At 50.4% G+C, this 227,201-nt stretch overlaps 3 protein-coding genes and 4 long non-coding RNA genes across 16 annotated transcripts; 4 read left to right on the forward strand and 3 right to left on the reverse strand.

Moving 5' to 3' along the window:
* Nucleotides 1–4,145: 4,145 nt before the first annotated feature.
* On the reverse strand, nucleotides 4,146–8,906 carry LOC110079645 (uncharacterized). 2 transcript variants are annotated; one of them, XR_002300654.3, is made up of 3 exons: nucleotides 8,050–8,906; nucleotides 6,991–7,128; nucleotides 4,146–4,618 (listed from the first exon to the last, which is right to left on the reverse strand). It is a non-coding gene; the product is annotated as an uncharacterized LOC110079645 (long non-coding RNA). The 2 variants fall into 2 exon arrangements; XR_012080798.2 differs by lacking the exon at nucleotides 8,050–8,906 and having other exon boundaries at nucleotides 6,991–8,035.
* DSCAML1 (DS cell adhesion molecule like 1) lies at nucleotides 8,596–122,484 on the forward strand. Of its 5 annotated transcripts, none has more exons than XM_072978793.2 (34): nucleotides 8,596–8,614; nucleotides 9,662–9,754; nucleotides 24,870–25,187; nucleotides 26,967–27,113; nucleotides 75,439–75,585; nucleotides 76,765–77,043; nucleotides 78,788–79,063; nucleotides 80,998–81,294; nucleotides 82,608–82,880; nucleotides 84,744–85,022; nucleotides 87,448–87,567; nucleotides 87,971–88,147; nucleotides 92,174–92,373; nucleotides 92,644–92,740; nucleotides 93,506–93,634; nucleotides 94,207–94,374; nucleotides 95,465–95,535; nucleotides 98,755–98,995; nucleotides 101,070–101,216; nucleotides 103,149–103,304; nucleotides 105,998–106,137; nucleotides 107,977–108,130; nucleotides 108,273–108,390; nucleotides 108,510–108,673; nucleotides 108,954–109,052; nucleotides 113,365–113,553; nucleotides 116,050–116,337; nucleotides 116,439–116,594; nucleotides 117,316–117,346; nucleotides 117,739–117,857; nucleotides 118,183–118,335; nucleotides 119,878–120,072; nucleotides 120,270–120,581; nucleotides 121,537–122,484. In XM_072978793.2, the coding sequence occupies exons 2-34, from the start codon at nucleotides 9,748–9,750 to the stop codon at nucleotides 122,058–122,060; spliced, it is 6,171 nt and encodes a 2,056-aa protein (XP_072834894.2). In that variant the 5' UTR covers nucleotides 8,596–8,614; nucleotides 9,662–9,747; the 3' UTR covers nucleotides 122,061–122,484. The 5 variants fall into 5 exon arrangements, 3 of the variants coding, with proteins under 3 accessions (XP_072834894.2, XP_072834893.2, XP_072834892.2); XM_072978792.2 differs by lacking the exon at nucleotides 8,596–8,614 and adding an exon at nucleotides 9,008–9,432; XM_072978791.2 differs by lacking the exons at nucleotides 8,596–8,614; nucleotides 9,662–9,754 and adding an exon at nucleotides 11,943–12,242.
* Nucleotides 17,022–21,400, reverse strand: LOC144584109 (uncharacterized). The gene is made up of 2 exons (XR_013538168.1): nucleotides 21,092–21,400; nucleotides 17,022–19,896 (listed from the first exon to the last, which is right to left on the reverse strand). It is a non-coding gene; the product is annotated as an uncharacterized LOC144584109 (long non-coding RNA).
* On the reverse strand, nucleotides 122,092–154,649 carry CEP164 (centrosomal protein 164). 4 transcript variants are annotated; one of them, XM_078379560.1, is made up of 28 exons: nucleotides 153,527–153,662; nucleotides 153,079–153,190; nucleotides 150,568–150,775; nucleotides 147,197–148,708; nucleotides 146,816–146,923; nucleotides 145,137–145,214; nucleotides 144,524–144,598; nucleotides 143,245–143,333; nucleotides 142,194–142,325; nucleotides 140,995–141,211; nucleotides 139,290–139,367; nucleotides 137,946–138,077; nucleotides 137,424–137,546; nucleotides 136,484–136,567; nucleotides 135,888–135,956; nucleotides 134,898–135,076; nucleotides 134,350–134,539; nucleotides 133,154–133,221; nucleotides 132,738–132,873; nucleotides 132,311–132,418; nucleotides 131,491–131,605; nucleotides 130,620–130,994; nucleotides 129,632–129,698; nucleotides 129,134–129,226; nucleotides 125,987–128,432; nucleotides 125,150–125,260; nucleotides 124,105–124,156; nucleotides 122,092–123,576 (listed from the first exon to the last, which is right to left on the reverse strand). In XM_078379560.1, exons 1-25 carry the CDS (start codon nucleotides 153,606–153,608, stop codon nucleotides 128,333–128,335), a joined length of 4,530 nt encoding a protein of 1,509 aa, XP_078235686.1. In that variant the 5' UTR covers nucleotides 153,609–153,662; the 3' UTR covers nucleotides 122,092–123,576; nucleotides 124,105–124,156; nucleotides 125,150–125,260; nucleotides 125,987–128,332. The 4 variants fall into 4 exon arrangements, with proteins under 4 accessions (XP_078235686.1, XP_078235688.1, XP_078235687.1 ...); XM_078379562.1 differs by lacking the exon at nucleotides 153,527–153,662 and adding an exon at nucleotides 154,361–154,649 and having other exon boundaries at nucleotides 125,150–128,432; XM_078379561.1 differs by having other exon boundaries at nucleotides 125,150–128,432; nucleotides 137,424–137,528.
* LOC144584108 (uncharacterized) lies at nucleotides 153,499–154,986 on the forward strand. Its single transcript, XR_013538167.1, has 2 exons — nucleotides 153,499–153,638; nucleotides 154,647–154,986. It is a non-coding gene; the product is annotated as an uncharacterized LOC144584108 (long non-coding RNA).
* A 1,285-nt stretch (nucleotides 154,987–156,271) lies between these two features.
* LOC140701876 (uncharacterized) lies at nucleotides 156,272–179,562 on the forward strand. Its single transcript, XM_078379563.1, has 8 exons — nucleotides 156,272–156,447; nucleotides 157,359–157,462; nucleotides 161,236–161,389; nucleotides 163,945–164,048; nucleotides 167,378–167,531; nucleotides 170,087–170,190; nucleotides 176,078–176,231; nucleotides 178,835–179,562. The coding sequence occupies exons 2-8, from the start codon at nucleotides 157,391–157,393 to the stop codon at nucleotides 179,008–179,010; spliced, it is 918 nt and encodes a 305-aa protein (XP_078235689.1). The 5' UTR covers nucleotides 156,272–156,447; nucleotides 157,359–157,390; the 3' UTR covers nucleotides 179,011–179,562.
* A 39,198-nt stretch (nucleotides 179,563–218,760) lies between these two features.
* Nucleotides 218,761–224,428, forward strand: LOC144584110 (uncharacterized). Of its 2 annotated transcripts, XR_013538170.1 has the most exons (3): nucleotides 218,761–218,886; nucleotides 219,158–219,311; nucleotides 222,046–224,428. It is a non-coding gene; the product is annotated as an uncharacterized LOC144584110 (long non-coding RNA). The 2 variants fall into 2 exon arrangements; XR_013538169.1 differs by lacking the exon at nucleotides 218,761–218,886 and having other exon boundaries at nucleotides 218,897–219,311.
* The last annotated feature ends 2,773 nt before the right edge of the window (nucleotides 224,429–227,201 follow it).

The following is a 227,201-nucleotide window of genomic DNA, read 5'->3' on the forward strand; positions in this document are numbered from 1 at the left end:
GGTGCCACCCTGTTTGTTGATATAATACAGGATGGTAATATTGTCCGTGATGACTTAGACTCCGCGACCAGCTATGAGAAAATGGAAAGCTCGGAAGGATTTGATAACTGCCAGCAGCTCCAGGTGACTGATTTGCAGCAGTCTCTCTGAATCTGACCACAAAGCGTGGATCTCTCGATGACCGCAGTGTGCACCCCATCCTATCCAACTGGCGTCTATTGTGACATGTACCATGAGCTGGAGAGGCCTGAATGGGCGGCCCGCCAGGAGGTGAGTGACCAAGGTCCATCAGGTAAGTTGGCAAGCTAACTCTGGGGTCACCAGCAGATGTTTGAAAGGATGGTCTAGCTGAGGGACGAACTGGGCTAGGTACCAGGCCTGTAAGGACCGCATCTTCGGTCTCGCATGTTAGAGTACAGATGTAGTTAAAGCCATCAGACCTAGCAGGTGCTGCATATAGTGAGTGGTGACTGCGGTGCAATGCCAAAAAGGGTGAATGGCTCTTGAATATTCTCTCTGGAGGGGTAAACACCCTGACTAGAACGGAATCGAGATGTGCCCCAATATAATCCATGGTCTGAGATGGCTAGAGACAAGATTTTTGTAGTTGACTTGCAGGACGAGATCTGCCAGAGTCTGTAGAACAAAGGTAGTGTCCCTTCGGGCTGCGTTGTATGATTGTGCTATCAAGCAGTCGTCTATATATGGAAATATCGTGATGTTATGCAGATGAAGATAGGCAGCGACTGGAACCAGATACTTCGTGAAGATCCTCAGAGCGGTGGACAGCTCGAAGGGAAGGGCACAAATAGCAATGCCCATGAAGAGAAAACAGAGATATTTGAAATGGTGTTTGTGAAATGAAATATGAAAATATGTGCCCTGAAAAATCTATAACCACGAACCAGTCGCCTGGCAGAAGCAGAGGGATGACTGATCCGAAAATGCCTTGGATGAATGTAGGTGTTCAGCAGTCGCAGGTCTAAGATGGGATGGAGGCCTTCATCCTTTTTGGGAACCGTGAAATAATGTGAGTAAAAACCATTGGGGATATCTTGGGTAGGAACTCTCTGGATAGGCAATGGTACCGTTGGACTGGGCTTGTAACAAGCTTGGTGTCGCCTCCAAATAGGAGGTGGCAACGGAGAAGATTCAGATGGGGCATAAGTGCGCCGAACACGCTTGGGGCGCTCATAATAGTCCTGAACAAATCTCAGGTCATATTCATCAAATCAATAGTGGCAATTACTGTGTCTATCAATGTCATAAAGGTGATCTCCATATTCAGGGAAGGCATAGCGTCGAGATGGACACAGAAGATTACCTTCTGATACTGTGGGGATGGAGAGATGTGACGCCGCTTTGCTGTCTTCTTCCACAGAGGGGACTGCAAAACTGATGCCTCCGAATTCGACAGATGGATAACAGTTGCCCACCCGGTCTAAACAGGGCTAGAATGGGCTGAGGCTGGGTTGGATATGACATCCGCCTCAGAACGGCCATGACTTGGAGACAAGCTCGGTATGGAGACCAAAGCTTGAGCCTGAGTAGGAAGACCCGACTCCCCTGCTTAGGAAATGGAGTCTTGGTCCGGGATGTCCCTTGACGATTCCTCCAAGATGGGAAATGGGAGGGAAACGTGGACAACAGGCGGCTCACGAGTCTGATGAGGCTTAGGAGCCCACTTAGTTTTCTTTTGCTTGACTCTGTCCTTATCCCTTTGCTTTTTAACAGATTGAGTCTTTGCCGACACCGAGGAAGACTTTGACATCAAGGTCGACGTTGATACTGAGGGGGATTTAGGCTTGGAAGCCTTGGTAGAGGTCCTCGGCGAGGGAGCAGTGGGAGCCAACGGGATGGAGGGCTCAGATCAAGGCACTGGAACTGGAGTAGGTTCCATTGTGGGGCTGGTTGGAAGACTGGAAGGTGCCAAAGATTTTTCCCACAAGTGGAACCTCAGTCATTGAAGCTGGAGTTTTAGAGCCAGTTTTGTCAACTTTTTACACCCAGGACAAGTGTGCAAAGAAAAGATAACTCACAGGGAACGTCCATAAATAAAAAAACTTGATTAGGTCCACCATCCGATAATCGAAAAACCATTAAGCAGTCCAAAGATCAGAAAACTGTTGCTCTAGTAGTTGCAGAGAAGTCCGATTTCAGCAGCGGCTAAAACGAACTGAGGTATTACAGGTGGGTGGAGCACGCGCGCCATGGGGCAATGTCCTACTATTCACGTCTTTTTAAGCTCTAGAATATTCCAACTCCTATGCAGATGCAGTAGGTGCCATGTTTTGATGCAAATACATCACGTATATTACAACAAAGAGGAAATCAAGGAGCCACCCACGGGCAGACAGGGCCAGTGTGATGGAGAACAAGAAAGCCAAGAAGAAAGGGGGGAGGGACCTTGAGGGGATTGGAAAAATAATTCATATAAAAATGTTATGATAGAGGTGGGGAGCCTTTGGCCCTCCAGATGATGCTTTGTCTACAAGACCAACATTCTCTCTTGTTCATGCTACTTGGGCCTGATGATAATTGTGGGCCAAAACAACTGAAGGGCCTACATTTCACATAGACACACCCAAATTAAGATACTGGCAGCTGTATGTTCCATTCATTTCCTAATCATCTCCAGCGTTTCATTAGTCTGGAGGAAACACAGAAGGATGGACGCGCACGCATACACACATTATTTCACAAAGTGTGTGTTTTAATAACAGAATGTTATTAAAACATGCTGGAAAAACTGTACATGGGCAGCCAGAGCAGCTCCTTCTCTCAGAGGGAACCCCCACCCCCATTGGAAGCTTAGCAGGGTCCCCCACCCACTTCCAAGTTATGTCTCTTCCCACTGTCTCAGTGTGTGAGGCTTTGTCTAAGACAGAGGTGGGGGCGCTGCTCTTCTACCCAAGGCCATGAAGCTTTGGCAAAGGAAGAAGTAATTGGTCAATTTTTTCCACATTCTTCCTGCATCTGGAAATAAAATGCAGTTTTTTGTTTTTCTTGGAAGAAAATAATTAATCCGCTGCCCTCCTGAGGAGAGCCCATCTGCCCCCACTGCCTGCCTCTGGCGATCTCTGGGGAGGGGGATTAAATCAGGGGGAGAAGAATGCCCTGCAAATGGCCAGAAGCACCTTCCGCCCGCCCATCTCGGAGGGGCTTGGCAAAGCCTCGTGTATTCCAGAAGGGATGACCTTGTGGGGTCCTGTGTCAGGCCTAGACAAGGCGAGAGAGGCCCCCGAAGAGTCACGTTTCCTTTCGGGAGTGTGCAAAATTGCTGGAGGAATGGGCTCCATTTCATGGCAGGTTCAACTCACCAGAGTTTCCTTGAGCAAAGAGGTGTCACGGCAGAAACTGGACACCACAGGGGAAACTCGAGAAGTGAACTAGAGAGAGAGAGAGAGAGAGAGAGCATGAAAGAAAACACAAGGTCTTGAATAGCACCTTCTGCCGCCAGGGGCGAGGAGGAAGAGGGTATCAGGGCAGAATGACTTTTACTTGGAGGGGCAGGCCTGTCAGCTGCTCATCCCACCCCCCACCCCCACGGGGTTGGCTTGCCAGTGTGGCAACCAGCTCCACAACACCAACATTTAAGATTTTAGTCTTCTGAATGAATGTTTCCATAATTTCATTAGCTGGTTGCATGCGCATTTCCTAAGCAAACTTTGGGTTGTGGATGTCAGGAGCTGCTCTGTTGGTCTGAGAGTAAAGGATGCAGACTTGAGGGAAGCACAAATGTGGCCTGCATTAGGTGTGTGGGGAAATTGGGGGGGGGGGGACTTTTACGTTCAGCTACTGGCCGCTGTCTCTGGAGGCTTCTGGAAAAAAAGCGTGCTGCTTCTATACCACCCCATCGTCTTTAGAGCACTCCCAGGTGCATGTTCCCAGCTCCCTTCACACATTACATCTTTCTCTGACCCAAATCAAATTTGAACTCAGCTTTCATTCTTGCCTTCTACTTTTTCACACCCCCTGGCATCCCCTAGGCTGGCACTGGTTGAGCCAGAGGGATGGCAGACATTAGAGCTGTCCATCACAAAAGCCAAGGAGCCCAGAGATCTTGCCTTCCCTTCTCTTAGTGTTGTTTGTTTTTAATTTAAGTGTTCTGAGCCACCTGGAATGTCAATTTGTCATGAGAAAGGTGGGATATAAATGAATTGAATATAATTCATAAAGAAATAAAGGAAGGTTGGAATACAGAAGGTTCGTTCGTTTAGTCGTTTAGTCGTGTCCGACTCTTCGTGACCTCATGGACCAGAGCACGCCAGGCCCTCCTATCTTCTACTGCCTCCCGGAGTTGTGTCAAATTCATGTTGGTTGCTTCGCAGACACTGTCCAGCCATCTCATCCTCGGTCGTCCCCTTCTCCTCTTGCCTTCACACTTTCCCAACACCAGGGTCTTTTCCAGGGAGTCTTTTCTTCTCATTAGATGGCCAAAGTACTGGAGCCTCAGCTTCAGGATCTGTCCTTCCAGTGAGCACTCAGGGTTGATTTCCTTTAGAATTGATAGGTTTGTTCTCCTTGCAGTCCAGAAGGTATATGAGTGAATTCTTCTCACCTGTTTTCACTACAGATGAGACAATGTAGGGCAGACATCCATGCTGGAACTGTGGAACTGAGAGGACAAACAGTGGTAGCTCAAGAAGAAGCCAGAGCTCAGTGACAAAACCGTAAGTAGCAAATAATCCCAGGATCGGGGAGGGGGGGTACAGCCCTTCCTCTAGAGTCCCTACATGTGAAATGGCTGCTCTCCTGATGAAAATGGCGATCATTACATCTGTGAAGACCAGCCACCACACCAGAGGACTGGAGAGCAATCACCATAACACCCAGTGGTTAAAAAGGGACCCAGGGTTGACTTTGAAAATTACAGGCCAGTCAGCCCAACATGTGTTCCAGGCCAAGTGGAGGAAATCGTTACCAGGAAAATGCAAGAGAGTTTTTTTTTAATGAAGAGGCATTACTGCAGCCTATACCAAACTAGGTCTCTAAAACTATGGTTTTTGAAGAATTATCTGTGTACACTGGCAGGCCCTTGGAGGGCTGACTTGGTAACTGTCCACTTGGCTTTCCAGAAGGCCTTTTGCAAAGGCCCTCACCAAAGCCTCCTGGGTAGACTCTCAGCTGCCAGGAGATTCTCTTGCGGTCAGGTAACAGACCAAGGAAGCAAGTGGGAGTAAACACACCATTTTTACAACAGAGGTTGCAAGAAATGGGGGTTCCCAGCCATTGATATCAGGACCCTTGTGCTTCCATTTGTTACTTAATGATCGGTAGCTAGGAATAAAGAGTGGGAAGCTAAATCTGCAGCTGACAATTATTTAACAAAGTGAGAACAAAAATGAGTTCCAAAACGATCCCTCCTGAGTGGGAGCAGAAAAGGCTGTCAAATGTCTGAAGCTTTTTAACTGTGAGTGAATGGAATGTGATGGGGCAGAAAGTTCTAACTTGATCTATACCTGAAATGGTCACAGCGGCCTGTGACTTTGGTAGAGAGCAAGCTCTGCTTTCAGGTGTATAGTTCCAAAGGCCTTTTGCCTTTGTGCAATGGCTGTGGAGAAGGTGGACTCTGCGTTGGAGATCACAAAGACAGGAACCGAAAGCAAAACTGCCAATACCACAAATGTTTGGCCCTTTGGGCGTTCTTGGTTACATGTCATCGGCCCCAGCTAGCATGGTCAGTGATAAAACACGGTGGCTGAACACATGTATGTGGGGGAGGGGAAGGGTCTCCACATCTATCACAGCACCTTTATCTGTGGGTCAAGCATGACTTGCCACCCTCCTGTGCCCCCAGCATGCCTCTTTCCCCACCCCCAACCTCACCGTGCTTTGCGCCTTCTCTCCTTTCTCTTTATCCCCTGTTGGTACAGCATGCGGATGAGGACAGATTGGAAGGGTTGAAGCAACAGACCTGGCCTTGCAGCTGGATAAAACATTTTGAAAAGAATTCCTCTTTCTCTGAGATGAGAGGTTTTGGAGCGTGTTGGGGACCCTGTTGCGGTAAATGCAGCCCTCCCCACCCTCTCTGTTTTTTCTTGGAGGGCACGGCTTTGAATCCTGATTCCTCCAAACTACTGGTCAGCAGCAGCAGCAGCAGCAACATCCCTTCTGGAGCATCCCACTGCCCTGCCTGCTGTCTTTGTTCCTTAGGGAGTTTTAGCACTTGTCGGCCCCTGGACAGAGACCTCTGACACGCGCCAGAAGGATGAGAGAAAGGGAGTGCTCCCTCCAGAGAGTCATTAGCCCAGCATTGACCAGCTTATCTCTGTTCTCCTCCTGTTAACCACAGAACACTTTGTGTCCAATTATAGTAAATCAAAGATGAGTTTATTAAGGATCGTAGAGACAGCTAAAATGGGCAAGTGGGGGATTGCAAAGGAAGCGGACACAGCAGCAACCCAGCCAAACTAGGCATCTGTGTTGCTTGCAGCCCATGTGGCGGAAGAGCTGCCTTCCTGCCTCAGTCAGACCAAGGCCCACTGACCAGGACGGTCTCCTGCTTCATGGTGGATGGCTGGCCAGAGGTTCCTGGGAAGCTCTTCAGGAGAGCATTCATGCATCACAAAGATCACCAGCAGGATAGAACAGCAATGCCCCACACAACCTCCTCGTTCTCTCTCAGTCCAGAAATCTGCCTCCTCCTTTTCCAAAAGCTACCCCAGACCTTCTAACACATCCCTGTCAACTGCATGTCACCGGGGACACCAACCTGTGGCCGGCCAGCCTTGTGTCCAGTAAGGGACTCCAGATACTCTCCACTTTTATCTGCGTTCAAAGGGGCTCTGAAAACTTTTTTGCTGCTGCTTTAGTCCTCACCTGTCGCCAGAAGGACATTGTGTTTCTGTGATAAGAATGAAGAGGGGGCAAAAGTTTCAAGAGCGCAAGAGCCAAACAGCAAGAGAGGAGGCGCAAAACATGCCTGCTGGGAGGCAGCAGTTCGTATTTCTGAGCCGCCACAAGCCTCTTGATCCCTGTGCTTCTCACCTGGAGTTGAAGACAGAGTCTCTGTTCTTTCTTCCTCATGCCTTCCTGCAAAGCGGAACAGAGCAGAGCCACACTCCTTGTGGGATTTCTCTCAGGTTGCCATGGATGACCCAGTAATCTTCTCAAGACAAATCTTCCCTGTGACATAAACAGATTGGCAATGTCAGGCTATTTGGCCACATAAGGGACTCTCTTTTGTTGAACACATAAAGGAAAGGAAGGAGGGAGAGAGGGAAGGAAGAGAAGGAAGAAAGAGGGGAAGGAAAGAGGGAAAGAGGGAAACAAATCATTTCCTGCGTTTGAGTCACTATATTTGGCATCTTTTCTAGTTACGAAGATATTGGCTCACAGGCAAATAAGCCCCAAATAAATAATCAGGGGTCATCAGGACCCACTAAATCCTACAAATTGTGAGCAAAGTGTTTGAGCTCCCAGAATACTTCTCCTGCACCATCTTTAGTACCGGAAGTTAGTACAACAGCCAGTTCAAGGGCATGAATCATTTGTGTGTCCTACAGCAACCCATGCAGCAGGAACCTCCATGATGCAAGGCAGAGTTTTGCGGTCGGTCCATGACGCCTCTAGGTTTCCATCCACATCATTGTGAGGGAGAGCTGTAGCCCAGAAAAGACACCACGTCCACCCAGGGTGTGTGAGGAAATGGTCCTTGAAGAACCTGCTCAACAGAGCGGTGGATCAAAGCAAAGCCTGCTGCTGGACAGGCTGCTGGGACCCACGATCTGGGGGGGGGGGGCTAAGCTGGACAACCGCACTTTGCAAGATTGACCTGAAAAACAGCCACGTGGGGAAAAGTTAGAAGGTGGTACAGAAAGAGATGGACTGGCTCCATCAAGGGAAGCCGCAGCCTTGAGTCTGCAAGGCCTGAGCAGCTTCCTTAATGGCAGGTCCTTTTGGGGGGGGCACTAATTTATAAGGTTGCCATTAATCAGAAGCCACTTGATGACACACAATGACATCATTATCATCATCATCATCATCATCATCATCATCCTTTGGGAGGTTTTTGCTACCTTCCTCGGAGCTCACCTGAATACTTACCTCAGGAGGAGACTGTCTACAGTTCCCGCCCTCAGAAGGGCAGGGAAACCTTGCAAATGCCCCCCCTTGCAGTCTAGGGGAGGCAGGGGTCCAACTCCACCCCCCCACTCCGTCACAAGGCTTCCGGTTAACCAGAGCCTCTGGGGAGGGTCTTCCTCGCAGGGGCGTCGTTCTGAGGGTAAAGTGCTGGGAGGGCCTCCCGGGGTGCCGCCGGCGGGACCTTCAGGAACCCCCCCCCCTCGGCGCCCTCGACGGCCCGGGAGGCTTTTCCTGCGCGCGAGGGGCGGTTGGCGGGGGCGGCTCGCGGGGGGGGGGCGGTTCACGGCGGAAGCGGCCCGACCGGACCCTCTTTGGGCGCCGGACCCTCCTGAGGCGGCCATGCGCGCGGACTTTCGAGGGGTCTCCGAGGCGGGGGAGGCGGAGGCAGGCGGAGGCAGGCGGCCCTCAGACTCTGGGCTCCCGTGAGGGAGGCAGGCAGGCGGCCCTCCTTCGGGGAACAAGGCGCCCCCCCCCCCACTCCCGGCAGGGCCGCAGGAGCGCCCCGACGGCAAGGGGCTCCCGGCAGGTGCGCGTCGAGCTGTCCTCGCCCTGCCGGCTGAGGCGGCTGCGGGTAGAGCCTTCGCCGGCCCCTTCCTTCCTTCCTTCCTTCCTTCCTTCCCCAGCGCCGGCCCGTCCGGAGGCGCCGTCGAGAGAAGGCCCCGGGCCTCCCCTCCCTCTCCCCCCCCCGCGCGCCCCTCAGGCCCGCGGGGGGGGGGACGGGGCGGGAAGGGCCTGCCGGGCCTCCCTCAGCGCCTGGGGGGGGGTTGTGGAGCTGAGGGGGTCTGGGAGAGAAAGCGGCTGAGGGCCGGGATAGTCCCCAGCCAAGCCGCCGTCTGAGGCGGGGCCCCGGCGGCCCTTTCCCGGCCCGCTTTCTCCTGGCTCGGCGCGAGGGCACCGGACCCGGGGCTTCGGGAGCAACGGCGGAGATGGGGAGGGGGACGGCGACTACTGCTGCCGCCCCCTGCCTTCACTGCTGCCTGAGGCAGCTGCGCCGCTGTGCCTAATGACGGCAAAGTTCAGTCCACTCCATGCCCCCTCTGCAGGGTTTTGGGTCTCAGCGTCGGTGCACCGGGCCTTGCAGGGCAACTGCCCCACTTCCCTTGCCCTCCTTCTGGCCGATGTCAGCCTCTGTGCCCTCCCGGGTATCTGAGGGGACATTGCAAAGGCTGTGAATCTACAGCCTTTATAGATATTTGAAGGAGAGCAACCCTCAAGAGGGGTGGGGAAACTGGGTCTCTCCCTCCAGATTTGCCGGACACCCACCAACCCCTCAGGATGGCCCATGATGAGGCATGCTTGGGTTGCAGCAGTGGCACCCATTGGGCAGCGAGCAGTCAAACTCAAGTAAGGAAATGTGGAGACAAGTTTACTCAGTTGACACCTGAGTCTCTGGAACTCCTGGCTGCTGCGTCTTCTCCGCAGTACTGCCCTCCTTGCTTTCTTGTGGGTCAGTAGATTCCTTCAGCACAGAGTGGTAAACAGAGTTTGTGACAGGCATATCTGGAAGTCAGGAAAAGTATCTGCTATTAGTAAGCATGCCAATAATGTTTGTGTTTTTTTTTTAAATTTGCAGGGTCTTTGGGCACCTGAGCTGGAGTGAAGAGAACCATCAAAATGGAGTGGTGTATGTAGAGAGCAGGCCAGGTGATAGAAGTCTGAATGGCAGGTGAGTCCCTTGTAGCAGATGGTGTCCCCTGTCTCCCAACCGGGCTGGCCCTGCAGCATGGTGGAGCGGAGTGAGGACTTCTGGAGGTGGGTGGATGGTACCTCATGAGGGATGAATGCCATGAACTCTTGCGACAAAGGCAGACTCATTTCCCGGAGGGAATGGGCATTGGCCAAGTTGTTTTATCTCACAAGAAGGGCTGTATTGACTCCGGTTGAGGTCTGCCTGGTCTATCATTCTCTTTCCACTGCAGCCCACCCAGAGCTGTGAGAGATCTTAGAACGGCCTGGGTGAAATCTCCTTAGATGGTTTTGTTCTTTGAGTGCTGTGATTGATTACTTGCATTTTTATGGCAAGATTGATACTGCTGCTCTGAGTGGCATATAAAACAATAAATAAAATGGATGTTAAGATATGGGAATACAATGAAAAAAGAAATCAGAATCAATAAGTTTCATCAGTGTGGCTTGTGAAAGTTTGCCTTGAAATGCACTTTTTTAAGGGCCAGGTGCCATTTGCATTTCACTGCCTACCACACCCAAAGACAGTTGCTGCAGCCCTCAATAAACTTTCTTGAGTCTCTAACAGGCCTCAAGATTCCTTGTTATTTCTACTGAGGCTGATGGCTCTTGAGAAATTGGGCTGAAGCAGGCCTGCATGTGGCTTCCTGGAATGAAAGACTAGAATATTGTGAAGGATGTTTGAGTGGGGTGGGGTAGATAGTGGGCTGGAAAGCAAGGAGCTACCATTCTGACACTTAGCCTGTACTTCTGTGTTTCCTTCTGACCTCTCTTTAAGCTGTTGTGGAATTCTGGACAATCCTTGGTGCATCAGTTGGGATGGGCTGTATAGCCCAGGAGAACTTAGTCAGGTGTCAGTGCCTTGGGCTTTCAGTGGTCATTGAACTCACCATGGGTTTTGATGTTGAGGTCCTTTTAGAAGGGGCAAGTGAGGGTAGAAAAGCAGAGGATCTGCTACCAAGGGATCTCTGGCCACTGAGTGCTGTGGATAAAGGGGATGGTGATGGTGACAGAGCCTGCTGTGTTCTGGGAGGAAGGGGTCTGAGTCTTCTGAGTGCGAAGATGCATTTCAGCATGTTTGAAAGATATTAAACTGCAGCTCAAAGTACAGTATGTTGCACAGAACATGATGAGAGCTCATTTTAAATTATTTTTAAAGAATGTTTCTATCTTTCCTGTCCTCTGTTTTCCTTACTACCAACCAGCCTGATGAACATTTCTGAAGACCTTGAGAGCCTGTCCGTTTTCTGTGGCTGGTTGCTGCTTGCCTTTGGATGTTTGGATTAGGCTTGTTGTTCTGTGCTGTCACAGATGATCCTGTGAACTGATGGCCTAAAGGTCTTATAGTTTGCAGGCCTGCTTACATTTTGCAAACTGAAAACTGTGGCTTTCTTTACTGAGTCATTCCAGCTCATGTCGTGTCTTCCTCTTTTCCTCTTCCACTTCCCTGCCTTAATTCTGCCGCTCACCCTGCCCAATGAATCTTGTCCTCTTGTCATCTTCAAAGAAGGAGAGCCTCAGTTTAGCTATTTTAGCTGCTAACCCCTCATCTAGATCCCCTCCATGTGTCTTTCTGTCGGTCCAGGAAATCTATTCAGTTCTCTTCTGTTATCACATTTTAAATAAGTTGAGTTTTTTCCCTGGCAGCTTTCTTCATTGTACAGCTTCCAGGGTGAGTTTTGGGATGTTGCATTTGGCCACAGAGCCAGACAGATCCCTCAAGGCTGGGGCTACTGGAAAAGAAGTGGGGGCCTCTCCCCCTCCAAAAAGGAAGGGGGGCAGTGCTTTGGAAGTCCTGCGAGGGGATGGGAGCCGTTCGGGAGCAATCACGGGAGGGGGGCGGCCAGAGCGCAGTTCCCGATCGAGTGGCCCCGCGCAGCGCTGCTGGCAGAGCCCAGTGGCCCGAGCGGGAGCGGAGGGACCGGAGCCTCGGGTGGGGCTTGCGGGGGGAGCCCAAGGCCGAGAGCGCGGGAGACCCGTGCCCCCCCCCCCGCGGGCGCACCTGCCCGTGGCCTGATCGTTCCGAGGGAGGCAGGGGGGGAGAGGGGCGTCGCTCCTGTTCGCGCGCTCCCCGACCCGGTCGGTGGGCGTGAACGTGGGAGCCCGCCCCGCGCCCCCTCCTCGCTCCGTTGGCTGGCAGGCAGGCAAGCTGGCTGGCTGGCTGGCTGGCTGGCTGGCTCGCTCGCTCGCTCGCCGGCTGACAGTTGCAGGCGCCGGGCGCAGCGCGAGGCGGGCGGGCGGGCGGGCGGGCGGGCGGAGGGAGCAGAGCAGCTTCGGACGACGAGTGAAGCTGGCGAGGAGGGCCGGCTGCCGAAGCCGCCGCCGAGGACACGGACAGCGGAAGCAGCGGCGGGAGCAGCGGAGGCAGAGGCAGGGCGCCCGCCCGCCCGCGGCACCGGGCCCCCTGGATGGCATGTGGCTGCTGGTCACTTCGTGCCTCCTGCTGCTCAACTCCTGGACCAGCCCAGGTAGGGGCAGGCTGTGCGCCCGGGGACTGATTGAGAGAGAAAGCGGGCGGACGGTCGGGCGCCCCGTCGGCAATGGACATCTCCCGCGCCCGCCTCCGGACCAGGGCAGAGCTGACTGAAAAGGGCAGCCCGGTTCTCCGCTTGGGGTTCCTCGCTTCCGCGGACACGAGGGAGAGAGGGAAGCGGCCCGGGGACTCGAAAGCGTCCCCACCACCTGAGGGGCCAGTCTGGGGGAGCTTCTCCCCAGAGACCCCTTGCTATGGGTCCAGGCGGTGGGCAAGTCCAGGCTTGCACTTTGGTCCGCTTTTGATTTCTTTCTCCATTTCACCACCACCACCACCACCACCACCACCACCACCAGGGTGGGAAGTGGGAGGGGTAGGGGGAGACGACCCTAAACCTGGGGGAGGGGGATCTTGCTGCAGCTGTTGCAGAGGTTTGCGAGGGGCATTGGGTTGATGGAAAGATCCTCATGTTGAGAGTGGGATGGCTTAGCCTGTGTTTGGTTGGCAGTATGTCCTGGACCCCAGTACCTTCATGTGTGTAAATATGTGAGGGGGACAACGCCCGAAAGAGATGTGGGGTATGTGGTTTATCTCAGGGTTTCTGCCTGGGAGAGGCAGACCTTGGGCTAGTGGTTTTTGTGCCGAAGGTGCCCAGTAGTAGCCACCATGGGTCTGGATCCTGAGCTGGCCATTTTTTTTGCCATTAACTCTTTGCAGCCTCTGAAATATACTCAACAGGAAAATAGAAATAAAATCCATCCCTGTGTCCTGTCTCCCCTTTGCTTAGCCCATCTCTGCAGAAACATATTTAATTACAGGAACACTGAATAGGTACTAGCACAGCATCTTTCTGTGTTTGAGGCAAGAATCCCAAGGCTTAAAGCTGAGAGCGATACTTGGAGAGCTTTGTTCTCCTGTCCCCAGTTCTCAAAGTCGATTTTGAGCCATATTGTAATCCTGTAAGATAGCCGTCCAGATTCTGAGTTACCTCTAAAATAACAGCTTTTCCTCTCAGAGAGCTTTGAGAGAGCTATCCCAGCAGCTTGAGCCCACATCAGAGCAGGAAAAGAGAGAAACGGGAGCTAATTCAAGTCGCCAGGGTAGTGCTATTTTTTGAGGTGCAAGCTTTGCTTTGGAATCAGAAGCTGGAGTTTGTGTCTTTTGCATAAAAACTGAGGCCCAACTAAAGAAGAAATGAAAATACAATTGGATGTTGCATCAGATGAAATTACATCTTGGTTTAGTGTAATTGATCCAGTTGCAGCCTCTGCCATCTGTTTGGTGCAGGACGGAAGAGCTGTGTCTGGTATAGCCCCTGCCTGTCCTTTCGTGGGCACCATCGTCAGCTTATTTTCTCTTGCCTTACCTTGTGTGCAAAGAAAAAGTGTGTTTTGTCCCTTTCAGGTCCAGGCAGATAGGCTCCTAGAAGAGCAACATAAAGAAACCAAGCGGTAGTTCCAGTATAAATCTTTATTTTTTTATTTTAACATGCTGCAAATGTTTTATTCTTCTCTGGCAAAATAGTTTGCCCAGCTGTGTGGAAATCAGCTGCTAATCAGACAGCAACTTTCTACTTAAAGCCAGGGCTAACCTGTTCTGGGGAATGTTCTGCAGCTCTCTCTGTGTAGAAGCTCTGCTTGTTGTCACTGCCATCCATGCCAGCATCTGATTTGCCTGCATTTGCATTTCAGCTGTGTGGAGAGAAGAGGAGAAAATAGACGCCATGTAGGTTAAAAATCCGTTAGATTTTTCACAGCCGAAATAGTAACTGTTTGTAATAGATTGATTGAGTGATTGATTGGTCCCAGTGGTTTGGAAAGTATCTTCAGTGGCAGAAGCTTAGTTGTAGAAAAGACCAAACTGAGCCTTTTAAAAACACAGTCTTGCACAGCCTCATCCCCTTTTTGGAAGCCATGATTTTTTTTAAGGACCTCTAGCAGCTTCTTTGTTAGAAAATGTTAAAATGGAGTAATTTCAGGAAGGGAATAATAATGCAATGGAGGTTACACTGTATTAGGGTAGGAAATAGAATTGCTTGATGCATGAAAAACCTTTCAGATACTTAATATATCTGTGCATCAAAGCACAACAGTTTAATGGCTTTCTCTTGTAGAGAAAGGACTCCATTGGAATGAAAACGCAAACAAACATTTGATCCAAGGGGACACTAAAGTTTGAGAAAATCTCCCACTGGAATGTTTGTAGATTTTTTCCCCTTTTAAAATGTTCCAGGCTATAATTTTTTAAAATATCTAAATTGTAGGCAACTGACCAGTGAACGAGGGGTCTCTTCAGGTGGGGGTGGGAGGGGTATTTGTTTGTTTTTTACACTCTTAAGAGAACAGAGAAGGAGGCGGACATGGTGACTGACAGCAACTCTGCTTGCTCTGTCGACCTGTCCAGAATTTGTTGACCTCACTTGACTAAGGGCAGACACCTGCCGTTCAGTGTGCCTCCCACCTGCCCTCCAGCCCCCTTCTTTGCCTTCCAGCTTATCCTAGCAGCATCCTTCCAGAGTCTTCTTCTTAAATGTTAAAATCAGACTGCTGTCTGTAGTTCTCCTATGAAAAATTTCTGCTGTTTCCTTCCCCCTCATATTGCCTTTGTTTGCTTTGGAAATTAAACATGGAATCCTCATTAAATTCCAGAGAAAGGACTGGTCTGACATGTTCCAGATTCTACTAAACAGCAACATTATGAGAAGCGAACGCTGCATGGGGGATATTGCTTACTTTGCCCATTACCCCATCTCTATGTGTGACTGCTTAATCTTCTTGCCCTTTGTCTGGGGCCCCCCAAAAAACCCTTCTTGGCTGCAGAGCAGCAACTACACTGTGCAGAATTCTGCGAGAGCTCCCCTGCTAGTCTTGTCTGGTAAATGTGCCCCTCTCCAGCGGGAGATGGGCACAACTTGGCACAAGGCTCGGCACTGCCGGAATCTAATAATGTGTGCCGCCATGTTTCTCCCCTCCTGTGTTCACTGTGCTGCTGGCAATGGACAGATTTTCAGGTTTGCCCATCCGCACTCTAGACGCCCTGGGTACCCTTCTGCTGCTGCTGCTGTCTGCCCCCTGCCCCTGAAGGTGTGCCTGAGTGCCCCATCTTATTCATAGAGGCGGGGGAGGAACTCTGTGTGCGAATGCAAGAATCAGCATCTCTTGCTTTCTGTGTCTCTGATGCTCCCAACATGGCGGCTCAGTCCGCAATGTGCTGGGAGGTGTGAAGTCCTTCTTTCCCCAAACAGCAGCAGGGACTAGGCGCCCACTTACCACTACTCCACCACCACCGTTTTGCAGGGCAGGGGAAGGAAGGCAGACTTCTCAATTAGCAACAACATTTTGAAAGGCCTTTTCCATTTTTGCTCCTGGGAAATCAGAATGGGCAAAGTCATATACTATATCTAGATGGAAGACAAGAAACGGGCTGGATTTTAGCTTTATCTTATTTCACTCTATGTTTTGCCTCTGTTCCTCCAATCTGTGGCAAATGAAAAAACAATTCTTCCAGTTTTTAAAAATATATTTGTGAGCATAAAATATATGGTTCAGTGATGTCTATGGCTGATCCTATAAACATTGCTTGGCCACTGTCCCCTCCCACATCTTATTCTTAAATCTTAGGCTTTTCTTTGGCTTTTTCCTGGGTGATTGCTTGTCTCTGCACGTAGACCTTTGGGGGCAGATGTGGCTTTCTTGTGGTACTAGTGAATCCTCCTTAGAGGTGACTTTTCTAGGCATCTGCCTGCTGGCCCCAAATGATCAACCAGGGAAGGTGAAATGCCCAGGAGTGATGCATACATCTGGAAATTGAGTTTACAAGGTACCAGAAGTCTCATTTCTGGCTCCCAAATCAGCAGGGCTGGTTGGTCCCTTTGAAATTGGTGTGATGGCTAGTGAGCTTTCCATGAGTGTGTGGAGTCTTGACCTTTGTGTGGTGCTGTTCCCATGGCAGCGAGGGGTTCTACCTGGATGCCAGCAGGAAGAGGATGATGGAAGCATGGCTTAAGAAGTGGGGCTCCTTCCTTCAGAGGACTCTCTAGGTGTGGCTGAGATGATGCAGTGGGTAACTCTTCAGTTTCCTGTTGGTTTTTACGTTACTGTTTCATTGGTCTCCCTCACACCCACCCCAGCAGTTCTGACAAATCTTCATGGCAGCCTAAATTTTAGGAGGTATCTCGGCTCCTCAGTCCTAGTTAGAGAAATGTGATGGCCTGAATATTCTCAGTGGATGGGGGCGTGAGTCTCTCCACACTTTCTACCAAAAGGGAAAGACAGAGCTCTGTTAGATATGGGTAAGGACCAGACTTGTCTCTTTTGTTAGCCTCTGAAACTGAGATGAAGCCTCTTCTGTTTTCCCCAGCCTGTTCCCAAAAAGGAGCTCTCAGGAGTGATCGCTGCAAAGGATGAAGGCAGTCCAGCTAATGTGCACTCCTAGTGCTTGATGGTCAAAGGGGGCAGGCAGCATTTGCCCCCTGACCTCTGAAGTGCTTTTCTTGCTGTGTGGGCCGAGGCAGTGTCCTGCAAGCCCAGCCTCTTGCTGTGACAACTGCTAGCACAGCTCCTTTTATGAAGAATCAGTGTGTTCCGATTGCTCCACAGCCAGCGGTTACAGCCCAGAGAGGGAAACAAAGATTTTCCAAGTATTGCCTGTGCTTAGGTTGGCTGGCATAATGGCAGTTCCTGTGGAGAACAAGGCACCTTTGCATGTCAGTTTCAAGGGGTCAAATTCACCCAAGATGCACCGGGGGGCAAGGGGAGCAGGTTTCAAAGCAAAATTTTATGGTGCCTTCATGCTCCTCTCCTGCCGTTCCTGGAGTTGCTGGTGAGCATGTTGGGGAGATCTCCTGGTTACTTTTGCTGCCCTTCCTGCTGAGCATGTGGATCAGGTCCATGCCTATCCTGTATCTATTCCCACTGCTCAGTTCTTAGGGCAGCATTCATACTCGTCTTCTACTGCCGTCCCCCTCCCTTCCTCCTCCACCTGCCGTAAGGAGCAGAGTAGGGGCATTGCTATCTGAGTGGGATGTAATGGCTGGCCAAACTAATAATGGGCCTGGGAGGCTGCTAAGAATCTTAGGCATGTGATTTAAGATTGGCTGCCCATTATTCTGAACCTGCCCATGGCCATCTTGCCTTTTGTCTCCACTGCCCTCCCTCGTCAAGAGACCGTGGAGGTCAGCTTTCCCAAAGCACTGCCTTCCAGATGTGTTACACCACCACAACTCCCATTATTCCCAGCCAGCTGTGATCCTACTGGTAGGGAGTGATGGGAGCACTGACTTGGGGAAGGATCTTGTAAGCTTTTCTTTCATTCCATGGAGCCAAGGTGGACCTGTTCCTTTTTAATGGCTGTCATGAGGAGGAGGCCCCTAAACACTGCAGGAGGAAGACTCTGGTGGTAGCTGCCTCTTAGTGCTGGACTGAAGGTGAGAGAGCGGTGAGCAGAGGGAGGCACCAGCTACCAAGCTGAGGCTTCTGTCCATGTGGATGGCGGTTTGTGTTTTCCAGAGCAAACCCTGGCTAGGCTCAGACTTCTGCCCTTTTGCTGTCATGATTCTGTTTGACTGAGGTCAGCTGGACTCCAGCTAGCTTTGGCACTGATTCCTTGCTGTGGGCTTAGCCACCTCACTTGGTCTCCTGGGCCTGCTAGGATATACAGCCTTGGTTTGGTTCACGTCGACCATGGCCTTCTTGGATGAACCTTTCTGTAAATCTCACTGGGCAGTTCATGTCCCTGTACTGCAGATCCTTTTGGTTGCCCGTTTCCATCAGGCCTAGCCAAAAACCAGTGGCATGGGAGCATGGAAATCAGCATCCGGTGACATTTGGCGCGTCACAACTTCCCCAACCCCTCTGTACATAAAAGCAAGTGGTCCAGCTGGGTGGAGAATAACACTTTCCTCTTGAAGGCACAAGTAATCCAAACACTGGCCAGCCTAAGTGATCCTAGTAGCTAGTCCTTTAGCCAAAAGAGGAGTGCTCCTCTGTTGGTCTGGCACCTCGAGTGAGGACATTCAGGGGGTGTTGAGGGTGTTCCCTGTGCTTTGAGCCGTGCTGGGTGCACCGGTCTTCGTGCAAACGGCTCCTTTCCTTGCTGGGTTCCTTCTAGTAGATGGTGCACTTGAAGAAGTCCAGCAAGGAAGGCAAGTAAATGTTCTTGGGGGGAAGGTGATGACAAAATGGATCTTTTTCCTCGGATGAAGCAGAAGTATTAATATTTCAATACTGGTAGGTTGCAGTTTCCTACAATTTGAGAAGATTGCTCTGTGAGAACTCAGAATGTGTTTTCTCCAGTGCTGGGGACACAGACGTGGCCACTGCTGTTCCGCTGCCCTCTTATCCTCCACGGTTGAGGGAACTCTGTATGAAGCCCCCCTTCTGTACCAGCATCGAAGGCTGGCTCTAAATTAATGCCTTTGATATGTAGGTTACAGCCGAGGCTTGAGACCAGATGCCAGGAGTGATTTCTGTTTTTAAAATATTGCAGGGCTATTTCTATGTTTTTAATCTCTCCTGGTGATTTGGAGGCAGTTTTATGAAACATGGAATTAGGATGGTGCTCACCGTTAAATGGTAAAGGAGATTAGATGGATTTAGCTCTGTGCGTCTGCCTCATAACTACTAGCAATCCTGTAACTTCCATTTTCTATCAAAAATCCATGCCGCCCCTTTTGACCCGCAAAAGCTTTCCTAGTATTTCTGAATTTCTCTCCTTATTTATGATGCTTTGTTCTACTTCCGCATCTGTGCAGCTGCCTTATATAGGTGTTCGTATGGGGATGGGGTGGGGTGTCTGCAAAGAAAATGGTTGCCTGCCTGGGTGGGGTGGGGGCACTCTTTCCAGGGATCGGATCTTCCTTTGGAGCAGGAGGAGGCTTTGCCAATAGCCCCTTGGCCCCTTTGGCCTCCTTTCAAGGGCATACTTTCAAACCTTGGTCCATATTTGGTTTCAGTGGACAATTCTACATTGCTCCCATGCAAGCCAGGCCTGCCTGCCTGCAATACTTTCTGTGACCTGGATTTACTGATTATGTGAGAATATTTATAAACTGCATTTTGGCTCTCACAGGTGCTCCCAAGGCAATATACAAAAGCCAGCATTAAAACAAATAAAACATTAATCCGATCTTTTACACAATTAATGTGAGTAAAGCTCTTGGTTGGTTCACTTTAAATAATTCTGGGAGAAGGGGCAGGTATCTGCAAGCCTTTCATATTCATTTCCTGTTAAAATGTAGTGGAACAGAATATACATTTGTGTATGTATTTTACTTTCCTATAAAAGGTTCCAGGAATTTTAATAGCCGGTTGCAGATACACACATTACAGTAAACCAGGAAGAAAGGCTGTGTGATGGAGTTATGACCACTGGAAGCTTTGCTGTTTTCCTGGCTTCTTTCAAAGCTTATCCACACAGTCCCATGAGGACTAGAAACCTTTCTCTCTTTCTTGTATTGAGGTCTGAGAATCTTAAAGTGCAGAAATCAGTTATTCTATCAAATACTACTTGTGCTGGTCTTTTTCTGGAAGTTATTAGCATAGATGATGTTCCCTGAGTGGAGTATCACTCTTCCCCAGGTGAGGGTGACGTCAGTGTTGCAACAGTTGGTCTACATGGCTTCTGCATCCGTCACCCGGTGTTCCCAAATGCTGTAGAGAATGCATGGAAACAAAAGATTAAAACTAGATTTAGACATTGGAAGGTATAAATGCTGGTCTCATCTAGCAAGCCTCTTCTTCTTCTCTGGCACCTAAAGAAGGAGGCCGTGCAGAGGCTGGGCCAGTCAACCAGGATGGTGGGGACATAACCATTAAGAGATGCTGAGTGTGTGTTGGTGGGCTGAGGGGATGGTATTGCGAAGCAAGAAGAGGTCCCTCAGTGGGAAAGCTTGACCGAAATGGCCTGGAAAGCTGGGTTCAGGCACTTGGGGGCAGCACTGGGCTCAGGAACAGCTCCTTCTGTCCATCCTTTGCCAGCTCTGCCAACCTTTCTCATTGGTAGCTGTGACCAGGACACTTATAGGGGTTGGGGGTACTGCCCTAGGTGCAGTGGTGGCAGTGGCACTCAGGGACCACTGGCTAGTGCCTCTTCCATGGCAGGGGAAGAGGGTGGCTAGTGGTGAGTCTGGACTAGCCCTGAGGTTCTTGTCCTGGGAAGAGGAGGCAAAAGGCCGGGGATTGGCCCAGTAGATGTGCCACTGGGTCCACCCACACAGAGCAGCTGGCCTCTGGTTGTGGCTGTGGCTGGGCGCCTACTAGCTGGTGCTGAAAGGGGCCCGCCTTCCCCAAGAGCCAGAGGGCCAGTGTCACCCCACCCACAGCTCTTTTGGGCATGCATTTTCTAAACTCTACTCTCCTAAGGAGAGGGGAAGGCTTACAGGGAGCTTTCCTGTGAGACCAGTTCTGCTGTCTTGCAACTCAGTCCATTGCTTGCCAATATGCAGCTTCTAATAGGCAGACCTCAGTGGTTCTCAGCTGGAAAGTAGGTACAAACATTTGGGTACTAATCATCTTCCCAGTGTCAGCCCAGGAAAGGCAAGTGTTGTTTGGACCTGCCATGGTGGAAGAGGCAATAGGATCCATGTGAAAACACAAACATTCCCTCAACCCACAGCCGACTCTTGCTTTGTACAAAGGATGAGCTTGTAAAGGGTGGGGGATGGAATATGGTGCCTGCCTTGCTCGCCTGAGCTGTTGGGAGGCCTCCTCCTCTCTAGGGGGTGGCAAAAGGCTTGGCGGGGAACCACAAGAGAGGGACGGATTGCCTTTCTCCCTCCAGTCCTGGTCTTCCTAAAGGTTTCCAAAGGTTCTCTCTCTGTACAAATCCAAAGCTCACCCTACTCACCATGGCGGCAACAGCAGTGGGTTGCTTCTTTGTGTGACTGAAGATGCAGCTGGGGAGGCGGCTGGGCTCTGAGCCTGAAGAGGAGCTGCTAATTCCCTGGTGGCCATGGCTCTGTCCTCGATCTTTGTCCTTCCGCCTACTTAAAAGTAGCACAGCTAAAAAAAGGAGCTAAATCTGGATGGCTTGGGGGGCCTCCAGCTGGTTCTCAGGAAATGTCTGGTCCCATCTAAGCATGTGTGTGTGTGTGTGTGTGTGTGTGTGTGTGTGTGTGTGTGTGTGTGTGTGTGTGTGTGTGTGTGTGTGTGTTTGTGTCCCCATCTGTGTATACATGTGCAAAGAAGGACACAACAGGAAATGTCTGGTCCCATCTAAGTGTGTGTGTGTGTGTGTGTGTGTGTGTGTGTGTGTGTGTGTGTGTGTGTGTGTGTGTGTGTGTGTGTGTGTGTGTGTGTGTGTGTGTGTGTGTGTTTGTGTTTGTGTCCCCATCTGTGTATACATGTGCAAAGAAGGACACAACAGGAAATGTCTGGTCCCATCTAAGTGTGTGTGTGTGTGTGTCCCCATCTGTGTATACATGTGCAAAGAAGGACACAGCGGGCAGCCCTGTGTTCCTGGGTGGCAGATGTTCCTGTGGCCCTGCTGGTCGTCCTTTGCTGCATGCCAGTTGCTTAGACTTCAGGTGTTTCAGTCCTCTGGCCAAGCACAGGGATCATGCCAGTGGAGACTGACCAGGGCTTTCTGTGGGAGAGTTCTGGAGGCTTCTTGGATGCCATTGGAAGCAGCCCAGAGGCTGGCCTGGCAGGTCTTGTGAAAGGGAACTGTGGTGTTTGGTGGAGGGAGACAGCAGCATGGACTGCCCTTGGCTTAACCCACACCTGGCCTTCTGTGTATGAGTGACACTTCTTGTGACCAGTCACACCCGTCTTGACAGGGACTGGGGTGGGGCCTTGCCCCCTGCATGGCTTTCTGTTTCCTTACTCCAATTTTCTTCCTCCTCACAGCAGGTGCCAATGTTTTCTCCTTCTTGGAATGGCAGCCTCTCGGCCCAGTGTGTCCTTTACCAGTCTTCCTTTGTGCTAATTCCCCCTTTGTGATAGAAACCTTTGTCCCAAAGAAAAAGACCATTGCACAACAAGGGATCTTTTTCCTGCCACTGTGTGTAATGTCAAATTCATCTCATTGATTCTGTTTATTTCAGTGGGTGTGTTTGTTTCACAAGAGGGCAGTTAAAAATGGGTCCACGTGGAGGGAGCAACTCAGACTTGTGGATAAGTCTCATGGAGGGCTGAAATTTACAGCAAATGTTGCTCCTTCTTCTGTGGGCCCTGAGGGCTTTCCATGGCTGGCTTGCTGCCGCCACCAGGGCTGTGGACACAATAACTCCTAAATGTCCTTTCCATTGCAGAGCTCGGCCAGCACCCTGGTTTAACCAGGAGCTGCGAGCTATGAAGCAAAACAGGAGAAGGCTAGAGTGCATTTGGAGATGGAACCCGATAATCGGAAAGCTGCCGGGTTTGTGACTAACCGTTACCTTACTAAGGTGAGGGCTGCCAGTCATGCTCACTTCGCTGTCTGGATAAGCAAAGCTTCAAATCAGGAGACAGAACTTTTCCGTATAGTCCACGATCTATCTGGAATTGGTTTAAATTATAGGCCTCCTACTAGTATTTCACCTGACCAATAGGCCCATAAGGCAGAAACCAAGTTTGGTGCCAGACAACATTGGCAATTATAGGCCCATCACCAATGTTTCTTTCCTTAGCAAAGCGGTAGAGAGGGTGGCGGCTGACCAGCTCCAAGCTCCTTTGGATGAAACCAATGCCCTGGATCTATTCCAGTTGGGCTTCAGGCCATGCCACGGTACAGAAACGGCATTGGTCACCCTGCTTGATGACCTGCTGAGGGAGGCTGATGGGCAAAATGTCTTTCTTGGTCCTCCTCAATATCTCACCGCCTTCGATACTGTCGACCATGGTATCCTCCTGGGGAGGCTTTCCGAGCTGGGAATCGGTGGTCTGGCGCTTGCCTGGCTCCAATCCTTCTTGGAGGACCGTCCTCAGAGAGTACAGCTTGGGGAGAGTGTTTTGGCCCCATGGAGTCTCAATTGTGGGGTCCGTAGGGCTTGATTATCTCCCCAATGCTGTTTAATATCTACATGAGGCGGTTGGGTGGGGTCATCAGGGGGTGTGGGGCTTTGTGCCATCAGTATGCTGATGACACCCAGCTCTACATCTCCTTTTCTCCAACGACTGTGGATGCTGTTCCATCCCTTCAGCGCTGCATGGAGGCTGTACTGCAATGGATGCAGGAGAATGGACTGAGGCTGAACCCGGACAAGATGGAGGTCCTGAGGGTGGGTGGCCCCTCTATCATTGGTATGGGAAAATCCGTCTCTTTTGTGGGGGTGAGTCTCACAATGAAGAGTGTGGTTCGCAGCTTGGGGGTCCATCTGGGCCCGGCGCTCACCATGCAAACCCTGATGGCATCAGTGGTCCGCTATGCCTATTTCTATCTGTGGTGGATCACCCGGCTACATTCCTATCTTGATGTTGGGGCACTCACCACTCTGTCCATGTGCTTGTAGTCTCAAGATTAGACTACTGTAACACGCTGTACATGTGGCTACCTTTGAGATTGATGCGGAAGCTTCAAATGGTGAAGAATGCAGCGGCCAGACTTCTTACTGGGATGAGAAAACATCAACATATTTCCCCCACTCTGGCTGCCTTGCATTGGCTGCCCATTCGTTTCCGCATTGATTTCAAAGTGTTAATGATGACATATAAAGCCCTAAACAGTTAAGGACCTCGATATCTAGCAGAACGCCTCCTCCCACCTAGATCTACTCAAATCACTCATTCTAGCCAGGAAGGGCGGCTGAGGGGCCTAACGCCAAGGGAGTCACGGAGAGAAAGAACAAGAAACCGGGCCTTCTCGGCAGTGGCCCCTCGCCTTTGGCACAGTCTGCCCCCAGAGATCCGTCTGGCTCCCTCGCTGGGTGTTTTTAAAAGCAAACTTAAGACCTGGTTCTTTAGGCAGGCTTTCCCTCCTGTCATCACTTGAATATTTTTCCCATCTTGAACTACTGTACAGTATATTACTACTGTTGTTTTTTATGTTATTATATTGTTTTTATTCTATCTATTATTGTTAGTGGCCCAGAGTAGACTTCAGTCTAGATGGGTGAGGTATAAATTTAATAAATAAAATAATAAATAATTGACTGCCTTTGGAGGCTGACCCCCCCCCTTCCCCCTGGGTGTCCTCTCTTTGTTTTGCTGGCTTTGGGTCCTCCTCGAAGCAGCAAGCTTTGTACCAGGAAGGCAGGCATGCATCCTGAGTCCTCAGCACTTCCTTCCCTTGAGGGGCTATTTGGTGTTTTTAAAGCAGAAATCTTGTAGGCTATATGAGTTGGGAATCTACTGTCCTCCAGGTCTGTGGGGGTGCCACTTCCATCAGCTTTGATGGCTTAGGCTGATGGGAGCCGTAGTCCAGTATTTCAGCACAAGGCTGCCTACCCCTGTTCCAGGGCTTTGCAAATCTGCACTGGGAGCTCAGCGTGAGCTTCCTTCAGCAGGCACTTCCTTGCCTTGCTTTGGGAGGCAGCTTCTCAGTCTCTGTCTGCATAGGACAGAGTATCTGAAATGTCAAGCTGTTTCTTTGGTGGCCCCTGTGAGATGGCCTGGGGAGCTGCTGGTGGCTGTGGTTGACCGGGCTGCCCTTGGATGTCGCCTTTCCCAAGGCCAGGTCACTTATCTTTTTTTTTCTCATTCCACAGCACACACAGAAGATGTCGGCACCAGCCTCTACTTTGTCAATGACTCCCTTCAGCAGGTGACCTTCTCCAGCACTGTGGGGGTGGTGATCCCCTGTCCAGCTGCCGGCTCTCCCAGTGCCACGCTCCGCTGGTATCTTGCCACTGGGGACGACATCTATGATGTGCCGCACATCCGCCATGTTCATGCCAACGGGACCCTTCAGCTCTACCCCTTCTCGCCGTCTGCCTTCAATAGCTTTATCCACGACAACGACTATTTCTGTACCGCAGAGAACTCAGCGGGAAAAATCAGGAGCCCGAATATCCGGGTTAAAGCAGGTATCAGCGATCAGCCAGAGGTGGGCGGGGACACGTCTCCTCAGTGGTTGCTTGGCTTTAGTCGTGGGGGCAAGGAGGAGGGTGGCCACTTTGGCTGTGAGTGGTCTCAGAGAATAGGAGATTTTTCCTAGGCAAGGTGAATCTGTTGCACGGCACAATGGTGCTTTCTGATGTAGAAAGAAACAGGTGCTTGATTTTTCCCCAAGCCGTTTGCCAGTGAAGATTCTTTAGACACTGGGTGCACCCCTGCTCCCACTCCCTGCGGGCTGAGTGGAACTCCTGTCCCTGCAGAGACAAGACTCCTTCCGAGCCGTCCTGCTTCCTTCGTGAACCGAGGCTGTTGAAGGAAAGGGTGAATGGTTGGGGGGGTGGGGGTGGGGTGGGGGTAAGGAGCTCTCACTTGCTTATTTGTCAATGATTGACGGAGGACGGGTGGGCTGTGAGCCTCCTGCAGTCCCGTTAGGTAACCTATTAAGCACAGGGCTGGCAAAGGGCATACCACTCTGGAGGCCCAAAGGAGATAGCTGGTTTGCCTGGCCCTGCAGTTTTGACTGGCATAAAATACCCAGAAGTCAATGATTTACCTGAACTACAATGTGTGCTACTAAAAGCATCATGTCAGTGCAAGAGCCGACTTAATAGAAGGATTTTTCTGGACTTTATGGAGTGCAAAGGAAAATGCAATTTCTGCCTTGTGTTCTGCACTTTTGGAGCCCAGGAAGCTGCCTCCTCCTGAGCCAGGCCTTTGGTCTGTCTACCCAGCATTGGCAACTCGTTTCAGGAGCAGTGATTCCCAGGGTCGGTCTCCCTCCTCAGCTGCTCACTCAGCTCTCTCTTTCTTTCAAGGAAGCAGAGCTCCCTATCTTGAAGTTTGGATATATTGATTTCACAGTTACTTTAATCCAATTACTGCACTTAAAAGAACAGGATTTTCAGCCTATCTTGTTTGGAAGGTTTTTGTAGATCATAGCACATCGCCACCCAAGCCAGGTTTTTTGATATGTTTGTGACAAGATGCACGTTGTTCAATAAGATAAATAACAGGGAGTTGATAGAAGCCCCCCTCCCCCACCCCGTGGACAACGTAAGGACTAAGCGCTCTGTTTGTAGCCGTAGCCGGAGGGAAGGGGTATCATCACTGCAGTTTGTGTGGCCTGCCGAACAAAAGACTCCCGTGAGTGGCTGCCATCAGAGTCTACTAAAGGCTCATTGTCGGTGTGCTTCGTTTGCGCTCTGGGGGAATGAGTCTTGCCATAGCACCAGTCCAGGTCTTTAAGTTGGGAAATCAGTTTTACCTGTACAAGTTTATATTCCCAGCTGCATCATTTCAAAGTGTCTTTTTGAACAAACAGAGAATCTTTAGGAAATATTTAAAATATTTTAATTCATTTTGTGAGCCTATTCAGAGTAGCTGGGTATATGGTATCATATACAGTTTTAGAATAAATGAATGTGTTCTCTGATTAGTTCTCAGCTGATATGATAACCTATTTTTTGCTCTATCATTCTTTGTGCCTTTGTCCTGCTAGCATTTTTCATGTTAGTGGATTTATTGTGTATTAGGCCAGGTGGACATGTATTCACTCCAGAAAAACATCTGTTTCATTTTAAAATACTGATGCAAAATACGGTCTTGTTCCAGCTTATAGTCTCTGGTGGCTTCTTCAGTGAAGGAGCGTGGTCCCTGCCAAGGGCTGAAGGAACAGAGAAGGCAGAACCTTTGGGCCACCTTTGGGAACAGCTCCTGCCTTGTTGACCACCTCTCCTCTCTCTTCCCAGTTTTCAGGGAACCCTACACCGTCAGGGTGGAGGATCAAAGGTCAATGCGTGGAAACGTGGCTGTCTTCAAGTGCCTCATCCCTTCTTCAGTGCAAGAATATGTCAGTGTTGTGTCCTGGGAGAAAGACACAGTTGCTCTCGTCTCTGGTAAGAGGGGAGAATCCGTTACCTTCCAGCCCCGTTCTCTTGTTGCATGATGTTTGTTGAGGTCTGCTTCAAGGTACAGGCATCAGTCCCTCTCTCTCTTTCTGTCTCAGGCCTGGACCCTCATTCTTAGGTGGGAAAGAAATTAAATCATTCTTGTCAGTCACTCACAGTTTTTGGCCAGCACCAGCAATGGATGGGGACTGAGGGGTGACACGACACCAGTGCAGAAAGGCTTTCAGGAGAGCAATTGAGAGGATATTGATTCTGCCGGACTGTGTGGGACTTAATTATGCTTCTGGAGGAGGTGGGCAACTTAATAGCTTTGGCTGTGTTCAGGCTAAGGTTGAGGAGGTCAAGAGAAAGCAGTGATCTGTTCTCTCCAGGTTGGTAAGATGGGATAGCCCATCCTTACCCCATCCAACAGGAGCTGCATCGATCCAACATCTGTGCTTGACTTGGGAGAGAACATGCATTTAATGTATCAGGGGGCAAAGGAGGATTCCATGTTGATTCGCCTGGGAAGGAAAACAGGCACCTGTGAGGAGCTCTTGCAGGGCCTGAGTGGGCCTTTGGAGGCTGCTGGTTGGTCTCCTATCCCAAGAGAAATTCTGGCCAGTCTGCATCAAGACCATTGTTCTGCAGAGATTGGCAGGTCTTGGGCAGCCCAGAAGGAAGGGGTGGGGCTTGCCAAGGGATCCCCCCCCTCCCCATTTCCATTTGACCTTTTCAGTGTGCACTCTGCATTATTAGAAGGAAAGGAAAACTGATTTAATAAATTGCTCATTGATTTGTGAGCAGTGTTTGCCCGGGGCAGTGTCTGCTTTGCTCTGTTGGATAATGCTCCTGAACTGTTTCTGTGTTTGATTCTCAGAAATGGGGATGCACTTTCTAGGATGTGTTGCACCTACGAGGGAGAGAAGGAGCAGGGAGGAACAATACAGTCTGGTTGTCCTCTCTGAGGGGCTGAGGGACCGTATCAGAGGTCTACGCCGTCTACCAGCTGACACCTAAAGATGGCAGGAGCAGAAAGGGTAGCCTGACTCTCAAGGACAGAGCGCATGTAATGGCTACAACACCCTTGCGTAAGAGCTACCCGGGCCCTTCTTCAGAGCATGAGATACAGCAGTTGGGTTGTGTTGTTGTGTGATGTCCTTTCCCCAGGCTTGAGCCTGTGTCTATTTTTTGGAATGGAAGTGGGAGGTGGTAGAGGACAGGAGGTGACTGAAATGCTCCCCCCACCTGGTTCCCTTACCTCTTACTTCTTTAGTGGTGATTGGTTCTCATGTATCTGTTTGCAGTTTATTTGTTGATTATGTTTTCTCTCTTTACAGTGAGTGAGTGAGTGAGTGAGTGAGTGAGTGAGTGAGTGAGTGAGTGAGTGAGTGAGTGAGTGAGTGAGTGAGTGATTGATTGATTGATTGATTGATTGATTGATTGATTTATTTATTTATTTATTTATTTATTTATTTATTTATTTATTTATTTATTTATACCCTGACACAACTCCGGGAGGCAGTAGAAGATAGGAGGGCCTGGCGTGCTCTGGTCCATGGGGTCACGAAGAGTCGGACACGACTAAACGACTAAACACACACACACCCTGTTTTTTTCCTCATGAGGACCCAAAGTGTCTTACAGTGTTAAAAACAAACAATATAAAAAGTGGAAGGGAAGAAGAAAAGCAAACCAATAAACAAAAACTCAAAACCAGCAATCTGTAGGCAGATAGTTACTGAGAAAAGCCTGCCTGAGAAGAAAACTGTTCTCTGGAAGGACCGTCCCATTTGGCTATTGTACTGCAGACTTTAAAGGGCCATTTGGTGGTGCTTCTGACTTTTCTTTGTGCAAAGCCATTTTGTTGATCTGGTTGCATGATTCTCTGCTCCCTGCCTGGGCGGAACTGAAAGAGAAGCCCTGCCGGTCTCATGGAATTCTGGTGCTTGACCAAACTGGAGGGCAGTTGGGCTGTGGCAGTGGTGGCTGCAGGCCTAGATGTTGGGATATTCAGGTTGCCTCTCCAGCCAACCGTTCAGGAAAGCTGTGCAAGAAGTCCTTCCCGCTTAAGACAGTGGCAAGGTCCTAGCCACAAAGTAAAGAAGCAGGAAGGCTGTGCTTTTCTCTGGTGTTTTGTTCTTGTTGTTGTTCCGGGGTGCGGCCATCTGCTCCTCCTGCCTCTGTTTGTCAAATTGCTGGCTGCATTGTTTGGTTAGCTGGGTAGAATTGAAATTTACCCTGGAATCAAAAGATAAATTCTCTTATATAAGGTTATCTTACACATAAATCACCATTAGCCTGCCTCATTTTTGTTTAATGCCTTCCTAACTGTGCTGCTGTCTAAAACTGTGTGTTTAGTCAAGTCAAGGGTTGCAGAGAAATTATAGGTTTTTCAGAAACCCATTTGCTTTGCTGGTGCTCGCATCAAAATCAATCTTGCCTTTAGATCTCAATCCCCCTGCAAGCACGTGGTTGATTCTCAGGGTGCTGGCATTTAATGAGAGGTCATGTTGCTTCTGGAAAAGCTAGTAGTGTTTGTAGGGTGGTGAGCTATACGTGAGTTTATACGGCCTGCCAAGGCCGTGATTTTGAACTCTGTGGCTGGCTCTGAATCTCAGTCTAGCAAGGTTTTGAAAGTCTTTTGAAATGCAACAGCAGGGCAGGAAGCCTGTTCTGGAGTTTCCTGGTTCCAGAAGAAGCAGGGAACAGCTCATGTAAAGAAAATCAACCTGCAAAATTCCATTCTAAGCAATACAGCCTGGTCAGGTATGCTGGGAAGGGACAGGAGCTGAGGCATTGGGGATAATAAACTGCAAGAGGAAGGCAAGTTCAGATGTTGCCTATTTAAAGAAGTGTAAAAAGGATCACAGTCTAGGAGGTCATCTCAAAAAATCTTTTGCAACCCATCCTTTTAGGCCGAGAGAGTGGTCTTGCCTGTCACTGAAGCACATATTGCTAATTAAAATGGAGACCAGAAATTAACTGTTCTTTAAATTCTTCAGAAGCAGAAGCAAGCCTGGGCAGGAGGTCAGGCCACTGGCTTACAAGGGGGTTGAGGGAGCCCAGAAAGAGGAGGGTAAAGAGGACCCGGAGAAGCCAATTACACTCTTCAGGACAGGCTTTATGTGTATTGTTGAACAGGTGGATTCTCCCTCTCTTTTCTCATATGACAACCCAGTGGGGTCACCTCCTGAGGCTAAGCAGTGGTAAATTTAGCTCCTCGTCCCACTATAAAGGAAGTGATGCTTCACGTGGCATACAGATGAAGTGTTGCTTTCACAAGATCAAGCGATAGGCACCAACGTGGACAGCTTGAAAACGGGATAGAGAGCTTCCTGGAGGATCGCCCTTGGGATCCCTTCCAGCTCTGCAGCTGTGCTTTTGTGAAGTTATTAGTGGCTGCAATTTGGGGTGGGTGCAGATTACATCAGGAATTGGGTCCTGGTATTTGACCTTTTTTACCCTTTGCTGGGGAAACAGAAGCAGCAAGGCTGCAGTCCTCCTGGGACTTCCAAATCTGGTTGCCCCTGTGGGAACAGAACGCTGGACTAGGGAGGTAGGCCAGCTTTGACCTGATCCAGCTTGGATGTCCTTAAGGGATGAGAAGGGCAATTGAGAGCCCTTCTCACCTGAGCCATATTGTACAGTATATTGCTGATGCTGAAGTCTTGGGCAAAAAAGTGTAGAAGGAAGAGCTGAACCTCCCCTTCTCGGCTGCTGAACAAAGAGCCAGTTGACTGGATGGGTAAATGCAGCACCGTTTCGCGCACTGGGATTGTGGCCTTTCATTAGATGAGGGCAAGAGGTCAGTTCTGCCAGTCTCCAAACTTCAAAAAGACTGCTTTCCATCTCAAGAAAGAGGAGCAGGATGTCTCAGTGCTTTTGGGACTGGGATGTTCAGGGGCCCAATAGGGCTGGTCAGGGCTCTTTTCTTCTCCTCGTTCTGCAGTGTTAGGTGCTGTGGTTCATGAACCTCCTTGTCGTTCATAGCACAGCATCACCTGCTCACTGACCCTCCCCCCGGGGCTGACAATCGATCCAGTTACCTTGGCTCATCATTGCACATTTTCTTGGGTGGTAAAATGAACCTGTAGTCTGGTTGGGAGGGACACCCTTTTTCTGCACTTGCCATTTTTCTACCCCGCTTTCTATTTGTATCATGTGTTAACATTTAGCCCTTAATAATATGGAAGTAAATGAAACTATATATTCCCCCAAATCATGTTATTTTCTGTACAAATGTAATGAGCGCCTGGAGACACAGCATGAGGCTACCCAGAATTACAGCTACTGGAAGTATTTATGGACATTGTGCTCCCATTCATATCCTTGCGCTGAGCCTTCCCTTGCAGTTTGGCTGCAAGCCCCAGCCAGGTGGTGTCCACAGGCTTCCAAACAAAGCCCACGCGCCGCCTGGCAGGCAGAGCCAGAAGCTGATCCATGGCACAGCCTTGCCTGGGCGCAGATAATGCTGCTTTGTCCTTTCTCGAATGAGAGCTGTCTTCGCAGGGCAGAGTTCTGCTGCCACAACAGGAGCTGAAAGACGGTGTTTGTTTGCCTTCCCTTGTTTCGGGGGGTGGGGGTGGGGGAGGCAGGCAATACACAGGCCTCTCGTCCTGAGCTTGCCTTCTAAACCAAAGTTCTGGTTGGCTTGGTGGAATCAGGGCCAACAGCCACCTGTGCTTCCCAGTGCCCAGATAACCAGTAGCAGCAGGCTGGATTGCAGGCCCCTTCCCGGACGTCTCTCAGCTGTAACATCAGCCGTGCCTCCAGTGCTCTCTGCACTTGCACAAGGGTGCTCTTGATTGGGAAACTAGTGTCTGTTCTACCCTTTCACCTTCCTTGCCTAAGGATGGTACATGGGCTGCATTTTTTCTGGCTGGTGATATGGAAGAGGTGGAGTAAGTGGCACCCCATGAAAGGAGCCCCTCTGCCTGCTGTCCCTCTTCCAGCTGCACTCACTGATTACTCACAGCCCGATTGGGAGGCAGTTGTAGCTTCCTCTTGGGAGTGAGATTCAAGCAGGTACCTTGGGAAGGATGCCCAGCTGGCAAAGCAGAAAGTGCTCCCAGCTGTAGGAAGAGGTAACCCCTCCCCCAAACAGTGTGCACATCGTATAGACAAGAGACTGCATGCAAGGTGTCTGTATGGCTTCAAGGGCCCCCAGTGAGAATGAGCTCGGCTCTCCCTTCAGGCAGCAGCCATGATGTTCTAGAGTTTCATGCAGGATTTTCACTTGGCATGACCCAAGGGGTCTGGCAGCAGTGTGTAGTGTTCTGCTGAGGAGCAGCTGCTGGCCCCCGGCCCCCTTTTCTGCTGCCAGCTTTGTCTCTCTCTGTCCCCTTCCTGCCATGGTGGGGCTTTGATGCAAAATAGACCTGATTTGACCCCCTTCCACCAGAAAGCCCTTTCTGGTTTGGAGAAAATCAACATGGATGTGCTCCTTGCGCTCTCAACTGATCAACATTGTCCTTGGGGGCTGAGTGACATAAGCTTGCCTGTGCGGAAAACAGGAATGTCGCCCCCTTCTCTTGTGTCAGACACTCCTAGTCCCTCTAGTCCAATACTGCTCAGCTCTGACTGGCAACAGCTGTGGCTTTCCAGAGTTTCCAGCAGGATCCTCACTTGGCCCTACCTGGAGAGGCTGTTGGGACTTCCATATGCAGAGCAGATGCTGTGCCACTGATCCTTAGCCCCTTGTGTTGTTGATGAGGCCAGGATGCCCTAAATAGTATACTCGATCAATGGCTCTGCAGCGGGGAGGCGGGGGGTAGGGACCAAAGCAGGGCCTGCAGGTGCCCCATGCTGCCCCCCTTGCCAGTCTGGCTTGGGTCTCTTTGCAGAATGGACATGTTTCCAGCACCTATGGAAAGGATGTCAGGTGCCCCCATCCAACAGGACTTGGCTTTCCTTCCTTCCTTCCTTCCTTCCTTCCTTCCTTCCTTCCTTCCTTCCTTCCTTCCTTCCTTCCTTCCTTCCTTCCTTCCTTCCTTCCGTCCTTCCGTCCTTCCGACCGTCCTTCCGACCGTCCGTCCGTCCGTCCGACCGTCCGTCCGTCCGTCCGTCCGTCCGTCCATCTGTCTATCTATCTATCTATCTATCTATCTATCTATCTATCTATCTATCTATCTATCTATCTATCTATCTATCTATCTATCTATCTATCTATCTATCTATCTATCTATCTATCTATCTATCTATCTATCTATCTATCTATCTATCTATCTATCTATCTATCTATCTATCTATCTATCAGAGCCTTGATCACTGCTTTTCACGTATCTCCCTGACTCAACAGCCGCTCCCCTCCTGCCACACAATGGAAGTCTTGGCATGAAGGCAGAACAAACTCTTTCGAAGTAGGGGTGGGGGTGGGGAGTTGTGCTGTGAAATGTGAATGATGAGCCATCATTCCAATGCCTTCAGCCCCTCCCTGGGAATTCCTGCTTGCTGAGTATGCTACTCTGGTAAAGAAATCTCTGGAAGACATGCGGGCGGTTTCTGTACAAGGTAAATCATATTCCTGATGTTGTGGCATTTGGTGGGTTCTTCAGCCCACCTGCTTTGTACAAAAGATGCTGCCCCTGGCAGGATCTTCAAGCCCCCAAGAAACTGTGGCTAGGCCAGCCATGGAGAGAAGGGAGAAAGACACAAGTACTGAAGGTGTTGTCTATCGTGTGGTTCTCACCAAACAGGGTGAGATTCTGTCTGAAATAATTCCATCCTTCCCTGGAGTCTTGGCGTGAATTTTATCTAATCACCATGGCAACAGATAAAAAAAGGTGTGAGCATCACATCTCCCTTTGGCTGTGATAATTCAAATTTAGATATTTAGATCAGATTGGAGATAGTGATTTCAGATGGAGCTGGAACAGCAGAATGTCGAGGGCTGTACCCTTTTGGGCTCGGAGGGGGCAGGCAGGGCATTTCCTGCTGGTATGTTTAAAATTTAATTGCTTTGTCAAACATACCCTGATAATTCTGTTTTATATTTGGTGGAGCTGATATATGCCCTAATTAAAATGTGTGTCAACATTTGTACGGAAACGGTGCCTTCTACTGCAAGCTAAGTGCACACCTTAAAGAACATGAAAAGCAGAGGTGCCTGTGCTGGCCATTCAGTAAAATATAAAGCCAACAGTAGAGAAAACTTCTGCCAGGCCATCCCAGAGGTCACTTTTGAGTTGTGTAGATTAGAACACTTTGTCAGAATGAAGGGTTTTTTAAAAAAGCAAAAAGGGGTAAGAATGGGAAATGTTCACGCTTTCCCCCTTCCACTTTTCGGCTGTAGACCACCCCTTCCATTTGGTTCCCCATCAAGGAGAACGCGAAAACCTGGAGGCTCTTTTGAGTTCTTCGGGTTTACCTCATTAGGGTGAGACCCCAGTATGAGTTCTAAGGTGGTCATGAGGGCCACTGTTGCCCAAACATTCTGATGTGCCCACACAGAGGTCCTTTTCCTTGCTCATGGATCCATCTTGCTGATTTGCCTCCCTGCTCATCCACCATTCTTGTCTTTCAAGGCTGACTTGCTTGGCACTCTCCAGTGTTAGAGGCTACTTTTCCAGCCAGCAGACACAGAAGTACTTCCTGCTCCCACTGATGCCTTTGCCCCCTCTCTTAGAAGCACAAAACAGTAGTGATGCTTAGTGGAAGAGGAAGAGGAGGAGGTGGTGATGGTGGTGGTGCAGAGCAGGTGTGAGAAACTTGGATGACTGGCAAGTGCTGCTGAAATGGTGGCCAGCCCTCCTCTGTCTCCTGATAGAACACAGTTGCAGACAAGTGGTGAGGGCAGCAGCAGAGTTGCCAGCCAGGCTGCCCCCCTCTCCCCTCCCCAGAACAGGCCCTGCTTTCTTCTTCCACTGCTGTCTTCAAAGTCTCTTTCATTTTGCCTGAAAGGCAGATGTGGAAACCGGCAAGGCTTTCAGTCTTCTGAAAGAGAGGTCTGGTTGTCTGCGTCCTCATCTCTGCCCGTGTCTGGACAAAGGGGGGCCTTTTCTCTTCATCCCATGAATCGCAGCATTGCTTCCGCCAATAAGAAGGGATTCTCTTCTGGACAGGAAGCTGAGCCATATCCTGGCCCGCTTAGCTTTCCATCCTGGTGTGGTGAGGGGTCTCCAGAGGAATATGAAGGGTGCTCTGCAGCTGAGCGGCTTGGCAGGCTCTTCCTTGCCTTGCCAGTGTTGCTCACAAGCTGAGGCTGCAACATCTGCAGGGCCCCTTCTCTGTGAGTGTGTCGGTGCCTAGTGTGTGGATTACCGTTGGCCCTACTGCTATGACACGTTAGCACAAGGCAGGCAGAGTGGCAGAATAAGTGCACAGGAACCTCTTCCAGAAGTGTCCCATGATCCATTGGCCTTCTTGGGGCTTCAGTACATCTTATCTCCTGCCCTGAGATCTTAATGCAGTATGTGGTGTTGGAGAGCTTTGCACCTCCACAGACAGCTGGGGCCTCCCTGTCCTCTTAGACACTAGACTGAGTTTCTAGGGTGTGACTCATGACTGCTGATTTTGGGACATTCTGGTGTTCTTCTTTTCCTCAGTGAAGGCCTTTGTGATTGCAGTGGAGGCAAACCTGAAGGCACAGGTTCAGTTGCTGTCTACCTTCCTACCTTTGTTTTGCTTCTCCAGGTCTTACATTGCTGCACAATTTTCCTAAAGTAACTGCAGCAGGAGAAGGAAGCCTGTCCTGTCACTCTCTGACTAGACAGGCTTTGGGACTCTGAAATGACAGATGCCCTCTTGCTGCCAGACTGGCCACCCTCTCTGTTGCACCTATTCCCAGGGATCTCTCAGCAGCGTTGGGGTCAGTTCCACATTGCCCTGTTGCCGTCTTTTGCTTTGCCTGCCCAGTCTTTAAAAAGCAAGCAAAAACAATTACATATCCAAGTTCTGTTTAAAGGCAGAGTAGCCCTGCCTGTCATCCCAGACTCAAAACTTCCCTAAGTGGTCCTCTGGCCAGACCCATTTGGAGTCAAGTGGTTGTACCACAGGCACTGCTCACTGCCGTTCTTAGGTAGGTTGCCTAGGTGGCCTCGTTTCTTGGAATCCTAAAATGATGGAGTTTAAAAGGGTCAATAAGGCCATCGAGTCCAACCCCCTGCTTGGTATTCCACTGCAAATGGCCCTGCTGGTTAGTCAACAAACATGTCCGAAGAAAAGGTAAGTTTAACCAATATGGTCTAGAGTGAACAGGTGTGAATTCTTGCCCTTTCAGGATTCTGAGGAGGTCTCTGCAGTTAGAGAATATCATGCCTCTTTTGGCCTCATTCCCTTAGGGAGAGTGAGCAAAAAAAGAACTTAATTGCCAAAGTCTAGCAGGCAATGATGGGCACCACATGCCTCTATCACTGCCTGCTGGACTTTGGCCATTGAGAGCACCCGTCTTGGGGACCAGTAGTCAAGCAGCCTTGGAAGGGTCAAAAGCAGGATCCGCTTTTGGCCCTTTGTGATTGTATTTACAGAACCTCCTTCAGCTGGGCATGCCTTGGCGTTGGGAACCATGCCTTTAGTGACCTTTGAGATGTGGAGAAAACCCTAAAGGCTGGGATGTTCCCTTGGCTGGCCGTGCTGGAGGAGCTGTTCACCTGGCCTTAGGTGAGCCTTCCACCTGTCCCTGCTCAGCTATTTGGGTTGCCAGCGCCTCTTTGCGTAACTTATGTTCTGGTTTCACTTTTTGGACTCCCACCTCAAATTTCTTTAATTGCAGCCTTAACTTATCGTCGTTGCTGAATTCTGGCTCTTTATGGCCATTAGACGAAGTATGCAGGACACTGCCAGGCAGTATATTTTTATAATCCTTGCTGTTTTTATCTTCCTCCTTGTTCCCATCCTGAAGAGTCTAGAAAAAGATCCTTCTTGTTCTCCTACCTTACCTCAAGTCAGCTGTCGTTACTGGTGTCTGCTGCTACTCTGCTGCCATGTCCTTATGTGAGCAGTCATACGCTGAGGGCCTAGGACTGGGTGGTCAAATGCTGTGTGTGCATGTCAGGACAGACGAGTTGAAAGAGAATTTTGTAGACATGCCATTAGTTTTCTTTATTTTACTTTATTTTATTTTGCTGGGGAGATGTCTGTTGTGTTGTGCTGCAGCGGGGTCTTGATATGTGTGAACTACAGCCCTTGTAATTCTCTGCTTGTCCAAGAAGAATCCTGCCAGCAGAGCATGTGGGCAGAAGACACAGCAGTGGCCATGCACAGGCTGTCTTCTGTTGCATTCACTGAGCTCATGCTTTGTTGACATGATGCTGCCCTTTGCCCCAAGTAGCAATTCACAGATTTCAAAGTCTGTCTGTTATCCATTTGCAGGAGACACGATTAGCTCATACAGATTCACAATTTTGGAGAGAATTAGTAATAGTGATTACATACTGTTAAGTAGATTCTGACTTATGGTGACCCTTTCCAGGGTTTTCTAGCTAAAAAAAATACTCAGAAATGGTTTGCTGTTCCTCTTCCTTCAGGGTGCTGGCCAGGGCCACACCGACTGGCTTTTGTCCTGGGAAGCACAGTTGGGGATTGAAGTCCCAAACTCTGGCCCTCTGCAGTCAGGTAACCAACTTACAGACCCATCCAAAAAGCTAGGAGGGAACCAGGCTCTGTAAAATGCAGCTACTTAGTAACCTCTCTAGTCTTCACTTAGAAGCAAGATAAAATAGATTTGCATTGGGAAATGTTTTTGGGGCAGTGACGTTTAATGTGTGCATTTGCTGAAATGTGCATCATGTTTCCTCTGAGTTCCAACAAAAAGGTTTGTATAATATTGTAGCTGGAAATCTGGAGCCAAAATTCAGAATGGAATGAATGCTGGGAAAGCGGGGGGGGGGGGGGCAGTGTCACATGCCACCTCTGCATCTGTTGCCTTCTGCAGGCCTGCCTTTGGTCTGCCTTTCCTGCTGCCTTCCTAGCTGGGCTATCAGGGAAAGGGCTTTGTGGCTTGCATCACTGCAGTGGAGGATTAAAGCCTGTTTCCTCCAGGCTTTGGCCCATGACGTAGATGCTGCTGGGCTTTCCTTCCATTAAGGGCAGAACCTTTGGGGCTCGGGGACAGAAGGCTTGTGTCTCTTTTGCAGGACTTTCCCTTGTAGCTGCCGCCACCACCACCACCACCACCACCACTCACTTGAGAGACATTTCATCCTTTGAAGCTCATCCCTATTTCATTTGAAGGCACCCTCCAGGTTATGTTTTCTCTGGGGCAATTTGTCCTCTCTGAGCAGCAGCCTGGAGTACTTTTCATGCTCTCTTGCTCAGAAAGTGCACTGGCTGGCTTGTCTCCCGATCTTTGCTCAGTTGGTGGCAGAGGAGCATTTAGCCTTAGCTGGCACCCAGACTCGCCCTCTTGCCTGATGCAGACTCCGAGGAGGATTTTTTGAGCAAAGCCATGGGGTCCCTTTGTTCTCTTGCAATGAGTCACCTCATTCTTTAGATGCCTCCTGGCTGGCTCTGACTCTCTAGTTGGGACCCCAGCCCACAAACAAATGGCAATGAGTTGTGTGAGATTAGAGTCCTCCCGTCTCAGCACTGCAGCTAGATGCCCATGGAACACAGCTTTCCTGGAAGAGGGAGAAGCTGATTGCCTAAAATGGAAGGCAGATAGTGTGTGTGCACGCTCCTGGAAAGAAGCAGGTGTCTACTCTGTCTTGTATTTTAATTGTTGTAGGCCACCCAGAGACCTTTGGGTAGAGTGGGCGGCATATAGGTTAAACAAACAAACAAACAAATAGTCCTCAGTGCATTGTAGGTGTTAGCTAAAGACTTGAGGGGGAGCTTGGTGGGACCTCCAGCTGTGTCCTGCCCATGTCTCTCTCACAGATCCAAGTCTCCCTTTTTTTCTCCTTTGCATCTTCTGAAGGAGAGGCTTGAATGATTGGCTTTTGCTGACCATCCCTTCTCTGCCTCCTTGTGTGTGTGTGTGTGTGTGTGTGTGTCTGTCTGTCTGTCTGTCTGTCTGTCTGTCTGTCTGTCTGTCTGTCTGTCTGTGTGTAGCCTTTGAAATTCCTAGGAAGAAGGTGCTGCATTTATTCCTGCTACAGTGCCATCCCTGTAGCAGGTTTGGCTTTCTGTGTGCCTAAGGAGGAGCTGCACAAACAAGCCAGGGGGGGCGGCGGTGGCAGAGCCATCTGGCCTATGAGTGGGCAGAGGTGCCCTTGGCCTGGCAGGGCTGCATAGGATATGTGTGCAACAGCCAGGAGGTGGGGGAAGGGAGTCAGGCTGTCACCTGGACTGCCAGAGTCCTGGCAGGGCTGGCTTGTGTGTAAGAACAGCAGGGTGCAGCACCTGCTGCTTTTATTTATTTAAGTCATTTATTTAAAATATTTTACCCCACCTGTCTCCTTTAAAAAGCGCTAGCATACAGAACTGGGCCTGGAGAAGCAGGTCTTGGCCACTCCTCTTCCTCTGTGGCCTTAACCCCCCTCCTCTGAGCTGAAACGGTGCCTCCTTGTGGCGGGCAGAGCGACACTGTCCTCTCGCATTTGACCCTCTGGCTCCTAGTCTCCCAGGCCCATGGGGGAGGCAGAGGAAGGTACTCCTCGGCCCTCAGAGAGGAAGCCAGGTGCAGTTGCAGTGGAGGTTGAGAAAGCAAGAAGAGGCTTTGGCATGATCACCAACACCTGCAGGGATGGCCATCGTGCTTCTCTGTTGTACGGGCATGGGGGGAAGAAGCTTGCTTGGCAGAAAGGCCACTGAGTCCACTTGCCTCTGAGTCTGTTCCCATTTCCCTGGGAAGGTGTCCATTCCTTTTCCCGTGAAGGATTTCACTGGCTGGAAAACTCAAGCAAGCCAACTGCTGGCTTTTTGTCAAGGCGGGGAGGAATGGATGCATAAAATGTTCCTCATGTGACAGGTGGTAACTGTTTGCCCAGCTCTATGACTGATGGTCCAGAGTGTGTTTGGCCTTGCTTATCGTACAATTCAGGCTGCTTCCCTTGCTAGGGGTGGCTTTACTTCCTCCAGCAATTTTCCCTTACTTCCTATAGTCACCACACCGGTCTTGTACTGCAGTGGCAGGTGATGCCAAGCAGAAGGGTGTGTTGGGAGGAGCATGCCCTGTGCTTCAGTGCACATCCAGGCCATCTTGCCCTCCTGCCCCCTCCCCATCCGTAATTAATGGAGTCCTCATGGGCTCAGAATGGTGCGGATCAGCATGTTGTGGAGATGCACAGCCATCTCCCCTTGCGATCAAGAGGAATTTCCTTGGAGCTTATAGGCTGCCATTTCCAGTTGGTGGAAAGAGATATTAGAAGGTTTCAGCCATAATTGCCTTCTCTGAGCTATGGGTCTTGCAGTGATCTTCTCTTCTGAGTGTGAGGCATTGGGAGCCACGTTGATTCTCACCTGATGTCAACCGGACACTTTTCACTTCTCTTCTGACCCTCACACCCATGGGCCTGCTTTTCATGGCTTAGGGACAAAATTCCATCTGTCTGCAGCCCCATAGATGTTTCACCCATGGTCCACAGGTCTTGCTTGCACCTGGCCTAGTTTAATTCCTAATGAAGAATGCAGGGGAAGTAAGGGAAGTATTCTCCACAAGCTGCACAAGCTGCTCACACTAGCAGTTACCTAGGTATGCACGCACGTTCTGCTTTTCTTTCCTATCATAACTTGAAGGTCTGCAAGAGGTAAAAATGTACCAATCGGTCCTGTGATTTATTGCTACCATGTAAAAGGGTCTCTCTTCCAGGACCCTGAGATGCCCTTTCAGAAGACTAAAAGCTGTTTCATGGTGTAGCAGGACAGAACTCTGTGAAGGTCTTCTTGCCAGATGTGTGCCTCTTTGGACAGCATTCCCTCTGCCAGGGGTAAGGACAGGGAAGGCTAAGCTTGGCTCCAGGATTCCAGGATGCTCATGGCAGTTTCCAGAAGGTTCCTCATCCCCCGTTTGCAGCTGGACTCTTGGTTTGTGTCCCCTCCAGGACGTGAGTCCTCCTTGTTCTTTCAGAGAAGGATATGTCACATGAAGGCACCAGTCTGCCCTCCCCAGCACAGGCAGAGGTGTTCCCTGTATCGTAAGGGTGGGCCCATAAGGCTCCAGTGATCTTTTCCCTGAATGATGTCTGTCAGTCTCAGCAACTGAGAGGACATGGCCACCATTTCCTTTCAGTAAATATGTTGTGATTTTTGTCAACTTCTGCCTGCTGGGCCAGCTTTTCAGCAGGGCTTTACCATTAAACCACTAGACCAGATTTTGGAGGGAACCGTCTTGCACCTGTTCCTGGAGAGTTTCGTGACTTGGCCATGGTAGCACATGCCTTAGTTAAGATCCCACCAGGATTACCGCAGCGTCCTGTAAGTGGGCCTGCTTTTGCTCGGAAACTTCAGTCAATCCAAAATGCAGCAGCCGGATTGCTGATTGGGGCTGGACAGAGGGATCACATAACCCTTGTTACTTGTACAGCAGCTCCACTGGCTGCTGACCCCATTCCAGGCTGAATTCAAAGTGCTGGTTCTAACTTAGAATGTCCTAAAAGGTTCCAGTCCAAGCTACATATCTCAAGGACCACCTCTCCTTTTATGAGCCTGCTTGGGTGTTAAGATCATGAAGAGGAGCCTTTCTCTTAGTCCCACCACCTTCGCAGATGCCTTTGGTGGGGACATGGGAGAGAACCTTCTCTGTTGCTGACTCCAGGCTTTTGAACTCCCTCCCACTGGTGGCCAGGCGATCGCAAAAAGCACATCGCTATGTGGATTCGTCGTTAAATGAATTGCTCATTATGTGCGGCACCACTGTACAGTGGTGCCCCGGAAGACGATGTTAATCCATTCCATTGAAATCGCTGTCTTGTGTGAAAACATCGTCTTGCGAAAAGCGTTTCCCTGTTGGAATGCATTGGAATCCGTTTAATGCGTTCCAATGGGGAAAATAGTCATCTTTGCAAAAATCACCCATAGGGAAGCCATTTTGCGAAGCGCCGATCAGCTGTTAGAATTGCTGTCTTGTGAAGCATCGGTCCCAAAAGCACCTGTTTTGCGAGTCGCGGACCTATCTGTGAAAATCGTCGTCGTCCCCAAAGAAAAAACGCCTTGCGAAGCACGGACTGAAACGTCCAGCGAAAATCACCCATAGGAAAGACTGTTTTGCAAAGTGCTATAGCGATCGCAAAAAGTCATCGTCATGCGGATTCGTTATTTTGTGAAGTCATCGTCTAGCGGGGCACCACTGTAGATGTATTGAGAAGAGCTCACAATGAAATGTAGAAATTAGTCCTTCTTTCCTTCCTTCCTTCTGCAGCAGCAAGCTCCACCCACACATCTTCTGCCATTTTTCAGGAAATCTATTCTTTGCTTTATCATCTGGACATTTGTTTGTTTCCTTAGTTTAGATGCGAGCAAGCGGTTCCAATCTGCTGAAGTACAGCGCTGGATCCGTGGAAACCTTTGATACTCACTCAACTAACCTCGCATTGTCTCTGAAACTCAGAGGTGGGTTTAGGATATCTTTGCAGTCTGGCTTGTTTTGAAATCATTCAGCAAGACCTGTGTATTCATGGTATGCACCACTTTGGGGGCAGGATCCTGCTCACTGTGTTTGTCTGTCATGTTGCTTGTCCAGATTGGAAGTCCTTGTTTTTGGCTAATTTAAGCAGTTTTTGGGGCAACACAGAAAGCACACCTGCTTCCAAAGTATCTTGCAGGTACCACACAACCACCTCTAGGGAACAAAGAGACAAAGGTTAAGAGCCCTGAAAGAAGCATTTTTTTCTTAGAAAAGAAACTGAATGCAGAAAAAAACCCCACGTATTTTATTTTCACTTCCATGGAGTGGCTAGCTGGTTATAAGCAGTATACAGTTGCACTTGGCAAAATAATCAACAATAATATTGTGATTATTTTCTTAAATTGCCGCTGTCCCCACCCCATGTGATGTTCTGAACACTTGTGTTTGCTTTGCTTTTCTTCTTCTTCTCTCCCTCCCCGCCCCCAGGGCAGCTGTGTGTTGTGCTGGCCTTTGCAGAGAACGACTGGTCTGTGCTGCCTCCTTCTGGTGTGCATCCAGAGTTCTGCAGAGGTGATACCTGAAGCCTTGACCAGGACCCCAGCTGCACATTTCTGCTCTTCCCCAGTAATCTGAGTGCTCAGATTTCATTCAGAGTTTCCTGTATGCCCATTCTTTAGTAATAAATACATTCCGAATTTAATCTCTAATTAAAATTTTTATATCAAGCATTTTCTCTTTAACTTGGGAATAGCTCAAAAAGCTTTTTCACTTGGATAATGACAAATCTTTAAAATAATGCAGAAATGCAGAGAACTGACAAGGGACAGCATTTTGTTTCATACCACAAAGAGGGAACCAGTCTAGTTTTTGGTGCCTCAGTTAAGGTACTATACGATCATTAGGAGCAGGGAGGGATCCACCAGAGCCTTGTGAAGCAGGGAGTCCCAAGAGCTCTCGGGGCAATGAAAAGGAGGCTCTGCCTGGCTGGCATGTTTCAGTTGGCAATGGGATGTGAGGCAGAGACCGCTAGGCAGAGACCCAAGCGACCAGGCCGCCGCAGGGAAGGAGGAGGCCCCGTGCTGTTTCGTTTTCCCTCTCGCGCACCTATTCGCTGTGCCCAGGAGGCTACCTCTGCTGGGCTGGAGGGAGAAGCCGTGGGTCTTCTCTGGGCAGTCAGACTGGGAAAAATCTTTTGCTGCTGCTGTTGCTGCTTAATTTTGTATTTCTGAAAAACCATTGGTCATAAGGCTAATACTGTCCCCATGCAGAGGTGCAACACAACTGGAGTTGTTTCTGAAGTATAGTTCATGTTTCTGATATCACTGTACTTAGACTAAATGCCTGTTAAATTTTTGTGGGCTTTACCATCTCAGCCTTGCTTGTGGGAAACTAATGGGTCATATGGCTTGGGAAAACTGCTGGACATTGATTTTTGTTTTGTTTTGGTTGGTTTTTTGTTCTGTCTCAGTATATTTACCAATACGTCCAGGGGGGAAAAATGAATCTCAAGTAATGCCTTGCATTGGTTTGACCAGAGCATTTAGGTCACTCAATGCCCTTTACTGGATTTTCTCTAGTCAGATGTCAAAAAAATATCTCTGATTCTGATCCCAAGCAGTTTGATATATGAAAAAGAATTGTCCCGATTCAGAATTTTCTAGGAAACCCACCTTCTTCATTCATGTTCTCTCCTGACTGAACCATGATAGGAGGAGGACTGAATGAGGAAGAAGCCGGTGCTGCCGTGAGGTGGGGTGGGTGGGTGGTTTCCATCAGCGGCTGCATTCTCTTTCTTCAGGGAGGGGCTATGTGCCAGTGGGAGCCAAGTGACCTAGATGGCATGGCCATTTACCTGTGTTCCACCAACTATGGTAGCGTTTCCTATTGAAGTGTGGGTATTCCAGGGGACAGTGTTGATGAAGAGACCAAGCAGATTATTTGATGGCTGCTATAAAGCAACTGTAAACGTTCTGGGAGGGTTGTGTTGCCGAGAGCAGGTGTCCTTCCTGCAAATTCATTTGCAGGTTTCTTTCCATACACTAGAGAAACATAGGATGCTTCCCTCCCCCCTATTGCCCTGGGAGCAGGTGGTGCCTCTCGTGTGGTCAGAGGCTTATTAGCAGTGGCGGGGATCTTAATCCAGTGTGGGGCACAGGGCTGGTGAATTGCCCCCACATACACACACTGTAGTACCAACAAAAGTTACCTCTCCATGTTTCTCTTTGTCTCTGGTGGTTTTTGAGGTGGCTCAAGGGGTGGAATTGGTATCAGGACTGTGGGGTGGCACATCCCCTTTCCTCATGAAGTAATTTTGATCTACATCAGGCGTCCACACAGATGCTGCAAGGAGAAGTATATGATGACTGGTGGTCCTTCTCGGCAAATCCCTGGGCGAGCTGCACATAAGAGCAGGGAGGCATTCGACATGTTGAATCAACTGGCCATAAAAAATTGGGTCAGCTGGCGGGGCAGTTCATAGATGCTGGGCTGAGTGCATTGGGATGAAAATCCAAGGATCACTTGTCCAATCCTGCAAGATGAAGCTTCTTAGCTTTGGAGAGCCTTTGAGTGACTGGCTGATGATGGCATGTTGGCTGTCTCTGGCCTCTAATGCGTCATTGGAGGCTTGGGTTGAGCTTTTAAACAATGGGGGGGGGGGGGGAAGGGAGGGATAATGTCGCATGATGGGGGCTTGGTTGTCGATCCAGGCATTAGCTCCACTCAAACTCCTTGGGTAAGAAACTTTGAAGATTGGGTGCAGGGTAGGGGTAGAAGTGGCTTTCAGCAGCAATATCTAGAAACAGGGTGTAAATAATGAATCCTCTCTGTGTGCTGGCGATGCCTAGCCATAGCCCAGTGGCACTCCCTGGCTTGCCTGGGCTGGGCCTGGCTGTCATTGTCTCTTCCATTTGTCTGCCTTTGGAGAACAGGCATGCCACCCAGCACAAGAAGGGCTGAAGCTGATCTCCCTGGGCTGGTAGGGCACAGCCACAAAGGTGCAGCCAGGTAGAGCTGGCAAGTCAATGATTTTCATATAGTGATTTTTTTTTATTTATTTATTTATTTATTTATTTATTTATTTATTTATTTATTTATTTATTTATTTATTTATTTATTTATTTATTTATTTATTTATTTATTTATTTATTTATTTATTTATTTATACATACCCCGCCTTTCTGGACTACTCGTGATTGCTGTGTAGCACTCAGTGGGAGGCAAGGATGTATTGGTGTTTGTAAGAAATGCCCTTTTTTCCCCCATGTTTGGGCCAGTGGGGAGTTCTTGGCTTGGCCGCTGCAATAACTTATGTTGACCAGAGAGCTCTCGTGTCATTTTCTTATGTCCTTGAAAGGGCCAGATTGGCTGGGTGGCAGACTACATTTGGCACAGCTGCTGCCCCTTTCTGCCCTCCTTTTCCTGGTGCTTGGTGTTCATGGTCCAGCAGCCTTTCTTTTGCAGCTGGGTTCTCTGTTCATATTCTGTACCATAATCTAGAGCAGAATTATATACTTCTAGGTGTTGAAATGGGTAATAGGAGAGAGGGGAAGCCCTGTTGTTTTCGGAGAGTGGTGCTTTGCCAGCTTAGTGGTTTAGGTAATCTGGCTGCAGAGCCAGAGGTTGGGAGTTCAGTTCCCCATGGTGCCTCCTTGACAGGGCCTGGACTCGATGATCCAAAGGGTCCATTCCTGTTCTGCAGTTCTAAGATAAGATCATCCCCTTTCCCTTCTCCTGCCCTCTAGAGAATCTAGTATGCTAGGGGGCCCCTGAAAGCACCAGGTTGCTGCACGTGAGGGTAGGAGGATAAAAAGGAAGGAAGGTGTGGTCTTGGAAAGCAGTTGACAGAGAAGGAAGGGAAGTAAGCTTGAGATTCCTGCCCCTTCTGCCTTTAGGAAATCCAGGTGTGGGTTTGGCAGGTGTGTTCAAGGGTCATCAGTTGTGATGGTGGTTGTGGGGTGTAGCCAGAAATAGTCTGGCTGGTCTCCCTCGGGTCTGAGTAGCTGGCAGAGGGAGAAGGCTGGCACAAGTGAGGAAGGTGACCAGGTGCCCTCTGTGTTGCTGCCTGGCATCTCCTCCTCCACCACCTTCCACCGTGACATGCTGCGCTCTCAGCTGGAAAGATATGCAGAGATATTGCTTGCTTTCTCCTGGCCTCCGAGTGTCTCACTAGCTTGCTTTTCAAATGTACGAATTCTCTCCCAGTGGAGATAAGAAAGGGAAGCAAGGCAAAGAACAGGGCTGGTGCTTCTGAAAGAGCCCCGGAGTTGATGGTGGAGGTATCACAACAGAAGAAATATCTCCAACTCATCATGCTCACAAAAGTTACTATGGGAAATGGCCACCATCAGCCCTTTCTCAACTGTTTACACATTTTCCTGTAACTTCTGCTGGCTTCCTTGGAACTGCTTTGGCTCTGCTATTAATTAGGCTCCCATGTCTGGTGTCATTGGGATGGCTGTTTCATTAGATTTTGGGCAGATGGGAGAGCTGGAATGTGGGGCAGTCAATGCGTGGTTGTGCAGTCATGATGGTCCTGTTTGTTATCTTGCTTTGCATGCAGTTGTGGTTGCTCTCTGTGTATGTGTGTGTGTGTGTGTGTGAGGGAGAGAGAGAGAGAGAGAGAGAGAGAGGTGCAACTGTAGAGGCAATTGTATTTATCTTTGTGGGGTGCCTTGCTTTGCTTCTTGCTGGGTTGCTGCTTCATTCTCTGCATCTGGCATTCCCTTCTTCCTTCCTCTCCACCTGCATTAGAGAGATGGCGTTTGGGGCTGCTCTGGGTAGGCAGGCAGGCAGAATGGGTCCAGAGGAATGCATTGGCAGGGTTTGCTGCTCAGCACCATCTTCTCAGCATCTCTTTGAGCAATTATGCTCAAGAATTGAGCAATTGTGTTGCCATGCGTGGGAGCAGCATCTGCTTTCCAGGGGGTGTTGCAATCATATCCAGACAAAAACCAAAAAATAAAAAAATATGTAGTGGCACCTTAAAGACTAACGCTTATGTGCCAGTGTGTGCTTTCTTGGGTCAAAGTCTGTTTCCTCAAACACAGGGGGAGTGCTGCAGATGTCATTCGTTGAGAGAGGTGGATATCCGTTGTGTTGGCTGGTTTATGCAACTAGGAAAAAAAGTACCTCCCCCTGCACAGTATATATTTGACCCCAAAGAAGAACAGGTGGCCTAGGAACCATCAGAGGAGGCTCCAGACATTCTCCGTGCCCCACCTTCACCGCCCAGCTATAGTGCGTGCCTCATGCAGGATGGTCCAATGAGGGGGAAGTCTTCCCAAATACACCTCTGAGGTGTATTGTGTCTGGAAAGCTGCTGTTTTTCAGTTACTCCCTCTTCATCCTGCTGGTTTTGGGCAGGGCAGGGCAGTTATGTGGACTGATGTTGCGTGAACTGTCTGTTGGCACACATCTGCAGTAGGCCCTTTGCATGATGGAGACCTCTCTCCGTCTTCAACAGGATGGAAGTACTGTATTTTCTGGTTGTTCTGGGTTTTTCGGGCTCTTTGGCCGTGTTCTGAAGGTTGTTCTTCCTGACGTTTCGCCAGTCTCGGTGGCCGGCATCTTCAGAGGACAGCAACCCTCTGAACCCATGCAAGCAGGGCCTTGAGCAGCAGGGAGCTTGGTTTCTGAATGGCTGGGATCAGGGCAGAAGGAAAGGTGTCCACAGCAGACCCTTTGTCTGGGAAAGCCTCTGGAAGGCTGGGCAGCTGCCACAGATGCCCAAGGGATCTGAATCCTTGCGGCTGCCTCATCCTTTCTCCTCTCCTCCTCCCCTCGCCTGTATTTCCTCTCCTGGGGCTGTGTGGCAAAGGAGACTGACCAGACCTCAGGAGAGCGCCTGTGAGCCTTCCCTGGGCAATAGTCCCCCTTCTCCTGCTCCTGCACTGGTCCTGGCGTGCCTCCTGCCCTTCAGAGGCTTGGCTTCCGTTGCAGAAAGTACCTCTGCGCGTTCCGCTGAGGGGGAGAGTCAGTGCAGGAGAGAAGAGAGGGAGCAGGGCTGAGCCTGGCTCTTCTCTAGCTGGAATCCTGAGGGGAAGGGAGGGGAACCCGAGAAGCTCCTGCCGCTTCCTTGGAGCAGCTGTACAAAGCAGCCTCCCAGCTTGGCAAGGAAGATAACAGTCTGAGGGTTTAAAGCGGTGACCTTAGCAAATGTATTAGACGGGAGGAGGAGAGCCTTTTTGTTCCTTTCTCTCTGTTAGGGTGTCGGGCAGTCGTGGCTTTTAAACCGCATTACATGGGCTTGTCAGCCAAGATGAAATGTTATTAAGATTAAATGCTGCACGGAGAACAGTTGGGGACTTCCCGCTGTTGTATTTTAGCCTGGCAGCGGCAGTGGTGGCGGTTGCAGGAGGAGGAAAAGGATAAGGATGGCCATCGTCTGCTGCTGCCTGAGCTGGAGCAGTGGTGGGGCCTCCAGGTGCAGAGGTTGGGATCCCTCGCCTGCGGAGGGCGAGGTCAGCTGCCCAAGGAACCGTGCAGGGCTCTCTCTCTCTCTCTCTCTGTATCTCTCTCTCTCTAAGATTCCTAATCTTAGCTGGTATGTAAAGTCCTCTTCTGTCCCCCCCCCCCCATCAGCTGGTAATGTGCCGTTGCTTGGTCTTCTTTGGCATCCTAAGGCCAGCTTGTCTTAGCAGCGTTTCTTCTGAGCTGACCTACTTTTGGGGCCAAGTCATCAGGGAACTCCTTCTGGGGCCAGGTGCAGGCTGTGGCTTCTCTCCTGGGGCCGCCATGCAAAGCATTCTGAATCTTAGCTGGTTTGACTAGGAGGAAGGTCTTTTGGCATCCCACTCTGTGCTTGCTTGAAGAGGTTGTCTGATGCCCTGGTGATTTTGCCAGCCCTGCTGAGATCTGCTGGGCAGGCTTTATGGTGCTTCTGCAAGGATGTGTGAGGAGCTCCAGTGGCGGCGGCAGAGCTCACGCTGGGGCAGAGGCAATGGGGAATGCAACAGGCAACCAGCCAATTGAGGGCCCTGCCCTGGCCGCCTCTTCTTGGACCAGGATCACTTTAGCTGCCTCCTGGGCTCCCTTCTCTTTTGCATCCATTTTGTGCTGGTGCAGTCATTACGCCTCCTCCAGCCTCACCCCAACCCCTCCCTGCTGTCTGGTTTGCTGGGTCTTGTGTTCAGAGAAACTGTTTTGCCTCTCTGCTGGCAAGGGCGCTTGGGTCTGGTTCCCTTATTTTTACATTGGCCTGTTCCCTGTGTGTATGTGTGCACTGAGCATTTACATTTGCAGTGGTTAGTGAGTCCTTTCCTTATATTAGCACATAGCCAACTTGGCACCTCCCTTTTCTGTGAAGTGACCACCCAGATGCCTTCTCACACATGTAGTGCAGGTAGGCAGGCAGGCAGGTGGGTGCTGGCCATTGGGTACACCACTCCACTCCCCCGTCTCTACCCCCATGTTCTTTGTGTGGTCGTCTAGATTGCGAGGCCAAGTCTCCTGGCCTCTCGTTGCAAGGCCTCTTCTGCCCCAATATGAAGGCTTGGTTGTTCCAGCATTGCAAGGGAGAAATAAATGTTTCAGTGGTATAAATAATGCAGTGTGTAAAGATGTTGTATAAGTGGTGCTCTGGGTTTTGCTAGAAGGTATGTTTTTCTTTCGTTTTACCTTTTTCCACTCCTCTTCCCCCAGCCCAACATGGAAGGCTTCACACTGGGGACAGATGGGAAAGCAACACCTCTGTTGGGCAGCAGCAGAGAAGAAGAGAGGCTGCACAAACTGGGCTGGAGGCCAGGAGAGCTGCTTTGTTTGGAGACCCTGAGACCCACCTTCGTTGCCCGTTTGGCCAGCAGTTGAGAGTTGGGGGCTTTTTGCTGAGGGAGTTTGGAGTAGGGGGGCTAGCAATGGCTAGCGTCTGGCAGCTCTCATGGGCTCTTCTGTTGTACTTGGTGAGCATCTTATTCAAAGAACTTTGAAGCCTTCTTCCTTTCCAAGTACTGTACGTTTTAAGGGAAGACCCCTGCAGCAGGGTCTCTCTTGCACCACCCCAGCAGGGAATTCTCTTCTCCTGAGCTTTCTGGAAGGGAGTGGGTAAGAGCAGAGCCTGCTTCTGGGTCCTTAGAAGGAGACCCCAGCTCAGCATCTCCAGCCAACCTGGCCACACAGAGGTAACTTTTCCAAGCTGTAAGTGCAAGGGGCTACCCAAGCAGGCTCTTCACATCTCAGTGCATATGAACTTATCTCCATCCACTTCTCTTCTGTGCAAGGAATATGTGCAGCTGCTCTCTTTTCCTTTTACCTTTATTCAGTAATGGGAGAGACTGATGACTGCATGGGAGTGTGAAAAGCAGGGGCTGTGCCATGAGAGGGGGCAGCCTGTGTTTGGTGGGAGTTGCGACTGAGACAAAGCAGGGACAGAACGGTTGGTTGGCAAGCAGGTCACCCTGAGCCCTTGTGGGCCCAAGTTCTTCTGAGCATGGCCTGACAAACAGCTCCCAGTGGAATGGGTTCTGCCACTGGTCTCCTGCCTGTTGGCTGGGACTGAGGCTGACGAAACTGTTTCAACTGCTGTGTGGCGGGTGGCGGGCAGTGGGGTGCCGTCAGCTGGAAGGGTGGCAAGGTAGGCAGGTCCCACCTCATAATCTCTTGCTTTGCAGGTAAGAGGCCTCAGTTTGGTGGGTTTGCTGAGAAGAAACTGCTGGAGACCCCAGAGTTGCTTCAGAGGAGGTACTCAGCGGAGAAAGCAGAATGGAACCAGAAGCTCCTCTCTGGGACTGGTTGTTCCTAATTTTGAGGAAGACTGTTAGGGTGTGTGTGTGTGGGGGGGGTAGCACACCAGCCACTGGCTGTGTTGGTTAAGGATGATGGGAGTTGTTGCTCCTGTGAGCTAGAGAAACACGTGGTCTGACTTTGGTCACAAAGCCAAGGAGGGCAGTGAACGTGAAGATAGTGCTGGAAGCCAGATCCTGTGAGGGCAAAGGCGCTGGAATCTTTAGCCTGAAGCAGAGTCGGCCCTTTAAGTACTGGAAGAGCTGCCATCATGCAGCCAGTGGAGCCAGTGTGCACTTCTGTGCTCAAGAGGTGAGGCCCAAGTCAGTTGGTTTCAATGCTTCCCCAGGTGAAGCCTCGGCAACAAACCCACTTACCCTCCCTGCTGCTCTGCATGATAGCCTGTGTAGCTTTATGTTGGGAGTGACACATATGTACATCCAGGCAGGTTTGAGATGACTTCTCCACTGGTCTGCTTCATCCCTTTTGCCTGTAATCTGCAGAGAGATGTGATTCAATCTGTGTTACTTACCTCCTTTTTCCACAGGGGCTCCTTTTTCCTGGCCTGGCTCAGGGCAGGACTGCTAGTGAAGGGCTATGATGGAACCTTTTAATGTGAAAGGCAAAGCACATGAATATTTAACTTCTGCCTCTAGGCAATGGTACAGATAGATATGGCTGTGATTTCGCTTGACAGGTGACACCCTTTCAGTGCCCCGTGCTAATGCTTGTTGGAGGGACAGATCCAGCCCACCTTCCTCCTTTGGGCTCAGTGCTGAGACCATTTCCATCCAAAGCACAGAACAGAGAGCCTTTGGGGAGTTGTAGAGGATTGGGCGTGTTTTCTGGGGTAGGCATGAGCAACCCATTTGAAGTTGGGCAATTTGGTCCTACAAACCTGTGAGAGGTTCCCTCAAGAGGTGCTTGCAGTTCTTCCTAGTTTTCCTTAGTAGGATCTGAGGAGAGGGGGCTGTTGGAGAATTGTCTTTCAGCCTGTTAATGATGCCAGGTGTATTTGCAACACCAGCAACTCCTCCTTTGTGGCTCTCTCTAAATGCAAAGCCAGGTTTTGTTCCTGGGGTGCCAGTGGCAGAGCATTCTGTTGGCTGAGACTGTTTGGTAAGCCATTATGTTTCCTAATCACTTCCACTGGAGTGCCGTGGCAGAAGGAGTCTAGGTAGAAATCTAACATGGTGTTGTGACCATCTGGCGTCCCTCTTGCTGTAGCACTGGGGGTGGGGTGGGGTGGGGAGGCGGGTTGTGTATTATGTGACATGCCCTGTCCAGAACAGGGCTGGGAACGCGAGAGATGTGTGTCAGTGTGCCATCTCATAGATTATGTCACAGGAGTAGAAAACAGCATAAACACCGAAAGGACTGTCATTTGGGATCTGCTTCCAGAGACTTGGGTTAGGGTTAGGGAATGGATGGTGTTTCTTAGCAAGAGCCTCCCAGCCCAAACCTTGGGAAACCCCTTGCAGGAACGTCCACTTGTCCCTCTGCGGGTGGCAGTTGCGATCACCAGGATGGAGCAAGAGGGTGGGGTATCCATGTTCTTTCCTTTTTCTTCTTCTTTTGAATGTTTGGGGGTTTCAGTGGAAAGGAGGGGGCACTTTCTCCTGGCTCTCCATTCCGATTTCTTCTGCAAAGGGATAGGATAGGAATGGCTGTTTGATATTTTTCTTTTCAAATTATGCCCACATGGAACTAAGGTGTTTTTATACTGTCTCTCTGAAACTAACCAAGGTGGTGTAAGGAGACTTCAAGAATTAAAACCATAAGAGAATGCTAAGAGGAGTATTAAAAGCTGCAAGAACAATTTAAAAAGCTAAGTTTAAAAAATGGGTCTTGAGCCCCTTCCTGATTATGGCATCCTACAACTACAAGCAAATCATATTCCAGAGTTATGAAGCAAGGGCCACTTTGAAAGGGGCTCACTGAAGAGCTTCATGCCCAAGCAGCTTTTGGCTGATACAAATGGTCCCTCCAGATAACCAGGATTGAAGTCATTTCAAAGGTTACGATCAAAACTTTCAGACTGGAAAATACTTGCCAGTCAGTGTAGGTTGCCTGCTAGGCAACGAAACAGGCAGTCAACCTGCTTCCTGGACCATTCATTAAAGCGGAGTGGGGTGGGATTGAACATAAGGGTTGGTACTGGCTCACCCCCTACCCCCAACCCCTGTTGGTCTTGAGCACCCACAAAGTGGAGGAAGAGACCTATTCAGGCTGCTGTTGAGGCAATGTTGTAGACTTTCCAACAGCAACTACCTCTGATGGCCAAGGACAGCTTGGGGCTGGGTTCCCCTATAACCACGCCCCCCCGGTCAGCTGGCACACCCTGTTGGTTGCTCTCTAATAGGTTTTCTCCTTAGTGTTCTTGGCAGAGGCAAGAACCTGTATGAAGTTGTGCATGTGTTGTGCCTGTTTGCCTTTGGGACCACATGACTGGAGCTCCAGATGGTCTTGACTGGCCTTGCAAGCTGGCCCAGACTTGTGTTTGTCAGGATACTGTTCCCCTCACTTCAGATTAGGAGCACTGCCTTGCCTTTGATGCCTGGTCATCAAGTGTCAAGCTATGTCACTGAAGACCAAGACCAAGGGCATCCACACTGTCATAGTTCCAGTTACCATGTATGGCTGTGAAAGTTGGACAGGAAAGAGACATGGAAAATTTTTATTCATTTGAAATGTGGTGCTAGAGGACAGCTCTACAGATACCCTGGGTTGCCCAAAAGATGGACAGGTGGGTCCTAGAGCAAATCAAGCCCGAACTATCTCTGGAGGCAAAAATGTTGAAACTGAGGCTGCCCTACATTGGGCACATTCTGAAAAGACAGGATTCTCTGTAAAAGACAGTAATGCTGGGAAACGTTGAAGGCAGCAGGAAAAGAGGAAAACCAAACATGAGATGGAAAGAGTCTTTAAAGGAAACCACAGGCAAGAGCTGAGACAGCCTTTTGATAACAGAACATTTTGGTTGATTGGGCATCCATCAGGTTGCCATAAGCCAAGAACAACTTGACGGCACTTAACAACAACACAAGGAGGAGAATAGTGGGACTGCAGTATATCTATCCTGTGTCTTGGGGCTGCTGAGAGAGTACCTTCAAGGCACAACACCTTCTATATGTAATTTCAGTTCTTGCCCAGGCTGCTGGCAGCATGTGAGAATGATTTCCCCCACCCCCACCCACCCCCGAAGCTTGGGCACTGGGGAATGGTCTGGAGCATGGCAAGACTCATAATGAGAAGATGCCGAATGCTCAGGGAACGCCCTCCTGCTTTGGGAGGCATGCAGAGAAGGCCCAGCCAGCCTGCTTTCTAAGACCTCTTTGGGAGGCAGCTGGGTGGACGATGCCAACCCTTGGCGGAACGAACCCTCCCACGGCTTTGGAGATGCCATTTTCTTGGCTTCTCTCAGGTTTTGTAGTGGGATGCACCACTAATCCTGTCTCCCTTCCCACCCACCAGATTGCTCGGGTGTGTCTCGGCACTCTCTTAGTGAGACTCAGTGAGGAAACTCCTCAGAGCTTGTTTCTGTCTGTCAGATTGGATCTATATGGAAGCAGCTGGCGGACAAAGGAAGCGAGGTTGAGGGGTCCGTCAGCCCAAGAGTGCAGCAGAGGAGGCGTCGGTCTGTTGGCCATCACTTCGTGTAGCCGATCACTTCACTTAGCCAGATCCGAGCGTACAGACAAGGCCGCCTTCGGGCTGCCCTGCGCTTTCCCTAGGAAGACGGAGTCTCTGACGCAAATAGCTTTTCACGCTCCCTTAATTGAAACTGTCAGATGGGCTTTACCTATTTCTCCCCCCACCCCAGCTTTGGAGATGCCGACATATTAATCCCAGCGCAGACATCCCAGCAGCGGGCGGGATCGATACGCCTGGGTTGTGGCTGTGACATTTCTATTACCGCTGAAGCACCAGCACGAGGTGGCCCAGGGATGCCATGAGGTGGGGTGCCGCCCTGCCAGGCCAGGCCTCCCTTGAGGGTCCCATATGTGGAGAAGTGCTCTTCCTGGCTTTGGATGGGTATGAGATGCCTGAGGTGACTTTTGAGCCCTTGGGGCCGCTCGGAGCCTCTTGGGGGACAGGTAGGTAGAGAGAGTGTAGGATGGGAGGGGGGGCAGAGGCTCCTCTAGACCCCCCAGTGTTCCCCTCAATGCCTTCCTCTTCATTCCAAGCTTGTGGAGTTGGGCTTTCATTCTTTCCCAGTGACAGTGTCTGTCTGCCACATTTGATTTGAGCTGATGTTTTTCTCCTGTCCTCTGTAGGTTTGAGGCGGCGTAATCCCTCCTATGTGGCAGGGGCGAGGTTTGTGTTTCTGGCCTCCCTCAAGGGGATGAACCATGGGCCTGTCTCTGTGGGAAAGCCTGCCACAGGCAAAGGGCTTTGAGTGAAAAGCAGGGAGGAAGTAGGTGCCCGAGAGAGAGCCACCCACTGTAACCTAGTTTCCCAGCTGATATCCAGTCCTTAAGCCTGTGAGGCCAGCCTGCTGCCTTTGTGTGTGGCCAGGGAATTGGCCCTCCTTCTGGCTCCAGGCCCTGGTCAGCCTCCTGCTGGGGTGGCTGGATGGCTGGGGTTGAGGCGGCACCGTTTTCTTTTCCTGGCATTGAGGAGGGTCCTCCATAGCCGCCTGTCTTGTTTTGTATCGCTCCTCGGGTGATGCAAAAGGCAGAGAATGGGGTGGTTCCCTTTGGCTGCCCCCCAGACCCCAGTCCTTGGCAGGATGGGGACCCCTGTGCACAGTCCCTGGCTGTTTCCCATTATCCAGAGTGGAGTGCGATGGGGAGTGTCAGCTCTTGGGGCAGGAGAGCTAGACCTCCATGGGGGGAGCAGCGAGGCTGTCTTCTCAGCCAGGAGAGTGGTGGGAATCCTTGGTGTTTGGAGATGGACTGGCTTGTACTGCACCACCTCCAAGAGCCACTCCTTTCATGAGTGAAAGCAGCCCGGGGGCACCCCCTGGTTCCTCCTGGCCTGACTTTAGGGGCAGATTCTTCCTGGTGTTCCTCCCTCCCTTCCTCTCTTTTTGCTCAGCTGCTCAGGTGAGGAGTGCAGGGTGGAGGCCAAGAGAACACATAGGCCATGACATTGATTGCTGACGCATGTTGGTGTGACGCTAGACCTTATTGGGATGCATTAAGAGTCTCTTCCCTCCATCTGCTATTCCCTAAAAGATCCTGTTCCTCTTACCAGGTCAGCTAACCTTGGATGCTGTTAAAATCAATTACCACTAAAACCCGTCTGATACCAGATTTGCTGGACTGCTCTGTTGCCTGCCAGCCGGCTGGTCTTCTCTCCGAAGTGCTGAACTCTGGCTTAGGTAGGAGAGGATGAGCCTTCACAGCCTTCCAGTGGAGTTTCCCGTGGACTCTGAGGGTTGAATAACATTGGGGTCCCAGTTGAACGTGTCTCTGATTTCTATCCTGTTTCCTTCAGCAGCTGCAAAATAGTTGCCAGCCAAAGGATTGTGAGAAAACATAGCAGCCTCTCCCGCCCTGCTGGTCGGGGTCACTCAGCTTGTTCCTTCCCCTTCTTGGGTGGAGGAGTGCTTCCTGTGCTTCTCCTGGCGTTTTGGAGCCATCATCATTCCAAAACTCCTGCCGTGTCAAGAAGTGGGAACATTGCATGTTTGTTGGATGCTCCGGTTGTGTTGTGAGTGCTGACACCTTTGGACAGAGGCAGCTGTGCCCTGGGGCCTTTAGGTCACGTCCTCTCTGGCTGGACACCCAGCGGTGCATCCAACCAGCCCCTCAGTCAATGGCCCTTCTGCAGGGTGAACCGCATCCTTCCATTGGTATGGAGGGGCTAAAGCACCAGAACATATGCACTCTTCGAAGGAGGGGCCTCTGTCAGCAAGCAGGTGTCCCCAAAGTGCCGGGCTCTGCAACTTTCTCACCTCTGAGAGAAGTTGTTGCTCATTTCCTCCTGATGTTAGCCAACTGCAGAGTGTCACCCCAGTGACTGATGGGAAACTTTCTGGGCCAGGGATGGAAGGAGTCACTGGAAGAGAGCAAAGTTGTTGCCCAATCAATCTCACCTTTGCCATAAGGAATGATGTGGACCCATTTGGAACCAGCACTGCACTGACAGAGAAGTCAACAGAGTGTCTCTCTTCGATGGTTATGTTTCTCTTTGGGTCTTATGTCAGCCCCAGAGCATTGCCATCCTTCAGGGAGGTGCTATATTCATGAATGAGCTCAGAACCCTTCTGGATGAGGGTGGGGGCTCAGACCGCTCTTTCCAGCTGGAGACAAGAGTAGTATGTGATGGGTTAGGAAAATGTGGCTGCAAAGCAGGAAACTTGCATTGATTGCTCTGAGTCTTTGAAGGGCAGCTTCATTTTTCAAGCAAAACAACCATTTGTATCTGAGATCCCAACATTGATCTGAACGGGAGCCACTCTGCTGCTGCTGCTGCTGCTGCTGCTGCAGATTAATGGGAGGAAGCAGAAGGATCCGGGAAGCAGTATCTGTTCCAAGTTCTGAGATGCTCTTGACTGTCACCCACAGCATGGAGCAGGTGGGTGATCAGAAAGCTGCTAGGGCCTCCTGTCTTTAGGACCATCCTAGGGAGAGGGCTTCCCTTCCTTACAGCTAGTTATACGGAAGCAAGAGTGCGCCCACATGTGCTCCCAAATGAAACTAAGCCCCGTTTGTGTACTCTGGCTTTCCAGCTCCAGGAGTTGTAATGTGCACACCAGAGCTTTGGGCCACTGGACCAGTGATCACCCTGACAAGATAAATGGAGAGTCCTGAAGTGAGACAGATCTGTTGTTTTGTGTTAAATGGATAAGAAGCTGATGTAGAAGAGATGGGGGGAAGGGGAATGGGTGGGGGGAGGAAACAGTACAGGTTGAGCTCCTGGCAGAGCAGCTCTCTCCATCGGGTGTGAGGGATACATTTCCCTGGCCCAGCCTCAGGGCTGGCGTTAGCCCAGGGAACAGCATTTGCCTTTTGTTTGGAGGCCTGGAGCTCACTCTGCCATGTCCCACCTGGCAGCTGCTTTGCCCCTGGGAGTGCTGTGGGGAGAGTCCCCATTGGGTAGGACAAAGGACTGTGAAATGGACACATTGGCAAAGCCCCTCAGCTTACGTGCTTGTGTTTCTGTGTGTAAGGTGTTGCAGTAGTGTTGGGATACTGGAATATGAGAGTGCCCAGTGAGCTCTAAGCTCCAGTGGCTTTTCCAGGTTTGAATAGCAGAATGGGAAGAGTTCTCCCTGGGCAGCTAATGAAAGGGGACTGTGAAGGTGGGAGCCCAGCGCCGCCTTCTCAGTTGATTGCCATGGCGGTGTTCCCGTTTGAAGCCTGCCAGCCTGACACTTGCCTTCTCCCTCCTCCCTGACTCCAGAGGGTGGCTTTGGATTGTGGAATCCACCTTGGCTTACTGGATCATCTTGAGCTGGCTTCCGAGGCAGCTGTTTGTTGTCGTTCCAGCAGAGATTAAAGCAAGTGGGGTGGGGCGGGGCGGGGCGGGGCGGTATGCGCATGAGCCATGTGCCATTCTCGCCTCCTGGTGCGCCACTGCTGATGCCAAATGATAATGACAGGTTCAAGCTTTTCAGCATCATAGATGAATATCATGCACATGACGCATCTCGGATGGCAACTAATTGTCACCGTTCCCCCCCCCTCCTGTCACAACTGGAGTCTGTAGGAGCCTTGAAAGGGTTAACCGGGTACGCTGTGCCCCTGGACAGCAGCGGGGAGCAGAGCTGCCTTTCCGCTCTGTTAGAGAGAGCTGACCAGCCGGTTAGCACAATGCTGGGTGAAGAATGTCAGGGATTTGTTCCAAGCACTATCGAGATGTGGCTTTACATCTGTAAATCCTTTTACGCATCACAGCCCAGCCGCAAGGCTCAGGCGGGCCACGTGATGGGCATATCGTGGTGCCTGGGCTGCCTGGCCAGCTGCTGTCAATGCCCAGCCTGGGTGCCCGGGGAGGGGAAGGGAGGGGAAGGGAGGGGAGGAGGCAGCATTAATGAGCTGTGCTTGCTTGTCAGAGTGCCTGGCTGCCTTGTGAGGGAGCAGAGCACATACAAAGCAGGGGAGACCGGTGCTGCCCCTAATCCTTGGGGTATCCTCACTCTCCTGTCAGTCCACTCATCAGGTCTTCCCCACATTGCTGCCTGCCTGCCTGCCTGCCTGCCTGCCTGCCTGCCTGCCTGCTTTGTGGCCTCCGTGCTGGCTGCTGCCACAGTGAGGTGTGGCCGTAGTGCTGATGGAGTTGGCAGCAGGAAGGGTTTCTGAAGACAGTGGCGACTCACAGTGTGTGTGTTTTTAAGAGTGAGCTGGATTGCCAGGGTGGAGCAAAATCTCCCCCCCCCCCCCCGATGGCAGGCCATGCTCCTGCCCAGTGGCCAAGGTGTGCAGCCTGCCTCGTACCCTGTTGGGTTTTAGCTGCTGCTGCTGCTGCTGCTCTGTGTTTCTGGCCCGAGTGGTTCTCTGGGGCCATCAAACAGTTGGAACCTCCTCGGGGGGGTGGGGGGGAAGGTGCCCTGAGATGTTGGGGGGCGGGAGTGGTCCAAGTGGGTGGGGAGGAGGGGGTCATGTGCACAATGCTGTGTCCTGTCTTTGTGAACAAAGCGTGAGGGAAAAGTGGAAACGGCTGCCTTCCTGGATCCTTTCTGTCATGGAGGCAAGTGAGAGAATGGCCGCTCAGCCCCTGCAGGACGGGCTCCCTTGCGCCGCCTTCTCTCCTCGGTAATGTCTGACCACCTCTCGGTGGTCCCTCTGCTGGTTCTTCCCTCTTGCCTTTAGAGAGGATATTGGGTGGGTGAGGGACGTCTCTAGGACCATCTTCTTCCAAAGGGCTCTGTCCAGTTCCTGGCAGGCTCACACCTTGGCCTCTGTGGCCTGGGCATGTGGAGCAGGAGTGGTGTGGGTGTGTATTGGCGGGGATGGTGGGGGTGGTGAAGTATCCAGTCGGGCTGGAGGTTTTGCTGCCTGGCATGAGTGCCGTCTGCTAAGGATGGCCAAGGGAGCGAGGCCCCTTTCCTGGCTAGATGGCTCTTTCTGTGCTTCTATTGAATTTTCCCCTTGCCCACAAGTGTAGGGTGCCCGAGCACCTGCCTCACACCCAGGGCAGCCGATGAGCTCCACCCGGACTGCCCACGTGTGTTCCAAATGGTCAGAGGCTCAACGAAGGAAGGCAGGAAGGGCTCGCTCCACTCCGAGGGAGGAGGTCTTGGCCAGTGCCTAAAAAAGGGGGGGTGCAGCTGGGCTGCTGCTCTGGGCCTTAAAAGCCTTTGTGCCGCTGGGTGACCTGGCGGGCTCCTCCTCCCCTCCCAGTGCGAAACGTTATTTTCCCTGGCAGCCTCTGTGTTGCACACAAAGGTGGGGTGGGGTGGGGTGGGGTGGGGTGAGATGAGGTGGGGCAGGGTGCTTCCCTGGGCTTTGACAGAGTCAGATCAGAACCTTCTGGTGTTGGGTAACATTTTCATGGGAAGCTCCCTCTGGCAAGGGTCTCCTTCTCCTTCGGTGGGTTGGCGGCTCAGGGGAGGGGAAGACAGTCGGGGCCCCTCTGCCCCAGCCGCTCCCGTAGTGCTGCCCGTTCTCCTGAGCAGCATCTGGAGGCTGCTGGCGTGATTAAATTGGCTTCCCAGCTCTCCTTTCCAGGCTGCCATTTGTGTGGAGACTAATTTCCATATAATAACATTTTGTTATTTGCAATAAATCATCCCCATGGTAAGGTGACTGGGTTATGTCATTATTTGCACAGTTACCAAATGTAATTACCCTGAGCCAGGGAAGCCGCCATGCAGAACTCTTGGCCATGGCATTCTCTCAGGAGGAAGAGGACGACAGAGCAAGTCTTGGGGTGCTGGATGTACCCAGGAGCCTCTCGCCCATTGGGGGGAGACAAGGAGCATTTCCCAGCCCATCACCCCTCCCCCTAATTAACATCCTTAAGAAGCCACGTCTTCCCCCTCCTTTCCCCCAAGAGGGCTGGCTCTCTTAGGGGGTCTTCTAGGTGGTGTGTTGTTCGTTCCTTCGTTCGTTCGTTCGTTCTGTGTGTGTGTGTGTGTGTGTGTGTGTGTGTGTGTGTGAGAGAGAGAGAGAGAGATGTGCCCCTCAACCCCCCCCTCTTTAAAGAGACCTCAAGGAAGGGTTCTGAATAGTGCCAGGTAGCGACCGCTAGCTGCCCTTGAAATGCCACATAATGCCTCTGAGCCATGCCATGGGGTCAGGGCCTCCTCCTAGGCCTCCTGCCCTCCCTGGCCCTGGAACCAGCTGGGAGAGGCCGTGGCGGCCCTGGTGTGGATAAGGCGCCTGCATCTTCTCTTTCTCTCTCAGGGGATCCTTCCACAGAGCATGCCACCCGAGAGTGCCCGGCCTGGGAGGTTTGGCGCCGTGATGCCAGGGGAGGCTCAGTCTCCAAGGGGAGGGAGCGGTGGCCCAATTATGCTGGGGAGACTTGGGTTAGTGTGTGGTGTGTGTGTTGTAAGGAGGGCGGGAGACGTAAAGTCCCAGGCACACTCCGGCTGTTAGGGCACCTTGTGTGACAGACTTTTCCCTGAGACCCAGAGGGGAGGGGAGGCCCCTTAGTCCCATCTTGTGCAGCAGCATCTCTGTGGAGATTGTTTTTCCTGGGTGGAAACAGCCTCCACAGTTGATGCATCAGCTGCACATCATGCACATTGACGCCGGCGTGCTTTTCCTCATGGGGGTTTTCACAAAGGGCTGTAGTTCCTAGTGAGGCTCAGGATGGGGCCCAGCCCAAGGCTACCTGGAAGGGGGGGGGGCAGCAATGGCACTGTAGTGCACAGCACCCCAGGCCAGTAAAGTTGTTTAGGCCCATGAGGGAGAAACAGCTTTTCCTCATATCTTTGTCCATGATAGTGCAATAATAGCAAGAATAAGCTGACTGACAGGTTACAGCACGCTTGTGGTGCCCAAACTCGGCTGCTTCACTTTGCCTAAGGGGGGCTGGGGGTGGGGGGCATGCTGGCGCTGCAGGTGACGCAAAACAGGGCTTGCAAATTAATAAACCAGTTCTCCCCTCTCCTCCCCTCCCCCTCATTATGATGCTGCCTGTTAGATCCGTAATCTGCCGCAGTGAGCCCCGTCTGTCCGCAACGATTTTAATATGCAGGCTTCTCTGTCTTTTAATACTACCTCTTCCCCAGGCTTCCTTGCATGTGGGCACTTGAAATTAATAGGAGCTGAGATAGATTCCACTCCTGTGTCCCTCCCCCCCACATTAGCATAAATATTTCACAATAATTGATACTGAATTCATTTTGCAGCCACTTCTGCTCTGGTTCCCCCCCCCCTTTTTTTTAAAGAAGCTGTTGTTATTATTAGGAAGGATATTGTCCTTTGTCGACAGCTGGGGCATCAACATCCTGGCGTCTGTAAAGGGCTCAGCCTGGTTGCTTCCTGGCAGAGGGATCGGCTGCAAGGCTGGCCAGGCCAGGCCAAGCTTCTGGACACTCTGCCTGCAGCGTGGCCTTTTTGGGCCATGGCTTTGTGCCAGGTGTTGGGCAGATCACGGCAGTCAGGTGCGTGTCTCAAGCGGCTGTCCAAAGAATGGTGCCACGGAAAGGTCCTGCCAGCTCCCTTCCAAGTCGCCTCTTGGACGTCATTGCTTGCCACCGTTCCCTTGCCCTGGCAGTCTTAAAGCAACTGGACTGTTAACCAACGTGTTTTCTAATTTCATTGAGTTTGGGAGATGGGATGAATGTGTGTGTTCAGAAAGTTGCCGTGGGCAGCCTTGCACCACAACAGAACGAAGTGTGATCTCAAGAGGATGAGTCACTAGAGAATCCCAGTGAAAAAAGTGGTTTAAGCTCAGAATGATGTATTTTAACTCTTGGTTGGGCTTGCTGAACCATCCCAGGTAGGCATTGTTTGGTGTTTTAAGGGAAGGCTGTGGTCTCCTTGTTCTGATGGCATTCCCCTCATAGGGAAAAGGGGAGGGGGCGCACATACTGGAGGCCTTCCTTCCTGAGACCCATTCATTACTATGGCAGCCTTGGTGATTTGTAGCCCTGCTAGATGTCAAGAGGCATGGGGACACCAGGGAGGGATTTTGTTGGTGGATGAGAGAGAGAGAGAGCTTGCTCATGTGGCTTCTTCCAGGAGTGGTCTGAAGGTTAAGTTCCGTTCCCTTTTTGTGCAGATACAGAAAGGGAGCAGGTACAGTGAAGGTGAGCAGGAGAGCTTCGCTATATCCATCTGAATGAGAGGGGAGCCTTCTTACGGCCAGATACAGCCATGCTGGTCAGCTGGCAGCATTCTGTTCCTGTTTCAAGGGAACTTTGCATACAGAAGTGACTGGGAAGGAGGCTGTATCAGTGATCTGCTGTTGGAGGCCTTGAGCAGATCTGAGAGATCTGAGCCAACGTTTCTGGCAATCGGCTCTTCTAAGAAGTAAGTCAGTGCAGTGAGCAGTGGCCTCCTCCTGATGCTCTATGTGGGAAGCATTTTGTGGGCTCTAGAGGAGGCCTGGAAATGCTGAATTACTTGCCTGTGCCCCCATGCCCTCTCCCCCCCATTTTTTTTATACTTGTCGCACTCCTGTTATGTGGGAGGAAGCAGGGGGCTTCTCTGATGCTTGCCTTCTGGAATGCTGGAGAAACAGAGCCATGCTTTTTACAGAAATTCTATGCCTGAGTGCTACACTCTCTTCTCTGTCTTGGCAATTCTTCAGCATTTTTAAAATTACATACCCATTCAACCTTTGGGTGGGGTAATTAAAGCAGGAAGAAGTGTCAAGACAGAGGTGAAGAGAGGGAACTTTGCAGAAGAGCTGATTGGATGAATACGTACATCCAGTTTGAAACAGGACTTTTCTGGTGGAGGCCTTTTTTTTCTTTCTTTTTCTTTCTTTCTTTCTTTTTTCCTTTGGTACAGATGGAAAGCAACATACTGAAGCAGCCCTGTGTTCTCTTGAGTAACTGTCCTGCAAGTATGTGAGTATGAGAATATGTGGGTGTGCTTTTTCTCTCTCTCTAGCAACCAAGACTTTGCAGTGCATGTCCTGACAAGTTTCTGAGTGGTAAAATAGATAGGCAAACCTGAGGGCCAGGAGCCCTTCCAGCCATAGGGTAGCAGCTATACAGTCTTGGCTTCTGTTGGATAGGTAAACATCCAGAGTCCCAGGTAGACCAGAGATGGCAAGGAAGGAAGGGCTGCCCCTCCGGGAACAAGCGCCTGCTTTGTATGCCAGCCGAAGGTCTCCAGGAGGGGCTTCTGAGAAAGAATCCCTCCGACATGAAGCCCTGAAGAAGAACTGCAGGGACCCATCAGTGAAGACCAGACAGAGCTGGAAAGATCCCTGGCCTTTCTCGGTACATCTGGCACAGCTCCTTGTGGCCCTAAAGCAGAGTGCTCAATCAAGTTGAGTGGGATGGAAGGGTCTCCTGTTGGTGCTCTTTGCTGGCAGGAGGGCAGGAGCGCAGCAAGGGCTGCCATGGGCAACGTGGCAGGTGCTTTCGTGTCCCTGATTACAGGCTCAGTTCAAAAGACCTCAGACTCCTCATGGGCACAGTGAAGGTGTGCCAGTTGCCTCCTGGCACGAGTGCCAAACTGGTGAAGTAACGTGATGCTGTTTTTATCATCATCATCATCAATCATCATCATCATCATCATCATCATCATTGTTTTGCATCGTTGTGCAGAGTGAAGTGGTAGTCTATGGTCTATGTCCTCCCAGGGAAGAATGCCTGCTGTCTTCTTTCAGTTATTCAGCATCCAATCTTCCCATGCCCCTAATGCAGAGGAAGAGGCTCGTACTTGTGCACCCGTACCTTCCCTGGTTCACTCTTTTCCTTTCTGTCTTTCCGGAGTTACATCCTTGGAGGGTCTTGCACGCTGCCTTTCTTGTGGGCACTTAACCCCTCCCTTGGCCTTCATTAGCAGAGAAGGGGTCTGTGTGGCAGAGGTGGGGGGTTGGGGGTGGAGGAATCCTGGAAGCCCGCTCAGGGAGCTTGGGCCACTTGGCCAGAGAGTTGTGAGGAAAGGAGTAGGAGGGGTTGCACCGTGCACACAGCCTTGCAGGAAAGGCTGGATCCTGCACAATCCAGACATGCCTGCTGCTAAAGGCCCTGCGCTCCAGGGGCGGATGCTGCCTCTTCTTCTATGAGGAGGGCAAAGGGGTTGCTGCTCTGGGAGGCCAAGTGGTCCACTTTCAGGCTTGCAGAGATCCAGTGTTGCCCCGAGGGGAGCCTCTGCTCCTTCGCCCCGCAAGGAGCTCCCATTGCCTGGTCTAAGAGGAAAAGGAAACAGCAGTGGCCCCAAGGAGAGTTAGAACAACTCTGGTCTGAAGCCCAGGAGAATGGCAAGAATACAGTGGTGCCTCGCTTAGCAATTGCCTTGTTTAATGATGTATTCGCTTAGCGATGAGGTTTTTGGAGTGATCTTGCGCTCCGTTTAGCGATGTTTCCAATGGGGAAATTTCGCATAGCGATGTTCGGGACCTTGCTTTGCTTAGCGATGACAGTTTAGGTCCGCCTGTTTTGCTTAGTGATGTTTTTGACAGCTCCGTTTTTGCTATTTTTAAAAGGTGTTAAATTGTTTTAAAAGGGTTTAGAGTGCTTGAAATCATTAGTGCACTTAATAAACCCTTTGTTAACCAAATTTGGCTTCGTTCTGACTCTTTTTGAATTTTTGGTGATTTTTTTTCCTCCCCCATTGAAATGCATTGAAAAGGTTCCAATGCATTCCAATGGGGGAACCGCGTTTCACTTAGCGATGTTTCCTATGGTGATTTTCGCTTAAGGATGGTAATCCGTTCCCATTGGAACGGATTATCCGGTTTTCAGTGCATCTCTATGGGAAAACGCGTTTCGCTTAGTGATGTTTTCCCATAGCGATGTTTTTTTTGGCACCAATTAAAATCGTTAAGCGAGGCACCACTGTAATTGAAAAGCCAGCCGATCTGCATCCTTGTGGTGCTATGTTAGGTATAATTTGGGTTAGGCTTCTTTATTGGGCCAGTCCAGTCACCAAATATAATAAATAAGTTTCTGTAGGAAGTGGAGGGGGCCATTTGAGCTTCCTCTATTGGCTGCGGGTGTCCCTTGCCCACCCATACATAGCTTGGTGGACCATGGAGACTGGCAAGCCCCTCTGGCCCCTCTGAGGAGTTAGGTTCCCTGGTCTCTTCAGGGATTTGTGAGGAGTGGGTTGCCCAGGGAGGTCTCAGTTCCCTGTGGCTCCTTGATCTGGTTCTCCAGATGCCCGTATCCGCTGCTCCCTCCCTCCCTCCCAGCCTATCCTGGTCAAAGTGGTGGCGCCCTAGACTGGACCAAGGGGTGCTCTTTCTCTTCCCGTTGGTAAAGGACTACTGGGCTCTGTGGAAAATGCTATGTGACTCTGCACCCTTTCTGCCTTGTTAAAATGGGTTTCCTGGCGTGAAATAATGAGCAGACGTTGCATCCTTGGGCAGGAACCCTGGGTAGGAAGGGAGCCTTGGCATGGAGAGGAGATTTACATGCTGAGCAGCAAAAAAATCATTAGCCAGGCTGCTAGTGTCCTGCTTAATTAAGACATACAGCCCTCCGTGTGCAAGGCTGGGTCGGGGGAGAGGAGGAAGTAGAAGAAAGACAGCTGATCTTTTATGATAGGTGTGGGGGCATCTTTCTCTTGTAGGGGAGGGACTGTGTGCAGGAGGGCTTGCTTTGTCCTGGTTTCAATGAGCCTGGATGGCAGGCGTCCCCGTCCCGTCCCCCCCCCCCCGCAAGCTTTTTAATGGCATCCAGAGTTGATTTTAAACACGACAGATGTTATTTTTAACCTATTTTAGAGTCCTGATACATTTACTCCTAAGGACAGATCCATTCTTGAAGGTGTCTAGTCATTTGCTTCAGCTCAAGGAAATCCTGTCCCCCTTTTCTTTTCTTTTCTTTTCTTTTCTTTTCTTTTCTTTTCTTTTCTTTTCTTTTCTTTTCTTTTCTTTCTTTCTTTCTTTCTTTCTTTCTTTCTTTCTTTCTTTCTTTCTTTTTCTTTATGGATAGGAGAAAATGTGTTTCAGGGCTGCTATAGTGGTGAAGTAGATTATTTTTAAATCTGCAGATGGTTTTCACATATTCTGTCATCAACCCTTGCTGCAGCTTTCCACCTCAGTAAACTGCTTTGTAATTTAGCCAGGGGCTGTGGAGCAACTGGGCTGTCATGTTGGGTTGTTCTTTCTCATCTCCTTTGTGTCCTTCCTTCCTTCCTTCCTTCCTTCCTTCCTTCCTTCCTTCCTTCCTTCCTTCCTTCCTTCCTTCCTTCCTTCCTTCCTTCCTTCCTTCCTTCCTTCCTTCCTTCCTTCCTTCCTTCCTTCCTTCCTTCCTTCCTTCCTTCCTTCCTTCCTTCCTTCCTTCCTTGTATCTGCTTGCCACTTGGAGGTTCTCTCCTCCAGGATTAGCCCATGTGGAGTGCCTTCTGAATTGGGATCTTCTTTTGTCTCCATAGCTGGTTGGGACAAAAGGGGGGTGGCGGGGGGGGGGCAACCCTTGTGCCATCTTCAATCCAGGAAAGAGGAACTATCTCTAAATCACCATTTGCTCCAGGGAACTTCCCACAGCTTTGGTCATACTGTGGGGTTTCATAGGAAATGAGTGGGTGAGGGCATTCTCTTGCCTTGAGTGATGGCTACCCAGTGAGAGAAAGTGAATTGGGGAGGAGGCTTGGGAACAAGGGCTGGTCCTTTGGGGGCCTGCAGAGACGGGTCCTTGGCTCTTCCCCCCTCCCCACCCAGAAGCCATTTCTGCTTCCCACCCTTGGTAGGGGGGATAGCCATGGCCGCCGTAGAAGAGGGCAGCCTTTCCAGCCCCCAGTTGCTGCCACTGTGGCCTGTCTCTCCTGCGTCCTGCCCGGCTGCCTGAGCTCAGACGGAGGCGGACGTGGGCCTGGCGAGCGAGTAGAGGGGGAGACTAGGTTGGCTGGAAAGGCTTCCTCGACACACCCCTCTTTCCCAACTAGAGCATCCTTTGCATCTTGCTTATCTGACAAAAAATCAGTGTTTGATCATGATAGAGCAACAGTCATGCTGGCTGGTGACATTTTATGCCAGCACATGCACCTCCCCTTCAGAAAAAGACATAATTCTAATTATTTGGGAGTAGAGTCAGGAGCAGGGGGAGGGGGATGTCAGAGGGAATGTCTGGTGTTTCTTGGGGGGGGGGGATTGGGGCGGTGAGGGATGCTCAGGAAACCCATCCCCAACCTGAGCTGACAGGACCCAGCAGTCTTTGCTTAATGAGGTGGCTGTGGGAAGATGGCGGGGGGGGGGAGCAGAGAGACTCTGCAGCAGCCAGCCCTGGATTGCCTCTCTCTCTGCTTTTCTGTTTTCTGCTTTGAGATGCAAATTTCTGCACATCCCCCATCATATTTTCTCTTCATTAGCATGAAATCTGACTCGTTCCACATTTTAGCTTTTAAAAAAGATCCTTCAGAAAATGAGTAGGGAGGAGAGACATGTGGGGTGATGGAGATGGCATCAACTGAAAGCAGCAAGCTCAGCCATGGGGTGGGGTGGGGTTTTTGTTTTTGTTTTTGTTTTTTTAAATATCTGACAGAGAGAGAGAATGAGAATCTCCCAGCACAGCTGAACAGGAGGAAGAGGAGTCTGGTAACCCCTGAGATTTGCAGATGGAGGCAGTTCTTCCTTGCTTCTCCCTGCCTGCCCTCCCCCAGCCCCCAGTCCCTCTTTCCAACCAGCCCACAGCTGCTCCCTTGGTGACTCCCACAATGTGTTCAAGGTGGGAGACATTGTCAGGGGCAATCCCGGCTGCTCCCTTGGTTCCCGGACCCGAGGCAGCCTTTGGTCCATCAGGTGGGATGGTTTGGGAGAAAATGCCAGCTGAGTCACTTGCATCTGTCTCTCCTGGGCAGTGGGCAGCATATACTATGCCTTGCTGAAACCCTGCAACCTGGCCCTCCTTTTCTCCAGAAAAGGCAAAGTGGTGATGAAGGGTGAGGAGGAGGAGGAGGACTGAAAATGCTAGTTGGCCCATTTGTGCTTTAGACAGCCCCTGTTTTTTAACCTGCTGGACCCCTTTCGGCTGATCTTGAACCCTGAGACACCAAAGGTAGCTCTGCAGTGTCCCATTCATAGCATTCTTATGGCACTAATGGGAGCGGAATACAAATTGAATGAATGAATAAAATAAATAAATAAACTTGCTTTGTGAAATTCTGATCAGTTTCAAATGTTATTAGGGTTAGCAAAATTAGTTTTGCAAAATGAGGCATGCTCCATTTCATTCTGAGGGTAGAATGTTGTTGGTACTCTTAGCAGTTTTGAGGGCTTTGGGGTCTCCTATGAACTGTCATGGTAAACAAGCAAATGATGATAGCTACCTTTTCAATAAAAAGGGACGTGGTGGCGCTGTGGGCTAAACCGCAGAAGCCTGTGCTGCAGGGTCAGAAGACCAAGCAGTCGTAAGATCGAATCCATGTGACGGAGTGAGCGCCCGTCGCTTGTCCCAGCTCCCGCCAACCTAGCGGTTCGAAAGCATGCAAATGCGAGTAGATAAATAGGTACCATCTCGGTGGGAAGGTAAACAGCGTTCCGTGTCTAAATCACACTGGCCATGTGACCACGGAAAGATTGTCTTCGGACAAACGCTGGCTCTATGGCTTGAAGAGCGGGATGAGCGCCGCCCCCTAGAGTCGGACACGACTGGACAAAAATTGTCAAGGGGAACCTTTACCTTTTCAATATTATCAGACATAATCACTCCTGAAGAGGTAATGTCTATCAAACTGTAAACTGATAGGTGCAGGGAAGCTGTGGTAGGCACTTTGGCCTCCCTCCTGCCCCCTTTAAGGAAATTTCTGCATCTTTTAGCAGAATTAGATGACTGTTGCAGGAATAGTTGTGCATTTTATGGGTGTCAAGCTTTTCAAGTTTCAGGAAAATAAGTGGGAGGAGCTTTACCTAAAAGGAATGTTTGCATGTGGGGCTGTCTAAAATGATAATCTCCCCTCCCCCTGCGTAAGTCTTTTTCTGATCATTTGTTATGAACATATAAAGACAGCCTTTGGAATCTGTAACATGAGGTAAGAAACTGCAAAATAATAGAAGGGCGGGTTTAAAGGCAAAGGTCTTACATGTGAAAGACAGTTAAACTTGTTGCAGGGCTTCTGTTTTTTTAGCTCAACGTCTCCAGAAGTGTCATAAGACAGAATCAGAGGGTGGGTGTGGGGGGAAGGCATAGGAAGACATCCTGCATTTTCAAAATACTGGTCCAACTGATTGGTTGGTTAGTTGGTTGATGTAATTGATTTATATGTTGTTGCAGACTTCCACAGACTTCAGAGCAACATGCCTATTCTTGGGAGAGAGAACTAGCAAGGAAATCTGGAAAGCCCCACACTCTGTTATTTCAGTGTCCCTGCCTTAAAGTTCTGGGGTCGCAGAACCCTGATCAACCTATTTGCTGTGATTAGAAGCTGGAGCGTCCAGTCCCCCAAATACTACAACCCTCCCCTCTCTGCCAGAAGGTACCGGTTGTGCTCCATGATACCCCATCCCTTCCTCCCTTCTGTATTTGGATCTGACAGTCCTGGGTTGTGGGATTGGGTCCTTGGCTTGTTCCCCTCTTCCTCCAGTGCATAATGAATGCGATAAGAAATTTCCTCGCTGGGATGTGACTAGGCATGGGAAGGTAGAGTCTCTTCTTCCTCTTCCTCCTCCTCCTCCTCCTCCTCTGCTTCATTCTGCGTAGGCCACCTCCGGGACATGAATGCCTCCAAGTGCCAGGGTACCTACCAGGAGGTGCCAAGAGTGGGCACAGGGCAGGTGTAGGTCGTGGTGGGTTGGAGAGAGGAGCTGGTGTGCCCATTTGGCCAGCTGCCACATCAAGCTCGGCTGCACCTGGACTGCTTTCTCTAGAGAAAGTCGGGAGAGCTGAAGCAGATGCTGTGCCCTCCCTCCCTCCCTCCCTCCCTCGTGAGAGACCTCCTCTTTGAAGCATGAGCGGCAGCATTTCTTCCAACACAGGTGCCACCTCAGACATAGGAAACTGAAAGAAACTTTAGACAATCTGCTCGCTCAGTAAGGTGAACTTGCAGTGGGGGTGGGAGCGAGGGCCGGAGGTGGGAGTCAGCAGCCCTCCTTTGGTTTCTCCTTCCGTGGCTTTTATTTGACATGGCCATGGAACAGCCGCTGCTGCTGCTGCTGCTGCTGCTGACGTGCCAGTCCAGCTTCATTCTGGAAGGCCCTCTCTTGTCCTGAGGCCTCTGTAGGTACAAGGGGCTGTGGTGTGTCCCAGCCCACTCCGATTGCCTTCAACTTGGCTATGGCATTGGGCCTGACCTTTCCACTGACCCCCATGGCCATGCAACATGTAAGAGACAGGGATGGGGACTTCAGCACTTACTTACTTACTTACTTACTTACTTACTTACTTACTTACTTACTTACTTACTTACTTACTTACTTACTTACTTACTTACTTACTTATGTATTTATTTATTTATTTATTTATTTATTTTTAAATTTATTTATTTATTGATTTGATTTGATTTGATTTGATTTGATTTGATTTTTACCCCGCCCCTCTAGACCATGTCTACTCAGGGTGGCTTACATTAGATAAAACAGAACAATATAAAATCATAAAATTACAATTATAACAATTAATTGGCATAGCTGAGAACCCCACACACCAACCTCAGATGGCCACTTGGGGGCTAGTTGGAAGAGAAGGTTGGTTTCCATAGAGCCTGCAATCAGAGTTGAAAACATGGTTCCAGCAGTCATGTTGGAAAAGCAGACCTCCAAGGAATCCCATGCTTAAGTGCTGAAGACCAATTAGATAACAAAACAAGCTGATTTTGCAAATTACAGGTGAGATAAATGGCAACACAGTCAAAGGCCTTTCAGCCATTTTGGAATTCCTTCTTGTACTGTAATCATGGGCTATTTGTAACATCTGCTTCTGCCCTGAGAGGGACAAACTTCCCAGTGGGCTGGAACAGTTTCCTCTGTTGACTGGAAGGAGCTGCTCAGGTCGGCATCCTATGGATGGAGCAACAGGGGCTCTGGGCTGTTGACTAGTCCCTGCTATGGCTGGGCCTGTTGGAAGGGCAGTAGTGGGCCCAAAATGGCTGGCAGGCAGGAGGCTGTGGTCGTGCTGTGCACTAGAAGGGAGAAGCAGGAACTGGGAGAGGGTGGGCAGGTGGGCTAGGAATGAATGTCATCCCAGACCTTGGTAGCTGACGAAAGACTGCAGGTGGAGGATGAAGCCAGGCTGGTTTCATGCCTCGGAAGCAGGATAGAAGCAGGCCTTGTTCTCGTGGACGTTTGGTCCGGACATATGCCGGATAGCCTTGTTTGGGAAGTGGGGACTTAACTGTAGGGGCAGACATCCCAAAATGGGAAAGGACAACCTGTGCCATGTCAATAGATATTCAGATGTGTGTGAAGTAAATGGCAGGTCAGTTCATGAGGGGTTCTGAGTGATCACGCCCTCATTCTGGCATGGTAGGATAATGTCCAGCAAGCCTCTTTCTCCTGAGAGGCTGGCACAGGGTTTTGCCCAAAGGGAGAAGGTCGAAAAGGCAAGCAGCGTCCATGAGGCAGCCTGGACAGACAGACAGCGTGGGTTCCTGGCCCTCTTCTTCATGGGCTAGGTCTGATTTCCATTCCCTCTGGGGATTGCATTGGCTGTTCAGCCGCCTCCTCCCTCCTGGTGCCCCTTTTCATCTTCCTCTCTCAGAAAATCCATTTAAATGCAATTCCATTCTTAAGCCTCTCCTTCATGCATGTCTAATGAATGTCAGGGAAATGCTATTACAATGCAGCCGAGTAGGATCCAATCTTGTAGAGTGTCTACAAGTCATTTGGAGAAAACCCTGGGAGCGCTCCCAGTTTTATTATGGCGTAATTAGAAATAAAATCTCATTGCAAGAGTTGAATGAGAGACGGGTGTTAATCCTTTAACGGGAAAGATAGAGCTGTACTTAGAGAAGAGATTAAGGACAGGAGGAAAGAGAGCCGTTTGTTAGTTCAGCCCGCCTCTTCCTTGGTGGCTGCTGAGGGAAAGAGAGAACAGACCTCCGAGAAGGAGGCAGAAAGGTTGAGTCTGTAAATGGAAACCCGGGTCTCCTTCAGTTCCTCTTTTGCCATCCAGCCTTTTAGCCCTGGGCCAGGGCAGGGCAAAATACTCTGGCTCTTTTGAGCCAAGACCAGCTGGAGAAAACCATCCGGAGTATCACCCCACCTGCACCCTAGAGCTGCCTCCCTAGGCTGCTGGATCTTTCCTTCACGGTTGCATGTTCAATGGATTTTTAAAGTTACGTACCTTTAGGAGACACACGTAAAACTCTTGGCATGGGACCTCAATGGTGCCTGTTCTTTTCACTTTATGGACTCATTCCTGAAGTTTCTTTCCTTCCCTTCCTTCAGGTTGCGGGGGGTGGGTGGGGTGGGGAGGCGTTGTCATGGCTCTCTTTTCACTGCTCCCTTTTATCCTCCAGGTGAATCTGTGGATTTGGTTGGGCTGAGAGAAGGCTGGAGCCAAGTCTTACAAGTTGCAGTTGAATAAGTGGGCATGTTCAGACTGGAGAAAAGAAGACAGAGGGGGCATATAATGTTAGCCACTTTAGGATGTGCTGTCGTGTGGATGATGGAGCAGCCTTTTGGTCTGCAGCTCCAGAATGTGGAACCTGAAGCCGTGATAGATATTACAGGAAAAGAGAGATTCTGGGGAGGGCAGTGCCCTTCGGGAGACATTCAAACAGAGCTTGGATAGCCATCTCTTAGGGATGCATTGGTTAGACTCGATGACCCTTCTAAGTCTACTGTCCTGTGATTCATTGATTTCATGACCAGAATGAGGCCTCCTGAGGACCTTTAGTGGTCAACATTAATTTGCCTTTGGGTCTTCCTGGAATGTTAGTTATCTGCTCGAAACACTACACCAAGTTGCAACCTGAAGACTGTATTAATCCATCGCCACCTTTGTTACAGCCATCCATTTGTGGCCAGTGAGGCCTGGGAAGAACAAAGGGAATTCACCTTATTATTCTTAGGAAAACTGGTGTTCCCAGTACTGTATTTCTATAAATCTCCATGGGAAAAAGAACAGGAGCTGTGCCCCTCTGTTGGGGATGATCACGTCCTTCTCTCTGAATTAGAAGGCTCTGCAAAGTGGAGGTGCCAGAATGTGGCCCTGGCTATCGTGGCCTTCTTTGGCTGGAGAGCCTCTGATTTGGGGGAGGAGGCTTTGTGGATGGAGGGATCCTCTGGAGGCACCCCAAGGGATTGGGGTTACTCTGTATGTTCTGTGGCTTCTACCAAGAATGACTGAAGTATGCATTAGATAATAATTGAAAGTGGTGGGATTGCTTCTCTTGCTTTCAGAAGGTGGGCATGAGGTGGGGTGGAGAGCCTGACCAGCCACTACCTACAAAGCTGCCCGTGAGCCTGGTCTGTTGGTTTTCCTTCTCCAGGATTCCTGAGGGGGCTGTTTGTTTTCACAGTTAATTATTAACTCAACAGGATGGGTTTCCTTTTGATTCTTCTGTAGTTGGAGCAGAGGGGTGTGTGTGTGTGAGAAAGAGAGAGAGAGAGAACTAGGGGTACTGACTTACTGTAGTTGGGGACCATCGTTAAAGGTCTTGGTTGGTGATCTCAGAGGGAAGGGAAGGTAGAAGCAGAATGCAAACTACCTTTTATGATGATCCTCACCATAGCAGGAGAAGAGGTTTGTGTGTGTGTGTGTGTGCGTGCGTGTGCGCGCATGTGAGAGAGAGAGTTAATCCTGCAGATGGCAGCATCTTACCTTGTAGCGTCTGTTAGAGATGCCCATGTGTACCTGAGAGAAGAGGCTGTTTTCACACCCGACGTGGCACTTTTGCTTCCCCTCTGACAAGTAAGAATCTGGTGGACGAGATGTTTGCTCTTCTTGAAGAACTTCTGCAAGATATAGATATGGCTGGTCAAAATGTAGTCCTCTGCCTTGGCAGGACTGCCTGTCGGGGAAGGCTCGCTTGTCCTGGCATTGCAGGACCTCTGTCTGAGCTGCAAGTAAGAAGGATTGGGGACCCTACACAGTGCTTAGCTGTAGACCAGGCTCCGGGCCCCAGCTCCATGCCCCTCCCTTTCTTGCAGAAGAAGCATCTTCGTGGGTGCCCTGCCCTTGGCCATTGCTGTCCACCCAAGGGTTGCCTTCCTTTCCTGGTGACTGATTGCTGATGTGGCTTTGTCTCTTTTTGTGTTTTCCAGAAAATAGGTTTTTCATTACTTTCTACGGGGGGTTGTACATATCAGATGTCCAGAAGGAAGATGCCTTGTCCACCTACAGGTGTATCACCAAACACAAGTACAGTGGTGAGACACGACAAAGCAACGGAGCCCGACTGTCTGTCTCAGGTACAACTTTTGGCTTTCTAGGGCCCTGTTTGTGTGGAACAACCACACTGGTTTGCTGCCTGGGAACAGGGCCGTGATTAGCAACCTGAGCAGCTGTTTCCTGAGACTGACTCCTGAGAAGCCAGGAGGAGAACTGAGTTATGCTGTTCATGCCTGGTGGGGGAAATGGTCAAACTGGTGAGGTTCACCTTTGGCCTCAGCCATCCCACTTCCTGAATTTGATTTCTGGGATCTTTGGCAAAATGGAATTCAACCCAATTTGAGTAGTTATGTTCCTTTGGCGAAGCTTCAGGAAGTGGGACAGTCCAACCTGAGCGATATCAGAGCACATGGGGCCATTGGCAGAAAAGGAGGCACCACCCTTGCCTTTGAAGTCTGTGGTCAGCTGCAGTACATCCGAAGACACCTCTGGCTTCCCCAGCCTTGGAGGAGGTCTAGTCTTGGGCTTTGTGATTTTGAATGAGCTGCTAGCTCTAGCGCTGGGGCCTACATTTGCTGGGGGGATCCCGTGCCCTCCCTCCAGTGGACGAGGGTGCTCTGTCATCCCTTACAGCAGCTCAGCCTGTCTGTAGGCTAAGGCACACCTCCCCTGAGCCCCTGGCTGAGTTGGGCTCCTCTCTGCTTTGAATGTCTGGAGCAGCCAGAACATCCTGTGTGAGCAGGGGTCTTCCATCCAGCCCTTGCCTTGGCAGTAGCATGGGCTGTTTGGGAGGGACCCCAAAGGAACTCCAGCTACGGCACCCATCCGAGAGGAGGGCACCAAGTTCTTTTCCCTCTTGCTGTTTCCTCCTCCTCCTCCTCCTCCTCCTCCTCCTCAGGGCAGAGGTGCCATGTTTCTGTGGGGGGAGGCACAGCTCTTCCTTCCTCCTTGTTAGGAGCTCTTTGTCTTGTGGATGGGCTCCCTGCCAGGCCAAGGGCAGGAAGGGACCTGCCTTCTCTCTGCATGGAGTTCTGCGGGGATGAACTTGTAAGCGGATGCAAATCCATGGAGAGGAGAGCTCAGGAGACGTGAGGAAAAGGCGATTATGGAGAAGGGCGGCTAAAGACTTAAAAGGATTTGAGATCTGCCAACTCGCATAATTCCATGCTCTCCATTCACAGAATTTGGGCTCGGGGGGGGGGGGTGGGTTCTCAGCGCTGGAGGGGCAACATGGGCTCAGTCTCTTTCTTTCCTTCCAGACCCTGCGGAGTCCATCCCAGCCATCCTAGACGGCTTCCATTCCCGAGAAGCCAAGGCTGGGCAGCTGGTAGAGCTCCCTTGCATTGCCTCTGGTTACCCCAACCCTGCCATCCGATGGATCAAAGATGGTCGGCCACTGCCTGCTGATAGTCGGTGGACCAAACGCATCACGGGGCTGACTATCAGTGACCTGCGTGTGGAGGACAGTGGCGTCTACATCTGTGAGGTCACAAACACTTTCGGGTCTGCAGAGGTCACGGGCACTCTCACAGTGATCGGTGAGTAGGGCAGCTCTGCCCTGCCTTGGTGAAAAAGAGAAAGGAAAGCAAAGTGCGCTGCTTATATATACCTCCCATAGCATTTAAAGCACTTTCTGGGCGGTTTACAATTTAATTATGCAGGCTATATATTGCCCCCCCCCCCCAGCACGCTGGACGCTCAATTTACCAACCTCAGGTCATGAACAAAGTCTTCCCTACAATACTGCACTTTACCCACTGTGACACAAGGTGCAGAGGGCCTTCCTGGGTTGTGGGTGGGTGGGAGTTGCTCCTCTGTGATGCCACCCCTTCTTGGATAGGCATTGCCAGCCAGCAGAAAGTGACTGTGGCCAAGGAGGGAAGGAGAGAGAGGCTGGGTGATCTTGCCTGTCTGTTTTTTGACAGGCACACCTCGGCGCTTCTGTGGGCGCAGCTTTCTTAACTGCACTGGGCCTGAGTGGGATTATGTGGCCTGATGGGGTTGAGTCCTGGAGTCCACTAGTTCCTTTGTTTAGCTCAGAAGCAAATCTTATGGCCGGGATTTGTGCCTCCAGCAAATGCTTCCTGCCCTCCCTAGACTTTCAGTGTTGCCCCGCCCGCCCACCTACCCACCCCACCGGCCTCAGTGTGTGTATATATTGCAGAGAGGGCTTTGGGCCATCACTGCTTGGCTCCCCTGTGGGTGGCTTCAGCCAAAAGAGGGCTTCCTGGTACTTCTGTGCTTCCTCCATCCTCCTCCTGAGGAATCCTGGCCCATTTCTCAAATGGGAGGAAGAGAACTTTGTTCTGGAGGTCCTAGTGATCTCACATGCAGAGATCCAGCAGAGAAGGTCTGAAAGTCACACCTTCCTGCCCCTGCCCCCCCACCCCCACCCACTGGGATACTCCAGGCCAGAGGAGAGGGAGGGTTGGGGCTGCAGTGCAGCGGGGGGGGGGCACAGCGTGCGAGAAGTGATGTGTGCTCCAGGCAGGCCTGTCGCCCTGCTGCGTCTGTCAGCCCAGTGTGATGGCTCCTTGGTTCTCCCTCTTGACAACTCCTTCGTAGTCTGAGAAGGAAAGTGATACACAGAGAAGGTGCTGTTGGCACCCAGCACTCCTGATGGCAGGAGGAGGCAAGGGGTGGGTGGGAAGCCCTGCGTGCACCTGGGTTATTGTGCGCTGACATTTCCCAGCAGATGGAAATGTGGGAGAGGGAGGTGTGTGTGTGTTATACACACTCTCCGAGCCTGTTTCTCAGCATGCCATCTTCTGGGCCATGGTCTCCCACCCGAGGGCCTTCTTCATTGTGTGGTGTGTGTATGTGTGTGTGCAAATCAAGGCCCCTTCTTGGACGCCTTTCCAGCATTCAGATCAGGATTGTGGGGAAGCCGCAGCAACAGAAGATGCAGAAGTAAAGGATGTGCAGGTTTTTGTAATTGTGGGGGGACAGTACTATGAGGTCAGTAGATGGGTTGGTGTGTATGTTCCCTTTTGGGTTTCAGGAAGCTTCTGTGGCTGGCCTTGGCCCCAAACACACCCGGTCCCACCACAGCCACCGTCACTACCCCAGCAGCCCTGGCCTCTGTATTTCGGGCCGTAACCATCAGATGGGAAGAGTTGCCCTGGAGGGCTGCCATCTCTTCTTCCCTGCTTTCTTTTGGGTTTTGGGGGTTGTTCTCTTTGGAAAGGCCTTGTCTGGTAGGGTGAGCTGCTTGGGCCAGACCAGGAGGGCCCCTGCTGCTCCGGGGTCCCCAGAATCCGGCCCCTGCTTCTTTTGTCACAGACCCCCTGCACGTCTCCCTCACTCCAAAGAAGCTGAAGACCGGCATTGGCAGCACCGTCATCTTGTCGTGCGCGCTTTCGGGCTCGCCAGAATACACTCTCCGTTGGTACCGCAACACGGAGCTGGTGGTGCCCGACGACTTCATCTCCATCCGCGGGATTAGCAACGAGACGCTGCTCATCACGGCTGCCCAGAAGAGCCACTCGGGGGCCTATCAGTGCTTTGCCACAAGGAGGGCCCAGACTGCTCAGGACTTTGCCACCATTGTGCTGGAAGGTCAGCTGCATGCCATGGGGAAAGAGGGGTTGGGGGAGCCGGTTCAGGAGCCCTTGCTGTGTAGCTATTGGGGGGTCCTGCGAGACAGGCAGGTGAAGGGGTTCCTCTCTGGCTGCCTGGTTCCCCAGGCCCCGCTGTGGAGAAATGTATCCAAAGGACTCCCTCTGACTCAGCTTTTCTATTTATTTTTTTTAAATTATTATTTCAAGGGTAAATTCTGGCTCTGTGCTCAGTGCTTGGCTGCTGAGGCCTTTCTCTCCAGGGCATTTGGGCCTCAAAGGGGCCAGGCAAAGGCTTTTTCTGCTGGCTCTTCTTTTCTGCACTGAGATGCCGAGGACTCTGTGGTGGGCAAAGGCGAAGGGCACAAGGGGAATCCTCCCTCCCTACGGCCTTTGCTTGAACCTTGCTGCTCTGTGGATCCTGCTATATATATATATATATATATATATATGAGAAGGGCTGTTCCATGCGGACCAGGAACTGCTGGAATTCCTGCCTCGTGGTGGGCCGCTGGAGGTGCAACGCTCATTTAAAAAGGGCTTGTCCTGGAGGCCTGCTTTCTGTCCATGGGATATGAGATGCCTTTTGTGCAAACTGCTTTCCCACTCTAGCCTGCATTATGCTGAGCCTGTATTTACCTCAAAGTATAAACTGACAACTGAAACAATAATTTCTTACGAAACATATACAAAAATTCAAATGAGCCCAGATCAGCTACTTAATAGGCATGGCATAAATTCAAAATTACAAGGAAAGTGTCGATACAAAACATAACCACAGTTAGAAGGTAAAGGGACCATGCTTTATCTACTAACACCATGTGCTGAAGGTGTTGCTACTCTCCTTGAAAGGGCCACCCCTGTCTCCCTTAAAGGCCTGCCTAACCAGATGCAAAGCACCCCTGCCCAGAAGAGGGGCTTGCGCTCAACCCTCCTGTCCTCCCAAGGTGACTAGGCTGAGCTATGGAGCCTCTAGTAGCGCTTTGTCCTCCTTGGGGCTTCCTGTTGAAATATTTTGATTCTTCAGATTTCCTCCTAGAACCAGTTGTCATCTGAATTGCCAGCAAGCTGTCTGTATTAATACCCATATTATTTGGTAAGGCTGAATCCTGCTAAAGTTATCCAGGGTTGTTTGGTTCCGACTGCCCAAAACCCTAGAACCCAGCAGAGTGCCCCAGCACAGCTGCCTGGTGGGAGGCTGGACGGAGCTCTTGTGGGCACCACAGATAATTCATTTATGGAATGGCTTGCCACAGGGTGTGCTGATAAAGTGGGATTTTCTTTGTGGAGGAAGAGAAGGTTGCTAGCCGTCATGGCCTTCTTACCTAACCTCATGTGCAGGCGCCATAGGCAGGGTTGCTTTCTAGGCAGGGGTCTGATCTTTCCTGAGACAGTGGATGAGGAGCTGCAGGGATAAACCAGAGACCAACACCTACCTCAGGTTTGATAGAGTGCAAACCGCCCGCCCCCCCCCATCTGTCCTGCTTCATCTGCCGTGTGACTTCCCACTGTGTGCCTGCCTGGGACAAAGGCAGTAGCCGTCAAGGGCCGCCCAGAGTTGCTCTCTGATCTAGCCTAGCCCCTGCACTGCTGTTGCTCTGGCATTCTGAGCAAAGGGGTGGGAAATGGGGGCTGCTGGGGGTGGAGGTGGAGCTTGGTGGTCTCGTTGCCTGTCAACTGCTCTGATGGGGTGGATGTTGAGCCCATAAGCCAAAGAGATGTTTGTGACATCCTGGTGGGGAGAGGAGGGAGGGAGGGTCTCTGCTGAAGTTGGGCCGTCCCTCCTCCCAGGCCTTGCCCAGGGCTCTCGGATTGGGGTCCATGAAGCTTCACCCCCAGTTGTCCTCTCAGAGAAGACAAAGTGGAGGTGAGAAAGGGAGGGCCCGGCATTGTGGACAACCAGCCACCGCCCTCTCTTCCTTCCTCTTCTCCTAGATGGGACTCCCCGGATCATTTCATCCTTCAGTGAGAAGGTGGTGAACCCAGGTGAGCAGTTTTCTCTGACGTGCGCAGCCAAAGGGGCCCCTCCGCCCACCATCACCTGGGCCCTGGACGACGAACCCATCCAGCGGGACGGCAGCCACCGCAGCAACCAGTACACCATGTCCGACGGCACGACGGTTAGCCACATGAACGTCACCAGCCCGCAAATCAAGGATGGAGGGGTCTATCGCTGTGCTGCGCGGAACTCAGTGGGCAGTGCCGAATACCAAGCGCGAATAAACGTAAGAGGTGCCTGTCTACTTTTAAATCTCAGAATAGGTTCTTCTCGTTTTGGGGTTGTGACTTGGGTTTGATAGAGTGTGCACGCCCACGCACACATATGTTCTGCTTCCTCTGCCCTCTTTCCTACTCCTGAAGGAGAGGCAGCCCAGACATTCACAGAGGATCGACCTAGAGCTGGTTCTAAGTTTCTGCCAGGATTGGATTGAGGCTGGCGTAGGGATGGGGCAGCCAAGACATGCAAGAGGACCAGGGAGGGAGGAAACAGAGTCTCTGTGGAGCACAGCCTGCGAGGGAGCTGGAACTAGGGTGAGGGAGATGCCCTGTGCCCCCCCACACACTCCCTCTGCCCCTGCAGGGAAGTCTGTTTCTTGTTCATGCCAGCCCCCGTGGTGCTTCTGAAGATGAATCTTACAAGGCAACAGAGCAAGGTGGCTGCAGGTAACCCATTTCCTCCTCGGGGGCTTCTTCTCTGGTGAGGGGTGGGGATCAGGTAGCCAGGGAGCACTGACTCTGAATCAGGAAGACAGATTGGCCAGTCATAACTGGACCTCTTCTCCTGATCACCACCTTTTCCAGGGTAGGTGTGAGAGCAGAGTAATCAAGGTACTGGAACTCTCGAGAGGAAAAGTAATATTTTCACATTTATTTAGTTTTGGTTTTCTTCTCACCCCTGGCCCTCAGGACAATCAAGCTTCTGTCAAGTGCAGCACACCGCATGCTTAAGCAAAATAAAAACCTTTAAAAGAGTGAGTGAGAGAGAGAGAGAGAGAGAGAGAGAGAGAGAGAGAGAAGGGTTGCTTATATTTTAAACTAGCTCATCCTTCTAATTGCTTGCAGCTCTATTTGCTGTTGGAGCCTGCCGGGTCCTGGGGCCAGGAGAATGGCCTCAGGGCCTGCATTGCTGGTCTGCTTTGAATCGTGTGAAAGGTATTTTAGACCAATGTCATCCAGTGAGTATAGCACAAGAGTACTCAAGTCTCCTAAGTATAAAAGAAACTCTAGCACATTCTGATAAGCTCCCAGAACCAACCACACCCTATTCACAGCCAGGTGGACAGGACAGCCCCAAAGGTGGTGCCATGTGCCTCTTGGTGATGCAGGGAGGGCCATGGAAGAGCAAAGAGCAGCCTCCTAAGGGATGTTCATCAGTGCCACAGGTCAGGGCTGCCCATGGCTGAGGCACAGAGAGCGGCCTTCCGTTTTCCCCTTTGCTTTCCCAGTCCCCAGAGGTGTGTGCACTCTCTGGTGTTCCAACCCCCAGCTTTTTAGAATTAACCTAGCCTTCCCTTTCCTCCCCTCCCACCCTCTCTTCCTTTCAGGGCCCCCCAGCATCCGTGCAATGAAAAACATTACTGCGGTGGCCGGCCGGGACTCCTTCATCAACTGCCGCGTGATTGGCTACCCCTATTACTCCATCAAATGGTACAAGGACTCACTGCTGCTGCCCGACAACCACCGCCAAGTGGTCTTTGAGAACGGCACCCTCAAACTGATGGACGTCCAGAAGGGAATGGATGAAGGGGAGTACTTGTGCAGTGTTCTCATCCAGCCCCAGCTCTCCATCAGCCAGAGCGTCCATGTCACGGTCAAGGGTGAGTGAATGCGGTGGCCGCAAGGCAGGAGCCTTGGCAGGCCAGGCCGGAAGCTCCCCGCACGCTTCGGAGCACAGGGCTCTGGGGCTCCAGCCTGGCTTTCTGAAGTGGGGCTGTGCCCCGGCTCCTCTTCCACCCACCCCTCGCTGCCTCCAGAAGGCTTTGTCCAGCCAGGGGGCAGCCAAGAAGGGTTTGCCTGGCAAGGGTGTTGCTGTCATGGCTCCCTCCCTTCCTCCCTCTCCCCTGCCCCGCCTGCCCTTAGTCCCAGAGTATCCATTTCCCATGACAAGCAGTGGAGCAGAATGCATAGTGTAAACATGCCGTATTAAAACAGCTAACCCTGTGCTCAGAGCACCTTTGTTGCTGGTTTTCAGCGTGTGTAGCTCTTTAAAAAATCATCCCCTCTGTCCTCTGAGCAGCAGAACATCGTAAAAGCTTCTCCCGCCCATCAATTATTCAGCCCCATCCAAAGAGCCATCAGCCCTAATGAATCGCAGAGGAGGCAGCAAGCGGCCTTGCCTTTCCAGCCCAGTGGCTTGCCGAGATTGCGCTCTGTGCGAGCGAGGCGGCGAGACCCACTGCAGCAGCAGCAGCAGCAGCAGCAGCCCCTGCCAGCCTCTGGATTGGCATTTAGTGGGGCATAGTGGCACAGGGAGCCAGGATGGGCTGCGGCTGCTTCTGCCATCCCACACCCCTCCCTGGCCCCCTGAGCTTGCTGGAGCCTCTTCTGTCGCCTCCTCTTGCTGCTGCTGCTGCTGCTGCTAACAGTAGCTGTTGTTGTGGCTGAGGCTTGGGCTGGGCCCCCAAGAGCCTTTCTGTGGCCAGAGAGGCGGCTGGGCCACCAGCTCTGGGTTGCCTGAGTGTGTGCACATGCCTCCGTGTGCCAGGGAAGAGTGCTGGACCTTTCCCACATCCTTTTGTTGTGACACCAGCAGAGCTCTCCAAAGCTTCTTAAATAGAACAGGGTCTGCTGAAGCAGTCCCACTTCATTTTGCATACCTTACACACACACCCTTCCTCCTTTTCCTCCACCCTCCCCCTTCTTTTCCTTGCAACTGTCTCCCGGGTGACTCCCGGAGCGCAAGCAGCCTTCTTCTGCAGCCCGGGACCCTTTCAGTGGGGGCGGCATCTCCCACGTCAGCACCTTCCGGATGCTGCCAGGAGCTCTGTTCCCCAGAACCTCGGTGGGTCGCAGTCTCTTGCCTCCTTAGTAGAGACCTTGGCATGCAGGCCTCCTCTTGATGCTGAACAGAAGAACTGGGGCTCCACCTGGCAGAGCAAGACCTGCAGCTCCCCTGTTGAGCCCTTCCCCAGTAGGGACCTTAGGCAAGCCCTTGTGTCAGGAGCTGTGGGGACACCCTGTGTTTCAAACAAGTGCTGGGCGTGTATCAGCTCTTCTGCATCTTGCTGTGGAGCAGGTGTGCAGGGGCTTGTCGTGGCCAAGCTGTGGGAACTCATGGCTTGTGCTCTTTAGACAAGAGCTGCTCAGCTGCTAGGAGGTGTGTGCAAAGCACTGCACAACAGCCCTGTAAAGCAGGCACATGCCATTCTTTCCTTCCCTCCGTCTGGAAGAGACTGGCTTGCCTTCAGCTACACATTTGACTGCTTTCCCTGCTTGGCTCTTGGCTGCACACAGAGCGGCTCTCTCTCTCTCTCTCTCTCTCTCTCTCTCTCTCTCTCTCCCCCCCCCCACTGTCTTCATTAGAAGGGGAACTGAGACTAAGACGAATCCAGCTGGGGGGTGGGGGGAGGGTCTCCCGGGTCCAAGAGCCATTTGCTCCCTGCGGAGCCTGCTGCAGGGAGCCCTGCCTCATCTCTCCTGGGTGTTTGCTGACCCACCCACTTCTCCCCTTCTCTTGGCAGTCCCTCCACTCATCCAGCCCTTTGAGTTCCCTCCAGCCTCCATTGGGCAGCTTCTCTACATCCCATGTGTGGTCTCTTCGGGGGACATGCCCATCCGCATCACCTGGAGGAAGGACGGTCAGGTGATCATCTCCGGCTCAGGCGTCACTATCGAGAGCAAGGAGTTCATGAGCTCCCTCCAGATTTCCAGCGTTTCCCTGAAGCACAATGGCAATTACACCTGCATTGCTACTAACGATGCAGCCACTGTCAGCCGGGAGCGGCAGCTTATCGTGCGAGGTGAGCATTCAGAAGAAAAGGCGGAGGGGGTGTCCCCTCCTATAGCCATCCTGTACACACACGCGGCCTGGAGGCCCAAGATGGTCCCGGTCGTCTCCCTGGAAGCAAGCCCGGGCGATCGGACTCCCAGTCAGCTGTCTCAGGCAGGGGCTGTTGCCCCTCTCATTGTTCTGGAGGCTGTGAGGGACAGAGTGCGGGTGGCTGGCTGGAGGAATGGGTGCAGCAGGAAGAGGCCAACAGGGCTGCGAGCCTTCTTTCTTTCTCTCCAGGGAGAGCTGAGAGGCTTGGCCTGCTTCACCTCCTGCTGGTTGTCCCCTTCCTGAGGCTCATGGGCAGGAAACCCATGTGAGAGTCCTGTGGCAGGCCTCTCCAGGGCGCGCCTCCCCCACCCTGCCTCACTCTCTACTAGCAGCTCCAGTTTCCCTCGTATTCAGGCATCTTTCCCCCCTCCCCCCTCCCCCCCCGGGGAGGGGGGCTACCCTAAGGCTCAGAGGCAGGCTCCCTCCAGCTCAGGCTGCAGGAAGAGAGGATGCCCTTGAGGGCAGCCTCTGGGCTTCCCCCTGGCTGACAGCCCTGCCCAGCTGTGGTCCAATCCACCCACCTACCTACCCTCCTCTCTCTCATTCTGTGGTCAGAGTCCCCATCGGGGCAGGCGAGAGCTGGGCCAAACGAAACAGCATGAGTTTCAACAGGAAAGGAGGAAAAGGAGGAGGCAGGAAAAGCCAGAGGCTCCTCGGTCAGGGGAGCGATCGCCGCCTCGGCCTGGCTTGGCCGTCACACATGCGGAAGGGATCTCGGGGCTCTTAGGAGGCATCCACAGTGTGTTGCCGCTCCCGCCCCCCCCCACCCCCCCCAAAAAGGGGTCAATGGAATAACTTGGTTGCGTCCCCAGAAGGCCTCGTGCCCAAGTCAAGGGAGGTCTTCCGGCCATGTGGTCTGAAGACAAACCGGGACATGCCCAGAGGAGAAAAAGGGCCGGAATCAGAGCCCTGTGAGGAAGAGCTGGGGGAGCGAAGTGTATTTTGCTGCAGAAGGGAAGAGGGAGAGACGAAGGGCTACCCTGTGCAAAATAGAACCAGCTTTGCCTTGTAACTTCTTTCAGTGGGATGCAAAATAATTGATTCAGGTGAGGTGAAAGGAGATTTTGCTTAGTCATCGGAAAAAATCCTCTTGTCGGCAAGAGCGATTCAGCAGTTCAGGAAAGGGCTCACTGGGCGCGTCTCCTTCGTGGACAGCTTTGAACTTAAGAGCGACCTCCGTGGTCCATTCAGCTGAGCTGGGGAGTGGTAGGTGCTGAGCCCTGCCTAGGCAGCATCCACCACCACCACCCCCGGTCCGGTAGGGACCCTTCCTTAGCCTGTGCCCTGCTCTGTCCTGACTGCCTGCAGGAGCAGCCTCATGACCCGCTCCAAGGGGTCAAGGTTTGCGTCAAGAGGCCGCTCTGCCCCACAGTCTTCCCTTTGTGCCCCTCCTGATCCTAAACCCTTTCTCCTTGAGACCAGCTGCCTCTCACACGTAGGTCACTTTGGATAGCGAAAAGAATGGAGGCTTCAGCTTTTCAGGCAGAAGACAAAGCTCTAGCCTTTGGGTGGCAGGGGAGCAGATCTGAGGAGGTCAGCACGAAGAGAGGCTCCCCAACAAGCGGGCAGGCGGCCTCTGGGCCAAGGGAGCTCTTCTTCCCTGGAGCCACTGAGCAGAGGCTGGGCACGGGGGGCGGGCGGGGGGGGCACACAGAGATCCTACCCCCAGGGCTTGCCCTGCAGGAGGGTGGATTGGATGACCTCCACAGGCCTTCTCAACTCTCGAGTGAGAGCTGCATCCCAGTCCTGCAGCTTTTGTCTCTTTCAGGGAATGGGGATGGGGATGGGGGGGGGGTCCCCTCACTGATCCCAGAGTCATCTCTAGCCTCATTTGGAGACTCACTGAAGACTCACTGTCCTACTTGGGGAATGCTGACCGTGTTGCCCTCCACCCTCCGTGCCCTGAGACATGGAAGGCTTTTGGGGGCTAGGTGGGGTGTGGGGATGTCCTCACTTGTGGTCTACGCATGCACGTTCACACATGCCGTTCTGGGTCAGCAGGGAAGAGTTGACCCTCTTAAGGAGAAGGCGCTTAGGGACAGAAGGGCTAGCATGAGAGAGAGAGAGGAGCTCTGCCCGAAGGCCCGAAGGCACCTCTTAGTGGCGACACTAGTTCTCTGGAACTGATTGTTTTTTGGAAACCAAAATCTGCAGAGTTTTCCTCCAGGGGGGAGACAAGGGGAAATGGAGGCATCCTGTGAGTTCAGCCAGGGAGTGCAGAGAGCAGGCGAGGGGTGCATCAGGATATCCCCCCCCAAGATGAGGAGACAAAGGCTGGGGGGAGGGGGGTGGGTTTCTCAGGCTGCTCTTCCAATCTTGACCCCCCCGGCTCCCCTTCCTTGCAGTCCCTCCTCGCTTTGTCGTCCAGCCCAACAACCAGGATGGGATCTATGGAAAAGCAGGCGTCTTGAACTGCTCGGTGGATGGGTACCCCCCTCCTAAAGTTATGTGGAAGCATGCTAAAGGTATGTGCCACATCCCCAGCGTGCGCCCTCCCCCGCCGCCACCATCGTGGCCTCCTGCTGCTGCAGGAGGCTTTCCTCCTCGTCCTAAATGGGAAGGGGCAGGTTTGGCAGCCTTTCGGTATGACTGGAAAGCTGTGGAAGGGCAGGGGGCTGAGTCCTCTTGCAGGCGTGCTCCTCTAGGGAACACTGTCTGATGCAACTGCGGGGTGGGTGGGGGCTCCCTCTGGGTGCCTCCCCAGCAAAGGGATCTAACTAACCAGTTGCTCTGGGCCCAGCAGTGACTCTGTTGGGCTGGTGGGAGTAGGTGTGGCTTTGTGACCCTGCAGAAGGCTGCAGGGAATTCCTGGCGGGTCCCTGAGTCGGGCCAGGAGTGCCCAAGGGCCTGCTCTTGCTTTCCTTCCAGGCAGTGGGAACCCCCAGCAGTACCATCCAGTCCCGCTCACCGGCCGCATCCAGATCCTGCCCAACAGCTCGCTCCTCATCCGGCACGTGTTGGAAGAGGACATTGGCTACTACCTGTGCCAGGCCAGCAACGGAGTGGGCACTGACATCAGCAAATCCATGTTCCTCACGGTGAAGAGTAAGTCGGAAGGGGGCCTCGGGGGCCTCTCTCGGAGCAGGGCAGCCTTTCCAGCCAGGGGGGTCCAAAGCCGAGCGGCGTTCTTCTCTCTGTAAAGTTCACGCTAGACCCCGTTTGCTTCTGCCCGGAGAGAGAGAGAGAGGGCAGGGTCATCTCCAGGGCCCACAGCCCCCCCCCCGACATTAGTGAAAGGTCCCAGAGATCCTGCTTGGCCTCTGGTTTTGGCCCCTCCTCGGAGGCCGCCCTCAAGAGCGAGCAGGCCTTTGCCTTTTCTTGGTTCCCTTGCAGACCTTTGCAGAAGGAGAGGCCATCCGACTGCTGCCTCTGGGGGGGCTGCCTTCTCGCTTGTGGGCCGTGAACTCCTTCCTCTCTGCTGGCTTTCAGCAACCCGTGTGCATTGATTCCTGTTCCCTCAGGGACTAGATTCCCTCCCATGATCAGAAAACACTTTGTCCTTAATAAAAACAGGCAATCAATCTACATCACGGCAGTGTTGGCGGAGAGAGGAGGCAGAGAGCGTGGCCGCTGCCTGAGGGATGCCAAGGGTTTCCACAACTCATTTCCTGGTGGGGTTGGACTAAGGCCGCCCTGGGCAGGCGAGATCTGGGCTTCTCAGCTTCCCCAGAGCTGATGCAGTGGAACTGGGAGCCCTCTGGCCGAGTCCTCGCCTGGAGATGGAAAAAAGGAATGGGGCCAGACAGATGCGGGGGGGGGGGGGGAGGAAAGCTGTGTTGCCAGAGGCAGGGAAGCCATTGGAGGGGGCGTGTCTGAAAGAATGGCTGACAAAATCAGGGTGTGTGTTTGGGTCTGAAGTCCCTGTGACCCAGCTCTGCACACAGTGCTCAGCACTGAGTATGCAACCACAACTTCCCCGCACCTTATGGGGTCTGATTAGGGCTAACAGCTGCCCCCCCAATCCGATGTCTTCGGGAGCAATGGAGCAGCACTCCTTTGTTGGTTCCTTCACGGCGACACACACACACACACACACACACGGCTGGCTGGCTGGCCGTTCTCTGCCTTGGAACCCCACCCTGCATGCCCACCCTGCTTCATTTCAATCCCTGTTAAATCCAAGGGGGGCCAAAGGGCTGATTTGCTCAGCTTTTCTGGCCTGGGGCTGGATTTTATACCTTTGACAAGCTCTGTTCTGCTGGTGGGTTTATTGTTCATGTATTTCTTACATGATTTTCTATTTAGCTGAAAGCTGCCCATGTAACCATGATAAAAATAAAAGAACAAATACAAAAGGAAAAAAATGTGATGGCACCTTAAAGACAAATGGTTACATTTTAAGATGAGATGTTGTGGACAAGTCCAGTTCCTCAGAAGAGTGGTTTGCCAGGAAAGAAGGGGAAGACCGAAAAGCCCTCCTCTGGGGTCCTCTTGGGGCTGCAGCATCGCCCAGGCCGGGCCTTCCTCCTGGGGCCAGCTCTCTCCCAAGGGGCGATGTTGGCCTTCACATCCCTTGGGACAGCGCAGAGCTGGGGGGGGGGGGTGAACCCGTCTGCTCTCCCTCACCCCCAGCTTGCACTGTCTCAGGCTCACCCCTTGTCACACCAGCAGTGAGCAGGTGCAGGAAGGCAGGGCAGAGCGTTCCTGAAGAGGAACACCCCCCCCCCCCCCGCTGCCTCCAGCAGCATAACTGATTGCTTCCATGCAGTTTGAATTAATCTCATGCTTCAGGTGAAATGCAGCTAATCAGTGTAGACAAGAAGCTGAAATGGGTGCAGCCCAATTAACATCACAGAGCCAGCCCTCCAGAAAGCCTCCCCCTCCCCTCCATCCCCCGCCCAGGTTGGAGGAGCAGCAGCAGCCAGCCCTGCCTTTGCCACCCCGTGGTCTCCTCCTTCCTTTGTTGGGGCCTTATCTCAGCCCACCAAAGGGAATCAGCCTCTTGTCTGTGACATGTTAACAAGGAGCAAAAAGGAAGCGCTTGAAAGGAGAACAGGGTTTTCCACGATGGGGCGGGCGGGGGAAGTGTGAAGGAACCGGCTTCAGGGAGCACCTTCTGCTGAGATGCCTTGGCAGGGGGTTGCTTGTTCCCGGGGAGGCTGTGCGCAGGGACCTCCTTCCAAAGCAGAGCCCTCCGTGGCCGTGCTGCACGGTCCATCCGGTTGCTTCCCGCTCCGACCCATGGCCTTCTCAACAGAATGACCAAAGGCGTGAGCTTGCTACCACCACGTCTCCAGGAGCAGCACAATCCTCCTTTCTATTCTAATCCACCCTAAGGCAGCCCCCAGCTGGGCCAGGCTGAGGGAGGGACTGGATGAAGAGAGGCAGAGCTCATAAGGAGACCCTCTGGAGAAGCCAAAGAACTACAGGGACTCCTAGCTCTTCTTGGGTTACCTTCCGGAGCGAGCGGAGGGCTGCGACGTGAGTGGAAGCGTCTCGGAGGAGGAGGAGGGCTCCAGGGGACGAAAGGGAGACCCAGCACAAAGGCAGCCTGCTTGTGAAACCTCCTGCTGTATTATTCTGCCCAGGTTCTTCTGAGTGAATTATGCAAATCTCTTGATGGAAAAATATTCCAGGGCTCCTCCTTGAGAGTGTAAAACCTTAGTCAATAATTCATACCCGCCTGTCTCTGGCTGAGGCTTTTCTTCATTATAATCTGCACGTGGTTATTTGTCTTTCACATTTTATTGTCTATCTGGGTGTAATACTATGCATTATAAAATTTATCTGCTTCATTATTTTATTATTGCCCGTTATAGAATCCAAGGCAGGATTGCTGCCTCGGCCTGCAGTGCCTGCTGCTGAGTGTCCCTCGATGGGACAGAGGCGCCTGGCCATCCCCTGAAGGAGCTGAGACCTCTCGCCTCCTGAATGGGGATATGGACAAGGGGAGGAAAGGGGAACCTGAGATCTTGGCCCCACCTGCAGAGAAGATGTTTGCAGGCTTCGTTGCCCCTGCATGTGTGCCAACCGGAGGGGTGTGATTCATGCTGGGGGCTGGCCTGGATTTTCTCCTTTGTCTGCTTGTTTGCTGGGCTCTTTGCCTCTTGCGGTTGGGGTTCCAGCCTGGACCCTGGCACTTGGCATGCTGATGGCGGAAGGGACATTTGTGGGACATGCCAGGAGGGAGGATGGGTGATGCTGGAGCTGAGCCAGGTGTCTTTCCTACCCTGATACTGCTGTGTGTTCGATCTGTCAGTGTGAGCCATAATTTTGCATGTCATCTTTCATCTTTGAGTGTGGTTAGCTACCTTGAGCATGGTTTGGAGTGGATGCCTTGGGCGCCACGGATGCAGCCCTGCACTGTGAGCTCTCAGTCAGTGGCTTTCCTTCAACTCCTGGCTTGGAAGCTGGAGCATCCTGGAGCCTTTGCTCAGGGCAAAAGCCAGTGTCCAGTCATGCAGCTTTTCTCCTAAGCGGGAGTTAGGGAGCTTCCCACACAGACCTCCTTGAGTGACCTGTGAGCTTTCCTTTCTGAGCACTTTGGGGGAAAAAAGAGGGAAGCCATTTTTCTCCCTTTCTCCAGTGATGGATGCGACACCCTGGAGGAGTGAGCCGGTGGCAGCCAGCTTTTCACTCTTCCAGCACCTATGGGCTGAGGTCCAGTAGCTGCCCTCGGTTTGTGTCTCAACCCCCTTATGGCAGGGGCACCTCCAAAGAGAAGGAGGTTCTGGATTCTCATGTACCATGTGAAACATGCCTATAAGCATGTGTATCTTTGGAAAAATAAGCCAAGAAAACGAGAAGTTTTGTTACATGAGAAAGGACTGCCAAAATGCAGTGGAACTGGACATGGACTGGGAGGGAGGGAGGGAGTCCCTGTGGGTGTGCATTTCCTTGAGAACGGATTTTCCTTCCTGGGTCTTTCAGACACTCTGGTGAGCAGCTGATGAACCAGGGCAACATGGGTCCCTTCCTCCCTCCCTCGCCATCTCTGGACTTTGCCCATGGGGTACAGCCTGTGCCCTGGCTCCTCCTCCAGCAGCCTTGGAAGCTTCCGTGGCCCCCCTGCTTGCACCTCATTCTGGCTGGTCCCCTGCACCCACTCTGCTTCTTTTTTTCACACTGCAGTCCCCGCCATGATCACCTCTCATCCCAACACGACCATCGCCATCAAAGGGCAGCCCAAGGAGCTGAACTGCACAGCCCGCGGCGAGCGGCCCATCATCATCCGTTGGGAGAAGGGGGACACGGTCATTGATCCCGACCGCAACATCCGGTATGCCATCACCACCAAGGACAATGGCGACGAGGTCATCTCCACCCTCAAAGTGAGGAGCAGTCTAAGCAGGCAGGCAGGGAGGGGAGGGGAGGGAAGGGCAGGTGTGTGTGTGTGTGTGTGTGTGTGCGCGCGCGCGCGCCCTGGACAACCTGCTGTCTGGGCAGGTGCCCCACCAGGGCTCGGATTGCCCAGGATGATAGCCTTGTGCCCCAGAGGAATGGTCCGCCCATGGGGAGGGGGCGGATGGCCCGGCTTTTTGACGTCTGGCACTTGCCCAGCCTGGGTGTGGGCTGGTGCTGAGATGTCCTCTTGCCTGCAGCTCAAACCGGCCGACCGAGGGGACTCCGTGTTCTTTTCTTGCCACGCCATCAACTCTTATGGTGAAGACAGAGGACTCATTCAGCTGACTGTCCAAGGTATTGCTTTTCTGGGGTTGGGAAAGGGCGGCTGTGTGTGGGTGTGTTTTGTCATCCCCACCTGCTTCCCCCTGAGGTGCGGAAGGTGCTGCTGCTCTTAATTAGAATGGCTTCCCTTCCCTTGGGGGTGACAGCCACCAGTTGACCCACTCCCTTTAAATGTACCTGCATGGCATTGTTTGCATAATGGCAAGGTCCTGTGGCAGTGGGTTCCTTAGACTAACTCTGCACTCTTTCTACAGGTGCCTTAGGCACCTGTTTAGCCCGAATTCTTACGGTGTTTTGAGAATATCACTGGCTTGATGATTCTTTACACACCCTTTCTTTCTTTTGTCCTCTCCCTTCTTTGATGGTTCAACCCCATCATTATAGTCTCTCCCATGTTTTACGTAGGTATTTCATGGCAAAAGGAAGGCAAATAACAATAAATCTGCCCTTTGCTTCTTTGTCCAGCTTCATGGTTATTTTTATTTCAGTTTTCAAGAAAACCTGTAGAATTTGGAAATCCTGCGTGCAGTGTGCTAGACAGGTCTTCCTCCCTGCCTTCCATGACCTGGGCCTGTGGCTTTTACTCTGTGGGTGCATGGATACATGTGTGTGCGCGCGCGCGTGTGCGTGCGTTCGTGCGTGCGTGTGTGTGTGTGTGTGTGTGTGCGCCTCCTTTTTGCCTCTTCCTGTGGTGAGAAGCAAGCAGACAGGCAGGTCTGTGTTAATGGGGGTAGGGGTTCTTACCTCTTGCTGATTCTGCTCTCCTCCTCCTCTTAGAGCCACCAGACCCTCCAGAACTAGAGATCCGAGAGGTAAAGGCTCGTAGTATGAATCTGCGCTGGACGCAGCGGTTTGATGGCAACAGCATCATTACTGGCTTTGATATTGAGTACAAGAACAAATCGGGTGAGCAACCCATGGCAGAGCTGGGCCTTTGCTGCCACTGGTGAAGTCGGTGCTGGAAAAGCAGGCCTGAGGGTGCCAGTCCAGGGCCTTCAAGATGCTGCATGTGTGGGACCTCCGGGAAGCAGGCCTGTCCTTCTTCTGCCACTTTCCCCAGCAAGATTCTTCCTCTGGATCTCTGGAATCGATCCACACCCATTAGTTAGAGAGATTCTGGCCGCATTGCCGACTTTCACAGCGTTGTTATAAGGCCTTCCCCACAGGTTCAATGTTTGGGGTCCTTTCTTGCCTGGGTCCCATTTCTCGTGACCGATGCTGGAATACCCCACTTGGGGGCCTGGGCCACTTTTCAAAATGCAAATAGAAAAATGTTGCAGATACGAAACCCATTGCTGAGGTTTTGCGGCCATGCTTGTTGTCTCCCTTTCTTCAATTTGAGCGGGAGGGTCTCGGGGGAGCAGCTTCTGGCCCTTTTAAGCTTCACTTTGCCTGGATCTCGGTGTAGGAGAGAAGGAAAGTGTTCTGAAGAGGCTCCTCTCTTCTCTCTCTCTCTCTCTCTCCCCCCCCCCCCCCAGATTCTTGGGATTTCAAGCAGTCGACCCGCAACATTTCCCCGACCATCAACCAGGCCAACATTGTGGATCTCCACCCGGCCTCTGTCTACAGCATCCGCATGTACTCCTTCAACAAGATTGGACGCAGTGAGCCCAGCAAGGAGTTGACCATCAGCACAGAGGAAGCAGGTGCTTGGTTGGTCCCCCAGAGCTCCCTCCCGCAGGGGGCCCTCATGTTTGCAAAGTGTGTTTGCACACGCGCATGCGCGCGCGCACACACACACACACACACACACAAACACTCCACCCTAAACAGGAAGATTTGGGTAACAAACAAGATGTAAGCTAGATAATTAGGCAGGAATTGCAGAGTCCTATGGAGGACTTGCATTAGGAGAGCAGCTTTCCCCGGGTGGCCTTGAATGCTAGCATGGGCCCTGAATGAACTGGAAGGAGCCATGGCCTTGGCAGGCAGATTGTCTGGACATCTGAGTAGCCTGAGTTAGACTGTAACGGCACCTACATCTTTAGCTGGCCCGTACATCTCTCCCTAAATCAAGGGCATTCAGTGTCATTTTTCTCCCCAAGAGAGTTCTAGACATGTCCCAAGAGAAGAGCTGGCCCTTCCATGGCAGGCAGGAAAGCTGCTTGTGTTGGTCTAGTTATGGGAATAGCGGAGCAAGGAGGGCTTTGTAGCATTTTAAAGGTGTGCACCATTGTTTTGGCATGAGTGTTGAGGTCTGGAGTCCTTCTGATGGTAGCAGACAGTGTTGCCATGAGAGTCCTTCAGATGCCTCACGGCTCCCTCTGGCCTTTTCTGCTCTTCAGTTGCAACCTAAGCCCCTGTGAATCTGGGCTGTTCAGACTTCCTCTGGGGAAGATGTTGGGCCATGGCTGAAGGGCAAGCAGGCCTTCTTCCTCCTTCAGCCCCTCTGGCCTTTGCCATTGAGTCTCTTCCCCGTCCCATCCTAAGCCCCATCCCAGGCCGGGGTGAGGCAAGAACAATTCCTGTGACTGGCCATACTGAGCCAAAGAATGGCTGAAGCATTTGGCACTGTCCAGTGGCAGAGGCCTAGATCAAAAGAGGAGAAGGAGGAGGAAGGACTGCTCGGAGGCCCCGCTATGATGGTTCGCAAGACAGGTTGTGAGAGAGAATCCCACTGTTTGGGGCACAGCGGCTGGCTGCCGGGTGAGAGCCAAGACACGCCAAGCTCTGAGCACCGCTCCTTACTTCCTGTTTGAGCCTCTCCTTTTGATTTATGACCCTCTCCTTTTACAGCTCCTGATGGTCCCCCCATGGATGTCACCTTGCAGCCCATGACCTCCCAGAGCATCCAGGTCACGTGGAAGGTAAGGGGGGGGGGTGCTTGAGCAGAACAGAGGAGCTGGGGCATCTTCCTGATTTGTGTCAATAGAGTTTAAGACCGCTTGCACAGAAATAAAGGACAATTAAAACATGCAAACAGTAAAATTACGAGAAGAAACAGGCATAGGAGGCTGAATTGGACTGTGGCAGGTGAATGACCTGGTGCCGCAGGGCTTCACAGGTGGTGGCCCCACCTCCCTCGCGGAAGACAGCACAGGAAGAGACTACCTCAGACCCTCTTGGGGGGGGAGCACCCCTCCCCCCAGTTTCCCTGCAACCCTTTGGCAAGGACTGCCTGCCTGCCTGTGGTTTCTGCAGGCAGTGAGTGGCTCTGCAGACAACCAAGTTTCCAGTTGTGGCTTTGTTGCCTGTGAAAGATGCAGGAAGCTCTTTGTGGACCCCTTTGTGGGCTCACCTGCTCATGTGGGAGGCTGCTGGCCAGAGACCGGCCAGAGCTGGTTGTGGGGGTTGCCTCCTCCCTGCAGATGTAGCCCTGCTTGTGGCTTCCAGCATGCAATGGTTTCTTTGGGAGGAAATGCCCCTTATTTGGGACGGCGGTTGCTACGGCTGCTGCATGGCTCCGGGCTCCTCTCAGGGCATGTAGGGGGCGAAGAGGAAGGGGCTTGCACACTCATCCTCTTCCTCCTGACCTGGCTGCCTGCACCAGCTGAGTGAGTGGTGGTGGGGAGCAGAGGTTCAAGAAGGGCTTGTGCACCACTGTGGCAACTGGGCCAGGATAGGCCCCCTGGCAGGACCAAAGTCTGCAACTGGAATGGGCCAGAAGCAGTGGAATGGCAAAGCATGCACTGGGCACAGCGTGAAATCCTTGCCTTTGCTGCCACATAACGTGCATGCCTGGCCTCCGGGTTGTTTTTTGCATGGACTCAGGTGTGCTTGCCCGCCTTCTCTGCCTCTTCTTCACATCCTCCCTGCAGTCAGCCCCAGCTGAGGGGAGGCTTGAGGGCCTGCCATCTTTCTGGATGGAGTCCCATGTTGTACCTTGTAACCCAAGAGACTCGTCTGGGTGTTCTCTCCTTGGAAGGAAGCTGCCAGCTGCAGACTCTTTTCCGTGCTCTGGTCCTGCCTCACAGAGAAGTTCCGGGCCCAGAATCAGGGCCAGCAGGAGGTAAAAGGGGAGGGCAGGTGCAGGAAGTTTCAGGTGGTTTGCCTGTGACTTCTTCGCTCAGGCTGATACAGCCTGATAAAGGTTTAGACTATGCTCTATCTTCCAGAAGCCATATGATGAAAAACAAAATTGATCAGTGAGTTAGGAGTCAGAATGAAATGGCCAGTCAGTATATTTAGGGTCCTGACATCTCTTGCTTATTCCCCCTCACCAGCAGCCTTTTCTGCAATGAAAAACAGATTAATGAAAAATAAGATTTGCTTGAAACATAAGTCATTCAGTTTTAAGGCAATTTCAGCAAGATGGATCACTCCAGCTTTGTAACATAAATTTGCAATCAGCTCTATTGATTTGTTAATTCTTCAAAGAAATATTGTCAAGATCGATTTAGACCTGGCCTCCTCCAGCATTTTAAGGCTGGCAGCTCTCTCAATCTCTCTCTCTCTCTCTCATTGTGTGTGTGTGTGTGTGTGTGTGTGTGTGTGTGTGTGTGTGTGTGTGTGTGTGTGTGTGTGTGTGTGTGTGTGTGTGTGTGTGTGTGTGTGTGTGTGTGTGTGTGTGTGTGTGTGTGTGTGTGTGTGTGTGTGTGTGTGTGTGTGTGTGTGTGTGTGTGTGTGTGTGAGAGAGAGAGAGAGAGAGAGAGAGAGAGAGAGAGAGAGAGAGAGAGAGAGAGAGAGAGAGAGAGAGAGAGAGAGAGTAACCCTCCTGGGGTTATTCGTTTAACCTTGGAACTCTTCCTGACCAGTTCCTGTAACTCCCAACCTCTTCAGTGGTGCCTGGGATCCTCCTGGTATCTCTGATCCGAAAGCTTCCTGCTTTAGGACTGCCCACAGAGACTAAAGGATAGGAAAATGTCCCTCTCAGCCCTCTCTGTTGCCCTGGGTCTGTTGCCAGTCGAGCACAGAGAGGCAAGGGCCTCAAGGAGGGGGACTCTTTTAACAGGAGAGAGTGTTGCTCCTGTTTCCAAGGACCCCCAGCCAGTGCCAGAGCTTTGGAGGGGGTCTGTCCTCTTCTGCCAGGAAAGGAAGGAAGTCAACCTATGGAAAAGGGAACCATTGAGGGTGAAGGACCCCCCAGCCATGGTCCCTTGTTCCCTCCCCCTCCCCACTTTGCTGATGGTCTTCAGAGGCAAATAGGAATCCAGAGAGCAGAAAGAGGGAGCCTGCCTCTGTGCTCTTCCTCTGGACCTTTGGAGTGTGAGCAGTGGACAAAGGCCTCCCGGCAGCCTATAGGCTGGCTTGCAAGCCTTGAGCAGTGGCCGGTGCGGCCTCTGATCTCTTCCAACGGTGGGCTATAGCTCAGTGGCAAAAAGTGCCTTTTGCATCCAGAGGGTCGTGGGCCCCTCATTGCTGGCATCTTTATCTGAATGTGAGAAGGTAACCATCGCAGACAGATGGGCCTCCTGCTGCTGACCCGGCAGACTCCATGGAACCGGATGGTTGGCCCAACTTGCTCTCGGGTAGCTTCTGCTGTACCTGCTGTAGCAGGAAGGTGTGTTGGTGTGTGTATTCTGCTGTTGTTGTCTTCCTCTCTCTTTTTTAAAAGCCACCTTTCCTCTCTCAGAGAAAACTATGTTAGATCTCTTTGAGTTAACAATGCACAGTTGAAAAGTGTGAAGTTGACAAGATGGTGGCACAGTCAAGTCTGCAGCAGGCCAGGGGAGAGGCGGGGGTTTGCTCTCCGCTACTACTGTCACGCCAGAACCATGCTTTTAAAATTCTCAGAAAGATGCAGGCCCGGAGATTGACTAGGGTGGAGTCTTCTGCTGGAGAAGCAGATGATCCGTTCTTGAGCCCATTGATGTATGTCATCAGCCGGGTTCCTCTACCAGTACAGCATTCACCAGTTTATCTAGCACAAGCCAGTGGTTGAAGATGGGACTGACCTCAGCAGCTTGACAAATGCATGTGATAAACCCATGCCATAGACTGGTTGCCAAAGAGGGGAAGGAGAATCCTTCTCCCCCACGGGGACATGCCTGGCTCCCAGTTGTGCTCGGTGGCTTATTCACACTCTTGTGCCTATACATGACCACCGGTGCCATTCAGTGTTTCTATGCCCCTCTCCATCTCCACAGGCCCCAAAGAAGGAACTCCAGAATGGGGTTATCCGTGGCTACCAAATTGGCTACCGGGAAAATAGCCCTGGGAGCAATGGGCAGTACAGCATTGTGGAAATGAAAGCCACCGGGGACAGTGAAGTCTACACCCTGGACAATCTGAAGAAGTTTGCCCAGTATGGCGTGGTGGTGCAGGCCTTTAACCGAGCGGGCACTGGCCCTTCATCCAGCGAGATTAATGCCACCACCTTGGAGGACGGTGAGTGCTGACCCGCTTGGGAGGTCCTAAGGCCTTGGGGGTGAGGCCTGCCCTGCCTTTCTGCCCAAGGTAGGGCTCCCACTGATGCCTAACACTTCCAATGCAAGCAAGTAAACCATTTAAATTCAGAGCAAGATCAGCTCCTAAGGCAGAATGAAATTGAGCACATCATTTCAAAAAAGGAGAAACCACAGAATGAGTCCAGTCCATGCCCTTAAGACAAGCACTGATGACTAGCCCTTTCTTTAGTAGCTGGTCAGTTGCCAAAAAAGAATTGGCCCAGCCTGACTGCAGGCGCTGACTCCGACAGGCTTGTCTTGGGCGCTGGAAACACGCTCTGCCCTTGTAGGAGTGGGGAAGGGGCCAGGGTTTGCCCCTGCTCGTGGTGTCCTTGTGCTCCAGGTGGCCCTCTTCTCGTGGGCAGAGAAGCTGCTCCCTGAGGGGAGCCAAGAGCCAAGAGGAGTGGAGCCGTGCACATGTTCTTGGGCCATGGACCATTTTACCTCCGTCCTCCTGGTTTTGACCTTCGTCTTGCCAAGCTTTGTTCTCCTAGCCCATCCCTTCTCAGTTTCTTTAATGGGTTATTGATCTGTCTACCCCCTTTCATTTGTGGCCCTCTCGTGGCTCCCTGGAGCAGGTGAACCGGGTGTTCAAACGCCTGGCCTGGCCCTTCTGGGGCTTTGGGCCCTGGCCAGAGGCTCAAGAGGGACCTTCTCCTGAATTTGTGGGTGGGTCCAGCTGCCCTGGGGGGAGGCCGCCTTTCCCCTCTTCCCTTCAGAGAGGGAAGGGGCTGCCTAGATTTGCATTGATGCAAACCCACTTGCAGTAGCAGAGCCTGTGCCACTGATGATGGTGCCACTGGTGTCCTGTAGGCAAATCTGGTGGTGGCATGTGGAGCTGCCACGTTCTGCTGGCTGGCCACCCCGTGGAGGGTGCAGTGGCTATGTTAGCAGCTGCATTTAAAGGTACCACCTCATACGTGTTACTTTTTAATCACTATTTTAAAAACTCTTCTCAATGGGAAGGGGGAAATGCAAAAATAAAATTGGAGTCAACTCATAAACACTGCTGCTTACATTTACAAAGGTACCAGTCATTACATTAATTTTCCAGAGTGTGTTATTACACCTTTGTTAACCTGAAAAGTAAAGCGTTGGAGGTCACTTGGTTCCATGCAATGCATTCCTTCCACACTCTGCTCCTGCACAGCTGCTCCCCTCCCCTCTTCCCTCCCTCCCCCCCCGCCCCCCAACTCCAGTCTGAAAGATGGCTGGGAAGGGGGTGGCAGCTGCAGCCTCTGATCCTGACCCAGACAGGGAGGGATGGCTGCTTCCGCCCGGGGTTTTCTCCAGCTTGCTAGGAGGGAGAGATCAGCCCTGGCAGTGGGAGCCCTTTGGACAACAAAATGGAGGTTTCTTCCTCCATTTGCTCGGCAGTTCTTCATACTTAATTAAGGCCCTCGTTAGCCTGTCAGAGCACCATCATTTCCTGGCTAGATTAGCACTCCTCCTGGGGTATTCAAGGGCCCCTGTTTTAACAATAGTGTCTTTCCCATAATTATATTACCTTCATTTTGTTCAAACGGACTCACTATTAGTTTATAGCACCCGGGCCCTAATTATGCAGTGCTTACAGTTTTACACCTAAGTAATATGAAACAATAATCATTTTCAAAGTGGATCATTAGGATGATGTATTATCATTTAAATGCTCATAAAAATTAGAGTTCTGTCTTTGGGGGCAGTGGGATCTCATTACCTTCCTCCTGCACGCGCGCTCTCTCGCTCCGCCTGCCTTTCCCCTTTCCTTCAAGCAGTTCCGCAACGGTGGTTTGTCTCAAAATGGCGGAGCTGGACCAGAGCATCCCGGGTGGACCTGAGCGTTGGCACCTGTGTGCCCTCGCAGGCCTTCAGAGCAGCAGCCATTCAGCTGCTGGGACGGAACCGTCCTGAGCGAGGCAACAGGGGAGGGGAGCCGAGGGGTGGGGGCCCCTGGGGGCGGGCGGTGGGGGGGCAGCAGAGGGCGAGGGCTGCACAGCACCCCTCCCTCTCCAACCCATGGTTTCCTTCTGCAGTGCCCAGCCAGCCTCCGGAGAGCGTGAGGGCCTTGTCTATCACCTCCGACGTGGCTGTGATCTCTTGGTCAGAGCCTCCCCGCAGCACGCTCAATGGGGTCCTGAAGGGATACCGTGTCATCTTCTGGTCGCTTTACATGGACGGAGGTAAGCCGGCAGGGCAGCCCAGGGCCCCTCCGTCTGCAGCCCCTGGCTGGGGAGGCGCCTGTGGCCTCTATCCTCCAGGGAGCGCTTGGGGGGGGAGGGAGGGAAGGGCTGCTGCTGCTGCTGCTGCCACGCGTCACAGGCCTGGGTGCCGCTGTGCCTTCCACTTCGGTGCATGAGGGTGAGGGTTATACATGTCTTTTGGCTAGTTTCTATTGCCATACGGGCTGCCTGATTCCCATGCCACTTGCTGAGCATTTTAAGGAGAGTTTTTGTTATTTTGGACCTCTGTACAGTATATTTTTTATCTGATTCTTAGGAAGCGGAATCCTACCTAGAAAGTAGCTAGCAGACACACCCGTGGTCTCCTGTCCCTGTTCAGGAATGCTGCTGGTCATTTCTTACACCTCTCCTTTATTTAGTTTTTCTTTCCCCTTCCGCTGTCTCCACCTCCGCAAGGGCACTTTAAGAAGATTTTGAGCCTAACGTCATTGAAGGCGGCAGGAGGTTTTCTCGAGGACCTCTGTGGGGTTTCTCTCTGCTCATGTGGCTTCCCTGCCTCCTTGCTGAGTGGTGGCAGCGGAGGATCAGGCAGCTGGAGCTTCCTTGGCACAAGAGTTAGATTTCTGTGTGAACCCAAAAACCTGCCTTTTCTTTGGCAGGCTCATGCTTTGGGACGGGCTCGTTCAAGAAGGAAGACTTTGAGGATGGGAAAGCCCTAACAAGCTGTCCTTTTTTCAGAGGCACAAGGCAGGGCTGGCCGGCCGGCCTGGGGGACTCTCTCTGTCCAAGGCCAGGCCAAGGGGCTTCACCTGCCGAAGAGTCTTTGTCTGAGCAGGACTATCCTGGGACACTGCGTGCCCCCCACCCCAGAACAGCGGCATTACCCGGGAATGTGTGGTTCGTCTTCAGTCATTTTCAATCACAGGAATGCTGCTGGTCAGGGTTGTAGGATTGTGGTCGTTCAGTCAATTCCCTGCGGACCCAGGAAGTCCATCAGGGGAGCATCTCTGACACTGAAGGAAAGTTTAACCACCACCTTCTGAAGCCATCCTTTCTGTTGCTGAACTGCTCTTGCTTTCAAGGCATTCTTCCCAGTGGTAGTTGAAAGGATGCATCTTTCTCTTGCCAAAGCACGGCTGGAGGGCTCGGGGGAGAGGGAGGGGAGACTTGTTCTGGCAACCTTGGGTGCCTTCCCTGATTGTATGTCCTGCAAAGCTGGAGCAGGAGAACTTCCCTCTTGCAGTGGAGAACCAGGGGAAGATTGCCTCGGATCCGCAAGAGTCTAGTGGCCTTGAAAGACTGAGGAGTTTTCATGTGACATAAGCATGTGTGGGCCACAGGCAACGACATATCAGGCGTAGTCCATAAAAGACATGATGCTAAATAAAACATGCTAGTCTTCCAGGTGCCATAGGAATCGGGGTGATGACTTTCCTGTGAAAGACTAAACACACACACACACCCTGGCAATTATTGCAAAAAGCTGACCCAATCAGCCTTGCCTTTATTCAAACCTTGTGCTTGAGGTTTGCCACTGAGCTCTGGGGGAAGTGGAGAGCCCAGTCTGGGTGCTTAGTAGCCAGCGGGCCGTCCCGAGGCAAGTCCCAACACTCTTCCTGCAACACCCCCCCTCCCCTGAGTCTCTGGAGAGATGTTGGGAAGGAATGCCCCGCCCGGCATAGGCATTCATGCAAGGCGGTCTGACGGCCCTCTTTCTTTCTTTCTTTCTTTCTTTCTTTCTTTCTTTCTTTCTTTCTTTCTTTCTTTCTTTCTTTTCTTTTCTTTTCTTTTCTTTTCTTTTCTTTTCTTTTCTTTTCTTTTCTTTTCTTTTCTTTTCTTCTCTTTTTCTTTTTCTTTTTCTTTTTCTTTCCTTCTTTCTTTCTGTCTTTCTTTCCTTCCTTCCTTCCTTCCTTCCTGTCTGTCTGTCTGCAGAGTGGGGGGAAATGCAAAACATCACCACCACCCGGGAGCGAGCAGAACTACGAGGCTTGGAAAAGTTCACTAATTACAGCGTCCAGGTCCTGGCCTACACCCAGGCAGGCGATGGGGTTCGCAGCAACGTCCTTCACATCCAGACCAAGGAAGACAGTGAGTGCAAAAAAGGGGGTGCAAGGTGGGATACTGTGAGTTCACCTGTCAGGCATTTTTTCCTTCTGGCTCTCTAGCTGCAATAATTGTCCGCTGCCCATTTGTGAAAGCTCTTGTCATCCAGCAAGGGGCTGTCATCAATCCTTTCAGGAGTAGACAATATTGCCTTGGCACTGCCACCCTCCACTTCAGCCCCAAACAGCTAGAACAGGTCCCTATCAAACCAGTTTGGGGCTCAGTTCTATCCCATTGCTAGTCCAGGTTTTTTGGAAGACTGATGAAGGGGAAGCTTCCAGTGGATTCCCCACTTCACAATGAGCAGGTCAAGCACTTCTTATGCTGGCTGTCCCTCCACTTCAGCGTAACCACCTCTTTGCCACTGGTGGTTGCAGTGGAAACCCAGTAAGGTTGGGGTTGGACTCCATGCCTTTATCCCTGATTCCAGGTTTCTGTGAGGCTGCAGCTGGGAGTAGTGTGTGTGTGTGTGTCTCCTCTTACGCAAGGTGCTCTTCAAGGGCCTGGTGGGTTGCAGGTTGAAATTGTTATGGGCAGGTCGGGGTGGGAGAGCGCCAGCTGGCAGTGGCCACAATTCAGGGTTGCCACAAGAAGGGAGCCTGCAGTTGGCACCATAGTTGCCAGCCTGTGGTTTGGGATGTGGTCCAACAGGCCGAGAGGCTCCAGAACTGCCACGGCCTCTCCTCTCGGAAGCACATTTCTTTTCCAGGAGGTGAAGGTCCGGCTCTGAGGTGTAACAGAGACATTTTGCCTCAGGCACCAACCTCAGCAACAAAACTTGTGGGCCACAGAATAGCTGCCATTGGACTCTCAGATCATGATCTCTGGATTGGGCGGGTTTGTGTGTCTCTGCGTGTATTTGAGTTCTGGCATGCAGGGCACCCTTTCAGTGGGCTGGCCATCCCAGGGGCTGATCCTTGACTGCGGTGTGGCCCCTGTTTTACCTGTGAATGTGGAGGAACCATGCATGGCTTCTGCTGCTCTCGGCCTTCTTCCTCCCCCCAAAGCAAAGCCTCTGCCCCCAATACACACCCTCTTCACTGCTGTATCAGGGGAGCTGCAGCTTCCTCCCACGTGTTACCCCTTCCTCATTGTCTGGAGCCTCTCTCCTTGACTTAGTCTCGTTGCCCTCATTTAAAATTAAAATCTGTCTCATTTCGCTTCAGTCGTGAGATTGGAGCACCGGCTTCTGCCCAAACAAATGGTGTCAGTTGTTTTTCTGCTTCTGCATCTGAGAGCAGAAGGCAGGAGGGGCAACAGGGCATAGGGGCAGCTCTGGAGGTTGGCCCTCTTCGTGGCAGGTGTGTGTGTGTGTGTGTGTGTGTGTGTGTGTGTGTGTGTGTGTGAGAAAGAGAGAGAGAGAGAGAGAGAGAGAGAGAGAGAGACTGGAGGGAGCAAGGGAGAAAAGGAAACCTCTGTGGGTGGGCAGGGGTAAGTCTTGCGGTGGGGGCAACTCTGTGGCTGGGATGAACTTCGGGGGGGGCAGGCCGGCCTTGGGAGCTTCCTGGGGGGCTCCCAGAGGGTTGATTGGGCGGCGGCTCCCTGTTATGCCTCTCTAGCCATGAAGGGAGGCTGGAGGCCCTGAGCTGGCTGAGGGGCTGATGTTCCACCGGAGGGTCTCCCTGGGTGGTAAGCAGAGTTTTTGACTGCAGTTCCACAGTTGAACCATTGCTGCACGAGTGCCTGTCCATGGGCCACTCTGAGGGGCACCGCCCTGCTTGATAGATGAAAAAGGTTTTCTAACACCCTGAGTATGTGAGAGGCTCAGCCTGGGCCAGCAGGTAGTGTGGGCTTTTTGCTGGAGCTGCCCTTGTTCAGGAGCTCCCGTGTCCTCAGAGGTCCCTCCGGACTGATCCCTGCTTGTCTTGAAATCATTCACTCAATTCTTCCTTGTTCTGATTCCCCCCCTTAAACCCCGACAAGAGCAGAAAAGGAGCAGCCAGGTCAGGACCAGCAGGGAAGTGGGGTTCTGTCATAGGGATCGGTCAGATTTCATGGGTGCCTGTTGAGTTTGAGTTCAGATGTTGTTTGTGTCCAGTTTCAGAAAGGCTTCATTTCATCTCTATAAACACTCCTCCAGAAAGCGGTGAGTGTTCGCCTGGTCTAGGAGGTGTCCTTCCTTTTGGGGAGTACACAGGTTTTGGGTTTCATTTGTATTTTTATATGTTTGGTTTTTGTCTTCACAAAGCGGCGTAGGGCTCTTCTGGCCATGAAAGTCTTCCTGCTGCCACACACGCAGAGCCTGAGTTGGGGCTGTGGGTGCTAAAATATTCACACGGCTGCCTGCCTTGGCCTAGTTTGGAATCCATTAAGCGGCTGCTCCCGGAGGCCCGTCTCCCAGCCTCCCTGTCCTGGGGTGGCTTGTGCACCTCGTCTCAGAGCTGCCGGCCTACAGGAGGCCCTGGAGGCCAGGAGGACCTTCCTGGCTGCTGCCAGGGAAGATTCGAGGCCCAGGAGTTTGGCCGTGCCGGAGCCTCCGGGGCAGATCCGAGGGCACAGCCACACAGGGATGCAGAACTCAGGGCAGCCAAGCTGATGGGGCTCCCTCTGCAGACCGACAGGGTTTGAGGGTTTCTCAAAGACTTTCTGTTTCTGTGAGCGAGGCTCTTGGCACACGAGCCAGGTCCTTTGCTTCAGTCCTGTGGCCATCATCCTTCCTTCCATTCTTTCCCCAACAGTTCCGGGTCCTCCGGCTGGAATCAAAGCGGTCCCATCCTCAGCCAGCAGTGTGGTCGTCTCCTGGCTCCCACCCACCAAGCCCAATGGGATCATCCGGAAGTACACCATCTTTTGCTCCAGCCCAGGTTCTGGGCAGCCAGTGAGTCAGAGAGAGAGAGAGAGAGAGAGAGAGAGAGAGAGAGAGAGAGAATGCTGATGGCTCAGGTTGAGATGATAACGAGGTTACATGTTTACATCCATCTCTCCTGGGAAACTTTCTGGAGTCTCACCTGAAGCTTCTTCAGTCTCCCACAGCTCGTGCCCAGGTCAAAAGGCCTCGGGCAGTTTCCAAGTGGGGCGCATGGGCTTTGGCCAGGCCCCACGAGGAGGAGGGGGGTAGCGGGGGAGGGCAGAAAACACAGCCAGGCCCAAAGCCACAAGGCCCAGGTCGTCTTCATGGGCTCCAGGTTTGCCTCTGAGGCTTCCCACTTTGGGGAGGGAGGGAGGGAGGGAGGGAGGGAGGGAAGGAGCCATGGGCTGCCCCTTCGGGTTCTGTCCCTCTTGCTGTTGAACAAAAGCCCCCCGAGAGGCCCAGAGCAACCGGTGCCCTTTTCTCCTTTGGTGGGAGGACGAAGTGGCAGCCTCCCTTGGCCACCCTCCTGGGGCAGGGGTGGGAGGGGAAACGGGCAGCTGGATAGGACACAAGGAGGAGGAAGAGGAGGAAGAGGAGGAGGAGGAGGTCTGGCAAATGAGAGCCACTGACTCTCCCCCCCCCCAATCCCCACCTTCCAAGGAAAAGCCCTGCCCTGCTGTGTCTGTGATGCGGGCAGGGGAGGGGCCGCCTTGCCTATCAATGCCCTCCTCTGCTTTATTTCAATATCTGAGCCTCTGGTTTCCAGGGCAACAAAATCTTTTCATCAAAGCAACTGGTAAAACCACTGGGATCTGATATTGTTTCCTTGGCATCTTGTCAAGACTGTCATTTGGCTTAAAAATTATGTATGCAATGAAATATTTATGTCTGCAGATTTAAATATACTCTGTGTGTGTGTGTGTATACACACACACTCGCATGCATGAGCATGTGCACACAGGCATGCAGGCACCCTCCCAGGCACGCAGGCACAGAGGGCATCCCAACCCACCTACCCTGCGCAAGGCGCAAGGTTTCTTTAGGTGGGCACTGGGGGCCCTGTGTCCGTGCCAGCTCGCCCTGAGAGTCGGTCACTGCCTTCCAGGCCCCGACCGGGCAGAGAACGGGAGCTGCTGCTTCTGCTGCCGTCCCCCACCCCCCACCCCCTCAGAAGGTCCAGGGACGGGTCCTGGGGCAGCAGGCGGTGCCTCACCAGGCCCGACACTCGAGTCTCCCTCTTAGTTTGTGCACGAGTAGAGAACCCAAGCTCACCCCTTGGGCCCTCGCAGGCCCCAAACCCTCCCAGAGGAGTCAGGGAGGGGGGGGAGGGGGGCGTGGCCTCGATGGTTTGTCAGGCCAGGGCGTCTGGGAAGGGACATGGCCAGGTTTAAAACGGTGCAGGAAAAGGCAGGCAAAGCCATCAAGGGTGCAAGGCAAAGAAAAACCGTAACATTTGGGGCAGGGCGGCCGAGGAGAAACACCACGGCCGTGCAAAATATTAGGCATGCCTGCAATTGTATCTGGCAGCGAGAACTTGGCAAGGGGGCTCCTCCCACCACCACCACTGAGCCTTCCACTGGAGCACAATGGTGGGGGTTTCAGGCCACACACAAAGGAGTGCTGTGTCCCACAGTGTGTGGTTGTGTGCACTGCAGTGGGTGCGGTTTATCATGTGAAAGAAGCAAAGCAAGTGTGTGGGGGACTGATTAGGTGCACCCTCCAGCCCCTGAGCCCCAGTTGTTTGGGAAGTCAAGTGTTGGCGGGTGCTTGGGCCGCTCCCTGTGAGGCATCTGCTTCGGGGGGGTTGGGGGGGTCCTTTGCTGCATCCTGACCGCTTCCGGACCGTCTCTCGGTGCTCTGTCCTAGGCCCCAAGTGAGTATGAAACAAGCCCTGAGCAGCTCTTCTATCGCATCGCGCACCTGAACCGAGGCCAGCAGTATTTGCTGTGGGTGGCCGCTGTCACATCGGCCGGACGGGGCAACCTCAGTGAGAAGGTCACCATCGAGCCTGCTGGCAAAGGTTTGGCTTGTCAGGCTAAGGAGGCCTGGGGGGTGGGGGTGCGGGTGCGGGTGCGGGTGGAGCCAACCCAGCATTCAAGAGTTCTGGGCTGTGCTGGGCAGGAGGTGAAAAGGGACGCCTCCCTCTCCCTTTCTTTTTCCAGCCCCAGCAAAGATCATTTCATTTGGGGGCACTGTGACCACTCCATGGATGAAAGATGTGCGTCTGCCCTGCAGTTCGGTTGGGGAGCCAAGTGCCGCCGTGAGGTGGACCAAGGACAGGTGAGGCCTGGGGGGAGGGCATGACGTAGACTGCACCTGAGAAGCCTGGGATGCTGCTGGGTAGCTGCCACGCTGCTTTTCTCACGGCTGGGCGGGGGCGGCCTCCTCTTGCTTTGCAGCGATGATTCCGCCATTCCAGTGGCTGTGGATGGGCATCGCCAGATCCAGGCCAATGGGACACTGATCCTACGCGCCGTGAAAGCAGAAGATTCTGGGTACTACACCTGCACAGCCACCAACACCTGGGGCTTCGACACCATCATTGTCAACTTGCTGGTGCAAGGTGAGGCGGGAGGGGGAGGCAGGAGGTGGTTCCTTTCTCTGGCACAAAAACCTGGCCTCGTGCCCAGGGGGCTGGACCCCAGCCAGCCCGGTCCTCTTGTCTCCCGCTCTACGTGGTGGCCTGGCTTCCCAGCCTGCTGGCACTTGGAAATCATGGGACAGGAGACGGCTCCTTCTGCCAGCCGCCCATTAGGGTTCAGTGGACCGTGGCTGACACCCCTTGAGTAGCTGGAAAGAATGGAGGCCTAAGAAGGGCTAACCCCATCCTTGTCTTAACTCAGTGCCTCCAGACCAGCCACGACTGACAGTATCGAAGACCTCTGCCTCCTCCATCACCTTGGCCTGGATCCCTGGTGATAATGGTGGCAGCTCCATCCGAGGTGAGTGAGTAGTGGTGGGTAGGTGTGCCCCCTCCTGGCCTATAGAAAGGCCTCCGTGCTGCACTTCTGAAGGACAAAGGAGGGAATCTAAAGAACGGGGGGGGGACTGCCCCCTGCTCCCCCTATAGGTGGTTTGGCTGGACCCCATCCTGTACGGGTTTTGGCTGTCCTGTCTGGAACACTCCTGAAGCAGCCTCACCACTCCACCTTTCCACCCCAGACCCCGGCCTCCATCACCAGTCGGTCAGTAGAGTTGCAACCTCCCTGGCTTCCCCACCTTCTGCAGCCAATGCCAGTTGCCGTATGAAGGGTTGGGATTGCAAGGAGGATGACCCCTTCCGATCCTCCCTCTTTGAGAGCCTTCCCTCGAGGCAGCCCTACCTTTGGCTCTTAGGAAATGGGGGAATCCTTGAAGAAGGGTTGGGCAGGGGAGCCTAGGGGGCCAGTCGGGCTTTCCTTCAGGGTTCTCACCTGTCCAGAAAGAAGCAGGTTGAGGCCAGAGGTCTTCCCATTTGCTTGGCACACGATTTTGCACAGGGATTTTGTTGTTGTTTAGTCGTTAAGTCATGTCCGACTCTTTGTGACCCCATGGACCAGAGCATGCCAGGCCCTCCTGTCTTCCACTGCCTCCCAGAGTTGGGTCAAATTCATGTTGGTAGCTTCGATGACCCTATTCATCCATCCCGTCCTCTCTCGTCCCCTTATCCTCTTGCCCTTACATTTTCCCAACATCAGGGTCTTTTCCAGGGAGTCTTCTCTTCTCATGAGATGGCCAAAGTATTGGAGCCTCAGCTTCAGGATCTGTCCTTCCAGTGAGCACTCAGGGTTGATTTCCTTCAGAATTGATAGATTTGTTCTCCTTGCAGTCCAGGGACTCTCAAGAGCCTCCTCCAGCACCACATTTCAAAAGCATCAAGTCATTGGTGGTCAGCCTTCTTTATGGTCCAGCTCTCACTTCCATACATCGCTACTGGAAAAACCATAGCTTTGATATGCAGACCTTTGTCGGCAATGTGATGCCTCTGCTTTTTAAGATGTTGTCTAGGTTTGTCATCGCTTTCCTCCCAAGAAGGCGCATTTTAATTTCGTGGCTGTTGTCACCATCTGCAGTGATCATGGAGCCCAAGAAAGGAAAATCTGTCACCACCTCCCTATCTTCCCCTTCTATTTGTCAGGAGGTGATGGCACAGGGATTAGATTGTGTGTACTCTAGCCTTTGAGACATCAACTGCTTTGGGCAAGCTGAAGGAAATAATTGGTGACATTCCACCATGGTCAGAAGGGTGTTCATGATAGATGGAAGTATCTTAAAGGTAAAATGCTGAGAGTGGCCGCCCAGAGTGGTAGAATATACCAGATGGGTGGGATATAAATCGAATAAATAAAAAAAAAAGTACAGCCAGAAAGAATTCCTACCAAAAAAGGAAAGTACAGGCTAGTTGAACAGGCTGGGATGCCTCCATCAAAAGCTGTCCGATGAGCTAAGAGTTAAAAGGAGACTCAAAAGAGGGTGTATAAGAGGTAGAAGTGGAGTTGGGGAGGGGGAATAGCCATCCTACCAAGAGCCACTGCCTGGAGAGGCTGGTGAAGCGCTCGTGTGTGTGAGAGAGAGAGGAGGCAACCCCACGTGACACCCCTTTTGCCTCCTTCTCCTCCCGGAAGGAGAACAGACCTCTGAGCCTGACACACCCTGAGGATGAAGGAGGAAGGGAGGAGGCAAGAGAAGGGCTGGTCTGGGAACAGCTGGTTCCTTCGAAGGAATTCAAGCCAGGGGTCCCTGGCGGCAGGGGGTGGGCAGGGGGAGAAGACCTTGGCAACCGAGGGCTGCTTGGCTATACTTTCATGGATTAGATGTTCTGGAACAGGTTGTTCAGCTGCCAGCCTGTGACCATTTACAGAACCCCGTTGGGGGAGTGGCTAAGATCATGTCAGACTAATGTTATCCTCTTTTTTCTAAAAGAGCCACAACCCTCATAGGATGAGGAAATAATGGTGTATGTAGCACGCCTTGATTTCAGCAGAGCTTTTGATTAAAATTCCTCCTGATATTCTTGTGGCTGAGGCGCCAAAATGTGGGCTCACCAACGGGGTAGGGGTGTGGCATCCTCGGCATCCCCCCCCAGGATCCTTTCCAGCTTGACAGTGCTGAGATTCTGGGGCTGTGATTTCTCTCTCTCATCCCTTCCAGTAGCTTCCGCCCTGTTGTGGCGCCTTCGCTGCAGCCTTGCAAGGAAAGTTAAGCTGACAGAAGCTGACCGGCCCAAGGACCGTCAGGGCGACGGCAGGGGACGAGAACCTGGGCGTTCCCCCTCGGAGCCTGGCCCCCGACCCTCCGCGCCACACCTGCCTCTGGGGGGTGGCTTCCCTGCAGTCCCTTCGGCCTTGGTTGGCAGGCAGAGCTGCTGGTCTCCACACTTTCTCCGAGGGTCTCACTTCTCTGACCCTGCCCATCCCTGCCCTGGGGTGCTCCCAGGAAGACAGATGCAGCCCCAGAACAAAGGGTGGGGCCTTTGCTTGGCAATTAATTAAAAGCATGGAAGTAATTACAAGCCTATCTCCCTATCCACCAGCTGTCACTCCCATAGCCTGATTAGTTTCCTTTTAATTGGATTAAAACTAGAACAATCAGAGGCAACCCAAAGGGGCTGCAGTGTGAGTAGGGGGTTGCCAGCGGGCGAGGGAGGCAAGTGCTGCCTCCTGCTGGCGGAGAGAGAAGAGGGCTGCGGCTGGGGCTGGGTGGAGAGAAGCAGGCAAGAGGAGGCTCTCTGGAGTGCTGAGAGGGAGAAGGAGAGACCAGGAGGAGGTCCAGACCCCAAAAGAAACCCGGCCCCTGCCAGGGCAGAGTTACAGGGGTCCCAGCAGCCGCCGCCGCCGCCACCTCTTGGCAGCCTTGAGCTCTCCTCCAACGCTCCCAGCCCTCCCCCAGCAGTTTCACAGGGAGATGCTGGCCAGGACAGGACCGGGAGCCCTCCATGGGGCGGCTGGTGCTGGAGGGCTTCTTTTGAGGATCCAGGGGGCCCCAGGGGACAGCCTCCCACAGCCTCCAGCTTCCACTTCCCAAACCGGCTGGCCTTGGCAAGCTCCCAGAGGAGTCTTGGCTCCACTCCGCCGCTCCTTCCTCCCCAGTCCCCGAAATGGGGAGGGGGACAAAACCCACCTCTTCAGGCTTTTATGTAGTGACCCTGCTTTGAGAGGGGAAAGTGTCTCGCTGCTTTTGGTGTATGGCTTGGGATAGTTACAGAGATTGTGCAGGGTCTCTCTCTCTCTCTCTCTCCCTCTCCTCTCCCCCTGCCAAGGCAAACTAAGTCCTGAACATATTTAATCAGATGGAGAAAATTCTGACAAAACATGATGCTAGGAATTTGTCCTTATTGCCGGCCCCCACATAAGAGTTCCCAGTGATCTAAAACCAAAAATGGGGGTGCTTTAGGCTTGGCTTGAGGAGCCTGTTTCAACTCAGGAGCCTCACCCCCTTTTTGGCCAGCTGTGATTGGCAGCAGAGGCTGACACACTGGATGCAGCGGCCCTGGCCCACGGGCCCGAGGTGTCCTTTCTCCTGACGACGCCGTCCGGTACTGGTCTTCATTCTTTCCCCCACGCCTTCAGGGATAGCCTTCGGGGATGGGGTCATTTGGCAGAAACTAACGTGAAAGCCAAGCAGTGAAAGAGTCTCCGAACCAAAGGCTGCCTTGGCACTGATGCCAGTCACCCAGGCCGGAGAGAACTCTTGGCCCACTCCTCATTGGGGCTCAGGGCCCCTCAGAGCCCACTCGTCCTGGCAGGCATTGCTCTGGAGAGGCTGCACTTGAACCCACACACACCCCACACACACACTGCCTTCTCTGTGGGTTGTTTTGGGACATCATTCCCTGACCATGGACAGCCGGGGACGGCTTGACAACCTCCACCCCAGCCCCACCCTAACAACTGCCGCCACCAGCCTCACTTTCGCGCTGCTGCTGCTGCTGCTGCTGCTGGGCCCGGGGCTGGCCTGAGCTTGAGGAGGCCTTTTGTGGTCTTGCTGGGATTTCTTTGTGCAGCCCAGCCCAGCCTGTAGCAGGATCAGGTCATGAGACAGTGGTGAGAGCTGCTACATCTAAATGAAGAGACACTCTGCAGCAGGGAGATTCCCAAGAGTGGATGCCCTGGGGCTTCAGGCAGAGAACCTCTCAGCTGCATTGAGATAGCAGCAAGCCCCCTCCCCCCCCCGGTTTGGCTGCACTCTGTCCCATGACCTGTGGCTCCCCCTGGCCCTGCAATGCTGCGGGAGGGACCCTTTCCTGCACACCTGCTGATCTTCTTGCTCTTGCAGGCTTTGTGCTCCAGTACTCGGTGGATAACAGTGAGGAGTGGAAGGACGTCTTCATCACCTCCACGGAGCGTTCCTTCAAGCTGGAGAGTCTGAAATGTGGGACATGGTACAAAGTGAAGCTGGCAGCCAAGAACAGCGTGGGAGCCGGGCGGATCAGTGAGATCATTGAGGCCAAAACCCATGGCAGAGGTGAGGGGGCTGGCAGGAGGTGGGGCAGGCGGGACCGAAGTGCTCAGCTCAGAGGAAACAGAGCTGGACCCTGAGGAAAGGAAAGGAAAGGACAACTGCGGGGAGCATTTGCTCCAGAACGGCTGCAAAGCTGTGGTGACACTTTTGCCTGCAAAGGACCGTGTTGGGTTGGGGGGGGGGCTTAAGTAGGAAGCCCCTTTTGATCTCTTCATTCTGCCTTGTCAGGTTGAGGGGTAAAATGACGGACTTGCTCTACAATCCGTCCACACCTGAAAAACTTGCATCAGGGGTTTTGAGGAGTTTGCAGATTTCATAGAGTTCACGGTTATCAAACCATCGGCTTCCTTCCGCTTCCGTGGTCTCCTTGCATGGAGCCCTAGAGACCCGTGAAGGGGACAAAAGGCTGAGAAGGGAGGGGGGGAGGGGAGCTGCTTTTTCAGGGGCTGGGATGACAACTCCATTGCCAGAAGAGGTTCCTTCAACGGGATAGGCCAGATATGTTCTTAAGCTTAGTACCCTTTTCTCCCTGGCAATTTTTTAAGTCATTTTTTCATTCCAGTTTTTTTTTTTTTTTTAAAAATGCCTTCAGATTGAAGTACTGCAGAGTATTGGGGTTCAATTTCAGAAACATGTACAATACCTGAGATTTTTAAGAGAGCTTTTATTTATTTTATCTTGAACGATCAGGCATAATAGTCTATACTTGGGTGCTCACTAAGTGACCAAAGTATTCTAGCTTTCTGCTTTTTATATGTTTTACAATTCCTTTGTCTTTATTTATTTATCTGCTTTGCTAGTTCTTTGCTTGTTACTCGATTTTCATTAAATTCTTAGATTGCGGCACTAACTATCAGTATGAGAAAAAGAGTCTTAGTATATCAGTTGCTGAAAAACTATGCAAGGGGCATCTGGGTTGGCAGGTTTCTCATAGGGGATGCGAACACCCTCTTGGGGCTGCAGTTGTTTATTTTTAGCCTCCAGAGACAAACTGATTACTAACCTCTTCAGACACCAGGAAGAATAAAGGGCAGTTAAAAACACATAAAACAAAACTTCTGAAAGTTGTTTGGCAGGTGGCTAAACTCTCTTAGAGAGTTGTGGGGCGAGGGGACCACTGAGTGAACACACACACACACACACACACACACACACACACACACACACACACACACACACACACACACACACACACACACACACACACACACACACACACACGGCCACCGGCTTGCCTCCTCCCTTAATGGAGGTACACCAAGGAAGGCCTTGGACAACCGGGCATGCCTCCCCTCCCCTGCACCTTGCAACACACACACACACACACACACACACACACACACACACACACACACACACACACACACACACACACACACACACACACACACACACACACACACACACACACACACACACACACACACACACACACACACACACACACACACACACACACACACACACACACACACACACACACACACACACACACACAAGGAAGGCCTTGGACAACCGGGCATGCCTCCCCTCCCCTGCACCTTGCAGCTCGTAGCCCAGGAGGTTGCGGTCTTTCGCTGCTTTCCGAGATGGGAACCTGCCTGGGCTTGGGGCCGTCGGCCCTTCTGTGGATGAAGGAGCCTTTGGGGTTGACCTCTTCCCACCCCGCTTGCCCTGCCCCTTCTTCCCACCTTGGTCTCAGGAGGCAAACCTTCCTGGTGTCCTCCCCTGGGAGGAACCGCGGCTGCTCCTCTGCCTCAGGGCTCTGTCTTGGACAGCATGTATTCCAATTTTTCTTCCCGCCCCCCCCAACCTCCCTTGCTTTTGTTTGTTTGTTTTTGTAGGAAGGGATGTGGGTTAGAAATGGGGCGCTGCGCCCCCTCAAAAACACCACCTTTGCTTGGCAGAATAGCTATTCCGTGGAGAAGGGAGGCCGATCCTCTTTTTTTTTTGCTGGGCCCTTCCTTTCTCTGAATGTGGCTTCTCAACTCCCTGGCAAGTTGAAGTGGCGCATGGGGGGGCGCCTCCCCCCACAGGCCCATGGGGTGGAAGCAGCGGAACAGGGAGACTCCTCGTTTGCCCTTTCAGCTGTTTCTGACAACCTCTTCTAACCTGAGCTCCAGGAATGCCAAGTGGGCCTGCCTTGTCCGATGCTTCCTAGTTCAGAGTTCACGTTGAGAGGGAAGGAGTAGGAGGAAGGAGGGAGAGCGCACAGCTTCCAGGTAGCCCGAAAGAGCTAAAAACTCCCCTCACTTAAGCATGTTGGCGAGTTTCTTCAAAATCTTGGATCCATTTGAAAAACTGAGCTGAGGGCAACCCTGGCGCTCTTTCTTAGTGAGGTCAGCCAGGTGCAATGTTTTCAAGGTTGCCCCAATTTTCAGAATGCCAAATGCCATGTATTCCTGAAAACGTGGCCCTCCCTAGGTGGTTTGCTCCCATTGCCGCTGTGCCATGGCCTGTCCTGAACAAGCCCCTCGTGGCCTCTCCCTCTCTCCCTAGAGCCCTCCTTCAACAAGGACCAGCATCTCTTCACCCACATCAACTCTACACATGCCAGACTGAACCTGCAGGGCTGGAGCAGCGGCGGATGCCCCATCCGGGCCGTGGTGCTGGAGTACAGGCCCAAGGGCACCTGGGCCTGGCAGAGCATGCGGGCCAACTATTCCCATGAAGTCTTTCTGACGGAGCTGCGGGAAGCCACGTGGTATGAGCTGCGCATGAAGGCCTGCAACAGCGCTGGCTGCGGCAATGAGACCATGCAGTTCGCTACCTTGGACTACGATGGGAGTGAGTGTGGAAGGGAACAAGAGTGGGTGGCAGGGGCCGTGCTGTGCTCCGTCCAGGCAGCCCACCTTCCTAACCTGTACCTGAATCCTGCCCTGTCCTAGGTACCATTCCCCCCATCAAGTCTGCCCAGGGTGAGGGGGACGACGTGAAGAAGCTCTTCACCATCGCTTGTCCTGTCATCTTGGCCACGGTGGGTGTCGCCCTCCTCTTCGTCATCCGCAAAAAGCGGAAGGAGAAGCGCCTGAAGCGTTTGCGTGGTGAGCGCACGTGGGAACCCGGCCCTGAGAGCTGTGGCCTTTGGGGGGAGGCTTATCTGGGGGAAGGGGTGGGGGTGGGGGTTAGTGCTTGCCCAGCAGAAAAAGGGAAGGAGATGCAGCAGCCACCTGTATTGGGGGGCATTATGGGAGGGAGGGGTCTTCTCTATTTCTTGTCAAGGATACGGTTGTACCGGGTTTCCCCCAAAATAAGACAGGGTCTTATATTAGTTTTTGCTCTAAAAACGCATTAGGGCTTATTTTCAGGGAATGTTTTATTTTTTTTCATGTACAACAATCTACATTTATTCAAATACACTCATGTCATTTTCTAGTTGCTGCACAATGGTGGAGGGCAGGGTTTCACTTAACTGGGGCTTTTTTTGGGGGTAGGGCTTATATTGCGAACATCATGAAAAATCATACTAGGGCTTATTTTTAGGTTAGGTCTTATTTTTGGGAAAACAGGGTATATTTGTGGTTTTCAGTAATCCAGGAGCAGAGGCAGCCTCTCCTTTCCATTTTCCTTCCTTGCACCACATGGGCCCCAAGTGGCCACTGCCCTGTGAGGTGCCTTTGAGGCCTCAGATTTCCAATGGGATCCTCCGGAAGCTCTGGTGCAAGGACTTGGGGAAGGCCTGGCGCGGCGCCTTCATTCCTGCCCTGGAATGAAGGGGGTGAGCTGTGGCCTCTGGACTAAGCCTTTGCTCTTCTCCCCTTGCAGATGCCAAGAGTCTGGCTGAGATGCTCATCAGGTAAGGAATGTCAGGGGCAGGGCATGGGACTGGAGGCCCCTTATTCTTGCTTCCACTGCCACATTCTATGGCAAGCTGGTTGGCTTTGTACTTTGACCCCACAGGACAGACTTGCTGGCAGCTTTTAAGCATGGGGGCACCTGCAGACCTGGGGAGGGGTTCTCTATTTGCTCCAGGGCAGTCCATCCTAGCTGCTGCCTTCCACCCAGACACCACTAGCAGAACAAGGCCTCCTTCTTCCCCCAGGGATGTGGTCAGCAGCCCCAGCTCCCATGATGAGCAGCTGCCCATGACTGAGAGTCATCTGCTGGTTCTTGATTCTTTGGCTCCATTGCGTGTCTCTACCCGACGCACTTTTTTTGTTGTTTTGTTTCGTTTTTGCTCCTTTCCAGTAAAAACAACCGGAGCTTTGACACCCCTGTGAAAGGACCCCCACAAGGGCCCCGCCTCCACATTGACATCCCCCGGGTCCAGCTTCTCATTGAGGACAAGGAAGGCATCAAGCAGATTGGTGAGCAGCTCCCACACCTTGGGCTGGATCAAAGCCTCCAAGCGCACCTCCTTGGCCTCCTTTGACGGCCTCAAACAGCACACGGCCACCTCCCTTTCTTTCACCCAACTCTCTGGCAGATTACCCTCTTCTTCTGAAGCCTGGCTTCTGCTTTCATCTGTGGAGGGAGCCCTCCCCAAAGGATACACAGACCAAACATGGCAAGGGGTATTGGGGGAGGGGGGAAGCATGGATGCAGTTTTGGTGGCACAGAGTCAGCAGTCTCAAAAGAAGGGCACCCTCGCCCGTCATCCTCCAAGGTACTATCTGTGCTTCCTTTCCACAGGAGACGACAAAGCAACAATTCCAGTGACTGACACTGAATTCAACCAGGCAGTGAATCCACAGAGCTTCTGCACCGGTGTCTCTTTGCACCATCCAGCGCTCATCCAAAACACCGGGCCTCTGATAGACATGTCTGATATTCGTCCTGGTACCAGTAAGTGCTGCAGGACATGGACACACACACCCTTAGCCCCAGTTCCAGCAAAGACTGGCCTGAACAGGAAGTGCCCATTCCTGGCCAGTCACCTCGGGCTCCTCCTCCTCCGCAGCACCGGCAGCGGCAAAGGGCCTTCCTTGCTGGAAGCTTGATTCTTTCCACCTTGCCAGCCTTGCTGCTGCTGGTGTGACGCTAATCTTCCACGGTGGCCCCATCATATGCCTGGATTGGAGGTCGCGGTACAAAAGGGAGAGGTGCCCAGGATGAAGCATGCGCAAGGAACGTGTTTATAGGTGATGGGAGCAAACGGGAGAGGCCCCCTATAGTGGGGCGGAAGAAGTGCACGGAACCAGGAGGTCCGTGTGAGTGCACGCGGGGGGGGGGGCTGCAGCTAGAATGGCACAGATCAACTCCGCCATCCAGGACTTCCTGAGGTTGGCATGAATGCAGACATGCATTTTTTTTTCCATTCCTATACTGCCTTTTTAAAAAATGAGCATAAGGCAGTATATCTGGTGGTTTTTCTTCCCTATCATCTATGAAAATTCTGTGAGGTAAATCAGCTGAGAGTGACTGGTCCAAAGGGACCCACAAGTTTCATGGCCACATTTACACCTTAACCCATGTCTCTCACATCCTAGTCACAACCCCTCCCTGACTCTCTTGTTGTATAGCTACCCTATAACAAAACCTTTGTGGATGTCTCACAAGCATGCATTTCATAAAAATGCCCCCCCCCCGGTAATCTGTACAAATGGTTTTATACTGGTACAACGGAACAGATGGTGGAAACTGGCAAGTTATTGAAAATGTTTGGGCCAAGAAAAATGTTTTCACCTTGCGTTGGAAAGCTTTCTGTTCAGGGCACGACATGCCAGAGGCCAAATGCCAGTGCCAGCAATGCCCCCCCCCCAGCAACCTAAAACTTAGCCTCGCCTTCCTTCAGGCTGTTTGAAGCAGGATGACCTTGGGTGAAAATTGCACAGTGGCCGTAGATGCAGGTGGGAGATGGCTAGCCTGGGCCCGTCCTCCTAGGTTAAAACCAATTAGTACAAGTCACAGCATGAGCAAAGAGCTGGGGCCAAAACACACCCAAGCCATAACGTGGCGACTCTCTTCTGGAGCAACTGCAGTGTCCAGACTGTTTTTAAAGCAGTCCCACTGGCAGCGCGCAGTGGCAACCTAAACAGGAAGCCCACACAGGCCTCCTGTCAGCACCACCAACTGAACTGGCACTGAGCCGCCTCCTGTTCACACTGGGCCGAGAGCCACTCCAGACAGTGTGGCCTTGATCTTTCAGGAGGGTGCAATCCCATCTAGCCGACATGGAAGGTAGATCTCCTGATGAAAACTAGTGAAACCAGAGCTGTCGGCTACAAGAGGAGCGCTGTGTTCAAGTGCTCTTGCTCAGCACGGTCATGGGGAGAAGGGTGCTGCAGCAGCTCCGAGGCAGCTCAGCCCCACGTGAGACCATTCTGACACTGCTGCCCCTCGCTGTTTCTATGGCCAGGGTGGCCTGACTCGGGCTCTCCCTTGCAGACCCAGTTTCCAGGAAAAGTGTGAAGTCCGCACACAGTACCAGGAACAGGTACTCAAGCCAGTGGACGCTCACCAAGTGCCAAGCCTCCACCCCAGCACGGACTCTCACCTCGGACTGGAGGACTGTCGGCTCCCAGCATGGCATCACGGTGACCGAAAGTGACAGTTACAGCGCAAGCTTGTCCCAGGACACAGGTGAGCGCCCGGCCGGCCGCCCAGGACGGGTCACAGCCTGCACCTCTCCCAGACTCACAGCTACACGAGGCACGCCCAGGGCTCCGCCTTGTTTTTCCACACGCTTTGGGCAACTCGAGGTGGTGGCGGCGGCGGCGGCCCGTGTGCTGGGGGCAGGGCCCTGGCTTGGTAACCCTGGTCTCTCCTTCTTCCCTCAGATAAAGGGCGCAACAGTATGGTGTCTACAGAGAGCGCCTCCTCTACTTACGAAGAGCTGGCACGAGCCTACGAGCACGCTAAGCTGGAAGAGCAGCTGCAGCATGCCAAGTTCGAAATCACCGAGTGCTTCATCTCTGACAGCTCCTCTGACCAGATGACCACAGGCACCAATGAGAACGCCGACAGTATGACTTCCATGAGCACCCCCTCGGAACCAGGCATCTGCCGCTTCACCGCATCGCCCCCCAAACCACAGGACAGCGACCGTGGCAAAGGGGTAGCGGTGCCCATACCTCATCGAGCCAATAAAAGTAAGTATGGGGTGGGAGGCTCCTGGGGCTGAGCACGCCCCCCCCCCACGTTTCCCACAAAGACGACTGTGGAAATACTTGGGGATGGGGGCACAGCCATTGCCCACTCTCCGCCCCCACCCACGGGGCAGCGGCATCCCAGCAACAGCGGAAGCTCTGGGTTTTCCCTCCTACACACAATGTTTGCAAGCTGTTCTGAAGGACACACTCTGAGATGCACTGGGCTTTTGCCTAAAACACAGAAGCAGCATAGCTTTTCTTTGAAGTGAAAGTTGCTGGAGAAGCTACAGCTGGGGAGACATGTTGGATTACTTTGTTGGAAAGGATGAGTGCAAGCAAGGTGGCACCGGGAAACATTGGGGGGGCAAGGGAGATTTTGCGCAGTCTTTTTGCTGGGCTCACACTCAGGAATGCTGGTACTGTTGGCCGTTTTCCTGATGGTGCCAGGGGGCTTCTGACCTAAAGGGAAGGCATCTTTACCACTGTGGTTTAGGATCATAGAAGTGAAAAGGATCCCCGAGGGTCATCTAGTCTATATCCTGCCAGTGCAGGAACCCAGAGCTCCAGACAGCCGTTCAGCATACTTAGAAGTCCCCCAACAAAGAAGGCATTATTTGCCACTACTTTGAAAATGCTGCATCGCACCAAGACCCCTTTTGTGTCCAGCAGCGGGACATGTCTGCCAGTAAAGAACTCGTGCACTAAAATTCTATGCCAGATTTAATCCCAGCCTTGGGGAAGGGAGAGCGGGAGGGAGCTTTGCAAGCAGCCTGGGAAAAGCAGGGCCAGCCTCCGTTGCAGCGTAATGCAAAAGAGGCCAGGCCAGGCCAGGCCTGAGGAACATCTTCATGGGCTGTGTCATTCGGGGTGGCCCCTGGTTAGGAGTTGGTCCACCCTTGGCCAGTTCTAATAACTGCCCTGGCTTTCACTCTGCCTCTTTGTGATGACTCCGCAGGCGACTACTGCAACCTGCCTTTGTACGTGAAATCCGAAACGTTCTTCCGTAAGCCGGACCTTCACGAGCCCTGCCCGGTCGTGCCGCCCCGCGAGGCCTCCATCCGGAACCTGGCTCGGGCCTACCACACCCAAGCCACCAGGCACCTGACGTTGGACTCGGGCGGCGGCGGCGGCGGCAGCAGTAAGGCCTTGGCAGCGCCCCACGCAAGCGCAGCCACGACGACCTTACCTCAGAGAACTCTGGCCATGCCAGTCTCGGCAAGCGCTGCCGCCACGGCCTCGGCTCCCCCTCCTGCCCCTGCCGCCGCCACTGCTGCCACCGCCGCCGCCGCCGCTGCCCCCACTTCAGCCCCGGCAGCTACTACTGAGCCTGCACCTGCTCCACCTGCCGAGCCTCGCTTGCCCCCGCACACCAAAATGGGGGGGTCCAGAGACTCACTGCTAGAAATGAGCACATCGGGTGTGGGCAGGTCACAGAAGCAGGGAGCTGGCGCCTACTCCAAATCCTACACACTGGTCTAGCAGTCTGCACAAGATGACACGGACTTCGCTCTTTTCCTGCATTATTTATATTGAAATAAAAGAAGCTCTTGTACAGAATGGACTTTTTTTGTATAAATGAAACTATTTTCTTCTCCGGACTCACAGGGGGAAAAACACCCAAAGGTGCAAAACATTGGGGAATCTCTTTTAGTGGAGGTTTTCATCTCTGTTTCGCATCGTACTGGCTGGTGGAAGCACAGAGTTGATCGGCCTCCTCTTCCTCACCAACCCTTCCCCAATCAAGTCACCCTGTCGGTTTTTCAGAGACTCGGTGGAGACATTGCATGTTATTGTTTGAGAAACACGGGACTTGCTTCAGTTTGCATCTGCCTCTATGTCACTACCTTTTTTCTATACAAACTAAAAGCCAGCGCAGTGTGCAATAAAAGCTATGTTTCTACAATATCAGAACCCTTTGTTTGGGGATGGGCCACACTCATAAGTGTATGAAATGGGTTTGTAATGTTTGCAGACTAAGACCTGAAGGCAAAGACTATTCTCTCTCTCTCTTTTTTTTTTAACTGAATGTGAACAAGAGGTGGTGGGTGGGCGGCGATGAAGGCACCATTTCACCTGGCAGTTCAGCCTGAGCGATAATCGCTCACGAGCAACCCATTGCCATGGAGCAAGTGAGGCTAGAACCAAGGCACCTGCTCTCATGGAGCTGACAGGATCTCTTCTGCCTGCTGTCTCAGAAGCACGTCCTGTAATGCTTGCATTCTGGTTTAAGCATTCTGCCACTCCCAGTGGTCGCGGAAATGGTTACTGTGAGATGTCACACAGTAAACTGCATGTAACCTGAATCACACAGAAACTCCTTAAGCACTATCCACTATTTTAAACATTCTTTATGTGTACCCTGATCTTTTAAATAGTTCTTTCCTCTCTCAGACATACAGGGAAATCCTTTTTTTCCAAGGGAGGAAAGGCATGGGGAAGCACTTTTTAACAATGAGGAAGAAAACGGCTGCAGATGCTACTTCAGCAGGAGCAACACATGGGCATTAACTAGGCCTAGACTAGCCACCTAGCAATACAGCTGCATGTGACACAGCATGCCCTCAGACAGTACAGAAACCCTAATGGTACAACTTTCCTAAATCACAACTACTGCCGATACAACCTGTAGCATCACATTTCCCTTTTCGTCTGACAGCTGTGTCCTCAAGTGAGGAAAAATTTCAGCCCAGACCATCACTTAATGTGACCAGAGTCGGCCAAAGTTTGCCAAGTAATCTTTCCTAGCATTTAAAAACAAACAAACAAAAAAAGCACCCCCCACAGCTTTGGTCTGCCAAACTCACAAAAGTCATATCTGCCTTGCATTCAAAGGACCCAAGGATCAGGGTTGGGAGAGGAGCTGTGCTCTACTTTTCACATGTCTGCTGCTGTTTGCAGCAATGCATCTGGATAGTCACAGCTGTCGTCTCTGTGGGCTCGCTCAGTTCCTCCGTCCCACTGCAGGGCACTGCACTGGGGCCTGGACTGGTGTCACCTAGGGGGACAGAGGAGGAAAGAAAGGAGATCACGAGAAGAGTAGACATGCTGAGCGATGCCAGGTCAGCCAGCTCCACCACGGTTGCCTTGCCTTTTCTTTAGCCGAGCACTTGATGCTTGGATCACACGGAGCAAGAAAGGAAGCCTAGCCAGATAAATGTCATCCTCTCTCCCCACCCACCTCAACTGCCTGCTCCTTCTCACACATACTCTCCACCCCGCTTACTTCCTCTCATCCGATTATTGTGCAGTATGCACCAAAAATAGCAGCAGCAAAACCTATTTGCTCAGGACATGACTTTGGATAGCTACCGAGAATTTTGCTGCTCTACCAAGAGCGGGAGGTGAGAGGAAAGGCCTGTGGAGAAGGTATGGACCAAGATGGTCAGGGCCTGAGTGTAAGAAATGCTGGCATTCCAACCAGGTGGCTAGTGAGAGGAATGCTGTTTTCACAGCTACTCAGCAGATGTGCAGGCCCAAGAACGCCCCCCTTCCCCAATGTCTGCTGACCTTACAGTCCCCTCACCTTTTCGCCCTGTGATCCCGTAGATGCTATTGTGCCGAGAACTCCCCCCTTTCTGAAAAGATCAAGAAGCAGAGTTATGTTAACAGCAACCACGGTCCTCCACCATCACCACCCTCCACCACCACATCGGCATGTGCAGGCTGTGTGCCTTTTCCAGTTGCCAGCAAGGCTGCAAACTGGATAATCCAGGGAGATCAGCAGGCAGCTCCCAGCAGAAGCTTATTGGCTCCAGAGATGTACCCTTCCCACTGCATTGAATAACTAGTGGTTAGAACCGTCTCTATTCTCCAATTAGTCAACTGTTTGTACAAAGCCAGAGCAAGTGCTGAGATGGTAATGCTCTCATTTTATGCTGCAGAGGGAATGCTCAGCTAGTTAATGCTCAGCTTTGGAAACTGGTGGCAGTATCAGAAGCGCTCTGGCTGTTCAAAGTTAAAGTTCACATTACCTAAGACAAACAGCATGGCACTGTGGCTACCATGCTAGATTCAGACTCAGGCAACCTGGATTCAAACCCGCCTACTTTACCATGAGCCCCTTAAGTGACCCTCAGCTAGCCATCTTCTCATTTTCAGGTGCAGCAATGTGCCACACATGCTGCCTTGAGCACAGTGGTGGGAAGGCAAGACATAAATATAAATACAAATATAAAACAGTTCCTGCCCATTAAATTACTGCTCCCGTGAACAGCTGGCAGCCTCACCAAACATCAGGAATGGTAGGAGTTACATCCCAAAACAGCTGGATCTGCTCTGGAACTCTACTGCCCTCTGGGCTTAGACATCAATGTGGGCCTATCCCAAGGCACAGCGCTTTTCCTTTCCCTACCCCTTCTGGCTTCCAGCGCTCCCCTGATCCAGTCTGCTTGTATAGAACCCAGGTTTCCTCCCTGCAACTCACCCACTTCCTGTCCTTCAGTGACAGTTCTTCCTCTTTGTTCTTGGAGCACAGAACTTGAAAGAGACTTCCCTGAACCCACTTCTGCTCATTCCTTGACGGAGACCCCGTGGTGGCAGCAGCCCAAAGAAGGCAACAAGGGACCTACCCCACTGTCTCGGCTGGTGCGACGGCTCTGGGTCACGCACTGGACCTGCCAGGGGAGGGGCTGGTGGACAAGGTAGGGCAGTGGCTCCTCCTGGGACAGGCTGTTGCCAAGCTGGGGAAAAGGCACACAAGGGTAGGTCAACTGACAAAGCCGCTCTTCGCTGGCACCCAGAGACGGAGGTGGCGGTTGCTGTTCAGGAGGCCTCTCTGGCCATGAGCCTGATAGGCAAGAAACTCTTCTTTCATGAGCAAAGAGCAGCTGCCGCAGGCGCCCCCCCCCCCCCACTTCCATGGATCTCACCATCAAACCCGGGACAGGACAATGGGCTCCTGCAAAGGCACCCTCTGTGGCCTACCCAGCACCCATTCTCTATGGGCCTTCTCTAGCAGCACTTCCTCTTGGCTGGGGGCGGGGGAATAGATGTGAAGGATGGGAACAACCAAAGAGAAATTTGGCTTCAAGGTTGCCCCCTTCCGTGGGAGCCATTTGAAGGGGAACAGGCCCCCCTCCCTCCTGGCGTGGGAGGCCACATACAAGATGTCATTCAGGTAGCCAGTGTCATAGAACCAGGATTCCATGCAGAAGCAAACTGCCAAACTGCACAGCTGTTGCATGCTTGCTGCTCTACAGGTATCACACGCACAGCTGTGGTAATGAATGAGTCTAGACAACACAGCCCTTGGGAACAACCTTGCAAAAATGCATCATGCACTGGCTGACTGCCTAGGATTAACCTTCTGCTTTTCAAAACCCCACCCGTGCTCCCTATAAATATTTTCTCCCTTTGCCATTACCACAGAGAGGTTTGTGTTAAAATGAAATAACAAGAAAACTGACCTGTCCCAGAGCTTTTACCATGAAGAAGAGTGCCGTCATCAGTGTTGCCAACATGGTGAGGGAGGCAAAATGTCCCCTGCAGGAAGCCAGCTGGTCTCTGGACTAGCCGGCACTCGGGCGCACCAAACGAGCAAGCGATGATGCCGAAGGACCTAATGAGCTTAGGCAGAAGGCCTGTCCGACACACAACCGGCCGTCCTGCAGAACGTCTAATCTCCAGCACTTGCACTCAGGGAATGCCACGTTCCCATCTCCTCCTCACTCTCAGAGGGATTAGGAGGAAAGGGGGGAGGGGGGGCTCCTCTTGCTTTTCTGGGGATTACGTACTGAACAAGGGCCTGGTTGCACTTCCACTTAAAATGCTGAAGAGGAAAAAGCTGGCACAGAGATTATCTACCGCCATTGGAAAGCCATAAATGCATACATTTACGTTATGTCCTTTAGGCATTCCTGAAGGGATCTGACCTGGCAGTGACACATACCTTAGTTACATCACATCTGGATTATCCTAACACACTCTATGTGGACCTGCCTGTGGAGAGTGCTCAGAAACTTCAGTGGGTCCAAAGGCGCTTGGTGGGGACACAGGACAGCAGGGCCTTCTCTGTGGCTGCTCCCAGACTCTGGAACTTCCTCCCAAAGGAGGCCAGCCTGGCCCCCTCTTGGCTGACCTTTCTGTACAGGCAAGCTTTCCCTGAGTGACTGAGGGTCTAGAAAACAAGAGACTGGATGTTTTATATTTTGTTGCTTCTCAATCTGTCTTTTTAATACAACATCTGTAGTGTATTGACATTTTAAATACAATGTTATTAATTCTTCTTTAATATTTGAATAATTTACTGTTTTTAGTTTTTAATATTGTGTTTTCAAGTAGGTAAGCCACCCTGGGTTCTTTTAAGAAGAAAGGAAGGGCAAAAAATATTGTAAATACATACATACATGCATATGTACGTACGTACATATATTATACATACATATATTAGCTGACAAATGACCTCTGCCTTGATGGAAGATGGATGTAGCCAAACAGAAAAGAGGAGGAGGCTGATACTTGGGCCGAGGCCTGCAGACCGGATGAGGGAGAGAGAGAGAGAGAGCAACTGCCCCTCTGATTCTCCGGCATGAACCAGAGTACCAGGATGGCAAGGAGGGGGTGCAAACATCCGCAGAGACCGTGGGAAAGAATACATTTAATCTGTAGGCAAAATACAAAAACTACAGCCAACCTCTTACTAAAAGGCAAACTTTATATGTCACAAGTTCAAAAATACTGATTCCCTTCTGTTGTCCCTTCCAGTTGTGCCACACCAAGGCCCAGCTCAGCAGCGCTGGGAGAGCAACAGGTAAGTGACAGAGAACAAAAAGCACAGAGGATGATGAGCAGCAGAGCCACCTGAGGGGAGGCTCTCCATCCACGGCCAGAAAAGCCAGAGCAACGTGCCACCCCAAAAAGAGGGCAGGCAGAGTAACCAGCAGGATGGCTGGGGGGGGGGGGAGAAGCCAAAACCATTTCAGCAACCACAGCCTCCTCCCGTTTGCTGGAGGATGGAAGGGCACGGGTGGCAATCCCTCCCTGCTTTACCCCTCAGTTCAACAACTGAGCATCTTAGGCTTAAGGATGCCAGAGGCAGCAACAGCTCCACCAAGACTGCCTACGACCAAGACTTTGCCCAACTGCCTCCTGCGGCTTCTTGGAAAAGCAGCCTAATCCAAGCTCGGGGAGAAGCATCCAACTCCTAATTAAGGCTGGAGGATCCGGCATGCGGCAAGAACTTCATTGTCTGTGCTCCCGGTTTCCTCCTCCTGCCCAGCACCATTTCGGCTCTAGGCACCCACTATGCCACCAAAGGCACTGCCACCGAACCATGAACTACTAATCTGGAAGCATCGCACGAGGTGTTGGCTCTAGAGCACCACCATGAGAGAACAGAAACCCACTGCTCTTCCCCACACCCCACAAGAGTTCAGGCGGAGGCCAGGCGTGAGGTTCCCAAGGGCCCGCCCACACTCTCAGGCCCCTGGCTCTGGAAAGAGGCGACCCCCCCCCCCCGTCCTCCCAGCCACTCCGAGACTCTTCTGAGAACTCACTGCCTTGCCTTGAGAGGCAAGTGAATGAACTCCTCGGGGGGGGGGGCAGCGGGAAGCTAAGAAAGAGGGGACTGATTATGCATGCCTTGATCTATGGATGCCTCACGGACTTCACCAAATTTGCTTTGGGAGATTGAGGCCATGTGCTCCAAGAAAGCATCTGTGGAAGCTTCTGGGTACAGGAACAACACTCTATATTTTCACTCCCTGAGAGAACCCTGAGATGTTGCAGTTTGGCCTTCTCGGCAGGCGCGGAAGCTAGAACCGGTAGACCTTGATTTGGTTGTTCTCATCCAGCCCCAACTGTAGTAAGCCGGTGCCGCTGGCCGAAGACCTTGGGGTGCTTGGCAAGAGATGTCTGGTGGGGACGTGAAGGAAAAGGCAAAAATGGAGACAAGAAGGGAAAAAGCAGGAGGCAGATCTCAAGAGTGTGGATGGAGCCCAGCTCCCATGAAATCAGGCGATGTGTTCCAGAAGCACTGGGGCAGGGAGGCTGCGCCACCAAACCTTCCAGGAAAAGGGAGCTCAAAAGGTACTTAAAAGCAGCCCATCAAATACACAGTGTGTTTGCATTTCAAATATCCCTGAAGGGGGGAGGGGGGGGAAGGAAAGAAAAGGAAAGCCCAAGCTGCCTCTCACTCAGATACGAGGAGAGCCAAATCGACTGAGGATGGCCACAAGGCCATCGATGCCCATTCAAGTCTGTCAAACAGTCGAAGGGTTGAAGCAACATGTTGCTTCCCCAAATGACAGCTCATAGGGAGGGATTAAGTTCTGCCCTTCCTGAACACTGTGCTGTGGCGGCTGCTGGCACCCCTCCAGCTCTTCTTCTTGTATCAGCTGTGCACATGGCTGGCCTATAGAAGAGGCCCAGCCTCTGCAGTCACATAGCCTTGTGGGCAGACAAGGTCTTCCTTGCCTCCAGAAGGGAAAAACTCAAGATTCTCCAGCTCTGCCCCACTCAGGCCCTTGTAGGGAACTTGCTAAATTCTGGGGGGTGGCTGCATTCTCTAGCCTGTTGGTCAGCTCTGTCGGCAGACAAAGGCAAGTAAAAGATACACACTGGGATCCTGCTTGATTTCTTCCAACCACTTCTTGGCATCAAGCATGCCCTGGATAGTCTGCGGGCGCTGGAACAGTGGAAAGTGTTCCCTGTTAAGAAGACGGGGTGGGGGGAGGGAAATCAGCCAGAACAGCTCTTGGTGTAAACCACATGAAAAGGCAGTGCAGGGGACACATGGGGGGAGGGGAGGGGAGTGGAGAGGAGGGGGGTCCTAGAGCCCAGCCTTTAAGCTGCAGCCCTGCACCTCGACCAGGAGACAGAAGGAAAGCCATTTTCAAAGCCACAAGTGTGTGGTTCTGATGAAAGGACAGCACAGCCCTATGGAGAGGGCAGGCCAAGTTCAACATATCCCAAGAGGCCGAGGGAGCAAAGGCCTTTTCTACAGAGCAATGCCACCTGCTCTGGAGTAGACCACCTGCACCTCCACCCCATCCCCAAGCTCTACTGACTAGCCTGGTGGTCAGCCAGAGACTGTGCAAAGGTGTCTTACTTACCCAGAGGCCATGAATCCCAGCCTGCCATCTGTTGCGCTAGGACTTCCGCAGAGCAAGGGCAACCCACCTGGAATAGAAGAGAGTGCTCCTTTTTAGTAGCTGTGCCAGTGTTAAACCATGACATCTTCGGTGAATCTGCAGGAATGACAAGCCACCCTTTTTTCATTCTGAAATTACCCCCTAGCTTTTCTTATGATCTGCTGTTTGTCCCCGACCCTCTCAAAATATCCCAGGCGGGGGAGGGGGGCTCAGTTCTCCACATAGGCAGCATAGCCTGTGGGTAAGAGAGTCCAGTTTTAAGCCTCAAGCTTCCTCATGGAGATGACTTAAAATTCCTCCATGTTTTATAAGCAAAGGACTTTCCTCCCTTGCACATTCTCCTATTTGTTCCCCAGAGGGCATCAAGTTAATTAACTATTTTGTATGTTTTAAAAAACTAGGGGGCGAGGGATTATGGACAGACTAATACAGGTGGGGTGCGGACTGCCCACAACCGCATGTTATCCACCCCATTGTTCAAAGCACAGAAGAGGAAAGTCAAAGCAAAAAGAGACAGCTAGAGCAGGTACACACCGGGGGGGGGGGGGGAAGGCGCAAGGGGGAGGGAGGGGGGAGCTTTAGGAAGCAAGTGCAAACTCAGTGCAAGAGCCAGGCACATTCCATGCCAGGTGGCAGCCGCTCTGCTCTGGAGTGCTGGCTGAGGAGGGGCAGCTGCTCCTAATATTCTGGCGCTGGCCTAAACAACTGGGCTCCCACCCCTGGAGGTTGATCTCTCCTGGGCTGTGGTGGAGGAAAAAGAACCCACCCCTCTCACAAACATTCCTCACTCCTACACCTCCGGCCACCTCCCTTGTCTGGCAGTACCACTCCAACCTCCAAGCCTACCAACTAACAGACGCGGGACCAGCGTTCCACTTGCCAAGATGGGAAAGCAGCCTTGAAAAGCTGATCAGGGAAAGGAAGGGCCCCCAGGGCGCCCTGTGCTTACCTGGGAAGTATTTGCGCCATTTTTTGATCAGCAGGCTGTCCACAGAATTCTTGGCCGAGGAGGAGGTGGTGGAGGGACGGGGGCCTAAGGCCGTTCTCCAGGCCCACTGAGGGCCAGCTAAAGGCACCACTGGAGCGGCTGCGTCTGAGTAGCCATGGGGTGCAGAGATGTAGGTGGCAAGAGGAAGGCCACCCTGGGGCAGTGGGGCGGCAGGGACCTTAGCAGAAGGAAAAAGGAGAGGCTGCTGGGTGCCGAAGGCAGTCAGGAGGCCAAGAATGCTGTTCAGATCACTGGAGATACGCTGCAGGGAGTTCGTCAGGCACTGGATCTTATCCAGTGGGGGCCACTGGCATTCCGATGGCTTCAAGTGAACATCTGCGGGGAGAAAGAGGAATGCATTGTTGGTAGCAATGAGTGGAGTTGGGAGGGGTGGAACAGAAGGAGCAGATAATTCTAAGGCCCACATCTCACAAAGGCGAAGAGGAGATTTCCCTGGAGTCAAGCACTCTTGAAGTTCACTTGATTTGGCCCACTCCTGAAGGGCAGAAGACAGGGCAGAATTTAAGCGGACTCCATCTGAGTAGCTCTGGACTTCCGGGATGGAAAACTGAGGGCACTTAGCAGAAAGGGAGAACCAGATCGCAAGAATTCTGCGCTAGCCACAAGAAGAAAAAGGGCAAGGAGACCCAAAGAACTGGGGAGCATCTGCCAACTCTCCCTCCCAGCAGACCAGAACTGCGGCAGCTGCAAAAGAATGGGAAGCTTCACCGCCTTAGATCACAGAAAGAGACCCTTCAAGCACACCCTTGGTGTCCCATGAGCTGAAAGAGCGAGGGAGGTGGCTGTTCAGAGAACTGCATCAAACCCAGACCTTTGGGGGTGGATTCTTCCATGCTCATCAGGCTGTCTGTGTCCTCCGAGTCACTGAGGTCAAAAGTCACCCCCTTCTTGCATGCCACATCCTTCAGCATATCTTCATCAGAGAACTGAGGAAAAGGGAAAACAGGAGGGTTCAACTCCATGTTCAACAGCCACAGGTGGTTTCCTGCCTCTCAAGGAGAGCTTAGCCAGCAAGCAAAGGCAGAGGAATCACTCCAGCAGCTGAGGCCAGGACTGCTAGCCCGATCACTTTCAGCAGGCATGATAGCAAGGAGCCAGAGCACCAGACTCGGTATGCAGAGTTTTGCAACGGCAGGTGCTCCCAAATCCTCTGTCCCCCCACCCCCACCAGCCGCTGTCATGGGGCTGCACCTCCAGGGCAACATGAGTCCCTGAAGAACCTTTTCTTCCCTTCTCGGCATTTAAGATCGTCAGAGGAGGCCCTCCTCTTGGCCCCATTGCCAGCACAGGCACAGCGGATGGGGACCCGAGACAGGGGAACCGCTTGCCTGCTCTGACGCTGAGCAGAAGTGAAGTGAATCCCTTCCCACCCCTGCTTAGCTACAATGAAATGGCACCGTCTAGCGCAAAGCGTGTGTATCCCTATACGTGCTAGACCTCGTTCAGTCTTGCTCTAAGCACTCAGTCGGGTTTAGTCACAAACCCCTCCCTGACAGGGCACCAGTTCCTTCCTGGGTTGAACTGAGTCTTGGAGAAGAAAGTTCTACAAAAACTGTGCACTATCCCAAGAAGCTGCTCTCCCACCCTGTTCTGGACAACCGACGTTCCTCCAGCTGTGGGCAGTTTGCTACCTCTTCCGCCAGCGAGGACTCCAGCTGTCTCAACCTCTTCTCCTTCTTCTTCAGCAGGATTTGCCCTCTCTGTACAGCAGACTTCATCTCATCCAGTTGCCTGGCTTCCTGTGGGGGAGAAAGCAGGCAGCAGCCAATCATGTTTCAGCAGCAGGAAAAAAGAAGCAGCAGCAACAAATGCCTCTCTCCCCAAGCCTATCAAGTTTTTTGTTTCACAATGGTTTTGTGAGCTATTCTAGGAGAAGTTATCTGGAGTAATGGGATAAACATTTCAACAAACCCAGAGAGAGAAGGTACAATGGGTGGGGGGCTCCCCAATGCAAAGATCCAAAGGCCAGCACTCACCTACAGCTGCCATACCTCTGCTACTTGCTACTTGAGAGAGAGAGAGAGAGAGAGAGAGTCTGGGGACACCTGTGCTAGCTACCTGGAGATCCTGGTTCCAGGGCTGCTTCTCATCTCTCCAGGCTGCCTGCCTTTTCTGCATCAAGTACGTCTGGTGTGCGAGGAACTCCTTAGCTGTTTTGAGGGAAGCTCCCTCAGCAGATATGTATTGCCGGACCCTGGAAGTGGGAAGGAAAGCACTGGAGCAGGACTTCTGGCAGAGGTCAACAGAACACCAAGCAGTTCCTGAAGCATCTTCTAAGCATACGGCGCTGAAACACCACTCTGGGGTGGGCCTTGACAGTGCCACAATAAAGCCCTCAGCAGCGGCAGCATCCTCTCACCACCAACGTACACCCGGGGAAGCCACTCAGCCACATTCTACGACTCTGCTTCCAAACACTGCCTACACCTGGAGGCAAAAGCGAAGGCAAAGGCGCATCGTCTCCTTTCTCTTACTGGTCCAGGAGGAGGCTGTCTTCCTCAGGAGTCTTTGGGGCTTCGGATGCCGTCTCTCCGTAGCAGGCCTTAAGGATTTAATCATTTTTGAAAATATGTTAACTGACATGCGAATGAAGGCTGGATCCCACACCCAAGAAAGCTGTCATACCTCAACATTTAACAGGAGCAGTTTAAACCAAAGATGTCCTGGGATCAGACAACCAGGCCGGGACGGAGTGGGGGACACTGCCTAACTAGAGGCTCTCCTCTCTACTCACAAATAGATATGAAGAGACAGACTCTGATGCCAGTCCAATATTCCCTGGAATAACTGCTTCCTAAGATTTCACAAAACAAGGCCTTGCCTAGCCTTGCTATCACACTGCAAACTGGACTTGGGACTTCCCTCTGTGTGTGCATGACATAAACACAGCCTGCGAGATCCATTTCAAAGGGTGGTTTCATGTTAACAAAAGGGTCGTGCCTTCTATGTTGTACCTAACAATGTGGCCAGTCTCTTCCAGCCCCCCCCCATGGTCTTCCCTCTCTGAGTGCCCCTGCAACTGTCAGGTACATTTGGACCCCCAAAACTGGCTAAGCACATGGATGTGAGTCAAGACCTAATTATAAACATGCTTTATTTTTTCTGTTATTTCTACATGTCTGCATGGAATCTTCCTTTTTTGTGTGTGCAGTAAGGACCCCTGTATTTGTAGGATTATCTGCAGTCTGAAAATATTAAAAATATTAGAAGAGAAAAAAACAAAAAAAAACCTGTATGTATTTCCGCTATGTAATTGCCAGAACTGGGAACCAGGCACTATGCTAAACGTAGTGTTTGCTATTCTCCGTGCTGAAGTGGGTGGGGCTTGGAACCAATCCCCAGCAGATACTGTGATCCTATTGCAGTAATGCAAAGCCCCCTGAACACGGACAGAATTAAACAAATGTCATTTTGAAGTCATTAATGGGATACATTCTTCTTCTTAAATATTTCACAAGCATGCTACTGGTGATAACTAAATGCTGCATGGGTTGTGACTGTTTTGAATATTCAACAATCTGTCACAAACTGCATTTTAAAAAACGGGCCTCTTTTCTATGGTAGAGGCTGGCACCATGTGCTTTCAGTGTAGACCCCGGACAGATCTGAGGATCTAAAAAGCATTTCAATGGGCGGCAGGAGCTATGAAATAAACTCAGTGAAGGACTACCTGTCCCTGTCCCTGCCCCTCCCCTGTCCGTGACATTCCAGCCGCCTGTTTCCAGTGGACTGGGGTGCCACCGCTGTCTTGCAGGTCTTCCACTTGGAGTGCCTCCATTTTCAGCAAGGAAGCTTCACGGCTTGGTCCTTTCCTCTCTTTCAGCAGCTCCTGCTTGTCCCGGAGGGTCTCCTCTAGCTCCCTGGGAACAGAACAGGCCATGAGCAACATGTTCCCAGCAATGTGCCTTCTGATCCTTCAGGGGTTTCAAGCTATACTCAAGTCCTCACTCCAAATTTGTTGCCACCGCTGTGAAGAACCCATGTGCAGTGGAAACCAGACACTCCCAAAGCCAGGTAGGGAACACTTAAGGTAGCAGCAGCCTGTGACGTAGTGTAAGAATGAGCTACCCCAAACTTCCCATTTTCCAAACACACAAGGGCCCCTTCTCCGAGAAGGTCAAGCAATGTCTAGGTCTAAAAGTAGCTCTCCTCCCTAGCAAGTCGACGGGCTCTCCAGTCCACGAGCAGCCCCCTGTGCCCTGCTGGGCACACACCCACCTGGCCTGCTTCTGCAGCTGCTGGCTCTGTGCCTGCAACTGCTCCACCCGAGACTCCAAGTCCACCTTCTGGCTCTGAAGCGCCACCACAGCCTGGCGCAGGGGCACCAAGCTCTCAGCCAGGCTGTCTCGCTGCTTTTGGGACTCTTCAAGGCAGAGTTGAGCTGCCACAGCTGCCTCCTAGGGGAAAACATTTAAGGCATCTGCACTTCTGCAAGGATCATGTTTTTGGCTTCGACGTCTGTGATATAATTCCCAGAGGTGGGGAAATGACACCCCAGTCTCTTTGAGAAGAAACTCTCCTCTCCTCTCTACCTTTCTCCTTGTTTGGCCCAAGAACAGACAACTGTTGAGTTGTAGAGCAAAAGGAGAGAACCAGTGGACCGGCCTCCAGCATCTCTAGCAGAGGCCACTGCCTCACCCAAATAGGAACCAGAGCTTTGACCTTATCTGTGAAACAGGAAGGCTCCACCAAGGACACAGAAGGGGGCGATCTGCGTCTTGGCTGCACTCCCTAATCTAGGCATCTTTTATTTCGGCAACTGCTCACAGAAGAAAGGAGCTCCTGTTCAGTGGCATCCCACACGCTTTGCAAACATAAGGTCCCCAGTTCAGTCCTGGGCAGGATCACCAAGCAGGCTGACTTGGAAATACCTTTCAGTATCTTTCTGAGGTGCAGGACAGTCACAGCGGCCAGTCCCCACAAACAGAACCTAGCTAGTTGGCATCACATACACTTAAAGGCCAGCCAGGGTGACCTCTAAGCTTCTTCTCTCTGTTTACAAAGTGGAATGGAACAGAGAAGGAGACTAATCCTGACCTTCAGCTGTGCACTGACAGAAGCCCCTCTGCTCAGAATATGGCTATTCCTGCCCATCTGTGTCCCAAAGACTTCTCCTGCGGGATCATGAAAGGAGGAAGTACGTGAGGCCACCCCATCACAGGGGAAGAGGGGGAGATTTCATTCCTTGCCCGAGCAACGAGCATGTACCTTTTGCTGTTGTTCCAGCTGCTCCTCTTCCTCCAGGACTTCCTGTTTTCTCTTTTTCAAGGTTTCTTCCTGCATATGAAGGGAGAACGAAAAGGTGAGGGAGGAAGGCAACCCATAGACCCTAGAGGGGTCCAGATCTGTGGTTCTGGACTACAACCCCCAAGATTCCCTGGCATTCTGGGAGTTATAGTCCAAAAATACTAATCCACACATCTCCAGCAAAGGTGATGGGGCGTCCAAGGGCCAGCCATGACCTTGAATGTCTGTGGGTGTAAATAATGATTCTCCAAGTGGCCCACCTCTGGCCTTCGGGAGCAACGCTGCAGCCAGTTGTCTGAGGGAAGTCGCCTGGGTGAGGGGTACTAGGCTCCAAAGCAGTCTGTGAGCAAAGGCATTTAGCTGGCCAATGCTCCTAATTGGGAAAGCCCAAGGCACGGCATAGTGAATGCTCCCAATGAGCCCATGCCCCTCAAAGTTCTCACACATCCCAGAGGCTGGAAGCCACAAAAACCACAGCCAAGATGTCTGGTGAGATACCAAAGGCCAATGGTATGGCCATCCCTTGCGGTGACTGCAATTCACCTGCTGATACTCACCTGGGCCTGTAGCTGAGCTGACCTTGCCTGGACATCCCTGGCTCGGAGATCCAGTGCCAATTCTGCCTCCCGGACCTTTTGCTCCTGTGCAAAGAGAGCCACCAAAAAGCTGGAGTGCATTCTGAAACATACTGGAGAGCGCCCCGTCGTTGCCAAGGGACAGGTGGAAAGTTCTCCTCGCCACCAGGGGCAGGAGGGAGACAAAAGGCACACAGTGAAGGGCTAGGATGTTTCCAGCTGGGGAGAGCCAGGAGGAAATGGAAAAGGCTCAGCACATCCGAGGAGGAGGAGGAGGAGGAGGAGGAGAGCACTCCTAGCCCTTCTCATCTCAGGTGCTTCCCACTTGAGGGTGAAATGGGGGCTCCCTTTCTGACAAGGCTGGGGTACAGTTTCAAAGAAGTGGCTGTGTGATTGTTTCCTGTGGAGCACCTCCCTGTACCAACTGTCTACAAAACAACTATAGAAAGGAAGCATTCCTCTAGAGGCTTCTTGGCAATTGTCACTCCACAGAAGAGAAGATTCTGACCATACAGAGGGACCCCACTGAAGGAAGGTTGCCAGCTTCCACAATCCCTGCAATTGCTCTCTCTCTCTCTCTCTCTCTCTCTCTCTCTCTCTCTCTCTCTCACACACACACACACACACACACACACACACACACACAGAGAGAGAGAGAGAGAGAGAGAGAGAGAGATTCTTCTGCACAGCCTCCAGCTCTGCCAAGTGGAACTGCCTCAGGCCCGCCCGCCCGCCCGCCGGGCCGCCCAGCAGGCTTGCCTCTTTTGCTGCAAAGAGGTGAAGGAAGGACGCGGCTGTCCTCCTGCGTCCTTCCCTGCTCTTTCTCGTCTTCCCTTACTGCCACTCCTCCCATCAACCGCCACAGTGACCGTGGGGTGCCTGCTGACCAAGCCTGACCCAGCAGGCCTAGCCAGGAGCTTACCTCCTCCTCGTGTTGCACCTGGATCTTAGCCAGGGCCTCTCGGTGCGCCTCTTGGATTTTCTCCAGCTGTCTGGCGTGATTTTCTTCAACTTCTTGCCGCTTCTCCTTCAGGAGGTCACTGAGCTACAATTGGAGTCCTCTGAGTTAGGCTGCCCTTCCCCCACCACCATCATGGAGCCCCACACGGCCGGCAAAATGGCCAGGGCCGACCAGGAGCCTTCCTGGGAGTGGACCCTAGAGGAGGGCTGCTCCTTTCCTCCTGGAGGCTTCCCACTGGCTTCCCGTCTGCCCTCTGATGACCAGTGGGAAAGGAAGGCTGGGTGCGGATGTTGTTCTGCATCATGCACTGGGCTTGGTTGTGTCTCACCTCTTTCCCAGTGCCATCCTTGCAACTATGACTCACCCGTTCTCCAAACAGCAGGTGCCTATTCAGAGAAGTCTGGTGGCGGCACTCAGGGGAAGAATAGAAAGCCTGAGACTTTGGTGGCCCCACCCCTGCCAAGGCCACAGCCAGCTCCTTACCTCTCGCTGGTACTCAGCTACTTGTTGTCTCTTCTGTTGGACATGATGCTCTGCACCCTCCAACGCCTTCTCCAACTCTGCCTCCCCTTTCCTCTGAACCTCCAAGATCTGCATCTGCAGGGTTGAGACAACCTGACAGGAAATGGAAAGAGAGGGCATGAGGAGTCTAACCTGCAAGAGCAGCCAATGTTTCTGTGATCAGAAGGTAAACATGGCGAGGGCTGACCTGTCACGTGATTTCCCCCAACCCTCTTCTGTGCAGAAACAGAGACCATTTGGGTATTTGTGCAAAGCTCAACATGGAGGCTTCTACAAAGTCAAGAACTGGCCTCCTCTGGAAAATTGCTGCTGCAGACTGCTGTCTGGCTACTGCATTTCAAATTCCAGTCAACAGAGCATGGATAAAACAGAATGGGAACGGCTTCATCAAAGCACCAGGAAAGGGGACAACACAGCCAGCTACTCAACGACATCAATCCCTGGTCATTATTTTTTGTCCCTGTGCAGTCCCATGGAGGGGCCAATGAGCAAGCTCAGTTTCCTGAGGCAGGCAGATGCTAAAAAACCCAGGAAGATGAGCAGGGCCATTCTAAAAGAGGCAGCCAACCTGCCGTGGGCATCTGTCCGTGCTGAATGCAGCAAGAGGATCTGGGCCATGCAGCAGGCTGGCAAAGCCCCCTGAGCATTGCAAAGTGGCAAAAGAAGGCTGCAGATGTTGCTGTGAACCTAGTGGAAGAGTCTGGTGCATTTCTGGAAGGAGAAAGTTAGCCAGCAAAAGTTTCAGCATCAGTGCACAAGGAGACTATGAAGACCAGCAAGCTAGGGGCTGCCTCGGAGGAGGATGTGGGGATGAGGAGGAGTAATATGAACAAGGGAATTATCCAAGGAAATAGCACTATCCAAGGGAGTAAAGAGGAGCAGGGCATCACCTAAGAGTCAGCAAAGTAGACAATGGTTGAAATCCAGGAGTAAGTTACAACTAGAGTAGGCCCAATGAATCAGTGAGGATTTGGTTAGTTAATTCCTCTGTAAGTTGCACTGATTCAGTGGACCTACTCTAGTTGCATCCTACTCCTGGATTTCAGCCAGGGATGCTTAGACTGTCGTTATCACAGTACTGGCACCACAAGTGCAAGGCCTGAAGCTTTTGAGGCAGGTCCTGCTCCAGAGGTTTTCTTGATTTACAAAGTGGCCCAATAAGGTCTGTGCTGGTACAGAATACAAATGTAGGGCTGCACAGAAAGGACAAAGAAAAAGAGGAACATCCTGCTAGGATTGCGAAGGTCCACCTATGGGAGGAGCTGGAGACAAACGGCTGCCAGAGCACCTTTCCTAATACTGTACCTTTTGATGTTCCTCTTCTGCTGTCGATTTCTGCCGCTGAAGCTCTGCTGCAAACTGTAGCTCCAATTCTTCCATGGCCTGCAAAGCCATTAAGCAGCCAGTCAAGGTCTGCAGCACCGAGGAGTAGGTGCCCCCCCCCCACACACCATCAGATGGCAGCAGGAACCTTTTTTTCTGATCAGGGATGCCGGCCCTCAGGGCTCATCTGTCACGGAGCTGCGTGCCAGCAGTGGCTGGGGCCAGAGAGCAGTTCCCTCCTTGCAGGGAGCAAAAAGGACTATTTATAAAATACCTTTGAAGTCTTCTCATTTCTGGTTTAACAAAAAAACACTTTCTCTGTAAGTTACCAGATGAGCGGGATACAAATCAAATAAATAATAATAATAATAATCCACCCTCTTGGTTTTTTAAACCTATTGGGACCCATCTGGGTCAGATGTTTCTTCTGTGCTTTCATAATGAAGGCATCTACACCTTTGTTGGCTTTTTAGTTTAATAAATAATATAAAACCTAGAATTTGCAGAGCATGTACAAAGCAGCTGGAATTGTATAGATAAAAAAACACTTTTGCAAAGAGTAAAATTTGGTGTTCTCCCTTTACTGTCTTTTGTGCCAGCAATTAAAATAATCACTTGTGGTTTGGGTCAAAACATGAAATAATTTTTACTACTTATGTGTGTAAAATACAACTCACAGCGTTTAGACATTTGGTATTTGTCATAAGTTTTCTGGACTTACTGACAGACATAATTTCTCTGCAAATAACTTACTCTCTCATTATAACGCTACTACATTTGTAAACCCTAACTGGCCCTATTAAATCACTATCAGTTCGTTTATTTCTGTCTGAGGTCCATACCATGTGAGACCCCTATCTGAAGCTCTTACACATTTACTTCTGTCCCTATGACATGTTGGACCCTCTCGGACAGGCGTTTGACTGACACCTGCCTTATAAGATCAGCTTGGCTGACTCCAGGCACATTCTGACGGGTCAGAATCCAATGTTATGCAAATTCAATATTCTCCTCTTTCATAGCAAACATATTTAATCTTACAGATACAACAGACACATTCTGTGTTGTATATGCCAAAATCCTTCCTTCCTTCCTTCTCTGAGGAGATTAGGGTGGCTGCACTCCCCAGTTAATCCTAGGGCAGGCTGAGGAATGATGATTGGCCCAAAGTCACCCAATAAAAGCTTCAAGACCAAACAGGAATCTGAACCTGGTTCTTGATCCAACCCTCTAGCCACCAAAACTACGTTTGCTGTTTAATAACACTACCAAGCTTCCTGGCTGGAGCTGAGGTTCTTCATGCTTTTCATCTCTCTTTAACAGGCTTCCTCTTTTGTGTTCTAAAAATGATTCCTCCTGTTGAAATTAAGTATCACTGCAGAGTGCACTGTGAGTCCTTGGCTGCGCTCTCTCAAGAGGAATTGGACAGTTGCTCCAATGCAGCTTCTCCAGCCATTTATGCTGTCCTCAAGGTCAAGGGAGTGGCCTGGAAGCTCCGGAAACACTATGGTTAGCACACCAACCCTGCCCATAAAGCATTCATTAATCAACCCCTAAGAGTAACTAGTGGACTCTACTCAGCTGCCAGAGACTAAGCCAAGTCCCACGTTAGAACTTAACCACACACTGCGCCAGCAGGATCCTGCTGTGGGGCAACATGGGATGACAGAAATGGGGGACACCTCACCATCTTGTTCTCTCTGCGCAACCTCTCTTTCAGGGAACTAAGGGCTCTCTGGCTCTCCTGCTCGAGTGCCATCTGCTCCACCTGCTGGGCAGCTTCTACTTCCTTCTTCATCCTTTCCAGAGAAAACTGCATCTGCTCCTTCAGCCTCGCTTCCTCAGATCGCTGAAAGGATTCCAACTCCTCCTGGAATTTCTGCAAAGCAGCTTCCTGGGCTAACCTGCAAAATACCCGACTCAAGCTAGTTAGGGGCAGCAGATCTTTTCTGCTTCTTCTCCTGAGCAGGAGGCAAAAGATCCAACCCAGTCCCAAGCAGGCATCCTCAGGCCCAGACAGCTTAGCCCAGGTAGGCCAAGGTACCTTCAGCACTGATGCCACGTGGACAACCAAGGCAGTATGATGGAATAGACAGGAGCTAAAACAACTCCTGGTCTGAATGCCTTGCCCCCAAACCCCAGATTTTGCCAAAGACAGGGGTGTCCAAATTTTCCATTGCTGCCAGCAGCGGCGGATGTCACCACCTCAGCTGCTCTGGGGGAAAGGAGGGGATTTGCCAGTAGCATTAACCTAAGCTCACATATACCTGTATGCATGAGGCAATACTCTTTCTTTTGTATGACTTCTGTATTGGAAAAAGACTAACAGTATCAAAGCAAAAACCTGCTACATAAACACACTCCTTCCAGTCAGGAGATTCCGTCACTCACATCTTCCAGTGTGAGATGCTCTGACATCAACTCACAGCAGAGAATGGCCATGAAAGAGGCAGGTATTGAGCCCACGGAAGAGAAGTACGTAGCTACAGTGTCAGGAAGGCAGAAGGCTGCCAAGCAGGATGCTAGAGCCTCCTCCTCTGCTCTGCCTGTTACCTTTGGGGCCAGAGTCCCTGAGGGCTCCTAGAAGGCTCTGTTCTGTCTCATCACATCAGAAATGCATATCCCACAGAACACGGCACGTAACTCCTTGGGACAACAGCAACCTCAACTCACAGTGGGCTCCTTCCCCTGCAGAGTTCTTATAAAGAGTCATGAACTCTGGGAACAGCCTGAGAAGTTTCTTCAAGGTGGGCAGGAAGGAGGCATACACAGCATACACAGCTTGCTCCAACACAAAGCTGAACAGTGCACTGCCATCAGTCTCAAAGCCATCAGCTTCCATGGCTAAAGAGAATACTCACAGACCCCACTGACTTGGGCTGGTACCTGATGTTCTTCTTCTCTGCCTCCATTTCCAAAGGGACCTCGGTTTTGAGTTTCTGCTGTGCCTCTTGTGTTTCCTCCTGCAAGTGGAGTTCCTCTGATTGCCTAGCAGGCTCCAACTCCGTTTTTAGTGACCTGAGAGACAAAGAGAAGGTCTGGACATGAAACCACCTCCCTGCAATAGTGGAGCACAAGGTCCAGAAGAAAATTCTAGATGAGTCTGGAAATGCTTGTCACTGATGGTGTGCTTTCATTCTGGGATTAATCCTTTAAAGGGATGATGTCAGCTATGACAAACCATAGACTTTTATTCTTTGCCTGGAAAATCCATAAGTCTCTGAAGGATTCCAGGGGGAGTCAGGCAACCTTATCAGGTTCTGACAGTTGTAGTCAGATGTAACAAAAGGCCCAGAGCCCAACTTGTATATTACACTCATTGAGGGAGAAGGTGTGCCTAGCATCAATTGCACCAAGGAAGAAGACTGGAAAAAAAAGGTTTCCTGCAATGAGACCAAAACGTCAAACAATGCAAGACCCACCTGCCGGCCTGTCACATTATCTGGTGCAAAGTACAAAAGTCTACCTACAGAACCAGAAGAGGCCATTTGGGGGTCTTACTTGTTGCCAACCAGCAGTTCCTTGGAATAGATAGATCTAGCAAGATCCAAAGGCACAGAGGTATTTTCTCCAACATCTGGGCACAAAACCTGCTCCTGTTTCTCTGAGAAACAGTCTCCTCTGGTGACACCAATAACCACCTTGGTCGCATAAAGAAAGAGCCACATTGTGGGCACTCAACATAGAGGTTCATATAAAACTGGTTGAGCAGCGAGATCCCATCCATCTTGAACTTAAAACTCTAGTCTACAGCAGGCCTGTCCCCTGCAGCCACGGCAGCATGAAGGCACATGGAAGGCCCTTGAGGAGTGGCCGCGCAGAAACACAGTGTGGTGAAGGTGGAGGAACAGAAGTCATGCAGGGATTTGCCAGCTGGCTCATCTGCACTAGAACCGACAAGAAGGCCTATGAACACAGTGGGGCTTGGATGCTGTACCTTTCAGTTGCCTCTGCTGATCCCTCGTTGAGTTCCTCTTCTTTGCCACATCTCCACTGGCCCGTCTTCTGTGCCAACAAGCCATCATTCTGCAAACCAAAGCTACAATGGAAGGTTCACAACTGCACAGCCCTCAATGGGGCGATACAGAAACATGAGTGCAAATGGAACCCCCTGAGCTCAGACTGACTCTTCCAGAGTCCAGGCAAGATGGTGGTACTGGTTGCTCTGACTTTTGTGGGCTGAGTTTCTTCCACTGCACTGGGCTGCTGTAACTTTCAAACATGCTATAACAATCACTCTCGGTCACCATCATGCAAGACCTGTCTAAGGTCTTTGCAGATTAGATGATTTTCTAAATCTTATTCTTAATTAAATCTCCTTACAAACAAAATTTAACTCCTGAATCTCTGCCACTTTAAACAAAGTTATGACTGTGCTGATACCTTTACTGGGCCACTCCAGACATTACAAATGCTCACGTTTAAGTAGAACTCTCCACCAGGCGAAGAGGGTCTAAAATAATGGAGGTAAGAGAGAACGCAAACTGCACTCCCAACATTGGGCCTGGTTGCATGCCCAAGTTTCTTGAAGACACACTGCCAACCTGGCAATATTCAGCTGCCCATTTCAGTAGAGACAGAGTTATAAACGTGTCTCTTTACAAAGGGGCTTTTGCATTTATATGGAAGAACTAGAGTGGCGAAGTTAACTGCTTCCATAAGCCCCAGCTAACAGTATCCTCTGAATGAAAAACTAACCTGGGCACAGCCTCTGCTCTGTTATCCTGCACCAACTATGTATGCAAAAGGGAGGGATCAGAACTTGGAAGGTAGTCAGCAGGCATGCCAACCACAGCCGAGGGACTCCACTCCCCAACCCCCAACCAGCGTTGCCCACTTTTGGTCTGGCCACCTGGCCATTACAGTGTCCGTTAACCTCTGGAAAATTCCATGACATAGGAAAGAGCTGAACAAGACCATGCAAGGACCACAAAAATATCAGCGGTAAGCTAGAAAACTCAGTTCTGCAGATGCAAGGTTGTCACCTCTCCCCCCCACACACACACTTCCCTAGGGATGTGTTCTCCTTAAGTAAACTTAATTCCCAGATGAAGAACAAAGATGGTGGAAACAAGCAGCCAAATGACGTGACTCAGCATCACATCCAGTCTCATCTGTTTCCTAAAGGTCAAGAGGTCCTTGTTTCCTTTCTTGCACTGCTGTGGCTTCTTCTGCTTCTTTTCTCTCTTGCCCTAATTTATTGCACATTGACTCACCTCAGTAACAGGTGGCTCAGGTTCCAAATGGCCAGAAGAATGCAGTTCTTTCACATGACCAGCCTGTTCAGCAGACTAGAACAAAAACAGACATACAGGGCAGTCACCAACCTTGTATACTCCTATTTTTTTCCTTGCTATCAGTTCACTCAGGTAGGACTGAAAAATTTCTGTTGAAAATCTCCCAGTGCTTAACTTTTTCAGGGAATTTTTTTTTCAAATCATACAGTGGATTAGAAACAACTAATGGACATCCAGACACCATTAAATAGGCCAGGTAGTTTCAAAGTTGTAGTTTAATTCATTAAGAAGTATTGTGAAGGCTCAAATGTTGTACTAACTTGTAAACAAGGGGGAGCTGCCTGGATAGCTCAGGGGTTTATGCATCTGGCTGTGGAATCAGAGGTTGGGAGATTCAATTCCTCGCGGTTCTCTCTGTTATTTCCATCAGGTCTGTTATGTATCATCACAATAGTGACTGCAGAATGACCCCTCCTTGGTATTCGCTTTAGCCACAGTACTCCCCAACATGACTGTTCATTATGGGACATTCCAAAAAAGATATCTTTCCTCCTTTCAGGAAGAGCAAATTGTCCAAATAATGAGCACATACCTCATCATCAAAGCTGGCACCGAGGGCACTGACATCCATGTGCACATTCTCAAGAAGCCTGGCTCTTCCCCTGGGACCCTGGACATACAACAAGGATGTGAGACTGCCAGCTCTACATTGTTAGTTCTGGAAAAAACTGACACTGAGGGCCAAATGGCACAAAAGGAGTCTCTGATCTCCTCCCTGTCTTGTTCAGGCCAATATAGGGAAGAGATATTTCTGGGGATTGTGGATAAATGCTGAGAGGATAGCTCTGGACTGATCTCTCAATGTTGCCTCCTTCTGAAGTGGTAGAATGTAATTTACCACACAGAAGTAAGTATAGTAGCTTCTGCATCGTGAATTGGGGAAGATCATGACTCAGACAAACCCATGCTTGGCTTGCTTGAAATGGAACAAGGCAATGCACATCATATGCCTTTGGAAATCCACAGCATATGAAATGACTATTGTTTTTGTTATTGTTTTTGCTATTTCCCCATCCTAACATAAGCCACTTGGTTTTCCTGAAAACCACAAAGGAGGGAAGTTAAGAGTCCCCTTTGAGGTCTTACATAACACTTCCTATGTGCCTGCAACAAAACAGTTTGTAAATCCCCAGGTGTACACAATGGAACCATTGCTCAGTCACAGGACAAGCTAGAGAATACCCTCAGGTTTCGTCCCTGAAAGAAAACTTGACTGAGATCAATAGCATAAATATAACTGTAGGAAGAGACTATGTGAATAGGGAAACAGCTCTGGTTAGGAGTGTAGGGCAGGCAAACGAAGGGTGTTTCCTTTGGCACTGCACACGCCCTGCATCATGGTGTTCCTCTGCAACCATATGATTGGTTACTACAGCAAATGGCAATGGCTGCTGTGTTTGGATGGGCAGCTTTAAAGAGGAATTAGAAATGTTCCTGGAAACTAGCCACTGGCTGTAAATTCTTTATTTCATCAATTTTTTAAAAATCCATCAAGATTAACTATTCTCAGTGAGTAATGATGGGCCACCTTTGCCCTTTGGGATGGATGCATTTAAACCAAGGAAACTCGACTTAAGATGTAAGAGCACCAAAAGAAAAGACATCATGTTTGCATGGGCACTGTTTCCATATACAGTACTGTACAGTACTGTATTTTCTTTCCGGCAATGTTCCAACCTGCAATTTTAATCTGGACCACTGGGGGGCATGACTTGCCCTTTACAAGTTCCCAGGACTCTGTTTCCTCCTATTGAAAGCAGGTGCCAGATGCTGTGATTCTGGGGGCAGGGTAGATGGCTTCTTGTCTTCAATTTTAATATTTAAAAACAAATATACATATTTTAAATATGTCCAGTTTAATCCACTCTTGTCCTGAGCTGAAGAACCAGATGTTGAATGAACTGGGTCCTTGGTCTGTCTGGCTTGCCAGGCTAATTATGACAGCCATGCACTCATGCTGGAAAAATATAAGCAAAAAGTTTGCTTCAGGCCGGCTCTAAGGGCACAACTCCATGAATGTGCTCTTGACTCATACCAGTACCATCTGGGAACTAAGAATGGAAAGCTCTCCAACTGTTCAGAAGATAATGCTTTTAAAAAGAACACCCTCAGAGATACCCCACCCACCTACTTCAGGGGTAGATAGGAGCCATCTGCTCCATCTCAATTAGCAGACCATGCTGGGGAAAGGCGGGGCAGAGCTCTTTCTACCTTATTGTTGCCTTCCACTTCTTCTCCCCCATCAGGACATAGCAGGTTCAAAGCTGCCACTCCCTCTTCATCTATGGCATCACAAAGACTCTTCCCGCAGCTGTCAGGCTACAGAAGGCACAGCGATTCATCCATTAAGGGACACAGTGAAAGAAGAGTATGTGGGAGACAAGTAGGCAAAAATGTTGCCCCACTGTAACAAGATAGTGGCACCCTGAACCAATCAGAGGCACTCCATTTAAACTTTCATCCACCCACTCTGAGCCCCACATCCCTATCAAAGTTGATGTAAGGATTAGGGGGAAGGTCCAAATTCATCATTCCCTGCTCTTCAGAAGGGCTCTCAGCATGTCATAAATGAACCAGATCTAAGATGCCTACCTCTTGGTCTCCTGGCAGAAGCTCAGGCTGACTACCATCATCTGTTGATACTCTATTCTGCCCTAGCTGTCCTCCTTCTTGGCTCTCTGGAATGATGCTCGTTTTATCCTTGCCACTCCTCTGCTGCTCCACTGGCTGAAAGGTTGCCACTCCTTGCTGAGGCCTTGTGTTTGCTCCTTTGACCATCTCCCGAGTCAAATCAGGCTCCGCATTCTGGCCTGCCCCTGGTTGTTCTGGTCCAGACTCTGCTCCTCCTGATCTCTTCATCATATTCTTACAGAACATCTGCTCCTCCGAGCAGCACTCGCTTTCAGAGCACTCATCAGGGGAGCTTTGTGCCTGGATATGAAGAGCATCTGGAAAAGATCTCTTGGGAACAGTCAGTTGTTCCATGAGGTGGTCACTTTCATGAGAGCTTTGGAGATCCCAGGAGAAATTGTCTACTTCCCCCAACACCTGTGAAGCTAGGTGGTCAGCCAAGCTGGTCATCACACTACTGCTGCCACCATCACCAGAGTTCAGGTTTGATCCAGGTATCTCTTGATCTTTTGGTTCACCTGGCACAGCAGCTGCCAGCGTGTCAGTCTCTACTCCCGGTATAGAGAAAGGGGGCAGCTGGGAGTCCAGCTTGAGAACAACAGCTTGCTGTACACTTTCTCTCCCACTCATGCCGAGTTCTGTGGATTCATATTGCTCCAGAAGTTTCTTCTTCCCTTTACCTTCTTTCGGTTTAGCAAGAGACCCAAGCTCACTGTCTCTCTCAAGGGCATTGGTCTCAGACATGGGGCCAAGTGACTCCTCTAAAGAAACAGCACTAGGAGGAAGCCCCAGTTCCCTTTCAGAGATGGGTAGAGACATTCCATCCCGGCTGACAACACCGCTGACAGGCCGAGATGCCCTCCCTCCAGGGGAGGAATCCACAGGTGATGGGCAGCAACCGCCTCCTTCAACGTGCCCATCCCATTGGTCCCTGCCCAGCTTCTCCCCTTCCAAGAACAGGCTCGTTTCTACATTCCGCTGCATATCTAGCCCAGTTTTAGCACCCTTGGGTGTCAGAGAAGATACTTTTAATGTTTCCGAAAGAGGCTTTGAGACATTGGTGAACTCTAAATTCTCAGGCTCAGAGTTTGAAAAAACAGTGGCAGCTGTCTGTCTGTCTGTTGCAGTCACATCTTGGTGTGGTTGGGGACCAGAATCTACTCTGTTGGAAGATGAAGTTCTTCCAAGAATCTTCTCTACATCTGCCAGGATCTGGCGAGTGCGGTTTGACTTTCCTGGCAGAAGGGGATGCAGTTTAGCTGATGCCAGGCCTGAGAAATGCCTGGGCAAGTCACCTGAGTCAGACAACATCCCTGCAGACTTTCCCTTGGGGCCCTTCGCAAAGGACTCATTTCTTTTCATCAACTTGTTCTCCTTCTCCTGGTCAGGAGTGGCCAGCTCTGATGAAAAGACAGGAGACGAAACTCTATAAAAAGATGTCGATGGAAGTATCCCCGGCTGTGACAGCACGTCCTAAGAAAGCAATTGTTATTAGGTCACTTACAGGTTCACACCGTTTGTCAAACTGTAAACAAATGCTAGTCCTTCAGCCAAGGACAAAGCCTTCTGCGGGAGCCCAGCCAGAGGTCGGGATCACTAATCTGCTACGTCCAAAAACAGGAGAGAAACCAGAAGTGTTGTAGCACCTTTAAAAATAATGAGTTTTTATTTCTCATAAGCTTTTGTGTCTCAGCACACATATTCAGATAAATACATCTGAAGACGTGTGCATGAATGCACCAAAGCTTTTGGGGCAAAGATAAGTTAGTCTCAAAAATACACCAAGATTTCTGGTTTTGTTTTTACTACTACAGACTAACACTGTTACTAGCTAAACTCCATAGGCATGATTCTTCTGTTTAACTTCTCCTCATCCTTCTACAGCTCCAAGGTGTGTCTTTCTGAAAGCTGGCCAGGGATCATTAGGTGGGTGGGTGGTTTCCTACTTGGGCTCAAATGTTGTAAATGAGAGTAGCTAGCCACAGGCAGACCAACAGTACAATGCAGAATATGGGCGAAAACACACAATAGTTGAGTTGGAGTCAAACTCTGTATGTTCTCTGCTCGCATTAAAAGAGGTTGCGGGAAAACATAAATGAATATGGGCAGGTGAACAGCACTGGGCTATCTATCAGAAGACCATGTTTCACAGCACTGCAAAGTCGGCATGCCTGGTCAGTTTGGCCCATGGGCCAGCCTGATTAGCTACAGTGGTGCCCCGCATAGCGACGTTAATCCGTTCCAGGATTAATGTCGCTAATCGGATTCGTCACTATGCGGGGGGGGGGGACCCATAGGAACGCATTAAACTCCGTTTAAAACGTTCCTATGGGGTGAAAACTCAACGCTATGCGAAGATTCCCCCATCCGGCCGCCATTTTCGCCGCCCGGTAAGTGAGGGCAGGGTGCGAAAATGGAGCGGGCGGCCATTTTTTTCTTCTGCCGGCCATTTTGGAACCGCCAATCAGCTGTTTTTAGAACATCGCAATGCGAAGATCGGTAAGCGAAATGCTTACTGATCATCGCAATGCAATGTTTTGCCATTCAAAATGCCGCAATGCGATCGCAAAAAATGCGTCGCTATGTGGATTCTTCGTTAAACAGTGCACTCGTTAAGCGAGGCACCACTGTACATTGAACAAGTACAAAAATTAGCCTGAGGTCAGTGGACAGAGACTGGTGTAAGGCTGAAAGAACTAAAGTAGCATTTTTCATCTGGACAGGGAACTAAAAGTAAATCTAATCCATGTGCTCTCCAGAAAGCACAAGGATTAACAGGGGAAAGTAATGTGTCCCTGTGCAAGCCTGCATTCCTCATGGGCTGAGGGCCAAATGGTTACACATTTCTGTGCACCCCCTTGGCCCTTCAGCTTTTCTGAGAAGATGAGTTAGTACCCAGCTCACTGGGTGGGGGGGAGCAATGTGTACCCTGCGTAATTAATTTGTAAACCTCTCAGAGTGCTTTAAGCACTATGCGGAGGTATGTAAGCAGCACACTTTTTTTTTTGTTTTACCTGAAACCAAGCTGTCTTCACCATTACTTCACTGAAAGATCAATGTCCTTTCAGCTTATGTCAGTCATTGCCCCAAGGCTGCAAGCTGAGGATGCAGGGGTTCAAACACATAGGGCTACTATGCACACTGTACTCTTGCACATTCTGGTGAGCATATGCACAGAACTGCAGAGACCCAGACAGGACTAATGAGGGCTGGGCTTTCCACAGAAGGAAGGTGGAAATGGACCAGCCTGGGGACAGCAGGGGACATGCAACAGGCCTGCGTTCTCCCCAAGACTAGCCTCAGCTGTCCCTTCCTGGAACTAGGATACTCACAGCTGGACATTTCAGGAACTCTCTTTCCTGTTTCTCTTTCTTCTTCTCTCTCTTCTTTTTCCTGTCTTTCTTTTTGAGGCCTCCATGGTCCAGCAATTTTTCCCTCTCTTGAATTACAAGCTGTCGGTAGCGCTCGTCACATGGATGGTCCCAGGTTGACTGACCATTTGCAAAATTGAAGTAATAGATATCTCCAGTGATGTCTTGGCTGAAAACAGGCATGAAATTAGGAAAAAAAAGATATAAACATATATCTATATACACATACATACATGAATACACAGCAACTCTACTTTCATAGCAAACTAATGCCAAGTCTCATGAAGACACCATCAAGTCCAGTTAATGCTTGGAAAAGCGACCTTCGTCAGAGGCAAGTGAGTGGAACAGGTAGTAATGGTGAACCCCCTTTTTTCCATTTGGAAGATGAAATTGTGAAGGATTGCCTGGTAAAGTGGGCTCAAAATATAGGACATAATAGCGAATTAAGCGCCTGGTCACAAATTTGGGAATGAAATATTAAAATGACTAAATCTAAAAATCTAAACGAAAATATTTATAAAATGTTTTATAGATAGTATGTAACACCAGAGAAATTAACAAAAAGGTATAAAAATGTTTCTAACAAGTGCTGGAAATGTGAAAAAAATGTAGGGAGCGTCAATCACATGTGGTGGACGTGCAGTAAGGCCAAGGAATTTTGGAAAATGATTCATGAAATGATAGAGAAAATTTTAAGGGTTAAAATTGCTTTGACACCAGGAAGCTTCTTACTGAATACATTACCACCTATACTTGAAAAAAAAACAAGACATTCCTGACCTTACACTTGATAACGGCAGCTAGAATTGTATATGCCAGTAAGTGGAAGATGACAGAGATTCCGACAAAGAAGGAATTTATTGAAAAGATTTTGGAACTAGCAGAAATGGATATTTTGACAGATACATTAAATGACAGACTGGATAATAACAAATGGGAACCTCTTTATACTTGGATGAAATCTACAACAACTTAAGTAGAAGAGATTACATCAATACTATGTTAGAGAGTATAAGATAAGATTAAATGAATGTAATATATTGTAATAAATCACTCTGGTTGCAACGGATGGAAAAGTAGAAAAAATACAATAAAAATATATTTTTTAAAAAGTTATGGTGAACCCCTCAGTTCCTCTGCAGGGGGATTTAGTTTGATCAGATTCCTTGAAGCTTCTACCTCCATATCTACTTATCATGCTTCCTGCAGAGGAAAAGTGGCAGGCAGCACTTCGGATACGGTAATCCAGGAGGCTGAAAATAAGAAAAAGCAACACCAGCAAAGTATATAGAATGATCATGCTTTTAAATGGCAGTCAGAAAATATCCAGATGAAGAAGCTGAAACCTTATTCCAGAAAAAAAATAATGTTGACATGCTAGAAAGCCTAGGTGCCACAGCTTCGGGTTGTTTCAGGATTTTCACTTTCAGAAAGGCACAGCAGGAGGGAGCAACAGGGGCTGAGGTGCTTTCTACATGAGCTGCAACTACAGTCCAGGGCACCATAAAACACATAATGGTCTGTCTCCAAAGTAGAGGCACCCGTAGAAAATTTACATGAGGCCTGCTTTAGAATTCAGTAGTTAGTGCATAAAAAAAATCTACACATTGCTATGGCCCAGACATTCTGAAAACAACTATCCCATAGACCAAAATCCTATTCATGTTCACAAAAGATTTCCTTAGCTTGCTTTGACTTATGAGGTGCCAGGACATGCTTCCGTTACACGCCTGGTCCTACCTCAAATTTTAAAACTAAGGCACATGGCCCTACCTCAATTAGCAGTGACAATTACATAAAACATGCACTACTGCCAAGAGGATCCTGACCTTATACAGTTTACCAACACATTTCTAATGCGAGTTGGCCTTAAAACACAGCAGTAAGACACAGACTCTAAAGCAGAGTCACGCTTTGTCCTTCCTACTGAACTTTTCAACTGGCACTGAAGCCCTCCCTCTTCACATCTATCTTTAAGTGATACAAAAGCACACAGTTTATTTATTTATATGTTTATTTATTTTTTTTGTTTCAAGAATTCTAAACACCTATTCCTATACATCTTCTTTACATTGTGTCTTATTTGTTATGTCTGCTGATAAGTTAGTTCAAGGAAGCGTAGATCTTTCATGAATCAAAAACCTAAAAAAATTAAATGGCTAACTCTCCCTGTAGCATAATCTGCTCCTATCATCTGTCAACTTGCATGTAGCCCAAAGGTATTTGTTTGCAGAGCAAAGCCACATTTCCAAACAGTCTAAGACTAGATGTAGTCACTCTCATTTTCTTCTGCTGTATGAGCAGGCAAGGCTTCGCTGGCCTTGCAAAGGGAAGCTCTTGACTCCAGACCTGGCAGTGGTCTCGCTGGGTGCCCCACAAAGGGGTCCACTCAGAGCGCCTGTGGGTACAAGCCCAGCAGGCGACACCCCCCCCCCCCCCGCCGGAGGCAAGGGCCTCTTCTTCTCTTACCAGGGTTTCCATTCTGCAGGCAGAGGGGCTACAATGCCTTCTCGCGCCAACCACATCAACTCCGGCTCATGCTCAGGATCAATTCCAATCACCCGGGCAAACTCGTTGATTTCTGATAGAAAAGCATAGGAGAAAGGGGAGGGGGGAATAAGACTGCCTGTGGATCGTGCCAGGGCACCCTGGTGTGGTGTGGTGTAGTGTGTGAGGGAGGGAGGGAGGGGTGTGGGTGGCGGAGAGGGGGTGAGCACCGAGAAGGCAAGGCCAGCGCCGCCAGAGCAGCTCCCGAGCAGAAGGGGCTCCCAGTCCCTGTCCCTGTCCCGGCCTAGGCTTCACCCGCTGGCCTCGCCCGCCCGCCCGCCCATCCCGAAGCCAGCCTCGCCTCGACCCACCCCCCACTCCCCACCCCCGTGAGGTGAGGCAGCCGGACGGAGCCCCGACGGAGCCCCACCCTGCTCGCTCGGGATGTAGGTCTCGTCGTAGTCCTCCTCCAGGATGAGCTGGTCCCCGACCCGGAGGGGGGCCCCGGCCATGGCCGCCCCCGCCAGGCAAGGCCTCGGCAGGTAGGCCGGCAGAACCGCGCGGAGGCCGCCGAGGAGGCCCGGAGTCGCTCCCTCGCCAAGGGAAGGCCGTTGCCGAGAGTCCGCGTCCTCGGGGCCACTGCCAGCGGGACAGGAGCGCGCGGGCCCCAGGCCGAGGCCGCCGACGACGAAGGGAAGGCGCTCCGTCCTCGACCTCGGGCGCCCCGGCGCCGCTCTGGGTGCCCTGCCGCCGGCCCTCCGGTTGCCATAGGAACCAGGGACCGCTCGCCCGCCCGCCCGCCCGCCCGGCGAGGGATCTCGCGAGGTTTCCTCCGCCCAACACGGCGCGGCCCCCGAGTGTTTCTGGGGGTTGTAGTACACCCGCTCCCCTGTGGTAGGGTTGAGTTTTTACGCCCTGGCGGCGGCAGAAGAGGGCGAGGCGGCGGCGCCTTCCGCGAAGGGCGCGCTTCGAGAAGCCTCTCTTCTCCGCTGGGAAGGGCCGGCCTACAGGCGGGGGGGGGGGGCGGGGGGGTGTCCGCGTGGGACCCCCCTGGAGACCTTCGGGGGGGGGGGGGGGAGGGCGGACGCCTGAGAGGGAGGAGCGGGGAGAGGCGGCGGCGGCGGCGGCGGCGCTCCGGCCGTGATTCTTCCGTCCGGAGGGCCTCCCCTTTTCCCATCCTCACTTCGGGCGTCCCTGTTGTTGGCGTCCCCCCCCCCGGTCCCCCCCCCGAATGACCAACTCGCGTGCGGGGCAGTCCTCTTACCGAGGCACACAAATGTTCCAATTCAAAGAACTGACAGTTTATGAGCGGCTGATAAAGGAGGAAAGTGGGGGAAGGGAAGGTTACCCATGAAAGACCAGGTTCGATAGATAGGCCACCCCACCCAAAGGCCAGAAGAGGAACCGTCTCCCCGCCTCTTGCTAGAGCGTCGCGCTTTCCGGGAGGCGAAGGGCCGGCCCTCCGAGAGGAAGGGCTAGAGCGGACGTCTCCCTTTTGAGAGAGAAGGCCTGCATTTTCATTTCCTTTCCTTCTTTTCTTTTTTCTCTAGGAGAACACGATGGCCAACTGTAATTCTCCTGTGTCCTCACCGCCACCCCTTTAAGTCTTAAATTAAGGGATCTTCCAAAAGAGCTGCCTGGCATGCGAACAATGGATTAGGGGAGTGGGTGCTCTTTTCTTGCCGTGGAAATCATTGAACCCACAGAAGAGGAGTCCCGCCTGGTGGTTGTTGTTGTTTATAAGAGGCATTGCAATTGGTTTTTAATGTTTTTTGCTTTTATTTCTGTTTTACGAGCTGTAGCCCACACAGACTAATGATGTGGCGCTAAGGCTAAGGGGAGCGGGATTCAAATTGAATAAATAAAAAATAAAATTCATCTGTTTCTTAATATCCTAGTAAAGTGTGTTCTTTAAAGTACATTCCTCGCCGGCCGGTTTTACATCTGAACTTGCATTGGTAATTTTCCTGTTGAATGTGCAAAGGGGTTGCCAATAAAACCCGAAAATTCTCATTCCCCCCCCCACCTGCATTCTCTTTTGTCTGAGCGCGTGTGTTACTTTTTAGACTTCAGGAAACGGCGTTGGGACCATGAGTTTCTTCTCTTACTTTAGCTACGGGACGTGGACAATGGTAAAGAAGATCCAGGCGCAGACATCTGGTACCTTATCAATTAAACAGTGTACAAATTAAACAGCTGCCTAGAGTGGTCAAAATGACCAGATAGGCGGGGTATAAATAGAATAAAGAAATAAATTGCCGCCTGTTACAGCGTGGACAGTAGGGCAAAAAGCAATAATAATAAGAATAACAATAACAATAACTACAACAATAATAACCATTTATTACTATATTTATTTATTACCGTTTCATGCAGTAATCTTATTAAGGCACACAAATATTTTAATTTAAAGAAAGGACACTTAGTTCAAATGAGAAATTACAGATATCTAAGACCACCTTTACAAGTGGCAGATAAAGGAGAAAAGGGGAGGGGGGTTACTAATAAAAAGCAGGTGAAATAGACAAGCACCGAAAGTTCATTGAATTGCAGTCGTCCTCTTTAACGTTGGGAGACGAACCAGGAAAAAAAGACACGAGGAGGTTTCCTCCTCCCCAGTCCCTGGGAGAGCGAGGCGCCCTTCCTTTTCTTCCTCCACCTCCACCTCGTCCTCCTCCTCCTCCTCCTCGGTCCCTCTCAGGATATGACCCCCCCCCGCCATGGAGCAGGAGCCGTTTAGGAGCCGAGCTTTTAATTCCCACAGCCGGGAAGCCTGGGGGGGTGTTTGAAATGGCTAGGGTCCTCCGGCATGAGGCTGCCAGCAGAGGGAGGCGAGAAGTGGCCGGCCAAGGGAGTAGAGGCACCGTCTAGCACGCTTGGACTCAGAGGGCCTTTCATGCTGACGTTCTAGCCTTCAGAACTCACAGGGCAGGTCCTCTGGTCCCGCCTCTTCCTGGCAGTTGCCCCAGAGCCGTTCTAGCCTTCTGAAATCAGAGGGCAGGTCCTCTGGGCCCGCCTCTTCCTGTTGTGTCGCCATGGAGCCGCTCCCAGCCAATGGAAATCAGAGGGCAGGTCCTCAGGGCCCGGCTCTTCCTGCGAGTCGCCATGGGGACCTTCTAGCCCTTTGCCCTCGGAGAGCAGGTCCTCCTGGCCCGCCCCTTCCTGTCCCGTTGCCATGGCGACGCTGGGACGCTAAAGGCCGGTGCGTCACGCTTTTCCTTCCCCACCGTGTCTCCCCATTATTTGTCCGGCCTGCCCCTGCGGCACCCAGAGGCTGTTCCGGCTGCAAGGCCGGTGGCAGACCCGGCCTGCACTGGACGCTGCCCCGCTCCGACCGGGGACGGCGGCTGGGTAAGGAGGCCCGTGGGGGAGGGTGGGGTGACTGCTGGGACCCTTCTCCCCCAACCCATGATGGGCTTTGTAGTCCTTCAGGAGATGAATCTGATCCAAGGTGGGAAAGGCGGTTTTTGGGATTTTTCAAGTTTTGGGGCATGGGCAGAGTTACAGTTGGTCTCCTCCCCACGAGGCTGGCCCTTAAGGAAAGGATTAAAGGGGGTCTGGGTGGATTTCGCTCCCTCCCTCTGCCTCCAAACCCCATAGGAAATTCAGGGCGGGACTCGGCTTTGTACTCGTCTCCCTCACTTTTCACTGCATTAAAATATTTGAAGTGTTTCATGGTTGTTTCTTTTATTTATTTTTTATGTATGTAAGTATGCACGCATGTATTTATTGATGCATGTGCTTGTTTGTTTGTTTGTTTGTTCTGCGATTTATATAGCACCCATCTGGCAGCCAAGGCCTCTCTGGCCCGTTTGTTTGCGTTGCGATTGCGTTGCGGCCTTGCAGTCGTCTCCCTCACTTTTCACTGCATTAAATTATTTGAAGTTCTTCATGGGTGTTTCTTTTATTTATTTTTTATGTATGCATGTAAGTATGCGTGCATGCATGTCTGTATTTATGTGTGCTTGTGTGTGTGTGTGTGTGTGTTATTTATTTATTTATTTGCTTATTGATTTATGTGATTTATATGGCGCCCATCTGTCAGCGAAGGCCTCTCTGGCCAGTTTATTTGCGTTGTGAGTTTATTATTCCACCCTGGAGAGGAGAGGGAGCTGTCTTTTTCTTCCTACCATCAAGGGGACCTGGGTTTGCGGCTGATGTCTACTGCTTTTAACTCCACCCCCTGGTCCCGCTTTTCTCCCCCTTTTCACAGCCGCTTGTACTTGTCATTTGGAATAACTGGATTTTCCCTTCCGAACCAGGTGTCGTTCTTTCAGTGAGCTCGTTCACGCGGATGCAGAGCTTCATCGTTCGTTTGCGCCACCCTGCAACCTCGAGGAACGACCGGATCCAGAAAGGTCGGCGGGTAAGTGTGCAGGGGGCCGGCAGGATGGTAGGCATACCATGTGGGTCTGTCACGAGCCCCTCTGCCCCGTGACGGCCCTTGTAGTTGTTAACAGAGAAGAAAGGTGTGAAATAACGATTTAAAAAACCGCTCTGGGTAATTTTAACGCCCCTGGGCATGCACAGAGTTGCAGTTTTCAAACTTGCCGTTAGGATGGCCGGTCCAAAACAAAAAAGGATTAAGGCAGATGTGTGTACAGGTGCGTATGTCTCTCATCCCTTTACGCCTGCAGGACATGGCGAGCTGTCTCCAGTCTCCCTCCCAGCTCGGGTTCGAGTCCCGAGGTGGAGATTCCTGAGGACTTCCATCTCCCCTTCTTTCCCGCCAAGGACGAGAGAAAGTGCAGTTCGGGGCTGAGTGCCGTGACCGTCTTCTTTGTGTTTCATGTAAGTTATTATTTTATTATTACTCTTCTTCTGGCTTTTATTGTTCTTGTCTCCTCCAGCGCGCACGGGGGGGGGAGCAGGGCCGAAGGAAGGTTGGAGGACCCTCTCGCCCTACGCCGTGATCTGGCAGGCAGAGGAGGCCTTTTCTTTTTCCCTGTTCAGGCTGCCAGCAGACAGCTTTCTGCCTTTGCTGTATTTATTCGAAGAGCTCAGGCGGCAGTGCTTCAGAGGAGTCTGTCATCCATTATTAGGGTTCTTTAAAACAAACGCGCCCACGTTTCCCTGCATTCTTCCCATGAGTCTCAGCCCATCTGTAAGAGACGCAGACCCCCTTACGCTCTCGGTCGTGGCACTATAGGATCCCACTCCCTTCTCTAAATCTCAAAAAAATACAGTGAAAGGGCCCACCAAGGCAGGGTGGGGAGGGGGATTGGAATCATCTGTTTCTTAATATCCTAGTAAAGTGTCTTCTTTAAAGTACGTTCATCGCCGGCCGGTTTTACATCTGAACTTGCATGGGTAATGGGTAATGGTGAATATGCAAAAGGGTTGCCAATAAAACCTGAAAATTCTCATTCCCCCCCCACCTGCATTCTCTTTTGTGTGAGCGCGAGTGTTACTTTTTAGACTTCAGGAAACGGCTTTGGGACCATGAGTTTCTTCTCTTATTTTATTTATTTATTTATTTAATTTATATGCCTCCCACTCTACCCAAAGGTCTCTGGGCGGCTTACAACAATTAAAATTCAATACAATACAATATAAAATGATTAAAATACAATTCAAATGCGATTAAAATACAATTAAAATTGCCATCATAAAGACCCACAGCTACGGGACGTGGACAACGGTAAAGAAGATCCAGGCGCAGACATCTGGTAGCTTTCCGATTAAACAGTGTACCAATTAAACAGCCGCCTAGAGTGGTCGAAATGACCAGATAGGCGGGGTATAAATAGAATAAAGAAATAAAGAAATAAATTGCCACCTGTTACAGCGTGGACAGTAGGGCAAAAAGCAATAATAATAAGAAGAAGAACAATAACAATAACTGCAACAATAATAATCATTTATAACTATATTTATTTATTACCGTTTCATGCAGTAATCTTACTAAGGCACACAAATATTTTAATTTAAAGAAAGGACGCTTAGTTCAAATGAGAAATTACAGATATCTAAAACCACCTTTACAAGTGGCTGATAAAGGAGAAAAGGGGAGGGGGGTTACTAATAAAAAGCAGGTGAAATAGACAAGCACCGAAAGTTCATTGAATTGCAGTCGTCCTCTTGAACGTTGGGAGACGAACCAGGAAAAAAAGACACGAGGAGGTTTCCTCCTCCCCAGTCCCTGGGAGAGCGAGGCGGCCTTCCTTTTCTTCCTCCACCTCCACCTCCTCCTCCTCCTCCTCCTCCTAGGTCCCTCTCAGCATATGCCCCCCCCCATCGAGCAGGAGCCGTTTAGGAGCCGCGCTTTTAATTCCCCCAGCCGGGAAGCCTGGGGGGGGGGGGTTGAAATGGCTAGGGTCCTCCGGCATGAGGCTGCCAGAAGAGGGAGCCGAGAAGCGGCCAGCCAAGGGAGTAGAGGCACCGTCTAGCACGCTTGGACTCAGAGGGCCTTTCATGCTGACGTTCTAGCCTTCAGAACTCACAGGGCAGGTCCTCTGGTCCCGCCTCTTCCTGGCAGTTGCCCCAGAGCCGTTCTAGCCTTCTGAAATCAGAGGGCAGGTCCTCAGGGCCCGCCTCTTCCTGTTGCGTCGCCATGGAGCCGCTCCCAGCCAATGGAAATCAGAGGGCAGGTCCTCAGGGCCCGGCTCTTCCTGCGAGTCGCCATGGGGACCTTCTAGCCCTTTGCACTCGGAGAGCAGGTCCTCCTGGCCCGCCCCTTCCTGTCCCGTTGCCATGGCGACGCTGGGACGCTAAAGGCCGGTGCGTCACGCTTTTCCTTCCCCACCGTGTCTCCCCATTATTTGTCCGGCCTGCCCCTGCGGCACCCAGAGGCTGTTCCGGCTGCAAGGCCGGTGGCAGACCCGGCCTGCGCTGGACGCTGCCCCGCTGCGACCGGGGACGGCGGCTGGGTAAGGAGGGCCGTGGGGGAGGGTGGGGTGACTGCTGGGCCCCTTCTCCCCCACCCCATGATGGGCTTTGTAGTCCTTCAGGAGATGAATCTGATCCAAGGTGGGAAAGGCGGTCTTCGGGATTTTTCAAGTTTTGGGGCATGGGCAGAGTTACAGTTGGTCTCCTCCCCACGAGGCTGGCCCTTAAGGAAAGGATTAAAGGGGGTCTGGGTGGATTTCGCTCCCTCCCTCTGCCTCCAAACCCCATAGGAAATTCAGGGCGGGACTCTGCCTTGTACTCGTCTCCCTCACTTTTCACTGCATTAAAATATTTGAAGTGTTTCATGGTTGTTTCTTTTATTTACTTTTTATGTATGTAAGTATGCACGCATGTATTTATTGATGCATGTGCTTGTTTGTTTCTTTGTTTGTTTGTTCTGCGATTTATATAGCACCCATCTGGCAGCCAAGGCCTCTCTGGCCCGTTTGTTTGCGTTGCGATTGCGTTGCGGCCTTGCAGTCGTCTCCCACACTTTTCACTGCATTAAATTATTTGAAGTTCTTCATGGTTGTTTCTTTGATTTATTTTTTATGTATGTATGTAAGTATGCGTGCATGCATGTCTGTATTTATGTGTGCTTGTGTGTGTTATTTATTTATTTATTTATTTGCTTATTGATTTATGTGATTTATATGGCGCCCATCTGTCAGCGAAGGCCTCTCTGGCCAGTTTATTTGCGTTGTGAGTTTATTAATCCACCCTGGAGAGGAGAGGGAGCTGTCTTTTTCTTCCCACCATCAAGGGGACCTGGGTTTGTGGCTGATTTCTACTGCTTTTAATTCCACCCCCTGGTCCCGCTTTTCTCCCCCTTTTCACAGCCGCTTGTACTTGTCATTTGGAATAACTGGATTTTCCCTTCCGAACCAGGTGTCGTTCTTTCAGTGAGCTCGTTCACGCGGATGCAGAGCTTCATCGTTCATTTGCGCCACCCTGCAACCTCGAGGAACGACCGGATCCAGAAAGGTCGGCGGGTAAGTGTGCAGGGGGCCGGCGGGATGGTAGGCATACCATGTGGGTCTGTCACGAGCCCCTCTGCCCCGTGACGGCCCTTGTAGTTGTTAACAGAGAAGAAAGGTGTGAAATAACCTTTCTGGGTAATTTTAACGCCCCTGGGCATGCACAGAGTTGCAGTTTTTAAACTTGCCGTTAGGATGGCCGGTTCAAAACAAAAAAGGATTAAGGCAGATGTGTGTACAGGTGCGTATGTCTCTCGTCCCTTTACGCCTGCAGGACATGGCGAGCTGTCTCCAGTCTCCCTCCCAGCTCGGGTTCGAGTCCCGAGGTGGAGATTCCAGAGGACTTCCATCTCCCCTTCTTTCCCGCCAAGGACGAGAGAAAGTGCAGTTCGGGGCTGAGTGCCGTGACCGTCTTCTTTGTGTTTCATGTAAGTTATTATTTTATTATTACTCCTCTTCTGGCTTTTATTGTTCTTGTCTCCTCCAGCGTGCACGGGGGGGGGGAGCAGGGCCGAAGGAAGGTTGGAGGACCCTCTCGCCCTACTCCGTGATCTGGCAGGCAGAGGAGGCCTTTTCTTTTTCCCTGTTCAGGCGGTGAATATGCAAAGGGGTTGCCAATAAAACCTGAAAATTCTCATTCCCCCCCCACCTGCATTCTCTTTTGTGTGAGCGCGTGTGTTACATTTTAGACTTCAGGAAACGGCTTTGGGACCATGAGTTTCTTCTCTTATTTTATTTTATTTTATTTTATTTTATTTTATTTTAATTTATTTATTTATTTATTTATTTATTTATTTATTTATTTATTTATTTATTTATTTATTTATTTATTCAATATGCCTCCCACTCTACCCAAAGGTCTCTGGGCGGCTTACAACAATTAAAATGCAATACAATACAATATAAAATGATTAAAATACAATTAAAATGCGATTAAAATACAATTAAAATTGCCATCATAAAGACCCACAGCTACGGGACGTGGACAACGGTAAAGAAGATCCAGGCGCAGACATCTGGTAGCTTTCCAGTTAAACAGTGTACCAATTAAACAGCCGCCTAGAGTGGTTGAAATGACCAGATAGGTGGGGTATAAATAGAATAAAGAAATAAAGAAATAAATTGCCACCTGTTACAGCGTGGACAGTAGGGCAAAAAGCAATAATAATAAGAAGAAGAACAATAACAATAACTGCAACAATAATAATCATTTATAACTATATTTATTTATTACCGTTTCATGCAGTAATCTTATTACGGCACACAAATATTTTAATTTAAAGAATGGACACTTAGTTCAAATGAGAAATTACAGATATCTAAAACCACCTTTACAAGTGGCTGATAAAGGAGAAAAGGGGAGGGGGGGTTACTAATAAAAAGCAGGTGAAATAGACAAGCACCGAAAGTTCATTGAATTGCAGTCGTCCTCTTGAACGTTGGGAGACGAATCAGGAAAAAAAGACACGAGGAGGTTTCCTCCTCCCCAGTCCCTGGGAGAGCGAGGCGCCCTTCCTTTTCTTCCTCCACCTCCACCTCGTCCTCCTCCTCCTCCTCCTCGGTCCCTCTCAGGATATGACCCCCCCCCCCGCCATGGAGCAGGAGCCGTTTAGGAGCCGAGCTTTTAATTCCCACAGCCGGGAAGCCTGGGGGGGTGTTTGAAATGGCTAGGGTCCTCCGGCATGAGGCTGCCAGCAGAGGGAGCCGAGAAGTGGCCGGCCAAGGGAGTAGTGGCACCGTCTAGCACGCTTGGACTCAGAGGGCCTTTCATGCTGACGTTCTAGCCTTCCGAACTCACAGGGCAGGTCTTCAGGGCCCGCCTCTTCCTGCAGGTCGCCATGGGGACCTTCTAGCCCTTTGCACTCGGAGAGCAGGTCCTCCGGGCCCGCCCCTTCCTGTCACGTTGCCATGGCGACGCTGGGACGCTAAAGGCCGGTGCGTCGCGCTTTTCCTTCCCCACGGTGTCTCCCCATTATTTGTCCGGCCTGCCCCTGCGGCACCCAAAGGCTGTTCCGGCTGCAAGGCCGGTGGCAGGCCCGGCCTGCGGTGGACGCTGCCCCGCTCCTACCGGGGACGGCGGCTGGGTAAGGAGGCCCGTGGGGGAGGGTGGGGTGACTGCTGGGACCCTTCTCCCCCAACCCATGATGGGCTTTGTAGTCCTTCAGGAGATGAATCTGATCCAAGGTGGGAAAGGCGGTCTTCAGGATTTTTCAAGTTTCGGGGCATGTGCAGAGTTACAGTTGGTCTCCTCCCCATGAGGCTGGCCCTTAAGGAAAGGATTAAAGGGGGTCTGGGTGGATTTCGCTCCCTCCCTCTGCCTCCAAACCCCATAGGAAATTCAGGGCGGGACTCGGCCTTGTACTCGTCTCCCTCACTTTTCACTGCATTAAAATATGGTTGTTTCTTTTATTTATTTTTTATGTATGTAAGTATGCACGCATGTATGTATTGATGCATGTGTTGGTTTGTTGGTTTGTTTGTTTATTTATTTGTTCTGCAATTTATATAGCACCCATCTGGCAGCCAAGGCCTCTCTGGCCCGTTTGTTTGCGTTGCGATTGCGTTGCGGCCTTGCAGTCGTCTCCCACACTTTTCACTGCATTAAATTATTTGAAGTTCTTCATGGTTGTTTCTTTGATTTATTTTTTATGTATGTATGTAAGTATGCGTGCATGCATGTCTGTATTTATGTGTGTGTGTGTGTGTGTTATTTATTTATTTATTTGCTTATTGATTTATGTGATTTATATGGCGCCCATCTGTCAGCGAAGGCCTCTCTGGCCAGTTTATTTGCGTTGTGATTTTATTATTCCACCCTGGAGAGGAGAGGGAGCTGTCTTTTTCTTCCCACCATCAAGGGGACCTGGGTTTGTGGCTGATTTCTACTGCTTTTAATTCCACCCCCTGGTCCCGCTTTTCTCCCCCTTTTCACAGCCGCTTGTACTTGTCATTTGGAATAACTGGATTTTCCCTTCCGAACCAGGTGTCGTTCTTTCAGTGAGCTCGTTCACGCGGATGCAGAGCTTCATCGTTCGTTTGCGCCACCCTGCAACCTCGAGGAACGACCGGATCCAGAAAGGTCGGCGGGTAAGTGTGCAGGGGGCCGGCGGGATGGTAGGCATACCATGTGGGTCTGTCACGAGCCCCTCTGCCCCGTGACGGCCCTTGTAGTTGTTAACAGGGAAGAAAGGTGTGAAATAACGATTTAAAAAACCGCTCTGGGTAATTTTAACGCCCCTGGGCATGCACAGAGTTGCAGTTTTCAAACTTGCCGTTAGGATGGCCGGTCCAAAACAAAAAAGGATTAAGGCAGATGTGTGTACAGGTGCGTATGTCTCTCGGCCCTTTACGCCTGCAGGACATGGCGAGCTGTCTCCAGTCTCCCTCCCAGCTCGGGTTCGAGTCCCGTGGTGGAGATTCCTGAGGACTTCCATCTCCCCTTCTTTCCCGCCAAGGACGAGAGAAAGTGCAGTTCGGGGCTGAGTGCCGTGACCGTCTTCTTTGTGTTTCATGTAAGTTATTATTTTATTATTACTCTTCTTCTGGCTTTTATTGTTCTTGTCTCCTCCAGCGCGCACGGGGGGGGGAGCAGGGCCGAAGGAAGGTTGGAGGACCCTCTCGCCCTACGCCGTGATCTGGCAGGCAGAGGAGGCCTTTTCTTTTTCCCTGTTCAGGCGGTGAATATGCAAAGGGGTTGCCAATAAAACCTGAAAATTCTCATTCCCCCCCCACCTGCATTCTCTTTTGTGTGAGCGCGTGTGTTAGATTTTAGACTTCAGGAAACGGCTTTGGGACCATGAGTTTCTTCTCTTATTTATTTATTTATTTATTTATTTATTTATTTATTTATTTATTTATTTATTTATTTATTTATTTATTTATTTAATATGCCTCCCACTCTACCCAAAGGTCTCTGGGCGGCTTACAACAATTAAAATTCAATACAATACAATATAAAATGATTAAAATACAATTAAAATGCGATTAAAATACAATTAAAATTGCCATCATAAAGACCCACAGCTACGGGACGTGGACAACGGTAAAGAAGATCCAGGCGCAGACATCCGGTAGCTTTCCAGTTAAACAGTGTACCAATTAAACAGCCGCCTAGAGTGGTTGAAATGACCAGATAGGTGGGGTATAAATAGAATAAAGAAATAAAGAAATAAATTGCCACCTGTTACAGCGTGGACAGTAGGGCAAAAAGCAATAATAATAAGAAGAAGAACAATAACAATAACTGCAACAATAATAATCATTTATAACTATATTTATTTATTACCGTTTCATGCAGTAATCTTATTAAGGCACACAAATATTTTAATTTAAAGAATGGACACTTAGTTCAAATGAGAAATTACAGATATCTAAAACCACCTTTACAAGTGGCTGATAAAGGAGAAAAGGGGAGGGGGGTTACTAATAAAAAGCAGGTGAAATAGACAAGCACCGAAAGTTCATTGAATTGCAGTCGTCCTCTTGAACGTTGGGAGACGAATCAGGAAAAAAAGACACGAGGAGGTTTCCTCCTCCCCAGTCCCTGGGAGAGCGAGGCGCCCTTCCTTTTCTTCCTCCACCTCCACCTCGTCCTCCTCCTCCTCCTCCTCCTCGGTCCCTCTCAGGATATGACCCCCCCCCCCCCGCCATGGAGCAGGAGCCGTTTAGGAGCCGAGCTTTTAATTCCCACAGCCGGGAAGCCTGGGGGGGTGTTTGAAATGGCTAGGGTCCTCCGGCATGAGGCTGCCAGCAGAGGGAGCCGAGAAGTGGCCGGCCAAGGGAGTAGTGGCACCGTCTAGCACGCTTGGACTCAGAGGGCCTTTCATGCTGACGTTCTAGCCTTCCGAACTCACAGGGCAGGTCTTCAGGGCCCGCCTCTTCCTGCAGGTCGCCATGGGGACCTTCTAGCCCTTTGCACTCGGAGAGCAGGTCCTCCGGGCCCGCCCCTTCCTGTCGGGTTGCCATGGCGACGCTGGGACGCTAAAGGCCGGTGCGTCGCGCTTTTCCTTCCCCACGGTGTCTCCCCATTATTTGTCCGGCCTGCCCCTGCGGCACCCAAAGGCTGTTCCGGCTGCAAGGCCGGTGGCAGGCCCGGCCTGCGGTGGACGCTGCCCCGCTCCTACCGGGGACGGCGGCTGGGTAAGGAGGCCCGTGGGGGAGGGTGGGGTGACTGCTGGGACCCTTCTCCCCAACCCATGATGGGCTTTGTAGTCCTTCAGGAGATGAATCTGATCCAAGGTGGGAAAGGCGGTCTTCAGGATTTTTCAAGTTTCGGGGCATGTGCAGAGTTACAGTTGGTCTCCTCCCCATGAGGCTGGCCCTTAAGGAAAGGATTAAAGGGGGTCTGGGTGGATTTCGCTCCCTCCCTCTGCCTCCAAACCCCATAGGAAATTCAGGGCGGGACTCGGCCTTGTACTCGTCTCCCTCACTTTTCACTGCATTAAAATATTTGAAGTGTTTCATGGTTGTTTCTTTTATTTATTTTTTATGTATGTAAGTATGCACGCATGTATGTATTGATGCATGTGTTGGTTTGTTGGTTTGTTTGTTTATTTATTTGTTCTGCAATTTATATAGCACCCATCTGGCAGCCAAGGCCTCTCTGGCCCGTTTGTTTGCGTTGCGATTGCGTTGCGGCCTTGCAGTCGTCTCCCACACTTTTCACTGCATTAAATTATTTGAAGTTCTTCATGGTTGTTTCTTTGATTTATTTTTTATGTATGTATGTAAGTATGCGTGCATGCATGTCTGTATTTATGTGTGCTTGTGTGTGTTATTTATTTATTTATTTATTTACTTATTGATTTATGTGATTTATATGGCGCCCATCTGTCAGCGAAGGCCTCTCTGGCCAGTTTATTTGCGTTGTGAGTTTATTAATCCACCCTGGAGAGGAGAGGGAGCTGTCTTTTTCTTCCCACCATCAAGGGGACCTGGGTTTGTGGCTGATTTCTACTGCTTTTAATTCCACCCCCTGGTCCCGCTTTTCTCCCCCTTTTCACAGCCGCTTGTACTTGTCATTTGGAATAACTGGATTTTCCCTTCCGAACCAGGTGTCGTTCTTTCAGTGAGCTCGTTCACGCGGATGCAGAGCTTCATCGTTCATTTGCGCCACCCTGCAACCTCGAGGAACGACCGGATCCAGAAAGGTCGGCGGGTAAGTGTGCAGGGGGCCGGCGGGATGGTAGGCATACCATGTGGGTCTGTCACGAGCCCCTCTGCCCCGTGACGGCCCTTGTAGTTGTTAACAGAGAAGAAAGGTGTGAAATAACCTTTCTGGGTAATTTTAACGCCCCTGGGCATGCACAGAGTTGCAGTTTTTAAACTTGCCGTTAGGATGGCCGGTTCAAAACAAAAAAGGATTAAGGCAGATGTGTGTACAGGTGCGTATGTCTCTCGTCCCTTTACGCCTGCAGGACATGGCGAGCTGTCTCCAGTCTCCCTCCCAGCTCGGGTTCGAGTCCCGAGGTGGAGATTCCAGAGGACTTCCATCTCCCCTTCTTTCCCGCCAAGGACGAGAGAAAGTGCAGTTCGGGGCTGAGTGCCGTGACCGTCTTCTTTGTGTTTCATGTAAGTTATTATTTTATTATTACTCCTCTTCTGGCTTTTATTGTTCTTGTCTCCTCCAGCGTGCACGGGGGGGGGGGAGCAGGGCCGAAGGAAGGTTGGAGGACCCTCTCGCCCTACTCCGTGATCTGGCAGGCAGAGGAGGCCTTTTCTTTTTCCCTGTTCAGGCGGTGAATATGCAAAGGGGTTGCCAATAAAACCTGAAAATTCTCATTCCCCCCCCACCTGCATTCTCTTTTGTGTGAGCGCGTGTGTTACATTTTAGACTTCAGGAAACGGCTTTGGGACCATGAGTTTCTTCTCTTATTTTATTTTATTTTATTTTATTTTATTTTATTTTATTTTATTTTTATTTATTTATTTATTTATTTATTTATTTATTTATTTATTTATTCAATATGCCTCCCACTCTACCCAAAGGTCTCTGGGCGGCTTACAACAATTAAAATGCAATACAATACAATATAAAATGATTAAAATACAATTAAAATGCGATTAAAATACAATTAAAATTGCCATCATAAAGACCCACAGCTACGGGACGTGGACAACGGTAAAGAAGATCCAGGCGCAGACATCTGGTAGCTTTCCAGTTAAACAGTGTACCAATTAAACAGCCGCCTAGAGTGGTTGAAATGACCAGATAGGTGGGGTATAAATAGAATAAAGAAATAAAGAAATAAATTGCCACCTGTTACAGCGTGGACAGTAGGGCAAAAAGCAATAATAATAATAAGAAGAACAATAACAATAACTGCAACAATAATAATCATTTATAACTATATTTATTTATTACCGTTTCATGCAGTAATCTTATTACGGCACACAAATATTTTAATTTAAAGAATGGACACTTAGTTCAAATGAGAAATTACAGATATCTAAAACCACCTTTACAAGTGGCTGATAAAGGAGAAAAGGGGAGGGGGGGTTACTAATAAAAAGCAGGTGAAATAGACAAGCACCGAAAGTTCATTGAATTGCAGTCGTCCTCTTGAACGTTGGGAGACGAATCAGGAAAAAAAGACACGAGGAGGTTTCCTCCTCCCCAGTCCCTGGGAGAGCGAGGCGCCCTTCCTTTTCTTCCTCCACCTCCACCTCGTCCTCCTCCTCCTCCTCCTCGGTCCCTCTCAGGATATGACCCCCCCCCCGCCATGGAGCAGGAGCCGTTTAGGAGCCGAGCTTTTAATTCCCACAGCCGGGAAGCCTGGGGGGGTGTTTGAAATGGCTAGGGTCCTCCGGCATGAGGCTGCCAGCAGAGGGAGCCGAGAAGTGGCCGGCCAAGGGAGTAGTGGCACCGTCTAGCACGCTTGGACTCAGAGGGCCTTTCATGCTGACGTTCTAGCCTTCCGAACTCACAGGGCAGGTCTTCAGGGCCCGCCTCTTCCTGCAGGTCGCCATGGGGACCTTCTAGCCCTTTGCACTCGGAGAGCAGGTCCTCCGGGCCCGCCCCTTCCTGTCGCGTTGCCATGGCGACGCTGGGACGCTAAAGGCCGGTGCGTCGCGCTTTTCCTTCCCCACGGTGTCTCCCCATTATTTGTCCGGCCTGCCCCTGCGGCACCCAAAGGCTGTTCCGGCTGCAAGGCCGGTGGCAGGCCCGGCCTGCGGTGGACGCTGCCCCGCTCCTACCGGGGACGGCGGCTGGGTAAGGAGGCCCGTGGGGGAGGGTGGGGTGACTGCTGGGACCCTTCTCCCCCAACCCATGATGGGCTTTGTAGTCCTTCAGGAGATGAATCTGATCCAAGGTGGGAAAGGCGGTCTTCAGGATTTTTCAAGTTTCGGGGCATGTGCAGAGTTACAGTTGGTCTCCTCCCCATGAGGCTGGCCCTTAAGGAAAGGATTAAAGGGGGTCTGGGTGGATTTCGCTCCCTCCCTCTGCCTCCAAACCCCATAGGAAATTCAGGGCGGGACTCGGCCTTGTACTCGTCTCCCTCACTTTTCACTGCATTAAAATATTTGAAGTGTTTCATGGTTGTTTCTTTTATTTATTTTTTATGTATGTAAGTATGCACGCATGTATGTATTGATGCATGTGTTGGTTTGTTGGTTTGTTTGTTTATTTATTTGTTCTGCAATTTATATAGCACCCATCTGGCAGCCAAGGCCTCTCTGGCCCGTTTGTTTGCGTTGCGATTGCGTTGCGGCCTTGCAGTCGTCTCCCACACTTTTCACTGCATTAAATTATTTGAAGTTCTTCATGGTTGTTTCTTTGATTTATTTTTTATGTATGTATGTAAGTATGCGTGCATGCATGTCTGTATTTATGTGTGTGTGTGTGTGTGTTATTTATTTATTTATTTGCTTATTGATTTATGTGATTTATATGGCGCCCATCTGTCAGCGAAGGCCTCTCTGGCCAGTTTATTTGCGTTGTGATTTTATTATTCCACCCTGGAGAGGAGAGGGAGCTGTCTTTTTCTTCCCACCATCAAGGGGACCTGGGTTTGTGGCTGATTTCTACTGCTTTTAATTCCACCCCCTGGTCCCGCTTTTCTCCCCCTTTTCACAGCCGCTTGTACTTGTCATTTGGAATAACTGGATTTTCCCTTCCGAACCAGGTGTCGTTCTTTCAGTGAGCTCGTTCACGCGGATGCAGAGCTTCATCGTTCGTTTGCGCCACCCTGCAACCTCGAGGAACGACCGGATCCAGAAAGGTCGGCGGGTAAGTGTGCAGGGGGCCGGCGGGATGGTAGGCATACCATGTGGGTCTGTCACGAGCCCCTCTGCCCCGTGACGGCCCTTGTAGTTGTTAACAGGGAAGAAAGGTGTGAAATAACGATTTAAAAAACCGCTCTGGGTAATTTTAACGCCCCTGGGCATGCACAGAGTTGCAGTTTTCAAACTTGCCGTTAGGATGGCCGGTCCAAAACAAAAAAGGATTAAGGCAGATGTGTGTACAGGTGCGTATGTCTCTCGTCCCTTTACGCCTGCAGGACATGGCGAGCTGTCTCCAGTCTCCCTCCCAGCTCGGGTTCGAGTCCCGTGGTGGAGATTCCTGAGGACTTCCATCTCCCCTTCTTTCCCGCCAAGGACGAGAGAAAGTGCAGTTCGGGGCTGAGTGCCGTGACCGTCTTCTTTGTGTTTCATGTAAGTTATTATTTTATTATTACTCTTCTTCTGGCTTTTATTGTTCTTGTCTCCTCCAGCGCGCACGGGGGGGGGAGCAGGGCCGAAGGAAGGTTGGAGGACCCTCTCGCCCTACGCCGTGATCTGGCAGGCAGAGGAGGCCTTTTCTTTTTCCCTGTTCAGGCGGTGAATATGCAAAGGGGTTGCCAATAAAACCTGAAAATTCTCATTCCCCCCCCACCTGCATTCTCTTTTGTGTGAGCGCGTGTGTTAGATTTTAGACTTCAGGAAACGGCTTTGGGACCATGAGTTTCTTCTCTTATTTATTTATTTATTTATTTATTTATTTATTTATTTATTTATTTATTTATTTATTTATTTAATATGCCTCCCACTCTACCCAAAGGTCTCTGGGCGGCTTACAACAATTAAAATTCAATACAATACAATATAAAATGATTAAAATACAATTAAAATGCGATTAAAATACAATTAAAATTGCCATCATAAAGACCCACAGCTACGGGACGTGGACAACGGTAAAGAAGATCCAGGCGCAGACATCCGGTAGCTTTCCAGTTAAACAGTGTACCAATTAAACAGCCGCCTAGAGTGGTTGAAATGACCAGATAGGTGGGGTATAAATAGAATAAAGAAATAAAGAAATAAATTGCCACCTGTTACAGCGTGGACAGTAGGGCAAAAAGCAATAATAATAATAATAAGAACAATAACAATAACTGCAACAATAATAATCATTTATAACTATATTTATTTATTACCGTTTCATGCAGTAATCTTATTAAGGCACACAAATATTTTAATTTAAAGAATGGACACTTAGTTCAAATGAGAAATTACAGATATCTAAAACCACCTTTACAAGTGGCTGATAAAGGAGAAAAGGGGAGGGGGGTTACTAATAAAAAGCATTTGAAATAGACAAGCACCGAAAGTTCATTGAATTGCAGTCGTCCTCTTGAACGTTGGGAGACGAATCAGGAAAAAAAGACACGAGGAGGTTTCCTCCTCCCCAGTCCCTGGGAGAGCGAGGCGCCCTTCCTTTTCTTCCTCCACCTCCACCTCGTCCTCCTCCTCCTCCTCCTCCTCGGTCCTTCTCAGGATATGACCCCCCCCCCGCCATGGAGCAGGAGCCGTTTAGGAGCCGAGCTTTTAATTCCCACAGCCGGGAAGCCTGGGGGGGTGTTTGAAATGGCTAGGGTCCTCCGGCATGAGGCTGCCAGCAGAGGGAGCCGAGAAGTGGCCGGCCAAGGGAGTAGTGGCACCGTCTAGCACGCTTGGACTCAGAGGGCCTTTCATGCTGACGTTCTAGCCTTCAGAACTCACAGGGCAGGTCTTCAGGGCCCGCCTCTTCCTGCAGGTCGCCATGGGGACCTTCTAGCCCTTTGCACTCGGAGAGCAGGTCCTCCGGGCCCGCCCCTTCCTGTCGCGTTGCCATGGCGACACTGGGACGCTAAAGGCCGGTGCGTCGCGCTTTTCCTTCCCCACGGTGTCTCCCCATTATTTGTCCGGCCTGCCCCTGCGGCACCCAAAGGCTGTTCCGGCTGCAAGGCCGGTGGCAGGCCCGGCCTGCGGTGGACGCTGCCCCGCTCCTACCGGGGACGGCGGCTGGGTAAGGAGGCCCGTGGGGGAGGGTGGGGTGACTGCTGGGACCCTTCTCCCCCAACCCATGATGGGCTTTGTAGTCCTTCAGGAGATGAATCTGATCCAAGGTGGGAAAGGCGATCTTCAGGATTTTTCAAGTTTCGGGGCATGTGCAGAGTTACAGTTGGTCTCCTCCCCATGAGGCTGGCCCTTAAGGAAAAGATTAAAGGGGGTCTGGGTGGATTTCGCTCCCTCCCTCTGCCTCCAAACCCCATAGGAAATTCAGGGCGGGACTCGGCCTTGTACTCGTCTCCCTCACTTTTCACTGCATTAAAATATTTGAAGTGTTTCATGGTTGTTTCTTTTATTTATTTTTTATGTATGTAAGTATGCACGCATGTATGTATTGATGCATGTGTTGGTTTGTTGGTTTGTTTGTTTATTTATTTGTTCTGCAATTTATATAGCACCCATCTGGCAGCCAAGGCCTCTCTGGCCCGTTTGTTTGCGTTGCGATTGCGTTGCGGCCTTGCAGTCGTCTCCCACACTTTTCACTGCATTAAATTATTTGAAGTTCTTCATGGTTGTTTCTTTGATTTATTTTTTATGTATGTATGTAAGTATGCGTGCATGCATGTCTGTATTTATGTGTGCTTGTGTGTGTTATTTATTTATTTATTTATTTACTTATTGATTTATGTGATTTATATGGCGCCCATCTGTCAGCGAAGGCCTCTCTGGCCAGTTTATTTGCGTTGTGAGTTTATTAATCCACCCTGGAGAGGAGAGGGAGCTGTCTTTTTCTTCCCACCATCAAGGGGACCTGGGTTTGTGGCTGATTTCTACTGCTTTTAATTCCACCCCCTGGTCCCGCTTTTCTCCCCCTTTTCACAGCCGCTTGTACTTGTCATTTGGAATAACTGGATTTTCCCTTCCGAACCAGGTGTCGTTCTTTCAGTGAGCTCGTTCACGCGGATGCAGAGCTTCATCGTTCATTTGCGCCACCCTGCAACCTCGAGGAACGACCGGATCCAGAAAGGTCGGCGGGTAAGTGTGCAGGGGGCCGGCGGGATGGTAGGCATACCATGTGGGTCTCTCACGAGCCCCTCTGCCCCGTGACGGCCCTTGTAGTTGTTAACAGAGAAGAAAGGTGTGAAATAACCTTTCTGGGTAATTTTAACGCCCCTGGGCATGCACAGAGTTGCAGTTTTTAAACTTGCCGTTAGGATGGCCGGTTCAAAACAAAAAAGGATTAAGGCAGATGTGTGTACAGGTGCGTATGTCTCTCGTCCCTTTACGCCTGCAGGACATGGCGAGCTGTCTCCAGTCTCCCTCCCAGCTCGGGTTCGAGTCCCGAGGTGGAGATTCCTGAGGACTTCCATCTCCCCTTCTTTCCCGCCAAGGACGAGAGAAAGTGCAGTTCGCGGCTGAGTGCCGTGACCGTCTTCTTTGTGTTTCATGTAAGTTATTATTTTATTATTACTCCTCTTCTGGCTTTTATTGTTCTTGTCTCCTCCAGCGTGCACGGGGGGGGGGGGAGCAGGGCCGAAGGAAGGTTGGAGGACCCTCTCGCCCTACTCCGTGATCTGGCAGGCAGAGGAGGCCTTTTCTTTTTCCCTGTTCAGGCAGTGAATATGCAAAGGGGTTGCCAATAAAACCTGAAAATTCTCATTCCCCCCCCCACCTGCATTCTCTTTTGTGTGAGCGCGTGTGTTACATTTTAGACTTCAGGAAACGGCTTTGGGACCATGAGTTTCTTCTCTATCTATCTATCTATCTATCTATCTATCTATCTATCTATCTATCTATCTATCTATCTATCTATCTATCTATCTATCTATCTATCTATCTATCTATCTATCTATTTATTTATTTATTTATTTATTTAATATGCCTCCCACTCTACCCAAAGGTCTCTGGGCGGCTTACAACAATTAAAATTCAATACAATAAAATATAAAATGATTAAAATACAATTAAAATTGCCATCGTAAAGACCCACAGCTACGGGACGTGGACAACGGTAAAGAAGATCCAGGCGCAGACATCTGGTAGCTTTCCAGTTAAACAGTGTACCAATTAAACAGCCGCCTAGAGTGGTTGAAATGACCAGATAGGTGGGGTATAAATAGAATAAAGAAATAAATTGCCACCTGTTACAGCGTGGACAGTAGGGCAAAAAGCAATAATAATAAGAAGAAGAACAATAACAATAACTGCAACAATAATAATCATTTATAACTATATTTATTTATTACCGTTTCATGCAGTAATCTTATTAAGGCACACAAATATTTTAATTTAAAGAATGGACACTTAGTTCAAATGAGAAATTACAGATATCTAAAACCACCTTTACAAGTGGCTGATAAAGGAGAAAAGGGGAGGGGGGTTACTAATAAAAAGCAGGTGAAATAGACAAGCACCGAAAGTTCATTGAATTGCAGTCGTCCTCTTGAACGTTGGGAGACGAATCAGGAAAAAAAGACACGAGGAGGTTTCCTCCTCCCCAGTCCCTGGGAGAGCGAGGCGCCCTTCCTTTTCTTCCTCCACCTCCACCTCGTCCTCCTCCTCCTCCTCCTCGGTCCCTCTCAGGATATGACCCCCCCCCGCCATGGAGCAGGAGCCGTTTAGGAGCCGAGCTTTTAATTCCCACAGCCGGGAAGCCTGGGGGGGTGTTTGAAATGGCTAGGGTCCTCCGGCATGAAGCTGCCAGCAGAGGGAGCCGAGAAGTGGCCGGCCAAGGGAGTAGTGGCACCGTCTAGCACGCTTGGACTCAGAGGGCCTTTCATGCTGACGTTCTAGCCTTCAGAACTCACAGGGCAGGTCTTCAGGGCCCGCCTCTTCCTGCAGGTCGCCATGGGGACCTTCTAGCCCTTTGCACTCGGAGAGCAGGTCCTCCGGGCCCGCCCCTTCCTGTCGCGTTGCCATGGCGACGCTGGGACGCTAAAGGCCGGTGCGTCGCGCTTTTCCTTCCCCACGGTGTCTCCCCATTATTTGTCCGGCCTGCCCCTGCGGCACCCAAAGGCTGTTCCGGCTGCAAGGCCGGTGGCAGGCCCGGCCTGCGGTGGACGCTGCCCCGCTCCTACCGGGGACGGCGGCTGGGTAAGGAGGCCCGTGGGGGAGGGTGGGGTGACTGCTGGGACCCTTCTCCCCCAACCCATGATGGGCTTTGTAGTCCTTCAGGAGATGAATCTGATCCAAGGTGGGAAAGGCGATCTTCAGGATTTTTCAAGTTTCGGGGCATGTGCAGAGTTACAGTTGGTCTCCTCCCCATGAGGCTGGCCCTTAAGGAAAAGATTAAAGGGGGTCTGGGTGGATTTCGCTCCCTCCCTCTGCCTCCAAACCCCATAGGAAATTCAGGGCGGGACTCGGCCTTGTACTCGTCTCCCTCACTTTTCACTGCATTAAAATATTTGAAGTGTTTCATGGTTGTTTCTTTTATTTATTTTTTATGTATGTAAGTATGCACGCATGTATGTATTGATGCATGTGTTGGTTTGTTGGTTTGTTTGTTTATTTATTTGTTCTGCAATTTATATAGCACCCATCTGGCTATATTTGCCATTTGCGCCACCCTGCAACCTCGAGGAACGACCGGATCCAGAAAGGTCGGCGGGTAAGTGTGCAGGGGGCCGGCGGGATGGTAGGCATACCATGTGGGTCTGTCACGAGCCCCTCTGCCCCGTGACGGCCCTTGTAGTTGTTAACAGAGAAGAAAGGTGTGAAATAACCTTTCTGGGTAATTTTAACGCCCCTGGGCATGCACAGAGTTGCAGTTTTTAAACTTGCCGTTAGGATGGCCGGTTCAAAACAAAAAAGGATTAAGGCAGATGTGTGTACAGGTGCGTATGTCTCTCGTCCCTTTACGCCTGCAGGACATGGCGAGCTGTCTCCAGTCTCCCTCCCAGCTCGGGTTCGAGTCCCGAGGTGGAGATTCCAGAGGACTTCCATCTCCCCTTCTTTCCCGCCAAGGACGAGAGAAAGTGCAGTTCGCGGCTGAGTGCCGTGACCGTCTTCTTTGTGTTTCATGTAAGTTATTATTTTATTATTACTCCTCTTCTGGCTTTTATTGTTCTTGTCTCCTCCAGCGTGCACGGGGGGGGGGGAGCAGGGCCGAAGGAAGGTTGGAGGACCCTCTCGCCCTACTCCGTGATCTGGCAGGCAGAGGAGGCCTTTTCTTTTTCCCTGTTCAGGCAGTGAATATGCAAAGGGGTTGCCAATAAAACCTGAAAATTCTCATTCCCCCCCCACCTGCATTCTCTTTTGTGTGAGCGCGTGTGTTACATTTTAGACTTCAGGAAACGGCTTTGGGACCATGAGTTTCTTCTCTATCTATCTATCTATCTATCTATCTATCTATCTATCTATCTATCTATCTATCTATCTATCTATCTATCTATCTATCTATCTATCTATCTATCTATCTATCTATCTATCTATCTATCTATCTATTTATTTATTTATTTATTTATTTATTTATTTAATATTCCTCCCACTCTACCCAAAGGTCTCTGGGCGGCTTACAACAATTAAAATTCAATACAATAAAATATAAAATGATTAAAATACAATTAAAATTGCCATCATAAAGACCCACAGCTACGGGACGTGGACAACGGTAAAGAAGATCCAGGCGCAGACATCTGGTAGCTTTCCAGTTAAACAGTGTACCAATTAAACAGCCGCCTAGAGTGGTTGAAATGACCAGATAGGTGGGGTATAAATAGAATAAAGAAATAAAGAAATAAATTGCCACCTGTTACAGCGTGGACAGTAGGGCAAAAAGCAATAATAATAAGAAGAAGAACAATAACAATAACTGCAACAATAATAATCATTTATAACTATATTTATTTATTACTGTTTCATGCAGTAATCTTATTAAGGCACACAAATATTTTAATTTAAAGAATGGACACTTAGTTCAAATGAGAAATTACAGATATCTAAAACCACCTTTACAAGTGGCTGATAAAGGAGAAAAGGGGAGGGGGGGTTACTAATAAAAAGCAGGTGAAATAGACAAGCACCGAAAGTTCATTGAATTGCAGTCGTCCTCTTGAACGTTGGGAGACGAATCAGGAAAAAAAGACACGAGGAGGTTTCCTCCTCCCCAGTCCCTGGGAGAGCGAGGCGCCCTTCCTTTTCTTCCTCCACCTCCACCTCGTCCTCCTCCTCCTCCTCCTCCTCGTTCCCTCTCAGGATATGACCCCCCCCCCGCCATGGAGCAGGAGCGGTTTAGGAGCCGAGCTTTTAATTCCCACAGCCGGGAAGCCTTGGGGGGTGTTTGAAATGGCTAGGGTCCTCCGGCATGAGGCTGCCAGCAGAGGGAGCCGAGAAGTGGCCGGCCAAGGGAGTAGTGGCACCGTCTAGCACGCTTGGACTCAGAGGGCCTTTCATGCTGACGTTCTAGCCTTCCGAACTCACAGGGCAGGTCTTCAGGGCCCGCCTCTTCCTGCAGGTCGCCATGGGGACCTTCTAGCCCTTTGCACTCGGAGAGCAGGTCCTCCGGGCCCGCCCCTTCCTGTCGCGTTGCCATGGCGACGCTGGGACGCTAAAGGCCGGTGCGTCGCGCTTTTCCTTCCCCACGGTGTCTCCCCATTATTTGTCCGGCCTGCCCCTGCGGCACCCAAAGGCTGTTCCGGCTGCAAGGCCGGTGGCAGGCCCGGCCTGCGGTGGACGCTGCCCCGCTCCTACCGGGGACGGCGGCTGGGTAAGGAGGCCCGTGGGGGAGGGTGGGGTGACTGCTGGGACCCTTCTCCCCCAACCCATGATGGGCTTTGTAGTCCTTCAGGAGATGAATCTGATCCAAGGTGGGAAAGGCGATCTTCAGGATTTTTCAAGTTTCGGGGCATGTGCAGAGTTACAGTTGGTCTCCTCCCCATGAGGTTGGCCCTTAAGGAAAAGATTAAAGGGGGTCTGGGTGGATTTCGCTCCCTCCCTCTGCCTCCAAACCCCATAGGAAATTCAGGGCGGGACTCGGCCTTGTACTCGTCTCCCTCACTTTTCACTGCATTAAAATATTTGAAGTGTTTCATGGTTGTTTCTTTTATTTATTTTTTATGTATGTAAGTATGCACGCATGTATGTATTGATGCATGTGTTGGTTTGTTGGTTTGTTGGTTTATTTATTTGTTCTGCAATTTATATAGCACCCATCTGGCAGCCAAGGCCTCTCTGGCCCGTTTGTTTGCGTTGCGATTGCGTTGCGGCCTTGCAGTCGTCTCCCACACTTTTCACTGCATTAAATTATTTGAAGTTCTTCATGGTTGTTTCTTTGATTTATTTTTTATGTATGTATGTAAGTATGCGTGCATGCATGTCTGTATTTATGTGTGCTTGTGTGTGTTATTTATTTATTTATTTATTTATTTACTTATTGGTTTATGTGATTTATATGGCGCCCATCTGTCAGCGAAGGCCTCTCTGGCCAGTTTATTTGCGTTGTGAGTTTATTAATCCACCCTGGAGAGGAGAGGGAGCTGTCTTTTTCTTCCCACCATCAAGGGGACCTGGGTTTGTGGCTGATTTCTACTGCTTTTAATTCCACCCCCTGGTCCCGCTTTTCTCCCCCTTTTCACAGCCGCTTGTACTTGTCATTTGGAATAACTGGATTTTCCCTTCCGAACCAGGTGTCGTTCTTTCAGTGAGCTCGTTCACGCGGATGCAGAGCTTCATCGTTCATTTGCGCCACCCTGCAACCTCGAGGAACGACCGGATCCAGAAAGGTCGGCGGGTAAGTGTGCAGGGGGCCGGCGGGATGGTAGGCATACCATGTGGGTCTCTCACGAGCCCCTCTGCCCCGTGACGGCCCTTGTAGTTGTTAACAGAGAAGAAAGGTGTGAAATAACCTTTCTGGGTAATTTTAACGCCCCTGGGCATGCACAGAGTTGCAGTTTTTAAACTTGCCGTTAGGATGGCCGGTTCAAAACAAAAAAGGATTAAGGCAGATGTGTGTACAGGTGCGTATGTCTCTCGTCCCTTTACGCCTGCAGGACATGGCGAGCTGTCTCCAGTCTCCCTCCCAGCTCGGGTTCGAGTCCCGAGGTGGAGATTCCAGAGGACTTCCATCTCCCCTTCTTTCCCGCCAAGGACGAGAGAAAGTGCAGTTCGGGGCTGAGTGCCGTGACCGTCTTCTTTGTGTTTCATGTAAGTTATTATTTTATTATTACTCCTCTTCTGGCTTTTATTGTTCTTGTCTCCTCCAGCGTGCACGGGGGGGGGGGGAGCAGGGCCGAAGGAAGGTTGGAGGACCCTCTCGCCCTACTCCGTGATCTGGCAGGCAGAGGAGGCCTTTTCTTTTTCCCTGTTCAGGCGGTGAATATGCAAAGGGGTTGCCAATAAAACCTGAAAATTCTCATTCCCCCCCCACCTGCATTCTCTTTTGTGTGAGCGCGTGTGTTACATTTTAGACTTCAGGAAACGGCTTTGGGACCATGAGTTTCTTCTCTTATTTTATTTTATTTTATTTTATTTCATTTTAATTTATTTATTTATTTATTTATTTATTTATTCAATATGCCTCCCACTCTACCCAAAGGTCTCTGGGCGGCTTACAACAATTAAAATTCAATACAATACAATATAAAATGATTAAAATACAATTAAAATGCGATTAAAATACAATTAAAATTGCCATCATAAAGACCCACAGTTACGGGACGTGGACAACGGTAAAGAAGATCCAGGCGCAGACATCTGGTAGCTTTCCAGTTAAACAGTGTACCAATTAAACAGCCGCCTAGAGTGGTTGAAATGACCAGATAGGTGGGGTATAAATAGAATAAAGAAATAAAGAAATAAATTGCCACCTGTTACAGCGTGGACAGTAGGGCAAAAAGCAATAATAATAATAAGAAGAACAATAACAATAACTGCAACAATAATAATCATTTATAACTATATTTATTTATTACCGTTTCATGCAGTAATCTTATTAAGGCACACAAATATTTTAATTTAAAGAATGGACACTTAGTTCAAATGAGAAATTACAGATATCTAAAACCACCTTTACAAGTGGCTGATAAAGGAGAAAAGGGGAGGGGGGTTACTAATAAAAAGCAGGTGAAATAGACAAGCACCGAAAGTTCATTGAATTGCAGTCGTCCTCTTGAACGTTGGGAGACGAATCAGGAAAAAAAGACACGAGGAGGTTTCCTCCTCCCCAGTCCCTGGGAGAGCGAGGCGCCCTTCCTTTTCTTCCTCCACCTCCACCTCGTCCTCCTCCTCCTCCTCCTCGGTCCCTCTCAGGATATGACCCCCCCCCGCCATGGAGCAGGAGCCGTTTAGGAGCCGAGCTTTTAATTCCCACAGCCGGGAAGCCTGGGGGGGTGTTTGAAATGGCTAGGGTCCTCCGGCATGAGGCTGCCAGCAGAGGGAGCCGAGAAGTGGCCGGCCAAGGGAGTAGTGGCACCGTCTAGCACGCTTGGACTCAGAGGGCCTTTCATGCTGACGTTCTAGCCTTCCGAACTCACAGGGCAGGTCTTCAGGGCCCGCCTCTTCCTGCAGGTCGCCATGGGGACCTTCTAGCCCTTTGCACTCGGAGAGCAGGTCCTCCGGGCCCGCCCCTTCCTGTCGCGTTGCCATGGCGACGCTGGGACGCTAAAGGCCGGTGCGTCGCGCTTTTCCTTCCCCACGGTGTCTCCCCATTATTTGTCCGGCCTGCCCCTGCGGCACCCAAAGGCTGTTCCGGCTGCAAGGCCGGTGGCAGGCCCGGCCTGCGGTGGACGCTGCCCCGCTCCTACCGGGGACGGCGGCTGGGTAAGGAGGCCCGTGGGGGAGGGTGGGGTGACTGCTGGGACCCTTCTCCCCCACCCCATGATGGGCTTTGTAGTCCTTCAGGAGATGAATCTGATCCAAGGTGGGAAAGGCGGTCTTCAGGATTTTTCAAGTTTCGGGGCATGTGCAGAGTTACAGTTGGTCTCCTCCCCATGAGGCTGGCCCTTAAGGAAAGGATTAAAGGGGGTCTGGGTGGATTTCGCTCCCTCCCTCTGCCTCCAAACCCCATAGGAAATTCAGGGCGGGACTCGGCCTTGTACTCGTCTCCCTCACTTTTCACTGCATTAAAATATTTGAAGTGTTTCATGGTTGTTTCTTTTATTTATTTTTTATGTATGTAAGTATGCACGCATGTATGTATTGATGCATGTGTTGGTTTGTTGGTTTGTTTGTTTATTTATTTGTTCTGCAATTTATATAGCACCCATCTGGCAGCCAAGGCCTCTCTGGCCCGTTTGTTTGCGTTGCGATTGCGTTGCGGCCTTGCAGTCGTCTCCCACACTTTTCACTGCATTAAATTATTTGAAGTTCTTCATGGTTGTTTCTTTGATTTATTTTTTATGTATGTATGTAAGTATGCGTGCATGCATGTCTGTATTTATGTGTGCTTGTGTGTGTTATTTATTTATTTATTTATTTACTTATTGATTTATGTGATTTATATGGCGCCCATCTGTCAGCGAAGGCCTCTCTGGCCAGTTTATTTGCGTTGTGAGTTTATTAATCCACCCTGGAGAGGAGAGGGAGCTGTCTTTTTCTTCCCACCATCAAGGGGACCTGGGTTTGTGGCTGATTTCTACTGCTTTTAATTCCACCCCCTGGTCCCGCTTTTCTCCCCCTTTTCACAGCCGCTTGTACTTGTCATTTGGAATAACTGGATTTTCCCTTCCGAACCAGGTGTCGTTCTTTCAGTGAGCTCGTTCACGCGGATGCAGAGCTTCATCGTTCATTTGCGCCACCCTGCAACCTCGAGGAACGACCGGATCCAGAAAGGTCGGCGGGTAAGTGTGCAGGGGGCCGGCGGGATGGTAGGCATACCATGTGGGTCTGTCACGAGCCCCTCTGCCCCGTGACGGCCCTTGTAGTTGTTAACAGAGAAGAAAGGTGTGAAATAACCTTTCTGGGTAATTTTAACGCCCCTGGGCATGCACAGAGTTGCAGTTTTTAAACTTGCCGTTAGGATGGCCGGTTCAAAACAAAAAAGGATTAAGGCAGATGTGTGTACAGGTGCGTATGTCTCTCGTCCCTTTACGCCTGCAGGACATGGCGAGCTGTCTCCAGTCTCCCTCCCAGCTCGGGTTCGAGTCCCGAGGTGGAGATTCCAGAGGACTTCCATCTCCCCTTCTTTCCCGCCAAGGACGAGAGAAAGTGCAGTTCGGGGCTGAGTGCCGTGACCGTCTTCTTTGTGTTTCATGTAAGTTATTATTTTATTATTACTCCTCTTCTGGCTTTTATTGTTCTTGTCTCCTCCAGCGTGCACGGGGGGGGGGGAGCAGGGCCGAAGGAAGGTTGGAGGACCCTCTCGCCCTACTCCGTGATCTGGCAGGCAGAGGAGGCCTTTTCTTTTTCCCTGTTCAGGCGGTGAATATGCAAAGGGGTTGCCAATAAAACCTGAAAATTCTCATTCCCCCCCCACCTGCATTCTCTTTTGTGTGAGCGCGTGTGTTACATTTTAGACTTCAGGAAACGGCTTTGGGACCATGAGTTTCTTCTCTTATTTTATTTTATTTTATTTTATTTTATTTTATTTTATTTTATTTTAATTTAATTTATTTATTTATTTATTTATTTATTTATTTATTTATTCAATATGCCTCCCACTCTACCCAAAGGTCTCTGGGCGGCTTACAACAATTAAAATTCAATACAATACAATATAAAATGATTAAAATACAATTAAAATGCGATTAAAATACAATTAAAATTGCCATCATAAAGACCCACAGCTACGGGACGTGGACAACGGTAAAGAAGATCCAGGCGCAGACATCTGGTAGCTTTCCAGTTAAACAGTGTACCAATTAAACAGCCGCCTAGAGTGGTTGAAATGACCAGATAGGTGGGGTATAAATAGAATAAAGAAATAAAGAAATAAATTGCCACCTGTTACAGCGTGGACAGTAGGGCAAAAAGCAATAATAATAATAAGAAGAACAATAACAATAACTGCAACAATAATAATCATTTATAACTATATTTATTTATTACCGTTTCATGCAGTAATCTTATTAAGGCACACAAATATTTTAATTTAAAGAATGGACACTTAGTTCAAATGAGAAATTACAGATATCTAAAACCACCTTTACAAGTGGCTGATAAAGGAGAAAAGGGGAGGGGGGTTACTAATAAAAAGCAGGTGAAATAGACAAGCACCGAAAGTTCATTGAATTGCAGTCGTCCTCTTGAACGTTGGGAGACGAATCAGGAAAAAAAGACACGAGGAGGTTTCCTCCTCCCCAGTCCCTGGGAGAGCGAGGCGCCCTTCCTTTTCTTCCTCCACCTCCACCTCGTCCTCCTCCTCCTCCTCCTCGTTCCCTCTCAGGATATGACCCCCCCCCCGCCATGGAGCAGGAGCCGTTTAGGAGCCGAGCTTTTAATTCCCACAGCCGGGAAGCCTGGGGGGGTGTTTGAAATGGCTAGGGTCCTCCGGCATGAGGCTGCCAGCAGAGGGAGCCGAGAAGTGGCCGGCCAAGGGAGTAGTGGCACCGTCTAGCACGCTTGGACTCAGAGGGCCTTTCATGCTGACGTTCTAGCCTTCCGAACTCACAGGGCAGGTCTTCAGGGCCCGCCTCTTCCTGCAGGTCGCCATGGGGACCTTCTAGCCCTTTGCACTCGGAGAGCAGGTCCTCCGGGCCCGCCCCTTCCTGTCGCGTTGCCATGGCGACGCTGGGACGCTAAAGGCCGGTGCGTCGCGCTTTTCCTTCCCCACGGTGTCTCCCCATTATTTGTCCGGCCTGCCCCTGCGGCACCCAAAGGCTGTTCCGGCTGCAAGGCCGGTGGCAGGCCCGGCCTGCGGTGGACGCTGCCCCGCTCCTACCGGGGACGGCGGCTGGGTAAGGAGGCCCGTGGGGGAGGGTGGGGTGACTGCTGGGACCCTTCTCCCCCAACCCATGATGGGCTTTGTAGTCCTTCAGGAGATGAATCTGATCCAAGGTGGGAAAGGCGGTCTTCAGGATTTTTCAAGTTTCGGGGCATGGGCAGAGTTACAGTTGGTCTCCTCCCCATGAGGCTGGCCCTTAAGGAAAGGATTAAAGGGGGTCTGGGTGGATTTCGCTCCCTCCCTCTGCCTCCAAACCCCATAGGAAATTCAGGGCGGGACTCGGCCTTGTACTCGTCTCCCTCACTTTTCACTGCATTAAAATATTTGAAGTGTTTCATGGTTGTTTCTTTTATTTATTTTTTATGTATGTAAGTATGCACGCATGTATGTATTGATGCATGTGTTGGTTTGTTGGTTTGTTTGTTTATTTATTTGTTCTGCAATTTATATAGCACCCATCTGGCAGCCAAGGCCTCTCTGGCCCGTTTGTTTGCGTTGCGATTGCGTTGCGGCCTTGCAGTCGTCTCCCACACTTTTCACTGCATTAAATTATTTGAAGTTCTTCATGGTTGTTTCTTTGATTTATTTTTTATGTATGTATGTAAGTATGCGTGCATGCATGTCTGTATTTATGTGTGCTTGTGTGTGTTATTTATTTATTTATTTATTTACTTATTGATTTATGTGATTTATATGGCGCCCATCTGTCAGCGAAGGCCTCTCTGGCCAGTTTATTTGCGTTGTGAGTTTATTAATCCACCCTGGAGAGGAGAGGGAGCTGTCTTTTTCTTCCCACCATCAAGGGGACCTGGGTTTGTGGCTGATTTCTACTGCTTTTAATTCCACCCCCTGGTCCCGCTTTTCTCCCCCTTTTCACAGCCGCTTGTACTTGTCATTTGGAATAACTGGATTTTCCCTTCCGAACCAGGTGTCGTTCTTTCAGTGAGCTCGTTCACGCGGATGCAGAGCTTCATCGTTCATTTGCGCCACCCTGCAACCTCGAGGAACGACCGGATCCAGAAAGGTCGGCGGGTAAGTGTGCAGGGGGCCGGCGGGATGGTAGGCATACCATGTGGGTCTGTCACGAGCCCCTCTGCCCCGTGACGGCCCTTGTAGTTGTTAACAGAGAAGAAAGGTGTGAAATAACCTTTCTGGGTAATTTTAACGCCCCTGGGCATGCACAGAGTTGCAGTTTTTAAACTTGCCGTTAGGATGGCCGGTTCAAAACAAAAAAGGATTAAGGCAGATGTTTGTACAGGTGCGTATGTCTCTCGTCCCTTTACGCCTGCAGGACATGGCGAGCTGTCTCCAGTCTCCCTCCCAGCTCGGGTTCGAGTCCCGAGGTGGAGATTCCAGAGGACTTCCATCTCCCCTTCTTTCCCGCCAAGGACGAGAGAAAGTGCAGTTCGGGGCTGAGTGCCGTGACCGTCTTCTTTGTGTTTCATGTAAGTTATTATTTTATTATTACTCCTCTTCTGGCTTTTATTGTTCTTGTCTCCTCCAGCGTGCACGGGGGGGGGGAGCAGGGCCGAAGGAAGGTTGGAGGACCCTCTCGCCCTACTCCGTGATCTGGCAGGCAGAGGAGGCCTTTTCTTTTTCCCTGTTCAGGCGGTGAATATGCAAAGGGGTTGCCAATAAAACCTGAAAATTCTCATTCCCCCCCCACCTGCATTCTCTTTTGTGTGAGCGCGTGTGTTACATTTTAGACTTCAGGAAACGGCTTTGGGACCATGAGTTTCTTCTCTTATTTTATTTTATTTTATTTTATTTTATTTTATTTTATTTTATTTTATTTATTTATTTATTTATTTATTTATTTATTTATTTATTTATTTATTTATTTATTTATTTATTTATTTATTTATTTATTTATTTATTTATTCAATATGCCTCCCACTCTACCCAAAGGTCTCTGGGCGGCTTACAACAATTAAAATTCAATACAATACAATATAAAATGATTAAAATACAATTAAAATGCGATTAAAATACAATTAAAATTGCCATCATAAAGACCCACAGCTACGGGACGTGGACAACGGTAAAGAAGATCCAGGCGCAGACATCTGGTAGCTTTCCAGTTAAACAGTGTACCAATTAAACAGCCGCCTAGAGTGGTTGAAATGACCAGATAGGTGGGGTATAAATAGAATAAAGAAATAAAGAAATAAATTGCCACCTGTTACAGCGTGGACAGTAGGGCAAAAAGCAATAATAATAAGAAGAAGAACAATAACAATAACTGCAACAATAATAATCATTTATAACTATATTTATTTATTACCGTTTCATGCAGTAATCTTATTAAGGCACACAAATATTTTAATTTAAAGAATGGACACTTAGTTCAAATGAGAAATTACAGATATCTAAAACCACCTTTACAAGTGGCAGATAAAGGAGAAAAGGGGAAGGGGGTTACTAATAAAAAGCAGGTGAAATAGACAAGCACCGAAAGTTCATTGAATTGCAGTCGTCCTCTTGAACGTTGGGAGACGAATCAGGAAAAAAAGACACGAGGAGGTTTCCTCCTCCCCAGTCCCTGGGAGAGCGAGGCGCCCTTCCTTTTCTTCCTCCACCTCCACCTCGTCCTCCTCCTCCTCCTCCTCCTCGGTCCCTCTCAGGATATGACCCCCCCCCCGCCATGGAGCAGGAGCCGTTTAGGAGCCGAGCTTTTAATTCCCACAGCCGGGAAGCCTGGGGGGGTGTTTGAAATGGCTAGGGTCCTCCGGCATGAGGCTGCCAGCAGAGGGAGCCGAGAAGTGGCCGGCCAAGGGAGTAGTGGCACCGTCTAGCACGCTTGGACTCAGAGGGCCTTTCATGCTGACGTTCTAGCCTTCAGAACTCACAGGGCAGGTCTTCAGGGCCCGCCTCTTCCTGCAGGTCGCCATGGGGACCTTCTAGCCCTTTGCACTCGGAGAGCAGGTCCTCCGGGCCCGCCCCTTCCTGTCGCGTTGCCATGGCGACGCTGGGACGCTAAAGGCCGGTGCGTCGCGCTTTTCCTTCCCCACGGTGTCTCCCCATTATTTGTCCGGCCTGCCCCTGCGGCACCCAAAGGCTGTTCCGGCTGCAAGGCCGGTGGCAGGCCCGGCCTGCGGTGGACGCTGCCCCGCTCCTACCGGGGACGGCGGCTGGGTAAGGAGGCCCGTGGGGGAGGGTGGGGTGACTGCTGGGACCCTTCTCCCCCACCCCATGATGGGCTTTGTAGTCCTTCAGGAGATGAATCTGATCCAAGGTGGGAAAGGCGGTCTTCAGGATTTTTCAAGTTTCGGGGCATGGGCAGAGTTACAGTTGGTCTCCTCCCCATGAGGCTGGCCCTTAAGGAAAGGATTAAAGGGGGTCTGGGTGGATTTCGCTCCCTCCCTCTGCCTCCAAACCCCATAGGAAATTCAGGGCGGGACTCGGCCTTGTACTCGTCTCCCTCACTTTTCACTGCATTAAAATATTTGAAGTGTTTCATGGTTGTTTCTTTTATTTATTTTTTATGTATGTAAGTATGCACGCATGTATGTATTGATGCATGTGTTGGTTTGTTGGTTTGTTTGTTTATTTATTTGTTCTGCAATTTATATAGCACCCATCTGGCAGCCAAGGCCTCTCTGGCCCGTTTGTTTGCGTTGCGATTGCGTTGCGGCCTTGCAGTCGTCTCCCACACTTTTCACTGCATTAAATTATTTGAAGTTCTTCATGGTTGTTTCTTTGATTTATTTTTTATGTATGTATGTAAGTATGCGTGCATGCATGTCTGTATTTATGTGTGCTTGTGTGTGTTATTTATTTATTTATTTATTTATTTACTTATTGATTTATGTGATTTATATGGCGCCCATCTGTCAGCGAAGGCCTCTCTGGCCAGTTTATTTGCGTTGTGAGTTTATTAATCCACCCTGGAGAGGAGAGGGAGCTGTCTTTTTCTTCCCACCATCAAGGGGACCTGGGTTTGTGGCTGATTTCTACTGCTTTTAATTCCACCCCCTGGTCCCGCTTTTCTCCCCCTTTTCACAGCCGCTTGTACTTGTCATTTGGAATAACTGGATTTTCCCTTCCGAACCAGGTGTCGTTCTTTCAGTGAGCTCGTTCACGCGGATGCAGAGCTTCATCGTTCATTTGCGCCACCCTGCAACCTCGAGGAACGACCGGATCCAGAAAGGTCGGCGGGTAAGTGTGCAGGGGGCCGGCGGGATGGTAGGCATACCATGTGGGTCTGTCACGAGCCCCTCTGCCCCGTGACGGCCCTTGTAGTTGTTAACAGAGAAGAAAGGTGTGAAATAACCTTTCTGGGTAATTTTAACGCCCCTGGGCATGCACAGAGTTGCAGTTTTTAAACTTGCCGTTAGGATGGCCGGTTCAAAACAAAAAAGGATTAAGGCAGATGTGTGTACAGGTGCGTATGTCTCTCGTCCCTTTACGCCTGCAGGACATGGCGAGCTGTCTCCAGTCTCCCTCCCAGCTCGGGTTCGAGTCCCGAGGTGGAGATTCCAGAGGACTTCCATCTCCCCTTCTTTCCCGCCAAGGACGAGAGAAAGTGCAGTTCGGGGCTGAGTGCCGTGACCGTCTTCTTTGTGTTTCATGTAAGTTATTATTTTATTATTACTCCTCTTCTGGCTTTTATTGTTCTTGTCTCCTCCAGCGTGCACAGGGGGGGGGAGCAGGGCCGAAGGAAGGTTGGAGGACCCTCTCGCCCTACTCCGTGATCTGGCAGGCAGAGGAGGCCTTTTCTTTTTCACTGTTCAGGCGGTGAATATGCAAAGGGGTTGCCAATAAAACCTGAAAATTCTCATTCCCCCCCCCACCTGCATTCTCTTTTGTGTGAGCGCGTGTGTTACATTTTAGACTTCAGGAAACGGCTTTGGGACCATGAGTTTCTTCTCTTATTTTATTTTATTTTATTTTATTTTATTTTATTTTATTTTATTTTATTTTATTTTATTTATTTATTTATTTATTTATTTATTTATTTATTTATTTATTTATTTATTTATTTATTTATTTATTTATTTATTTATTTATTTATTCAATATGCCTCCCACTCTACCCAAAGGTCTCTGGGCGGCTTACAACAATTAAAATTCAATACAATACAATATAAAATGATTAAAATACAATTAAAATGCGATTAAAATACAATTAAAATTGCCATCATAAAGACCCACAGCTACGGGACGTGGACAACGGTAAAGAAGATCCAGGCGCAGACATCTGGTAGCTTTCCAGTTAAACAGTGTACCAATTAAACAGCCGCCTAGAGTGGTTGAAATGACCAGATAGGTGGGGTATAAATAGAATAAAGAAATAAAGAAATAAATTGCCACCTGTTACAGCGTGGACAGTAGGGCAAAAAGCAATAATAATAAGAAGAAGAACAATAACAATAACTGCAACAATAATAATCATTTATAACTATATTTATTTATTACCGTTTCATGCAGTAATCTTATTAAGGCACACAAATATTTTAATTTAAAGAATGGACACTTAGTTCAAATGAGAAATTACAGATATCTAAAACCACCTTTACAAGTGGCTGATAAAGGAGAAAAGGGGAGGGGGGTTACTAATAAAAAGCAGGTGAAATAGACAAGCACCGAAAGTTCATTGAATTGCAGTCGTCCTCTTGAACGTTGGGAGACGAATCAGGAAAAAAAGACACGAGGAGGTTTCCTCCTCCCCAGTCCCTGGGAGAGCGAGGCGCCCTTCCTTTTCTTCCTCCACCTCCACCTCGTCCTCCTCCTCCTCCTCCTCGGTCCCTCTCAGGATATGACCCCCCCCCCCGCCATGGAGCAGGAGCCGTTTAGGAGCCGAGCTTTTAATTCCCACAGCCGGGAAGCCTGGGGGGGTGTTTGAAATGGCTAGGGTCCTCCGGCATGAGGCTGCCAGCAGAGGGAGCCGAGAAGTGGCCGGCCAAGGGAGTAGTGGCACCGTCTAGCACGCTTGGACTCAGAGGGCCTTTCATGCTGACGTTCTAGCCTTCTGAACTCACAGGGCAGGTCTTCAGGGCCCGCCTCTTCCTGCAGGTCGCCATGGGGACCTTCTAGCCCTTTGCACTCAGAGAGCAGGTCCTCCGGGCCCGCCCCTTCCTGTCGCGTTGCCATGGCGACGCTGGGACGCTAAAGGCCGGTGCGTCGCGCTTTTCCTTCCCCACGGTGTCTCCCCATTATTTGTCCGGCCTGCCCCTGCGGCACCCAAAGGCTGTTCCGGCTGCAAGGCCGGTGGCAGGCCCGGCCTGCGGTGGACGCTGCCCCGCTCCTACCGGGGACGGCGGCTGGGTAAGGAGGCCCGTGGGGGAGGGTGGGGTGACTGCTGGGACCCTTCTCCCCCAACCCATGATGGGCTTTGTAGTCCTTCAGGAGATGAATCTGATCCAAGGTGGGAAAGGCGGTCTTCAGGATTTTTCAAGTTTCGGGGCATGGGCAGAGTTACAGTTGGTCTCCTCCCCATGAGGCTGGCCCTTAAGGAAAGGATTAAAGGGGGTCTGGGTGGATTTCGCTCCCTCCCTCTGCCTCCAAACCCCATAGGAAATTCAGGGCGGGACTCGGCCTTGTACTCGTCTCCCTCACTTTTCACTGCATTAAAATATTTGAAGTGTTTCATGGTTGTTTCTTTTATTTATTTTTTATGTATGTAAGTATGCACGCATGTATGTATTGATGCATGTGTTGGTTTGTTGGTTTGTTTGTTTATTTATTTGTTCTGCAATTTATATAGCACCCATCTGGCAGCCAAGGCCTCTCTGGCCCGTTTGTTTGCGTTGCGATTGCGTTGCGGCCTTGCAGTCGTCTCCCACACTTTTCACTGCATTAAATTATTTGAAGTTCTTCATGGTTGTTTCTTTGATTTATTTTTTATGTATGTATGTAAGTATGCGTGCATGCATGTCTGTATTTATGTGTGCTTGTGTGTGTTATTTATTTATTTATTTATTTACTTATTGATTTATGTGATTTATATGGCGCCCATCTGTCAGCGAAGGCCTCTCTGGCCAGTTTATTTGCGTTGTGAGTTTATTAATCCACCCTGGAGAGGAGAGGGAGCTGTCTTTTTCTTCCCACCATCAAGGGGACCTGGGTTTGTGGCTGATTTCTACTGCTTTTAATTCCACCCCCTGGTCCCGCTTTTCTCCCCCTTTTCACAGCCGCTTGTACTTGTCATTTGGAATAACTGGATTTTCCCTTCCGAACCAGGTGTCGTTCTTTCAGTGAGCTCGTTCACGCGGATGCAGAGCTTCATCGTTCATTTGCGCCACCCTGCAACCTCGAGGAACGACCGGATCCAGAAAGGTCGGCGGGTAAGTGTGCAGGGGGCCGGCGGGATGGTAGGCATACCATGTGGGTCTGTCACGAGCCCCTCTGCCCCGTGACGGCCCTTGTAGTTGTTAACAGAGAAGAAAGGTGTGAAATAACCTTTCTGGGTAATTTTAACGCCCCTGGGCATGCACAGAGTTGCAGTTTTTAAACTTGCCGTTAGGATGGCCGGTTCAAAACAAAAAAGGATTAAGGCAGATGTGTGTACAGGTGCGTATGTCTCTCGTCCCTTTACGCCTGCAGGACATGGCGAGCTGTCTCCAGTCTCCCTCCCAGCTCGGGTTCGAGTCCCGAGGTGGAGATTCCAGAGGACTTCCATCTCCCCTTCTTTCCCGCCAAGGACGAGAGAAAGTGCAGTTCGGGGCTGAGTGCCGTGACCGTCTTCTTTGTGTTTCATGTAAGTTATTATTTTATTATTACTCCTCTTCTGGCTTTTATTGTTCTTGTCTCCTCCAGCGTGCACGGGGGGGGGGGGAGCAGGGCCGAAGGAAGGTTGGAGGACCCTCTCGCCCTACTCCGTGATCTGGCAGGCAGAGGAGGCCTTTTCTTTTTCCCTGTTCAGGCGGTGAATATGCAAAGGGGTTGCCAATAAAACCTGAAAATTCTCATTCCCCCCCCACCTGCATTCTCTTTTGTGTGAGCGCGTGTGTTACATTTTAGACTTCAGGAAACGGCTTTGGGACCATGAGTTTCTTCTCTTATTTTATTTTATTTTATTTTATTTTATTTTATTTTATTTTATTTTATTTATTCATTCATTCATTTATTTATTTATTTATTTATTTATTTATTTATTTATTTATTCAATATGCCTCCCACTCTACCCAAAGGTCTCTGGGCGGCTTACAACAATTAAAATTCAATACAATACAATATAAAATGATTAAAATACAATTAAAATGCGATTAAAATACAATTAAAATTGCCATCATAAAGACCCACAGCTACGGGACGTGGACAACGGTAAAGAAGATCCAGGCGCAGACATCTGGTAGCTTTCCAGTTAAACAGTGTACCAATTAAACAGCCGCCTAGAGTGGTTGAAATGACCAGATAGGTGGGGTATAAATAGAATAAAGAAATAAAGAAATAAATTGCCACCTGTTACAGCGTGGACAGTAGGGCAAAAAGCAATAATAATAAGAAGAAGAACAATAACAATAACTGCAACAATAATAATCATTTATAACTATATTTATTTATTACCGTTTCATGCAGTAATCTTATTAAGGCACACAAATATTTTAATTTAAAGAATGGACACTTAGTTCAAATGAGAAATTACAGATATCTAAAACCACCTTTACAAGTGGCTGATAAAGGAGAAAAGGGGAGGGGGGTTACTAATAAAAAGCAGGTGAAATAGACAAGCACCGAAAGTTCATTGAATTGCAGTCGTCCTCTTGAACGTTGGGAGACGAATCAGGAAAAAAAGACACGAGGAGGTTTCCTCCTCCCCAGTCCCTGGGAGAGCGAGGCGCCCTTCCTTTTCTTCCTCCACCTCCACCTCGTCCTCCTCCTCCTCCTCCTCGGTCCCTCTCAGGATATGACCCCCCCCCGCCATGGAGCAGGAGCCGTTTAGGAGCCGAGCTTTTAATTCCCACAGCCGGGAAGCCTGGGGGGGTGTTTGAAATGGCTAGGGTCCTCCGGCATGAGGCTGCCAGCAGAGGGAGCCGAGAAGTGGCCGGCCAAGGGAGTAGTGGCACCGTCTAGCACGCTTGGACTCAGAGGGCCTTTCATGCTGACGTTCTAGCCTTCCGAACTCACAGGGCAGGTCTTCAGGGCCCGCCTCTTCCTGCAGGTCGCCATGGGGACCTTCTAGCCCTTTGCACTCGGAGAGCAGGTCCTCCGGGCCCGCCCCTTCCTGTCGCGTTGCCATGGCGACGCTGGGACGCTAAAGGCCGGTGCGTCGCGCTTTTCCTTCCCCACGGTGTCTCCCCATTATTTGTCCGGCCTGCCCCTGCGGCACCCAAAGGCTGTTCCGGCTGCAAGGCCGGTGGCAGGCCCGGCCTGCGGTGGACGCTGCCCCGCTCCTACCGGGGACGGCGGCTGGGTAAGGAGGCCCGTGGGGGAGGGTGGGGTGACTGCTGGGACCCTTCTCCCCCAACCCATGATGGGCTTTGTAGTCCTTCAGGAGATGAATCTGATCCAAGGTGGGAAAGGCGGTCTTCAGGATTTTTCAAGTTTCGGGGCATGGGCAGAGTTACAGTTGGTCTCCTCCCCATGAGGCTGGCCCTTAAGGAAAGGATTAAAGGGGGTCTGGGTGGATTTCGCTCCCTCCCTCTGCCTCCAAACCCCATAGGAAATTCAGGGCGGGACTCGGCCTTGTACTCGTCTCCCTCACTTTTCACTGCATTAAAATATTTGAAGTGTTTCATGGTTGTTTCTTTTATTTATTTTTTATGTATGTAAGTATGCACGCATGTATGTATTGATGCATGTGTTGGTTTGTTGGTTTGTTTGTTTATTTATTTGTTCTGCAATTTATATAGCACCCATCTGGCAGCCAAGGCCTCTCTGGCCCGTTTGTTTGCGTTGCGATTGCGTTGCGGCCTTGCAGTCGTCTCCCACACTTTTCACTGCATTAAATTATTTGAAGTTCTTCATGGTTGTTTCTTTGATTTATTTTTTATGTATGTATGTAAGTATGCGTGCATGCATGTCTGTATTTATGTGTGCTTGTGTGTGTTATTTATTTATTTATTTATTTACTTATTGATTTATGTGATTTATATGGCGCCCATCTGTCAGCGAAGGCCTCTCTGGCCAGTTTATTTGCGTTGTGAGTTTATTAATCCACCCTGGAGAGGAGAGGGAGCTGTCTTTTTCTTCCCACCATCAAGGGGACCTGGGTTTGTGGCTGATTTCTACTGCTTTTAATTCCACCCCCTGGTCCCGCTTTTCTCCCCCTTTTCACAGCCGCTTGTACTTGTCATTTGGAATAACTGGATTTTCCCTTCCGAACCAGGTGTCGTTCTTTCAGTGAGCTCGTTCACGCGGATGCAGAGCTTCATCGTTCATTTGCGCCACCCTGCAACCTCGAGGAACGACCGGATCCAGAAAGGTCGGCGGGTAAGTGTGCAGGGGGCCGGCGGGATGGTAGGCATACCATGTGGGTCTGTCACGAGCCCCTCTGCCCCGTGACGGCCCTTGTAGTTGTTAACAGAGAAGAAAGGTGTGAAATAACCTTTCTGGGTAATTTTAACGCCCCTGGGCATGCACAGAGTTGCAGTTTTTAAACTTGCCGTTAGGATGGCCGGTTCAAAACAAAAAAGGATTAAGGCAGATGTGTGTACAGGTGCGTATGTCTCTCGTCCCTTTACGCCTGCAGGACATGGCGAGCTGTCTCCAGTCTCCCTCCCAGCTCGGGTTCGAGTCCCGAGGTGGAGATTCCAGAGGACTTCCATCTCCCCTTCTTTCCCGCCAAGGACGAGAGAAAGTGCAGTTCGGGGCTGAGTGCCGTGACCGTCTTCTTTGTGTTTCATGTAAGTTATTATTTTATTATTACTCCTCTTCTGGCTTTTATTGTTCTTGTCTCCTCCAGCGTGCACGGGGGGGGGGAGCAGGGCCGAAGGAAGGTTGGAGGACCCTCTCGCCCTACTCCGTGATCTGGCAGGCAGAGGAGGCCTTTTCTTTTTCCCTGTTCAGGCGGTGAATATGCAAAGGGGTTGCCAATAAAACCTGAAAATTCTCATTCCCCCCCCACCTGCATTCTCTTTTGTGTGAGCGCGTGTGTTACATTTTAGACTTCAGGAAACGGCTTTGGGACCATGAGTTTCTTCTCTTATTTTATTTTATTTTATTTTATTTTATTTTATTTTATTTTATTTTATTTATTTATTTATTTATTTATTTATTTATTTATTTATTTATTTATTTATTTATTTATTCAATATGCCTCCCACTCTACCCAAAGGTCTCTGGGCGGCTTACAACAATTAAAATTCAATACAATACAATATAAAATGATTAAAATACAATTAAAATGCGATTAAAATACAATTAAAATTGCCATCATAAAGACCCACAGCTACGGGACGTGGACAACGGTAAAGAAGATCCAGGCGCAGACATCTGGTAGCTTTCCAGTTAAACAGTGTACCAATTAAACAGCCGCCTAGAGTGGTTGAAATGACCAGATAGGTGGGGTATAAATAGAATAAAGAAATAAAGAAATAAATTGCCACCTGTTACAGCGTGGACAGTAGGGCAAAAAGCAATAATAATAAGAAGAAGAACAATAACAATAACTGCAACAATAATAATCATTTATAACTATATTTATTTATTACCGTTTCATGCAGTAATCTTATTAAGGCACACAAATATTTTAATTTAAAGAATGGACACTTAGTTCAAATGAGAAATTACAGATATCTAAAACCACCTTTACAAGTGGCTGATAAAGGAGAAAAGGGGAGGGGGGTTACTAATAAAAAGCAGGTGAAATAGACAAGCACCGAAAGTTCATTGAATTGCAGTCGTCCTCTTGAACGTTGGGAGACGAATCAGGAAAAAAAGACACGAGGAGGTTTCCTCCTCCCCAGTCCCTGGGAGAGCGAGGCGCCCTTCCTTTTCTTCCTCCACCTCCACCTCGTCCTCCTCCTCCTCCTCCTCGGTCCCTCTCAGGATATGACCCCCCCCCATGGAGCAGGAGCCGTTTAGGAGCCGAGCTTTTAATTCCCACAGCCGGGAAGCCTGGGGGGGGGTGTTTGAAATGGCTAGGGTCCTCCGGCATGAGGCTGCCAGCAGAGGGAGCCGAGAAGTGGCCGGCCAAGGGAGTAGTGGCACCGTCTAGCACGCTTGGACTCAGAGGGCCTTTCATGCTGACGTTCTAGCCTTCCGAACTCACAGGGCAGGTCTTCAGGGCCCGCCTCTTCCTGCAGGTCGCCATGGGGACCTTCTAGCCCTTTGCACTCGGAGAGCAGGTCCTCCGGGCCCGCCCCTTCCTGTCGCGTTGCCATGGCGACGCTGGGACGCTAAAGGCCGGTGCGTCGCGCTTTTCCTTCCCCACGGTGTCTCCCCATTATTTGTCCGGCCTGCCCCTGCGGCACCCAAAGGCTGTTCCGGCTGCAAGGCCGGTGGCAGGCCCGGCCTGCGGTGGACGCTGCCCCGCTCCTACCGGGGACGGCGGCTGGGTAAGGAGGCCCGTGGGGGAGGGTGGGGTGACTGCTGGGACCCTTCTCCCCCAACCCATGATGGGCTTTGTAGTCCTTCAGGAGATGAATCTGATCCAAGGTGGGAAAGGCGGTCTTCAGGATTTTTCAAGTTTCGGGGCATGGGCAGAGTTACAGTTGGTCTCCTCCCCATGAGGCTGGCCCTTAAGGAAAGGATTAAAGGGGGTCTGGGTGGATTTCGCTCCCTCCCTCTGCCTCCAAACCCCATAGGAAATTCAGGGCGGGACTCGGCCTTGTACTCGTCTCCCTCACTTTTCACTGCATTAAAATATTTGAAGTGTTTCATGGTTGTTTCTTTTATTTATTTTTTATGTATGTAAGTATGCACGCATGTATGTATTGATGCATGTGTTGGTTTGTTGGTTTGTTTGTTTATTTATTTGTTCTGCAATTTATATAGCACCCATCTGGCAGCCAAGGCCTCTCTGGCCCGTTTGTTTGCGTTGCGATTGCGTTGCGGCCTTGCAGTCGTCTCCCACACTTTTCACTGCATTAAATTATTTGAAGTTCTTCATGGTTGTTTCTTTGATTTATTTTTTATGTATGTATGTAAGTATGCGTGCATGCATGTCTGTATTTATGTGTGCTTGTGTGTGTTATTTATTTATTTATTTATTTACTTATTGATTTATGTGATTTATATGGCGCCCATCTGTCAGCGAAGGCCTCTCTGGCCAGTTTATTTGCGTTGTGAGTTTATTAATCCACCCTGGAGAGGAGAGGGAGCTGTCTTTTTCTTCCCACCATCAAGGGGACCTGGGTTTGTGGCTGATTTCTACTGCTTTTAATTCCACCCCCTGGTCCCGCTTTTCTCCCCCTTTTCACAGCCGCTTGTACTTGTCATTTGGAATAACTGGATTTTCCCTTCCGAACCAGGTGTCGTTCTTTCAGTGAGCTCGTTCACGCGGATGCAGAGCTTCATCGTTCATTTGCGCCACCCTGCAACCTCGAGGAACGACCGGATCCAGAAAGGTCGGCGGGTAAGTGTGCAGGGGGCCGGCGGGATGGTAGGCATACCATGTGGGTCTGTCACGAGCCCCTCTGCCCCGTGACGGCCCTTGTAGTTGTTAACAGAGAAGAAAGGTGTGAAATAACCTTTCTGGGTAATTTTAACGCCCCTGGGCATGCACAGAGTTGCAGTTTTTAAACTTGCCGTTAGGATGGCCGGTTCAAAACAAAAAAGGATTAAGGCAGATGTGTGTACAGGTGCGTATGTCTCTCGTCCCTTTACGCCTGCAGGACATGGCGAGCTGTCTCCAGTCTCCCTCCCAGCTCGGGTTCGAGTCCCGAGGTGGAGATTCCAGAGGACTTCCATCTCCCCTTCTTTCCCGCCAAGGACGAGAGAAAGTGCAGTTCGGGGCTGAGTGCCGTGACCGTCTTCTTTGTGTTTCATGTAAGTTATTATTTTATTATTACTCCTCTTCTGGCTTTTATTGTTCTTGTCTCCTCCAGCGTGCACGGGGGGGGGGGAGCAGGGCCGAAGGAAGGTTGGAGGACCCTCTCGCCCTACTCCGTGATCTGGCAGGCAGAGGAGGCCTTTTCTTTTTCACTGTTCAGGCGGTGAATATGCAAAGGGGTTGCCAATAAAACCTGAAAATTCTCATTCCCCCCCCACCTGCATTCTCTTTTGTGTGAGCGCGTGTGTTACATTTTAGACTTCAGGAAACGGCTTTGGGACCATGAGTTTCTTCTCTTATTTTATTTTATTTTATTTTATTTTATTTTATTTTATTTATTTATTTATTTATTTATTTATTTATTTATTTATTTATTTATTCAATATGCCTCCCACTCTACCCAAAGGTCTCTGGGCGGCTTACAACAATTAAAATTCAATACAATACAATATAAAATGATTAAAATACAATTAAAATGCGATTAAAATACAATTAAAATTGCCATCATAAAGACCCACAGCTACGGGACGTGGACAACGGTAAAGAAGATCCAGGCGCAGACATCTGGTAGCTTTCCAGTTAAACAGTGTACCAATTAAACAGCCGCCTAGAGTGGTTGAAATGACCAGATAGGTGGGGTATAAATAGAATAAAGAAATAAAGAAATAAATTGCCACCTGTTACAGCGTGGACAGTAGGGCAAAAAGCAATAATAATAAGAAGAAGAACAATAACAATAACTGCAACAATAATAATCATTTATAACTATATTTATTTATTACCGTTTCATGCAGTAATCTTATTAAGGCACACAAATATTTTAATTTAAAGAATGGACACTTAGTTCAAATGAGAAATTACAGATATCTAAAACCACCTTTACAAGTGGCTGATAAAGGAGAAAAGGGGAGGGGGGTTACTAATAAAAAGCAGGTGAAATAGACAAGCACCGAAAGTTCATTGAATTGCAGTCGTCCTCTTGAACGTTGGGAGACGAATCAGGAAAAAAAGACACGAGGAGGTTTCCTCCTCCCCAGTCCCTGGGAGAGCGAGGCGCCCTTCCTTTTCTTCCTCCACCTCCACCTCGTCCTCCTCCTCCTCCTCCTCGGTCCCTCTCAGGATATGACCCCCCGCCATGGAGCAGGAGCCGTTTAGGAGCCGAGCTTTTAATTCCCACAGCCGGGAAGCCTGGGGGGGTGTTTGAAATGGCTAGGGTCCTCCGGCATGAGGCTGCCAGCAGAGGGAGCCGAGAAGTGGCCGGCCAAGGGAGTAGTGGCACCGTCTAGCACGCTTGGACTCAGAGGGCCTTTCATGCTGACGTTCTAGCCTTCCGAACTCACAGGGCAGGTCTTCAGGGCCCGCCTCTTCCTGCAGGTCGCCATGGGGACCTTCTAGCCCTTTGCACTCGGAGAGCAGGTCCTCCGGGCCCGCCCCTTCCTGTCGCGTTGCCATGGCGACGCTGGGACGCTAAAGGCCGGTGCGTCGCGCTTTTCCTTCCCCACGGTGTCTCCCCATTATTTGTCCGGCCTGCCCCTGCGGCACCCAAAGGCTGTTCCGGCTGCAAGGCCGGTGGCAGGCCCGGCCTGCGGTGGACGCTGCCCCGCTCCTACCGGGGACGGCGGCTGGGTAAGGAGGCCCGTGGGGGAGGGTGGGGTGACTGCTGGGACCCTTCTCCCCCAACCCATGATGGGCTTTGTAGTCCTTCAGGAGATGAATCTGATCCAAGGTGGGAAAGGCGGTCTTCAGGATTTTTCAAGTTTCGGGGCATGGGCAGAGTTACAGTTGGTCTCCTCCCCATGAGGCTGGCCCTTAAGGAAAGGATTAAAGGGGGTCTGGGTGGATTTCGCTCCCTCCCTCTGCCTCCAAACCCCATAGGAAATTCAGGGCGGGACTCGGCCTTGTACTCGTCTCCCTCACTTTTCACTGCATTAAAATATTTGAAGTGTTTCATGGTTGTTTCTTTTATTTATTTTTTATGTATGTAAGTATGCACGCATGTATGTATTGATGCATGTGTTGGTTTGTTGGTTTGTTTGTTTATTTATTTGTTCTGCAATTTATATAGCACCCATCTGGCAGCCAAGGCCTCTCTGGCCCGTTTGTTTGCGTTGCGATTGCGTTGCGGCCTTGCAGTCGTCTCCCACACTTTTCACTGCATTAAATTATTTGAAGTTCTTCATGGTTGTTTCTTTGATTTATTTTTTATGTATGTATGTAAGTATGCGTGCATGCATGTCTGTATTTATGTGTGCTTGTGTGTGTTATTTATTTATTTATTTATTTACTTATTGATTTATGTGATTTATATGGCGCCCATCTGTCAGCGAAGGCCTCTCTGGCCAGTTTATTTGCGTTGTGAGTTTATTAATCCACCCTGGAGAGGAGAGGGAGCTGTCTTTTTCTTCCCACCATCAAGGGGACCTGGGTTTGTGGCTGATTTCTACTGCTTTTAATTCCACCCCCTGGTCCCGCTTTTCTCCCCCTTTTCACAGCCGCTTGTACTTGTCATTTGGAATAACTGGATTTTCCCTTCCGAACCAGGTGTCGTTCTTTCAGTGAGCTCGTTCACGCGGATGCAGAGCTTCATCGTTCATTTGCGCCACCCTGCAACCTCGAGGAACGACCGGATCCAGAAAGGTCGGCGGGTAAGTGTGCAGGGGGCCGGCGGGATGGTAGGCATACCATGTGGGTCTGTCACGAGCCCCTCTGCCCCGTGACGGCCCTTGTAGTTGTTAACAGAGAAGAAAGGTGTGAAATAACCTTTCTGGGTAATTTTAACGCCCCTGGGCATGCACAGAGTTGCAGTTTTTAAACTTGCCGTTAGGATGGCCGGTTCAAAACAAAAAAGGATTAAGGCAGATGTGTGTACAGGTGCGTATGTCTCTCGTCCCTTTACGCCTGCAGGACATGGCGAGCTGTCTCCAGTCTCCCTCCCAGCTCGGGTTCGAGTCCCGAGGTGGAGATTCCAGAGGACTTCCATCTCCCCTTCTTTCCCGCCAAGGACGAGAGAAAGTGCAGTTCGGGGCTGAGTGCCGTGACCGTCTTCTTTGTGTTTCATGTAAGTTATTATTTTATTATTACTCCTCTTCTGGCTTTTATTGTTCTTGTCTCCTCCAGCGTGCACGGGGGGGGGGGAGCAGGGCCGAAGGAAGGTTGGAGGACCCTCTCGCCCTACTCCGTGATCTGGCAGGCAGAGGAGGCCTTTTCTTTTTCACTGTTCAGGCGGTGAATATGCAAAGGGGTTGCCAATAAAACCTGAAAATTCTCATTCCCCCCCCACCTGCATTCTCTTTTGTGTGAGCGCGTGTGTTACATTTTAGACTTCAGGAAACGGCTTTGGGACCATGAGTTTCTTCTCTTATTTTATTTTATTTTATTTTATTTTATTTTATTTTATTTATTTATTTATTTATTTATTTATTTATTTATTTATTTATTCAATATGCCTCCCACTCTACCCAAAGGTCTCTGGGCGGCTTACAACAATTAAAATTCAATACAATACAATATAAAATGATTAAAATACAATTAAAATGCGATTAAAATACAATTAAAATTGCCATCATAAAGACCCACAGCTACGGGACGTGGACAACGGTAAAGAAGATCCAGGCGCAGACATCTGGTAGCTTTCCAGTTAAACAGTGTACCAATTAAACAGCCGCCTAGAGTGGTTGAAATGACCAGATAGGTGGGGTATAAATAGAATAAAGAAATAAAGAAATAAATTGCCACCTGTTACAGCGTGGACAGTAGGGCAAAAAGCAATAATAATAAGAAGAAGAACAATAACAATAACTGCAACAATAATAATCATTTATAACTATATTTATTTATTACCGTTTCATGCAGTAATCTTATTAAGGCACACAAATATTTTAATTTAAAGAATGGACACTTAGTTCAAATGAGAAATTACAGATATCTAAAACCACCTTTACAAGTGGCTGATAAAGGAGAAAAGGGGAGGGGGGTTACTAATAAAAAGCAGGTGAAATAGACAAGCACCGAAAGTTCATTGAATTGCAGTCGTCCTCTTGAACGTTGGGAGACGAATCAGGAAAAAAAGACACGAGGAGGTTTCCTCCTCCCCAGTCCCTGGGAGAGCGAGGCGCCCTTCCTTTTCTTCCTCCACCTCCACCTCGTCCTCCTCCTCCTCCTCCTCCTCGTTCCCTCTCAGGATATGACCCCCCCCCCGCCATGGAGCAGGAGCCGTTTAGGAGCCGAGCTTTTAATTCCCACAGCCGGGAAGCCTTGGGGGGTGTTTGAAATGGCTAGGGTCCTCCGGCATGAGGCTGCCAGCAGAGGGAGCCGAGAAGTGGCCGGCCAAGGGAGTAGTGGCACCGTCTAGCACGCTTGGACTCAGAGGGCCTTTCATGCTGACGTTCTAGCCTTCCGAACTCACAGGGCAGGTCTTCAGGGCCCGCCTCTTCCTGCAGGTCGCCATGGGGACCTTCTAGCCCTTTGCACTCGGAGAGCAGGTCCTCCGGGCCCGCCCCTTCCTGTCGCGTTGCCATGGCGACGCTGGGACGCTAAAGGCCGGTGCGTCGCGCTTTTCCTTCCCCACGGTGTCTCCCCATTATTTGTCCGGCCTGCCCCTGCGGCACCCAAAGGCTGTTCCGGCTGCAAGGCCGGTGGCAGGCCCGGCCTGCGGTGGACGCTGCCCCGCTCCTACCGGGGACGGCGGCTGGGTAAGGAGGCCCGTGGGGGAGGGTGGGGTGACTGCTGGGACCCTTCTCCCCCAACCCATGATGGGCTTTGTAGTCCTTCAGGAGATGAATCTGATCCAAGGTGGGAAAGGCGGTCTTCAGGATTTTTCAAGTTTCGGGGCATGGGCAGAGTTACAGTTGGTCTCCTCCCCATGAGGCTGGCCCTTAAGGAAAGGATTAAAGGGGGTCTGGGTGGATTTCGCTCCCTCCCTCTGCCTCCAAACCCCATAGGAAATTCAGGGCGGGACTCGGCCTTGTACTCGTCTCCCTCACTTTTCACTGCATTAAAATATTTGAAGTGTTTCATGGTTGTTTCTTTTATTTATTTTTTATGTATGTAAGTATGCACGCATGTATGTATTGATGCATGTGTTGGTTTGTTGGTTTGTTTGTTTATTTATTTGTTCTGCAATTTATATAGCACCCATCTGGCAGCCAAGGCCTCTCTGGCCCGTTTGTTTGCGTTGCGATTGCGTTGCGGCCTTGCAGTCGTCTCCCACACTTTTCACTGCATTAAATTATTTGAAGTTCTTCATGGTTGTTTCTTTGATTTATTTTTTATGTATGTATGTAAGTATGCGTGCATGCATGTCTGTATTTATGTGTGCTTGTGTGTGTTATTTATTTATTTATTTATTTACTTATTGATTTATGTGATTTATATGGCGCCCATCTGTCAGCGAAGGCCTCTCTGGCCAGTTTATTTGCGTTGTGAGTTTATTAATCCACCCTGGAGAGGAGAGGGAGCTGTCTTTTTCTTCCCACCATCAAGGGGACCTGGGTTTGTGGCTGATTTCTACTGCTTTTAATTCCACCCCCTGGTCCCGCTTTTCTCCCCCTTTTCACAGCCGCTTGTACTTGTCATTTGGAATAACTGGATTTTCCCTTCCGAACCAGGTGTCGTTCTTTCAGTGAGCTCGTTCACGCGGATGCAGAGCTTCATCGTTCATTTGCGCCACCCTGCAACCTCGAGGAACGACCGGATCCAGAAAGGTCGGCGGGTAAGTGTGCAGGGGGCCGGCGGGATGGTAGGCATACCATGTGGGTCTCTCACGAGCCCCTCTGCCCCGTGACGGCCCTTGTAGTTGTTAACAGAGAAGAAAGGTGTGAAATAACGTTTCTGGGTAATTTTAACGCCCCTGGGCATGCACAGAGTTGCAGTTTTTAAACTTGCCGTTAGGATGGCCGGTTCAAAACAAAAAAGGATTAAGGCAGATGTGTGTACAGGTGCGTATGTCTCTCGTCCCTTTACGCCTGCAGGACATGGCGAGCTGTCTCCAGTCTCCCTCCCAGCTCGGGTTCGAGTCCCGAGGTGGAGATTCCAGAGGACTTCCATCTCCCCTTCTTTCCCGCCAAGGACGAGAGAAAGTGCAGTTCGGGGCTGAGTGCCGTGACCGTCTTCTTTGTGTTTCATGTAAGTTATTATTTTATTATTACTCCTCTTCTGGCTTTTATTGTTCTTGTCTCCTCCAGCGTGCACGGGGGGGGGGAGCAGGGCCGAAGGAAGGTTGGAGGACCCTCTCGCCCTACTCCGTGATCTGGCAGGCAGAGGAGGCCTTTTCTTTTTCACTGTTCAGGCGGTGAATATGCAAAGGGGTTGCCAATAAAACCTGAAAATTCTCATTCCCCCCCCACCTGCATTCTCTTTTGTGTGAGCGCGTGTGTTACATTTTAGACTTCAGGAAACGGCTTTGGGACCATGAGTTTCTTCTCTTATTTTATTTTATTTTATTTTATTTTATTTTATTTTATTTATTTATTTATTTATTTATTTATTTATTTATTTATTTATTTATTTATTTATTCAATATGCCTCCCACTCTACCCAAAGGTCTCTGGGCGGCTTACAACAATTAAAATTCAATACAATACAATATAAAATGATTAAAATACAATTAAAATGCGATTAAAATACAATTAAAATTGCCATCATAAAGACCCACAGCTACGGGACGTGGACAACGGTAAAGAAGATCCAGGCGCAGACATCTGGTAGCTTTCCAGTTAAACAGTGTACCAATTAAACAGCCGCCTAGAGTGGTTGAAATGACCAGATAGGTGGGGTATAAATAGAATAAAGAAATAAAGAAATAAATTGCCACCTGTTACAGCGTGGACAGTAGGGCAAAAAGCAATAATAATAATAAGAAGAACAATAACAATAACTGCAACAATAATAATCATTTATAACTATATTTATTTATTACCGTTTCATGCAGTAATCTTATTAAGGCACACAAATATTTTAATTTAAAGAATGGACACTTAGTTCAAATGAGAAATTACAGATATCTAAAACCACCTTTACAAGTGGCTGATAAAGGAGAAAAGGGGAAGGGGGTTACTAATAAAAAGCAGGTGAAATAGACAAGCACCGAAAGTTCATTGAATTGCAGTCGTCCTCTTGAACGTTGGGAGACGAATCAGGAAAAAAAGACACGAGGAGGTTTCCTCCTCCCCAGTCCCTGGGAGAGCGAGGCGCCCTTCCTTTTCTTCCTCCACCTCCACCTCGTCCTCCTCCTCCTCCTCCTCGGTCCCTCTCAGGATATGACCCCCCCCCGCCATGGAGCAGGAGCCGTTTAGGAGCCGAGCTTTTAATTCCCACAGCCGGGAAGCCTTGGGGGGTGTTTGAAATGGCTAGGGTCCTCCGGCATGAGGCTGCCAGCAGAGGGAGCCGAGAAGTGGCCGGCCAAGGGAGTAGTGGCACCGTCTAGCACGCTTGGACTCAGAGGGCCTTTCATGCTGACGTTCTAGCCTTCCGAACTCACAGGGCAGGTCTTCAGGGCCCGCCTCTTCCTGCAGGTCGCCATGGGGACCTTCTAGCCCTTTGCACTCGGAGAGCAGGTCCTCCGGGCCCGCCCCTTCCTGTCGCGTTGCCATGGCGACGCTGGGACGCTAAAGGCCGGTGCGTCGCGCTTTTCCTTCCCCACGGTGTCTCCCCATTATTTGTCCGGCCTGCCCCTGCGGCACCCAAAGGCTGTTCCGGCTGCAAGGCCGGTGGCAGGCCCGGCCTGCGGTGGACGCTGCCCCGCTCCTACCGGGGACGGCGGCTGGGTAAGGAGGCCCGTGGGGGAGGGTGGGGTGACTGCTGGGACCCTTCTCCCCCAACCCATGATGGGCTTTGTAGTCCTTCAGGAGATGAATCTGATCCAAGGTGGGAAAGGCGGTCTTCAGGATTTTTCAAGTTTCGGGGCATGTGCAGAGTTACAGTTGGTCTCCTCCCCATGAGGCTGGCCCTTAAGGAAAGGATTAAAGGGGGTCTGGGTGGATTTCGCTCCCTCCCTCTGCCTCCAAACCCCATAGGAAATTCAGGGCGGGACTCGGCCTTGTACTCGTCTCCCTCACTTTTCACTGCATTAAAATATTTGAAGTGTTTCATGGTTATTTCTTTTATTTATTTTTTATGTATGTAAGTATGCACGCATGTATGTATTGATGCATGTGTTGGTTTGTTGGTTTGTTTGTTTATTTATTTGTTCTGCAATTTATATAGCACCCATCTGGCAGCCAAGGCCTCTCTGGCCCGTTTGTTTGCGTTGCGATTGCGTTGCGGCCTTGCAGTCGTCTCCCACACTTTTCACTGCATTAAATTATTTGAAGTTCTTCATGGTTGTTTCTTTGATTTATTTTTTATGTATGTATGTAAGTATGCGTGCATGCATGTCTGTATTTATGTGTGCTTGTGTGTGTTATTTATTTATTTATTTATTTACTTATTGATTTATGTGATTTATATGGCGCCCATCTGTCAGCGAAGGCCTCTCTGGCCAGTTTATTTGCGTTGTGAGTTTATTAATCCACCCTGGAGAGGAGAGGGAGCTGTCTTTTTCTTCCCACCATCAAGGGGACCTGGGTTTGTGGCTGATTTCTACTGCTTTTAATTCCACCCCCTGGTCCCGCTTTTCTCCCCCTTTTCACAGCCGCTTGTACTTGTCATTTGGAATAACTGGATTTTCCCTTCCGAACCAGGTGTCGTTCTTTCAGTGAGCTCGTTCACGCGGATGCAGAGCTTCATCGTTCATTTGCGCCACCCTGCAACCTCGAGGAACGACCGGATCCAGAAAGGTCGGCGGGTAAGTGTGCAGGGGGCCGGCGGGATGGTAGGCATACCATGTGGGTCTCTCACGAGCCCCTCTGCCCCGTGACGGCCCTTGTAGTTGTTAACAGAGAAGAAAGGTGTGAAATAACGTTTCTGGGTAATTTTAACGCCCCTGGGCATGCACAGAGTTGCAGTTTTTAAACTTGCCGTTAGGATGGCCGGTTCAAAACAAAAAAGGATTAAGGCAGATGTGTGTACAGGTGCGTATGTCTCTCGTCCCTTTACGCCTGCAGGACATGGCGAGCTGTCTCCAGTCTCCCTCCCAGCTCGGGTTCGAGTCCCGAGGTGGAGATTCCAGAGGACTTCCATCTCCCCTTCTTTCCCGCCAAGGACGAGAGAAAGTGCAGTTCGGGGCTGAGTGCCGTGACCGTCTTCTTTGTGTTTCATGTAAGTTATTATTTTATTATTACTCCTCTTCTGGCTTTTATTGTTCTTGTCTCCTCCAGCGTGCACGGGGGGGGGGAGCAGGGCCGAAGGAAGGTTGGAGGACCCTCTCGCCCTACTCCGTGATCTGGCAGGCAGAGGAGGCCTTTTCTTTTTCACTGTTCAGGCGGTGAATATGCAAAGGGGTTGCCAATAAAACCTGAAAATTCTCATTCCCCCCCCACCTGCATTCTCTTTTGTGTGAGCGCGTGTGTTACATTTTAGACTTCAGGAAACGGCTTTGGGACCATGAGTTTCTTCTCTTATTTTATTTTATTTTATTTTATTTTATTTTATTTATTTATTTATTTATTTATTTATTTATTTATTTATTTATTTATTTATTCAATATGCCTCCCACTCTACCCAAAGGTCTCTGGGCGGCTTACAACAATTAAAATTCAATACAATACAATATAAAATGATTAAAATACAATTAAAATGCGATTAAAATACAATTAAAATTGCCATCATAAAGACCCACAGCTACGGGACGTGGACAACGGTAAAGAAGATCCAGGCGCAGACATCTGGTAGCTTTCCAGTTAAACAGTGTACCAATTAAACAGCCGCCTAGAGTGGTTGAAATGACCAGATAGGTGGGGTATAAATAGAATAAAGAAATAAAGAAATAAATTGCCACCTGTTACAGCGTGGACAGTAGGGCAAAAAGCAATAATAATAATAAGAAGAACAATAACAATAACTGCAACAATAATAATCATTTATAACTATATTTATTTATTACCGTTTCATGCAGTAATCTTATTAAGGCACACAAATATTTTAATTTAAAGAATGGACACTTAGTTCAAATGAGAAATTACAGATATCTAAAACCACCTTTACAAGTGGCTGATAAAGGAGAAAAGGGGAAGGGGGTTACTAATAAAAAGCAGGTGAAATAGACAAGCACCGAAAGTTCATTGAATTGCAGTCGTCCTCTTGAACGTTGGGAGACGAATCAGGAAAAAAAGACACGAGGAGGTTTCCTCCTCCCCAGTCCCTGGGAGAGCGAGGCGCCCTTCCTTTTCTTCCTCCACCTCCACCTCGTCCTCCTCCTCCTCCTCCTCGGTCCCTCTCAGGATATGACCCCCCCCCGCCATGGAGCAGGAGCCGTTTAGGAGCCGAGCTTTTAATTCCCACAGCCGGGAAGCCTTGGGGGGTGTTTGAAATGGCTAGGGTCCTCCGGCATGAGGCTGCCAGCAGAGGGAGCCGAGAAGTGGCCGGCCAAGGGAGTAGTGGCACCGTCTAGCACGCTTGGACTCAGAGGGCCTTTCATGCTGACGTTCTAGCCTTCCGAACTCACAGGGCAGGTCTTCAGGGCCCGCCTCTTCCTGCAGGTCGCCATGGGGACCTTCTAGCCCTTTGCACTCGGAGAGCAGGTCCTCCGGGCCCGCCCCTTCCTGTCGCGTTGCCATGGCGACGCTGGGACGCTAAAGGCCGGTGCGTCGCGCTTTTCCTTCCCCACGGTGTCTCCCCATTATTTGTCCGGCCTGCCCCTGCGGCACCCAAAGGCTGTTCCGGCTGCAAGGCCGGTGGCAGGCCCGGCCTGCGGTGGACGCTGCCCCGCTCCTACCGGGGACGGCGGCTGGGTAAGGAGGCCCGTGGGGGAGGGTGGGGTGACTGCTGGGACCCTTCTCCCCCAACCCATGATGGGCTTTGTAGTCCTTCAGGAGATGAATCTGATCCAAGGTGGGAAAGGCGGTCTTCAGGATTTTTCAAGTTTCGGGGCATGTGCAGAGTTACAGTTGGTCTCCTCCCCATGAGGCTGGCCCTTAAGGAAAGGATTAAAGGGGGTCTGGGTGGATTTCGCTCCCTCCCTCTGCCTCCAAACCCCATAGGAAATTCAGGGCGGGACTCGGCCTTGTACTCGTCTCCCTCACTTTTCACTGCATTAAAATATTTGAAGTGTTTCATGGTTATTTCTTTTATTTATTTTTTATGTATGTAAGTATGCACGCATGTATGTATTGATGCATGTGTTGGTTTGTTGGTTTGTTTGTTTATTTATTTGTTCTGCAATTTATATAGCACCCATCTGGCAGCCAAGGCCTCTCTGGCCCGTTTGTTTGCGTTGCGATTGCGTTGCGGCCTTGCAGTCGTCTCCCACACTTTTCACTGCATTAAATTATTTGAAGTTCTTCATGGTTGTTTCTTTGATTTATTTTTTATGTATGTATGTAAGTATGCGTGCATGCATGTCTGTATTTATGTGTGCTTGTGTGTGTTATTTATTTATTTATTTATTTACTTATTGATTTATGTGATTTATATGGCGCCCATCTGTCAGCGAAGGCCTCTCTGGCCAGTTTATTTGCGTTGTGAGTTTATTAATCCACCCTGGAGAGGAGAGGGAGCTGTCTTTTTCTTCCCACCATCAAGGGGACCTGGGTTTGTGGCTGATTTCTACTGCTTTTAATTCCACCCCCTGGTCCCGCTTTTCTCCCCCTTTTCACAGCCGCTTGTACTTGTCATTTGGAATAACTGGATTTTCCCTTCCGAACCAGGTGTCGTTCTTTCAGTGAGCTCGTTCACGCGGATGCAGAGCTTCATCGTTCATTTGCGCCACCCTGCAACCTCGAGGAACGACCGGATCCAGAAAGGTCGGCGGGTAAGTGTGCAGGGGGCCGGCGGGATGGTAGGCATACCATGTGGGTCTCTCACGAGCCCCTCTGCCCCGTGACGGCCCTTGTAGTTGTTAACAGAGAAGAAAGGTGTGAAATAACCTTTCTGGGTAATTTTAACGCCCCTGGGCATGCACAGAGTTGCAGTTTTTAAACTTGCCGTTAGGATGGCCGGTTCAAAACAAAAAAGGATTAAGGCAGATGTGTGTACAGGTGCGTATGTCTCTCGTCCCTTTACGCCTGCAGGACATGGCGAGCTGTCTCCAGTCTCCCTCCCAGCTCGGGTTCGAGTCCCGAGGTGGAGATTCCAGAGGACTTCCATCTCCCCTTCTTTCCCGCCAAGGACGAGAGAAAGTGCAGTTCGGGGCTGAGTGCCGTGACCGTCTTCTTTGTGTTTCATGTAAGTTATTATTTTATTATTACTCCTCTTCTGGCTTTTATTGTTCTTGTCTCCTCCAGCGTGCACGGGGGGGGGGAGCAGGGCCGAAGGAAGGTTGGAGGACCCTCTCGCCCTACTCCGTGATCTGGCAGGCAGAGGAGGCCTTTTCTTTTTCACTGTTCAGGCGGTGAATATGCAAAGGGGTTGCCAATAAAACCTGAAAATTCTCATTCCCCCCCCACCTGCATTCTCTTTTGTGTGAGCGCGTGTGTTACATTTTAGACTTCAGGAAACGGCTTTGGGACCATGAGTTTCTTCTCTTATTTTATTTTATTTTATTTTATTTTATTTTATTTTATTTTATTTTATTTATTTATTTATTTATTTATTTATTTATTTATTTATTTATTTATTCAATATGCCTCCCACTCTACCCAAAGGTCTCTGGGCGGCTTACAACAATTAAAATTCAATACAATACAATATAAAATGATTAAAATACAATTAAAATGCGATTAAAATACAATTAAAATTGCCATCATAAAGACCCACAGCTACGGGACGTGGACAACGGTAAAGAAGATCCAGGCGCAGACATCTGGTAGCTTTCCAGTTAAACAGTGTACCAATTAAACAGCCGCCTAGAGTGGTTGAAATGACCAGATAGGTGGGGTATAAATAGAATAAAGAAATAAAGAAATAAATTGCCACCTGTTACAGCGTGGACAGTAGGGCAAAAAGCAATAATAATAATAAGAAGAACAATAACAATAACTGCAACAATAATAATCATTTATAACTATATTTATTTATTACCGTTTCATGCAGTAATCTTATTAAGGCACACAAATATTTTAATTTAAAGAATGGACACTTAGTTCAAATGAGAAATTACAGATATCTAAAACCACCTTTACAAGTGGCTGATAAAGGAGAAAAGGGGAGGGGGGTTACTAATAAAAAGCAGGTGAAATAGACAAGCACCGAAAGTTCATTGAATTGCAGTCGTCCTCTTGAACGTTGGGAGACGAATCAGGAAAAAAAGACACGAGGAGGTTTCCTCCTCCCCAGTCCCTGGGAGAGCGAGGCGCCCTTCCTTTTCTTCCTCCACCTCCACCTCGTCCTCCTCCTCCTCCTCCTCGGTCCCTCTCAGGATATGACCCCCCGCCATGGAGCAGGAGCCGTTTAGGAGCCGAGCTTTTAATTCCCACAGCCGGGAAGCCTGGGGGGGGGTGTTTGAAATGGCTAGGGTCCTCCGGCATGAGGCTGCCAGCAGAGGGAGCCGAGAAGTGGCCGGCCAAGGGAGTAGTGGCACCGTCTAGCACGCTTGGACTCAGAGGGCCTTTCATGCTGACGTTCTAGCCTTCCGAACTCACAGGGCAGGTCTTCAGGGCCCGCCTCTTCCTGCAGGTCGCCATGGGGACCTTCTAGCCCTTTGCACTCGGAGAGCAGGTCCTCCGGGCCCGCCCCTTCCTGTCGCGTTGCCATGGCGACGCTGGGACGCTAAAGGCCGGTGCGTCGCGCTTTTCCTTCCCCACGGTGTCTCCCCATTATTTGTCCGGCCTGCCCCTGCGGCACCCAAAGGCTGTTCCGGCTGCAAGGCCGGTGGCAGGCCCGGCCTGCGGTGGACGCTGCCCCGCTCCTACCGGGGACGGCGGCTGGGTAAGGAGGCCCGTGGGGGAGGGTGGGGTGACTGCTGGGACCCTTCTCCCCCAACCCATGATGGGCTTTGTAGTCCTTCAGGAGATGAATCTGATCCAAGGTGGGAAAGGCGGTCTTCAGGATTTTTCAAGTTTCGGGGCATGGGCAGAGTTACAGTTGGTCTCCTCCCCATGAGGCTGGCCCTTAAGGAAAGGATTAAAGGGGGTCTGGGTGGATTTCGCTCCCTCCCTCTGCCTCCAAACCCCATAGGAAATTCAGGGCGGGACTCGGCCTTGTACTCGTCTCCCTCACTTTTCACTGCATTAAAATATTTGAAGTGTTTCATGGTTGTTTCTTTTATTTATTTTTTATGTATGTAAGTATGCACGCATGTATGTATTGATGCATGTGTTGGTTTGTTGGTTTGTTTGTTTATTTATTTGTTCTGCAATTTATATAGCACCCATCTGGCAGCCAAGGCCTCTCTGGCCCGTTTGTTTGCGTTGCGATTGCGTTGCGGCCTTGCAGTCGTCTCCCACACTTTTCACTGCATTAAATTATTTGAAGTTCTTCATGGTTGTTTCTTTGATTTATTTTTTATGTATGTATGTAAGTATGCGTGCATGCATGTCTGTATTTATGTGTGCTTGTGTGTGTTATTTATTTATTTATTTATTTACTTATTGATTTATGTGATTTATATGGCGCCCATCTGTCAGCGAAGGCCTCTCTGGCCAGTTTATTTGCGTTGTGAGTTTATTAATCCACCCTGGAGAGGAGAGGGAGCTGTCTTTTTCTTCCCACCATCAAGGGGACCTGGGTTTGTGGCTGATTTCTACTGCTTTTAATTCCACCCCCTGGTCCCGCTTTTCTCCCCCTTTTCACAGCCGCTTGTACTTGTCATTTGGAATAACTGGATTTTCCCTTCCGAACCAGGTGTCGTTCTTTCAGTGAGCTCGTTCACGCGGATGCAGAGCTTCATCGTTCATTTGCGCCACCCTGCAACCTCGAGGAACGACCGGATCCAGAAAGGTCGGCGGGTAAGTGTGCAGGGGGCCGGCGGGATGGTAGGCATACCATGTGGGTCTGTCACGAGCCCCTCTGCCCCGTGACGGCCCTTGTAGTTGTTAACAGAGAAGAAAGGTGTGAAATAACCTTTCTGGGTAATTTTAACGCCCCTGGGCATGCACAGAGTTGCAGTTTTTAAACTTGCCGTTAGGATGGCCGGTTCAAAACAAAAAAGGATTAAGGCAGATGTGTGTACAGGTGCGTATGTCTCTCGTCCCTTTACGCCTGCAGGACATGGCGAGCTGTCTCCAGTCTCCCTCCCAGCTCGGGTTCGAGTCCCGAGGTGGAGATTCCAGAGGACTTCCATCTCCCCTTCTTTCCCGCCAAGGACGAGAGAAAGTGCAGTTCGGGGCTGAGTGCCGTGACCGTCTTCTTTGTGTTTCATGTAAGTTATTATTTTATTATTACTCCTCTTCTGGCTTTTATTGTTCTTGTCTCCTCCAGCGTGCACGGGGGGGGGGAGCAGGGCCGAAGGAAGGTTGGAGGACCCTCTCGCCCTACTCCGTGATCTGGCAGGCAGAGGAGGCCTTTTCTTTTTCACTGTTCAGGCGGTGAATATGCAAAGGGGTTGCCAATAAAACCTGAAAATTCTCATTCCCCCCCCACCTGCATTCTCTTTTGTGTGAGCGCGTGTGTTACATTTTAGACTTCAGGAAACGGCTTTGGGACCATGAGTTTCTTCTCTTATTTTATTTTATTTTATTTTATTTTATTTTATTTTATTTATTTATTTATTTATTTATTTATTTATTTATTTATTTATTTATTTATTTATTTATTTATTCAATATGCCTCCCACTCTACCCAAAGGTCTCTGGGCGGCTTACAACAATTAAAATTCAATACAATACAATATAAAATGATTAAAATACAATTAAAATGCGATTAAAATACAATTAAAATTGCCATCATAAAGACCCACAGCTACGGGACGTGGACAACGGTAAAGAAGATCCAGGCGCAGACATCTGGTAGCTTTCCAGTTAAACAGTGTACCAATTAAACAGCCGCCTAGAGTGGTTGAAATGACCAGATAGGTGGGGTATAAATAGAATAAAGAAATAAAGAAATAAATTGCCACCTGTTACAGCGTGGACAGTAGGGCAAAAAGCAATAATAATAATAAGAAGAACAATAACAATAACTGCAACAATAATAATCATTTATAACTATATTTATTTATTACCGTTTCATGCAGTAATCTTATTAAGGCACACAAATATTTTAATTTAAAGAATGGACACTTAGTTCAAATGAGAAATTACAGATATCTAAAACCACCTTTACAAGTGGCTGATAAAGGAGAAAAGGGGAGGGGGGTTACTAATAAAAAGCAGGTGAAATAGACAAGCACCGAAAGTTCATTGAATTGCAGTCGTCCTCTTGAACGTTGGGAGACGAATCAGGAAAAAAAGACACGAGGAGGTTTCCTCCTCCCCAGTCCCTGGGAGAGCGAGGCGCCCTTCCTTTTCTTCCTCCACCTCCACCTCGTCCTCCTCCTCCTCCTCCTCGGTCCCTCTCAGGATATGACCCCCCCCCATGGAGCAGGAGCCGTTTAGGAGCCGAGCTTTTAATTCCCACAGCCGGGAAGCCTGGGGGGGGGTGTTTGAAATGGCTAGGGTCCTCCGGCATGAGGCTGCCAGCAGAGGGAGCCGAGAAGTGGCCGGCCAAGGGAGTAGTGGCACCGTCTAGCACGCTTGGACTCAGAGGGCCTTTCATGCTGACGTTCTAGCCTTCCGAACTCACAGGGCAGGTCTTCAGGGCCCGCCTCTTCCTGCAGGTCGCCATGGGGACCTTCTAGCCCTTTGCACTCGGAGAGCAGGTCCTCCGGGCCCGCCCCTTCCTGTCGCGTTGCCATGGCGACGCTGGGACGCTAAAGGCCGGTGCGTCGCGCTTTTCCTTCCCCACGGTGTCTCCCCATTATTTGTCCGGCCTGCCCCTGCGGCACCCAAAGGCTGTTCCGGCTGCAAGGCCGGTGGCAGGCCCGGCCTGCGGTGGACGCTGCCCCGCTCCTACCGGGGACGGCGGCTGGGTAAGGAGGCCCGTGGGGGAGGGTGGGGTGACTGCTGGGACCCTTCTCCCCCAACCCATGATGGGCTTTGTAGTCCTTCAGGAGATGAATCTGATCCAAGGTGGGAAAGGCGGTCTTCAGGATTTTTCAAGTTTCGGGGCATGGGCAGAGTTACAGTTGGTCTCCTCCCCATGAGGCTGGCCCTTAAGGAAAGGATTAAAGGGGGTCTGGGTGGATTTCGCTCCCTCCCTCTGCCTCCAAACCCCATAGGAAATTCAGGGCGGGACTCGGCCTTGTACTCGTCTCCCTCACTTTTCACTGCATTAAAATATTTGAAGTGTTTCATGGTTGTTTCTTTTATTTATTTTTTATGTATGTAAGTATGCACGCATGTATGTATTGATGCATGTGTTGGTTTGTTGGTTTGTTTGTTTATTTATTTGTTCTGCAATTTATATAGCACCCATCTGGCAGCCAAGGCCTCTCTGGCCCGTTTGTTTGCGTTGCGATTGCGTTGCGGCCTTGCAGTCGTCTCCCACACTTTTCACTGCATTAAATTATTTGAAGTTCTTCATGGTTGTTTCTTTGATTTATTTTTTATGTATGTATGTAAGTATGCGTGCATGCATGTCTGTATTTATGTGTGCTTGTGTGTGTTATTTATTTATTTATTTATTTACTTATTGATTTATGTGATTTATATGGCGCCCATCTGTCAGCGAAGGCCTCTCTGGCCAGTTTATTTGCGTTGTGAGTTTATTAATCCACCCTGGAGAGGAGAGGGAGCTGTCTTTTTCTTCCCACCATCAAGGGGACCTGGGTTTGCGGCTGATGTCTACTGCTTTTAACTCCACCCCCTGGTCCCGCTTTTCTCCCCCTTTTCACAGCCGCTTGTACTTGTCATTTGGAATAACTGGATTTTCCCTTCCGAACCAGGTGTCGTTCTTTCAGTGAGCTCGTTCACGCGGATGCAGAGCTTCATCGTTCATTTGCGCCACCCTGCAACCTCGAGGAACGACCGGATCCAGAAAGGTCGGCGGGTAAGTGTGCAGGGGGCCGGCGGGATGGTAGGCATACCATGTGGGTCTCTCACGAGCCCCTCTGCCCCGTGACGGCCCTTGTAGTTGTTAACAGAGAAGAAAGGTGTGAAATAACCTTTCTGGGTAATTTTAACGCCCCTGGGCATGCACAGAGTTGCAGTTTTTAAACTTGCCGTTAGGATGGCCGGTTCAAAACAAAAAAGGATTAAGGCAGATGTGTGTACAGGTGCGTATGTCTCTCGTCCCTTTACGCCTGCAGGACATGGCGAGCTGTCTCCAGTCTCCCTCCCAGCTCGGGTTCGAGTCCCGAGGTGGAGATTCCAGAGGACTTCCATCTCCCCTTCTTTCCCGCCAAGGACGAGAGAAAGTGCAGTTCGGGGCTGAGTGCCGTGACCGTCTTCTTTGTGTTTCATGTAAGTTATTATTTTATTATTACTCCTCTTCTGGCTTTTATTGTTCTTGTCTCCTCCAGCGTGCACGGGGGGGGGGAGCAGGGCCGAAGGAAGGTTGGAGGACCCTCTCGCCCTACTCCGTGATCTGGCAGGCAGAGGAGGCCTTTTCTTTTTCCCTGTTCAGGCGGTGAATATGCAAAGGGGTTGCCAATAAAACCTGAAAATTCTCATTCCCCCCCCACCTGCATTCTCTTTTGTGTGAGCGCGTGTGTTACATTTTAGACTTCAGGAAACGGCTTTGGGACCATGAGTTTCTTCTCTTATTTTATTTTATTTTATTTTATTTTATTTTATTTTATTTTATTTTATTTTATTTTATTTATTTATTTATTTATTTATTTATTTATTTATTTATTTATTTATTTATTTATTTATTCAATATGCCTCCCACTCTACCCAAAGGTCTCTGGGCGGCTTACAACAATTAAAATTCAATACAATACAATATAAAATGATTAAAATACAATTAAAATGCGATTAAAATACAATTAAAATTGCCATCATAAAGACCCACAGCTACGGGACGTGGACAACGGTAAAGAAGATCCAGGCGCAGACATCTGGTAGCTTTCCAGTTAAACAGTGTACCAATTAAACAGCCGCCTAGAGTGGTTGAAATGACCAGATAGGTGGGGTATAAATAGAATAAAGAAATAAAGAAATAAATTGCCACCTGTTACAGCGTGGACAGTAGGGCAAAAAGCAATAATAATAATAATAAGAACAATAACAATAACTGCAACAATAATAATCATTTATAACTATATTTATTTATTACCGTTTCATGCAGTAATCTTATTACGGCACACAAATATTTTAATTTAAAGAATGGACACTTAGTTCAAATGAGAAATTACAGATATCTAAAACCACCTTTACAAGTGGCTGATAAAGGAGAAAAGGGGAGGGGGGGTTACTAATAAAAAGCAGGTGAAATAGACAAGCACCGAAAGTTCATTGAATTGCAGTCGTCCTCTTGAACGTTGGGAGACGAATCAGGAAAAAAAGACACGAGGAGGTTTCCTCCTCCCCAGTCCCTGGGAGAGCGAGGCGCCCTTCCTTTTCTTCCTCCACCTCCACCTCGTCCTCCTCCTCCTCCTCCTCGGTCCCTCTCAGGATATGACCACCCCCCCCCGCCATGGAGCAGGAGCCGTTTAGGAGCCGAGCTTTTAATTCCCACAGCCGGGAAGCCTGGGGGGGTGTTTGAAATGGCTAGGGTCCTCCGGCATGAGGCTGCCAGCAGAGGGAGCCGAGAAGTGGCCGGCCAAGGGAGTAGTGGCACCGTCTAGCACGCTTGGACTCAGAGGGCCTTTCATGCTGACGTTCTAGCCTTCCGAACTCACAGGGCAGGTCTTCAGGGCCCGCCTCTTCCTGCAGGTCGCCATGGGGACCTTCTAGCCCTTTGCACTCGGAGAGCAGGTCCTCCGGGCCCGCCCCTTCCTGTCGCGTTGCCATGGCGACGCTGGGACGCTAAAGGCCGGTGCGTCGCGCTTTTCCTTCCCCACGGTGTCTCCCCATTATTTGTCCGGCCTGCCCCTGCGGCACCCAAAGGCTGTTCCGGCTGCAAGGAACCCATGATGGGCTTTGTAGTCCTTCAGGAGATGAATCTGATCCAAGGTGGGAAAGGCGGTCTTCAGGATTTTTCAAGTTTCGGGGCATGGGCAGAGTTACAGTTGGTCTCCTCCCCATGAGGCTGGCCCTTAAGGAAAGGATTAAAGGGGGTCTGGGTGGATTTCGCTCCCTCCCTCTGCCTCCAAACCCCATAGGAAATTCAGGGCGGGACTCGGCCTTGTACTCGTCTCCCTCACTTTTCACTGCATTAAAATATTTGAAGTGTTTCATGGTTGTTTCTTTTATTTATTTTTTATGTATGTAAGTATGCACGCATGTATGTATTGATGCATGTGTTGGTTTGTTGGTTTGTTTGTTTATTTATTTGTTCTGCAATTTATATAGCACCCATCTGGCAGCCAAGGCCTCTCTGGCCCGTTTGTTTGCGTTGCGATTGCGTTGCGGCCTTGCAGTCGTCTCCCACACTTTTCACTGCATTAAATTATTTGAAGTTCTTCATGGTTGTTTCTTTGATTTATTTTTTATGTATGTATGTAAGTATGCGTGCATGCATGTCTGTATTTATGTGTGCTTGTGTGTGTTATTTATTTATTTATTTATTTACTTATTGATTTATGTGATTTATATGGCGCCCATCTGTCAGCGAAGGCCTCTCTGGCCAGTTTATTTGCGTTGTGAGTTTATTAATCCACCCTGGAGAGGAGAGGGAGCTGTCTTTTTCTTCCCACCATCAAGGGGACCTGGGTTTGCGGCTGATGTCTACTGCTTTTAACTCCACCCCCTGGTCCCGCTTTTCTCCCCCTTTTCACAGCCGCTTGTACTTGTCATTTGGAATAACTGGATTTTCCCTTCCGAACCAGGTGTCGTTCTTTCAGTGAGCTCGTTCACGCGGATGCAGAGCTTCATCGTTCATTTGCGCCACCTTGCAACCTCGAGGAACGACCGGATCCAGAAAGGTCGGCGGGTAAGTGTGCAGGGGGCCGGCGGGATGGTAGGCATACCATGTGGGTCTGTCACGAGCCCCTCTGCCCCGTGACGGCCCTTGTAGTTGTTAACAGAGAAGAAAGGTGTGAAATAACGATTTAAAAAACCGCTCTGGGTAATTTTAACGCCCCTGGGCATGCACAGAGTTGCAGTTTTCAAACTTGCCGTTAGGATGGCCGGTCCAAAACAAAAAAGGATTAAGGCAGATGTGTGTACAGGTGCGTATGTCTCTCGGCCCTTTACGCCTGCAGGACATGGCGAGCTGTCTCCAGTCTCCCTCCCAGCTCGGGTTCGAGTCCCGAGGTGGAGATTCCTGAGGACTTCCATCTCCCCTTCTTTCCCGCCAAGGACGAGAGAAAGTGCAGTTCGGGGCTGAGTGCCGTGACGGTCTTCTTTGTGTTTCATGTAAGTTATTATTTTATTATTACTCTTCTTCTGGCTTTTATTGTTCTTGTCTCCTCCAGCGCGCACGGGGGGGGGGGCGGAGCAGGGCCGAAGGAAGGTTGGAGGACCCTCTCGCCCTACGCCGTGATCTGGCAGGCAGAGGAGGCCTTTTCTTTTTCCCTGTTCAGGCTGCCAGCAGACAGCTTTCTGCCTTTGTTGTATTTATTCGAAGAGCTCAGGCGGCAGTGCTTCAGAGGAGTCTGTCATCCATTATTAGGGTTCTTTAAAACAAACGCACCCACGTTTCCCTGCATTCTTCCCATGAGTCTCAGCCCATCTGTAAGAGAGGCAGACCCCCTTACGCTCTCGGTCGTGGCACTATAGGATCCCACTCCCTTCTCTAAATCTCAAAAAAATACAGTGAAAGGGCCCACCAAGGCAGGGTGGGGAGGGGGATTGGAATCATCTGTTTCTTAATATCCTAGTAAAGTGTCTTCTTTAAATACGTTCATCGCCGGCCGGTTTTACATCTGAACTTGCATGGGTAATGGGTAATGGTGAATATGCAAAAGGGTTGCCAATAAAAGTTTAAAATTCTCATTCCCCCCCCACCTGCATTCTCTTTTGTGTGAGCGCGAGTGTTACTTTTTAGACTTCAGGAAACGGCTTTGGGACCATGAGTTTCTTCTCTTATTTTATTTTATTTTATTTTATTTTATTTTATTTTATTTTATTTTATTTTATTTTATTTTATTTTATTTTATTTTATTTATTTATTTATTTATTTATTTATTTATTTATTTATTTATTTATTTATTTATATGCCTCCCACTCTACCCAAAGGTCTCTGGGCGGCTTACAACAATTAAAATTCAATACAATAAAATATAAAATGATTAAAATACAATTCAAATACGATTAAAATACAATTAAAATTGCCATCATAAAGACCCACAGCTACGGGGCGTGGACAACGGTAAAGAAGATCCAGGCGCAGACATCTGGTAGCTTTCCGATTAAACAGTGTACCAATTAAACAGCCGCCTAGAGTGGTCGAAATGACCAGATAGGCGGGGTATAAATAGAATAAAGAAATAAAGAAATAAATTGCCACCTGTTACAGCGTGGACAGTAGGGCAAAAAGCAATAATAATAATAAGAAGAACAATAACAATAACTGCAACAATAATAATCATTTATAACTATATTTATTTATTACCGTTTCATGCAGTAATCTTATTAAGGCACACAAATATTTTAATTTAAAGAAAGGACGCTTAGTTCAAATGAGAAATTACAGATATCTAAAACCACCTTTACAAGTGGCTGATAAAGGAGAAAAGGGGAGGGGGGTTACTAATAAAAAGCAGGTGAAATAGACAAGCACCGAAAGTTCATTGAATTGCAGTCGTCCTCTTGAACGTTGGGAGACGAACCAGGGAAAAAAGACACGAGGAGGTTTCCTCCTCCCCAGTCCCTGGGAGAGCGAGGCGCCCTTCCTTTTCTTCCTCCACCTCCTCCTCCTCCTCCTCCTCCTCCTCCTCGGTCCCTCTCAGGATATGCCCCCCCCCCCCACCATGGAGCAGGAGCCGTTTAGGAGCTGCGCTTTTAATTCCCCCAGCCGGGAAGCCTGGGGGGGGGTTGAAATAGCTAGGGTCCTCCGGCATGAGGCTGCCAGCAGAGGGAGACGAGAAGTGGCCGGCCAAGGGAGTAGAGTCACCGTCTAGCACGCTTGGACTCAGAGGGCCTTTCATGCTGACGTTCCAGCCTTCAGAACTCACAGGGCAGGTCCTCTGGTCCGGCCTCTTCCTGTCGCATCGCCATGGAGCCGCTCCCAGCCAATGGAAATCAGAGGGCAGGTCCTCAGGGCCCGCCTCTTCCTGCAAGTCGCCATGGGGACCTTCTAGCCCTTTGCACTCGGAGAGCAGGTCCTCCGGGCCCGCCCCTTCCTGTCGCGTTGCCATGGCGACGCTGGGACGCTAAAGGCCGGTGCGTCACGCTTTTCCTTCCCCACCGTGTCTCCCCATTATTTGTCCGGCCTGCCTCTGCGGCACCCAGAGGCTCTTCCGGCTGCAAGGCCGGTGGCAGACCCAGCCTGCGCTGAACGCTGCCCCGCTCCGACCGGGGACGGCGGCTGGGTAAGGAGGGCCGTGGGGGAGGGTGGGGTGACTGCTGGGACCCTTCTCCCCCACCCCATGATGGGCTTTGTAGTCCTTTAGGAGATGAATCTGATCGAAGGTGGGAAAAGTCACCAAGTCTCTGGGCATGTGCAGAGTAACGGTTGGTCTCCTCCCCATGAGGCTGGCCCTGAAGGAAAGGATTAAAGCGGGTCTGGATGGATTTCGGTCCCTCCCTCCCTCCCTCCCTCCTTCTGCTTCCAAACCCCATGGGAAATGCAGGGCAGGACTCATCCTGGTAGTTGTGGCCCTCACATTAAATGACTTGAAGTTCTTCATGCTTCCTTCTTTTATATATTTTAATTTAATTACTTATTTAATTATATATTTATTTGATTTATATAATGCCCATCTGGCAGCCAAGGCCACTCTGGGCTTTTTGTTTGTGTTGCGATTTTATTATTTCACCCTGGAGAGGCGAGGGAGCCATCTTTTTCTTCCCAGCATCAAGGGCACCTTGGGTTGTGGCTCATTTCTACTGATTTTAATTCCACCCGCTGCCCCCTGGTTTTCTCCCCCTTTTTACAGGCACTTGTACTTGTCATTTGGAATAACTGTATTTTTCCCCTCTTAAGCAGGTGTCGTTGTGTCCATGAGATCGCAGAGTTTCATAGTTCATTTGCTCCAACCAGTGCGCCACGTGGCTCTCATAAGGATGGAGGTTCCATATGGAACTGCAGTTTTCTCCATTTTCCTTCAATCAAAGTTAGAAAAAAATAATATTTGAACGTCTGTGACAAACTAGCGGTAAATAGGCAGCAACGGGTGGTGATGCAGGGTAACGCCAACAGAGTAAGGTCACGTTCATTTACCGAGAGGATGTCGCACAAAGTTGACAGCCAGCGGCAGAGGTGGGAAAAAATATCCTGAAACTCAGGTTTCCAAGACACTATTATTTATTTATTCATTTTATCTAAAATACTTTTAGCCCCCCTTTCTCCTTAAAGAGGCCACTTACATTGTTAAAAGACAATAGTTAAAGAAGAAACAAGGACTATCCAACAGTGGTTTACATCATTAAAAGGCCATATTTGAATTTAGGACCAATGAATACAGAGAGGCACCTTACATCAACCAAACATTATATTAAAGGTAAAAACAATATATGAATGTTATAAACAAACTAAAATCAATCTGAATAAAGCAAAACACAAGTAGTACTAAACATCCAGTCATAGGTATAATGTATGAAAATCCACCTAAAAACCACACTTAGGTAGCCAGACAGTCCGGGAAGATTTGCCTGAAGAGAAAGGGCTTTATAGGTCAAAACCAGCTGTTTAAATTGAGCCCCGAAACAATCGGCAGCCTGCGGAGCTGCCGTAATACAGGGGCGGCGCGATCAGTATGACGACCCATAGTCCGCAATCCGGCCGCCGCGTTTGAGTCCTGCGGAAGCGTCGTGACACTTTCCATCGACGGGACCACATGGAGCCTGTTAGCCCACTGGTTCTTAACCTTTGTTACTCGGATGTTTTTGTACTGCAACTCCCAGAAGCCTTCACCATCAGCTCTGGTGGCTGAGGTTTCTGGGAGTTGCAGTTCAAAAACACCTGAGTAACAAAGGTTAAGAACCACTGTGTTAGCCAATCTAGATTGATTACTAAGCTACAATAATGGGTACTTCTTGAGCCTACAGTGGCTCCTTATGATACACTGCCCGTATACGATTATCCCGCACCCCACCCCCACGGAAGGCCAGAATCCTGGGCTCTTTCAGAAGCAACGCTGATCCAAGGCTAGAGGTAGGGGTGTATTTATTTATTTTATATCCCGCCTATCTGGTCTCACGACCACTCTCATGTATGATGAGCAACTGTCTCCAAGTGAAGATGAGTGAGTACTTGCAGAGTGTATCCTGTCTGTTTTGGATAGCCTCTGAAGGAAAGTCTATGAAGGGATTTCCTTCATCCCGTCATCCTATAAAGAAAAATACAGAATTAAATCTCGTGCACCAACTCCCCTGCCGAAAAGACAGCTATAGAACGCTTACACCTTCCTCTATATAGGAAGAGACACCAAAGCATCCTTGAAGAAAAGCCCACAAAGGGATTTCCTTCATCCTGTCATCCAATAAAGAAAAAACTAAGCTTGCCGTATCAATGTTAAGAAGCACATTAACATGAAAAGCATTCCTTTGCATTTTGTTTCTTTCTCTTTTGGCAGGGAACAAGAAAATAAAGCATAAGAACACTAATACTAATAGAGAAAACGGAAGCTCCTCTTCCACACGTTCATAGAAGAAGTTTCAGTGGTTCCATGAAGCTGCAAGCGCCTCCTCCTCGTGTCTCCGATGCTCCAGTTAAGGCAAAGTAAAATATTTAGTCTCACCGGATCGCTTCCTACAAATGCGCTTCATCTAGAGAACCTGACAAATAGCCCTGCAACTTAGACTACGGTGTAGATTTTATTCATTTGACATTTTTCTACCCTGTTTTCCTGCTAAAAACAGGACCCAAGGGGACTCACAGCATTAAAAGACAATATTTAAAAGTTAAAATCATTCATTAATTCCAAAAATTGTATAACATCGTTATTCCTATCATGATTATTGTTAACAAAAATACCCCGTTTGCTGTAGTAGAGAGAGCACGTTAATAAATCAGCAAGCCTGGGTTCAAATACCCACCGAGAGGAGTAACATTGAATTAAACAAGAGCATTGTATTAAACATTCTGCTGTTGGATGAAAATTGGTATCATTCACTTTGAAACCTAGGCGTTGTTTCTTGCATACAATTTTTCCACCCAGAACACACAGGCAGGGGTGGCTGCCAGTTTTTGTTTATTAAGTACATGCCTAGAAGAGACAAACCCACTGCTTTATTTTCCTTTTTGGGAATGTCTTCTTTTTTTTGTTTTGTTTTGTTTTTGTCACACCCACTGAAAGAGGTTTTGGGGGGAAAGAACATTCCTTAGGCAACATTCGATTCCCTGAAATAAACCCAATGTTGCATAAGTCGTTGTTTTGTCTGGTGTTTTTTTTTTTTAACGCACACACACTTACAATGGCCAAATTAGAAATTCCAAGTTCCCGATTTATTTAGTAGATTTGGACACCCCAGTTGAAGAAAACTAAGATTGACCAGTGCCTGATGTTTCATCCGAGAAGCCAAAATAGGAGGACAGTATTTTTAGGCAGCACTATTTTTATTCAGAAATACATATTCATTTTGTTGCAGGTTCATTTCATTTTGCGGTCGAGTCATTCTAGCAGCCTGTCATCATGGAAGAGGAAATATTTTGAACGAAGCTGCAGCTTAATAGTCTGTGCAACACAGAGGAAACCATTAAGTCCTTGAAATTACTGAGCCGAAACCTCTGGACAGCACAAGATCCATTAAAAAGAGGTTGTTTGGCTATTTGATGGGGTCGGGCTGGCAGACAGTAGATGAGACCCTCGGGGGGGGGGGGGGATTGCAGTAGAGTAACACAGGTCCCCGACTATAAGTTTTATCAGAGAGAGCCTAGATTTCCAAACAACCGCAGGCAACTAAAAAGGAAGGTAATAAACGACTTGACTTTGTGTAGAAAAGGCTGCCAAGGTGGATCAAACCTTTTCTAGGGGCTCGTCAGATGGAAACACCCCCCGCCCCGCTGAACACCCAATTTATCACCCCCCCCAACAAACTTTGAACGTTGATCTGAAGAAAAAGGCCTTCTTGGTCAGGCTTGGCTACCTGGAATCCGAAACGAACTTGTGGAGCAAGCGAAGAAGAAGCAGGAAGAGCAGCAGCCGCCGCCACCGCCGCCGCCGGTCTCCTCAGGTTGACGACACAGCGGCCAGCCAGCAAACCCCACCCCCGTTTAGTTTATATACGAAACGCGCTAGGTGAGGGGCTCTACGTCACCAGACGGCCCAGTTAATTGGGGGGCGTATCGGGCAGTGGATTGAATTCAACCAATGGGCTTTAAAAAAATTCGGGAGGAGGCGGTGCTGCGGAAAGTGAGAGAAATGCCGCTTGAGGGGTGTTTCGACTTCAGGTTCCCATGCGAAAGGAAGTTGGGGTCGTTCTCGTGCGGGGGCTGGGGGGGGGTTGAGTTCTACGCGGGGAAGCCTTCGAGGTACTAATGAAGGGACTGTGCCGTGCCAGAGGTGGTTTTTGTTCCTTTCCTTGCTTAAGCAAAAGAGAGAAGAGGTTAAGAGTGTCTAGGGTTCCGTTGGGGAGGTGCACCTCTTTGTACGAATCAAGTGAAGGGGGAGCGTTTGAGTGTTTTACCTCTCCTGGGAAAGGTTTTTGAAAATTTGAAAGGTTTTGAAAGGAAAAGGGGTCCGTGTTGCATTGTTAAAGGGCATTGCGGAGGTGCGGTATTTAAATGACTGAAAACTGAAATCTTGTAGGTGGCTTTGATTTGAGTAAATTGCATGTGGGTTTTTGTTCGTTAGGGTTTACTTATTTGTGCCCTCGTAATTGTGCGTTTGAATTCTTATTTGAAAAGAAATGTTTAAAAAAATCTAAGAAGTTGTCACTGAATTACGGGACGGTGATTTGGAAGTGAGGTATTTAAAGCTCTGTAAGGTGCATTCTTTGAGGTCACAGCGATGGGTATAAATAGCATGTGGGTTTGTGTTCTTTAGGGTTTACAGTTCTGGTTCCTTTTGTATTAATTAGCGCCATCCCAAGCGCGGTCCGGAGTCTGTATGTGAAGAGCAATGTTTAAAAAAATCGGCGTAAGGGGTGTGCAATGCATTGTGGGAGCGTGGTGAGAAACGAGCGTTTAAAGTAGGGTTCGGGTTAAAGTAGCGCAAGGTGTATTTTTGGAGTTGAGAGAGATGTGAATAAATTCGGTTTGTCTTTGTTCGTGTGGTTTAATCGTTTGAAATGTGGTTTTTGCGAGCACATTTGTGGAACGTACGGAGGAGGGTTTGTAGAAAGGATTGAAAGCTTTATGTAAAGAGAAGAATGGTAGGGGAGAGTCGTTATGGGAAAAAGAGTGTAAAAGGGCTAAAAGTGAAAGCGTAAGAAAAAGAAAGGAAGTTGCATTTTGTTGAACTGAACGTGAGCTGCAAGAGTAGAGTTTTGAAGGGTTTAAATGCGTGATCTGCGTAAAAGGGTCCCATAATGCATCGTGGAGGTTTTATAGCAATGTTTTTCAAGATTGGTGTAAAAATAAGAATTGGAGGGGAGAGTTGGGGTGGTAAATGGAGTGGAAGACGAAAAAGAAGTGTGAAGAGACCGCAATAGAAGGCGAGATGGAATTTTTTGAGCCCACTGTGAACTAGAAGGACGCAGGATTGGGGGTTTTAAATAGCAATTGGGTTGTAGTAATGTTATAAGGAGAGAGCTGTAGGTTAGGTGCTGTAGAGGTGGATGGCAGCTAAGTGAGTGGGAGGAGGGGCAGAGTAGAGGGGAGGGGCAGAGTAGGAGGGGGGCACAGTAGGGAGGGGACAGAGTAGGGGGGTGGAGCAGAGGGGGCGGAGTAGGGAGGGGGTGGAGCTGAGGGGGGTAGAGAAGGGAGGGGACAGAGTGGGGGGGTGGAGCTGAGGGGGGCAGAGTAGGGAGGGGGCAGAGTAGGGGGGGTGGAGCAGGAGGGGAGGCGGAGCAGAGGGCGGAGCCGAGGGCAGGGCGGAGGAGAAGGTGGGGCGGGGCGGAGCCGCGGGAGGGGCAGATTTTTTGGCGGCGCGGGCTCGCGCGCAGCGCGCGCGCGAGCCCGCGCCGCCAAAAAATCTGCCCCTCCCGCGGCTCCGCCCCGCCCCACCTTCTCCTCCGCCCTGCCCTCGGCGAAGCAAGGGC

This window comes from Pogona vitticeps, chromosome 8, assembly GCF_051106095.1.
Source record: "Pogona vitticeps strain Pit_001003342236 chromosome 8, PviZW2.1, whole genome shotgun sequence".
NCBI classification, from domain to species: Eukaryota; Metazoa; Chordata; class Lepidosauria; order Squamata; family Agamidae; genus Pogona; species Pogona vitticeps.

What these genes read in the sequence shown, in the direction of transcription:
- CEP164 (XM_078379560.1), bottom strand. Translation starts at nt 153,608, where the DNA reads ATGGCCGGGGCCCCCCTCCGGGTCGGGGACCAGCTCATCCTGGAGGAG. An exon ending in TCAGCAGAGGCAACTGAAAG is followed by an intron (nt 142,326 to 143,244) that starts GTACAGCATCCA and finishes TTTGTCTCTCAG; the next exon opens with GTCACTAAAAACGGAGTTGG. An exon ending in AGTCCTCGCTGGCGGAAGAG is followed by an intron (nt 131,606 to 132,310) that starts GTAGCAAACTGC and finishes CCTTTTCCTCAG; the next exon opens with TTCTCTGATGAAGATATGCT.
- DSCAML1 (XM_072978791.2), top strand. Translation starts at nt 12,188, where the DNA reads ATGTGGCTGCTGGTCACTTCGTGCCTCCTGCTGCTCAACTCCTGGACC. An exon ending in GGCCAAAACCCATGGCAGAG is followed by an intron (nt 113,554 to 116,049) that starts GTGAGGGGGCTG and finishes CTCTCTCCCTAG; the next exon opens with AGCCCTCCTTCAACAAGGAC. An exon ending in ACCTCATCGAGCCAATAAAA is followed by an intron (nt 120,582 to 121,536) that starts GTAAGTATGGGG and finishes ATGACTCCGCAG; the next exon opens with GCGACTACTGCAACCTGCCT.
- LOC140701876 (XM_078379563.1), top strand. Translation starts at nt 157,391, where the DNA reads ATGCAGAGCTTCATCGTTCGTTTGCGCCACCCTGCAACCTCGAGGAAC. An exon ending in GGATCCAGAAAGGTCGGCGG is followed by an intron (nt 157,463 to 161,235) that starts GTAAGTGTGCAG and finishes TTACGCCTGCAG; the next exon opens with GACATGGCGAGCTGTCTCCA. An exon ending in CCGTCTTCTTTGTGTTTCAT is followed by an intron (nt 167,532 to 170,086) that starts GTAAGTTATTAT and finishes CTTCCGAACCAG; the next exon opens with GTGTCGTTCTTTCAGTGAGC.